Genomic DNA, 288,358 nt, shown 5'->3' on the forward strand with positions numbered 1-288,358 from the left:
TCCCACTGCTCCCTACGTCTATGTTTAAAACAGTATCAGGCAACTTTAAACAGTAATGGCTTCCCAAGAATCCTAGGAATATTAATTTGTTAAGAGTGCTGAGAGCTGTTATGAGACTCCTGTGCCCTTAACAGAGCTACAACTCTCAGAGTTGTTTACTAATTGATCCCTCTTTCCAGAGAACTCTGGGAATTGTAGTCTCGTAGCAAATCTCAACACCCATAACAAACTACAGACCCCAGGATTCTTGGGGGAAAGCGGTGTTTTAAATGTATTGTGCTGATGCGGTCTGTTTCCCAATTTTCAAACAAACCAGCTAAGAACACAGAAAAGGCAACGAAATTCAACACAAAAGGGAGAGTCCACCAGTCACACATTTAAAAAGAGTTGAGAATATCAGTTCACAACTCACCAGCTCATAATTTAAAGACTGATTTTTTAAAAATGAGACAACCAGATTCACATATATTCTCATTTTTGTCTAATGAGATGTTTTGAAAATATTGAATAATATGTACCACTTACCCAAGGGTTCAAATCCGTCTCCAACAGTAACAAATGCTATTTAAAGACAAACCAGTATCATAACAGCAAAACAACACAAACATCAACTACAAGTGTAGCAACCCCTGAAAATAATATTCTCAACCAGAAATCTGGATAAAGGAGTGTGTCCTTTTGCACCCTTTTCACTAGGGCTGTTCAAATTAAGGGAGAGGTAGAAATGCCCCCCCCCCAAAAAAAACATGGCCCTCCTCATGGCAACTGACCTCCCAGTGACTTTGTGCCCACATTACCAAGGAAGAGGCCCAAGAGATATACTGGTTGAATTCTGATTCTACAATTCTGGTGTAAAAGTGTCAGAAATATGTATTGGGCATAGTAGCTATCTTTCCTGTTCATTATCTACAGCTATTTCAAGGCAGGGGGAGCTCCTTTTTCTTCCATTGTAGAAGATACTTGTTTCTCTTGAGTATAAATGATCATTTCTGCATCACGGGAAAGCACATTAGGCTGAGTGGCAATTCCAGAATGCTGTTTCCTAGGTCTAGGGAGTATTTTTAATTTAAGAACAGAAGATGGTACCATTGTTCATCATTTGAATTGGCTAATTTCTAACTGACCAGCTTTTCCAGCTACATAATACACAGGGTGATTTTTAAAAAAGAAAGAAAAGCCAGCTGTCAGATTTAATCACTGTAGTTGGTCCCCAAGTTATGATGGGGCAGGGGGAGAGCAGGGCACCAAACCCATAGCTCCATCATGATGGCTTTTTCAGAGTAGCCCAGAAAGAGCAGCAACATTATCCCTTGTCTACAATCAAAAAGAATTACTTGTCAAGTCATTTTTTTACATAGCCAACTGCAGTGAAATATTCTGCTTTGGGAGGGAGGGGCAAAAGTGGGGAAATACAAGCCCTCCTGCTTCCACTTTCTCAGCTTCTGGCTTTGCCATTGTCTACAGCACAAGCGATTTATGCTCATATCCACAGATTCTCCCAGCTTTGCACCACGCTGCTGTTGTAATTTTGCCTTTTTGCTAGTTAGACCAAAGGTATCCTGCAATGGGGGGGGGCACCCAGGTATCAAGAACAAAGGAGAGAAGGCAAAGTGATACCTTCCATCCCTTTCATCCTCTCTCCCTGCCGTGTTGTCGGTTAATTGTTTGTGCCCTCTTCTGTTTTTTCTGTTTTTAAAAAAGTTCCTTCAATAACATGCATCCTTGTTTAGAAGCTACTTCTTCCAATTACATGTAATTATGTTTTGTGGCTGCTGTAAATTGTTTGGGACACGTAACTACATTTAATTAGTTTCTTCCACCGGCAGTACCAAAGGTGAAGGACAAAAGTGTTGTTGAATAAACACTGGGAGTAGGGGAGAGAGAGGGAGAGAGAGAGAGAGAGAGAGAGAGAGAGAGAGAGAGAGAGAGAGAGAGAGAGAGAGAGAGAGAGAGAGAGAAGGCATTGAAGGAAGCAGGGAAGGAGATGAGGGACACAGAAGAGCAGCAGGGAATGTGGAAGAAGGAACGTTGAAATATACTCGAGAGTGAATTTCACGCTCTTTATTCAGCTTGTAGTCATCAAGGAGAACAAGAGAAGAATGGCCCTTTTCCCAAAACCATCTGCTTATATACATTATTTGCACAATGGGCCTTGTGTTTTTGGCTACTTCAGGGCTACACCTGTGGGCCAATCTGTTTGTGGATTGACTTCTGCCAGCAGCCTGATTGGCTGCTCCTGCAGGCCAATCAGGTTGCGGATTCACTTCCACCTGGAGTTGGATTGGGTGGCTCCTGCGGACCAATCAGACTGCTGATTCTGGATCCTATTGTTCTATGATTCAGCTCAGTACATAACAAATGTGGAGCCTGGAAGCTTCCAGGTGTCGTTGGACTTCAATTCCCATCGGCCCCAGTTGGCATGGTCAGTGCTCAGTCCTCCATTGAGAGACCCACAGCCTCCTCAATCCTGGTGGATCATGCGATGGCACTGTGGGAAAGGGAGTAAATTGATTGGCTGCATTTTTCACCTCATTCTAAGACTCTCATTCCTGTGAGGTTGGTTAGGCTGAGAGACATTAACTGGCCCAAGGTCACTCAGGAGCCTCTATGGCTGAAATGGATTTGGACCCAACCATCAGGGTTTCTGTGTGGCTGCTCCAGATGGTCAGCCATTGTTGTAGCCTCTGCCTAGACCAGGCATCCCCAAACTTCAGCCCTCCAGATGTTTTGGACTACAATTCCCATCATCCCTGACCACTGGTCCTGTTAGCTAGGGATCATGGGAGTTGTAGGCCAAAACATCTAGAGGGCCGCAGTTTGGGGATGCCTGATCTAGACCTTTTGGTATCACAAGACCTTGACTTACCCTATATAATCAGGCAGTCCATAGAATTGTAGAATCATAGAACTGTAGAGTTGGAAAGGACATTGAGAGTCATCTTGCATGTGACAACCATTTAGATATTTGAAGATGGCTATCCTATCTCCTTTCAGGCTCCCCTTTTCTAGGCTAAACATGGCTAAACTCCCTCAGCCATTCCTCATAAGTTTTGGCTTCCAGCCTTATGCTTTACATTCCTTCTTTCCCCACCCTCCCAGCTCTGCCGGTGTACAAATGTAGATGTCATTCTGCCTTGGATCTCATATTACAAACATGCCTCCACTGTCTTGATGTGAATGCCTTGCACAGTTTCCAAGACTGCCACATGGCACCATTGCTCAACACAAGCATTGCTTTCTAATAAACGAGCTTGAATATATAATAAACTTGATGACGCCTAACTGATAAGTCAATTATCTCACACACTCAACAACAATCCAAAGACAGATGCTTGAGTATGTAAAAGTATGTCCTGTGGTTGCAAACTGCAGAAACAATTACAGCCTTCACTTTTACTGCTGCTCATAAATGTTAAATGCAACTCGGTCTACGTTTGAAATTCATTTATTCTCATTTATTCTCATATCGCCGAAGCCCAAACGGACTTATGAAGTTGTCATCCTGGTAATTACTCCCCTGATGAATATACAGATATGAACAGAAACATTTGTTAAACCTGATTAACATTCCTCTTAGACCAAGGTGGGTGGCAGCAGGAGTGCCGGGGAAACCTACGTACTGTATATCACAGACTATGGCAACCAAGGAAATAGAAAATACCTGCATCTGCAGTCTGAGGAAAAATTAGGGGAGAAAGAGGCATAAATAGATATGCTATCAGCAATTAGTCTCAAAATGTGAGGCAAATATCCGTCGGGAAGCAATGGCCAATTGTCGGAAGCACAAGGTACTTTCCTCAAACTGTCTGAAAGTTTGGGGGGGGAGCCCAATTTTACCTACCGTAATAACAGATGCTGCTATACTTTCTTGGCATCATTAATGGTTATTTCACAGGTTGTGACAATTCTGCCCAGAAGGCATTTGCTCTACAGAAATTAGCATGCAACCTACATGAGTGCTGGCATGTGTAACCATACCTGTGCATTTTTGTGTGTGTACAGGTACTGTTTGTATGTTTGTATACATGTATGACAAAATACCAGCATGACCAAAAAAATGCCTGTGCAGTTGCCTAACAAGACAAGAGTTTGCTTGGCAGGAGAGGAATGCAGAGCTGTGCATCATGGGAAAGAAATATACTTACATAAAGGGGTGCTTTAACAGAAAGACATGAGAACTGTAGCCTGGGTAGATTCTTGCAAATGGATCCTTACATAGCTGTGGGCAGGGCCAGCACAAGTCATTTTTACACCTGAGGCAAACCACAAAATGTCCCCACCCCCGGCACTAAGGAAGAAAGGGTGAGTGAAGATCAGGAATGAGGGAGGAATAAAGATCTACATTGGGAATGAAGGTAGAAGAAGACCAGGGACTCAGCTATACATCTGCAAAATAAAATGTTTTAAGTGTGTTGTAAAGTGCATTATACAAATGTGACACTATATGGTGATGTGAGCTATGGCAAATTCAAAATATTTCTCAAAACATTTTTTTTAAAAAAACATTTTCACAACTTTCTTAAAAAAATGTGTCTAGATTCTACCCAGTAGTGCCTCCTAGTCATTTTTTTTGGGGGGTGCTGCTGCTGAGGTGGCAGCAGATTCGGCCTCCAAGGAACGTGCCACAGCTGTCACTGTCACCATGGCAACAGCAGAGGGTGATGCCTTCTTTGTAGGCCGGATCTGCTGATCCTGTGGATCCTGCCAGCTGAGGCAGTTGCCTCACATTGCCTCATGCATGGGCCAACTCTGCTTGTGGGATTGCTCCTCAATGTCTCAGGCTCATACATTCACGAGGCCTCAGCAATGCCTACAAAAGTAGGGTGCACAGTTTTGTGGTGAATGTGGTCATAGCTACAAGTCTGGTGATATAAAGACACATTCAACCAAATGATAGAATTGTTGGAAGCTTGAGTTCTGGCCATTTCCTCAACCAGCTTGTTTTGTACCTCACAACAGAAAAGGGGGGGTGCGTGGTGGTGGTTGTACTTTATGGAAACGACAAGGCAATAAGTCCCCTCAGAAGGTTGAGTACTCCCTGACCCACATTAACAAGACCTTATTAACAATGTGAACTGACTCAATAACATGAAAGACATCCACAAACTACCCATATTCCCTCATTATTTGGGGTACTCACAGGGCTTATGCACATCACTAACAAATACCTATTGATGAAACTATACTCTACAAAACATCAGTATACATTGAGAAAAACAAAATATCATAGCTGTCAAGTTTTCCCTTTTCTCGTGAGGAAGCCTATTCAGCATAAGGGAATTTCCCTTAAAAAAGGGGAGAACCTGACAGCTATGAAATTACACACATATATATATATATATATATATATATATATATATATATATATACACACACACACACACACACACACACACACACACACACACACACACACACACACCAAAATACCACAGCAGTGTGCAAAACAAAAATATCTAGCTGCTGTAACACTTTAAAAATCAATGTCTATCCTGCAGAATTAACAAAAGAATTACCTCCACCTGCTTGCAGTTAAAGCACCACACTTCAAGGTATGTCAGTGCTCTCCACTTCACACTAATGCACATTTGACAGGAAAGCAAAAGAAGGCAAAGTGAAGCTCCTTTAATCCAGGGTATTGTGAGAGACATCAAGCCTTCGGGCAGGCGGTTGGAGGCAGGGATAATTTTCAAAATTAATCTTGCCCAAGGCTCTTAGAAACCTTAGTTCAGACTTTGATCCTCCTTAGATTGTATACAATTTAAGTTGAAGACAATCAAAATGCCCACATTTGATGTTGGGATCGTTGGAAGGGATGTGTGCTGGGAAGAATGACATCCACAGGCAGCCATTTTCTCCTCTCCCAACCTGCTCTGAAGCCTGATAAAAGCTGGTACTGATGCTGCTGCCTTGAAAACAATGCTGGAAGGTGTAGCTTGCTGAGAGAGGGTGGGTTAAGAGCTGGCTGAGAGAGGTTGTGTGCAAGAGAGATTTGAAGGTTGACTGGCAGTATGTCCCTCCCCACTGAAAAAAGAGGCCCAGCAGGAAAGGAGGATGCCATAAATGAGGCAATAGCCCCCTGCATGCATTACTCTCCTGAAGAGGGTGGCATACAAAGATGGGGACTGGGGCTCTGCCACTGGCCCTGCCAACCAGCATCAGGCACATAAATAGATCTTGTGTTGGCTTTTTGGAGTGGAATGGAAATCTACATTCAATTGTTTGACTGGTTTATTATAATACAGTGCTACCTCAGGTTAAGTACTTAATTGGTTCCGGATGTCTGTACTTAACCTGAAGCGAACTTTCCCATTGAAAGTAATGGAAAGTGGATTAATCCATTCCAGACGATGAAAAACACCCCCTAAAATAGCAATTTAACAGGAATTTTACTGTCTAACGAGACCATTGATCCATAAAATGAAGGCAACAATCAATGTACTGTACTATAAAATAAATAAGACAGTATTGTAGATGGAAAAAATTAACATTTACAGTGGTACCTCGGGTTAAGTACTTAATTGGTTCCAGGGTGCCATTCGCACCCCGAAAAGCACTTAACTCGAGGGGCAATAGCACGCGTGCGCGAAGTGCCAATAGAGCACTTCTGCGTTTCTGCGCATGTGCGCGGGGCGGAACCCAGAAGTAAACACTTCCAGGTCCACAGAGTACTTAACCTGAAAGTACTCAACCAGAAGCGTACTTAACCCGAGGTATGACTGTAATTATTATTATTATTTATTAAATTTCTATAGCACCCTTCATCAGAGGATCACAGGGCACTTTTCAGTCATAAATCACAAAAATACATAACATAGCAACAAACAAAATCAATAACTTCACACACACAGTTTAAAAGGCAATAGGTTGTTTAAGTAGCCAATTGGTTTTAAGCAGCTAGAGGAGATTATTAGCTTTACTGCATAGTTATTTTATACGGTTGCTTTAGTTGACACTGGCCTGGTTTGCACATCATGCTAAGCCATGGTTTGTTTAGCTTAACATGATTTGTTTTATCCTACAAACCTCTGCTCAATAGCGTAAACTGCGATGGATAGGAAAGCACCACAGTTAAATGAACATTAAAAAACAATATTCTTAGTAACCTTATTACATTGTAGTGGCTGTTTATATGTAAATGTTTGAAAAACATTATATATGCACAAACTGTAGTGTGGATGGGTGTTTTTAAAGTGAGCATTCACATAGATAAACCTGGCAAATTTAAACAAAACCCAACTGTTTATGGTAAAGCAAAGGTAATTCTCAACTTTTCTGGGATCACATAAAACTGTAATATTCTTCTAGTGCATAAGTGGTTGCTAATTCTTCCTATTAAACAGAAAGAAAGAAAGAAAGAAAGAAAGAAAGAAAGAAAGAAAGAAAGAAAGAAAGAAAGAAAAGAAAATTGATTGAAGCTCACTTCCCTGTTGAAAATTAGAAAATATTTTGGTTGACTGCTTCCAGTGAATGAAACTCTAGCTTAGGCTAACAGCCCTTTTGTACTGTTGATGTTTGTCAGGAACTCAGGGGCGGGGGGGGGGGGGGACTGTGCCTGATAGAACAGCAGCCATGCAATTAACAAAGTACCCTTTGCTCAAAACAGCCAAGGAAAAGCAATCAATTCCAAGTTTAGAACCAGACGGGGAAAATAGCTCCAGGAGAAAAGGCCTGAATGGCTCCAGATTACTACTGGGAAGATGAAATGTTTTGACTTTTGCAACACATTGGGAACAGAAACAGCAAGAAGAAATAATCCACAGCCCAGAACAATCACTGGAAGGAGAGCTTTTCTGCAGCTTTTGGACAAATCCCAGACCTGGACAGCCTGATTCAGGTTTTGCCCAGAGCAAGTTGAGGCAGCCCTGGATTATTCTGGGTTGGGTCTACCTGGAGCAATCTGGAGCTGCTGAAAGGGAAATGGTCGGGAAATCATATGTTTTATCAGTTGTAGTTGTGGGGAGGAGATGCAGGCAGAGACTCTCACCTGTATGGAAATGGCCCCTGCACCAGATCAGTGGAACCATGCACAGCCCTAAACAGATGAACAACCTTGCAGTTTGGCGCTCTTTGGAGGCAAGCAGCAAATACTCCTGGGCAAGCACTCAAATGACAAGCTGCCCCTACTGTATGTCTGAATGATGCATCTATTAAAGACATGGCATGGCCCTTAACAGCTTCAATTTCCCAGCATTTTGGAGCTTGAGTGGACACAAAAAGCCCTTAATATAATGTATTAAACTGGAAGTTTGCGAGTTTGTGTGCGTTAATTGAATAAATATTGAAAGACAACTTTGAAGCCTTTGTTCCTCCTTCTTACCATTCTTTATATTTGGACAGAACAAGCGTCTCCTGAGAACTCCTTTAAATAAAAGACTCTAAACTGGTCATCCTATGCTCCAGTGGTACAGCTATGCATGCAGTTGTGCTAGCACTGCACGGTGCATAATACAGCACAGAGACCGAGAGTATGACACCCTTTCTCTCTGCTCTCAATTGTTTAATAAACATTAGACTTTTAATACTAGATGAGTTGATGCATAGCCACATACACCCTAGTGGCCGCTCAGTGACTATGTATGTACCACACATACACTCATTTGTAGCCTCGTTTGGTCTAGTGGGAGCCCAGCCTAAGTGTCTGATTCTTCGTTCACAAGTGAGCAATGTGTGCCAGCTCAAGGGCCTTGCTGTCTGTGCTAGCTACTTGACATGTGCCAATTGTGCCATAGAGGCCGCACACATCACTAAATGTGCCCTCCATCCATGTCAAAGGTGTACTGTAACCTTTAATGCTAGGAGAGATGGACAGGTGGATTTGTGATGCATCTGTGCACTCTGCCTTTTTCTAGCATAGAAGATGTACCAGCAGAGGGCAATGCGGGAGGCTGCCTTGCGAGTAATTTGCTTGCAAAACTGTACGACAGGACTACAGCCACCTGCAAATCCAGCTGGTTTGGTAACCCTCCAGTTCTTCTCAAGTTTCAGTGAATAATTATACACTGTTGTCAAGCTTTTGGGACTTCAGCTGATCAGAGCATTAGATTTTTAGAAGAGAAGGGAGATGAGACTACGGTACATCACCCTTTATATGAATGAGTAGATTTTAATGTCCATGTGCTTGTGGAAAACATTCCATGCATCCGATCCTAAGATGCCATACATTTGTTTTGTTTTGTTTTAGGTAAAGGTAAAGGGACCCCTGACCATTAGGTCCAGTCGTGACCGACTCTGGGGTTGCGGCACTCATCTCGCGTTATTGGCCGAGGGAGCCGGCATGCAGCTTCCAGATCATGTGACCAGATATGACAAAGCCGCTTCTGGCAAACCAGAGCAGCACACGGAAACGTCGTTTACCTCCCCGCTGTAGCGGTACCTATTTATCTACTTGCACTTTGAGGTGCTTTCGAACTGCTAGGTTGGCAGGAGCTGGGACCGAGCAATGGGAGCTCACCCCGTCGCGGGGATTTGAACCGCCGACCTTCTGATTGGCAAGCCCTAGGCTCTGTGGTTTAACCCACAGCGTTTAATCATCATTAAATATATTTGGCACTCTTGTTAGCCTGAAACATTGTGACTGGCCCAAAATAACACTTATTGAGCTGCAAAGCTGAGCAGGGTTTAGGAGCCACCTTTCCTCATCCACTGCACTGCACTAACCACATTAAGGAGTACACAAGTGCACAACTCTATAGGGATGGTGTCTGAAGTCTGTCACAAGTCTTAACCTTAACATTTATCCTGACATGCATTTTCCTGAGGGAGGGCTGTAAGCTCAGTGGTAGAAAGTCTGCTTTCCATGCAGAAGATCACAGGACTAACCCTTGGCATCTTTAGGTGAGGCTTGGAGAGAGCCCCTACCAGGAACTCTGGGGAGCTGCTGCCAGCTGGTATGAACAAGACTGGCTCAGTATGAGGAAGTCTCCTGTGTCCCTATGTTGCGGCCCCAGTCACAGTATCCTCCATCCCCGTGTGAAGGCAATAGCTATATGGATTCCTCACCCAACCCAGGCACCCCCATACATCTGGCAACAATCAATCAACTGAAATCATTGTTTTCTTTTGATAAAAACAACAGCTGAGGAGCAAGTATTTTAGGCAACAATTAGCCAACCACAAAGGAACAACCATATCCTAGGCCAACCCCAACATCTCTCACCATCAAAGGAACACAAGTGAACAGCAGAGAACTTACACAAGCGATGCTGACAAAATCCCCCACACTTATTAAGCAAAATAGAAACATTGTCACCCGACCCCCACCCCTTCCCCTCATCTACTTTCCTTCCCCTCTCCTCACCAATGTCTCAACAAATAAAACTGATTTGTAAAATGCTAAGAGAGACATTGCACATGAGAAAACCCTTAATAATACTAATAATATTTTTTTAAAAAAAAAATTAGCCACCACACTACTAAAGAATCTGCTCCATCAATAACATGAAACGAAACCTGGTTTAGCTACCAATGCGTTAAAAAATGTCAATTTTAAAATTTGATACGGGCAACTTATTTTCTTGGTGCAGTTTCCTTCGCTTGAAGCTCCACAAATGCAACTCAGATACCAAGTGCAGGACGAGTAGTTAGCTGCATCTCGAGAAAATGAAAATAAAATAGAGTAGTTCGTTACAAGACTTCAGATCTTGCCTCGCACATTCATGTATGAAAAACCCATTTTCACAAAGAAGAAAAGTCCTCTCCTTAGGACAAACAAGCAAACAAACTACATCCCCACAGGTATCTATTACATAAAACACACATCCCCCATGTAACTGAATTCTTTTCCTAGCCCCTTCTCCACTCTAAGGGGTAACCTAAAGCTATGCATTGCGATAAATAAATTACTGGCTGACAGCAAATTGAACGAGCTCCCCAAAGGTGTAAGGAAAATAGGACATAACAGGGGAGGGGGAGACTGCTTCGTGCGAAATGCATAATGGAGTGTGTTGACTTTCTGTTCTGCTTGACCGTGTGATTCTGTCATGGCGACCATGATGGATTGCGTGTGAGCTGTTCACTCCCTGTGGTATATGGTGAAAACCACATGAGGGCAGAACTTGTATCGGAGACAAATATTCTCCCAAATTCTAGTGAAAAAGTACAAGTAAATTTAGGAGACTGATGGTGGTAGAGAAGTAAAATGACCGACACACGACCATGTCAAAAAAATGCCAATGTTACTACAGAACTCTGTCTTGCTATCAGAGGAAACTTCTGCAACCTCATTAAGTTTTCCACAGGCATCACTGGAGAAAACGTCCACCATGTTCTCCTCCTACTGGACTCCTCTCTCCCAGGGCCAAGCTTCTGCTTGATGCTCCGATGGGTCCAAGAGCCCTTCTGCCACCTTCCCAAATCCTTCGCGGCTTTGGGAAAGAGGCCTCCTTCCAAAAGCCCAGAAAGCTTCTGCCCAGCTTAGGGAGGGAGGCACGATGCTTATGCACATGAAATCAGGACATCGTGATATGTCCTCACCACCCCTACAATTGGTCTTGCAAGATGGCGCCTCTGTCCCCAACTGTTCCTCTATGAAAAATTTCACCGCACGCCACTGCTCCCGACATTACTGCCTTTGCTTCTGCTTCCATTTGGCAAAGCATTTTGTGTGGTCCCCATGCCCACCTCCTGGTTGTACTAGAAAGAGAAATGTATGGATGTGGTTGATCTGGTAGGAGTATCCATTTTCCCCCATTTACAAAAGTGAGAACATTTTTTTAAAAAAATTTTTAAGAGGGGGATAAATCTAAACAATGGGAGGGCTTTAAAATGTTATGGCTGTGATTTAATAGCATAAATAATTGTTGCCTACAACATGAGTTTAATAAGCCAGTGCTTCAGGTGCAAATGCATAGCAATAAAATGGAAATAATGAGATCTGTGAAAAAGACAATATGTATAATGAGAATTCATCAATGAGGGGGATAGCTCTGGAAGGTGAATCGTCCCATTCTGTCGCATTTATATGAAGCTTTTAACGAAGGCAAGAAGGGGAGAACCTTCAAGCACAGTGTGCCAACATTTTGAAGCCATTTTTTTTTACTATTTCACTTTTAAAATAGGTTTTATCCCAATTATCCACTCAAAGCAACATTGGTTAAATAAGCTAGGACTCTTCAGACTTTTAAAAAACAACAACAGTGGAAGAAGATGCTAGTACCAAAACAACTCATTAAGCAGAAATCTCTTCTAATGAAATTGTTCCTTGTTAATTTGATTTTGTTCAATAAAATGCTCATTAATGCACACCTTCCAGTGGAATATAAATGGACCTGCTGATAAAACACACGCGGCAGTGCAACGCACACATGTTTAAATCAGTTTTCCTGGCAAAATAAACAGAAGTCCTTTCCCATTCATGTATTTTGCTACTTAAGGAAGCTATATATATATATATATATATATATATATGCATGGTTCACAACCAATAAAAAATGTGTATTTTCGAATTGGGTGTCTCTACCCAAATAGACAAAAGCAGTGGGTTCAGTCTGCACTCCCAAAGGGCTGTCACAGACTGCAACAGCATTGGTTCAGAATAGCTTCCCAATTGATAGTACCTCATTATATGTGTCTAGAAGGGTGTTTTATCTTTTTTTATAATTGCTTTTCACTGACTATAAGCTGCCTGGATAGCCTTTCGTCTCATAAATATATATATATTTCAGCAGGTGAATTCAGTTAGTAGTCATGAGAGACAGGGTCTTTACTTTGGTGGCCCCCAGAACTCCCTCCCCACAAAGGTGCATATGGCCCCAACAGGGTCAATGTTTAAGCTGGCCTTAAAACGTGTCTCATTTGGACCATTTTCTCTTAATTTTATTCTCTCTCTCCATCTTAGTACAGGTGGATTGGTTGGATGGGCGGTAATTTATATTGACATTTGAAAACTGGGTTACCTGGCCCAAGTTTTTAAAATATTGTTTAAACTGCTGCTGTTGTTATGTATGTGTGTGTGTATATATGTATGTATGTATGTATGTGTGTGTGTGTGTGTGTGTGTGTGTGTGTGTGTGTGTGTGTATATATATATATATATATATATATATATATATATGCGCTTTTTTCAAAAAAAAGTTTAGGGGTACTCTCATTTTGACTCAAGAAAATCACCATTTTATAGTTAAAATTGGGGAAAATACAGTAAATGGACAAAAGTACAAAGATTCACAAAATGTGTACCCCTGCACCCCCCCCCAGAAAAACAGCACTTGTATAAATATACTCTTTTATGGTGCTGTGATCCACTCTGGGTGTTTTATGCCTAAAACAGTAGCATACAAATGATTTTATATTTAAGAATAAAAATAAATAAACCCTACAAACTATTTCAAAACTACATTTTGTATAAACCAGTTCTGCTAGCACTGAGTCAGTATAATATTCATGCTTTTCCATTTTACCCTCTTACCTAGGCTCAGCTCCTTTGATAGAAATTTCTATATTTTTATGCCATATATATACGCCAATCAATTAGTCAAGTCCAGTAGAGTACAAATAAACAAAACTATAGCAATCTATGCAAACACTGTACCAGCATACAGCTGCCACCAGGTGCAAGATCAATTAAAAACCATTCTAAAAACAGCATTATTACATATTGTGATATGATCTACATAACAATGTCAGTTCCCTACTTGATCACATGCTAGATCTATGCAGGCCAGGCAGGGGGTTCCAGGAAGCCCTTGTGCTTTGCCTCTCAGCAACTGGTATTCTGAGCTATAATGCCTGTGTATGTGAATGGCCTCCTAAAAAACACCCACCTAAAAAGCCATCCAAGCAACTGTCATCACAACTGGTGGCAGTGAATTCCATATATTGTTTGCTGGAGGACGTAGTATTTGTCCTAAATTTATTTCAATGACTTGCAAGTCCTAGTGCTGTCAAAGGGTACTCTCTTCATGTCATGCGTCATTTTGGATTTGTAGTAAACAAATTTTAAGGATAAGAACATGAGTTCTTCTGGTTCAGATCAAAGGACTATCTAGCCTAGCATTCTGTACTCTCATAACAGCCAATCAGATGCCTATGGAAACTGACAAGCCATATATGAGCCCAGAAAACCAACTTCACCTCCCTGAAACAAGCATCCCAAGGCGTACATGTACATTTAGCCTCTTGATACTGGCGTTTGCACAGGGCTGCCCACGATGAGCAGCTCTCATTCCTAGCAACCTTATCCTCCATGAATTGGTCTAACCCCCTTTTGAATAAGATGTAGATGCTGACATCTTTTTAATTTTCTTTCTTTTCGACAGTTAATGTGAATTATTTTCAGATCTTTAAATCTTTTTTAACTATTCTGATTTCGTTCAATAAATAAGTTGGCGGTGATTGCTTCCTCTTGTTGTGGTGAATTTTGTGGTTCTGATCACGTGCCTTGTGAATAAGTCCTTTCTTTCTTTCTTTCTTTTTCCCTTTCCTGAATCTTCAGCTTCATTGGATGACCCTCTATGTGTAAAAGAAAGAAGTTATCTCTACCCATTGAGAACATAAGTATTATTATAATAACATAAGAACAATAAGAACATAAGTATTATTATAATAACAATAATAACAATAAGAACATAAGTATTATTATAATAATAATAATAATACCCCACCCATCTGTCCGGGTTCCCCTAGCCACTCTTGGTGGCTTCCAACAAAATATTAAAATACAGAAATCCATCAAACATTAAAAGCTTCCCTAAACTGGGCTGCCTTGAGATGCCTTCTAATGGTTTGGTAATTGTTGTTCTCTTTGACCTCTGGTGGGAGGGCATTCCACAGGGTGGGTGCCACTACCGAGAAGGCCCTCTGCCTGGTTCCCTGTAACTTGGCTTCTCATAGCAAGGGAACCGCCAGAAGGCCCTCGGCGCTGGACCTCAGTGTCCGGGCAGAACGATGGGGGGTAGAGATGCTCCTTCAGGTATACTGGACCGAGGCCGTTTAGGGCTTTAAAGGTCAGCAGCAACACTTTGAATTGTGCTCGGAAACATACTGGGAGCCAATGTAGGTCTTTCAGGACCGGCGTTATGTGGTCTCGGCGGCCGCTCCCAATCACCAGTCTAGCTGCCGCATTCTGGGTTAGTTGTAGTTTCCGGGTCACCTTCAAAGGTAGCCCCACATAGAGCACATTGCAGTAGTCCAAGCGAGAGATAACTAGAGCATGCACCACTCTGGTAAGACAGTCTGAGAGCAGGTAGGGTCTCAGCCTGCGTACCAGATGGAGCTGATAAACAGCTGCCCTGGACACAGAATTGACCTGCACCTCTATGGACAGCTGTGAGTCCAAAATGACTCCCAGGCTGTGCACCTGGTCCTTCAAGGGCACAGTTACCCCATTCAGGACCAGGGAGTCCTCCACACCTGCCCACCTCCTGTCCCCCACAAACAGTACTTCTGTCTTTTCAGGATTCAATCTCAATCTGTTAGCCGACATCCATCTTCCAACCGTTTCCAGACACTCACACAGGACCTTCACTGCCTTCACTGGTTCTGATTTGAAAGAGAGGTAGAGCTGGGTATCATCCGCATACTGATGAACACCCAGTCCAAACCCCCTGATGATCTCTCCCAGTGGCTGCATGTAGATGTTAAAAAGCATGGGGGAGAGGACAGAACCCTGAGGCACCCCATAAGTGAGAGCCCAGGAGTCTGAACACTCATCCCCCACCACCACTTTCTGAACATGGCCCAGGAGGAAGGAGCGGAACCACTGTATGACAGTGCCCCCAGCTCCCAACCCCTCTAGACGGTCCAGAAGGATGTTATGGTCGATGGTGTCAAAAGCCAATGAGAGATCCAGCAGAACTAGGAAACAACTTTCACCTTTGTCCCTAGCCCGCCAGAGATCATCAACCAGTGCGACCAGGGCCGTTTCAGTCCCATGATGAGGCCTGAATCCCGACTGGAAGGGATCCAAATGGTCCGCTTCTTCCAGGCGTGACTGGAGTTGTTCGGCAACCACTCGCTCAATCACCTTGCCCATATATATTCAAAAACCCTCCTGCTGGATCAGGCCAAATATGCATCTAGTCCAGCATTCTACTCTCACAGAGGTGAACCAGAAGCCCATATGAGCACAACAGAACCTCCTCCAGACCATGTTTGGCTTCATGCACCTGCATCATATCACCTCCTTTATTCTAAACCATGGGTAGGCAAACTAAGGCCCGGGGGCTGGATCTGGCCGAATCGCCTTCTAAATCCGGCCCACGGACGGTCCGGGAACCAGCGTGTTTTTACATGAGTAGAATGTGCCCTTTTATTTAAAATGCACCTCTGGATTATTTGTGGGGCAGAGGAATTTGTTTTATTATTATTATTATTATTATTATTATTATTATTATTATTAAAAATATAGTCCGCCCCCCCCTCAAGGTCTGACGGTCAGTGGACCGGCCCCCTGCTGAAAAAGTTTGCTGATCCCTGTTCTAAACTAAGCCAAAGCCCCAATTGTTTCTCACAGAGGAGTTACTCCAGCCCCTTGATCATCTCAATTGCCCCTTTCTCCACCACTCCACCACAGAGAATGTATTTCGTTCTCAGGCTGAGAATTCAGGGCATATAAACACACAGACTTTCATGTAAGACAATATCTCTGCTTTCGGGGGGGGGGGGGAGGAAGCAGTATGAGGCCAAACAAGATGAAAAGAGAATTTACGCCCCGCCTTGGTTGATTAGACTTTTTAGATCAAGAGAAGTTCAGCGAATTAGTTCACCATTAGCCAAAATCAGGACATGAAAGATGCTGCCTGAGCCATTAGTTGACAAAGTAATCCCAATGAGCCATTAAATTGTTCCTTCCCTGTGAACTGTAGAGAGGAAAAACTGTTATACAACGCTTGAGGTTATTGACTAAATGGCAGCTACTTTAGCAACAGTCCATCTGCATATTGAATCGGTCGGAAAGAGAATGATTTAGGAAACTCTGAGCAGCTGCCCAATCTGGCTCTGTTGAAGAACTAAAAGCACAGATCTGCACTCGCATTAGGCCTGTCCACCACTGAAAGCTACACAGGAGTTCAACAAATAGGCTGGATTCAACATAGTTGTACCATCTTATTAGCGCATAGGACTTCCACATGCACAATGAGACTTCCTCTCTCTCTTCTCCATGAGAGTCCCCACGAATGTGCTCTGTAGGAGTGCGGCAACTGCCAGAACCAATTTAGGGTTTTATCCCAATTATCCACTCAAAGCAACATTGGTTAATGAGATGGGAGGGGGAGAAAAGGCCTGTTACAGGGGAGAAGTCCTTTGCGCTAATGGAACACTGCACCAACATACAAGCCAATATTTAATGCTTTAGTTTCAGCGAAAGGAGCCCAAAGTGGTTCCAGAACAATCCTAAATTAGGAGGATGCCAATGTTTCACCTTTCGCATGATGAATTCTGCATATAAGTTAAATAAGCAGGGAGACAATATACAACCTTGTCGTACTCCTTTCTCAATTTTGAACCAATCAGTTCTTCCATATCCAGTTCTAACTGTAGCTTCTTGTCCCACATAGAGATTTCTCAGGAGACAGATGAGGTGACCAGGCACTCCCATTTATTTAAGATCTTGCCATAGCTTGCTACCAACATGGGTCTGACCAAACTGCGGGAGGCAGTGGAAGACAGGAGTGCCTGACGTGCCCTGGTCCATAGGGTCACGAAGAGTTGGACACTACTAAATGACTAAACAACTACAACAACAACGTTTCACCTCTGAGCTGCTGGTTCCATGCAAATTCCCCTCTGGGTCTAGTCCCACCTGCTAACTACCGGTATGTATTAACAGAATTTCACCGCACAAGGGCAAGTGAAGCCAGTTGAAGGAGAGACAACACTTCCTGAATCGGTATTGGGCAAATGCAGATGTCCCGTCACTGCAGCTATAAATACATGAAAACAAAAACCAAAGAGGTGTGCGTGCTTTTTGGTACTCCTGAACAAGTCAAAAGTTACCCCTCTTTTGTTTGAGCCCTACAAGACACAAAATTACTTAGTGGAAGATTATCTCTTAACATGGGATCAGCAAATCATGACATAAGAGAAATGTACATAGATGTTAGTACATTAACATACTGGTAAGTAGAGTTCTGCAGGGTCAGGACAAGAACCTACCAAGTCTAACAACCTGCTTCCCACAGCGGCCAAATTGATGCCTCTGGGAAGCCCAGAGCAGGACATGAGGACAATGGTCCATTCCCTGGGCTGATAGGACTATGCTTTTTGTTTGCCAAATACAGTGCACATTTCAACATCAAAGTACACCTCCAGGACATTTTTCTTTGGCCAGCACAAACTCACATTGTAAGTGAGAGCAAGACACATTATCCCAAAGGTTCAATTGCAACATCTGGGCTCAAGCGGCTACTAGCTTGGCACCGTCTTATGCAGCTATCTAATAACAAGTCCCCTAGGTATATGGCAAGATACTTTGGAACGCCAGGTGCTGGAGACAAACAGGGAACGGCTGTAGCCTCTGCGCTCTGCTTGTGAGAATCCCAAAGTATATGGCTGGGGAGTCTGCAGCCCTCTACATCAGGCATCCACAAACTTCAGCCCTCCAGATGTTTTGGACTACAATTCCCATCATCCCTGACCACTGGTCCTGTTAGCTAGGGATCATGGGAGTTGTAGACCAAAACATCTGGAGGGCTGCAGTTTGGGGGTGCCTGTTCTAGATGGTGATAGAGTTAAGACTCCAACTCCCATCAGCCCCAACCAGAATGGTCAGTGGTGATGGGAGTTATAGTCCAGCAACATCTGCAGGGCCTTGAGTTCTCTACCTACCCCAGGCTCAGATGTAGCATTAATCCAGGGCATCTGAGACAGAAATGGCAGCTGCTATGGGGGTAATTTTAAACCAAAGTTAATGAAATGCCAGCTGCCCACTGATCACTAAAAGCAGCTCTTCCACTGCCAGGAATAAGTTCCCTCGCCACACCCTGAACCCTGTCAAAATCTCCATCCGCTACATCTGTACAACAGATGCTCCAAATTCTTGCCTATTGAAGCAGGGGCTAAGGCTAGGAATCTTGTCAGGTGCAGAAGGCTGCAGTGTATTCTTGTGGCTACTTCAGGGATAAGGTTACCGTGTTTCTCATATTATAAGACATGTCTTATATTTATTTTTTTCCTCAAAAAAACACACTATGGCTTATTTTCAAGGGATTTCTTATTTTTTTCCTCCTCCTCCTGCCGCGGCCGGCATTGCTGCTGTGCCTATCACTATGCCTTATTTTCGGGGTATGGCTTATATTCCTTGAATGCTTAAAAATCCTGCTATGGCTTATTTTATGGGTATGTCTTAAAATATGAGAAACAGGGTATGTTTTGACAAGTACTTGTCTAAAACATATTGACCGTTCATGCTACTGCCGTTCTTGCTACAGCCTTGATTAGTGAGTGGAGAAAAAGACGTGCCATGCTGCCCTCTGGTGGCGTATAAATATTACAGCAGCAAATAATTCTGTATCTTAGATTTTATAAGTTGGCACACATTGTGTGCTCTTTGCTATCGGTTTTAACCAAAGAAGGTTGTTGTTATAACTGTGCTCAATGCACAGTTTAAATGTTTTCTAGTGAAATCTTCCATTTCAACATGCCAAATCTGGAGACTTCAGGTTACAAACGAAATGACAGAAATATGTTTTTTTAATAAAAATAAAAAAGTTAACGAATCAACAAGCACCCCAAACAACAATAGCCTGAAGTAAATATTGCAGAAATAAGTGACTACTTGTGGTTCAAGTAATTGCTTCAGGCTGATGGTGTTGAATGATCAAAATATCCTTATTTGTTTGTTAATATTAAAGTAGGCCCCTTAAAAGAAGGCTGTGATTTAACACACTTCCCTGACTATACTCCACTGAATGCAGTGGGACTTCAGTGCCAGTAAAGATATACAGAGTTGCTCTCTATAATCACAATTTGACACAGGTGCGCCCGTTTAAACTCACTGCTCTGGTCCAAACCAACAGGGTGGAAGGAGAAAATATATTAGTGCTGTTTCTGTGAACTCTTGCCAAGCACTACCCAGAATAATTCTCCTACTGCTGCATTATATATATATATATATATATATATATATATATATATATATATATATATATATATTGGGGGGGGTTATGATACAGTTTGAGAAACATGCTCAAATGGACTACGAAAAGGTTTTGAATAAGGAGCTTGTGAAAAGCCTTCTCTAGATCCAGGGTCGCTTTTCTCATGTCGCACACCTCTCCTAGGGAAAGAAAAAGATAGCCCTTCTGTACGTAGTGTTTTCCACTACCTTTGCACCCAAGTTATGGCTTGCAATGAAGTTAAATATGCCCAAGACCATCTGGACTAGAGGAAGCAATTGCACATATTAAGAATAGGGAACCATGGCCCTCCAGATGATGACGGACTCCAAATCTCATCAGCCCCAGCCAGTTTTGCCAATGGTCAAGTTGGAACTGTAGTGCAGCAACATCTGGAAGTTCTCCACCCACTGTATTTAGTGCCTGCAAGAACAACAAAAAGAGATATTTCCTCTATAAACATCCCAGCATTGATAATCAATATCAGACGTAGGCTGGACACAGTTTTCTGAGAGAGTGGATAAGTCCTGGGGTGGGTGCAAATACGAGGACAGAAGGAAACCATTCACAATAATCCATATTAAGTAAGTCGTTTATTGATTCCAACAACATTAGTAGATTGGATATTAAACAGTACTTTTAAACATTCTCTTAACCAAAAATATAACAAATATTTACAGTCACTCAGTAAAAATACAAAAAAAGCATACAGAGGCACTGTCTTTCTAAAAGACATAAGTGTAAGAGGTATCAAAAAATAGAAGACAAACATTGCTTGTTACAGAATACTTTACAATCACTGACTTGTGCAGTTTTACAATTGCTATCAGAATACCATTACAACTGTGCAGTTTTTGCCCATATGCTCACATATGCAAAAAGTCATTAATACCAAGCTAAACTGCATTCCATGTATATATATATACATAAAAATTAAAAGACAAGACAATGACAAAAGAGAGAGGTGAACTAGAGCCAAAATTTGTTTCCTACTCGATTTTTAAATAGTTGGCATTTAAAAAGCTTTCGTCGACAAGGGATCACCCCTATTTTCCTGATCAGCTTTGAAGGCAATAGGAAAGTAATATCCTCTTTAAAATTACGTTTAATGTAATGCCGATTATATGGGACTTATAACTGTGCTGATGCTGATAAGTGAATGGCCGAATGGGCCAGGTTTCTTTTTGTCCTGGTTTTATCTCCTCAGAGAAGCTAATAAAGAGGAGCAGTTCACCTCTTACTTCAAATCACAGTAGGATCAGGCCCTAAGAAGTGATTTCAAAAGCCTAAGTAAACACCACCTCTACTAGTGTCTGTGCAAAGTCCTCTCATCTTTAGCATAGAAAGAATGACTCTTCAGGTGAGAACACAATGTTTTAGTTTACCTTAGGTGACACTGTGTTTCAGGGTAAGCAGAGTGCGAATAAATACACGGGCACCTTCAAAATTACAAAATTGGAAAACATCAGTACATCTAGTACACTTTTTCTAGCCCAATATTATGCACATTTCCACAATGTAGTTCACCAACATTATAAGCCCAGCATCAAATAGCACTCAACGGGCAAGCTTAAAATGATGTACAGTTCACTGGTCTACTTACACGTGAGGAGGACTTTTCCCCTCCTTCTTACCCATGTCACCACATGGAGGCAAAAGTTGACACTGGTTCCATGTTTCAGATTTCCAAACTTTCCTGCTTTTAAGGACATATCCCGTTTGGTTTGAGACACGTTTCCTCACGATATATTGTAAAAAAAAAACTAACATGTTATGTGCAGAGAAGAGGCAGCCATTTCAAACACATGATCGTAGAAATTATATGGCAAGGGACAAAAGCACAGAACATGCCGACAATGTACTCATAAACATTTAAGAATTAAAGTCATGTAAACAGCATAGAATAGGATTAAGGAAAGTTTTCATGTGAACTGGTTAAAAAAAGGTGATTCTGTCTCTTTGTATCCACCCATTTTGGCTAGTGTCCCTGATCAATGTGACCAGCTGATTAAAAGGGGGGGGGGGGCAAACAAACAAATGAAGATCAGAGCAAGGACAGACTGAGGCAATTCACACTGTGCAAATCGGAAGCAGTCAAGAGAGTTCATTTACTCAGAGCATATTTACACTATATGGGCTCTATAGGACAACATGATTAACAAGATGTGCAGTGGCTTGAACACCAATGTACTTATAAAAAAAGAGTATTACTGATGCTGTAGATATGGAAAAACCAAATTTAAGAGGGTGATTGTTATCAAATGGCTGGTTCGATGATCTTCAGACAAGGTGAGCAGACCTTGAGATTTGTCAATAATGTAAATGAAAGGAGTATCAGGATTATCAAATGGAGGAGGATTACCCTTAAGCGAGAAGGTCTTAATCCTTTAGTTTTGTGCCTTCAAGCTGAAACAGTATTTGAGGTTACTGAGAAACTACATTATTGGCCCCAAAACGTCAGTATTCCCTATTATGTTTGCAGTTATGTTAGCACTTATGCACCACTTGATACTTAAGATGAAAACTGAAACTAAGGCTTGAGGTTTGCAAACTTTTTAATGGCAAGTATAGTTGCATCCTTAGCACTTTATGCATGTTATGCAGAGCTAGAGGCATTGAGGTTCTTCACTGCGGTCAGCTGGCTGAACAGGAAACCAGAAGTTTTAAACAGAATAGCAGCTTGCTCATTCTAGGGGGTGAAACTCGCCATAAAAACTTCACCGTGGGTTGGATCCAGACTAAGTTAATCATGCCTAAGGGGACTTAAGAAGGCTTGGGGAAAGCTGCGGTCCTCCCAAGGTCACTAGAATGCAACTCCTATGACCACAAGCCATGCTAGCTGAGGCTGGTGGAAACTGCAGTTCATTATCAGGACTAAAGAATGGAGTAATCTGGATCCAATGCCCTTATCTAGCTGAGCGGGTGCTTCTTCCCTGCCTCTGCTATGGCACTCATGGATTGCGGCCTATGTACACTTTCCACCAAGACTATATCTTAAACAAGTCTCACTCAACAAATAAAGTTGCAATAATGTGGAATTCCTAGTGGGGTTTGTGCTAGAAAATGTCACTGTGGGTTGGTCTGCGCCTGTGTCAACATTGCCGTATATGCAGAAATCACGGCTGCCAACTTGAGTCAGGTTTTGATATTATTTCATTAAGGACCATACAATTTGATCGCTCCCATTAAGGCCCTGGAGGCAAAGAAAAGAGAGCAGACTGATTGCACAGCTACTTTTCTCAGATACTTAAGGCTAGAGTACTAACATGTGATTAGCCAACTAAATGATGAATCAGAGAGCCTCTCCATCTCCTCCTATTATTTTCTGGTTTGCAATTCCATATTACAAGGCATCAACGGGCTGCCAGAAATGGCATAGGTTTGTCCAAACACCCTCCGGTTCACTAGCACTGCCCTAAGTCAATATGGACCGTGCGTATAGAAGGCTTAGGGATTTACATTTTGTTTTTGTTTTTTGGTACATATGTTTGGATTCTGCATCTGCCTCGGACTCAGAAGAAAACGTGAAAGCTCAGTACAACTTGAACAGTAAAAAAATAAGTTACTCTGAGGCACCTTTAAAATTGACAAACATCTTCCTTCTAGCTTAGATTGTAAACATTTATGGTACTAGGATTTGCAGGTAAACCTGAAATATACATCCATTTATCATGTTTGACTGGGTAATTGCTAGAGGAAGAAAATAAATGCAGGGAACTCCAGTTCTTCTCCATGTACTCTGGTTGGCCAAGTAAAGCAAAGCTTCAACCTCAGCTGAGCCTAACTGTAAACAGTGACTTACTTTGTTCCTTAGCTTGTGTATGTATATGTATTGTGTATGTATGTGTATGTATGTTTGTGTATGTGTGTGTGTGTGTTTTCTACATATGCATGTACTTACATAGATAGATATCTCCCTATATATATATATATATATATATATATATATATATATATACGTACACACATACATGCAGACTATATTTACTACGGCCAGATGTCTTCAAGTTTTGGGTGATGGTGCCTTGATAACAATTCCAAAGATTTGGTCACAAACAACCCTGCCCCTCCCCTAACTTGGGGGCAAGGGTGAAGACTCGCCTCCAATGATATGCTGGTCATCAGAGCACCTCCAAAGCACAACAATAGAACTACTTTCAAGGTCCGTAAAAGGGTGGGGTGATGTCCCTGCAGTTGCGCTGGGTTTCAGAAGTGCTTCAAAGTCACTGAGCATCTTTGCAGCCCATACCGAAGCCTTGGACAAGGGGAAGGGCTTGATCCTGCAGTCACAGTGGGTTTTTGAGACACTTAAAGAGAGAGTTAGAGAGTCTGTCTGCTTCCAAGTGCCTCCATATCCCAGAGCAACTGAAGGCACAAGTCCCCCAGCTGTTTCTCATTCTAAACTAACCACAAATGTGCTCAGCATTGGAGATGAGTGAGGAGTATTTGTGGACTCCCATGGATGGTAATAAATTACAGGCTACACTTTACAGGTTCGCTCTAAGAATGGGTTATCTCATTTGTAAAGACCCTATACCTCAAGTATTCAAAATGGTTTTGGGGGGGTGAGGATGTAGAAAATGGAATAATCTGGACGTTTAAACACACTGAATTTAGTCCTGGCCACAAAGACAGAAAGATAAGCATACAGTAGTCTGCAGTGCAAATATTCAAAGTTATTGATGGCCACACATTTTGTGATGGGTTTTTGTTCCCAAAGACTGAAATTCTAAACACCTTTCCCCCTTTGTGTTTTTCTCTAAGACATTGTGGTTGCAAGGAAGCTGACAGTTCGAGTGCAGAGCTTAACCGGAGGCAAGCCTCAGTGGGGTTTAGCCTTACAAGTCATTTCCAGATACGAAGGCTCAGCCAGGATCATATGAGTTCAGTCTGGTGGAGAGTGTGTCACAGCAGCTGCAGAGCAAGTAACTGCATCCAGTTTTCAACTCTGGAACTGGAGGAAAAAATGCTTCCAGGTAAATCTGAGGCCTGAGAATCAAGCACAGCATTGTGCATATATAGCTTTGTGTTGTTGTTGTTGTTGTTTTTAAAGAGAAGAACAAAACCCTAACGTTCCGTTCCCATTTCCAAGGTTCTCCTTACAAGTTTTGTACACCTCAAGCTGAGCATCACTTGACGGGCACTTCTCCGGTGCAAACTGGATGCAGCTCAAAAGTTCAGGACCTGGCAGCCATCTCCTTGTGCTTCTTCCATTTGTTGCAATGGGACTTGCACTGGACGGGTTCACAGGAGAGTGCGCTGCAAATACAACGTAACACACACAGCATGGTTCAATTCGATGGAAGGGCAAGAAATGGAATGCGGGAAAGAAAAGAACTGCAGGTACTTCCTTGTTCATTTGATAGTTGAAAGGACGGCGGTCACATGTACTTCAGCGGTTTTAAAATACAGGACCAACAGATGGCAGTGTTCCACTACTCTATGCACATTGAAGCACACTCAATACACACATCAGGGCTTGGCATTTTACAAGAGAGGTTTATGTGGCAATGTGTGTAAACCTCTAGCTGCACTCATGACATCCAGTTCCTCAGAAATCCACGGTGTTTTGCTAGCATAAAACATGTCATTAACACCAAGATAATTTGTTACCTTATTTTCTTTGTAAAAAGCATTCACATTAGCCAACCAGAGCATTCTAATACACATATAAACAAACAAACCAAAGCCTTATTATAAACTCCAAATTAATAAATTACTCTTCAGATTGCTGCAGATGTATCCTTGGTTTCGCTGAAGTGTTGCAGTTCCGTAAGCACGTAAAATAACATTCTTCAATTGAGAGCTGTAATGGTCACAAAGAAAATATCTGAGCAAAGGCTACCAAAAGCGTCTACAGATTTCCTGCAGAAGAATGTTTCCAAGTTGGCCCCACTTTGTTAAAAGGGAGGTCCTTCTGGATTCTGCTTTCTGCAATTCAGGGTCAGTATTCCTTAGAAATTGTTGTCTGTATGTCTCAAGATATAAATAGTTTTCTTAGGCTGTGAAGCTGATTGCAGTGAAGCAAGGAAGTTCAAAATTAGGATCCAGATTAGGTCCATCATATTATTCAGAAGACAAGCAAATGCAACATTTGAAGTCAATAGCAGCAAGCTGTCAGCTACAGCTAACAATATTGTACAATTCCTTCTTCCAATGTTACTGTGACTCAGGGCAATTTTCACAGGAAGCGCAAAGGCTAGACTGCTGATACTTGTTCGTCTTCTGTGAAGCAAGAAAAACACAGTAAACCATCTGTTCCATAAACATACTACACATTTAGTCAATACACCGACCACACCCACTCTGAATGTGAAAGCTGCTCCCCACCGGGTTCCCCTGACTCAAATAAAATGAGTGACATGCATTTTCAAAAGCATTCAAAATCCTCCCTTGCAGCCATCCTTAATGCTTTTGGATCATGTGAACAAAAATGAAAAGAAACATGCTGTCAGCTTAAGCAAAATATTACATGTCCTTTCTATCATGCAGTGATTTCTTTTCCTTTTTCTAAAAGGATTTAGGAAGCTGCGTAATGCTAGACGTACGGAAACATCACTGCTTATCAGCCTTCTTCCTTTGCTATATACTCTTCTTTCTGTGTGTGCTCAAGCAACAAAATGTGTGCTTGGATGCTTTCAATCAAAATACAAATTCAAAAGACGTCTGGAGACTGGGCCCTTCATATGGGGGAAACAATGACCAATATGGGGAGTTTCAACATAAAGTTAAAAATCCCATTGCATATGCCCAAGTCATGGGTACACCTAACATAGGTATTTTGATCTCGGCCATAGTTTGGAAGGAGTCAGTCGACTGGGACTCATTTAATGAGGCACAGCATGGCGCAGTGGTGACTGGATCCAAATTTCCCATCAGTCACTGAGGCACACTCACTCTGAGCCTCATCTGTCTCACCTGGATGGGGAAAGAACTATACGGGCAGGATAAAATTATAATACAAAAGTAAAATAGTGGATTGTTTTTAATTTGAAGCCGGGAAATGCATCCTAATGTGCTATTTTTAGAGCGCTTTAGTATCTGAGAGATTAGGAACATGATCCCACACTGTTATGTATATACAAATACATTTCCTTCCTTTCACCCACCAACATTCCCCTTCTTCTGAAACACAACATTGTGTGCATAGCACAATTAACAGGTTTTTCAACTCAAGGGAGCATTTCAGGCCAAATTTGTGCCAAATTTGTAATATTGTAAAAGCACACTCAAAGAGGAATTTCAATTCGTGCATTCAATTAAAAATCGGGGGGGGGGGGGGCGGGATTGTGCCAAACAACCAAGAGTGGTGGACAACAAAAAGTGCACAACAAATGGAATAAATTGCAAAATCAAAGTTGCCTGTTTTCATTAGGTAAAGTGGGGAGAAAGGGGAAGCAAGCAAAACCTCCACTTTAGACCCCTTTTAAATCTTCATGATTTGGGGAATTAAGCCCTTTAGGAGATGATTGTTGAGGTGTAAAAAGGTTGGGAAAGGGGTCAAGTGCAAAGTACCAGCGTGGTCCAATTAGTGGGTCCCTCTGGGCTCGATTGTGCCCACTAAGCAATTTCGTGAGGTTTGCAACTCTTGCTTGTAAATAATTGAAACTACAATTTAAAGTCTCAGCTGTTTTCAGTCTGATAGCATTCCCTTCAAAAACGCAAGGGTGGAAACTAATGGCCATTTAATGGGCAGCCACGACTTTAAACTGCACTTCATTGCAGCTCCAGCTGCTTGGGCAGCCAGTAATATCTTGATTCTGGATACGTGGGACACTGAGCCTTATACCCCCACAGAGCTGTACAGGAGGAAATGCCCAGCTTACTACATGGCAGGAGCTTACAGATGGCCACCATGTGGCAGGGGACCATCTGTTTCCACCCTAACCAAGACAGAAGTTGCTTGTATGCACTAGCAGTTTCATAGACCTAGTTTGGTTTATTTCATTCTGAAACATCATATTATAGCCTCTTTGGGAGAGCCTTTCAGGGACAAGAATTGTGGACCACTCTGTGCACCTGGGCTTTATACTTGCATTTGCTGGACACATGCTGGTTAATCGTGAACACAGTGATTAATGTGCTGGGTTTTTTAAAGGATTACATTCATTTCACAGTACGCACTTGTAAAGCGTGTGCAATTGATTTAGAAGCAGAGGGGGGAAACCACTGAAGCACACTCAAGGTGATCTTTGTGAGGTCAGACAATTCGTGCATTGGCCACACTTACAAATTACACACCAATTTACTAAATAGCTGTCAAATTAGATCTTCAACATACCATCCTCTTCACTATTTGCGTCAGTCATATCTGCTAGCTTAGGATGGGACGGCTGTCGGCCATGCAACTGAGGCATCTTCTTTGGAAAACAAGCCACTGGTTCGCTACTCAGAGGAGTGGAGGAGAGCCTAGAGAGCTTGCTATGCAGCATCTTTGACCTCTGCACCGCCACACTATAGTCTGGAGGTTTTAGGTGTGGGTGGTGAGGTGATCCTTCCTTTAAGTCCGCTAAGGAAATCCCCATATATCCTGGCGGGGTGGGCGGTGGCTCCCTATACCTATTGTCTTCCTTAGGTGAGGTGACACAGTACACTGGCACAAGAAATAAGCAATGGAAATGTTAATGGAGAAAACAAATGAGAGAGGGGGAAAGCATATTTTTTTAAAAAAAACAGTGAAATGTTACAATGGCTAAACTGAAAACTGATAACAAAAAAGTAAATGAAAGAATTGCTTGTTATAAAAGGCCACCGGCAGGATTTTAAACATTACGTACTGAAAAAGTCACAGTATAGAGAGGCAAGATTCCTAGATTCAAGGAGATGAAGCGGTCCTTAAAGGCTCCCTGATCTCAACGGTTGGCGAACAGGCAGACAGCAATAGGCACTGTTATAAACCTGCACTTCAATTAATACATTTTATCTTGTAGCCTCCACAAACTCAAGTGCAAATATCAAATATCCCTAAAATGGGGCAGAGGGGGCGGGGAATAGCTGCATTTTGAAAACAGAAAGAAAAAAGAAAAAACCAAGTCCAAAGGATTTTAGCAGGACCAGCAAAGCATTCATATACAGTGATATGTGAAAATAGAGGTTTTGAAAAGATGATTGCATGAAATAAGTATGTTTAGTTGCTACTGGAAGTTATCTCTAACAGCCATGTGATTAATTTGCCTTCTTTGACCATAGCCATGCTGTATACAATGTCCCCAGCCTTCCAGATCTGCTTTGCTGGAGCATCTTTTGACAGCAGTTAGACCAACTCTCTAGCTAAAACATGTAAAATTTATTAATTTGGAAGACTCTCACATTCCTGTGAAATGTTCCTCTAAAATAATAGCAAGGTGCCATCCACCAAACCCTCTGCATCGGGGCTATTCTTTTAAAATGCCCTAACCTGACACCTATGCTATTCATGAGCTCTGGTGCCATTCTTAATTCTATTTATATTAGGTGGAATAACTTATTTCAGTTGTGAAAATCTGGTTTGGAGACAATGGGCAGTATCTAACAAACTTATTCTATCGGTACTAGGATTTTCCCTTATGCAACAAAAATTACCCTCTCTAATCATCCCATACCCTGCTCAAATCCACTCTGGAGAATTGGAGAAAAACCCAGAACATATTTAGAGGGCACATGGGGAGAGGAAAGTGGGGAGGGAGGGAGATCTGTTGCAAAAGCAAAATTCCTTGTGCTGATGGAACAAGTTAGTTGGATACAGCCCAATCCTCTTTCAAAAAGGTTTATATTACACTCCTAGTAATTAAGATAAGAATAAAACCTCTTTATTTAGGCATCACATTCCTAAATGCATTCTTTGTAATAATAGGATCCATTAACAGGGCAGAGGTAGCTGCTGTATTGGCTTCAGGAAACAAAAGTGGCCTTGGTTCTTGGCCCAATAGCTGTTGGTATAGAAGTATACAAGGGTTCTGAATACACATAATAATTATTCACTTATAAAAATGTAACTAATTATGAACTGTGCAGAATATATAAAAATGCAGATCTTTTAGTAAAGAACAAACAAAAAACCCAATCTTTTGACACCTGAAATTCATGGTCCACTACTGGATTACAGACAGGGTATTTATTTTATTTATTTTTTATAATCCTGGGCTAGTTGATTACAACAATCTGAAATCTGCGGTACCTCAGTTTTCAAATGTCTCAGAAGCCGAACATTTCAGAAGCCATATGCCGAAAACCCGGAAGGAAATGCTTCCATTTTCGAATACGTCTCTGAAGTCGAACAGCTTCCGCTGAGTTTTTTCAACTTTCTCCATTGCAATTGCAGCCAGCCCTTTGTGCCTCGGTTTTCAAACATTTCGGAAGTTGAACGGTCTTCCGGAATGGATTACGTTAAAAAACCAAGGTACCACTGTACTAGACAAAGCACTTCACACACACACACACACACACACACGTAACTTATCTGTAATGCAAACATTCTTGACATTTCCAAACCTGAGAATTTACTTCATTGTTCCTATGTGATTGAAATTTCCTGATCAATAATTTTCAAAACCTTTTATATTCCGGCACCCACAGATATATATGAGAATCCTACAGCATTAATTTCAATTACTGTATATGTCATACTGCCAGCATTTATGGCAATAAATGTAATTACAATTTCTATAATTCACCTTGACACTTGCCTTTGTTAGAATTATGTAAGTTTAGTTTGTGAAGCTTTTGTCTCTTGTCTTAAGACTACCCCATTCTCATCTTTTCTTAATCCTAAAGTAGTTAACCAAGGTAGTCTAAGCCAGACAAATGGAGTTAACACTGGAATGCCAATGTTATCCAAATAAGATACATCATATTATTATTATTTATTATTATTATTATTCATTTCATTTCTATACCGCTACTGCCAGTTACAGTAAGAAGCTGCAGGTATCAATTCAACACACTCTTAAATTGCAATTTTACGTGTTGCATTCATTCAGTAATACTACTGGAAGGCCCTTTCTGCAATTCAAAACCTACAACTCTTACATAGATTTCCTAAGGTATATTCCAATATTTTACCACTGTTAGATCACTCTAAATGGTTAGCTTACTACTCTCCACCGACAGATTGGTACAGAGCTGTAGTCCTATCATTTGCTCGTGTGAAACCTTGAAGTAGTGGCAATGTAAGCAATGGAAAGGAACAAAAGAGGGCAGCTGAAGTCATGCATTTCCAGTCGCATCTGACACTTCCAAACTATGCCAAATTTCAACATCAAGTTTATTTACAGTGCCGAGGAACACAATATGCAAAAGGTTTTTTGGGGGGGGGGGTAAGTTTCTATTCCAAAACAGCTGGCTTCTATAAAGTAAGTACAAAAGTGAAAACTAGATTATATACTGATAAACTAATATCATTTACAGACAGTACGTTTCCGGGCACAGTTCAAAGTGTTGGTGCTGACCTTTAAAGCCCTAAATGGCCTTGGTCCAGTATAACTGAAGGAGCGTCTCCACTCCCATCGTTCTGCCCGGACACTGAGGTCCAGTACTGAGGGCCTTCTGGTGGTTCCCTCGTTGCGAGAAGTCAAGTTGCAGAGAACCAATGCAGAGGGCCTTCTCGGTGGCGGTGCCTGCCCTGTGGAACGCCCTCCCATCACATGTCAAAGAGAAAAACAGCTACCAGATTTTTAGAAGACATCTGAAGGCAGCCCTGTTTAGGGAGGCTTTTAATGTTTAATAGATTATTTTATTTCATTTTTCTGTTGGAAGCCGCCCAGAGTGGCTGGGGAAACCCAGCCAGATGGGCGGGGTATAAATAATAAATTGTTGTTGTTCTTCTTCTTGTTGTTGTTGTTCTTGTTGTCGTTGTCATGCTCTTTTAGTTGCTAACAAATAAATGGCAAAATCAAACAAGGAGCAGGCTTTGGGGATATCCTTTGATAAAAGATAAATATGGTCTGAGCTGAATAGCTCAGTTGGTAGAGCATGAGACTCTTAATCTCAGGGTTGTGAGTTGGAGCCTCATGTTGGGCAAGAAATTCCTGTATTGCAGGGGGTTGGACTAGATGATCCCCAGGATCCCTTCCAGCCCTACAATTCTGTGATTCTGTGGTGTTTGCATGTCAGCTCTGTGGAAAAGCAGACAGCTGGCAAAATGCTAAGACTGATCAAGGCGGCAAGAACAGACAGGAACAATGAGAGGATGTTCCTCAGGGCAGAGAATGCTGGGCTTACATAGACTGGGTGTGTAACCCCTGCCCCACCCAAACATTCATTTGGCAATGTTGGTTTTGCCTTAGAGCTAGGCAGAGGATGTAATATAATGCAAGCCCAAATTTTGGGGGGTGATCTGAGGAGACGCAATTACCCTCTGGTGAAAAAGCTATGCCCTTAGGAAAAGGTTTATTAATTAGATTTCACTTTCATTTAACTTCCTGACAATTCCTCTTTGCAAAACTGCTTATTCCTGCTTTGATCTTGTTAGTTTTCCTTTAATTTTGAACAGTGGAAATCCTGTTTACACTGGCACTAATAAGAATGTGAATTAAAACGGTAATGGCGTGGGGCAAAAGGACAAAATGGGCCAGCTACTAGAGAGGTGGTTCTCAATTTGAAAATTGTGAATTCTCTTTCTTTGGTCTACAGACATGCCATTTTCTTTCCTTCTCCTCTTCCAGCATGCGCCAGGTCACAACCCTTTCACAGATTGTCTCATTCCCTCTGTTTCCACTGTTCAGAGGTGAGTGTGGAGCCCTACATAAGCCTAAAGAGGACCATGCACACACAAGAGGAAGGCGCTAGCAGGCATATGGGAACCTCAAGTCCTGCAGAAATGTGTGGATGGATGGATGGATGGATGATGGATGGATGGAGGGAGGGAGGGATGGATGGATACCAACAAAACATAGGCACATAATGTTGACTGTTTTTGGGGGGCGAGGTGTGAATAAGAAACTGGCTGGGAGGAAAAATGAAATTATGAATCCCAAAAGAATACACAGCTGGTTGGCATACTGAACAGCAGCACTCCGCACAGTTGTAATATTTTGCAGCAGCTCCCCCTGGTTGACATTAATTCCATTTTGATTTATCAAAATGGCTAAAAGCTGCCAGTGACATGAATTTAATTGTTCCTACAGTGAAATACGCCTCAAATGCACTTTGAAGAAAAGGAAACTGTGTTCAAAGACTTGGATCCTCCTACTGGGGGAAAGGGGAGGGTAATTTTCACAATTTCCCCAGTGCCCTAAGATAATATACTCCAAGTAATTAGGAGACCCTCTGGAGGTGTCACTGGGAGCTGTATAGGGAAAGAGGAATTGGCAAAATTTCCCCTTTTTTACCTTCCTTCCTTCCTTCCTTCCTTCCTTCCTTCCTTCCTTCCTTCCTTCCTTCCTTCCTTCCTTCCACCAGCAGAAGCCTCTCTTGGAGTCCCTTTCATTGACAGAAGAGCAACGAAGGGCCCAAACCAGGATGCCCCAACTTTATCCCCAATTATCACAAACAGCTGATCAATGCACAGAGGTCGCACAAAAATAAAAACTGCAACAATACCCTCAAACCCACTACAACAACTTCCCTTACAGGGCTTTCAAATATTTTTAAAAAAACAGTCAGCTAAGGATTCCAAATAGCATATTCCAGACATGCAGCCAACACCATGCCTAAATATCCAATATCATAAAACACAACTCTCTTCCCGTATGGTCCTATATTTCATACCTGACTGAGGACATTAGGAAGGTACTGCTAGCAGTACGTGAATGTGCACTGCTACCAGCAGCTGAGCATGTAAGGCAATCTATCGTGTGGAAGAGGATGCATATCTCACCCTCTTTCACAAGATTCCTGGGTTGGACACTGATGTGGGTATGAGATATGAAGTAACATGGTGCAGCTGAGGATGAATTAAAGGGAGAAAAGAGGTAAAGGGCAAGTATAGCATCTAGGAGCAGAGATTGCACATTGGAAAGGGCAAGCAAAAGAGAGAAGTCCCCTGAAAAAATGTATCCATCTCCTTTTCTTCAGTGCTGGAGGCAGCTTTCATATCTAAGAAAATGTGGGATATGTTTTTTTCCCCAATAAAAGAATCCCCATGATTTGTGTATTCTCTAAACTGATTTACAATCTGTGTACAATTATATTTTTATGCCATATTTCCCGAGTTCAATAATACGACTTGATATTGTCATTTTGGTTTGAAATCTATTTGTTTTGGGCACAAAATACTTCCTGGGATACTCAGCATTTGGAGGATGGCCAAGCTGATGGCAATGCAAAATGACACCTGGGGACTATTTTCTTCCTGCCTTAAGGGCAAAGGGGAGCAGGTAGGCAGGGCTGAATGGCTGGAAAAAGCATCACAACGTGGAAAATTTCTGTACCAACGTGGTCATCTCCAGTGTAATGCATCAGAGTGCTCAAGAAAGGACAGCCCAAATTCTTATTGGAAAACTGCAAAAAGATATCTCAGAAAGGTTTTTTGAAAAAGGTCACAGGGGAAAATTCCCTCTGCTTGTTGCATAAGCCTGTTCCGTCCCCTGTAAGGCAATCAAAAGTTTGCTGTTCTATTACTTTAAATCCCACCCCTGCTCCCAAGGAGGTCTGGAAACACTTTGGGCTGCGGATTTATTTGATTGAAAACATGTGTACAAACTGGATTTTAACATGCAATCTGCTGATGTCATTTCTTAACAGCTTAATAACATAATACATTACAGCTGTGGGAGCTTCCACAGCCTTTGGATGGCTTACCTATGAGGCCTCTCTCCGTACTTGAAGTGACAGTTTTGTATGTTGTATCGCCACCTGCTTTGGAGTCCAAAACTTCAGCTTGCTCTACTGCTAAGCTGTCAAGTCCTCTCCGCTTTACTGTCCCACAGTTTGCTTCATATGCATCTGATAGAGAACTTGATGAAGCCCAGCTCTGCCGGGATTGGTCAAAGTCCATGGCCGTTTTGGATTGCCTGCTGCTGTTTGAGGGGGTGTGGGGCTGCAAGTGAATCTCTTCAGGGCAGCTGCTTGGTGGTTCTACTTCAGCAATGGCCCTTTCTAAGTGAGTGTGGCGGTAAGAGTTTAAGAGGTCCCATCCTTTCTGGTTCTGGATATTTTGGAAGTTATCATGAGAACTACTTGAGCAGGAGGTCCAGCTCCCACGACCACTATCTGCTGCTTCTATCGTGATGTGTTCGTGGGAAATCTCCTCCGTACTCATGGAAGATGGGACAGGCAGGCCTCGGATCACTGGAGGTCTCGACAGTGGCCAACTGAAATCGAAGACCACAGCATTATAAAGGCAGCATGCAAGCAATTCAATGGCGACAAATGAAGACAACATCCAGAGTTAAAGACAGTCTGTAAAATGCTCACTCACCTCTTTGCATCTGAGCACGTTGAGTTTAGAGTCCAGTTGGTTCAAAATATGACTGCTTTTGCCTTAACCATTGGTTGTGTCTATACAGTTGTACCTTGGCTCCCGAATGATTGAACCCCAGAAGTGAGTGTTCTGGTTTTCAAAGAACTTCTGCAGCTTTTGAGCCAAGCAGAAGTCGCGCCTTGGTTTTCAAACGGTTCTGGGAGTCGAACTGACTCTCGGAACGCATTCTGTTCGAGAACCAAGGTACTACTGTACTGAATACTTATCTATGTCGTATTATATCTAATACAATGTTATGGTAGGGTTATCCAATGTGGTGCCTTACAAATATTGCTGGACTCCCAACTCCCAACAGCCCCAGCCAACATGCGTACTGGGCAAGGTTGATGGGAACTATAGTCTAATAACATTTTTAGGGCACCACATTGTCTATGACTGCATTACAATGTATTTCCACTAGCCAAGTCTTCCAACAGGCTCCGCCAACCGGAAATGCTGATTTCTATGGGTGGTAGTTAACTAATTGAAATTAACATACCTAAGTTAGTCATGATCAATAATATTAGTGTGTCTACTATGAGGAAAGTTAGATAAATACAACCCCATGATCTCCCTTCTTTCTTTTCTTCAAGACAAGCATCAGGCCATTACACATCTAAATGCTACAATTTTACCTGCTTGTAGGAAATAATAAGTTCAACATCTTATATTTTCAATCTTTATGCAATTTCTTTTAACCTATCCTGACGTGGCAAATCACGTACTGAGCACCGAGTGCTATTGCATTTCAAGAAAGAGTTATTAAACGATTCAGTGATTAAGTGAATATTGATTAGTGAACAGCAACATTAATTGAATCTACATGGGAAGATTTTGTTTTTATTTATTTATTACAAAAGAAATAAATGTTGGCAAAAGTTCTACAGACCCTGGAGGCCTTAGTTATAATTGGTATTGTCCAGCCTTCCACTGGCAGAATCCATCTTCTCTTCTGAGAGCGGCAACCTGGTTTCTGACCATTATGCCTTAGGCATAAGCCTGGAAGCACATTTCCCACTTGCTGTCACGAAACACCATGGTCACGCTGTACATTTGAACGCGAACACATTTTAAATGGCAAATCTTTTCAGGGCTTTCCAGGATAACATCTTTGAACATTCAGTGCCTGGTGCTATACCAGAGGCAATTTATTTAAATCCTGCAGCTTTAATGCATTTTCTAGGATGTACATTAATACACCAATTTAAAGGCCTACCAATATAGGGAAAATCATAGCCTGTTTAAAATTCTAACTTGAGATTTCCCGAACAGGGAGCATACTTTGCTCTTTCTAAAAGTGGTTTTCAGCAGGCTAATAGCACCTGTGAGCATGATTACAACATAGGCAGTAAATGGCTTGAACAGAAAATCCTTTCGCTACTCTCTTGCGTGTCAATCACTTCTTACCCAGGGCAAGGCTGGCTGTATTCAGAGGACGGGTGAGGGTGCTCCTTCCTTTCAACTGCTCCTACTGAATCCACAACTACAACAGCCTGAGCCAGACATCTTTCATCCTGAAGGGCTGCAGACATAGAATCAGCAGAGCAGTTGCTCACAATGCTGGACCGTGAAGAGATCTCGCTGTGGCTGGAATCTGAAAAATTCTCAGATTTTGCAGATGGTATCAGGGCATAGCCTAAGTAGGACAGGGGAAGAAAGGATTCAACTTTTTTTAAAGAGTTCAGACAGCCAATTTATGACACTGCTATGGTATTTTAAAGACAAATATGCTTTCCACCACTTTTCTCTCCTCCCTTGTATGGCTTTTTAATTGTTCATTTTATGCTACTGTGCTTCCGTTTTGTTCAAAGGAAGAGAATAAAAAATCAACTGTAGAGTGGAGCAACGCTTCACTAATTACTTTGAACATTTGTCACAAGGATACAATTTGCATGCTTTCATTCAAATGGCTATAATAAATAATGAAAACAGAGAAGAAGAAGAAACAACCACATGGGATTTGCAGATAAGGCTTCTTTGAAAGCTAAACATAAACCGGAATGTATTTTGTATAGTTATGTTTTTACCTCTCTCTTCAGTACATTGTATTTTATTTTATCACTATGGCTAGTAGCTGATGCAAATAAGGATTCTTCTGATTCTGAAGCTAAACACAGGAAAAGTAATTTGCCAGTCAATAGGGATCAAGAATCTGCAACGATTTCACCCAAGATACACCTGCAAACAGTTTAAAGTAATTTTATGTTCATTTGCACTAACACCTCCCCCCATTAACAAAATCTAAGTTGTTCATAAATCTAGACTGAAATAGGCTATAGATATTGTGTTGACGGTTTGGCTTTAATTTACTCCAGTTAGGTTACGTAGGAAAAGTATTCATTAGAATGACAGTTCCTATTTTTGTTCTACTTGCTGTTCTTGAAAAAGTGGTACAGGTAACTAATAGAATTGTGAAGTTGGTAGGTACACTAAAGGACCATCTAGTCCCCTGGAATGCAGGAATCACAGTTAAAGCATCCCTGACAGATGGCCATCCAACCCCGGCTTAAAAACCTCCAATGAAGGAGAATCCACCACCTTCCAGGGAGACCATTCCACTGTCAAATGGCTCTTGCTGTCAGAAAGTTCTTCCTGATGTTTAGTCAGAATCTCCTTCCTTGCAACTTGAATCCATCGGTTCAGGTTGTCCCCTCCAGAGCAGCAGACAACAAGCTGGCCCCATCTTCCATGTGACAGGTATTTGAAAGTGGCCATCATATGGTACAGCTTGATTTTTCCAGGCACTTTCTCTCCAGCTGCTTAACATGTGTCATTTCAACTTTACAGAGTTGAAGGCTAGTTGGTTGAAATCACACAAATTATAAGTATGGAAGGCAGAGAGCTCAAAAGCTCTTTTGCGCAGGGTTTTCCCAGTGCAGAAAGAACTTCTTTTCTGGGACTGCAGCTGAGAGTAAGCTGGCTAGGATCACTAAAACCTCATTCACCGGAGGCAACTGTGGCAAATCCTTAGAAGGTGCATGTGCTGGTAATTGTCTTATCTGGCAATCTGAACAAAAAAAGTACCTGTTACGGTCTTTGCTGGGCTGAGAGGCAATAAAAAGCCTCAGAAGCGATAGGTCAGGCATCCCCAAACGTCAGCCCTCCAGATGTTTTGGACTACAATTCCCATCATCCCTGACCACTGGTCCTCTTAGCTAGGGATCATGGGAGTTGTAGGCCAAAACATCTGGAGGGCCGCAGTTTGGGGATGCCTGCAATAGGTTCACAAATTAATCCTAAAGCCTATGGTTTGTTGCCTCTCCAGTGAAGTAAGGGCAGAAACAGAGGATATCAGGCACAACTGAGCAGCATCCCATTAGCACACTGCTTATTCACTTTAGACCATAGTTTGCTTTAAACTGTGGTTTAACTTTGGTGGTGAACCAGTCAAATATGAGCTTCAAGTAGAATTTTTATACCAATATTCCTGCTAACTCACATGTTAGGGAAACTTTGTGAAACATTTTAAGTATATAGTAAAAACAGAAACCTCTGTATCATGAAAGCAGTTGGGAAGTGAAGCTAAAACCTTTGATTACATAAAACACTCACACCTGTATTATTAATTTTTTTAAAGTAAAATGAAACTGTAAATCCCAAAAGAGAACATGTTACACGTAACTGAATAGTAATGCAAGAGGGCAAATATTGAGAACTGTTGTATATTTCAAACAGGCTGAGTTCTCCAAAAGAAAAATGAAAAAGGTACACACAAGCTTATGCACACTTTCTTGAAAGTAAGTGCCATGGTCCTTATGCACAGGTCAAGCTATAAGGGCTGATTCCTATATGCAGATCCACGTGGGAAGGCTTTTGTGTGAAGCAGTTACTCTACTACAGTTCTGTTTATCTCATCCATACCACTATATGACCTGTGCACTTCTATTCATAGTATGAAGTACACACAGAGCTGCTTCACACAATTTGCTTGCCATGTAAAACCGCATGTATATAACTGCATATCATGCAGCAGCCCAACTGGAAATTGCATGTCGCCATGTATGTGGCAGGGGGCTAGAAAGCATGATAATAAAGCATATTTTTAAAAGTATTTTGCACTAGAAAGCATGACTCGTTAGTTACTCGCTGTATTCTCATCCTCTGTACAAACCCTGCAGAACAAGGCTTAATCCGCTATTAAGCTGAGATACAAATCTATTTCTAGTCAGTCATTTCTCAACCATCACCAACAGAAGAGGTTGGATGGTCTTCTAAGAAGCTCTTAACGGGAGTGTGGTCCTTCCAGCTTTAATACTGAAAATGTCCAAGTAAAAATGAATCTCTTGCTAATGTCGGCTTCCATGTCTGAAAAAACTCAAAATGGTGTCACACATACTTAACATATCTGAATAAATATTTACAGTATAAATACAGATTTAAGCCTGACATAGGCAGAACGGCATGTCACATAGTCTTCCTTCTCTTGTGCCTCAGCTGTGGACATAACCACATTAGAGAGCTACTGTTTCCATGGCTACTGGCTGTATGCAACACATTACTGTCTATGTCCTTTTGTTTCTCAGCTCTATCCCTTTCCTCCTGCATGCACTTTGCGTCCATGTCACGGGTGACAGCTGATCTTTCCCTGGAGATACTCCTTTCCCTGAATCTTGCAAAGGGAGAGACCATTCTTTTCCTGGGCTTATACTGAAGCTCTGTCTTGTCTCTAGCATTCTCACTTTGCCTCTTTTCAGCACTGACTGATATTTCTGCTGTCCTGCTAGTCATCTGCTGGATTTTCTTTTGCAAATAAGCCCCACCTATTCCATAGCTGCGCTGTCCACTGTTCTTGTTGCTTGCTTCGCTTGCAAGAGATGAGGACGAGCCAGAGAGGTTGATCTGGCTGCAGTGATCAGACCTCTGGGGATTGCCAGCTACAAAGAAAGGAACACGCAAAGTAAATAACATACTGGCAGTAAAATGAACACTCTTCTTGTTTTTTAATCTACGTAATGTTACACTTGGATGCAGCACAAAAGGAAACATAAGCTGCAGTTAAGTAGAGAGAGAAGAACGATGTGCCTGTTTAATTAGTTAGAGAACAAGTAATCTAATTTTAGCTCTGCAATGAGATGTTAACAAATACAAGACAGGGTAGAGGCCACTTTTATCAAAGCAAGGTTGTTCTTAAAGAAAACAACAACCCCTGAATTGAAATCAAAGAAGACAAAGCAATAATCATGGAGACACATCAAAGTTAATGAAAGTCACATGCTTATGCAGAAGATTCTAGCAGGAGTAACTTTTGGCAATCCAACAAAAATAGTCAAATAACAAAACAAAACAAAAAAGACACACATGGTTCTTTGAATTACTGTATATGAACCAGCCTGGACTCTGCAACCCAGACCCGGGCCTTGTGATCATCATCTGAGGCCCCTCTTCGCTTGCCCCTTCCACAAGAGGTGTGGAGGGTGGCGACACTGAGAATGGGCCTTTTCTGTGGTGGCTCCCCACTTCTGGAATCCTCGCCCCAGGGAGGCTTACCTGGCACCTTTGTTACATATCTTTAGGCACCAGGCAGAAAGATTCCTCTTCTCACAGGCCTTTGGCTAATTAAACACTCTATGGCCTTTTAAATAGTATATTAAATCAACACACATAAAAACACATCATCCTACTTATAGCGGTTACATATCTTTTCCCCCAAGCTTTTCCTGATCCATAAGATCCCCTGAATTAATTTTTTATTTTATTTTATACGCTTTTACATGTTTTTATACAGCTGTTCTACTTGTTTTAGGTTGCATTTATAATTACATTATTTTTATATTTTATACCAAATAAGAGATTTGTAAAATATTAAGTGGTTTATAAATGCCTTTCAATAAATAAAATATAATAATATCCAACGTTAAAAACTTTCCTGAAAGGTTTCAGGCACAATGGTCTTTTCCAGGAACACATGAAGTTTCTTTTCTTTTCCCCAGTGAATAAGTTATGCCTTTTGTCAATACCCAAAGCCCATCTTTTGAGATTAGGGAAGGACAGATCTTGAGGAGAAGAAAACTAAAATATAGTTAAGCTGAGACATGTTAAGACTAAACTTGTGTCTACTCCTACCTTTGCGTGGGGAGCCCTGAGGAGAAGCAGGAGGACTGGAATGCAAAGAAGATGCCATAGATATATTGTCCTCTGCTTGTTTTTTACTATTTGTTTCCTCAGACAAACTCATTGACTTCTGAGGCGAACCTGCACCTATGAGAGCAATCACAAAACAAGACAAATGCTTATACACACAATTCAAACTGAAGAGTTCCTACAAAGGCATCTTTTATGGCCCAAAGGCAACTGAACTATGACCAAAATTATTCCTGGACTCTTTTGTAATGGTTACTTTGTTGGAAAACAACTTTTAAAAGCCAGCCACGTTCAGCAGGGCCTCAAGTTATGTTGGGAGATGTTCATATATATGGAAAACACAGAGACTCATACTGTCCCCAAACCTCAAAAGAGAATTTTGAATCACCCCTTTCTGGTTTACATGAATTTGACAGAAGTTGCAAGATATTTAGCAGAAACAATTCACATTCTCAGTGTCCCTTTCCATGAAATGTAGGAGATTTGGGAACATTTGTGTGAGGGGCAAGGGATATCGCGAAGCCCCTCCCCTCCTGAGTTCCAGCCCAGCCCCGAGCGAGGCTGAAAGGAGGGAAAGCTCCAGCTCAAGTGGGGAAACAGGAAGTGGTGTCCAAGGCTCTGGCAGGGTAGAAGAGCCATCGTCCCAGGTGGGACAGGAAGGAGGAAGGAAGGGGGGCAGACCAGTCCCCCCAACTCCGGAACTTCGCAGAAAGCGTCGGGGGAAGAGGATGGGTCTCCCCAAGTTGTTATGCTGGCGCAAGATGCGCCAAAAGCCACTTGGAGGTTCTGATTCAAGCTGAACAGATGTGTCTTTGTAAATAGCACTGCCATTAGCACTGTAAATACTCAGCACCAATAAAAGACAAAATGCAGAGCTGTGTAGAGTCGTTACTCTGAAGTAGCCTTCTCCGGCCACCGTGACAATTTGGTATGGCTTAATTTGTCTTTATGGAAAAATTGACTTCTCAAATCTCTATACAAATGTTATTTAATATATTTGCATTTTTCAAGAAGTAATATTCTCAAAGGAATATACAGTGGTACCTCTACTTACGAATAACTCTACTTACAAATGTTTCTACTTACGAATGGAGCTCCGTCCGCCATCTTGGATGCGGTTCAGATAGGATTTTTTCTACTTACGAATTTTTAGATAGGGTTGCTTCTACTTACGAATTTTTTCTCCCAATGCATTCCTATGGGATTCGACTTACAATTTTTTTCAACTTACAAATGTGCATTCGGAACGCATTAAATTCGTAAGTAGAGGTACCACTGTACAAACTACTTATCAACCATACAATAGAATACATTTTAAAACCAGAAAAATATATCTTAACAATATTTCAAAACTTAGTAATACTAGTCCTGGATAATTTAACATTATCAAAATCAAGCTAATATTAAGGATTTTGTTTGAATAATTTAAACAGAACCCATCAGCTGCTGAAACTGTAGTGTTTTATAATCTAGTATTGTGAAATATATGCTAGGATATGACTATATCAAAATGGAAATGAAACTGACATGCTGTAAGTATAGCTTAACATTAGCCTTGCAAAATCTTCTATCTGCCCATTTTATATAGTAATTTGATTTAAGAAGTGAATCCTGTAGATAAATACTCACTAAAAGTCACATGGTCCTTGGTTGGTGCTTTTTTCCGAATGGGGTACAAGTTAACAGCTGGAACCTGAAGGACTTGACTCATTCTGTTTTGCTGATGTAGATGAACTTTTGTAGTTTGGCCAACAGATCTCAGTGGCATGGGAGACATTTCTACAGCTTTGCCACCTCGTCTTTCACTTAGATTTTTCGTCACTGACATGGTGAAAAAGAGAAGTCAATATTTTCCCCCCTATAATCTGTTGCAATGTTAATAAAAACCACAATTAAAATGGAATGTGTATTGAAACACTAGATGGCAAGCTGGTATTTTTGTATCCATAGCAATATCTGTAAGGATTCTTATCCACTTGTTCTTTAGAAAGTTACCCCCAGTGTTCCACTAGGTGGCAAACTTAACTCATAGAATAAACTATACTGCTTCAATTTCATTACCTGAAGATGCTCATCTATGTTGTAGCCTCAATCTACTGCTACTCCTGCATCCAGCACAAAAATGGTGCAAACATTACAGCTCTGACCTGCTTTGCAAGGTGAAATGATGCAGGATTTGTGACTATCTCCCCCCCCAAAAAAAACACCCCTAAAAATTAGAGAGAATCTGCTTTATGAATCAGCACTATATATTTTTGGTAGTTAGTGTTATGCATTTCCAGAGGACAGGTTTTCTAAACAGCTAAAATAGCTGTTTATATATGAAACCCTGTGAAGTTCCTGATTTCATAAGGAAAGTAAGCTTCTGTTTCAATGAGGGAAACAAGCTTCCATTAAGTTCAATTAAATATGTACAGTTGGCACTGTCTGACAGAATATATAGCTGAAAACCTCTATTGGAAAGTAACTTCATGATGCTTGCCTTTTACCATCTGCGCACAATTAAATCACCTCTGAAGTTAAAAAGTAAACAGCACATTCAAACTTTATCTTTACATTTCTGTTAATTTACTGTAGGAGAGGAAACACCGCTTTGGGATGAAGACAGAAGCATTTGCATACCTATATCTCAGACTACCCATCAAAAAATTCAGAGCGCTCCAGATCAGAAAACTTTCAACAGCCAAGAAGGCAAATAATTAAACAACTGAAATTAAAAGACGCCTGCTTCTTGGGAGAAAAGCAATGACAAACCTAGACAGCATCTTAAAAAGCAGAGACATCACCTTGCCAACAAAGGTCCGTATAGTTAAAGCTATGGTTTTCCCAGTAGTGATGTATGGAAGTGAGAGCTGAACCACAAAGAAGGCTGATCGACGAAGAATTGATGCTTTTGAATTATGGTGCTGGAGGAGACTCTTGAGAGTCCCATGGACTGCAAGAAGATCAAGCCTATCCATTCTGAAGGAAATCAGCCCTGAGTGCTCACTGGAAGGACAGATTGTGAAGCTGAGGCTCCAATACTTTGGCCACCTCATGAGAAGAGAAGACTCCCTGGAAAAGACTCTGATGTTGGGAAAGATGGAGGGCACAAGGATAAGGGGACGACAGAGGACGAGATGGTTGGACAGTGTTCTCCAAGCTACGAACATGAGTCTGACCAAACTGCGGGAGGCAGTGCAAGACAGGAGTGCCTGGCGTGCTCTGGTCCATGGGGTCACGAAGAGTCGGACACGACTAAACAACTACAAAATAATCGTAAAAGCAGCAGAGTCTAGGAAGATCAGCAGCATAGAAATGGAACTAAAAGTACTGGGGGAAACAATGTCTTGTGATGATAGAAAATGTAACATTCGGTACTAGGAGAATTCCATAAACAGTATGCCATCACCGAAAAAGCACTTTCCTGGTGACCACCCACCAAACTGCCAAAGGCAGTTGTAATTTTTATAACCACTGTGCCAGGCAGAACAGTCTGTCATCCCCCTACTGACAATTTGGGGCCAAGGCTGATGAAGAGAAACTTGCCCAAGATCACCTAGGGAACTTTTCCAAACTGGGAAGCCTAGCGAAAAGGAAGTTGCGAGGGAAGGTCAGAAGAGCCAAATATCTCCAGAAAACTTGGAGGTTATTAAAAACCACAATAATAGAAGCTTAGCTATATTTACTGCAGATCACAAAAGGTGCCAGCAAATTTCATGAGAACGTTAGTGTGGTTAATGAGCACGATCAGGTGCAAGAAGGCTCCATTCAGAAAATGAAAGTCTTCCCAAATGGTAAGAACAAAAAGGCACACAAACACCCAGACACAAAAATAATGCAAACAGGCTGAGGATTGTTTACAACAGTCTTCCCTAACCTGGTGCCCTCCAAATGTTGACTATTAATTACAATTGCTTGCCAAAATTTAGATAACCTTAATAGTGCATTATATTTTGGAGTATGTCTTAAGACGTTCGTTATTTCCTGAATAGCACAGGTCAGAGGTCTGTTTATAAACTCTTCCTCTGCATCAACCTCTGTTAATTGCCAAGGCATTCAAAAAGTGTCAGACCATCATGGTATATCACTCTCCTCTCTACCATTTTCTCATTTTCCAATAAAATAATTTCTTCACTTATGTCTTTCTAACTATTTGTCTGTGATAATATTTTATCCTTTCATTTTCTTGTCACTTCCACTAGGCTTGCCATTATCATTTCTTGATTCTGTAAAGTGCTAACTTGGCAAAAAAAAAATGCAACATACTATGGAATTTTTTGGCAGGCTAGTGATAGGCACATAGATTAACAACTGAAGGTCAATGGTAAAACCTATAATTTCAAGTTCGTGCAAACTCAGTCAAAACTCAAATTGACAAGATGCCAAATATTCATCAAGGGTTTGGGGGTTGTTGTTGTTTTTTTGCGGTATCTGCTTTTAAATATATATTTAGCCTACATTAAAACTATGCTTAAGAGAAAACCAATAGAAATGCACATAATTAAGTAACCATAGAAAATTAAATCTAAAGAATGGCACAAACATTCTTCCTTACTAACACCACAGACTGTAGAAGCTCAATTGCATTCCTAAAAGTTTTCTTTACTTACAAGTGCTATACGCAGGTTCACATTGAAGTGACATTATCTGGAACTTTTCTTCATCTGTTTCCACATTCAGATTGGAGAGGTATTGTTTGACTTTCCTGGCCATCTGAGCGTCCTCATACAATTTTTTTGCATTTAGAAGGGAGCTGCGCCGGGCACGTTTTTTGTGTGCACCTCCTTGAACGTCCAGCATGTTTGAGTTTGTGCTGCCCTGACTTAGTGATCTGCAAAAGAAGACATTGAGGTAGTTAAGCTGCAGCCGCTTTAGTAGTGAGGAACCAAAGCAACAAACACTGAAGCACAAATACTCTTCCATTAAAAGCGCATGCTGATGTCAAAAGGAGATGAATAGTGTTAACACAACATTTGTTCTAAAGCAATTTGCAAGACTACTGAAAGAGTTAATATGTCCAGGAGAGAATTATAAAACAAAAAGTGTGCAATGATCAGGAACTAGGAAAATTTCTAAGTAAGCTCCTCCTAACAGATGTAACTAAGGCTCATCAGACTTACACAGAAAACCCCAATACTGTGTTTGGGACAGAAGATAAATTTCTCAACAGTTCTGAATTCGGTGTTAACGCAATTTGGTCTCAGAAGATTAGAGCATGAGCAAAATGATGGTTGAAATAGCCATTTCTTCTCTCTCTCAGAGCTGTTCGAAAGCTTGCAAAATTGGAAGGGAAATGTTTGCAGTAAAACAAAAATCAGAATTCCATTGTATCAATAACTTCTGGTAGCAATACTTTGCATAGGGGTAGGTGAGCTTCATTATTTTTACCAAATTCCAAAAACTGGAATATCATCTTGTATTTATCAGAAGACAGCAATGTGTTCTCTGATGAACAAGGTGAGTCTGCCAAGAGAGATTAATGTAAGATTTGCTGGGAGCTGCTATAATTTACTATTCTGTTTCTGAAATGGGAGCAACAACAGCGGCTGTGATCAAGAGATTTGTGTGTGGAAGACCCAGGCACACTGCTGGATGTTTTTCTTTATGGTTTTTATTCCAGCAGTCGCTCTCTGAATTGCAAACTGCATTTTGAAGCATGGCAGTTCAGTGGAGGGGGAACTGCTGGACAGGACATGTAAACAATGTCACCCAGCTGCATGCATAAGGTGGACTCTTTGAATAGCGACCAGTGCTTGGAAAATTGGAACCTGGGATTCTAAAGATGATTATCTCCCGTGAAGACATGTAGTCTTCAACAACAACACCTATTACAAAATCCTTCTCATCACACCTGTAACAAAATTACCACCTTTGGACAGAAACAAGCTTTACTCTCATTGAACAAAGTGTCTTAATAGTTAAATGGAAAATAAGGCTGATTGTCTTTAAAAGTGTGCGCCTTCCAAACTTGCAATTTTCTCTTGTTTTATTGTGAGATAGAAATGATAATTTGTTTGTGGCCATTTAAACAATTCTAGGTGTTATGCACTTAAACTGTGAGAGCTCCGATTCCTTCCATAATCTGTCCCTGAGCCATCTAACAAGCAGTCACAATGATCTGGAGAACTAGACAAATACCTTCTAATTCAGTACAGGGAACTACTGTTGCTAGGGAAGAGGCAAGTAAGATACCTCAATTGGAGGGAGTTTTTTTTAAAAAAAATCATTGTCATGAAAGAGTCTGAATTTGAAAAATTCTGTGTCAATAAAAGCAGCATGTTCTATGATACCAAATAGGCAGTAATCAGAAAGAAAGTAGAGACATATTTTCAAGCTGACATAGATATAAAAACTCCATATTCATGAGGCCCAGAGATCTTCTGAGGAAGATACGCAGATCTGATGTTCTTTGGCTTTACTGTTGAGTCAGTAAAGCAAAAACCAGGAGCAAAAACCGGGAGAACAAAATGGAAAATGAGGGGACTTAAGTGAGTGTTTGGGTAAATTTCCAGAGATCCCTATACTGAATGATATAAAAGGAGAAAGATTTGGGGTCTCTGTCTCACAACGCAACAGGAACAGGAACAGGAAGGGGAAAGGAAGTGATGGAAGATTTCCAGTAAACAAAGCAGGGAGAAACTGTGAAGAGAGTGAGGAAATGGATGGTGAGGGAAAGAACTTGTGAAATTTCTGGTTTTATCTTGGGAAAGCTTCTGACAAGTATAATCTAGTACAGTATATCAAGTAAGGAAGAACCTGTTTTTCCAATGAAAGCTACTAAAAATTCCATGTATATTCAGGTTTCTTCCCTCTCAGGAATTTTGCAGTTTTAGTAACTTGGAGAGTACGTTTCAATTTCAAGGATGATCTAACTCCAGTATATGTCTCAAAAAGTACTTTGAACTGCAGGCTAATTGTATATATTTATTCTGACTGAATGGCATTGGGTACAAAAGTACTGCTATAGGAAAACAAGGTGGACCACCTATTTTTTATGAAACAAATTTTAAACTGTTAAACAAATTAGCTCAATATTTCAACAGGGGACACAGCCAAACAGAAAATGCTTTGAAATACATAAGCTTAACAACAGAAGCAGCAAGATTTCAAACAGCAACAAACATTAGAATATGAGTTCTGAGAAGTAGAAATGATATTGAAAGAACAAGGGACACACTGAGTCAAATAATACATATAAAGGAACAACAGGTTTAGATAACACATATTCACAACAGAATGAAGACTGATCACTGATTTGTTGACATCAGAGCAGCAACAGGCTCAGAATGTTGTACAGATTTAACATGGGAAAGTTTCGTAACTATAAACAATCACAAACCACAAGATGGAAAAATACAAGTTATGTAACCTGGTGACTTTGGTTTGTTATACACTATGTTTTTGGTGTGTCTTTAAATCTTAGTAACTTAAACATTTAAGTATCCTTTTTATTAAAGCATCATATTAACTCATGTTTCTTTAATTTTCCCAAGTAAAATTTTAAATGCAAGCTATACAAGAAGGAAATGTATTTATGTTCTTTACTGTCATCTGAATATGGATAATCAATAAGTGTTGGCTAAACTTTGGCCCACCAGCTACAGCTGCTGGACTACAACTACCATGATCCCTGACTATAGATAGTATTGGCTACGGCTGATGGGAGCTGAAGTCCAACAATATCTGGAGGGTCAGAGATTTCTGACCACTGATCTAGAAGAAACATCTATTCTTTGACCTTCCCCCAATATTAACAATTGAAATCTCAATCTTGCCCATTCCAGAAACCAACACTGAGCTTTTGGAATGCTATAAAAGGGTGAAATAATATATTAAGGGAAATAATTTCAGGTTCTTTTCTGCAGATTCCATATCTCAGGAATATGATCTCATTTAGTTATGGTTAAGTTTTCCCCTCTTTAGTGATAAATATGACAATGCAAAATTACTATCAAGTCTGATCCAGTGTTATGGTCTGGGCCCACAGAAGTGCCAATATACCCATATATAGCTTACTTGGAATGACTTCATATTCATTTAAACGGAAGCAGTCATTAAAGGTGTGGTACTCTGTGTGATCCTCTGGTTTTAAATTAACATGGGACCCCATGAAACCCCAATATCAGAATGGGTGCAAAACTTTGGACTGAAGCAATTAGGCCTAAATGCTCAATAGCATGAGCCTATGCATGTGTGCACACCTAAGTAGCTTATACATGTTGGCTGGAATTTTAGGCTGCATTATAGTGATCATCTTGGTCCCTTGCATACATTCAAGGAATGACCAGCACTTCCAATAAAATGTGAAAAGAAAAGACACTGTACTTCTGAAGCAGGGGCTTTTAAGTTTTGCCTTAATAAGGAGACAATGATTCAAGATTCTCCATCCAGAATTGGAGCCATGTGTTGCCAAGACGCAAGAGAACACTATTGTGTTAAGGTAGCAAACAGTCCATAATATATTTTATTTTATATTTTTATGAAATATTATTTATTTCATTACAACAGTTTGAAAACCACTTAATCACAGTCATCTCTAAGTGGTGTACAGGAGACCCAATACAGTAAGAATAAAGATGAGTTAAAACTATAAAATCAGAATTCAATTAAAAAGTATGCTTGCTTGATTTATTTATTTTTAAGTCTTTTGTGGGTGCCAGAAGTTCAATAGGTAGTGGGCCTGTCTGACCTCAACTAGCAGAGGGTTCTATGAAATTGGGTCCACAGTATTGAATGCATACTTCTTGGGGATCTGAGCCATGGGAAACAGTAACAGTGACTTCCCCCAAAGACCTCCAGCAGACATGGAAGGGGTCCAGCAGACCCTGACGCTTCCAAGTCTCAAGTTGCTAAGGACCTTGTACATTAATACAAAAACCTTGAACATGGCCTGGTGGCATCATTATCAGTCTAGCCACAGTATCCTGGAATAGCTGGAACCTCTGGACCAGACCCAAAGGTAGCCCCACATAGAAAGCATTGCAGTAATCAAGATTTGAGATCATCAAAGCATGAGTTTAGGGTCCAATTGGACACAGTAAACATGTGGGGATATAGCAAGTAAGCTGTGTTACTTATTGAAAAGGCAGAAACAAACTGAAGCTCTTCTGTTTAACCAAATCCATGCAGACAAGAAGTAGAAAGGCGAGACCATTAAGTGGATTACTCACCACAAGGGGTGATGTTTACGGATTTGGTGTTTGTAAGATTGTTCCATCAAAATGGGGATTCGGTTGCTGTGTTCTAGCCATATGAATTTAGAATAGGACTTCCGGAAGACTTGTTGGAATTCCTGTGGGTGTCAGCAGGTCCTATTCTGCAATTGTCATGGCTGGACTGGTTGGCAATTCAGCCTGCATTGGGGTGGTTAAACTGTGGCCCTCCAGATATTAACAGATGACAGCTACCATCACCCCCTAACCTTTGGTCATGCTGGTTGGAGCTGATAGAAGCTGGAGTCCAACAACATCTGGAGGAACTCAAGTTAGCCACTACTTTCTGACACAGAGGTCTCTAGTGCCAATGAGCACTGAGTAATAACAGGATGCACGACTTCTAGAGAGATTGTGTCCAAGGTTTTGAGGACTGAGCCCTCTGTCAAAAGACTCTTCACTGGAAATCCATTCCTGGCGTGCAGACTGCATGGATGTCTCTAGGTGCTGATGACAGAACTTTGTGGCTTCCAGGATCCTTCATACAGGTGGCTATCAAGCTGTTTCCCCTTCTTTTACAGCTCAAGGTAGTGACATTTTCAAGCAAATAGCTGGATTTTCTAAGGAAATCTATGATTTAGAACCATGGAATGCCTCCATGGTAGGGACAGGGGAAGTTGGACATCCTTTAATAGACATTTAATGCCAAAGTTTTAAAGTTATGTTAATCTCAAGTGAAAAGGATAAGCTAACTATGATTTTGTTTTGTAAGAACAATAGAAAAGCCCTCCCCACCCATGAGTGCATTCAGGTTTGTTAAGAATCCATGTTATCGTCGTGGGCCTGTTTTTCCTTAATTTTGGGAATAGTTAGAAACAACTGTTGCAGAGTTAATAAAATGCATGCTATTGTTCAGATGCATGCATTAATGAGGATGCAGCATGTTAAAACTGGCATAACTTTTTTTTTGAGTCTTAGTTGCATTAATCTCTACACTTACCCCAAACTCCTCCACCTCTTCTTCCTGTAAGCAAGAGCCATATACAATGAAGCATGTATTTAAAAAGAAAAGCAAAGGGGGAAAATCACAGTTGAGAGTCAGAAAGGAAGAGGATGTAGACAGGAAAAAAAGAGAAATGAAAATTTCAATTAAGTAAAACAGGTCTCAAAACAGTGACACACATTTTTCAGTGGAATAGAGACAGAACTTGTTACTATGTGCAGTGAATACACAAGCACAGAGAACCAAAGGGTTGGGAGTTTAAAAGACCATGTATTTTGAAGGAAACCTCCACTTAGATTGGCATGTGCTGTTTTTCACACATCACTCACTCCCTTTCGAACCTACAACCCGATCTCAAGGACAGTACAAATTATCTATTGTATCCTAGCACTGATCATATTACAACTGAATTTTTAATATGAAGTTCCATTTTACTGGGTTACATTTTCAATGCCAATGATTACTCGTAATTGCCTAACCTCTTTGACTTAAGATATTCTTGTGTTTTTCCTATTATGATACTTTATCCTGGGTGAGATGGAAAGAGCCCTAAGCTAAAAACTTCATATATTGAAATACGCCAAATGTTATTTAGAAACTTTTGTAAACCTTCACTTAAGCACTGCAATCAGCATTTATCTACATTTGTTTCATATTCACTTTCCCATGATAAATGTTAACAAACAATGAAATTAAACAAAAAACAAACATGTGAACATACATATTGTTTCCTCCACACAAAACACCTCCCTGCACCCAAATTTCAATTTTAAACGCCATACCTTTGTCTGAACATTACTGCTGGATCCATATTAGCAGAAGTCATTCTGATGACTTGACGAATCTCTTTGGCAATCATTCTGAGCTTCTCGAAATTTACCAAGCCATCCACCCTTGAATCATTTCCTATACAATTAAAATATGTGCAAGAAAACCTTAAGAGGGTTCACAACACTTCAGAGACTGACATGTTATTTCTCTTATATATCACAAGCCACCATCAGATGTCAAAGGTCTCAAATTCAAGTGTCGTTAAAACCACAAGAAGATGTAAGGCAGAGTATGGATGCCAGTCTGCCAGTCAAAATGCTAACTTTACCCTCACTCAATTGTTTTTATAGTGGCAGCTGTCAGCAGAAAGAAAATGTTACAATTGGACTGTGTTCGCTTTGATTTTCCAATGATAAAAGGGTCGTGAAACTGATAGCAACAAGGTTATTGCCCTTTAAAAATTGGTTCTACCTCTTAGTTTAGGGTGGAAAGAATTAATCTTCAACAGTTTTCAATTCTTTCAGACACAGGAGCCAATGCTAAGCCAAATATGGGGATGTACTGTTAATTTTTTTACTGTTAATTTTCATTTTTCACATTTTTGAGAGTTAGGATGACAGGTGTAGGGAGGCAGGGCCCCTATACTGCAATAGCTATATAAAGTGGAGATTTTGACATGGGTAGCTTGTTGTACCTGCTGAATTTCCTTCTTCACTGCAGCTATTAACAGTCAAACAACAGTCAAAGTTATAATGACATCAGGTGACTGTCAAGGTTAATATGTGGGTGAGGGAGGGGTCCAGTTTGCTAATGTGTTCCCCAAGCAGAATGTGCTGGTGAAGCAGGATGTGACAGAAAAGTTTGTTTTGCTGGGCAGGTTGGGTCCCCAAGTGTTTTCTTTTTCCCTGCCAGCAAACGGTTAACAAATGGCAGCCTTTGATTGGCTGGGGTTCCAGGAGGGAGAGTTGAAAAGCAGTGGATTTTGAGAGACAGTTTGTAGGTTGGGAGATACGTTATGAGTCAGGTTGAGAGAGAGGGAGAGGGAGTTGGTTCTGGTTAGAAACATCCACTCTGAGGAATATATCACAACCTAGAGAAAGAAGTCTTGGAGCTTAGTGTGAAGGACAGTGTGTGGTGTCTTGTAAGAGTAATTAGGCCAGGAATTAACTGGGAGGCTGAGGCTGAGCCAGGAGAAGTAGAAGCTGCGAGAATACAGTCTACTTAGGACTCATTCCGGTCAGGAGGTGAGAGATTCTGCTACAAAAAAATAAGACTCCCAAACCATTTAAGAGGGGTGTGGAGATCCCTTGGGTCTGTTACTTGGGCTACCTCAGGAGCAGGGTTCTCTAAGGGGTGTGTAACTGAAAAGAAGTACCACCTTGTTTAAGAACCAAAATATTAAGCGGCAATAGCTGTGAAACAACTGAGAAAGAACTGAAGTGAAATACCATTATAATCTGAAGTATCCTGTGTTTTACCCACTTTGTGTCATAAACTTCCTTTATTAATAAAAGCTCTCTTGTTTATTTGATCAAATCCTGCCTGAGACTCCAAATTATTAAGTTTTCCCTCACACAAGTCCCCCACAAGATAATATGGGGTTGTTTGTAGGAATTATAGTGTTCTGTGAGGTGTGTGCATTATATTTAAGTGAGGGCAGGCCCAACGGTGCCAGGGGGGAAAGTGCCATTGTGCCTTCGCACAGGACCCAGCAGGACTGAACTTGCTGCTCACCAGCTGATATCACTGAGTGATATCAGCTGTTTGATACATGGGCATGGTTTAAGCAAGAGGGCATTATGGGCAAATATGTGAGCTGAAGGTTTCCCACCCCTGAATTCAATCAAACACATCTACCCACCACCACACTCTGTATTTACTTTGATACGATCTGGTTTTAAATTGTCATGACCAAGAACCTGACACCTCTCACATTAATAACATGCTGTCAATTGGTGTTAGGTTCATTTGGCCAAGGTTTCAGTGACTCCTGGAGGACAGATTCTGTTGGATTCTTGCTACTAGAAATAACCAGCATTTTTAGCCAATAAAAAATAAGGAATTGCGGGGATTGTGTCTCATGAGGCTCTATAATAATGAACCTACCCAGACTCTTGAGACCATTGAGATAATCATCTGAGGCCCTTCTTCATTTGCCTCCTCCAAGGGAAGTCCAGAGGGTGGCAACATGAGAACGGGACTTTTCTGCAGTGGTTCCCCATTTGTGAAATGCTCTCCCTCTGCTTACAGTCTTCTATGTGCACCGTAGTATATTTAATCTTAGCCCTAATCATGTCCTCTTTGGCAGCAAACCTCAGATCCCTGGGCGCCAACCAATGAAGTATTAATATGCAATTTAATAAGCTGGCTCATTACTTCTCTGTGGCATTACCTTCATGCATAAATGTAATATCCTTCTTGACAACAGGAAAAAGTGGAATAATTGGAGGCTGCATGCTCTGACTGCTAAGGATGTTGCGATACTTTGCCATGTTTCTAGATGGATCAAAAAGGTCTTGAAGATCTCGTAGGTGCTTTTCATACTTGCTTGGTAACTTTTCCCATGTACCCCTAAGTCGGGCTACAGGTGCCAGATTAAGACCACTGCAAGAAATAACTCTCACATTACCAGTTATCAAATAAAAACAAATTCATACACCCTGACCCACATTAATATCCCAGGATAAAGAAAGGAGCCTCCTCCAAACAAAATAAACAAAATATTGTGATACAAGTGAAATAGTGTGGATAAAAAAATGCTTTTTGAAGTGAAGGTTTCCATGAGGTTGGGTACAAAGTATGCTAGCTTCTCCAAATGAAAAATTTGTTGCCTGATTATCTGGAACCTGATCAATAAATTTTATTACTAATATTATATTCCTGCAATTAAAGATGTTATTGTACATTTAACTAAAATGTATGAAGAGTCCATGTCTATAAACAACACATTTCCACCTAATAACCCCAAGGAGTCATAAGTATATTTTTAAGTTTCTTTTTTAGTAAACTTTTATCAGTATGTTATTACATACCTTTAAGTTACCAAACGCATCCCAGATCTACCAATACCTATTCAAGTTCTGATATTAAGGCTATGTTCATTTTAATTCTAGTATTCTACTACTTTACTATCTAGCAGAAGAGAATAACCTACCTTATAACAGCAAACATAGAGTTGAAATTCTTGCACTCTCGACAATGAAGAGCAATTTTTATGAAATGTTTTACGATCTTCATCCTTTTAAGCTGGTTTGGCTCTGATAAGATTTCTGTGGCAACCCAAAATGTCTCTTGATTCATAACATCCTCAAACTGTTTTAGATTAGCATTCCCCGTTTTAGATTCAAGTTTATATAGTTCATCAATATATTCAGTAGGTTCAATGTTCCGAAATAACTCAAAGTCTCTCATTGATAGCTGGGTAGCTACCTCAATGGTGCTCAGCTGTAAAAGGGAAATCTGGCTCTCTCTAAGCAATTCTTGAGCATCTTCATCTGAGCATAGAGTCTCAGTTTCCATATTATTTTTCAAGTAATACCTAAAAAGCATTGTTAGAGAAACAAACATTAAATGTCTTTTAATACAAATTCAGAGAAGTAGCAACATAGCTTCCCCGCAGCAGCAGAGGGCCTTGATGAGGCGCCCTGCAGCGGTGGAGGGCCTTAAAATGTAAGGAATTCAGTAGGGCTTGAGTAGGCACGCATTCACTTGCACTGCTTACCAAAAAACACCCTCCCCATCATTCTCACATAGTACCCAAACTCCCATTTCATCATAAAGGTAGCCAGCTAAATCTTCTCCCCTCCATTACCCCCTCTCCACAGAAGCCACCCCCCCCCAAAAAAAAGCCCTCACCCTAGCTATCTCTCCCTTTTTATCAAAGTGAAGGAGGGAGGGCAAGCAAGCAAAAAGATATTATTATTATTTCAAGGAGACTAATAATAATAATAATAATACCCTTCCTTTTTAATATGGAGGAAAGCTATTTAGGGGGAACCAGCAAACAAACACCACCAGAAAATGAAAATAAAAACTCTTTCCCCTCTTTTTTTTTCACTGGTGGGGGTGAGTGTGAGGGAATAAAGAAGTGCTTTCCATTTCTTTGTTTGTGTTCTTTGATTACTGTGCCGCTGGTTCTTTGATTTTCTAGCTGTGTGGAGTTCATCCTGAATTGTTAGCAGGTTCTGCATAAGTAGCTGAACCCATGAGAAATGACAATAAGCCTGAGCTCACACCAACCAGCAAACTCTTTCAGTTTCACCAGTATCTTTCCACTTAAAGAGATTGCTGGTTTGTGTGAGGGCTTATTGTCATTTCTTATTGGTTAGGAGGGAGAGAGCAAACAAAGGAGGAGACAAGGTGCCTGCAATTTATCTGAAAAGTATCTGTAAAGTATTGGTTCAGCTGGGCTGGGAAGCTGTTAAGTCTCAGTCTTGTGTTCACCAGTATATTGCCTTGTTGAAACACTTATCATGATGTTATTTCAATACCGGTATTCAGCAATATGACGATTTATCACACAGCCCTAGCAGGGATTAAAACCTTGGACTCTCAACACTAATCCAACCTGTATACTCCACTGGCTCTTCTATGCTCATTGGAAGAGATTCCTCTTTTTATTTTTTCCCCTACAATTTTCTTCCTTCCGTCCTGTACTTAAAGATGCAAGCATACCTACCTTCCATTCAGTTGAATCCGATCAGCTAACTTTGAGAACTGATCAGGAAGCCTTCTCTGTTTGATAACTCCTTCAGGACTCACAGAAACTTCACAGAGAGAATAGGTCTCCGAGCCTCCTGTCAAATTGAATTCGTGGACTGCATGGCTTACGACTTCTTTTGCTGTAGTGTCTTTGCTTATGATAATGTAACAGCTCTGTTGATCGGCTTTGAAAACTCTTATAACCTGATCTGGAATGTCTAGGTTAAAAAAAATAGAAGTATACAGTCATTCCCTTAAAATGGTGTTAAGTTTTTTTAATTATATAGCTTTGTTTTCTGTCACAATAAATGGCTGTTTCATGTAAGCATATGTGTACTATTGTTTGCTCAGCAAAAGCAATGAAAATTTACATTGCATGTATGTTATCTTTTTTAAAAGAAAATATTATTCCTTTCTACAGCCACAAAATTTATTTTTAAGGTTTTGATTCTCTCTGTGCCCACTGACTAAATAGGTAGCTCTTTGTTCCGGAGTCTCTGGACCTTCAGCGTTACATAATGCTAACGTAATTTAGAAAATAACTGCACTTGACGATTGATGTGGATTATGACAAGTAGTAAGTGTCTCATAAATCAATGAGGCTCTAAGCTTCAAGTTTAGTTTATTGATTCATTTTTTCTTATAGACAATTTACTCTTTGTGAAGCTGAATTGGTTTGGAAAATTCAGCTGATAGGGTGCAGAGTGCTATATAATTTAAATGACCACGTGCTTCTTTTCTTCACGTTGCCCTGTATAACCAAAGTCAATTAACAAACTTATAAAATGGGCTTTTCAGAACAGAGCTGACTCAATCTCAGATAGATCTGATTTTAACATGCAGATAAAGCATGGCTGATGGTGCAGGTAGCGGTAGAGAACCACATGTGTAGAATCCCTGTCCTTGGTGGGGGGGGGGGGCTAGCATAGCAAGAGAAGACAATGACAACTCTCTTCTCTTTCCAAGGGCAAAAAGTTTTATTTTTATTATTACATAGGACAAGCTGTCGTCAACCTGGTACCCTTCAAATGTTTTAGATTTCAACTCCTATCAACTGGGGATGATAGAAGTTGTAGTCCCCAAAATCTGGAGGACAACAGGCTGGCAAATGTTGGCACAGGGCAACATTTAAATCTGCTATCTTCCACCTGCAATCTGAAATGGTGCAGTATGGGAAAGACTCAACCACATGTTTTGGCTGCATGTCTGAATCAGACATCAGTTACACAAGTATTTAGTTCCCAACAGCTGGCATTCAAATTTGCTATAAAAGCACAAGCCCTATAAATTCATCCTCTTTCTCTCTCCTATTTGAAGTGTTCAACAAAAGCAGTATTTCTGAATCATTCTACCGTTATGATTTGAACTCAGTAGTATTTACATCCTAGACGACATGTATAGGATTGCGCTGTAATTGTAATTTCACCATCCTAAAACTATCTTACTATAAGATAGCAAGTCCTGTAACCTTTTGCAACTGCCCCCCTCCAAAAAAACAAAACAAAACACAACACCAAGGCTGAAGAACAGGAGTATAACTGCTACACCTTCTTCATTCCGAAGATACCTTAGAAGGTGTAATTTTGCGTCTCCTCGGTCCTAGTCCAGCAATCTTACCACTATGGCATAATGGCTCTAATGGAGTTGTTTCTATCAATCCTAACAGCAAAGATAGCATGGACGGGCATGGAGAACTTTTTTCAAAAAAATCAACAACAGTCACCCTTCCTCCACACAATTTTTGCACCTCCATGTAGGCCACGTACTTCATGTACTTTTGGTACTCCACTGAATTAATCTCTATCCTGCATAGATGCATTTCTCAAAATGTGACTGTCATGACAAGGTAGGTATTTTATAGGAAAGTGCCATTACATTTATGAGAAACTTTAGGAACAAAAGTCAGCCATCTCTAACCCTCAAAGGAGCAATAATTTAGAGTATGTTGCAAGCTAATACTTGCACAGCGATCAAAGAATTATTACATAGTCTGACTCACTCATATGTTGAAAGATTAGACACTGAAAGATTATAGACACTGAAACAAAACAGGTCCAGCTATACTTCTGAAAAATGGCTTTACCATTTTGACTGCTTAGAAAAACGTTACTATTTAAAGTAGAATTTCAAAAATACATTTTTTTGGAAACATAACACATTATAAAATCATCAGGTTGCCAGTGATTGGAATACTTACAGTAAAAACCAACCGCTGCAGGATAAAAAGAAGGGGGGAAAGTCAGGATCCAGACTTTAAACTGACATCATTAGTCACACACTGTATATGTGTGGATATGAAAACAAGTTACTTTAATTTTCCTCTTATTAAAAACTGTATACCAATAATCTGATTTCTTGTTACATCTGAGAAATATTAGCTAATCACGGCTAACATAATTGAAAAGAAATCTCTTCAAGTGTAAACAGAAGTTGCTACATAAACTGTTACATAAATATAAAGTTATGCCACAATGTGTTGTCAGAGTACATAATTAAGCTAAAAATGTGATCTGGGTATAAAAACATAGAAGAGTTTTTCTTGTTTTGTTTCTAAGAGCCCTAGGTGTGATTCAGATTACTGCAATGAAAAGATGCAACATTAGAAGATGCACACTAAGTTTTGTAAAGAGATTGACACAGCAAGGAATGAAGAGGTGTTTAGGTCACCAGTGATCATGGGTCAATTGCATCTGGATATGCACACTGCCAATTAATTAACTTTGATACCGGTAGGTGGAATCCAGCTGATATTTCTCCACTGATAGAAAGTACTATTGGTACCTATCTGAAGAGCAGTTTCCCATTAGGTTGGGCAACATCTCCCCCTGGTAGTTGAAGGCAGGACAAAACTTTTGGGAAGTAACGCAGCTCCCATAATCCAGTTTGTGGACTTGCTTAGTTGTAAGCAAAAAATTACAAAAGGTATATTTCTGTCAGAAAAGGTACCTCTGGGATAATATACTTGCTGGCAGCATAAAAGGTTTGGGGGCGTAGTTTTCTATTTTCTTTAAACACTTCAAACGGTATATGGTTAAAAATGTAGTAGCTATGAAAGCATGATGACAAATGCATTAACTTGCCCCATTAGAAACAAATCTGTACTGTATAGAGCACTAACGAGCACAGGAAGCCTCTGTGAATATAGGAACCTATTGTTTTCTTCTTTGTTCTTTTCATTTATTCTTTTAACACTGCTTGACACATATCTTGAATAATCTGGCAAACCCAAATTGTATAGATGTGTCAGGGTGGCATAGCAGGGCTGTGTGGTGGAGCCATCGTCCCAACAGTGGCATTGCTGCTGCTGCTTACAGGAACAGTGTAGAGGAGGGGCAGGGTAGTGATGAGATTGGGACCATGTAGGTGTTTAGATGGGAGTGCTGGACTTTGTGCACCCACAGAACCCTCCCTGCTGCCTCGCCCTTACTGCTGTTCTGCCCCAACCCATACTGGTAAGCAGCAGCAACAACACGGCTTTCAGAAGGCCAGCTCCAAAATACTAACCCAGCAGCCCCTGAGGTGTGCATCAGAGTCACAAAATGTGGCAACTGCATTTAATTTGACCCCATAAGTAGTCAACCACGTATTGGATTGTCAATGCTGATTTACAAAAACATAGTGGGAAACGTAGTGGTTAACAACTGAGGGTCTTTTTACCTGAAGGGTTAGAAAAATCCAACATGCTGGTCGTAGGCTGCAGGAGATCAGGACTGCTGGACGAGAGCGTGCCAGGAATAGGCATAATTGCCAAACTGTGTCTGCATTGCCTTGTTCCCACAATGCTGTCGTCCTGTGACTGGCTTACACTACCATCACTGCAAGGAAGTTTTAGAAGGTGTCAGTGTTTAAATTAAACAAAAACATAGTTATTCTACACAAATGAAGCAAAATAAGGTATCATTTTCACTAACAATGGAAGCATGAGATCTTAAATAATAACCTGCTCTTCTTGTTGTTTACAGGCTGCTGTGTCTCTAAGGCTCATAAACGTAAAACGGAACTGCTTACCGAAACCTCCTTTCAGAGTTTGCGCTGTGCATTCACAGATTTAAAGAGTGTATGGCTGCTACTGCAGAAGGTTCTGTATCTTGGAAGCAGTTACAGCACTTGTACTATTGCCCATTCTAGCCTGCTAACACTTCTCTTTCTCTGCAGCATCTGATTATCTGATGCATATCACCTCATGAAGGTCAAGAAGATAGCTATACTGTTGGTTTGTTTCTCCTATGCAGACTGATGAGCTTCAGGGCCTTGGTCTGTCCTTTACTAGCCTCCGGAAGTGAATAATATCTGAAGTCCTCTCATCTCACAAAGAACTCCTTGTAAAAGGGGAGGGTGCCTTTTGGCCCACTGTGTTTTATTCACTGACATGGGACAGATTCTCCCATCAGTTCTTCACTGCCTTCACAAGGCTCTGGAGAATCAATAGGCTTCAGAGTGAATGTCAGAATTCTGCAAGATGGCGCCTCTTCCACCAGCTCTGCTGAGAGACTGGCTTACTTTAGTCTTCCTCAGTGATGGACTGAATGGGGAACAATAAACTGAGGCTGAATCCTGATAAGATGGAAGTGCTGTGTGTGAGTGGTTCCCATGTCTTTGAATAAGATGCAAGGCTTATTCTGAGAGGGACTGCACTCTCAAAACAGATTCATAACCTGGGAATACTCCTGGACTCTAACATCTCACTAGAGTCTCAAGTTGTTTCTTTGGTTAGGATTGCTTATGCTGAGCTTAGGCTGATTTACCAGCTATGACCATCCTTGGACTGATATAGTTGTCCATGATCTGGTGATCTGCCTTCTGTACTACTATAATGTGCTATATATGGGGCTATCCTTGAAGATGGTTCAGAGGCTACAACTAGTACAGAGTGTAATTGCTAAGCTGGTAAGTGGGAAAGCCTGATGGGACCATAGGTCTTGAGTCCTGAAATTGCCAGTGAGCTACTGGGCCTAATTAAGGTGTAAGTATTAGCATACAAAACCCTAAGTGGATTAGAGCCCAAGTTCCTAAAATATCACCTTCCCTTATATCACCCATATCAGACTGTACCATCAGCAGGTGAGACCTTGTTGGTGCTGCCTAGTTGGCATCGACCCATGACAAGGCCTCCTCAGTGGTTTTTCCCCATTTGCAGAATGCCCTCTCTGATGAGGTGCATTTGTCACCCTCATTATTATTTTAATTATTCTTAAGTTTTATATTTAGTTTTTGTAAATTAAAAAACAATGAACCATAATAACAACATGGTAACAGTAGCAACATGAGAACAGTGAGTACAAAAGTAGAAGGTACGTTGTGTTAAGCACAGGTTAGTCCCAGTAATCATATTCTGAAAGGTCCAGTTTCAGCTAAGATGTTTTTAATGATATTGTAAGTAATGTGTTTGGTGACCTGGGCTCCTTTGGGAGGAAGAATGTGACATATATTGACTAAATTAAATAAATAAATAAAAACTGCAAGACCAGAACAAAAGTCAATATGGCTCTGCATAAGGGTAAGTATATACTGTACACATTCCCATACGTGTGACTACACAGAGGCACAAGAGAGAAAACTATCTCATAATTGAACTTCACAATAATACAACTGTGGTTTTAGACTTACTTTTTTGGTTCAAAAAGGTGCCAAAACCAAGGTCAATACATGGGATGCACTACCAGGTAATAAAAGTATATTTCCAGTAGGGATAAGTGAGTCCTTCATCCTATTTCTGCCTGGTTTTTTTTAATTATTATTCTGTCAGTCACAAGCCATTAATAGAGCAATGTAAAATAACTTAGGTCATAAAACACCAAGCTACAGAGAGTAACTATTCACAGACTGATGTGCAAAAAGCTATAGAGAATGAGTGCTGTGAGAAAAACTGTAGGTCTTAGCACTGTCTGTAACTGATGGAGCTTTCTCTAGAAGCTCTATCTGACTCTCTAGTAATAGACTACTTCTTTTGAAACACAGAATGCTTATTTAAATTGGTTTACAAAATGTTCCAGATACGAACAAAAAATAACAATGAATAATGCAAGTAATAAAATTAGATGGTTGGAAATTTTCCTAGACAAGGAAGACGAAAGGGATGTTGATGAAGGGATGCACCATCTAGTTCACAAATCAGCAATCTTCTTAATATTATTGTTAGTGGGATTTCAACATGTCTGGCAAACTAAACTCCAACTATTCCTGGGCATACTAGAGGACAGGTTAGCTGACTAAGCTGTCAGTCACTTTAGATGAAGAAACACTAGGTTTGATTTGCAGTGCACACACCCCTTGGAAGCACAGCCAAAGAGGTCAAATAATGGACATAGTTTGTTTCTAAGGAGGAAAAGAATGTAGTGAGGGTGGGGGATCATGACTGCTAGATGGCTGGTGACTATTGTTGAGGGGTGATTATCAAGATGAATAGCAAATTTATACAATTTATAGTTAGCCAAAAAAAAGACTCTATGCAAATAAAGGAGATTAAACAACAAGAGAGAAATAAGCAATGACTACTTTGCTTTTGCTTTTCATAAAGGAGAGTGGCTTGAAATGAGAGAGAGTGAGAAGGAATTGGAAGCTCCGGGGCAATTTTAAAATTATAAATATACTCAAATCCAGCCAACAGATATTCTCCATTCACTAATAGTAGAAGAGCCTTCTCGCCAAAAGCTATTGGGATGTACTCAAAAGCTTAGCCTGGGAATAGGGCACAGAGAAGGAAACAGCCCTTGTGCGGAAGTGCCTTTGGTGCTGAAATGATCAGAAAAGACTTTTACTTGTGGAGTTTGGGATTAGGCAGCATAGATCAAGGCATATACCACTTGCCTTCCCTAGTGCAGCACAAGTGAAAGAGAGGGATTGTCACAGCCCGCAGCTATAAAGGAAGGAAATTGTATTTCCACCAATAGAGAGCTGATATAGTCTTTTCTTGTCTAGTTGTAGAAAGGGTTGTAGAAAAATCCTAGTTTATGAGAAAGTATTTTATCAAACCTGAACAATTTCGGAGGTAAGATGCTGAATCGCGTCTTGTCTAAAATTTTCTTGATTCTGTTTCTTCCACCAGACACAGTGTTTGCTTTTATTTTCTTGTTTCCTTTCTCGCGTGGAAACATCTGTTCCACATCTCCAGGAATATCTGGGATGGAATAGCGATTATTTTTCTTTTCTGCAATTTTTGGAATATGAGGAACTCCATTCTTCTCCTGCCCTATCCTGCTAAGCAGCTCTTTGAACACTGTAGAAAAGAAAAGTCAAAATGTTACACATTCATTCACCCATTATTATTACTATTTATTATTATTAGGATTATGCTAAATCCTAAAAAGGAACATTTAAAAATGTGTTCCATTTTATAATAATTTTGCTTTTAATGATCCAAATCTGCAGCAAATGGCCGAAATCCTAAAGCATATATATTACCTTGAGAGAGCACAGCTTAAGATGCACAAAAATGAAAGAGAACATTAGGATTCAAAACTCTATAGAAGCTTTGGTGTGGGTCAATGTCAGTTTTTTTAAAAAAAAATTAATGTTTTATTGAAAACATAAATTTTCAACAGAGAAATATTATTTTAGTAGAAAAATAAAGTGGAGAAAAGGTGGAGAAAAGTCAAAAGAAAAGAAACACGTGCTTGAAGCTGTGGTACAATGCATCATATGGGTATATAAGTAGTATGGTTATTCAAACAAGTATAAAATTATTAACAAGTTTTATAATTTTTATAAATGCATTCCTGATATCATTATATTTCTCCATACACAATCTACGTCTAAAAGCTTTTAGATGTATATGGGTCAATGTCAGTTTGAGGTATGTATGATGTATAACAAATCAATGAATAGCCATCTCTAAGCTGAACCATCTGAGAGCCAGTCTGCATGTGGTGCCATGCTAAAATCTAGGCCAATCTGAAGAAGAACAAATATCCCCAGGAAAACCTGGTTTGTAATTCTGTTGAACACCAAGGTGGCCTATCATATTTAGACAGAAAACCTGACCTTAGCTCTTCTGCTCTTTGCCCTTCCTTGTCTATTCCCCTAACTTAAGTAGCAAGATTTGTTGAAGGTTTGGGTTACTTCAACATAGTTTTCACAATGAATTCTCATTCTCAACTTCATTTTATCCTAAAAGACTATTCAATGCAGTCCTAATCCAATATCTTTCTTCAAATATATTACTTATAACTAGTGATCAAATACTGGCCAGGATCCAAAGAGGTTTGAGAAAAAAGCAAAGGCTGAACTTTCCATTCTGATTTGCAGTCTCTTGCGCCTCACAGAATGCGGCTCTAGAATATCCTCAACCTTCAGGTTGATGTTTTAAAGAGTGTGTGAGAATGGGATTCAAAAGATCCCTTGGATCCCAGCCATTATCTCCTAAAAATTATTTTAGTGTGAAAACCAGAGTAAGAGCACACTAAAGTAATAGGAAAGATGTGGCTTAACTTATCTAAGAGGCTCCCTCTATTGTGCATCTGAGGTTGCAGAGTTAAGACTACATTCGCCATATAATTTATAGTTCAAATGCTTTTCCCCTGCTGCAAATGCTACAAGCAATTAAGTATTGATCGTTCACATTTTTGCTTCTTGGACAGCTCCAGCTATGTAAAATCAAGTTGTGCTATATGACGTGTAGATTTGAATAAGAGATTAAAATATAGCAGTAGGGTCTGGGTGGTGCTTTGGATAATAGAATATGGGGGAAAGAGTTAAACACAAAGCCATTAAATCAGCAAATAAAACTCCTGCCAAGGACTTCAGAAGACATTCATGAATTTTCATGAGCAAAAACAAGGCAAGCACCTTGAAGCCATTACATTTGACAAAAGAAACTTGGAATCCATCAATAGCCGCACAATGAATTAGACCAATTCATTTTGTAAAAACATCTCAAATATCTTGTCTCACTATGGTTTCTACTCATTCAGGGGGTGCCGATATTTCACTGATTAGCCCTTCCCAGACAAATTTCCAGCACCATATCCCATGCGAAGGATACCCTGACTTACAAGAGTAGCTTTTCCAAAGGCTGCAACAGAAGCGGGCAGGAAGGACACAATGATCACTTCAACTATATTTCACCATTACAATTTTTTCCCTTTAAGGTGGCTTGCACTTGTGACATATTTTGACTTCTATGTTGATATCAAACATATGAAAAGCATACTTGGATAAAGATTGTGACAAAATAGAAGGGGAGAGGAGGGAGAATCAGGTCCAAAAAAGCAGAAGTAATAGTTACCACTTATAGAGAGAAGTTCAAAGTCCCATAGGAAATTTTATGTTGGACTAAAATGTGAAGCTTTACTGTATGGCCTGTCACCTCTAGATGTAGGCCATCACTTTTGAAGTGCCACAGTAGACAAAATTCAGGATTTTGTATAGACCTTTAAGATGAGGACAGTGTCCTAAAACTGTAACTAGTCCTGTGCACCAAGAGTGATTTGAGCATACAGTAAGCCTGCAATTTATGTGAAAGTTATGTTGTGGGGGTCGCACATAAAGCCAAAATTGCGTACAACCAAAGCACATTAGTTTCAATGACAGATGGGGCTGCTAAAGCTGTTTTTCGCAGAGCCCTGCCCCCTTTCCTTTCCTTCTTTTTTTGCCACATGCCTAAAGCTGAATACACACAAGTGACAGCCTTACTGTATTTCTTAACCAGCACCTTCCTCCACCATCCCTTTGGTGTATAAAGGAAATTTAAAACTGGGTGGGTGGGAGCTTCAGAAGCAGCTTGGGAATGTAATGGGTGTGTATGCATGCAGTTCCTAAATTTTAAAGGAAAAAACTGTCAAAAAACCTCATGAACTCACTAAAACCCTCAAAGTATACAACGGTACTTATACAACGGTACTTACCAAAAATATTTGTTTTTACAGTGATGGAAAGATGAGTATTGTTTCTCAAGATTTCAGTGGCTTTTGCAAATGTAATATTCTCAAAGTTTTGTCCATTTACTTCCATTACCTTTAAAATAATGCAGGACAAGAGAATTTTGTTATAAAGAAAGACGGAATATTACCAACATGGAATCTTAATCCACTTTTTTTGAAATTCAGCTCTCTTCTAAAAATGTTTTGAAACCAGACTTATTTAATGCCTTAGAAGCAGGGTGGATAAAAATCAATGATTTTTTAAAAAAAATCAGATTTTTTTGATTTAAATCGGATTTTTTTGATTTAAATCGATTTTTTTGATTTAAATTGGATTTTTTTTAAATAAAATGCTTTTTGAGGAAAATATATTACCATCCAAAGGTTATTCCATCATGAAATAAAGATTAGTTTTTTAATTATGTAGAATAAGGTTGTATATGTTTAATTTTGGGGGTAAATAAATTCCATTAATCCATTCACAATGTCATGCTCTTCCAGAGGTTTTTGTTGGGCAGTTTCTCTGCCTACAAGATATTATCACAGATGCTTGCTTTTCTTTTGCAGTTCTCACAACTGAATTTGACTCAACAGAGATCACATGCCTCTTCTTCACAGCAAAAATGTTATAACATGAACAGAGTTGAGAAACTCTGTTCTACAAACCTATGAATACAGAAACAACCCCTTCAGTGCTAAGTTTCAAGAAGTTCAGTGAATAGAATAGAAACAATATTTTTCTGATTGTTTGGAGTGGACAGTATTTAAGTTTTTCATGTGTAGGCTGGGCTGACAGTCTAAGTTTCTTAAAATATATATATTTTGTTTTTGTTTAGCCAAATTAGTTAACAAACATAGATGTTTGTTTAAGCAAATAACATATGCTGTAATGTTATTGTTTCAGTTGAATAAATCTATTTAAATTGTTATTATTAAGGTAATGATTATTTTTCTCCTTCCTAAGTACAACAGTAAAGTTGTCCAAATATGAATGATTAACCTATTGAACTGGGGATAAAAAACTAATATGAAAAGTTGTTATTCTAAAAATCTTCATCTACTTGCATATTAAAGTTATACCAGCAAGAAATAGTCTTTATGTAGAAAACTGTGATTTAAATCAAGCCGTACTGACTAGTGATTTAAATCGTGATTTAAATCGTGATTTAAATCAGTTTGATTTAAATCAAATCCACCCTGCTTAGAAGTTACAAAAGCAGCATTTTACAAAACATCATGGTAGAAAGAATTGCTCCCCTGCTTAGACTGTTTACGTATCTTTGTATTTCACTTTCAAATGTTATATTTCCATTTGACTACCATAACCAACCCTGAGAATAATTTGTGTTTTTTTTCACAATATAAATTTCTCATCATGTTATGGAGGCAAAACTATTGATTTAGAAAACAGGTCGAACCATCATTAAACAAACCAAGGAACATGGGAGGGATGTGGTATGAAAAGTGTGGTTTTAGCCGAGATCTCTAAACCAGCCCAACACAACAAATATCTGAAGTCGATTTCTTTGGTTGTATATACTTCACTTAACCAAAGCAGATACATATATGATTGTAAATGAGACACCGGGTTTTACTTTACCTGATCACCACGTTTAAGCCCAGCTTCTGCTGCTTTGCTTCCTGGTTCTACTGTCTCCACAAAAATACCAAAACATTTTTCACTTCCTCCAAGGAGGCTGAAGAAAAGTGGGGAGTCTCTAGAAGGCTTCTGCAATGTGATTTGTCTCCATTTTGCCTTGGCTGCACAGGCGATGTTTAGTAATCTGAGGTGCCCCTTCATTTTCTGTAAATTGTCAAACACATGAATATCTCCCATCTAGAATTAGGTGACACCAAATCATGTAATGGTGAAATTACACAGAACTACCTCATCGCCTGATCACATAAACCCATAACTGTGCCATGAAACAGCATTATCTGTATTATCTCTATAATAAAAAGCCATTTGAAAGAAATTTGCAGTGCTCAGTTAAAACCTTCTACAAATGTTTTTGATATAGTAAGAGTTGCTTTTAAAAATGCATGATGCAGCACAAAATTCAATTTATTTAGGTTCCTACCGCATTTTCCAAGTTTTTTTCAAATTCTTCCAAAAAACGTGTCATGGCTGGATCTCCCTCAAAATCATTAAAATGGTTGTTCACCCACAAAAGTACAACTCGGGTAACCTAAGAACAAGTACATATGTGAAGTTAATACAAGTTTTATTTGTAAGAGGAAATTAGGTTGCTATTCTTCATAGTTTTGGCACTAACAACCATTCAAGTGGCTTTTGTACCAACTATATACCTTTCCACTCTATTAGCCAATTTGTCTGTGCTTTTATACATTTTTAAAAAAATAAAATGACTATCTTTGTTACTATAGAGAACAGGCCTACAACTCAACACCTGGAGTACTATCTTTCTTCCATGGTTTTCTTATGAATCAATATTTCAAAGTTGCTGTCCTTGCAAAATATTTGTCATTTGCAATGGCTGCTTCTATGAAACTTACACTAATAAAGCTAGAATTTCCATCTTCATTTTTTTGACTGAGTAGCCAATTGGGCTATAAAATTACTGCACAACTGGCAGTCTGTCAGATACCTTGTCACTTTAAAACAAAAAAATGTTTTTCAAGAGATCTATCCAAGTTCTCTAACCGCATAAAATGTTACTTCCTGTTCTGAGGGCAATGCCTTTATATGTGTAAACGTATAATGATATACAACTTCTGAGGTCATACTAATTATGACTACAGTAATTCTTTTTTAGTGATAATCATTTTAATTGGGATATCTCTTAGCTGAAAATTAAAACAGTGACTAGCTCATGGATGTGAACTGAAATACCTAGGCATAAAGATGAAGCAAGACTTTTATTAGGCAATAGAAACTTTTACCAACTGCAAGTTAATACTGCCAGCCTTAAAATATTTAGGAATATTGCCTGCTCTCAGCATTCTCTGAATTTAAAACAATGTACATGCTTTATTATTACTACAATTTTTATATAGTGAATACATTATTTTTCAGATGATTTCTAAGTTCTCTGTGTTTCACAGTACTGTAAGTCACCACACCAAGAAGTTCAGATAGACTTCGTAAGGAAGAGTGACCCACTGTGAGGCAACTGTGAAGATGGCAAATTCTACGACATGGATCCTTAGGAAAGGAACCAAAAATAAAACTGTCAATGTCACAATGCCAGTACACAAATCTATTTTGAGACCACAAATTTCTGAACTCCCCCCCCCTAACTGTACAATGTCCTTTTTGAGGTAAGGCAGCCAGAACTGTACCTATATTGTACAGGTTGGGGGGGGGGGAGTTCAGAAGAAGTTAACCAAAATGATCAAGGAGATGGGGCAGCTCCCTTATGATTATAGCATTTGGGACTTTTTAATACAGAAAAAAGGCAAGCAAGAGGTAATACAATAGATGTTTATAAAATCGTGCACAGCATGAAGAAAGTGGATAGAGAAGCTTTTCTTCCTCTGCCATAACACCTGAACCTGAATGTTGAAAGATTCAGGGCATTGCACATAGTTAAAATGTGGAACTCACTCCCACAGGAGGAAGAAATGACCACCAGCTGGGGGCTTTAAAGAGAATTGGACAAATTCAAGGAGGAGGAGACTATCAATGGATACTAGCCATAACAGCTACGCTCTGCATCTGAATGCCAGTTGTGTGGGCTTCACACAGGCATCCAGTTGACCACTGTGAGAACTTGATGCTGGCCTGGATAGGCCACTGACCTAATACCACAGGCTCTTCTTATTTCCAGTACAAGAAAATTACCAATCAGTGTTTGGTTATCTCTCATCTAGAAACTAACCTTGTCCCTGAGACTGTCTAATTGAAACCATTCCAATAGTTTATCCCCAACGTCCAGGGGGCTTGCCAAAAATGTCCTGTATGTTAAGAGAAAGTCTTCAATGTATGTTGGATCCACAATAGAATGTTCTTCTATTAAATGTGTAATCAGGCGTTCAGGTGTTGCCTTAAAAACAATAGAAGGCAGTTAATAAAATAATTCCACAAAAACAACATACCATTTTGTAATATCACTACCAAGCCATATTCCTAACTTTCATCCTAGACACATATTTATTTTCATAATACTTCCTGCATACCAATATAGCATTACAACTCAGATCTATGTCTGTAAAGACTATATTGTTGAGTGATGTTAATTGTCCAGGGGCATATTATTTCTACAATATATAGCCATTTGACTGCATAAGAACTGAACTTCTATGAAAATGAGAAACTAGATCACTTAGTTATGAAACTGAAAAATGCTATATAATAAAGCAACTTCTTTGTAAGGTTATGTTTTTGATCACCTTAATGACAATGTGTCCTTTCCTGGTTCCACTGCGGTCCAGCTCTCTGTGCTCTTTCACCATAACAATTTCTCCTTCTTCTTCAACCTTGTGTGTATTTTTTTCAACATGGTTCAGAATTCTCCAGTAATCCTGCTGGGCTATACATACAAACTATCCAAAATAATAGAGGGGTATAAATACACAAGCAAACTGTTTTGTTTTTTAAAATCCATCAGTCAAGCCTAGAGACATATAACATAATTATGGGAAAATGTAATTAGAAATCAATCTGTTTCCATCTTGTTCAACCTCATAATTTATTTATTTTTGTAATACCTTCGGAGATTACTACAACTGATACATATAGATAAGAAGTCTAGAGGAGAACTTGAATTCAAAAAGTAAAACTGTCCTGAGCTCATTTCAGCAGACTTTGATATATAAATAGGGAAAGCAGTGGTTCCTGTTTGCTGAATAACCTATGCTATGAGCAAGAAAGCTGTAAGTGGTTACCATTAGTCAAAACTGCACTATTTTATTTCTAGAATGATTAATTAAATAGAATTTTTAATGAGAAAATGGAAGGATGTTTTACTATGAAGTTATCTTACCTGGCAGTCATCTACTTTGGTCCGAACTACACCATTCATATATTGCTTTTCCAGAGAGGGAGTAATCCCAAAACTATTTCCCATACAGAGACTTTCCGTTTTCCCATCTCGATGGCTGATTTCCACTGTGCCATTTAAAATAACATACCAAGAATCCAGCTAGAAAGAAAACCCAATAAAAGCATTTCAGTTATCTTAAGCATCCAACTGTCTCAACAATAAGCTAAACAGAAGGCTCAATGGATGCTTAGTATGCCTCTGCAACAGCAATATAACCATGGGGGTAACAATAAAAATGATTAATTTAGTAGTAATGTTAACAACCGGTACCCATCTTCCATGACCTGATCAGGAAGAAACACAGAGATGAATGAGATATTCAGACAGAAATCCTTAATTAGGATTCTCATCCTAATGTAAGATTCAGGATGGGTATTGTTGCTTGAGTTCAAAACATTCATCAGGTTCATCTGAGAAACTATGGCTTGGTTCGCATGGCGCATCTTAGTTACAAACTCATGGCTAGTGAGAAGAGAACTTAACCATGAGCCCAGATCCAGATCATTGTGATTCAGGAATAAAAAAGACCAGGGAGGAACAAAACAGCTGCAATCACCTCTCTGGGAGCCCACGTTTGCACAGTTTCACTAAGCCATAGTTTGCGTTACCATGATGTACAAACCAGGTGTATATCTAAGGGATAGAAACATGGTTTGACATTTGAAATAAGCTAGCAGTGGGTCATAAAAACCCATGAAATGTTTTTGGAGCTTTTGATAATATGCAATGACACTGGGGAGTTATGAACTGCTACATATGCTGTAAAACTGAAAACATTTCACCCTTATCTGCATGGCAAAAATATATGTACTATAGGTGTTTGATGATCATATAGCAACATGATCATGGCATGCATTATGCAATACTTACTTCTTGCCCATCATTAAGAATGATGGCTCCTGCTTGTTCTACAACTTCAAATATCATCACTGAGCAGAGTTCTCTCCTTACAGACATAGTCATGTTTGCAAATGCTGGAAGCTGGTGCATGAATTCCAGTAATTGTTCTATAAGAACAAAAATAAATATATGTTAGAAACAAAGCAAGGCAACATTTAGTTAAGTTTCACTATCATGCAGGTTGGTATTATTTAATATATCAAAAATGGATTTCAATCTGTATTTGTGTCACTCATCAATTTATGTTAGTTAAGAAGAGTTGCTACAATGACTTGGAATCAAAGAGGACTTTCCGCATGCAAAGGCATCTTCTACTAAAAAATGGGACTTTTGAATGAGAAAAAATGAAACTTATTATGAAAGCAGAAGCATGAGAACTGCTATAGAGCTATTTTAGCATTATGCAAACTCTTGTGAAAGACTTTGCAAAACTGTGCCAGCAACTATTGTCCTATTACTCATAGTTATTTGGATCCAACCCCATGTTAATAGTACACAAGGAGATAAGTGAATAAGAAATGGCAGTCCAGTGTTAGATTGGCCCAATCTGCACACTTGGAAGAACAAGATGCTTGGGTCCTATATGCATAGGAATTGATAACATTTAGTGGGTGGTTGCTTCCCCTGCCTAGACATTCACACACAATCTATATATTTTATGCAATATATGAGGTTAGCTATAGCTAAAAAAGACATAGGGAATATGTGTAAATAGATAATGTCTATACAAGTGAGACCTGCAACAAAGCAACGTGAACTGTTTCAGTTCAGAGTTTTAGCCAGACAGACACGCTCTCTTCAAGGACTCTCAGTTCCATTCTCTCCCTCTCCAAATGTCAACCAAAATGGCTGGGGCTCTTTTGTGGGAGGGGTCATTCTTTTGTTTTGTATTTAAATATACTTCTGCAAACCTTAGGGTTCTCCAAAGCCTGCTAGTATCTCTCTCATATATGCCAATGGTGCCACTTTGGCTACATAAGGATTGGCACTGTGTGTGTGTGTGTGTGTGTGTGTGTGTGTGTGTGTGTAAAAAATAAGCTACTATATCAGCTTGTCATTAACTTTCAAATTACTAGATTATTAGGGATAATTTGTTGAAACTATGTAGAAGTACTTTCTTTTTATGTCTTACCAATGTCATCATCTGTTTTGTCAGCAGGTTCCTTTTCAAGGCATTCCCGTACAACATCTCGCCCCAGCAGTGGATCTGAAGTTCTGTCAATGTCTTCATCTTCTTCTTCATCGTCTTCAGAATCAACTGGTGCTTCTGGGAGACCAGTTAGATCTACATCTCCCATCTCACTTTCAGTAGCCTGTACATAAAATCAATGCAAGTTGATGATTTAAGCATTTATTATCTGCAACTAGGCCATGTCATATGATGCAGGTAAATTTAAACTCAAGCTAGGCAAGGTCAGCTAACCTCAGCAGATCCAGCTTGTTCTCTGAAAGGTTCAGAGTTTCTTTGAATATGTGGGGAACATAAAACTCAGCCCTTCAAGAGACTCTCAACAGTCCATCTAAGCACCAGCTCATTTGATTCCTATATGGCTAATATATATAGAAAACTCCTGGCAAGTAAGGTCAAGTGCCAGTTTAAAAATAGAATGATTTAGCATTTGTACAATCTAGCACTTTGTACAATGCAGCAGCATTTCCTTTGACAAAAGGTTTTGTCAATCAGAATAACCCTTTATACAGTAGCTTGTATTTTTAAAATAATAATAATATTGTAATAAAGGTACAATTCAATTTATGGAACACTAAATCAGAACAGTAAAAGCAACCAAAAGTTGTAAAGTAAATTCAGATAACATTCAAGAACATTGGGAGCTCCTTTTTGCTCTCATGTGTATCTGAGAACTTTCAAAAGCTTCTGACTGAGCACACTGAACTTCAAATTCTTTCTCTACAGATATAGTTTAAAGTTTAAGTAATCTGATGTTATATGTTCTTTGGTGATTGACAGGTGCCCTCCAGCCACCTGTCAAAGTGGTCTACAGCAGGTTGTCTACTTCTGGATTCGGCTGTCCAGCTGGACCTAATTCCCCATCCCTGATCTATATATTAAAGGAATAGTCTCTTCCTCAGAGAAAGAAGAAACATTCAGAAAATGTAAATGGCTATTCAGGGATCCAGTCTTAGAGCATCAGTAGTGTTTAACCAAAGAAGATGGAGGCAACTGAGAGATCACTTGGAGTCCCAAGTATAATATTTATTTTAATATCTGTGAGATAAGATACACAAAGGAATCTATCTACACCTTTGTAGCCACCACATCCTCTTTCAGTAAGTTCCATGAAACTTCCTGTCAAGGGGACTCCCCCCATCATCCTGACCAGCACTTCGCCCAGCAACAGCGCTAGCAGCGGGTCAGGGGGAAGCGGAATGGAGGAGGGAAGGCTCAGCAAGGCATCAGAGCCCTGGCAACGCTCTGGGGAACAGATGGTGGAGGAAGGGCTCAGCGAGGCATCAGAGCCCCTGCACCACTCTGGCCAACAAGTGGAGGAGCGATGGCTCAGGGAGGCGTCAGAGCCCAGGCACAGCTCCAGCCGGCAAAGGGAAGAAGGGGCACCGCTCCTTCCGGCGCCCGAACTGAGGCGCGCGCCCAAACGCAGGGCTAAGGTGCGGCATTTTGGGGTGCCCAGGTTATTATGCTGGCCCCAAAGCAGATGGGCGCCATTGCCGGATTCTGAGAGTGACTAGGAGGTCATGTTTTCTGCTATCTCTGCACTGTAAATAGTATGCACAATAAAACCTTTAAAGACGTATTGGAGCGTCTTTACTTGGGAGTAGCCGCAACAACTCCCTAAAACTTACATATTTTGGTCTAGTAATTTCATGATAAATAATTTTGATGCAGAAAAAACGATCAAATGATCAGAGTCTCAAATTCACACAAAGCAGTAGCTGCAGTGATCAGCATGGACAGAACAAATACTGTATCTGTCCCATTAGCTCATAGCTGCCAAGTTATCCCTTTTTTTAAGGGAAATTCCCTTATGCTGAATAGGCTTCCTTGTGAGAAAAGGGAAAACTTGGCAGCTATGCATTAGCTATGATGAAATCCAGTTGCAGATCAATTTTGTTAACATATGGTTATAGGGCAAGTGCCCTAAGCAATTTAAAGAGGGCAAATAAATATGGAAACAAATGTCCTTACTACATGACAACAGAAAGAGATTCAGTTACATGATTATCAACCTATACAGCAGATGGAAAGCAATAAAAACATTCCAGTTCTGCTGTTGTAAACATGAAATAGAAGGAAGACACATTGATTATGAGCTAAGAAAGTAATAACTTTTTCTGAAACAGTACTGATAATATTTATTTAAAATGTTTGCTGCAAGGATTATGCTGTCAAATTAACATTTGAAAAAGACCTCAACCCTACACATAATTTATTGTGCATGTAAAAACATTCACTCTGTGCCACATTCAGTTCAAGTAAGCAGTGCATAGGTCAGTTTCTCCACATCTGTAAGTAAATCATAGACCAGAGAGTTGTTACACCTTGGACTTTAAAACTGAGGTCCTGGGTCTATTCAAAATAGATATGGGGTTACATTCACTGACTTCTTTTACAGTCATCCTTAATAGCAATAGTGTGAGGTGACAGAACCATTACTTTAACAGCTGATTCCCCCAACCACACAGAGATTACATAAAAGTGTCAGCTTCAATACATACATTATCAAGGATATCAGATAAAAGTTATAATAATCCATGTAAATGCATGCATCCTGCATATGTAGACTTTGGAATGTTAGCACACAATCTTTGGAGACTATAGATGGACTTTTTGATATTCTGATACACTCTGTTAATTGATTTTATGTACATTTGGATGGAATAAGCCTTATTTAACATTACTTTTTAAAACTCAGTCTATCATTGTGCACTGCTTAGGGAAAATCTACAGTAGATGTAGTAGATGACAAAACAATTAAAGCATATCAATTATGCCAAGGTCATCCACTGTCACTTAATGTACTTTAGGGAACATTAATTATTCACCTATAGTGGATCAATGATGAAAATAACATCAGAGATATATTTAGATACAGACTAAACAGAAGTGAAATAATTAAGTTGCTTTTTATAGAATCCAGCCTATATCAAAGAAGCTGTGTGACCTACTCCACAAAATTAATTTGGAAGAGGGGGTGGAGCTAAATGTTAAATGCACATGTGCATAACAAGAACCAAACAGGAACAAGTGATTTCAGGAGCAAGAAGTAGCAAGGAGGAATAACATAATCTTTCCCACTTCTATTGCTTTCCCTGCCCACCACTTTTCCTTAAAACTTGGTTGGATTGTGTTCAGACTAATAGAGAAATTACCCTGTAATTTATGAAAGACTCATGATCTGCTGGATATTGTCTTACCACCTAGTTCTATGCTTGTTGAAATCTAACCAGTTACAGTAGACTTGCTGCTAGATAAGCATACATAGGACTTCAGCCTTAATCAGGCCTCTTAACTTTGACAACTCCTTTGTTATATATAAAAAATAAAAATACAGCACATCCAAAAGGCTTCAGGGGAAACACAAATGGTGGGCAATTTGTTGCTCATCAGCTAACCTTGTGAAAACTCTGGTTGGAAAAGTCTGGTCATTTTCTATCCACCACTACATGAATCTCCTATACAACATGGGGCTGGAAATATTCTAGGACATTTCCCAAGGTATTCCATGGCTTAGAAATGCAAGGTTCATCTCTACGAATCTGTCATGTTTAACCCAGCTGTGTAATCTTTTTTTTCTTTTGTCTTTCTTTTTTAAAGCTCACGTACATAGACTCTATGTATGTGGGTCCCGCTGGAGCGGTTTGCCAGCAGCGGCGCTGCACAGCGTGCATGTGTGTAGCGCGCATGCGTGCATGGTAACGTCACACATGTACGCCGCGTGGTGACGCGCCACCCCTGGGTGCCGCAGCGGCTTCCTCCACCCCCGCTAGTGAGTGTTCAGTGGTTTGGGACTCAGGACACCAAACACCTCTGATTGTATCCTAAATCTCAGTTGATACATTGCTTCTTTAGACATGGAAAAAACCTCCATTGGTTACAATAGCCAGGTATCACTTGAATAATGACATAGTATCACAAACACTGATTTTATTATTATTTCAGTAAGATTTTAACTTGAAGCAAACTACATCATTATCTTCCAAATCAAAACTTTAATATTCCTCTGTTCTTGCTGAACCCAACATATTACTTTATTCATTGCGTTGTCAAACTTTAAAAGTACATGATAGCAATCTTATGCTTCTGCTAGCATACAGGGGTTCAACCATTTAAGTCCTTCCTCTTCTTATGAGAATGTTAAAACAAATTTTGGACTTACTTGGTAGATGTCAGATAAACTGCTACTCCCAGAATCACTAGCAATGCTGCAACCAGACTGACTTGAGGGGACATGTGTCACCTGTGGATGTTGACCATCTGTGAGATGCATCTTGGTCAGGTCTGCAGGAAGCTGGAAGCAAAAGTGCAATGCAAGGGAAGTTAAATAGGCTTTCAATTTCAAGCAATTCATGCTGTGTTTAACTTGATATAACTTAATGCTGGCTGAGAAAACGCAATATACGTTGGTTTTATTTTTTATTTGGTTGAAATATTGTCAGTTACCAACTACATATTAAGCCTCACTGAGTTTAGGAAAACAACTTACAGTGAAAACCTGTGCATGTAAAAATTGCACTGGCTGCCAATTTGCTAAGTTCAAGGTGTTGGTTTTGGTTTACAAATTCCTACACTTCTTGGGAGCAGAAAAGCTAAAAGAGTATCCTACCCTCTACATACTCAATTGGTCATCTCTCTCTAGAGATGAGGGTTTCCTGCAGATATCATCTTATCAAGAGATGTATTCCATAAGATATATAAATCTGTTCTTCAGTGTGGTGGCACCTAACCTTTGAAACTCGTTCCTCTTATACATCAAATAGGCACAGTCTCTATTGCCTTTTTGGTGCCAATTAAAGGCCTTCCTTTTTAAAACAAGCCTTTCAAAAGGAGATCAATATCCTAGGCTATACCTGTATTGAGTAGGAAATGAATTTTACATATGAAATTGTTTAATTGTTTTTATATAATGGAATTGTTTTCATTGGCTATGTTTTTACGGTGAAATTGTTCTGAGATGTTTTATGGGAAGTGTTTCATAAATTGGATCAAATAATAATAAATCCTTTGTATGCAAGTGGTTCCACATTGTAGCCTAAACGCCTCCATTTTCCAGTGCTGGGAAACAATAATACTTCAGTAGCCTCTGCTGCCACATGCTTCTTTGCAAATACATTCTGCAAACATCTGTTACTATCACATTATGCAACAATTATTCGTACAGTGTGTTTGGCATAATACAAAAGTGTTAACACAATAAATATAAGGGAGGAACCACTACCTGAAATGATTATCTGTAATTTAATTACAATAATAAAATATTTAGTTGAGAAGCAGAATGACAGCTATTAAGATGCTGTGTTCATCTGAGCCTCTGCTCCAAATGTTGTATAAGAAGAAGAGACTCTTCAGTGGAAAGATTTAAAGCACATCTTGAGTTAACTGAATTTAGCACGTTTCAAAACAACCAGCTTAAAACTGTATTTCTTTTTTAAAAGAAGAGAAAATCATAACTGTGAACAGAAGCAATGTGCTCAGATTGAGAATCTGCAAGTAGTATTTTTCTGAACACCTGCTAAAGAACAGCAGATGCGAATTAGTGAACATGTTCCAAGGACATTAGGAAGTTTCCAGATTTGAATAATAGTTTCAAAAGCCAGCTAACAGATTGGCCAGAATGTCAGACTGCTTATATTAAAGAAAGAAAGCAAAGGGGGGGAAATAAATCCCCTGGCTGAGAATTAATTGGCTTTCTGTCAGCACATTAGATGAGATCCTGGCATATACTTGCATGACCTCTTTATGTAATCACAAAGGCAGCTCTGAAGCAAGACAACCTACATTTACTAACTCCTAGGTATTCTATTTGGTGTGTGTGTGTGTGTGTGTGTGTGTGTGTGTGTGTGTGTGTGTGTGTGTGTGTAAATACTAAATTCAGTAGCACCTGCATGTCTACCATTCTAGAACATTGAAGGTGAGCAGACATAAATGCCTATTAGCCAACATCATCACATAGTCAACTTATCTTTAAATAAATATATCCATGACATATCTGCCAATATTTTATCTTATATTCTGCCTGTAAGATTTCCATAGCAAGTTACAAAATAAAACATTTAATGAAATATGTCAACAATTATGCACTGGCCATTAACTGAGATGCAAAAAACTTAAGTTATTAAAGGGGGGACACAACCCCCCCCTTTAATCTAGTGCATGAATGCATGGCTAATTATTTTGGGGAGGGGGTATCACAGTTAGGGCACCACCCAGAGAACACATTGTCCTAGATAGCCACGCCCTTCATCTTTGAAGGCAGTGAGGTTCAAAGCAGAGGCTCCAAAGATCCTAACTATTTGGAGGTTCATTGGAAGCAGATGATACCAATATCCCAGACCATTTAGGGCAGGAGTCAGAAACCTGTGGTCTTCCAGATACTGTTGGACTACAACTCCTATCATCCCTGACCACTGCCCATGCTGGCTGGGACTGAAGAGAGTTGGGAGTTCAGCAACATCTGGAGAGCTAGTTTCTCATCCCTGATTTATGGATTTACTTATGTACATAAACAAACCTAAAACCAGTAAAGATGCTTAAATCACCAGATAAATATGGTAGCAAGTATATTTTCAACCAGCTGCAAGTTTCCAAAGACAACCCCATGTAGAATGCAACATTCTAACCTGAAATGTTATCATGGCATGATTCACCAAAGCAAGATCATGTTTCTTCGAGAAGGGCTAAAGCTGCAGTACCTATTGAAGTAGGTGAAAGTTGCCATGGATGTTATTTGGGCATCCATTAGCAAGGCTTTATTAAAAGTTAAAAGTTAAAATAGTGGACTGGACTCTTCAGTGGACCGCAACTTCATTTAACAAGTGGCTGAATCTCATTTGCATGGTCAACTGTACCACATAACACCAACACCATTTCTCTGGATGCTATTACAGTGAAATCTAAAAATATTTGCTATTTTAAAGAAAATAAAATTCAGATGCAGTATACATTTATTGGATATCATTTTAAAAAGTTGGCTTTATATTTCTGACTGAGCGAATGAGTAGTTATCACTGTAGGCAGAGCTACATTTCCCTCAAGACAGAATCAGTATTTTATGTTCAGTTGACAAGTGAATCCAAAATTACTCCTCTTCTCTTTATAAACTAAAAGAATTCAGATTGTAATAGATTCTGCTAGAAGCATATTGGTCCCTCCTCTTTATAAACCAGTAGTTGGCAACATCCATGCTGAACAGTGTGGTACCAAACAGAATTTGTATTGTGGGTGAAAGAGACTGCATGAGTTATTTTTAAGAAAACAGACTAATAAATCTCCAAAGCTGAAATGAGGTGCATGAATGCACCAAATGCCCTATTTGAGACAAGCAACCTTTGTACTGCCTGCCATTTTTAACATAAATCTCTGCCTCTATTTTATATACATCACATTTATTATCCACACATATTGAGCTGCCTTTCATACCTCACTATGTTGAACCGCACTGATATGATGAATTTGTAACAAGATGGTAGCAGTTGTGAAAATGAAATGTAGGATAAGGTTTGAGCCCATGTTTACTCAGTATAATATAGCATATTTATTCAACTGTGAATGTTTCAAATGAGGGATTGTGTAAACCAAAGACATGTTTTCCAGGAGCAGATTTGCCCTCTCCAGCCAAATCATTACCTGCATCAAGAATTCTTATAATAATGCTGCAAACACACAATTATTTGTTCAGCTGCCTGAACAATGAAATATTGTTCTACTGCTATCCTTACCACTAGAAACCTTGCAGATCCTACTGTCCATTGCCTTCCCTAAAGCTGTATTTATTGCAAGAACAGTACTTCTTTTTCCTAATACTGCATGCAAGTTACAACTCTAGGATTAGTGATTTTCTCTATATATTCTGGCTACTCTACTCATTCTAGCTACTCTACTCTTCTTGGTTCTATGGCACATCCAAATGGACCTCATTTAAACAACTTCTCATGTTGCCTATATCTCTGCTACTTGATGCCCAGTCTGAAAGACTGTCTCCCCTACCTATTTTCCTCTATTTTCCTGGCCTAATCAGTATAAGAAACAAATCCTGAAATTACTCAAGAATAGCAAGCCAACTCCTAGATTGCTAAATTAGCTCTGCACCGGGCTACTTGCCAACCACATTTCTTTGGAATACAGTCACTTTTTGTTTTATTGGCTCCAGACTTCCTGCATCAAACAGACAAATCTTTTCAAGAATAGTTATTTGCACCTTATAACTGTGGGTTTATAGGGGGACAATTGCTCCATATATACCAAGTATACTTAACAGGGGACTGGACCAAAACACAAATAGGTAGTTCCCACACATCTTGCTGCCAATGTCAATGTAGCCCAGTGAACAGTGACAGAGCTGCATTCACTGTTCAAGTGACAGTTCAAGTCCCATTAACTCACCAGGTGATGCTGGGCACTTCAGCCATTGCTCCCTACTGTATAATTGCCCTAGCTCACAAGCTTATCATGCAAATAAAGCTGATACATATTGCCTAATACTAATATGCACTAATAGAAATGAAAAAAATACTAAAATAAAACTACGTATTGAGTTCTCACTATTCTGTAATTCATATGCTTCCTAGATATCATATTTTTCCGTGTATAAGATGTCCCTATGTATAAGATGACCCCTATTTCTTTTAACACAAAATTAAGAAAAGAAACTAATTGTTTAGCTTTTGGGGGAGTGGGGGGTCACTTCCGCCAATCGCTCACCCGCCTGCCTGCCGCTGCCAATCGCTTGCCACAGCCACTGCCGATCGCACACCTTGCTGCAGCCGCCAATTGTCTGCCTGCTCGCCGCCACCAACAGTCCACCCGCCCACTTGCCGCAGCTGCCAATCCCCTGCCTGCCTCACCACAGTCGTCAATCACCTGCCCAATTGCCGCAGCCACAGCTAATCGCCAGCAGGCCATGCCGCCGCCACCAGTCACCCACCCAATCGCCGCTGCCAATATCCTGCTTGTTGCTGCCATTCATTGCACATCCTCCCTCTGCATTCACTACCCATGTATAAGATGACACTCAAATTTTGCCTATTTTTTTTTAGCAAAAACAATAATCTTATACATGGAAAAATACGGTATTCTCCCATCTAGCTACAGTATTTGCATTTAAGCCTTCTCAGCTGGGTTAATAGATCGCTGACATAGGTATCATTCATAACTAATCTTCTGTTGTTGTTTTTTGTGTTGTTTTGCAACTGTTTTTGCTATATTTTGTGCATTATTTGGGACATATGTGGAAGATGATTAATAAATAACCATTCTTATTGCACATGGACATTCACAGACTATCCTGCTTTGTCAACTGTGTGAATTGATCTGGAAGATGGCAGGCTTATATCCATGTAACTAATAAAATAGTCATACAAAAATATGGACTGTTTATTTAATGAAAAGGCAGATTAGAATCAGACAACTGACAGTCTTAAGGTGACAGGTTTCACATACAAAAACCGCATTCTTTCATTTCATTTCAGCCTTGAATCACCACTACTGACCTTTTTAACAAGAGGAAATTAAAATGCAAGAGACCATGAAAGTGTGCTAATGTGCTGAGTGCCTGAATGCATTAAGAGTCAAGGTATTCAATGACGTTGCTCCCACAGCCACCTAATTATATTCTCTAGCCTAGATAGCATTTCCTATCACACACAAATACTTCATTAACTAACCTATGATAAAATATCAGCAAGCTATATGTGCAAGCTATTTATCCATATGTGCTAGCTAAAAATACATCTATTCTTAGAAAGTCTGTCCTGGTGGCACAGGACCTTTGGTTTATGACACAGACCTAGAATATTAGCTGTCTGACAGCAGTCTCGAAATTTGTTTTTCTAAGGGTGGCACACATGGCCCTTAGGATAGGAAAGCTGTCATCGTAGTCCATGTTCTAGGTTGACAGCTGAAGCATGGGGTAGGGAAACTAGGAAAAGAGACAAGCGGAGAACATGAATTGTATCTCATTTCAGAATGGTAAAAAAGAAAACATATGTGATTCAAATGATAAAATTGTATAGACTGATTGATTTAACTTATGAAAAAGTTTCAACAAGAGAATAAATATCTAAGGGTCAAAATCAGTCCCTTGAAGTGACCTCAGAGCCAGTGCAGATGGAACAGAATTGGTGTTACAAGATCAGTTTGCCTTCAACCTTCAGCAGTCAACAGTCTGGCAACCACATTCTGCACTAATTGAAGCTTCTGGAATGTTTTCAAACACAGTACCTTGTAAAACATATTTCAGTAATTCAACATGGATGATGATGATGGTGAGGATTATATGCTCTGGTAGCTGAATGTAATATTTAGATCAGATATAAGGAATCTGTGATCTTCAAGATTTTATTGATGTACAATTCCCATCATCCCTGACTACTGGGCCAGGCTGGCTAGGACAGATGGGAGTTGGAATAATTCCATTGTTTAACCACTGGTACCCTCTAGCTCAGTACTGTCTCTGCAACTACTCTCTCTAGGGTTTCAGACAGGAATCTATCCTGGGCCTACCAAGAGATGCTGGGATTGAAACTGGGACCTACTGCATGCAAACCAATTTCCCCCACAAAACACGGGATGCTTCACCAATCTCTCTTTAAGGCAGGCTTCCTCAAACTCGGCCCTCCAGATGTTTTGAGACTACAGTTCCCATCATCCCTGACCACTGGTCCTGCTAGCTAGGGATCATAGGAGTTGTAGGCCAAAAACATCTAGAGGGCCGAGTTTGAGGAAGCCTGCTTTAAGGAATTTATAGGAGAGATTGTGATCCCCACTTGATTTTCTATCTTTCACCATTTTGAAGCTTCCTTATTTTTTATTAGCCAAGAGACATTACAAAACATGACCATTTAAAATATACCTATCATTATAATTTATGTTGTCTTGCTTTGTTCCACATTTTCAGCATGTTTTTCTTAACATTTAATACACTGAATGCATTATGCCACCTATGTGACCAAGAACAAGGCCTTTTTGAAGCCCCACAAGTAACCTACTTCATACTGAGGATTTGTTATGAGAATAACTCTTTTCAAGACATGTTTTCAGTAGCTTAAATGTTTATATTCTACCCCAAAATTACAATTTAAAACTAGTTTCTCTTATATACAAAACCCAAACAATTCAAGCTTATAGGATATATTTTCAGCTAGCTTTTTCCTCTATACAAATTTACTTTTTCAAAACTATCTGTTACAGAATTTTTACTAACATAGGCTGTTCTTAACATACAATATCTTAATGCCAGATATTAATGAATAACAACAACAAAACTTCCTCGCTAGAACAGCTAACCTATGGCTCTCCATAATTTGTTGTACCCCAACTACCATCAACCCCAGTCAACATTTCCAATTATCAGGAATGATGAGTACTGTGGGTCAGAAACATCTGGAGGCCACAGTTGTTCGCTACCCCTCATTTGAACAATTCAATGAATAACTGATTAAATGAAACTTTCAATAACTCAAGCAGCTAGTTTTCTGATATGGGGTCATAATCCCGAAACAGATGCATTTCACTTTCAAATACTCAAACTGCATACTTTGCAGAATTTGTATTGCATATTGGACAGCATTATTCAGTGTGGACTTCTGAAAAAGTGCCTATAACATGCAGTAAAAATGACACATTACCACAACTTCTGCCACCCCACTGGATCAAGAGCAGGCATAGGCAACCTTGGCTTTGCAGATGGTTGGAATTACAACTGCCATGATCCCTAGCTAACAGGGCCAGTGGTCAGGGATCATGGGAGTTGTAGTTCCAAAACATATGAAGAGCCAAGGCAGCAGTCCTAATGTGTACATTTTGTCAGTCAAAAGCTAGCATTCTGAATGGGTGCTCAGGATACCATTTACAGAAAAGACGCATGAACTCTTTTTCAGTATCAGGACCTCTGAGCCAATCAAAGCTTCTTCTGGGTACCATTCTACTCCAGAGACACAAACTAAAGCAAGAAACTAAACTCCACCCCCTCCTGGTAATAGACTTGTCCAATCTCCTATTGCATAGGTGCCAAGTTCCGGGTTGAAAAATCCGGGATGAGCAGTGCCACAGCACCAGAAGTCGCTTCTATGCACTTCTGGACATGCGTAGAAGCAACTTTTGGCGCTGCTGACATTTTGGAAATGGGCACAGCGGCATCGGAACTCACTTCTACACATGTCCGGAAGTGCATAGAAGCGACTTCCAGTGCCGGCGCAGCAACCAGAAGAACATGGCTTCCGGCAGGAGCTCCGTAATCCGGGGGAATACGAGGTATTTTGCCATTCGGGACACCTGCGGGAAACGGTAAGAAAATACGGGGGCTTCCCGGGAAAAACGGGTACTTGGCAGCTATGCTCTTGCCAGCTGCTTGTATGGGTACATCCCCCCTTCTCCCAAGTTGATAGGGAGCAGCTGTTAATTGGCTATAAAAATAGTAAGGGCAGGCTCATGTTTATCTGTAACTTGGTAGCAAACTAGCTTCATTCATTCAATTACTTCTTGGTATTTATATATTACAAATCACCAGTGTATGTATATCCAAAATGTCATAATTTTTCAAAGTTGCTACAAATGCAAGTATATTCCAAAAGTTTGCTCTCATAGGCTGCTGACATAAAACTAGGGATTCCACAAACCTATTGGAGCTCATACTTGAGAAAGAACTTCGGGGGCTCATGAAAGCTTACTTCAAAATAAAAGTTAGCTACCCTACCTCACCACCAGTCCTCCTGCTGCCATCACCTGCCAAAACATCCTCACTCTTTCACTGGGAAGTAGCAAAAGCAATGGGAGCAGCACCCATATGGGTTTGCTCCTTTCTTTTCAACACTCTGGCCAGTAATTAGTATCCATTACAAAAAAAAAAAAGGTTCAGTTATAAAGTTTTCAATAAATTCCATTTTGTATATAGATTTTTTTAAAAAACCTTTCGGAGAGTATCATAAGAATTACATGTTTATTATTATTTTTATGGTCACTATTAATGAATTTTGTGTATGGGTCCACTTGCTTAGCATTCGTATTTCAGTAGCTAGAAACAGTATTGTACTATTTACTTATATGAAAGATGTTTCTTAATATGGGCACTGTAAACTTATTTACATAAATATCCCTGATCATGAATAAGAAGCTACACCCATGAGTGTACACCCATTCAGTTGGGAAATGAACATTAAGTAACTGACTGCTAATTAAGTCAGCTTTCAATTTTTGAAAGGAAATGTAACTGCAATGTTCCTTGTTACCTGTATAGAACGACTTTTGTTGTTTTAAAATGAGCAATAAATTTTAATATTGAGATTACACTCATGAAGGCAACTTACATTTTTTTAAAAAAAATTGTGCAGACACTGCATGCTTATCAGTTTTGACAGATCGTTATATATCAGTTTCCTAACTTTCGTGATTAGCTTTACTAAATTAGTCCTTGGGAGCTATTTAAGCAGGTAGTTTCTCCCTTCAAAAAATTCAATATTTAGTATGTTGAACTGTGTGATTTAAAAGGCACCTTTCATACCATTTAAACAGAAGAAGAAGACAACTAATATTATTCAATATATGTTGTTTCTCGAATGTTATTGTTGGTAGTGAACTGCAACTTGAAATTTGTATTTCTTCATACAATGGTACCTTGGGGTACAGACTCCGCTAACCAAGAAATAGTACCTCGGGTTAAGAACTTTGCTTCAGGATGAGAACAGAAATCGCACGGTGGCGGCACGGCGGCAGTGGGAGGCCCCATTAGCTAAAGTGGTACCTCAGGTTAAGAACAGTTTCAGGTTAAGAATGGACCTCCAGAACGAATTAAGTTCTTAAGCCGAGATATCACTGTACTGTATAACAGTCACTAAATAACTAGATTGATGCTATAATCACTCATCCTAGTAACTGGCTCTTAGCGTCATAGTTGACAGTTATTATACTACCAATATGATTGTCATACCTTGGTGACAATACAGTTGCAATGTTACATGCCACACATGGCATTGAAAGAGATAAGCCAGGCTCTGGTAACCTCAAGCTTCCTACCAACATGAGAACCACAGAGTGATGATCCCTGCCACCTCCCAAGCCGCAAAGGTGAACACTGCAATTTGACGTAGCTCTCTGCTTGCTGACTCCACCTATTTTATCTGTCTATATTTACACACCAAAAAGAAGAACTTCAGTTTTGTTGTAACCATGTCAAGAAAATGCTGGATGATTCATTCTTCTTTATCATCAACAGTGGTAGTAGAAGCAGGAATACTTAACATTTTATATACCTTTTAAGACTATCCAGCCTGCTTCTTTCAGATATTTATTTATTGTATTTTACTTTTAAAAACAAAACAAACAGAAAAACACCACTTAACATTAAAATATCTGGTTTTAATGAGAACGCAGTATGTTTTATTAAAACAGATTAAAAGTGTCAGCATTATCGTAGAGCTAGTTGCACACAAACTAATAATACTAATTTGTAAAGCATAAGTGAAAGCCCAATATCTTAGATGTTTGGTGTACTTAAAGAGGGAGGGAGTTCCAATGAACCAGTGCCACCACATTGAAGGACCTGTTTCATGTACAGACGATCCAAGCAACCAAAACACAAGGTACTGTCAACAGAGCCTCTTCAGCACACCATAGTGGTTGGACAGAGTTGTAGGGGGCAGAGATGTTCTTACAGGTAGCCTAGTTCTGAGTTATATAGGGCCTTATGTACCAACTTTAAAACTTTAAGCATGGCCAAGTAGGAACTGGCAATTAGTACAATTCCTTAGGTCTGCTTCACACACAAGTCTAGCTGTGGTTTCTGGTCCCAACTTAAAGACAGCTCCACATAAGCAGCACTGAAATAATTCATTCATGAAGTTAACATCATAAGCACAACATTATCTTTGTTAATTTTCAATAGGTTGGCCGTCATATTAGTGGATAGCCTATTATCACCTAGGGAATTCACAGCTGAGGTGGCATGTCAATTGAAGGCTTGCGGCTCACACTCCAAACCATCACTCTCAAACTGTGTGAAAATGCTTCTCTTTAAAAATTTAGCAACAAAAGTTTATTGGAGACTACATTGACAACAATGATTTATGTCAACAAATTTTAAAACAAATCTGACCTGAAAATTTTCAGAATTTATTAGATCGTATTTGCAGGAGGTGTATAAGGGGTGAGATCATATTTCAGGTCTCTTTCAAGTTATGCAAGTCTTAATGTGACAATAACCAGTGATTGTCCAATGTCCAAGCGTCCAAACTAACAATCTAGTCATATGTGTAAACACAAAGTTAGAGATTTATCAAGTGATTGTTTTCATTGTTTTATTCCTCAGTACAGTCATACCTTAGAAGTCGAACAGAATCCATTCTGGAAGTCCGTTTGCCTTCCGAAATGATCAGAAACAAAGCACGGATTCTGATTAGCTGCATGAAGCTCCAGCAGCCAATTGGAAGCCATGGAAGAACGGTCAGACGTTCAGATTCCAAAAATAGTTCGCAAACCGGAACAGTCACTTCCAGGTTTGCGGCGTTCGGAAGTCAAAACGTTCGGGAACTAAGCTGTTCGAAAACCAAGGTACAACTGTATCCCCTTTCACAAAGAAGCCTTCAAAGTCTTTCTTGGTACAAAGCATTTTATATAAATCAATACACACGTCTGACAATGAGCAACATATAAAAGAAAACAGAAATTAAACATTCACAAGTAATAAAAACATTACCAATATTTTTTCCTTAAAAACTACAGAAGGATAAAATTAGTTATCTGATCAAGCTGGCTAAGTTCCTATTATTAAGCCTTTAAGGACAAAAATGCAATGTACCATTTCAGAATTAAGAAGAGCGAAAATTCCAGAGAATATAAAAGCATTTATGCTACATAATTTTCTACATCTGTCTTTGATTATAGCAACCTTACGGTAAGAGCTGTGAAAATTTGTTCCAGTAAGTGCCCAAGCACTTTTACCTATTTTAAACCACTTTAAACAATGCAAAGAAAATCAAAAGCAATAAAAAGAGTGATTTATTTCAAGTTACTAGGAACTCTTGTTTTAAACAAGGAAATGAAATTTGTATTCAACTAAAACTGGTGACATCAATGGTCTGTGGGCACCAAATCATCTTTCTGAATGTTATACAGTGTGTTGAACAGAAGGAAAGCAAAATCAACAACAGACAAGTAGACAGTACATGCTTGTCTTGGAAGGTGGGGTGCTTCCATTACGAATCCCAACAAGGAACCAACTGAAGCAGTATAGATTAAGATTGTAATCTATACCCAAAGGGATTCCCAAACTGTGGCCTGCAAACCATTCAGTCTCTGTTATGTCTATGGATTTATGAGTGAAGACAGCGCACCCATCATATTGAAAATATACACTGATTTTTAATTGTAATGTTGCTGCTTCTTATATTCTATTTCTGATATTTTCTTATATTGTATCTTATTGTATTACAAATCTGAATTTTATGGAATTCAGATTGTAATACAATAATACATAAGAAATAAAAGCAGCAATAAAAATGCAATTAAAAATCATACAGCATCTAGCACAGTACATTAAAATTGCTATAACCATCTGGAAAAATCATGAAGTGGTCCACCAAGATCCTCAGCTATGTTCAAGTGGTCCACTATGGCTCCACCTAATTTAATTCAAATTGAATCAGTTGGAATCCAACAACATCTGGAGTGCACCATCTTGTACCACTCCAGTGGGAAGGTAAAGGGCGTTTCCGTGCACTGCTCTGGCTCGCCAGAAGTGGATTAGTCATGCTGGCCACATGACCTGGAAGTTGTCTGGGGACAAACGGCAGCTCCCTCGGCCTATAGAGCGAGATGAGTGCCGCAACCCCAGAGTCGTCCACGACTGGACCTAACGGTCAGGGGTCCCTTTACCTTTACATTTAGAAAAGCTTGACTACGAGAAGAAAGGAGAAAACAGCACAACCAAAGAGAAGTAATGAACTACAATACATAGTTTAAGATTCCTAATTAACACAAACTTTTGTTCTTGGTTTAAGGCAATGAGGTATGTTTACCTGGCTCCCTCGGCCTGTAAAGCAAGATGAGCGCCGTAACCCCAGAGTCGTTCGTGACTGGACTTAACTATCAGGGGTACCTTTACCTTTACCTGGAATAAAGCAGCATCTAGTAGGTCTGGGGCAAAAATAGGAATACGGTTGAAGTGTTTCACAAAAATCTTTGACCGCTCTGTAAAACATTTTGGTGATGGTGTGCTGTACAATGTGGCAAAAGTATCTGTCCACTCAAGAGTGAGGATAGGATGTAGTGCCACCATTCTGACTCCTTTCACATCATCATTATGTAAGAACATAAGGAATATCCTATTGGATCAGGCCAATGGCCCACCTAGTCCATCACTATCTCCTTACAGGGGCCAAGCAGGACCAGAGTGCAACAGCACTCACCCCACTTGTGATTCCCAGCAACTGGGATTCAGTGTCACATTTTGTCTCTGACAGTAAAAGTAAAACATAGCCCTGAATCCATCTAATTCTCTTTTAAAGTCATATTGGTGGCCACCACTACATCTTGTAAGAGCAAATTCTACATTTCTAACTGTCTGTTGTGTATAAAGTACTTCCTTTTGTCTTGTTCTGAATCTTCTCACATTCAGCTTTACAGGATGGCACAAGTTCTATTATTTCAAGGGGGGGGGGCTTCTCTATTCACTTTCACCACACTATGCTCTACCATTCCCCTTGTTCACATTTTTTTCTAAATTAAAAGTTGTAATCTTTCCCAAGTTGTAATCTTTCCTCATTGTGGAGTTGTTCCACCCCTTGGCTCCCTTTGGTTGCCCTTTTTCTTCTTTTTTGCATCTTTCCCAGTCTAAAATATCATTATTATTTTTAAGTAAAGCGACATAACTGTGAACAGAATAGTGAAATGTGACTGCCCACGTGATCCCCAACATACTATCAAGGCAGGAGTTGGGAGCAAGTTGGAAATAGGCAATAACTCACAAGGTGTCCATGAAGTTAACTCTTTATTCAAAGAAACAAGATAGTTCAGGCCTAGTGATCACAACAAGTCTTCCAGTAGGTCTTGCCCCAATGAGGCAGTTGTGAGGATTGAAGGTTCCTGCCTTCCCACCGCTCTCTAAAGCTCCGCCTCCCCATGGTCCTTCCCCAGCAAACTGAGGCTCCTTCATCTTGTCTCTCTTTGCTCCACACTCTTCATTCCTCTTTATGTTCTGGGAGACCAGGGAGGAGGGGAGCTGGTCACAGCAGGATAGGGAGACTCCCTGGCTTCTTCAGCAGCCTGCTTCCACTCTGCTTCTTGCCCCCCCCCTCACTAGCCTCCTCTTCTGCTTCCAATTCTGAACTATTCTGTCACAGCCTCTTCCTACCACCGATCCCCTGCCTCTGAGCCTTATAAATAAATAAATATAAATAAATAATTTTTTTATTTATACCCCACCCTCCCCAGTCAAAACCGGGCTCAGGGCGGCTAACACCAATAAAATTACAGTAACACATAAAAGAAAAGAAAACAATTAAAATACAGATTAAAATACAATATTAAAATTTAAAATGCAGCCTCATTTTAAGTAGTCCATAAATCAAAACCATGAGGGAGGAAAACACAGGGGTTGTATTTGAATCCAACCCAAAGGCAAGGCGGAACAGCTCTGTCTTGCAGGCCCTGCGGAAAGATGACAAATCCCGCAGGGCCCTGGTCTCCTGTGAAAGAGCATTCCACCAAGTTGGGGCCAGTACTGAAAAGGCCCTGGGCCCTAGTCAAGACCAATCTAACCACCTAATGACTCGGAATCTCCAGAATGTTGTTATTTGTGGACCTTAAGGTCCTCCGCGGGGCATACCAGGAGAGGCGGTCCCGTAGGTGCGAGGGTCCCAAGCCGCATAGGGCTTTAAAGGTCAAAACCAGCACCTTAAACCTGATCCTGTACTCCACTGGTACAGCACCAGCTGGTAAAGCACTGGATAAATGTGATCCCGTGGCAAGGACCCCGTGAGGAGCCTCGCTACGGCATTCTGCACCCGCTGGAGTTTCTGGGTCAGCTTCAAGGGCAGCCCCGCATAGAGCAAGTTACAATAAACAAGCCTGGAGGTGACCGTCACATGGATCACTGTGGCCAGATCAGGGTGAGAAAGATAAGAGACCAACCGCTTAATACAGCGGAGATGGAAAAATGTCACCTTAACTGTGGCTGCAACCTGTGCCTTCTTCCCTTGGGGGTTCCCCAGCTGGTGCCCCTCCCACTCCTCTGCATCCAGCCAGTCCATGGCACATACCCAGTGGAAAGAAACCCTCTTTTTAAAAATTGTCCCAAATCAGTCACTGATCACTCCAGGTAAAGCCATAGCTTGCAAATCTGCTAGAACTGAAACCTAGCCACTGCAGCCATCTAGGCCTCCAGGGCAATGATGGTTCAACAAACACCCAAATGATCCTTCTAAAACAGCACAAGCCTATCCAGAACTGGTCATATCCTCACTTCTCTACCATAATAACCACCCACACACAGAGTCACCATCTTGTCAGGGTTTAGTATGCTACGTTACTTCTCTAAGCTAGAAAACACATAGTGCTATGAAAGCAGCACTCAAGTCTTTTCAAAACATCAACAAATTTTGTGTACTGTACATATTTATTATTACTACATTCCATTATCATACTAATATTAAGAGGGAGAATACTAGACGAACTTTCAAGCTCAGGAGCTCTATGAACTTTCCACCCACAAGTCAATGACTTCACTTCAGCCTTAGCAACCAGAAAATAGCTTCTAGGACACTAAAGTTTGCTGTTGTGAAGAAGCAGTGAAACTTTCATGGAGGTATAAAGGTAAAGGGACCCCTGACCATTAGGTCCAGTCGTGACCGACTCTGGGGTTGCGGCGCTCATCTCGCATTATTGGCCAAGGGAGCCGGCGTACAGCTTCCAGGTCATGTGGCCAGCATGACAAAGCCGCTTCTGGCGAACCAGAGCAGCACACGGAAACGCCATTTACCTTCCCGCTGTAGCGGTCCCTATTTATCTACTTGCACTTTGATGTGCTTTCTAACTGCTAGGTTGGCAGGATCATGGAAGTATAACTTTTGTTTAAAAAGAAAGAGTAAGGGTATCCAAAATATGTAGCTTTACAGATTGCTTCCTCTTGCAATGCCATATATGCTGCGAGAAATACAGCCATAAACAGTTGTATTGCAAACTTACTATCTTCACATACACAATGGTGTTACTTTGAAGACACAATCATTTCCCAATTACAAGCAAAATGAGGAAATCATAACCACAGCTTTCTGCGACTTTAGGTGACTGTTAAGGAGGCCAAAGAGCTCAAGCATTAATATATATCCTGTTAGATTTAAAGATTTCTCTTACACCAAACTGAAACATCCTAAGATTACCACAAGAGTATTATAGAGTTTCAAAATTAGAAAACATATTGTATGTTTAAACTTTAAAAAGTTCTTAAGTAATAGCTATTTTCAAATTATGTTCAGCTTGAGAAAAACCTACATATGAATTCTTACTTACTTTAGAGGCCCAAGGCTGCAGGCAGTTGGCGTAACAACGAACTAGAAAAGCCATTTCCTGGGTTGAAGGGAAAGTTTCCACTCACCAACAAGAAATTAAGATCCTTAGAAGTTTAGAAACCATAAGCCAAAGAAATGGATTTTCAGGCACAAAATCAAGTAGACTTTAATTTCACAGTGATTAATTAAAAATTAAATCCCTACTGTATCTCGGTGGCTTTCAGTGTTGCAAAAATTACTGCAAAAACAGTCCAGTTTTGACAAGTACATAACTGCACATTCAAAATTTTCAGAGCTGCTTCTTATTCAAATACAAAAGTCAATAGATTTCCCCAGGCAGGAAATATACCTGAAACAGAGCTAGAATAAATTCTAGAAAGGTGTACAAGTTAAATGCAACAGTCTCTGGAAAGCTGAAAGCTGAATTCCTTTTAAGTATTTTCCCATTGCAAGGCACAGGTTAAAGCTGGTTAGTCTTCAGAGTCCCATTTCCTCATCTTCACATTTTATAATGCAGGTATAGTTTTGCAAAGATTCTTGTTAAAGCAGATCCTGGATGACTGTGGAATCCTTCATATTAAAGTTCCTTCTTTATATTCTTGCCCACCATGACAAGAGTAAATCCATTCTTAGCTAGTATCTTCAAGATATATAAATATATACAATACTCTTAACAGGTTTGCACTACAGAATTGCTCAAAGCCTCTGCGATCAAAGCCATTTCCCTCCCAACCCCCTCCAATGCAGAGTTTAAAAATGCTGCAGTATAGCTTAGAATTCTAATGCACAGCCAGATACATGGTTAATCCAAACCCAGCATTTACCAATTAAAACATTTATAATACATTGCAAAAGGCAACATCCACAGCAAGACTGAACGCTCGAGTCCTAATTCCTACTATCTTTGCTCGTTTCTCAGCAGCTCCCTCAGGAGAAGCTCTCATCGATTGGATGCTCCGCAGCAAGATGAAATATCTAATAAGGAGGGGAGAGAGTGGGAGGGGAATGGAGCTAAAAGGATGACATCACCTGTATAGAAAGCCTTTAGAAACTGCATTAGATCAATTGGCTACTGTATCTGCAGATGCAGCCAGAGCATCTTTATTGACCTAGTATAAACACACCTCTGTACAACAACAATTCAGCAAAACATACTCTGTGTTACATTTCATATCACTCTGCTGCTGATCTGACTGTGCACACAATTCCTTTGGGTGTTTTTTTTTTTTTTAGCACTTACTCTTGAAATGTGTGTATCAGCTCACATTTTTTTCTAAGTAGCATTATGGACAAAGCATATTTCTTATCATTGTGATAAAATCTGGCACAGACAATTCCTTCATTATGACCTGCTGCTTATTATCTCCCTACAGATTCTGCCTATCCACACCCTCTCATAGCAAGGAATTTTATTGAAGAGACTAAACTTTCTCCAGTAATGTTGAAAGATAATTTTAATCACTAGTTAGGGTGACCATATTACAGTAGGTATACCACAAAAGCCAGACCAAATTTGCTTTTATGACCAAAGCGAAACACTTTGTGGTTGAAAATGGGTGTCATTCACCCACAAGTTTACATCAACCTGCAAGTTACATTTGATTTGTATCTTCCCAAAATATATTAGTTAAGAGCAGAACTCATCAAAGCTTGAAGTGGCCAGAAATGGAGAAACAGAAAGACATATATGCAACTGAGATGCTGTGTAGAAACTGGGTTCTATATTCGAGGGCAGCAGCTTGAAAATAACTTTTAAAACACAGGGTTGTATCCATCAGCATCCTTCCATTCACAGGAGACCCTGTTTGATCCAGTGGAGGCTTCCCTATATGGGAGGAGAGAGGAGGTGATTTTTCACTAATCACCTTGCCCTCTGTAGCCCCTTTAACTGGCTCCCAGATTTAATCCAGAGTATTAGGGAACCCACCAGCACAGCGTGGAATAAGAGCATAGGAGGAAAAAGAGGAAATTGCCTTTCTTTTGCTCTCCAAATCCTCCTCTGGGTCTCAAAGAGCCTTCCATGAACAGAAGAACAGCACTGGATAAAACTGATGTGTGTCTAGAGTATGATTTATTTAATAAATAATTTTCCTTTTCGTATGTTTATTTATTTTTTAAATATACTCAGTACTGCTTGAAAAATGAGAATGTATTCAGCATTTAAACTAATTTTTAGTTCACAATAAGGCAGCAGGTGAGCAGCCCCACTACTGTACCTACATCTTTCTAAATGATTCATGTTAACACTGCTCAAAAGTGAACAGGTATAAACCCCAAGTAAGAAACTAGGCTTCCAAAGAGTTAAACTTAAAAATAATTGTTCAGTGATGGAATGTAACTATACTAAAACAGTCTGTATCATATTAAGAGACATGCAGTTTATTTTTATTTTAAGAAAAGAAAAACAGCTAAATGAATATTCTTCCCTTGCTGATTAACAACAAACATATTCTGTTGTTCAGTTGAATTATGTGTGTTAGTTTCAGAACTGCCTTTTGAAATTGCTGCATTGTGCATGAATTTACTCCAAAGATTTACTCCAAAGATTTTTAAGTGAATGCAATATTTCACAACTACTGTAAACATAAGCTTAGTAAGGGGATTCTCTCCCTTCCTTTCTGGTTTCCCCTTTAAGTGAAGATGACATCATCCTTTTCCTTTTCCTACAAATCAGACTGCAGCTACTGCAACACCCTGGGGAATGTATCTCAGCCCCTACATGCAATCCTGCCAGCCTAACAGCTATGTGCAGGGTGAAAAACTGACCTAATTCTACGCTGGCACCCTTTTAAAAAATGAAGTGTCTTTATGCCACTCTTACATAAATTCTTTAATAAATTATCTGTTGAAGACAAATGTCAAATGATCAAAATTAATTATCTGCAACAGAGGAAAAAAACCAAGTAGGATTTTAAAATGAATGCAATCAGAGCTAAGGCTATATTAAATATGTATTTGTCTGTAAATTATTTATTTCATTTTTTAAAAAAATGGCTGTAAATGAAATAAAGTGACTTTTTTTCTTTTATTAAACACTGTAAAATAATCCATCTACATACTGAAGTAGGAGAGAAAACCAATAGGGTGATGTGAATATGATGGAAAGCACACTGTATTTTTTTAATCTGAATACTGTTTGGAGTTTTATTTTTGGACATTTTTTCAACAGGACTAGAGGTCTGTTCTTTTTTTAGAAGATATACTTTAATCAATAATTATGCAAACCCACCATCAAGATAATATATGCCCATCACAGGACTTCTAGCCAAGCAGCTACTTTTCATTCCAGATGTCCAAAAAATGTCAACTCTCCTAATTCATTATTTGTGCCCTGAAGATGAATGTTTGAATTAATTCCCTGGTTCATTACCACATGAAAAAGCAAGTAATAGGGGAAATGCCAGTACAGTAGCTAGCAGGTTACTTCCAATGCAGTGTAAGTAGTAGCGCGGCTTCGGTAACCTACTGTACTCAGGAGTTGATAACTTGAAAATACCTTGGTAATTGGCAGCAAAAGGCAATGTTAATTAGCAGTATTTTAATACATATTATACATGAAGAAAGAGGGAGGGAGAGAATATGAATGAATAGTGAAAGGTCCTCCTAACATTTTAGGGTTTCAACAGAAGAGTTTCAAGAGTTTAATGTTACATACAAATGTGTTTGAAATGTATTCCAAAACAGAAAGGACCAATGATGGAAATGAATATTGTCAGATGGAAAAGAATCAGAGTATCTTCATGCTGCACTGGCAAGCCTTGAGTGACTTCATACTGCTGGCAGATGCCTGTGTGTGTGTGTGTGTGTGTGTGTGTGTGTGTGTGTGTGCGCGCGCACACACACACACACACACACACATTGCACTTAAACTTAAATATATTTCATAAATATTTTCAAGCAAGGCTAGATCTATACTTTTATTTTTAAAGATGATTTTATTCTTCAGTCTCTGCACAGGTGAGACATTAAAAACGGCCCCTATGAACTCCCCTCATTTCCTCTTCCATAGTGACATTATGCTCTGACATTAAACAGCAAATGTACAATAGTTTTCATTGCAGCTAAAATCCTATCAAAAGGCACAGAAAGATTCAACAGCAGTATGAAAATGTAAGCCATCCTAGGAGGGAGGGGGGAGAGGGAGGAGAGCAGAGGAGAAGGGAAGGGAAGGGAGGGGGGAGAATGTAAGAGAGAGGCTGTCACTAGAACTAAAATGATGTAAGCTTCTAAAATTAGAATCAGCGATACAGAGGGAACAATAAAAAGGCACCACAGATTCAATTTCCCTATAGGCTTTGTAGCTACTTTTCTTCTCTAAGATAATGTGATATACATGAAAAGGTCATCTCCCATTTAGAGCTTGGACATTTATATTTTTAATCAAACTAATATGGAATTTATATGAATGGCTTAATTGTTGTTTCATGTCTATTTAAAATGTTAACTGTACCCATGTGCATTCACAATCAACATAAAAAGTCCATCCTTGTGTAACTCTGCAAAGACAACACACATATTTGTATATAGAGTTTCATTGATGATTACAATCAATATGAGAGTTTCAGTGACAATCAATTACATTAATATTAATGTTAAAATATTAAATCTCAATGTGGAAGGACTGCCTCAACAGAAAGCAACACAAGCAAGAGAACTATTAGGCATGGCGTGTGAACTGCATAAAGGGAATCAGTTATTATTTAGGGAATTGGTAGAGGGGTGACTGATAGCATACACCCGAATCACATTTTCTCAATCCAAACCTCTATCTCTTTCACAAAATCAGAGATGTTGTCTCAAATGTGTGGCTCAGGAAACAAACCACAAGTGAATCTATAGGCGGACATACACATTATTTTGTAATGCACAGGCAATTATTTCGAACTGCCTCCTTGTGATGTCTTCACTATGCTACTACCTTCAAGTGTAAAGGTAAAGGGACCCCTGACCATTAGATCCAGTCGTGACCGACTCTGGGGTTGCGCGCTCTGTGACGTGTTTGTTTTTTGTTTTTGTTTTTAAAGAAATGTTCTGTTGTATTTTGCTTCTCCAAGCAGGCCGCTTGAAGGGTTAACCCAGTCTCCCTGGTGACTGGCAGCAACATTCCGCTGGAGGAGGGACTGCCGGGGGTTTAAAATATGATGTGCAGCAGTTAGTTGGCGGTTGGGGGTTTTTTGTGTGGGAGCTTGGGTGGTTGTGGAGAAGGTAGAATTTAGAGTAGATGAAGTAGTGGATAGGTATTCTGTTATTTGATTACCAAGAATGTTACCTGTGAAATTAAGTTTGTACCAATGTTACCAGAAAGCAACCATTAAGATTCAAGCCAATAAATATCCATCTTTAAAGTGTCACATTAGTAATCGTCTATTTCATTTTCCAGCTAAGGTATCCAGGAACCCAGGTGGTGGGGAACTCTTTTAAACTGTCGAAACTGCCTTTTAGAGGAGAAAGGTTAGTTTGTGGCTGAGAGTGCACCAAGAAAGGAGGGGGCTAAAGGAGGAGACAGGTTCTGAGTGATAATAAAGTTACCTCAGGAAGGAGGCTAGCTTTACAGTAAGGGAGATTCTAGTGAAGGGAAACCCTTATCTGAGTGCACATAGGAACAGTCTTATTTATAGCCCCAAGTCTATATAGGTACCTGGTCACGTTTAGGCTGGAAGAGGACTCTCTTTTATTTTTGAAAACCCACAAGTGCAGAGGGTTTAAAGAAAGGCTAGAGGGATAAGTGGGAGGTTTGATTTACCTCAGAAATCCCTATTAGTGCTTTTAATAATTGAGAGGTCAGAGTTATAAGACTGAAAGTGAGAGGGACTTTTGTCGCACGCTCATCTCGCATTATTGGCCGAGGGAGCCGGCGTATAGCTTCCAGGTCATGTGGCCAGCATGACAATGCCGCTTCTGGCAAACCAGAGCAGCACATGGAAACGCCGTTTACCTTCCCGCTGTAGCGGTTCCTATTTATCTACTTGCATTTTGACATGCTTTCGAACTGCTAGGTTGGCAGGAGCTGGGACCAAGCAACGGGAGCTCACCCCGTCACAGGGATTCGAACCGCCGACCTTCTGATCAGCAAGCCCTAGGCTCAGTGGTTTAACCACAGCGCCACCTGGGTCCGTACCTTCAAGTGTAGAGTTTCTATTGTACTGCTTTCCTTTCGGCAGCTACCTGTCCATGTGATATGGAAAACTGACATAATCCATACTATGTTATACTGATGGTGGGAAGCAGACATATGCAGAAGTTAATTCAAGCAGTCTCTGCATAATAAAGGTTACATACAGATCACCCAATGCCTTTCAGTGCATCCTTAGGCAGTCATACTGACTAGACTGGCATACACAAACTTCATGTGCCTGCATAAACAGTTCTCTTCAAATATGGTTATTACAACTGCTGCTATTAGGAGGAATAAGTTTTCTCAAAAACACATAGCAAACTTAATTCCCCAAGCACTACTGCTAGGAAAACACAATTCATTCTTCTTAAAAGGATTGTACACCTATATTAAGAAATTCTGTAAGGATGCTGGAGCAGCTAGACTAGTATGACCAAGCACAATCCATCAAAGCACAGCTGCTCTGATGATGCAGGTGTCCAGGCATGCACACAAACAGAGCTCTGCAACAGCATAGGCTTCCACATTTATTGCACCACATTTTTTTTGCTCATGCTAACTTCTGCATACATACTGGAGCACCACAAAATTAGAGATCGGAGTTAAACTTCCACCAAACACAGGTCCCTATGAATTGTTGGCTTCCCTGAAGACCAGCAGTGTGTAAAGCATCAATATGGAAGACCTTAACCCGTTACACACAGAGAGATCACAGGATGTCTGGTCTGAACATTTTCAGATCTAATTCTATCAGCTTCAGAAAACATTATCAGCTTGAAAACAGATTTTTAAACTTCGGACAATCGTATCTTTGTTTAACAAGCCAAAATATTAATAAGTATGTTTCCTGCATAAGCAGCGCCTTCACTTTTCCCTTCATACAAGCAGTGATTAAAGCAGACAGTCTCCAATTAACCATAGTTTTCCATTTCATCAGAACCACAAAACTATCGTTACCAGGTTGCATACAAGTCAGGATCTTAAGCTACAGTTTGAAGATGGTTTAATATTCTGACTTGTTCCATTGCCAATAACCATGGATTCCCAGTTTGGATAAAACAGAACACTATGGTTTATTAGCAATTTCCTGCTTTAATAACAGCTCACATGTGTGGGCAAAAGGTCCATTTACATCTCTGCTAGTTAAACTGAGATGTGATTATTTGAGGCAAACTATTCTGTTTCATCTGTGTGATAAATCATTTTAGAGATGGCTCAAGTAAGTGAACCAATCAGCATACCATTTCAAACACCTACGACAAGAGCATTTCAGTTGGTGGAACTTCACAGCTGTCATGTTCATAAGCCAAGATGAATGGAGATGTTGGCTGTGCACAAAGCCCTCTCATGCTTTCCTTTGTGCAAGCAAACAAGGAAGTCTTCTATTAACTTTACTTTCCCAGTTTGTCCCAACTAGGAAAGCACAGTTAATATTCATGCATGTTCTGAAGCTGCTAGGCCATTGTTTGAAGCTCTTTTATATAATGTATTCTGGTTTTTCCAAAGCTGTTAACCAGAATTTCCCAGTTCAGAAGAAAAAGGTGTATTGGAAGATGTCTTGGCTTGTTTGCTTCTGCCAGGAAGGGTGCAGCAAAGGGGCTGCAGACATGGCCAAAACACTTGTTCCTATCTCAACTTATTAAATGAAGATATGATTGTAAGTTGATACAAGTACTGTTGATTTAAAAACATTGCTCAGTGGGAACAGCTGACAGAAGACAATCTGAGAAAAAGAGAACAAGAGACAACTAACACCCAGCTTCCTGGACCTTATCTAATAACCTAGGAATCACTTTTTCAGTTGTTCAGCCTTGCACAGTGATGCTAAGAGCAGATTCTTACATCAGGGCTCTTAATCAGGGGTCTCATACAATCAAAGGCATGATGCTGACATCCAGCTGCCAGTACCTGCATCTTTACCTGTCCAGCCACAATTTCCATTGACCCTATTCTTATAGGCTCATCTCAACATTTATGAGAGCTACAAACCTGCTGGTTTCCAGGAGCAGCTGGATGCACAAAATGATCATACAATAAATGAGCATTTCTTCCTACAAATTGCAGTTGCCCTCTGAAATCTTAAGTGCTAAAAATGCAGCCAAAGGGGAAATTTACATATACCACATACATATATATTGTATATATTCCACTCATGCTCATGGAACCTTGGATCCAACTGTATTTGACTAAGGGTTACAAAGCAACTTAATGCCACAATGTTCCCAAAGTCAAGAGTTAACAATATACCTAAACTTCTAATACAAATATTTTCAAAATAGGTAACGAAATGGCTATAAGCATTAGGGTGCTTGTGAAGACAATCACCAAAGAAGATATTCTTAAAGGCAAATATATTGCTAACCCTTTCTGTGCTGAGAATGGATGAACATTAAACCAAGAATTCTGGCTGCATTCCAATTGTGATACATACTTTGGCCGGAATCAAATAAATCTTTTGTTCCAATTAGTTATAGAAGCAGTACTCTGCACTCAATATGCAGTCCTGGCATGCTTGCTCTTAAGAAGTTGAATGATTTGCAACTATTGATCACATTTCAGGAGCAGACAATCACAGGCTGGTCCTTCCATCTTCCTTTCTCCACAAGTAATGTAAGCAGTGTGTAGAGACTAAAGAACAAAAGCGATGGCAAAAACTAGACACAGCCACTTAATAGAATGTATGGGCTTCAGCAGTATCTGTTTAAAAGTTTTTTAAAAGACGGGCCATAATTTCCCTATTTTAACATTCTATTACAATGTCTCCAATAAACAAGCCACATACTTTTTGCTAATTTTTTTTTTTTTAATTATTTTTATTAAAGGTTTTCTCAGTTTACAAAGACATGGGCAGTGTCTCTCATAGCATTTTTACAGATCAGTTTCAATTGTTGAGACATTGGGGAGGAAAAGGGGGAGAGCGGTAGGTAAGGGAAGGGGGTGGGGGTAGTGTGACAATGTTTCTAGTTTACTTAAAGTGTGTTGGGGGGGGTTGTCAGCATCGGTTGTGCAGGTTCTTTGTTGTGCATTTGTTTTCCTTCGATGGTGAGAGTTGTTGGGGTTGGCCTAGGATATAGTTTTCTTTTGTGGTTGGCTGTGGTGGTCTGTTTTATGTGAGTAGGGTGGGCGGGTCAGGTTAGCCATATTGATTTGTATGCTGTTGGTGGATTTCTGTCGTTGTCTTGTTGCGCTGTGTATGTGATAAAGGGGAACCATACTGGGGTGAAGCCGTCTTCTTCTATTTGACCCCGTGTCAATTTCAACTTATTGGTTAATTTTTCTAATAGGGCTATTTCCCATACCGTCTGGTACCATTGGTCCATGTTTACTCCTGCCAGGTCTTTCCAGTGTCTGGTTATGGTGTTTCTGGTAGCTGAGAGTAAGTGGGTTATGAGTTCTTTGTGATGTAGGTGGGCATTATTGTCCTGGAAGATGTTTAGCAAGGCCAGTTCTGGGGTAAGTTCTAATGTTTGTTGGGTTATTTTACCTACTTCTCTTACGGTTGTTCTCCAGAATTGTTGGGCTTTGGGGCATTCCCACCACATGTGGAAATATGTGCCTGTTGATGTGCATCCTCTCCAGCATTTTGATGAGGTTCCTGGGCGTATTAGTGCTAGTTTCCGTGGTGTTAGGTACCACCTGTAGATGGTTTTCAGAGTGAGTTCTTTCCTTTTTGCTGATATGGATTTAAATGGGGGTTTAGACCACATTCTGGTCCATTGAGTGGGGTTGATTTCATAGCCTATATCTTCTTCCCATTGTTTTTTTATTGCGTCTGGGGAGTTTGTGGAATTTTGGAGCAGTATTTTATATATTGCAGATACCATCCCTTTGCCGTGACCCTTTGTCGTTAGAAGGAGGTTTTCAAAAGGTGTCAGGGGTCTTGTTGCTGCTGATTTTATTACTGGCTTGTTTAAGAGGGCATGTAATTGGTGTTGTGCTAACCAGGGTATTTGGGTGTCTTCTAGTTTATCCTGTATTTCTCGTGTTGTCAGAGGTATGTTATTTTTATAGAAGTCTGTTAGGCGATATAGGCCTTTGGTTTGCCAAGTTTTAGTTTGGATGTTTTGTGCTGCCTGGTGGAATAATGGATGGTAGACCAGGGGGAGTAGTGGGGATGTGGTTGGGGTTAGTTTGTCCGTTTCTGTTTTCCATGCTTTGAACATGGTTTGTGTGTACCTATTAAGTGTTGTGGGGATCCTTCTTAGTTTGTTTGGGAGGAATGGGTATGCTGTGGTGCTGATATTCTCAATTGTGTCTCTCTCTAAGTGTATCCATTGTTTTGTCTCATCTTCCAGTATATACGGGATTATATGTCGTATTTGATTGGCCCTGTAATATGTTTCTATGTTAGGGATTCCCCATCCTCCTTGTGAGGTGGGGAGGTGCAGGTATTTGGTGCTTATTCTTGGTTTTTTATGTGAGAAGATGAAGGAGTGCAGTTTTCTCTGCCATCTGCGGAGTTGAATTGGGGGGATCCAGACTGGGAGGGTTTGGAATAAGTAGGTTAATTTTGGGAGGATGATCATTTTGATCATTGCCATTTTATCTGAGAGGGTGAAATTCATGTTGTCCCATCTCTTCAGGTCTTTGTTTATTTGTCGCCACAAGGGTTTATAGTTGTGTAGGTATAATTTGTTGAGATTTTTGGTTATTTGTACCCCTAGGTATCTGAACTTGGTGTGGCAGAGTTTTATTTTGGTGATATTAGTGAGTTCTTTCTGGGTGTGGGGAGGAGTGTTGAAGCACATGGCTTCTGATTTTGCAAAGTTTACTCGCAGGCCTGACACCGTTGCGAATGTGTTGAGTTCTCTGGTTAGGGAGATTGCTGTGTTTAAGGGGTCTGATGTTGTGACCATTAGGTCATCTGCAAAGAGCCCTATTTTATATGTTCTGCCTTTTATTTCCACTCCTCTGATGTCTGTGGCTGCACGGATTCGGATTGCTAGTGGTTCTAGGGCCAGTATAAATAGGAAGGGGGATAGTGGGCATCCTTGTTTTGTGCCCCTTTGGATTTTTATGCTATTGGAGTCTATGTTGTTGATTCTGCATTTTGCTGAGGCTTGGGAGTATATTTGTTTGAGGACTTGTAGAAAGTTTGGGCCAAATTTCATGCTAGTTAATACTGCTAACAGGTATTTCCATTCTAGGCAATCAAAGGCCTTGAGGATGTCTAGAGACATGATTGTCAGTGGGGTTTTGGTTGCCTTGCTGTGTTCGATTAGGTTCAGCAGTTTCCTGATGGGGTCTGTGATATTGCGACCAGGGACGAAGCCAGTCTGATCTGGGGCTACTAAATTGCATAAGAAGTTTTTTAAGCGGTTGGCCAGGATTGATGTGAATATCTTGTAGTCTTGGTTTATTAATGAGATTGGGCGATATGATTCGACTTTGAGATTGTCCTTCAGTGGTTTTGGGATGGAGACTATTTTGGAGTGGGTCCAGGTTTGGGGGATGGGCCCCCCTTTCATGATGTCGTTAAATAGGCGAGTCATGTGTGGCATTAGGGGTTCTTTGAATTTCTTATAGAATTCTGCTGTGAAGCCGTCTGGGCCTGGGGCTTTGTGTGGTTTCAGGTTTTTTAGGACCATGTCTATTTCCTCTGGGGTGATGGGCCTGTCCATGTATTCCTGTTCTTCATCTGTTAAGGTAGGCATGGTCAGTCCTGCTATGAATTCTTTTATTCCCTTCTCAGGTGGGTTGTGGGATGTGTATAGACTAGAGTAAAATTCTGCAAATTCTGAAGTTATTTCTTTGGGGGAGAATGTTGTGTTGCCGTCTTTTTTGGTGATACAGTGTATTCTTGTTTTGAGTGTTCTTTTCCTGCATCTATTCGCTAATAGTCTGGAGTTCTTCCCTCCATATTCGTAGAAGCGTTGTTTAGAATATAGAATGTTGATCATTGTTTTATTAATTTCTAGGGAATCTATTTCTCTTCTCTTTTGTTCTATAAGTTTAAGAAGTTTTTTGGATCCTGTTTGTTTGTAGCGTGATGAGAGGGTTGTAATTTCTTGTTCCAGTTTACTAATCTTTGTGGTGGTTTGTTTTTTAAGGAGTGTTTTCTCTTTTATGCAAGCTCCTCTGGTGACTGCTTTCATTGCGTCCCATAGGAGGGGGGTTGTTATGTTGTCTACATCATTTTCTTTGAAGTAATTTTGGAGGGTTTTTGTGAGGCTTTCTCTAATTTGTTTGTTTGTGGTTAGGATGGGGTTAAAGGACCATGATGGGGTATTATGTGTTCTCTCTCCTATTTTAATAGTGACTTCTACTGGGGCATGATCTGTGATTTTAATGTTGCCTATGTTTGATGATTCTACCCAAGGGATTAGACTCTGTGTGAGCAGAATGCTGTCCAATCTGGACGTTGTGCCATGCCGTCCAGATTGGAATGTGTGGGTAGTGTCTCCCGGGTTTTGTTCACTCCAAATGTCGTAGAGACCCCTGTCTTTTAGCAGTTTTATTAACTTGTAAGAGTCCCTAGTTATTGGGGGTTTTCCACGAAGGAAAGTTGCCCATGGGGTTGTAGATTGGATGTTTTTTAGGGATATGCCTTTCATGTTTAGGTTGAGGTCGCCTCCTAGGATTGCTTCCCCTTCCATGAAGGAGAGAAGTTTGTTCAGTGTCTTCTGGAAGAATTCTTGTTGTTGTTGTTTAGTCGTTTAGTCGTGTCCGACTCTTCGTGACCCCATGGACCAGAGCACGCCAGGCACTCCTGTCTTGCACTGCCTCCCGCAGTTTGGTCAAACTCATGTTGGTAGCTTCGAGAACACTGTCCAACCATCTTGTCCTCTGTCGTCCTCTGTCGTCCCCTTCTCCTAGTGCCCTCAATCTTTCCCAACATCAGGGTCTTTTCCAAGGATTCTTCTCTTCTCATGAGGTGGCCAAAGTATTGGAGCCTCAGCTTCACGATCTGTCCTTCCAGGGAGCACTCAGGGCTGATTTCCTTAAGAATGGATAGGTTTGATCTTCTTGCAGTCCATGGGACTCTCAAGAGTCTCCTCCAGCACCATAATTCAAAAGCATCAATTCTTCGGCGATCAGCCTTCTTTATGGTCCAACTCTCACTTCCATACATCACTACTGGGAAAACCATAGCTTTAACTATACGGACCTTTGTCGGCAAGGTGATGTCTCTGCTTTTTAAGATGCTGTCTAGGTTTGTCATTGCTTTTCTCCCAAGAAGAATTCTAGTTGTTTTGAATTTGGGGCATATATAGAGCCGATTGTCAGTTTAATTTTGCCATCTAGTGTTCCTTTGATGAAAATGAATCTGCCCTTTTTGTCCTTCAGGACTGTTGTGGCTTTGAAGTTTAGGTCTTTATTAAGTATTACAGCTACTCCGCGGGCCTTTCCTGAGCCTTGTGCCACCCATTGTTGACTGAAGCGGGGGTCGCTCAGAAGTTTGTTCCCTTTGGGGGGGTTGTGTACTTCTTGTAGGAAGGTGATGTGTGGTTTCATGGTGTTTATGTATGAGGTAATGCGTTTTCTTTTAATGGGGTTTCCCAACCCCCTCACATTTAGTGTAATCGCTTTTAAGCTAGCCATCACGTCTATCTGTTGTGTAAGGCGATTCCTTGCCAACCCGTCCAGGTTGTCCTGTGTCTCTCACTATGTGTTGTTTACTGAACCATTGGGGTTTCGCTGACCTAGGGTGTGGTGGGTAGGGGGCTAGTGGGGTTAGAGTTAGATTTGGGTTAGAGAGTAGGGAGTAAGTTGTATAGAGTTTCCTATGTGTAGTCTTATAGGTGTTCATTTGGGGTATTTTGGGCCGTCCGGCCCTTGGCCGGTTGGCCCTGGGTCTCAGCTGATGTGGAGAGCCGTGTTCAGGGACAGGCCTTCCCCCTTGTCGTTTACGATGGGGGGTGATCAGCGAGACAATGTAAAGCGTCCTTGCGACATGGATGTCGGGTTTAAGGTTTGGGAACAATGTTGCCAGTATTAATAGCAACATCATTTTTGTGTTGGGGTGTAGGTGTGAGTGTTGGTGCGCTCTCTGGTGCCACCATTGTGCTAATTAGGTAATATCTTTTAGCCTGATCGTAGGTTGGGGTGTGTGGGTTGCGTTTGTTATTTTTCCTTAGAGTGGATTCGGGGTGTGTGTGTGTTGAGGGTGTGTGTTGTGAGTTGTTGGGTTATGGGGGATGTGGGATGTGGTTGTTTGGACTGGTGTTGGAGTGGCGGTTTCTGTGGGGATGTGGGGCGGGGGGGGATGTTGCTGGTGTTAGTTTTGTTCATAGCCTAGGGGGGAGAGGGGAGGGGGGAGGGGGGAGAGTCACCAGTCCTTCAGCTTGCGATGTTTCCCGGCTGCTTCATTTTGCTGTGGTTGTTGTTGCAGTAAGGTCGTTCCTCTGTGCTGTGTTGGTTTCGTCGGTCTTGGTCAGGCTTCTTGTGTCGTATGGTCGGCCGGATGGTTTCGTGTGTGATGGTGTTGTCTGGTTGTATTGGCGTGCTTTGTGTTTCTCTTGATTCTTTGCCTTTTTCTTCTTGTTGTTCTGGACTTTCGTCCAGCCATTTGCTGTTGTTTCTGTTTCGTTGTCTTGGTCTTGGCTGTTGCTTGGTGGGTCGTCTTGAAGCCATTCCGGTGGGATGCTGAGTCCAAGGTCCTTCAGTAGTTGCTTGGCTTCCGTTTTGTTGGTAGCTGTGTATTGTTTTGCGTTATTTGTTGCAATGAGGCGGAAGGGGAAGCCCCATCGGTAATTGATCCCTGTTTCTTGGAGACTTCGGGTGCATGGGCGTAAGATTTTCCTCCGGTTTAGGGTATCTTGGGACAGATCTTGTAAGGCCAGTATGTGGTTGTTTTTGTATTGAAGGTTGGTCGAATTTCTAAGGTAGTTCCAAATTTCTTCTTTCTTTTTGTAGCGTGCGAAGCACACGATGATGTCCCTTGGGGGGTCGCCGGGTTTTGGCATGGGTCTTAGAGCTCTGTGCGCCCGCTCCAGGTCGTCTATCTCGATTTTCAGGTTTGGCACTGTGTCCCTTAGCCAGCTTACTATTAGGTTCGCTGGGCTTTTCTCTTCCGCTTTTTCCGGAAAGTTGCGGAAGCGGATGTTGCAACGTCTGTTCCGATCTTCTAGGTCCGCTTGCTTGATTTTCAGTTCTTCATTCTCTGTTTCCAATTCGTTCAGTTTCTTTCTTATATGTGTGTTTTCCTCCTGGTGTTGCTCTATTGTCCTTTTTTGTGTTTGGTTTTCATTCTCCAGAGTTACCAGTTTGGATGTTAGTTCATTGATTTGTGCCTGTAGGGGGGCTACTGTGTCCTCCAGTTGTTTTGTGAATTGTCTTGTTAGTTCTTTTGTTATTTTCTCTATTAGTCTTGTTTCCAGGTCCCTCTGATCTCTTTTGGTCATCGGGTAGTCGTCTTCTTGAAGAGGCGTTGCGTTCTCAGCACTGTGTGCCATTTTCCTGGTTGGTGTTGTCGTGATTTCCCTGGGGTTTTTGGTTTGGGGTCTGTTTGGTGACTTCTTGGAGTAGAGTGTGTGGTTGGAAGTCGTGTTGTTAGGTTGTTGGGTAGATCAGGCTTTGTTGATTGGTGGCTATTCAGAGCGTTTGAATTAGGCGGTCATTTATGTGCCCTCTGAGTTGTGCTTTGCAGGCTTTTCTGGAATTCTCGCGTTCTCCTCAGTGCGTTCAAGGTGTGTGTGTTAGGGTCCAGTTGGGGGTGGAAGGTGGGGTTGTGGATCCACAACAGGTAGGATTTAAGTTTGGCAGGGTTGTTTTCAGGTAGATTTAAGCAGAACTGTATAGTGTCAGAGGGTGGGAAAGAGGGGGGAGAGGGGGGTTAGGAGGAGGGGGAAAAGGGGGGAGGAGGGAAGGATGGGAGATTGGAAAGTAAATGGGAGTTGGAGGGAAGGAGGGGAGTGAGGGGGGAGAGGGGGGAAGGAAGGAGTGAAAGGGAGGTAGAGAGAGAGGGAGATAGAGAGAGAGAGAGGAAGGAAGGGAGGAAGGGGGGAAGGAAGGAAGGAAGGAAGGAAGGAAGGAAGGAAGGAAGGAAGGAAGGAAGGAAGGAAGGAAAGTAGCAGCAGTGATGGTATATTGTATTGGTGCTTTTAAGTTTGATGTGGGGGGGTTGTTGATGAAAGTGGGGGGTATAGGTATGTAGTTTTAGGGGTTAAGGGGGGGAGGGAGCAGGGAACTGACAAACTTAAAGTGAGGTATAAATTGGGGGCTGGGGCTGGGGTGGAGAACAGTGTATTTGGAACAGTGAGGGATGGGGGTATTAGCAGTAAATCAAAGTAGGGATGACTGCAGCAACAGTGGTCCCCTTTTGGACAGAGAGATGCTGGGATTAGGTATGTGGTGGATTTAAGAAATAGAATAAAGTAAGGTGGTCAAACAAGCATGGGGGGCGGGAAATGGGGTGGGTAGGGTAGTGAGAGGGAGATGCGTAAAAAAGGGGGGTTGGGTGTTAGTAACTAAGGGGGGTTCTGTATGTTAAGGGTGGGAGTGGGATGTTATTGGTGGTGTAAAGATGCTGGTGGGGGGGAGAAGAGCAAAGGGGGCTTAAAAAGTAAGATGGGGATATGGGGATAGAGGTATAGGTGATTGATATATGTGTATACGCATACACACACACACACACACACACACACACACACACACACGAGATAGAGTCAAAAATGAGGTGTAAAAAGCAAAATTGTGTGGAGGAGGTGGCTACAATGGCAGCGCCCCCCCTTAAAAAGGGAGATGTTCAAAAAGAAAAAAGAAGAAAAAGAGAAGGAAAAAAAAGGAAAAAAGGAAAGAAAAAGGAAGGGGGAAATTGGGGGGGGAGGCCTTTCCTGTTTTTATTTTGTTTTCCAAATTAGAAGGACTGGAGGGTGCGGGGGGGGGGGCCTAATAATAACAATAGGGATTGAAAAATGAAAGTAATATAAAAATTGAAGGGATGAAAAGATAAAAATAGGAGAAGCAATACAAGACAAAAACAAAGTCAAAAAATAAACAGAGATCTCCTTTAGGTGATCTCAAGCAGCGTCAGGAGTCCTCCCTCGCGTTGCCTCTCTCTGGATCTCGCCCGTTCAGAGCAGCAAGTAGTACAGTATATGTATATATGTAAAAAAAAAAGAAAGAAAGAAAAAGAGAAAGAAACAAAAACAAAAAAAATGAAAATAAGAAAGGGGGAAATAGAAAGAGAAAAAATATATATATAGAAAAAATAGAAAAAATAAAATAATAGCAATAATAATAATATTAAAAAAAAATTAGATGAAAATTATTTTAAAAATTTCAAAAAATTGTGAAAGCGATGTCTTTTTCAACGGGCCTCGTTGGTGGGGTTGAGAGGTGGGCTTGGGCCTGGTTTTGGCCTCGTGTTTCCCCCACGGCCTTTGTCCTCCTACCTCGCCTCTTCAGCCTCGTTAATGACGGTGGTCCTTCGGCAGGGCTGCTAGGCTCGGTTGCGATGGTGGGGACGATGGGGTTCTTTCTCCCTCAGCGGGTTCTTTCTCTTTCCCCCCTCTTTTTTCTTCCTCTCGGTGGGGGAGAGAGCGGCTGCAGCCGCGGCCGCGGCAGCGCACTCGGGGGCTCGGCTCCCCCTCTCCTTTGTCACGTTCTCTCTCCTCCCTATGTCCCAGGGGGGAGAGAGTGGTGGCGGCAACGGCTGCGCGCTCGGGGGCTCTCTCCCGTCACCGGAGCGTTGGCGCTCCGAGACGCAGGCTTCAGCGCGCTTGGGGGCTCTTCGTCTCTGCCAGAGCGTCGGCGCTTCGCAGGGCAGCCCTCCTTAAGTCTCAGGGCCACGGAGCTTCGCGGAGCTTTGCTCCGCCGATGGTCGGGTTTCCCCAGCGCCGATCCGGCGTGGTCGCCGGGGAGGGGTGTCGGCGGCTCTCCGGGTGATCCTTCGGGACCACTGGGCTCCCGCGCTGCAGCGGCTGCGGTTCCGGTGGCCTTCCGCTGTCCGGGGGGCTGTTTTGGCGGCGTTGGCACGTTGGTCGTCTCTAAGAGCTCCGCGCCAGCGTGCCCGCCGCCATCTTGCCTCGCCGGAAGTCCCTTCTCTCATACTTTTTGCTAATTAAAAATTAAGAAGCATTTCACTCTAACACTTATGCCCAGATGCAGCAGATGACCTTCTCTGAGGCCACGGAATTCTGACACTTCTGTGCCATGGAAGATCAGTCACTCCTAAATGAAAAGACACAGTAGAATCGGATGCCCTTGTAGGAGGCTGACTGGAAGGCAGCATATCCAGAGTCTCACAGGACATTTTAATTATTTAATATATTTATTACAGCATCACCAGTAATGCTCTGTTCACCACTAGCATTAACAACACAGAGATAGTCTCTTCAGGAACCCATATATTCATGAGAACTGGGTCATTTTCTACATTCCTACATTTTCTAAATTACCATTAAAAGTTCAACTGCACTGGATAGAAAAGTACAAAGTGTAATACAGTACAGTAGTACCTCGGGTTACGAACACGATCCGTTCCGGATCGCGGTTCGTAACCCGAAAAGGTCGCAAACCGAGCGCCGCTTCTGCGCATGCGCAAAGCGTGCACGCTGCTTCTGCGCATGCACGGGACGCACGCGCGCCGAACACACTTCCGGGTTTGCGGAGTTCGTAACCCGAAGTGTTCGCAACCAGAGCGGGTCGTAAACCGAGGTACGACTGTATACTGACATTCTTCCTGGGAGCAACTTAGTTGCTATATTTTTCAAATGTTTAGATAAGCCAATAAATATATGGATACTACCCCAAAGTTCAGTGTTTTGTTCACTATATACAACAGAACAATCATTTAAAATTTCAGCCACTGCATAACTCCCTTAGTACTGTTGCCATCACACTACCTGGGCTAAGCCATAGTTTGATTTAGTGTTAGTCAGAGCTCAGATCATGGTTTGTCTCATTCCATGAGCTGAAACCACGAGGTGGGGAAGACAAATCACAAGGCTGTGTTCAAAGACAACACTGAGCTAAACAATGAAGAACGCAGCAACACAACAATCTTCTCTCCAGAAACCCACATGTGCTTGATCATGCTAAGCTTTAGTCTAGCTTAGCATTTCATGCCAAGTGGCCCACTAAATTAAAAATATACATTAGCCACATTTTAAAATTGAAAATATCATGTTGGTTTCTAAGAGGAAAAGTTGTGCACTACGATACTTAAGAGACAGAAATGAAAGGCTAAGGTCATAATAAATCTAAGCTGCATCAAAATAATCTGATGGTGCTTGCTTCCTTTAGATAAAAAACTAGAACAAGAAATCAGAAGAGACAATTCCTTGTCACCTCACCAGGGAGTTTAGTTTGCCTGGTTCTTCATGCTGTTCTTTTGGATGCCATCTTAAGCCTGTTATGCTCCCTTTGAGTTACTAACCAGGCATTCAGCCAGAGAAGCAGCTTCCTGTAACAGTTGACAACATCGCTTAACAGCACTCTATGACAGATATGACTATCTGTCTTCCACACATCTTGCTAAATGAGCTTCAAGGAATTCCCCCACCAAAAAAAAAAAAAACCCATCACAGAATTTTGCAGCATCCCTGTACAATACATTGCAATTCTCTGTATAAGCTCCAGACAAACATCTCTTTTCCTGCAAGTACCAAGGTAGCAAATGAAGCAGTAAATTACGTGTTCATAGATGGCATACAGAAGTAGCTTACCACTTCTAGACTGTTCAGGAAATTAATTCACCACAGTCACAGCTTCCTTCTGCTAACAAGGTTAACAATCATCCGACTGAAGCATTAAGACAAACCACAAAATAAGAGACCAAACAACTGTCAGACATATTTGCTTAGCTCCCCTAACCAAATAACAAAACAAGAACAGAAGATAGACTGCTGAACAACCAGTATCCACTGAAGTCCTTTCAGATTATATGTTTGAGCCCAGGTACATTAATGAGCAAAGAACATCAGATAACAAAGAGTAAGATGGATGAAAGGGACTTTGGAGAGCTAACAAACACATTTTTTTAAAGGAGACGAAGAGCTATTTTGCTTTACCCAAGTCTTCATATCACACAGATTAGAAGTGAGATACCAGCTCTTTTCAAGCGGTTAAACTGAGAGCAAGACATTCAAGGCAGATTGAAACAAACTGTCCGAGACTTCGGGGATGGGGGAAATCAGAGAGCAGTTACTGAATTACTACAATATTTTATGATGTCATAACAAACAACTTGAAGGGGTGGGAAAAACCCTTTTTTTCCATCGGGTCTGCATTCCCTCATGGGGAACCTTTCAAGTAGTGGGTGCAACCAGAGGCAAAAGATGTAACGTACTTTTGCATTGTAGGCTGCCTTTCAGCAAGAGAAACCATCTAGGCAAATAAGAGGCTTTTTCACCGTTCCATTCCAGGCAAGTCAAACGATTTGAAGAGTGGGGTCAATGAGAAATGTAAGACCAAAGATTGCAATGCCAGGTGAGAGTCTTGAGGCCAGACATTAGAGGCCAGGAAAGCCACATCTGACCCGAGTCTGAGATTCCCTATCCAATTCTTTGGTATCTTTCATTAGGGTTGGGTGAAGCTCACAATAATATATCAATTTAATAGGAGAGGAATGCATTAAAAAGATGAAAGTTGTGAGAAAGCAAAATTCTGGTATATGAAAGCTGCTGGCTTCTCAGCAGGACACTTTGCAATGTGAAACCAGATAAGTCCTTGTTATGGAATGATTAGCATTTCCCAATGGCAAGTCCTTGCTAAATCAATTTTAAATTAATAAAAGAAAAATCCACATCCTGGTTAAATGCAGCCCACACAAAACTAGAGTTAGTTCCTTAGTAACAGGAAAAGAATCATCTGCTGGTTGTTCTCTCAGATGTCTGCAACAGTGGGGGGGGGGGCTATTTACTGGGAAATCCTTCCCCATCACCACTGGGCTAAATGACTGCCCAACATAAAATGGAATAATCTTATACAGAAGATCCTCATCTCGACCAAAACTGCAAGATTCCATCAATTACTGAAAAAAGGAAAATCTCGTCTTTCTGCCTTGATTACATTAATCCAAAATTCAAAATCCCACAGGCTTATGCCTCACTGACTTCTTATGGTGACATTTTTTAAAACAAACAGGTAAACTATCCTGGGCCCCTTGATAGAAATATACAATACAAGACTGACTGATAAATAAAAGAGGGAAAAGGTCTGAAACAGCTATTACTTTACATATTGGGAAAATGAATACACAGCCTATAAACAATAAATAGTGCAAGAACATGTCGATCTGATTGAAGGATGTGTTTAAGGATATTCATACATTCACTATCAAAAATAATGCCAGTATCACAATTGCTTTTTCAGTGAAAATATGCCTAAAATATGCACTTCAATTTATTTAAAATTACCACAGTACTGTATTCACTACACCAAGCTTTTTCAAGAATTAGACGTTTTAAACAAAAAGGTGTTGCCCCGAACTCTCAACACAAGCAACAAATTCTCCCTACCAGTCACAATTTATTATGATATCATCTGAGTTACTTACTTTAATAATTACAATAATTAGAATTACTTATTGTAATAATTTTTACCACTGATATCAAATTTTATGTCAGCATGCAAGTATGGGGTAAATCTCTATATGTCTACTCAAAAGAGTTCCATGGGACTTGCTCCCAGAAAGAATAGGATTGCACTCAGAGAACATTATCTTACCTTTATCACAACTGTAACAAAGATAAAACTCTGCCTAAAGGTGGGATATATTCATGTGTGTGTGCATGCTTTTATCCCATGGTTGTCCAAGCAGAACACAGCACATGGATATAAGAAGAGGCTGCTGGATCAGGCAAATGGACCATCTAAATCCAGCATCCTGTTCTCACAGTGGCTAACCAAATGCCTGTGGTAAGCTTGCAAGCAGGTCCCTTGGTCAGGAGTACTCTCCCCTCCTGTGGCTTCAAGCAAATGGTATCAACCAATATTGTTCTCTCTCTTCTCTGTCCTGTACTCAGCCCCAAAACACTGTCCAGAGTTTAGGACTGCTCTGTAACAGTGTGAGGCAAGGAATCCCCAACGAGGCATCTACTCGCACAAGACAGCTCTTCCTGATTTGGGCTGACTCTACCCTATAGGCACACCAAGCAGCAGCCGGGCTTGTTTCCTACAGATCCCCTTCATTTACAGCCTGGTTGAAATAGGGAAGAGGATGCAAATATGTCCATGTCTTCTTTTTACAAAATAATAATCCTAAATTGAAGCCTGGTCTTTCTGAACAGTTATCTGAGAACAACCTTTTGGTATTCAGAGTTAGGCTGACAGAAAGTAGATGAGCATCTAATCAAATTATACTTTAAATCAAAGTTTGTGCATGTGTGTGCTTTAGTTAGCAGCCCTAAGCCTTTTGTAATGGAGATTACTAAAAACCTAGAAGAAATTGAGGTGCTGCATAATAGATTCAAACAAATAATTAATCATACTAAATATCTGGGGGTTTGGTAGCAGCTGGGCTACCAGAAAATGCACCTGAACACAACTCCAGTTGATCAGTCTCAGTCTAAACTTACTAAATGTAACCACAGAGTTATTTGGTCTGAAGTAGTCTTCACCAACGGATAGTACATTAGCACGACTCTTAAAAGGCTACAGCTGCATTACAGTCAACTCCTAAAAAGCCACCTACAACTCTAAGTCAACAAAATCGCCTTTGTAAATTTTATCCACCTCTTCATCTCCGACTTCATCAATATTTCCTACAGAAAGAGCAAGCCTCAGCCAAACAGGTTGAACCATGGAAATAAGTACACTCACCGAAAGATAGCTGCTAACATCCACGTTATCTGTGATGGTCTGACGTTCTCCCCTCTGGTTAATCTTCCTAAACCTTCGTCGAGATTGTCGGAGGGGCACTTCCCTTTGCAGGATGTTGTCTTCATTCTCTTTCGAGTTATCCACCTGGAACACATGTTCAGGATCCTGATTAAACATCCAGTTCTTCCATATCATTGAAAGTCTGTGTAATCTTAAAAAACTCATGAGAAAAAGCTCAGCGTGAGCTAGTAACGTCTGGGGAAGTTTATCTGAAGGCAGCCTATTGCAAGATCCTGAAACTAGAGCTACACGTCTTCAACAGTGTTATTACAATGAGTTGGAAGGCCACAATTTCCTTCCCGGAAAGAGCTGCTTTTTTTTTCTAAACTAAGCAAGACTACCTTACCAGCAATAAAAAACCTATTCATTGAACTCAGACTGTTTAAAATTAAAACAGTTGCATAGTCACAGGGTAAAAGTTGTCAGCTTGATATATTAAACTACAACCTCAACATACACAATTTGCTCTCTTCCACTCACCAGTATGTTCCAGCACCTCAAAAATATGCAGCAAAATACTTTTTTAAAAAGTCCTGATGCTCAATACATCAGATTGTTCAAACCTTAGCAGGAGCCATAATGTGGCAATGCTAACTTTTTGAAACAACATTTTGAACCATATGACAGTAGTTCAGGCTGAAAGCTTACTGCCATTTGTGATCATTTATTCTATAAAAAGCAAGTTCTTTCTTCACATTTCCTTTTGAAATCTCAGCAGGAAACAACACAGACAGACACATATATACAAGAAACAAGTGACAACAGTGTCTATTCAGTATTTCAACTGTATATTACATGTAAGTGTGTACCAAGGGAAGAAATTAGTTTATCACTGCAACTGGCTCGCATGTAAAAAGAACTGAGAAATTAGAGGGGAACATTTGCACTTAAAACACTCAAAGAAAGTTCATTTTCACATTGGAAAAAGGTCTTCCTATCCTCGTCTACCAATGCAAGCAATCCACTGCACAGAAAAACACACAACTCATACAGCTATCAATATTTGAGAGAATTAGATCATTCAGAAAGGATAGAAGCCTATCAAGGATGTGCACATTAAATTCCAAAGGAGATTAAAGCAGCTACTTAAATTTCTCTCACTGAAATCAATGGACCTTAAAGTATGGGTAAAGGTAAAGGGACCCCTGACCATTAGGTCCAGTCATGACCAAACTCTGGACCTGTGGCGCTCATCTTGCGTTATTGGCCGAGGGAGCCAGTGTACAGCTTCCAGGTCACGTGACCAGCATGACAAAGCCGCTTCTGGCGAACCAGAGCAGCGCATGGAAATGCAGTTTACCTTCCCGCTGTAGCGGTACCTATTTATCTACTTGCACTTTGACATGCTTTCCAACTGCTAGGTTGGCAGGAGCTGGGATCGAGCAATGGGAGCTCACCCCGTCGCGGGGATTCGAACCACTGACCGGCAAGCCCTAGGGCTCTGGGGTTTAACCCACAGTGCCACCCGCGTCCCAACAGTATGGGTAGGCTGTACCAAAAAAGATTTACAATAGTTATTTGAGGAACAATATATCTGAAGAAATGTAGCCGCCCAGAGTGGCTGGGGAAACCCAGCCAGATGGGCGGGGTATAAATAATAAAATTATTATTGTTTTAGATGTGTTTATGTAGTTATGAGAATATATCTACATGGCATGTAGGAAATTATTACAAAAATTATATTCATTTCTAGTCCCTGGCATGATTCTTATTTGTTTTCTTCTGATTCTTTATCTTTTTCAGTCGTTTGTGCACCCAGCAAGCAAAGGCACTTGACTTTCTTCCTATTTACAAATACTTTAGCTGTGATTTTGCGCAATATGATGATGTCATTATCTCATGCCAGAAGCTGCTCTGGTAGTGAGGACTGAGTACAAAGGTTTTTTTATTAAAAAAAGCATGTAAAAGGTTACAAAGTACAGGTTACTACACTTCATGGATCATACACAATACACATTACAACACAGAGACACTTTTTCAAGTCTATTATTCTTCAAGCCTGCTGGTATCTCCCCTTTTTTGTGCTTATGATGCGATATAAGGCACAAAGACCGGCACTTGTGAAATGAGTTCATTATTTGTATATAGTAGAGGTAGCACAGAGGCCTTCCCTGGCACCTGCAGGTTCTTAATCCCCTGCTGAAAATAGGCTTGAAAGAAGAATTCTATTGTAGCTAAAATAATAGGCTGTGGTGTATGGTAGGTTATTTGGGGGCAGGGGTGCCCAAGACAGCGTCTCTGATTTGCAAATGTCCCTGATAGCTAAATAGCTTGGCAACCACCAATATATCAAAACATTTTTTTCCAAGCTCACTCTGCAGTTCACCAAATCTAGAATCCCCAAAACCACTTCTTGTACTTTACTCTCTGAATAGAAAATGCCATTGCCATGTAGCCCAAACCCTTTGAAAGACTAAAAATATATTAAGCTCATAGGTATTTCAGTGAGAACTGTGGACTCTTAGTACCTTCACAATCAAGCACTATTATTCTGTTCACAAGTGAAAATATATCATAGTATTTAGGGAATTATGGACCTATGCAAAGCAGTTTTCCAGTTGAAACAAGGTTTTTTTTATATACATCACAGGCGGAATACTATGAAAGCAAAAGGTTAAGTATGTTTGCTACCAGAAAGGCAAATACAATGAACTGCTAGCAGGAACTATAGTAACTACGCCCACCTGCTTCCTTCAGATATTGCCAGTACTATGCAGTTGAAAAATACAGTCAAAGGAACTGCGAAATCTCTATAACAAACAGCTTTTGTTGACAATTTCTCTTGCTTTCTTTATTACAATGCTTCTTGGGCACTGTAGATTTCCAATGCTTCTTAGGCAGAGTAACTTCCAAATTTAACAAAAACTAACCAATAAAACATTACATACAAGAAAGCTGAAATCATACAGCAGAATAAAGTAACAGTATAACATTTCTAAAAACAAAGACAGCAAAGGACATAGCATAACAATTCTAAAAATGGGCCATTAGCAATGGCAACCAAATTCAAAGATGTTGTTGTTTAGTCGTGTCCGACTCTTCGTGACCCCATGGATCAAAGCACGCCAGGCACTCCTGTCTCCCACTGCCTCCCGCAGTTTGGTCATACTCATGTTCGTAGCTTCGAGAACACTGTCCAACGATCTCATCCTCGGTCATCCCCTTCTCCTTGTGCCCTCAATCTTTCCCAACACCAGGGTCTTTTCCAGGGAGTCTTCTCTTCTCATGAGGTGGCCAAAGTATTGCAGCCTCAGCTTCAGGATCTGACCTTCCAGTGAGCACTCAGGGCTGATTTCCTAACAAATGTATTCAATTGCACTAGTTGCCTCAATAGGCATCAAAGTGGCAAAATGTGCTATGCAAAGTTGTAAGCCTAGCTGGCAAAGCTCCATTGTTTAAGCCGAGGGTGGGCAACCTGTGGCGCTAGGTCTAATTTCATGCAGGTGACAAGCAAAAAAAGGGGGGGAGGGGAGAGGTGGCAGGGAGAAAAGAAAACAAACTTGGCTTGGGCCCTGCCCACCACTGGCATGGAACCCACCCATCCTAAATGCAGTCCTTGAGAGAAAAAAGTTCCCCTCTCCAACCCTACCCTGCTTGAAGCAAAGTCTGAAAGAGCCATGCATTCAGTCTGATAGGACAGTAGTGAGCCCAATGTGTCACCCAGTATTACTTCCCATTCCCCTTACTTTTAAGGCCAGGATGCAAACAGAGAGCAAAAGAAATATTTTATTTATTTAGTGCATTTGTACACCATACTTCAGTTGCTCCCAAAAGGAAACAAAGAAATGTTTCTGTATGACAATGAGTAAACAAACAACCCCCCCCCCCCGTGTTGCAAAATATGACTCAGCAAAATCGAAAGCAACACGATGGCCATCGTGTTGCTTTCGATTTTGCTGTGTATGGCAATAGCAGAAGCCACCTGTGAGGAGTAATCAGAACTCCAGGTTACCAAAGGAAAGCCACCATGACTTTTAATATGTCGGTATTAAAAAGTGGTAGAAATAAAAACCCAATACAAGAAATGCATCCTATCTTCCCACTGTGCACATTTCCAAGAGAGGAGCACATTTCCAAGAGAGAACATCGAAATTTATGGGCTCATTCCTCTCCGTTACAGATGTAGACACGGAATATATTCAAGAATCAAAAGGCTAGATCAAAGAGTAATACCAAAAAAAACCCACAAATGACTGAAAAAATATGGTGACTGCTGTAACAGATTTGAGTTGAAGGGAGCAAAGGCTTAAAGTGACCCATACAAAGGCAATATTCCATGTAAATGTCGCTAACAATACAGCCACAGAAAAAAATAAGGCAGTTGATATTTTCAGTAACATCTTGCATGATCTAGCTTTAACCTAAACTTTCTGGCAATACACAAAAGGAGGCAAAAAAGAAATAGAAAGTAATAGGTCATAGGTATATATCAAAGCATCAGCACTGGGCAGTAAGCATTAAAACAACTTCAAAAGCTCAGGTTTCATAAGCCATATCATAGGTTTTTATAAATGAAAGGCTTTTTTTAAGCAAAGCTCTTTATAAGATAGAGATTAAGATCCAGAGAAAGGAGGGTATTTTATTTCTGAACTGCTCTTACAGTTTAGCAGCTTAATCCATTTTTCTATACAGTACTGCAGATTGGAAGTTCCTGCCCACACTCAGTGAATGTGCTGTAAAATTCCATCTCAGTATCTTTTTAAATATTTCAAAGTGGTCAAGATGTCTTGCTTCAATTCCCAAGTACACAGGTGTACATGCGCACACACATCTCTCAGCCTACACAGATATATGACGTTTTACAAGTTCCAAAGCAAACAGAAGTTATGAAGCGCTAGGTATGTCAACCTCCACCAACCTGGTACCCTTGAACTTGAGGTCATCTCTGACCACTGACCATGCTGACTCTGGTTGGAGGGCATCGGTTGGGGGGGCTGACATACATGTACTAATGCAGGCATCCCCAAACTGCGGCCCTCCAGATGTTTTGGCCTACAACTCCCATGATTCCTAGCTAACAGGACCAATGGTCAGGGATGATGGGAATTGTAGTCCAAAACATCTGGAGGGCCGAAGTTTGGGGATGCCTGTACTAATGAATAACAAAAACAGAATAAAATTAAATAACGCCAGTAGTTAGGTAAAGCAGAGGAACGTTAGTTATATGTTTAGAGAAAGAAGAAAAGATTTCAGAATACCTGTAGAATATAACAGGATTGTGGACCAGTAGTGCCATATTGCAGCAAACACACAAGCAGTTTAGCTTAGACATATTGAGCATGGTGTCCATAATGATAGGAAAGCCTTGATTAAGAAAATAACAGTCACTCTGTTCATAGATCACAGTAAGCCATACACCTTGGGTTACCATGAATGAGCAGTGTGCTAAGTGCACACTATTAAATTACTCCCTTTTCACTTTCTCCTTCTTGGCACTGGCAGCAACAAACTAGCACTCCTACTTTGTTTCTGCCAAACAAGCTGCCACCAGTAAGCCAAGAACAAAACTTGGTTTATTACCATAGACAGGAGAGGAACACCCCATAGTCAAGACTCATGGGTTTGTTGCTCCAGTTTCCAGAAAATCCAGAGCAATCCAGGCACTAGCACACCACTCATTGATGGTAGCCATGGTAAGGTTCGTGATAGAATTCTCTAGAACTGCAGCCAAAGTGAACATAACTATTTCAAGGGGGACTATGCACACTGGTTTTTAAAAGTCTATCCTTACCACAATCATTTCAGAAGGTTCCAATACAATACACTCGCAACCTCGTTTTCCTCCAGATTGCTTGCCAAAGCTGAGAAGAAAAAATAAGAAGGAAAGTATTATTACACATTAACAGTAAGCAACAAAATCAAACAGAGCAGGGGTGAATTATAGGAATACTAGTAACAAGACACTGTGAAACAGTACCTTTGATTATATTTTACATGCCTATTAAAGGGGCAATATTTGTTTTTGATGCACCATCACATTATGCAGCTTGTTCAACCATCAGAGATTGTTGTGGCATAGAACTGAGCCACTCCCAAGTGAAATATGTGAGAAGAGTATTGATGATCCTGTGGGCCATAAGTCCATTAGTTCTTCAGTGATGGAAAGATACTCTTATATGTTTATGCTTGGCAGCAATCCTTGGTATGTGGGGTGTAATTATGTTGAGAGTAAGTGGTTTGCCCATGAGTGGCTGCTTGATAGAGGTACCATATGAAGGAGTGAATGATCATAGTGGTTGTGGGAACAGATAGTGAAAGTGTGGTTGGATGAGTGGCTGCATGAACAGTGTGTTTTATGTTGGTTAGGGAATCTACATTTTGCTGCCTTGTAATGCTTTGCGACTTTCCTGATATTGTTATTATGGATACTGTTCATGTATTTTTAATGTAAATAATTTTACATTGTTTTTATTGCTCTTATTGTGGATATATATATATTATGCAAGTGTAGCTACTGTGACCCACTTCAAGATCTAAAGCTATCAAGTGGTCTATACATGGAAACACAGTAGGATCGCAACTGCTGTGCATTTAACTTGCATGGTCACAGCTTTCTGCGCTTGGTGGCGAACCTGCTGATACCACACAAATGCAAGGCAGAGAGCTTAACAGTTCTTTCCACACCAGGCTTTCCTGCAACGGAAAGCCCTTTTTAGCTCTCTGCCTTGCTTACTGTTCTGGGAAACTCTTGTGCCGAAAAGTAAGATTGTTCGCACAGTAGCAGTTCCTGGGAGTGGTTTTGACACAATTTTGGCTTTATGCACTAACCACTCCCCACCACCACCACCAGAACCTAACACCCACACAAGACATGACACGACTGTGACAACAACAACAACAACAACAACAACAACAACAACAACAACAACAACAACAACAACAACAACAACACCTTGATCAGTTTATGGAGTACAGCTCCAGTGCATGCAAGGAGCCAAAGAACTGAAATAACTGCCTACAGTATATGGTATGATAAACACTGTGGTCACTACTAAACACAGCAGAACATCTTAGAGCAAGGGGAAATTCTCTAGTTGAACAGAAAAAACAAAGTGTCCTTAGGAAATTTTGTTAGTTATCCCCCAACTGAGGGAGGTGTGAAAGACTTAATGCTACATATGAATGTGTGAAGGTTTCCTGGCATATTGTATTTCTCTTTATGATCCCTGCTGATAGAGTGTATATTTTCTTCTCATAAAACACAAGCAATTATTTGCATGGATTTGTCAAATTGGCTTTCATCTACAATAATCAAAATACCACAATCAACAGCCTGCTCTGTGTGATCACTTGAATCACATGGAACTAGATTTGGTCTCCTTATTGATGATGAAATTGAGAGCAAACATCTTACCACACCTCCAAAAAAGTGTGAAATACAGCACAAGGAAACCAGGTAAGCGTCAAAGACCTAAGCTAAACAATGAAGATTTAAATATTTAAATATTTTGATTGCTTTAATATTTTGATTTCCTTTTCTTGAAATTTTCATTATTTATTTAATTGAAAATACCCAATTAATCATTTGACGTTTCAATATCAGGGTAATGAGAATGCATAATTGTTTGATTATGCGTATTACAGAACTTTGTGAGTTATTAAGAAAATCTTATTAGTTCCTAAATATTTCAAGTTCAACCAAGATCTCTTATTCAGGTCTTTTTTCTTTAAAATAGTGTTGTGTAGCCAACAGACAACATATATACTTAGGTAGTATGAAAATGGGTGTGATCAAGTCTCCATGCAGTTTAAACTCCAGAATTTAAAAATAAAATAAAATAAAATGCCAGAAAATACAGATGTGATTCATCAAGAACAGATGTTTCCTGAAGTTATTCTAAGAATGCCTCAGTTCTTTCAAAATGATAAGTTTTAATACTAAGAGTCATAGTGATAACAAATTATGATCATCATCAGTAGGAGGCAGGAGCATCGTAATTAGAACTGTGAAATCTCTTTTTAATAATATATCACAGAACACAGAGCCCTCAAATGTGTTAACTGTACAAAACTTATAAATATGACTAAATGCACCTCTTTGAAACAAAGCAATAAGCGGGTCAGAATGGGGATCTCCAGAAGTATGAAACGTGACAGGACACAGAACTACATTTTACACTAGCAAAACTCAATGCCTTCTGGATTACTTGTATGCAGGGGCAGTAGTGTACTTAATCCTTTTTACAAACAGAAATTAATCTCTGCAGAAGGATAACCCCACCCTGTTTTTCCAGATTTCTTCTACTGTTGGAGTCTTCCATTAACAAGATTCTACTGAACACAATTCAGGTTTACAAAAAATTTGCAGTATATAAAATGCAATACTTAAAAACCACAGTAAAATATAGTAAAGCAGCAGCGCACATAAGCAGCAGCAAGTGGGATAAGTAAAATACCCCATCTCACCAAAAGCCAGTGCAAAGAGTCTTGACTTGCTGTTAAAACCTATATAATATCGCGGGGGGGGGGGATGTCATAGCTCAGGGGCTATCACTGAAAAGGCAGCCTTGTTAAAACCTTGTCTCATACTAGACTAAACAAGAAATATGTTTCAAATTGGACAAAGTACAGAATTAATGAATCAAATCATAGGATATATATTCTAGAAGCATATTTTCTGAAATTATCAGAAATAGTAATATATACCACATTAACTGTTATTAAAACATTTTATCATCTACTTGTGAGGGGTTTGCATTAAAAGTGTTGCAACATGGGCTGGTACATGATAGTCATACTCTGAGCAGACCCAATGACATCAGTGGACAAGTAACTTGAGTCCATTAATTTCATTGGAAATACTCCAACAATCATCTAACTGCAGTAGGGATGACAAAAACCTCAACTGAACCCACTGAAAGTCCCTGTCAGTCAGTGTAGATAATATTGAGCTAGAGATAGCATCCTCAGCTCTACTGAACAACTTCAACCTTCAAAAAAATATCAGTGCCTTCTTGTTTGAATATTACAGCTCAGTCTGGTGATTGCAGTTTAAAAAATGGTCATTGGGAGCAATCTGGTAAGGCATCAAAAAGTTACTATACTAACATGAGCAAAGCTTTCTATTATCATAGAACCTTTTTCAATTAGTACATTCTCTTGCTTCAGTGCATTATTGTGCTCTGTTCCCCAGACGCTTTAACCTTTCTTCTACTTCAGAAAAATGCTCACGCATATGTATGTGGAAGAAAAAAATATTGCACGCATGCTGACACACTAAGCAGGATGTATTTGTTAAGCTTAAACATTTTTTTCTTTCCTTGCTGCCCTCCATGCCCTGCCAACTTCAAAGTTCCTTTTCTTGTGCTTGAGGAAATCAGTTTCTTATCCCCAGTCTCTCTGGTGCTACATACATCTTAAGAAATCTCTCTCTTTTTAGGTCTTTCATTATTAGATTGCAGAAAAGGTGTCATACCTGAGACTTATTATAATTTTTTATGACCTTGAAGAAAAACTGCAGTATCTATAGCGCAAACATTTTACTGTTTCCACAAGAAGCAAAAGACAAAAGCCTCCGTATTCTATTATTTACCCCTTCAAAAGGCTTAGGCTTCACATAAGTGACAACTATAGGAGATATACAAGTAATGCCCATAAGGAAGTTCCATAAAATCAGCACTTAGTAGATCATATCCTAAATTTCCATGTAGACCTAGGTTTGGGAAATCAACTAAGAGAGTCAACAGGACCACTGGATGGCAAGGGGGTCAAAATGAGATTGCAGAAAATGAATTATTTTCACCTGTCTTCACTATATAAGGCAGTTTTCTGTGCCTGAACTACCTTTCACAGGAAGGTAATCTTAGGAAGTGTGGTAAATGGTAGCAAAAAATGGCAATGTATCTCAATGATGGGGACCCAGGTGGCTCTGTGGGTTAAACCACAGAGCCCAGGGCTTGCTGATCAGAAGGTCGGCGGTTCGAAACCCTGTGACGGGGTGAGCTCCCGTTGCTTGGTCCCAGCTCCTGCCAACCTAGCAGTTCGAAAGCACGTCAAAGTGCAAGTAGATAAATAGGAACCGCTACAGCGGGAAGGTAAACGGCGTTTCCATGTGCTGCTCTGGTTTGCCAGAAGTGGCTTTGTCATGCTGGCCACATGACCTGGAAACTATACGCCGGCTCCCTCGGCCAATAATGCGAGATGAGCGCGCAACCCCAGAGTCGGTCACGACTGGACCTAATGGTCAGGGGTCCCTTTACCTTTACCTATCTCAATGACAGGGTAAAAGAGGCAAAGGAAGGAACTTAGCTGAAGCAGTCTACTCTCAGTGAGCCTCCATGAAGTCAAGCAGCTAAAAGTTGAGTGTGGAGCATCAAACATGTGGTGAGGCTCTACAGAAACTGAACAGTCTGGAGCAGCCTTTAAAATATTGCTAAACAAAACTGCTTTAGTTTCACCAATTCTTAATTCTAGATTCTCTGTTCATTCCTGATCTTATATTATTCTGTTTTAATGATGCATTTCATCTTATGGCAGTTTTTGTTGTTTGTATGTTTTTAATTTTGTTTTGATTTAGAGAGCCAATCAATTTTTTGTTGTTGTTATGTAAATAATATTAACAAACAAAAGAGGCACTCCAGTTCTTTTGACAAGATTGGTTTTCAAAAGCACATTTCTTGTCACAACCAGCACAAAAGGATTATATTGGACTCTTAAAATACTACAAGATACCTGAATCCAAAGGCATGGCTGGACAATTCAAACCAGTACAGTTCGGTATATGAAAAGAAACTTTTATGTGTAGGACTCATTTTTAAAGGGAAAAACTGGTCTCTGCTTCATCACAATCTCTGTGAATTTAGAAGGTCTCAAACAGAAGGTTGGGAGTTCTGTGGACCTCTAAGTACAGGGTAACTAACGCTCAGCAATTCTATTAACAACTCCAGTTTTATCTTTTGACTTAGCAGTTGCCTGGAACAAAATAATAAAAGCTGTAATTTATTTCAATTAAACAACATTAAATTTGCTTAAAATAACAGATAAAAACAAGAAAAAAAGCACTGGAGAACAATTGAATCCACCACATGCAGTTAAATCACTGAGAAGGAATTCACAAAATGTTTATTACTCAGATTACATCCATCTTCTCACTAAAACTTCAGTTCCTCTCATGCATTGTTATGCAACAGCTATTCCTTCTATATTTGTATATCCCAGAATACAAGTACTCATGGCAGAATGACAAAACTCAAGTTGTCTTTTTTAAAAAGAAAAATATGCCAAGCTACAATAGAAAGAGATCGAGAAGTCCTTCTGAACTACATAAATTAATAAAACCACATCATTTTTCATTTATAATCTGCTACTCCAATAGTAAAACAATATACAATAGAAATGATTCCCAGCCAATTTCACAAACCGTATAAACCAGAATACGCAAATAAATTCAGAACACTGCATTCTAACTTAGCTGATTAATGGATTGGGAAGTAAAACTGATAAGCACCTTTGGCAGGTCTCAGACTGCTAATCCTACATTTTCCCACATTCAGCTTTCCCTTATGAATGCGATTCTGTTGGGTGCAGCACCTTCAGTAGGACTGAATGCCAGAAGGAAGCATTCCTGCATATGATTTCCTAACTCCCAGACTAATGCCTGCATTCCCATATGAAAATGTGAAATCCACAGGATATACATTAGGTATCATAACTTTCCTCAAAAAATGAAAGCACACCAAGATAATTACTCTACAAGCAAACCAGACATTTCCAACAAATAATTCCTTGCTCCCTCATTTCAACAATTGCCATTTGTGAAGTGGCTGGTTTTATAAAAATAAAAAAAAAGACATGACTATTTATAGTAAATATGAAATACTAAATATTTAATTTACTACTGAAAGAGAGATTCATAAGGAAAAAACCAAGCATCTCTGTTCTATTTGAAGAACAAACACACATGGAAAGAATTACTACCTCAGAATTTTTGGACCAATAAGGAAACTCATTATAAGACAGAGAGAAATTGAAGTTGAAAAGGAATTGTGTGCAATGGCTTTTTCCCACCTGCCGATTGGAACATGCCTTTTTCCTGTGCTCCCAGAGAACATTCCAAGACCTTTGTATATAAAAACCAGTGCTACCCCCCAAGGGGGCCCAAGGAGATTTTAGGAGATTGATATACAAGAACTACATACCTCCTCAGCCACTAAGACAGTGTGGATGCTGTCACCTTCTCACTAAAGAACGTCTACCAAAATCATACAAACAAGGCGTCCAAATTCCTTACAGACACAACCCCTATCCAAATAAAAATATGGAGTGCCCATATTTGCAAAAAACCAAGTTCACCTTGAGCAAGAATGATGGATCAGTTCTAAGCACTATTTTATCCTGGTTTAAAAAGTGCAGATCTGAGGATCAAATGACAAAGCTCCCAACTTGGGGGTGGGCTCTGATCCACTGGAGGAGGGTGTTGCACCACTTACAAGTAACCTTAACTAACATAGCTAGGGACAGCACTAGGGAGGAAAGGTGCTCCTTGCTTACCAAAGGTAGCTGCAAATCCTCCTTAGGGAATTGCCTACCCTTCCTCGAGTCTTAACCAGTGGCAGAGAGTAAGTTAATGGTGCCCAAAGCGGGTGCATGGGGCACACCCTTGAGAAGGGTGGGGCCTGCCACAGTCAGGTGCCTCATGCTCCACAGCTCTCTGCCCCTGGGTCAGGCTGGACCTGGGAGTGGAGCTGCAGCTGGTGGCATTGGGTTGTCGCAAGAGGAAATTGTCTCTGCTGCTCCCTTGTGCACCAGGACTAGGCTCCGATGAGGGAGCCCATTGTGGGGGCACCTGATCGCACCCCCTCAAAAATATGGGCCATGGGCCATGGCTCCCAAAGCCATGCTATGCCACTGGACTAAACCCGTCTGAAGTCTTCTAAGCTATCCAGTGAATATCGCAGAGAACTCTGTCCCTGCCTACAGCAAAGACCTACCACAGGCATCCCCAAACTTCGGCCCTCCAGATGTTTTGGACTACAATTCCCATCATCCCTGACCACTGGTCCTGTTAGCTAGGGATCATGTGAGTTGTAGGCCAAAACATCTGGAGGGCCGCAGTTTGGGGATGCCTGGCCTACCGTATATTCCAGCGTTTAAGACGACCCCCAACTTTTCCAGTTAAAATATAGTTTGGTATATACTCGCCGTATAAGAAATACGACCCGGCGCATAAGACGACCCCCCGTTTTTGAGAAAATTTTCCTGGGTTAAAAAGTAGTCCTATACACAGGAATATACAGTATTTTTTCCTCTGCACCCCACACCCTGTTTGCTGCAAATGCCATAGTTGCTGGCCAGGGTTTTGGACTGCAGCCTTAGTTATGGATATAACATCCTTAAAGTTACGGTACACATTTAATGGAAACTAACTGTTGGAACATAGCCATATATCTAATCTAATATTAATAAATTTGTTTTTTATCTTTTAAATATGGATCTGCCTGTTTATCCAATGCCTGAAGCCCAATACCCTGCCCTGCTACTCTACTAGAACACCAAGGGGAAAATTTTATTTAAGTTTTATAGTGATAGTGGAATTATAAAGGGATAGCAGAACCACATAATCCATAGGTTAGCAGGATACTTCACATGCAGTGTCCCTGGAGTGAATATAAAAACTTTTATTTCTCCACATTTAGTGGCAATCAGTGAGATAAAAGCATCACCTTATTTACAGAACTAGAAAGTGTGTAAACAATGTTCAAAATGAAATGGGGAAAAGTGCTATTAAAGAAAAGAACAGAAGAAAATGGGTATCCTCCACTTTAGCAAAAATCCAGGCTCTAAGGTACATTTGCCTGAAAGTGAACACCTACACATGTGGTGGGAAATTACGCTTCACTAAAAGCTTCCAGATAAAGTGGGAAGATACTTATGCAACTCCTTTACAGGAAAAGAACTAGTGCAGAAAAGAATACATAGGATATATCTGAAATGCTCCAACAATTATGTGTGAAGCTGTCGTGCTGGCAACAAATGGCAACAGCAGCATCTCATTTAGTAGTGTTGGCTATTTAGCATAATAAAGTAGAAAATGTGCTTACATGAACATACTATGAATAAATTCTTCAATGCTTGCCACATAGTATATTGAAGGAAGTGTTAAAAGTAAACACTATTCCACCACAAGCTAGGTTTGTATGAACACACTTATTTTATGTTCAGATAGATGTGTCAAAAGAAAGAACAATACAAACATCACAGAACAAATTCAACAAATCCAGGATACTAAGAATTTTAGGAATCAATGAACAAAGTATACAGTTCTGCCCTTGTCATGATGGCTCCTTAAAACTATTATGTTCAAATACAGTCTGATTGAAAATGAGCCGATCCACTGCCTTTTCACACCGCAATTCCAAGAACCATCTGTTAGGTATCTTTATTGGGTTTCTTCAAAGAATAACCTTCCTCAGTACAGTCACCCATTAAATGTAATGCAAGTTTCACTCTAGGTCTAGGAGCAGCAATATCTATTATTTGCTATAGCAGCAAGTACCAGGATACAAAGAGCCCTATATAAAACTGGAAATAACTTAGGGTACAGTGAGTTTTTCTCATTTTCCTTTCCAACTGCAGCTCTGAATGCTGCATTGAATCCTGCTCGGTCTGGAGGGTTGGCCACTGTGAGAACAGGATGCTGAACTGGATGGGCCACTGGCCTGATCCAGCAGACTGTTCTTATCATAGCTGCCAAGTTATCCCTTTTTTAAAGGGATTTTCCCTTATGCTGAATAGGCTTCCTCGCGAGAAAAGGGAAAACTTGGCAGCTATGGTTCTTATGTTCTTATCTGGTCTCTTTTGGGTGAGCAGAGGCACCAAAATGTGGACAAAATGCCTGAAAGTGTTCACCTGTGATCTCACCCCCTTGCCTTGCTCTCCTTGGTTTGTGCATCTAGCAAAAGACTGACTGGGTGAGTCCTGGGAGAGTTAGTTCTTCACTGTGGGAAGAAGTGGTATCAGCTACATTGAAGGACATGCTGGACCCAGATGATTGGCCAGTAAGAGGACACTCACAATTGAATAATTATTACAGAGAATAGTAATTACAGAGAACTTCAGAGAGTGGTGGCCATGCAACTTTAAGGGTGCTTGGTGGAAGCTAATTATCTTGACCCATTTCAATCAGGCTTCAGGCCTAATTTTAGTACTGTAATTGCTTACAAAATGTGGTATTCTACTGTCACTTAAGGCCAAAGTGGCATGAATGATGTGGAAAGCATTTTTTCAGCAACAGATGGTTTGCCATCTACCACCATTATTGGACTGAGATAGCCTAGTCATAGTTATCCATTCTTTAATAATCTCATGTCTAGACTACTGAAATTCACTCTTTCTGGTTCTGCTCTTGAACTGTTCAAAAAGTGCAGCTGGGACAAAATGCAGCAACCAGAGTGTTGACGGGCTTTCGGGCACACAATCATGTGCCACTAGCTTTTAAATTTCAAGATGTTAGTTTTAATATAAAGCCTTAAAGAGCTTGGGAAACTGTTACCTGAAGGGGCACCTCTTTTCATAACACCCCATCTAGAACAGCTGGGGAGCAGAAAGGTGACTGGGAGGTATAACCCAGCTTGAGGCACTCTTTTAGCTAACAGACAAGGGTGGAATAGCGCCAACCTTTTGAAAGAGCGTGCTATACTGTGTTTTTGTTCACTCTGTGTAGAATTTTAAGATGATGAAACCTGGTTTGCTGACTCAATGAATTTTATGCAATAATTTAATTGCTACAAAAGGCAGCTACCTGAAAAACTCTTGTGGACAGCCTGGGTGCTGCTGCATCAGAACAGCTCTACTACCATCTGCCTTGTGATAAAGGATAAAAAATGTGGTGCAATTCATGCTATATAGACAAGACAAATTCATATTCCCTAATAGTCAGAAGCTAATAATCATTTACTTCAATGTTCATAAGCGAACACAATTATCACTTCCAAAGATTAATGCTATCAAGGAAACCTAAATCAATTATTTTGAACATGTATTCATTCATCTTGTCCAAGACATTATAGGACGGGGGCAGAGGGGCAGGGGTGTGACCTATAAACTAGGAGCCCTGCTTTACATTTTCTACTCAGGCAGAGTAAGTGCCATACACACTGCTCAAGTCATGAATGGCGGCTAACATGTCAAACTATGCAAAGGATTTATGCTTACCTTTAACACAAAGGAAACAGGCAGCAATGCACAGAGCTTGCTGTTAACAAACACCAGCTCCCATTCAGACTCCCCATGGCAGAAAAGGAGTGAACAATGAGTACTATTGGCAATTATCCTTGGGGGAAATTTAAAGATGGGTGGACCAAGCAGGAAGAGAAACTGGAGGAGTTTATGCCAATTATCCAAGTTCAGAAACAAATTATTAACAGTAGGGGTAAAGATTTACTACATAGCTTATCAAAATTAGGTACTACAAACTTGAAAATCTAGTGTTATAAAATATGTATTTAACTAGGCATCCAGTTTTATGGGTTTTCACCCCTGTACTAAAAAAGATGCTAACTTCTTACATACCTGCAAGGTGGCAAAAACATGGAGTCCTTCATAAGCACAGATCCAGAAAGAAGAATATACCAGCATCTTGCAATAGTATCTGAGCTAAAGAAAAGGAACAAGTATTAACTACATCCTATCAGTGTGAAGTGCACTATATATCAAAAACATCTAATCAAAGCTTTGAAAACACGTCTTTCACCATTCACTGCCCTATCAGGGCAAATTTCAAACATGCAAAGGAGAGCCTCTCAAATATATAACAAGTGGTGAAGCTCTTTAAATGTGGGAGCTCTGTCCCAAGGTGTCAGTTTCTTTTGGGGTACAAGTCACAGAAGGTAAATAATTTTGAGAGTAGTGTAATTCCTTTGAATTCATAACTTGCTTGAGCCAAAGAAACAGTATTCAAATAAAAAGGATTTGGTTCTGAACCTTCTGGTGACAGCTAAGGTAACAGTTGGGTCTTCCGGGCAGCTCTTTAAGAAAGGGTAGAAAGCTAGTGTAGCAAAGTGGCTACAAAACCAAGTATGAATCAGAAGTGTCTGGTTCAGATCTTGTATCTGCTATTAACTCGATAGGCAGCATTAGACAAGCCACTCCCTCGGAGCGTCTGCATTTGAAATATGAGGGATAACACTTCTGATGTAGCTTACAGGGTTGCTGTAAGGATTATAATGCACTGAAAGTATATGTAAACTTGAAAGTGCTACATAAATGTTGAGTATTACTATTTATAATTTACTAAATGACTTTCAAAAAGGACATGGTCCAGTCCACTGAAGGCACAGCATCTGTGTGAAGAACTCCATAATCTCAGTACACTCCTGTTTTTCCCTACCACATCCTACCCCACCAGCAACAACAGAAGGGAACATTTGTGTTATTAGTAAGTATGTGTTACTAGGAAGCATAGCCCTAGGCAGCTTTATACCTACCTTGATTCTATCTAAGCATGAAGCAGAAAGGGAATGGAGTGGAAATGAAAGATGCTCCCATACCTCCTTTTTCCTTTAATGGCCCACTGCTTTGCCTGTGTACACACCCATGATCAGAGGCAAATGGAGAGGAAAAGACAGGGCTCCACTGAGTCTATTGCAATCTCTTGAAATCTCATGCCCTAACTCTGCACATGTGATGTAGTGAAATGTTCTAGTATGACCTACGCCAAAACCATATACACAGCAAAAATATGGGACGATTCCACAAGAACGTGTTTTACGAGCTGTGTTAAGAAAATCTAAATAAATGTTGAAGTGTCCTAGATATATTAAATTTTCAATTTAGGTAACGGTGAAGTGCACTTACCAAAACAAAACTTGATTTCCATCGTACCTTTTGTAACGTGCACTGGAAGTCATAATTCTGAGAAAAAGAAATTCAGTAACATTATGAAGCATACTTATCATGTTTTGGATAATTGTGCACTATTAATTGTACACAGTTCTCCCCTATGCAATACCAGTGCTCAAGGAGGTAATAAATTAATATTCCTGCTTTATAATTGAGGAATTAAAGTTAAGAGAATTCGGTGTGCTGAGATTTAAACCCAGATCCCCCAAAGATGAATACAATATTTAGAATCCACAGACAAATTGTAATTATCATTTTCACATTACGATTTGTAGTCTTTTACTTTAACAACATGTCAGACTATATTTCACAATCCATCATACAAAAGGTTCCATGCAGAAAACAGCATACATGCTTTCTTACTTACAAAATCAGAAAGACTAATTGTTGTGTATTGAATTTGCAGGCACAGCACAGTAGCAGAGCAGCCAGGAACTAGTTAAGGGAGGTAGTGACTGCTTTTAATTAGCTGACCTGGGTGGGTAGGCTAGCCCAAGTGCCTATATAAAGCAGCAGGGCTGGGGGTTTTGTGTGTCTTTTTACTTGCTTGCTGCCATGAATAAAGATGTTACTATACTACCACTGGCGGGACCCACTATATAACACTAATCTTACCTCAAACAGTCAAGTATCGCAAGCCTGAATGCAAAGAATGGACCTCTCACCAGTATAGCCAAAATCACCTTTGCATTAGCCCAGCTGCTCTTACCTTAACTGATGCTCCCTGAGATGAGACAGTATGTCCATTCCATGAAGATAGTAGTAGATAGTATTTAATTCCTGAAAAGAATAAAATAAAATGTTATATTCAGCAACAGAATTTTGAGTAACCTTTAGTTAGTACAGTGTAATGGACAGGGTGCCAGTCTAGCGATAAAGGAAGGAAGGAAAACCTAAAATTTTATCAACAGTATGCAGACACCAGGTTAAAACTGGTTGTTCAAGAGTGCCTTTGAGAAAGACCTCTGTTCAAAACATATTGGACTCAATTTTTTAGTGTTTTTGTGTACCTGGAGGTCTCCTCCACTACAGGGCTCTGCTTATAGGAATGAAGGGAAAGAGAAGTTTACAAGTGATGGAACAAGATGACTTAAGCCAGAATTAGATCATATACTTCACAACCCAAGGATAAGAGAGCACAGGCTTAGGTGGATTTTCACACTTGAACTTTGATTAAAATGTGGGTAGGGTGTGCCATTGATAAGCCATAATGGTATATCATCAGAAATTTGTTTAATTTACATAGTATTGTAAACCACCTTATAATAACTTTTTCTAAAGGAAGGCTATAATTCATTTTTTTAAAAATTAAAAATGTATTCAGTGGCATCAACATTGGCTTAATAACTTTTAGTTACATGGCAGACAGGAATACAAAGGATGTAACAAACACAATAATGCTTCACCACTCATAAAACAAAGTCATGCTTGGATCACCAAGGAAAAGTTACTGCTTAAAATGCCATTTATCTTCTGTTTGTGCTAGCTATTTGTCAGGGAGCTTATTAGTCAAAATGTGATTTAGAGCTCCAGTGGTGAATGGCTATACACCTAAATCTCACAGGTTAGTCTTTTTCAGAATCTCTTTGTCAACTTGTTTTTCCTACCTAGAAATACTGCTGTCATAGAAAGATGTATTCACTTATGTTTTTAAATATACTGCATTAGCAAGTCTTCTCTGCAAACTAGTGCATGAAGAAAATTTGTTGCACTTTTAATGGGAACCTGGGAGCAAAATTGTAAGCATCCATGCCCCGTCATAGAAGCCATGAAAGTTTAAACATCTTTATACGGCCAGCTCCAGGACTGCCATCCCAAATATGAGGTACCGGTACATTTAGTAACAGCATGCAAGAGATGGCTTGGCCCAGTTTGTTGAATTCACTGTCCCAATAGATCTGCCTACCCTCAGTATTACATTTTTGTAGACTCCTCAATGCTTTTTTATTCTAACAAGTATTTCATTTAGCTGTTTAACTTCTAATTTAACTGGTATAAATTTCTGAATATAATCTACCATCCTATCTCTGTCTGATGGACTGACAATCTGTTGGTTTTGTCTTTGATTAAGTGATTAATCACTTTTTGTGGACACTTTTTGTGGAAAATGTGGTATAAAATTTGACTTCAGTAAACAGAAATATTTTTTCCATAGGACAGGCTCACAATCTATAAATATGCATAAACATTTTTTTAAAAAAAATGGGACCTGATGTTCTAAATGAAGCTTTTCTTAGTTACATCTTCCCTGCTAGAATTTCTCAGACAACGTACAGTACTGTATGCTTAATTCAAAATTTGAGAGTAAAATTCCTTCTACCACAATTGAATAGCCCCCTTAGCGTTGCCGGGAAGCAACACTGCAATGAAAGCAGAAGCCACAACTCGCAGAAATCCTGGAACTGTCTGGTTTGTAGATACAGAAACCCCAGACTGCCTGGCCACTTCCTCCTGCCAATAATGCACTGACTTAACTGTTTCAACAAGTCCTGTGTGCAGTTTGGACCCAGTCTAACTTTCACTTTGTCTTCCTTTCACTGCATCTATTACTTTTCTTATCTTTTTAAACCACTCAGTGGGTCCCACTTGCTTTCAACACTTTTTTCCCATTACCTATATCCATATTGCATTATTTCCCTCACCCCAAAACACAGCTTATAGACCTTTCTCATCTTAAGAACTGAAAAGTCTGTCCCTGCAAGCTTCTAGTCCCATGCTGTGGTTAAAATCTAGTCTCCTTTCCCTATGCTCTCTGCCCTTTTCCTTTTCCTCTTGTTCAACCTTCCCTCACCTCACATTCCTCTTCTGCAGTCTGCTGCAGCCCTGCATCTAACAGGGCCCCTGCATGCCCTGAGCAGCAGATTGGGGGTGGCAAGCAGGGGTGCAGCATGGAAGAGAGGAGAAAAGCATGATGGCAGATCTTACCCAACCAGCCCCGTGGCTTCTGATAACCCTATCCATCTCCACACTTCCCCTGTTGCTACTGCCGCGGGTGTGGGCAGGATGGAAATGCTTTCTCCCCTTCATCATCATCTGCGCCATCATCACCCAGAAGTCTTGCCCCACTTCATGCCCCTAGACATCACTAAGAGTGATGCTTCCTTCTCTCAGTGCCAGTGGTGAGGCGGGAAGGCACACACAAACCCAATTGGGTGGCAGTGGCTCAGCAGCAGGTACTTCCATCTAGGCCTAAGAGCAGGGGTCAGTAACCTAAGGCCCATGGGCCACAAGCAGCCCACAGGGGTCGTTTAACCAGCCCATGAGCTGCCCCCGAACCAAGCCGCCTATTTGATGAGTCCCCGCGTGCTGCACTAAGCTAGCGCAGCATGGCGCAGGGACTCGCTTCCACAACGCCGTAAATCATGTCTGCGCAGATGCGGGCGCCTGAATTCGTGGGTGCGCGCACTCACACACATGCATAATCTCCGCTGGAGTGAACTGGCCCAGGCGAGGTAAACCTTCCTGACCCCTGCCTGACCCCTGTTATTTCCTAACATCCTAGTTAATGCATAGTATATCTAAACCAAAATCATATGCGTACAAACAAGTGTCATTGGTTTCAGAAGAATTCTATTCTAGTTAAACATGTTTAGGGTCGGCCCAAGAAAGTGTTCCCTATTCCAGGGGACCAAATACTGCAAATAGTTATGCTACAAGAGTTGGTGTTGCAAAACAACTAAGAAACTGAGCTATGCTTTGAATCAAACCTCTGCTCTAGTTTATACATCATGCTAAGTCATCGTTAGTTAGTTGCTTCCTATGAATGAACAGATGACTCAGGCACTCTGCCCAGTCAATCACTTTTTGCTTTTCATGACTGCAACAGAAGCAATAAATAAGCCATGAAGCTTTGCTTGGCATTACATCTGAAACCTGGATTATAGCTTGCTTCTCCCTAACAAGCCATGGTCAGCAACTGCTGGTCGTATTCCATACACGTTTATTAGACATTAATGTACTGCTTCAAACAAATTTTAAATTTTGTGATATTTAAACAGCATCTGCTTATTACCACAATATTGTTCTACATCACTTTAGGATCTGATGAATGTTGCCCATAATTTCTCAGATTGTTTTAAAAACTAGTTTTAAAATATAATTCTATACATTTGAAGTACAAGTTGAATTGTAGCTTGTGTGAGCCACCTAGTGGAAAGACCAAGCAACTTCATTCAATGTTGACACTTGACAAAATGAAACCCTTAAAGAGCACTTTTTAAGAGACTGCCTCAATTAAACATACTGTATTAGATTGGTGTCAATCACTTATGCTTTGGAATAAGAGCTGCCAGAGAGTTTGATAAAAACCACTGAAAAAAGAGCATCAACATATATAATATACAGTGCTGATTTCCCCCCCTTTGATAAATCTTTCTCTCCATCCATGCTGGTCACCATTCAGTCCTATCAGTCCACCACTGTGGATCACAGGAAATTACATCTATTGAAATGGCCGCTTAGGCCATGAAGCTTTCTGTGTCTTGGGCAAGTCTGCAATCCTATGCATGCATACTTTGGGGTAAGTATCACTGAATGCTTTTCTGCCAGGTTACAATTGTTGCAAAGAACACAGTCATACAGTAAGTGTCTAAACCAGGGTGGTCCAACACATGGCCTGAGGGCCACAAGCAGCCCATGCGTTTTTTGGCAGCCCTCAACAACATTGGACATCCTTCCCGGCTGCCTTTCCAAAGCCCAGTAAGCGCAGCATCGGGCTATGGGAAGGAGGCATGAGGGCTCCTTCCCAAAGCCTAGTTAGTACTTTCCCAGCTTTGAAAAGGAAATGGGGAGGCTTTCTTAGCCAGCTTTGGGTAGGAAGCAAAGGCTAAGGGGGCATTAAATTTTGGCCTTGCTTCCCCCCCCACACACACACAACAAGGTAATGGGTGGCCCATGAGTACAGTGGTACATCGACTTACGAACGACTCGACAACTGAATTTTTCAACTTATGAATGGGTGTAATGGCCGCACACTTATGAATGTCTCGACATCCAAAAGGAAACTGCGGCGGTTTTAGATAGGGTTGCTTCGACTTACGAATTTTTCCGTTTCCAATGCATTCCTATGGGAAATCACATTTCCAATGGCGTTTTTCAACTTACGAATTTTTCGACCTACGATGGTGCCTTTGGAACGAATTAAATTCATAAGTCGAGGCACCACTGTATTTTTGTGGCCTGCTTGGTATGAAAAGTTGGACCACCCTGGTCTAAACCATACCACTATTTTTTGGTCTCAGTCTAACAATCCTCATGGGGTTTAAGATAATGCTATATACAACACCCTGAGCTCCTTGCAGAAAATGCTGGATACAAACTATGACAAACAAAACAAAATAATAAATTGCAGCTTTTACGTTTTGTGTTTTTTCCACAGCAATGAAGGAGCTATCACATGATACTGAAGAAGGGAATATTGCATGAACCACCCATTAACCTCAAAGCCATACTAAAAAAAGTAAAACAATAAAAAGAAAATTAAGCAATTCAAGCTGCTGAGCGTAGCTCTGAGGTACTTTATTAGGGCAACCATATCCAGGCTAACCATACTTAGTTCTGCTCTCAGTACAAGGATTAAGAGCCAGAGGGGGAAATGGGGGGAAATGTGTTAGAAGGCAACAAAAATATGGAAGGGACAAAGCTCACTCTCTACAACACAGCTTTCAACTTATTTTGAAGCTTCCACTGGCATAGGACTGGATCCAGACTCTGCCTTACATGAACAGAAGGACCCCTGTTGGTGAGACATGAAGGAAGCAGTTTTTGTATTCCATCCTCCACTGCAGTTTCTTATAACACCCTCCTCCAGGTGTTTGAGAGGCATTGGAAAGTTGGCATAAAATCACCTCCCCTGCCACCTTTCTGTCAATGGGGCATGCTAACTGGAACTTCACTAAGGGAATGCTACTGCCAGCAACAGCAAGCTCTGAATCCAACCCATTGAGCAGTACAGGTAGGTTTGTTTTTGGATTATTTGTTCGGATCTCAAGATTTATGCATTTCTCTTTTGTACTGCACGGTGCTGGGTCTACTGCAACCACAAAACTAACCCATTCTGAAGATTCTTCAACCATCTCCATATACAGCTCATATTGGCTCAGTACCAGTTGTGACATTCACAACGATCACTGTATTTGCAACTAGCTTGACCCTGCAGCATCCTGGTGTACATCCCATGTCTTCAAGTTACTGAAGATTCCCTTTTGAGTTCTTGTATATTGTACAGTCATTGTGGTTATTATTAGGTTTAGTGACTGTTGGAACTTTACCATGTTAAAAACTGGATTTTGCAATTTTTCATTGTTATCAGCACTAAACACTGCACTCCAAAGAGAGTGATATCCCCACCCCCACTTTCATTCTACAGTGGTACCTCGGGTTACAAACACTTCGGGTTACAAACTCCGCTTACCTGGAAGTAGTACCTCGGGTTTAGATTTTTCCCCCAGGATGAGAACAGAAATTGCGCGCTGGCGACGCAGCAGCAGCGGGAGGCCCCATTACCTCAGGTTAAGAATGGTTTCAGGTTAAGAACGGAACTCCGGAACAAATTAAGTTCATAACCCGAGGTACCACTGTACTAGTTTTTGTAGATTCACATATCAGTTTGTGCCCTGAGCTGTAACTTCTGTATTCTCTCTCATGGATGCAGTTGTGCTTCAGTGTCAATCATGAATTTTATTGGTGTTTCCTTAAGTCCCTATGTAACACAGGCCCTCATTCTTTCCCATGAACTGAAGGCTGAGAACAATCTTGTATCATTATTGTAGAGTCTTTTTTCTGTTGATTTGCATATGTTCACTGTACTTCCTCTACTCCTTTGTCAATTTAGACAGCAAACTCATGAAAATTGATTTACTTTGTGGCAATTCATGCATATTTTTCCTACTGCTAGTCTGTCACAGCTCTCCCTTTGCATGCTATGATGTACATCTGCAACCCTCCAAAATGTTTTAGTACAGCCTGTGTGGCAAAATTCTCAACTGCATCCTTATCTCTTTGTTGCTTCATATCCACATTTTTGACAGTTAGCAGCAAGCATTTCTATTAGTTCTTGAGATATCTCATATGCTCTAAATAACTAAAGTCTTTATAGTATTACACTGTCCTGCAGATTGAGTTATTCCTTTATTTCTTTTGAGATTTATCTCAGGAGGATTCTGTACTTCCTAGTTTATTGCCTGGAATGTTTTCCTCTGCAGTAATATATTTTAGGAACCTGCTCTTTCAATGGAAGTATAACCCCATCCACAACAAGGCATTTGCTTAATTCTCACACCCTAGAACCACCAACCCACAGAACTTCCATCTTCATGGGATTCAGCTTCAATTTATTACAGGAGGCATGCTTGCCACTAGATTCCATGCCCTGCATATATTCCTGAATTTTTGCCAGATATATTGATAAACCTTTATCATGCACATTGATGACACTTTATTAATAGTAATAATGCATCCAATTCTTATCCTGTAAAGATAAGCTCCAACAGCTCCTTCCACATTACCCAGTTATGTGCTATGTTTTCAGTTTCAAAGTTCATAGGTGGCAAATCTTCTACGTTGCTCTGTAAGGGTTATGAGATATCCCACTCTGAAATCAAATGTGGTCTGCGGAACCTTATAAAAGAATTAAGGCTCCACATTGGAGCTTGTTAAACTCATCTTTCTTATTAACATGGTTCTATACAGATCCTCAGTTGAGATGTACTGAGGGATGCTGAACTTTGTCTGAGCCAAGAGATCAGGGGGAAGGGGGAAAGTCAAAAGGTAAAATGAATAAATTAGTTAATTCACTATACACAAATTCAACACATGGATTCTTACATAAATATTAATCAAAAGCCACCAAGTTGCTGAGCATCTCCACATTTGCATCTCAGCTATATGCAAGTGCCAACTTCTAGAACTAATTTTAACATATGAAAGCACACTGTAGTATACAATAAAAATGCATTCACACATTATACAGTACATAAACATAAGCATTCTTACATTCATTCTTACATTCATTCATATACATAAACATAAGCAGAGAACATTCATTCATACACATACACATAAGCAGAGAACATTCTTCATATCACTAGTGAGGAACCTCAGGCTAAAATTCTTCCTCATTTCTTTCACCCACAATTCCTTCCTTCACAGAAGCATGAAGACTGAGGAAGCAATGCCACTTTCGGTGCAGGAAATCCAGAGCTACGGTAGCATATCCACAAAAACTGACTGTCCAGCTTCTTCCTGAAGAACGCCAAGCAGCCCTTTGAGTATTTACTTCTATCATTTGCAATTGTTCTGGTTGTATGCAAACCATGGTTTGACAAAATGACAAAATGTTGTCTTTCCTCAACCAAAATCATGTGGCATGGAGGGTAGAGGGAAAGATCAGATGTTTCTCACTTCTTGTTCACATACACTGCACACCATGATTTGATACTGCATCTGAATCGTCACAGAGAAAAGATTCTCGTTCTTTTCACTTATTGCAGCCCTTATTCTCACAGGATGATTTGAGTTTTAGCTAAAACTTAATGACAGAAAACTTCTCAGCAAACTACTGAACATTTAAATATATTGTAAAATAGTAATTGCTAAGGATCTTACAGTATTTAATCCTAAACATGTATACAGAAACACGGTACTGTATAGCCTTTGGCATCTCCCACTAGCAGGTTTTACAGATACTGTACAGTATAATTACAGTACATGCTGTTGCTACTATATACCAGGTGTAAAATATAGGGCATATCCAGCCCAAGGTTTTATCCATGGCATTCAGCTGTGTGGGAATTTACCTAGCATAATTTTTTAAGAGCAGAAGCCCAGGATAAGGTTTTTAGAGAATAAAAGTCTTGGAAGGGTGGATATGGCTTTAAAACCCTGCTTTGATTGTCCCTGGTCATTATAGACCTTTGGGATCAGAAGAACTAGTGTGATTCTCAAAAACGGACATAACTTACCCAGTCTGTCCTCCAGAAAATTTGAATATGCTGTATATCCAGGTTATATCTGAAAGGAACCTTTATCAAAATACTCTTAGGCTATAAACAATGAAAGGAAACAAGATCCCAAAAGGGCATTCAACCCATTTTGGAGGTAACTTCCACTCAAGCCAGGCAGCTGTGGGGAACCATCATCTAAAGGTAAACCAGAGGAAGAGGATTTGAAGGGAAAGACTGCTTGCCAAGACCATTTGCAGGTGTTAAAAGTGGAAGGACATCTGTTTCCAATGTTTACTAGCACATTGGCAGCACTACAGTCCTCAGGTGGGGGAAGAGGGAAATTCTGGGTATAGAAGGTGGGGTGTGTGGCTCTAATCTATTAGCAATCTAAATGATGGTGATGTATTATTTCAAGTGTAGATAAAGGAGCATGTACATTCCAAAACAATTCAACATGATTTAGAGGCAAAATATATTTTAAGGCTGTATGGAAAATCAGAAAGAATATAATGTTTTTAAGCATTTACTTCCCCTTCACTTAATTTGGAGAGGCTGAAACCTATCTGATTTCCTTTACTTCCTGCTGAGGCCCAATTCTAAAAATAGCTCTTAATTTTTTTTTGCTGGAAATGTAGTAACCACATTGAAGGCTATGAAAATAAGTTTACTTCAGCACTTCAGGACCCTCGTCCTAACTACTCTAAGAAAGCAAACTGCTCTTCTTGTACTACCACAAGTTCTGCATATTTCCAAAGGGCTCCTAGTAAGCCATACTAAGCATTACGCCCCTCGGATGTACAAAATATTTAGTATTCATTGATTACATAAAGTCATCCAGAGAAACCTGTAAAATGTTTTTCACTTAGAAATCAGATTTAGACAAGCAATTTATTAAGGAATATAAAACAGGCACAAAATTCTGCTTTAATTTTGCTTTTAAAAAAAACCAGTAATTGATAACAAGAAATAGAATCCTAAAGACATGCTGAAAACTTGCTTCCTTTAAGCCAGGGGTAGGCAACCTAAGGCCCAGGGGCCGGATGCGGCCCAATTGTCTTCTCAATCCAGCCAGCGGATGGTCCAGGAATCAGCGTGGTTTTACATGAGTAGAATGGGTTATTTGTGGGGCATAGGAATTTGTTCAATTTCCCCCCCAAAAAATATAGTCCAGCCCACCACATGCTCTGAAGGACCGTGGACCAGCCCATGGCTGAAAAAGGCTGCTGACCCCTGTTTTAAACAATAAGCTTGGGGCTGCACTAGGCCTTAACTATTGCAGTTGCACCCATCTTTTGGAGTCAGGATGCAGGCAAATAAGAAAAGCAGGTAAAAGCCACATAGAGTCAAACCACATCAGTAATGTTTTTTTAAAAGAACTACTGTGATTAAGTCCCAATAAAAGCCTGCTGGGTTAGGAGAGTTTTCAACTGATGCCAAACTCGAGTCAATGTCATTAATATAGCAGGGGGGGGGCGCTCCACAGGCAGGGTGCCACTTTAGAGTAAGCAGTCTCACTGGTTGTCACAGTAATACCTCCTGATGCAGAACAACCAGGGTGGGCCTCACCCACCCATCATATTACCAATTCTGTTTTCATCAATTTGGCATTGTGTGGCAATGTCCCTCCTTCCCACGAAATCAAGACTCAGGACACAGTGATTGAGATTTAATTGGGGTGGTTAAGGCCACAACTTTATTGATTAAGCATGTTGAGCGGAATTGGCTTAGGCGTTGGAACCTAACAGACTATAACCGACTCCAACCCGTGTGTTGGAGTCCTTGAGAAGTTAACCACCAGGAAGGAGCCCCGCGATGTAGATCTACTAGAGCTCCTCCTGTGGCCACCGAAGGGGCGTGCCCTACGGCCCAGGCAACTCCAGGCTCAGGACCAAGCGTCGCCCCCGGAATCCTTTAACGGAATTACTTCTCCAAATTTGGGCAGCTGGTGACGTAATCTGCCCCTCCTCCACCTATTGTTATGCAAATTTCCAACGCCTAACCGCCTAACCTAAGTTGTGACGACATGCTACGAGGTAGGCGAAAAACCCATCATGGCTAGCCCAGTATGGGAAAAGTCCTACCCGGCCCACTGACTAACCAGGCAACCGACTCACGTCCATAGCAGCGTCCCCTTACCTCTTTTTAAGGGGTGGGTGGGCGGGTGAACTGTTTGCTCCGGCAAACGAGGAAGGAAAGAGGGCTGCTTCCCGCCTGCGGGGAGCTTTAAACTTGGTGGCTCCGCCCCGACCGTTCTCATTGGCCGGTCGGGGGGGTGACGCAGGCGGGAAGCCACCATCGCGCGGGGGCTGGACTCGCAGCCCCCGCGCGGTGGTGCAGTCGGTCGGCCCACAACGCCACTTCCGTCGCAGGCGCGGAAGTGGCTTTGTGTGGCAATGTCCCTCCTTCCCACGAAATCAAGACTCAGGACACAGTGATTGAGATTTAATTGGGGTGGTTAAGGCCACAACTTTATTGATTAAGCATGTTGAGCGGAATTGGCTTAGGCGTTGGAACCTAACAGACTATAACCGACTCCAACCCGTGTGTTGGAGTCCTTGAGAAGTTAACCACCAGGAAGGAGCCCCGCGATGTAGATCTACTAGAGCTCCTCCTGTGGCCACCGAAGGGGCGTGCCCTACGGCCCAGGCAACTCCAGGCTCAGGACCAAGCGTCGCCCCCGGAATCCTTTAACGGAATTACTTCTCCAAATTTGGGCAGCTGGTGACGTAATCTGCCCCTCCTCCACCTATTGTTATGCAAATTTCCAACGCCTAACCGCCACTCGAGCCCCCCCAGGCTCGCCGCCAATCCGCTCGCATGCCTCGTCAAATAATTGAAAATTAATTATTAGATTATTTAGGGACTTCTTATACTGTTAAGGGGCCGTGATCCTCATCTCTTATTCGCCTAATTAAATTCTCTAGCACGTAACCAATCTCTGATTCCCATTATTACGTTCTCAAGCCAAACATCATTCCCTCTGGGCGACAGATGAACGCCATCATAGCGATAAAGGGCTGCTTCGCTCTGTTTCAAACTTGGATGCGAAATGGCTCGTCCATTCAAAGATAGGACTCTGCGGATCACAAAAGAATTCAGAAGTCGTCTGGCTCTGTTCAGCGCGATAGGGCAACGTCCATCTCGCCAGCTGCGCCTCTCTAGCAAGGAGGACCAAAGCAGCGTCATCCTCGGGCAGGTGTCCAACAGGGTATCAAAATCTCTGAATATTTGCAATTTTAAGTCCACTGCATTGCGATAGGCAAGGTCATTCTCTCCGAGCTGGACCACCAGTAGGTCAGGGTAGCCGAGTGAAGCAGCCCGATTTTGGATGGCCGGCAGCAACTCGCCCCAGAGCATGCCTCTCCTCGCGATCCACGACACTTGAACGAATTCTGGGAGGCCCAGCCCGTTCCCCAGGCCCACCTCGATGGCCCTTTCCCGGGCCCAATGGACTATGCTATGCCCAGCTATCCAGATTCGCACGATCCGAGAACCTGAAAATAAAGAATGACAACCGGGGATCAGCCAGGCCACCTCGTCGACGCTACGTACGAATATACCTTTTGTACGCGTTCGATTTCCACCTCCCCAAGTCCTGAATTCTCTCGGAAGAAAGGCCTAAATGCATGGCTGACGTAGCTGCGCCAATCCTGAAAGAGTGAGCAGAGAACTCATTGGGATTATAGCCGCAGGCGGCAATGGCCTTGCGCAGAACTCTGGTAAATTGGTGGCGGGTGAGCCTGGCACCGTCCTGGTGGATAAGCAATGGGCCTGTGCCAGGGGGCCGGAGATAAAGAAACCGTCTGGTATCTTTTACCGGACATGGACCTGATGTACCAGTTGCGGGGAGCTTAATAGTCGCGCCCCTTCCCCTCTGGTCGGTTTTGGAACATCGTATGAACACCTGCATTTGGGAGTCAGCCAATGACACGTCCTGTATCAGTATGCCGCGTGTGATGCCCTGAGGGGAGTCTTCGCAGACCTGTTTTAAAGCGAAGGGCCCAGTCCAGGAATGTGCTAAAAGTTTCAAACGCGGCGCATGCCACGGAGCAACCCATCGGCATGGCCTTGTCGATGAAATATGCCTCATTGAATCTGAAACCTAGCCATTTATAGTCCCGCGGGTGAACTGGGAGTAGGCGAAATGCTGATTCGATGTCGCATTTTGCCATTAATGCGCCCTTGCCAAATTGCCTCACTAACTTCACCGCCTGATCGAAGGAGGCATATTTTACCGTGCACAGCTCCTGGGGTATTCCATCATTGACTGACCTGCCTATCGGGTGGGAGAGGTTATGAATGAGCCTAAATTCCCCGGGTGCCTTCTTAGGGACTATTCCCAAAGGAGAGATGTGGAGATCAGGTATCGGTGGCGTTGCAAACGGGCCGGCCACACGTCCTGCTGAGATTTCCTTGTTAATTTTCTTAATGGCTATGTCTGGTCTTTCCCTAATAGATTTTTGATTGGGGGGTTCACCTGTGCTAGGTGGGGTGTGCACGGGTATCCGGAAACCGGTTGAAAACCCCTCCCAAAGGTATTTAGCGGCATCTTTACTGGGGTAACAGTCAAGCAGTGATTTTAACGGGTGAAGCTTTATGGGCGAGTATGCCAGAGCAAGAGATCTGTTAATATCTATTAGTCCCTGAGGTTGCTCCCTGAGTGGCACCTGAGGTGTTTCTGGGGCCCTGGTGCAAGTTGCCCCGACCGCCCCGAAAGGACTGCTTCCCTTTAAAGCACGAAACTCCAGGGTGCTGACCCAAACACTTTTCACATTCATGTGTGTATTTACAATTAGGGCGCTGACACAGGCCCTTATTATATTCCCAGCAAACCCTGCGTCGCGGGTCCCTCCTAGGTTCGAGCCTGGCAGACCTCGGTGGGTCCGTCTGTTTCCTCTCCACGTATGGGACCACATGATTGCTCCAGAAATGCTGGTGGCGCTGGTCCCACCTGGTTTTTGGATTCTGTGAAGCATTCCTGCGGAAGTCCTCATCGTAGTTAAGGGCGGCCGCCTCCCCCGCCATCCTATAGGCCATCCTAACATCTGCTATGTAAGCCATGAGGTGCATTGCCCTCTTTGGATATGCCGCTGTTATCACCGCTATCCAGATATGCATTCCGTCCAGCCAATTCTCGAATGTGCGGTCCGCACGTGGGGTCCTATGCCTGCGCCTGCCATAATCCCTTCTCTTTTCGCCCTTTCCCAGCGTTTGGGACACTGGTAAAAGGGTGAAGATATCTATAAAATCGCCATTAAGGATTTTTTCTCGTTTTTTATTTGACAAATGGGATCCCAGAATGATATCTGTGTCCGAATTGGTGGAATACTTTGAGTCTGTTATCAAGGCACCGTCCCTCCATTCTAATGTCCCCTTAAATCCCTTACGATGGGCACTGGCTCTCCTCCTATGCACCCACAAAGGAAGACCCATCTGATCTTCCGCAATCCCCCAATAATCCTCCATCGGGATCTCGCAATCCGAGTCAGAAGACGTACCTGAGTCATGTGAGTCGTCATCCCTATTTCTCTTACGCTTGTCGGTTTTCTTCTTCGCCTTGCCCCCCTTGCGACGCTCTTCTTCGTCCCGCGACGCCTCTTCACCACCTCTCGCCGGCCTGGAGGCGTCATCATCCCCCGATGTGTCGGAACCCCCAGCTTCCCGTTGCACCATCGCATGCGCGGACTGGGCCCCCTGCTGACCTGCAAGAAACTGTGCGGGCAGATTGGAAGAGCCCACCGATTGAGCCCCTGCCCCCTGACTTTGGGAGTTGGGGGCCTTAGAGCGTGCCTCCTGCGCCCGTGTCCGCGGGCCCTGACTCGCATTGCTTCCCCGTTCAGAGCTAGAGCTGGAAAACAGGGAAGCGGAGGTACTGGCCAACTCGCTCTGTGTTAAGCAAGTGTCCAGGATGACATCTGGCGACCCGGCAAGCTCCTCCTGTGACTCACAGGGATCCTCCCGTGTGGCGTCTGCCGTGGGAGCAAGCGATTTTGCAATGGCCGCTAGCTGTTTGCAAACATCCAGCTGTGTTTTCTGAAGGGTGGAGACCACCCGGACTAAGGCCTCAGTCTTGTCCCGCGCTGCAGGGCTCTTAGAGGGGGCCTTACCTTGCGCCCGCTTAGGTGCCATTATCGGAACGCCGCTAAGCTTAGCGCAAGTTCACCAAACTTTCAACTGCCTATGAATTTTTTAATTTTTATTTATTTATTTATTTATTTATTTATTTATATTAATTATTATTGCTATTATTAATTATTATTTTCCTATTATTACTTGTATTTAGTAGTATTTTTATTTATTTATTTATTTATTTCTATTTTATTTTTTTATTTTTTTATTTTATTTTTTTATTATTATTATTATTTTTTATTTATTTATTTGTTTATTTTTTAATCCTTTATTTATGGAATTATTGTTATAAATTACTGCTTTATTATTATTGCTATCGCAGCTATTATTAGAATAATCAACTTATTATTGTATCAATTTGTCTGCTCGGCTACCTAGTATTAGAAGAATGATAATTAATCTTATGTACTATGATTAATTGTAGCCCACTGTGGTGTGCAAAATATAGCTGCTACTGCTCCAATTGGTCTACCTATGAAATGATTACAATTAATTAACTACAATTGTGTGTGCTTAGGGCTCACCTCCCCAGGGGGGGACAATTGAGCTTACTATAATATGCCGCTTAATTTCCAAGGCAAAATTCCCAAAGTAAAATCGGATTACCCACAACCTTGTGCACAGATAAGTAAACTGACTGCAGGCTGCAGCAGATCACCTTTTATTATGATCAAGCAGTAAACTCAGTTTAAAGGGGCAAATATCACAGCAATGTGGCTGTTGCCCTGACTAAAAGCCCTCCTCAAAATGGCTGCTGCCCTAACTAAAGGCCCTTCTCAAAATGGCTGCTGCCCTGACTAAAAGCCCTTCTCAAAATGGCGTCGGTGACTTGCTGCTTCGCAATGGGGGCCCCCCTTTTAAAATGGCGCCAAGCACGTGATGCTTCCTAGCAAGCCACTCTCAAAATGGCGTCGACCACGTGAGTCCAAGAAACCCCTTCCCAAAATGGCGACGTCCTTCCCCTTAAGCAAGATGGCGCGAATCGCACCTAGCTACCTTTACAGATAACAATCGTAAATAAGCAAAGGAGGGGAGCACAGGGAAACAATAACACCGCGCGGGTCAAACAAACACAGCTTTTACTCGCTAGCAAGAGCGCCTATAGGGTTGTCCCGAGGGGAAGCTGACTGAGGGCACGAATAGAACTGAATGAGGAGGGGAAATTGGAATACGCTCACCCGGTCTCACGGCGACGTCCCTAAAGGTCCCGGCACGAGCGCAGAGAAGAGGCTTCACAGTACTGCCAGGAAGGTCCTCGCGACGATGGGGGGGGAGAGGAGGCAGCGCCTCAACCCTGCACCCAGATCCCAAGCTTCCAGTTGTTTTTTCTGGACGCCCCTGACCTCTAGAGGCTGCCGGAGCCTCGGACCCAAGAACAGCTGACTGGCGCTTCTCCCTAGCTGGGTTGATGCTCGGCTCTGCGGCAGCTGAGGGGTCCCTTGAGGCTGACTGGGCACAGGGAAGCAGCAGGACTCAGCGAAGCGCTTCGAGACGCTTCCAGAGCCGTGGACCCTGCTGACTGGCTACGCCGGCTGGCGCTGGAACAGCTGATGAGCGGTAGCGCTGCCCCGGGCCGATACACGCTCCCGCGCCGCTCCGTAGAACCTGCAAAGGCTGCAAAAGGCTGAGGCTGCTACCGCTCCAAAGGAACAACGAAAGAGGACGCCTAAACGAAGGAACTGTTTGCTCCGGCAAACGAGGAAGGAAAGAGGGCTGCTTCCCGCCTGCGGGGAGCTTAAAACTTGGTGGCTCCGCCCCGACCGTTCTCATTGGCCGGTCGGGGGGGTGACGCAGGCGGGAAGCCACCATCGCGCGGGGGCTGGACTCGCAGCCCCCGCGCGGTGGTGCAGTCGGTCGGCCCACAACGCCACTTCCGTCGCAGGCGCGGAAGTGGCTTAACATAACACCTCCAATTTCCCAATATGAGTTCAGGCCATTACCAAATGTGACATTTTCTACATGACTTTTGTAATGTGTGTGTAGTTGGTCATGTTGACATGGCAATCTACAAGAGGTCTGAATCTCTTTGGGACCTTTGGACCAAAAATTATGGTATCTAACCAAACCATAGTAACAACAATAAAAAACAATATTTTTACAATGCAAACATTGAGAACAAACAAAAGAACCACTTGGCAGCAAATGTTTAAAGTGGGGCTCTGATGGCAGTTTTTCCATACAGCCTGTTCTTGATTTCCGAAAAGGTCTGAAACAAGCTAAATTGTTTACTAATTATGCGTTATGTACTACAGAAGTTCCAAGTATTTTGCATGTCTTAAGCAGATTTGGTGCTTTAAATTGATCACCTTAATTGGAAGAAAGCATTTAGTTCAGAACGCTATCCAGAGAATTTTAAACTGAAACCTATGATGAGAGGCACATGTATACTTTCTGGCTGAGATTCTGGTCTTAATCCAGTCTGTTCCATAGAACGAAGCCCCAAACCATTTCCATTCTCAACAGCCTACTACTACTTTCACTTTAAGAAGGAAAAAACAGCTTTGTCAGGGCAGCTCACAAGTGCTTCCCCAGTACCACCTTAGGTTTAAGTGGCTGGTTAGCACAGCACTGGCATAAAGTTAATAAATCCAGATTCCCTCATAAAAGGCCTAAATTCTATCCCAGTTTATTTGTGATTTTCAACAGACAACCAAAATCTATTACTCTATTTCTTTTTCTAAACTGGTAATGCAGTTTCACTGTAATATGGACTATTATATTTTAATATTTTGTTGGAAGCCACCCAGAGTGGCTGGGGAAACCCAGCCAGATGGGTGGGGTATAAATAAATTATTATTATTATTATTATTATTATTATTATTATTATTACTCTCTCATGACTTTTTCAGAAGTGCTGATGGGTCTACTTACCTTCGGAGGAACACTGCTCTGTTCTGAAGCACTCCTGCCCCCCAGCCATCCCCCGCTCTGCTCCCGGTTAACTCTTCCTTACCTGCATCTCATCATCATCATGCCAGCTGCCTTGTTGGTTTTCTAGGATTTCAACATAGTTTAACATGGAGAGAAAAGCAGCCCTCCCTCATTCTCTTTCTCTCTCTCTCTTCTCATTCCTATCTCAGAGATACAAATCAACACAGAGGATGCACCTCACCAGCCTAACAAGCTGGTTCTTGCAAGAAGTGACTAGTTTTTAGGTACAAGGATGTACCGGTATATGTCAAATGAGCCCAGCTCCAATTATCAGTTATAGTACTGTGTTGTGTCATTTTCCCTACATATTGAAATATTGTTTATTTAAAACCACCTATCCATCACCATCAGATGTTTGAAAACAGCTATTTTGTTTATAGCACAGATTCACAAAACTTTCCATAAAAGAGTAAGAAAAAATGGTTTTATTTTCATCCCTTACATCCTTAAAAAAATCCTGAAGGATAATTCTGAAAGCTTCTCTAAATATACTCAATATACCCACTAATCAGGTTTCGACTGGAACACAAGTTACATTTTTCCACTTACAGACTGTGAACTACAAACCTACCCTACCCATCAGCCTCATAGCAAGAGATACCTAATTTAATAAAAATGCCTGAGAAAAAGACAGTGGGGTATTAAGAAATATGGAATTAAAGAATCTTTTTAACTGTGCTGTAAGAAGGCAAGTGAAGTGTTCAATGTCTTCTATATTAAATCTGTATCTCACTTTTCTGCAGATGTGGATAATAAGCGCTCATTCAAGTACAATTAATATTAAAAAAAATCGTAAACATTAGAATTCCAAATTATTTTTTAAAAAATCAATCACAAAACTAAAATCAGATTACACCGTCAATCCCCACAGGGATATCAGAATAAAAGCCTACCAAGCTTGGGTAAACGTTCTACAGTACCACTGCCACAGCTAAGAAAACCCTGCAATTTAATTTCGAATTGAAAGAGCTTTTGCTGTTCTCTCACAAAGGTAATGTCAGAAGGAGGCCTGAGTCCAATCCTATGCTGTGATGTGCAGAAAATGAGCCACTAAGAACCCCTTCCTTCTGATCCTAAGAACTCACCCTCAGTTGGCATGGGTGAGCATACATAGTATATTCAAAGCTATCTGCCCACAGAAGAGAGAGTGACCGAAAATCTATGCATGATGGCTTTTATTTATTACAGTAATGAAACAGGGCACTCTTCACAAATGAAGGGATAAATGGAAGTCAACAAATTTCAGCCTTGAGTACCAAACCCTTATGTAAATAATACCCAATTGGAGAGACAATTGAACACAATAATGAGGACTATAATGTGCTTTCAAAACCAAAATTTTATTTCTTTTAAACCAAAAGCTGAGGATTTCAGAAGTGGACCATCTGACAGTTCCCACCACACTAAGCACAAAACTATGTGCTTATAGACAACTACCAGCCCACAGTTTAATTATTTCAGTACGGGATGGGGTGAGAATCAGTTCTACTTGTTATGAAGTCCCTGTTTCTCTGAGAAGTATACAGTGCCTTTGAGTCAGTTATACAATATACAGTATTATATGCAGAAGCAGAGCTTCTCTTACTTTAACAATCACTTATTGTCATAATACGATAACAACGTTTGTCACTAAGCTATGCTATGACTGGTCAGCATCTCACTCTCCATTAGTCATTGGCTGACCTACTGAGCAACGATGCATCCTAAATATTGCTTTAACTACCATATGTAGACAGGTGTCAAATAGCTCCATCAAGACTATTGCCTTCATAACACAGGGAAGTGTAATCATTAAAGCATCTTTAATTTTAAAGCTTTCTTTTTCATGACATATGGGATGAAGGATACCAACGCTACATTATAAGCACATATTCCATATAGAAAATAGGTTCATGATAGCTACTGAAATGTACAAATTCATATAGAACCCAAAACATCCCTCATGTAGTTATGCAAAGAAAAGTCTTCCAAGGGATGTGCCCTATAATTAAGGACATCCTGACTCACTGGCTCAAATTTGCCAGCTGACTTTTATGACCTCTACAACGGGAAGCCCTAACACAGGATTTGTCACAAACAAAACAGGATACAAGTGATAAAATACACCATTATCCCTACCTCACCATTGAGAATAAAAAACTTTTCTATTAAGGCAAGCCAAAATTCAACTGAACACATTTTCATGTTGATTTTTAACCACACATTTGTAAACGCTCAAAACTATTTGGGGAGATAGGTTTTTTTAAAAAACAACAACAGATGATTTATTTTAAATGTGAATTATAAAAAGTTGCTTAATTAATATATGTCATGGAGGGAAACAATTAGTTAAGACTAACTCCTTAGTGCACCTAAAAGATTTACCGTAAGTTACTGGACCCATGAAAAAAAAAACCTCTACAGTACTTCAAAATACCAGTTATTTCTGGAAACAAGAAGCAGATGTTTTCCTCTGTTTGGCTCAGCTGTGCAACAGCACAACAGGCCTTTTGTTTTGCTGTCAGCAAGAATTTTATTACAGCCTTTTTTACAGTGTTCATCACTAGGGAATCTGGGTGCGTGGTACACTTTGTATATTAAAGGAGAATTCATAATAATGGCATAAACAGAAAACAACAGTTGCAACCAGAGCAACTTTGTTCGTAGTCTTCCATGATTTTAAATAATGGGAGAAAGAGGGATTAGTCCTTCAAAAGAAAGAACCATGCAATAATCCACCAAAAAGGCATTTTAACAGGATGTGACAAAATAATTCCCAAAAATCAGAAAAGCTGTAACACTGCTTTTTTGCAACAGAAAAGTAATTTCAAACGCAGTGTGCTCTAAAAGAGAAAGCCTAGCTGACATGTATTTATGTTATTATTTGAAATAGTAAAATAAAATTACATATTTTTAGAAGAAAGTAGCAAACAGTGGGAAAAATTCAGTGTTGCACTATTATGATAGTTCTCTCCATCTCCCCTCTCCTCCCGCTGTGTGTTATTTGGGGGGGGGGGGGCTCTCCCGACCACTCAGATCTTAATTGGGAAGTGTGGGGAACACACAGGAGGAAGCCTCATTCCACTAGCAGGATTTGTTGCACTGGCTCCTGCTGGCACAACTGTTTAGCTGAATACAGCCCCGTGTTTGTTTTCAATTTGGTTTGCTGTAAATAAAGAGAAATGCATCCCATTACTTTTCCAGAGTTCTGTATCAGAAAATCCAAACCTCAAACTCATCACTACAAAATTGAAGAAGCGAGTACCCACTGATGTTTTTCTGTTGCGAAGGAAAATAAGGATGATCAAATACTTCTTAACATTCTATTTTTTTCCTGGACACCTTCTTAATAAAGATTAGTCATAATACACCAAAGTTAATTGTAAATCTGCATGCATTTTTTGTTAATTTTCATTCAATCAGTCCCAGTGTGAAATTACATACTACTTTTACAACTTCACCATGCTCAAGTAGTAGCACACATCTTGTCAACAAGGGTAGAAAGGACTCTATTGTAATACAAATTAATGAAAAAGTGTAAAATGCAGATTGTGTGTATGGAGGGGGTCTAGATTCTGGTTCTTCCTCACAGTTAGTATTATATGATCAGCATTATCAATGCCAGCAGTGATGAAAGAGCCTCTCCTCTACATCTACATTTGGTGTACACTGAAGACAGAGGAATCTAATATAGCAATACTAGCCGTATTTACTCAGAGGTATACAGAACTCTCTCCCTACTAAGCATAGTTAAGATTGCTGACCATGTCTCTTACAGCACAAGTCTATACATCCACAGATATATGCCATATTAAGTTTAATAGGTCTTAATCCACGGTAACTGTGTAGAGGATCACAATCTGATCCTCTGCCCTCATAGAATAAATAAATCTTCCTACACCATTTTGAATATTGTTAACACATTTTTACAATACAAATATATTATCAATCATTACATTAAACTGTGTACTATTTGAATAAAACTGAGCAAAAAATAACCCCATTGTTACCTGCCATTAGAACCATTTTCATATTTTACTGAAATACAGTGAAGTTGCAGGTAATTTCAGGCCCTGCTTTCCATGCTGCCAGTGTACTTTATGAATAAAAATATTTCAAAAGATTTCCTACAAAATTGGCCTCAAGCAATAAAACAATGTCTTAAGTATCCCCAAAATTTGCCAAGATTACAAGGCAGGCACTTCAAAGCACTTCAATATAGGGACATATAGGACTTCATTAGTTTAAGAACTTATCTACTATTACCCCCACCCCCTAAAAAATGTTCCAATGATATTTTAAAGATAAATATCACATTCGCGGTAATTTCACACACATTCATGAAGTCTTCCATCTCTTTAAACATGAGCCGACACGTTAGCATATATGTTTTGCATACTGCACAGTTAAGAATTGGAACTCTACCAGAAAAACAAGAACTTAGTCCTGAAAAAATAATAATATGTAACACCTAGATGAATTTTAGTATCACACATTAAACTCTAAAGTAGACTAAACAATCATAATAGTTTCTATTTTAATAGGTTAAGGCAAGGTTAACTTATACCAACAGCAGTGCTTCTAATAGTAATGCACCTATCAGTGAGAATTATCACCTTAATTTGGGTAGAGACCTATGCATGAATGTGTTTAATTTACCTAATAGATTTTATGACAGTTATTACAAATAAAATTACTAACAACATAATTACAAAAGGGATAACTGAAATATCACAGATATTATTCCTATTATTACACAATCTGTTATTATTTGAAGTTAAAGCAGTGGTAAAACTTGCCAAGGTATCTACCACCTATCAACCACATAATGCTGAAAGGCAGGGGTGGCTCACATACTGTCCTACCCAAGTTGCTGGACTATAACACCCACCATAAGAGCAACATGAGAAGAGCCCTGCTGGACCAGGCCAGTGACCAAATAGCTGCCAAATCAACACACTCTTTCACCCAACCTCAGAGCTGGTGAAGGGACACAGATCACAACAAAGCTGTCAAGACTATCCTTACCCACCTTTACAGCTTCAAAGTTGGGAGAAAGGCTTGTTATGTGTCAAAGTGCAGTGCCATGCCCATCTTGTTAAATGTAACTGTTGAAGGCCAGTTAAACCATCTTTCAAATATTAATGTTAGTTTGACCTCAGAAGCATGCACTACCAATTCAGTTCTCTTGCTCCAGGCAAAGTATACACAGAATTACAATATACCATCAAAGAGGTCACATTTTTAACTAAATATACAATTTTATTGCTATGAATGCTTACTGTACGAATGCTTATTTTCTAAGCATTTTCTTTTTAAAGAAATGATTTGCTTCCATTTTGCATGATAACACTAAGGTCTGTGTACTGGCCAAGATTCAAAGACCTAACTTCAAGTGTACTATACTACCGTAAGGAATTGAGCACACCCCAAGGAATCTTCCTTTTTTATTTAAATGGCAGACTCCCATTTCCTTTTTTCATCAGTTTCAAAAGAGGTTTTCCATGAGGACTTCTATTTGAGAAACACAAGCCCAAACCTTCTTAGGAGTAGAAAACTTCCTATGTGTTTATTTGGATCTAAGCCACTCCTATGTAGCCCATATAATAAAAGCCTATAGGCCTGATTTGCTTTGTATAACATTGAATACTATGTCTTCCTTCTCTTCCCTCAGTGCAGCTGCAGTCTTCAATTAACTGTGGTTTATTGCTGTATCTTGGGAGAAAAGCAATGACAAACCTAGACAGCATCTTAAAAAGCAGAGACATCACCTTGCCGACAAAGGTCCGTATAGTTAAAGCTATGGTTTTCCCAGTAGTGATGTATGGAAGTGAGAGCTGGACCATAAAGAAGGCTGATCGCCGAAGAATTGATGCTTTTGAATTATGGTGCTGGAGGAGACTCTTGAGAGTCCCATGGACTGCTAGAAGATCAAACCTATCCATTCTTAAGGAAATCAGCCCTGAGTGCTCCCTGGAAGGACAGATCGTGAAGCTGAGGCTCCAATACTTTGGCCACCTCATGAGAAGAGAAGAATCCTTGGAAAAGACTCTGATGTTGGGAAAGATTGAGGGCACTAGGAGAAGGGGACGGCAGAGGACGAGATGGTTGGACAGTGTTCTCGAAGCTACGAACATGAGTTTGACCAAACTATGGGAGGCAGTGCAAGACAGGAGTGCCTGGCGTGCTATGGTCCATGGGGTCACGAAGAGTCGGACACGACTAAACGACTAAACAACAACAATTGCTGGGCCATTCCATTGTCACGGGTGGGACACTTGGACCATGTTTTTTGGTATTCACACATGTGTAAGAATGTAAATATACATAAAAATTAACAACCAAAATTTGAACTATGTTCTTAATAAGATACTGAACATTTTACTAATTTTTTATTATTTTTATGGATATTTTTGACAATTTTATTAAATGTTAAAGTATTGTCACGGGTGGGACAAAAAAAGGACACGGAGCTTGAGATAAGTTTGATTTATGGAAAAACTCTGTGAGTTGGGAGGTGAATCAATTATAAACTCAGCATATCTGTTTAAATCAATGTTTATTGGTTACAACTATGCAATCAGAAATTTAGGTTAAGAAATTTAATGATACAAAATTAAGGAAAAAATGCTGTCACGGGTGGGACAATGAAATGTCACGGGTGGGACGCGTCTGGCATACACTTGATTTAACATACAATTAAGGTTGTTAAAAATGGAATAATTACAAAAAAACCTTTTGCTATTACTATACTTACTATCTACTATAGCCTACAAAGTATAATGTTGTATTTACTAAAATTAAAATCTATTTTAAAAATATTTTCTTCTAGTCCATCTCTGGGCCAATTAACCACTTTCAAACACATCTACATTTTCAGTAAATTCATAAAAAATGTTCCTTCTGACTCGTTTAACATTAGGTTGGGGTAAGATACTAAGAATATGTTCAAACTGCACATATGATATGTCTTTTTCATCAACTTGAAACAGCTTTCCAGAATTGTTAACTGCTCGCATACACATCACCTTGACTTCTCCATCATCTTCAACATTACTTTGGCATATTGCAGCATATCTATATTTAGTAGGCCTGGTTCTTTGTCTTTTTGTAGTTGTTTCAAATTCAACTAAAACATATGTCCCAATAGTCACTCCATCAACAAACGGCTTCACTCCAACCACCGGCACATCTGTTTCATTTGTACAACTTGCTACACCATCTTGTTTTTCTGTGTCACTATCAGAATCTCTGTAAACATCAGAAACTTTTAACTTGAACAGTTCTGTGAAGACTACGTGGGTGGACTTTTGAAAAGAAGGTCCATAAACTAAACTTCTTTTGTCTTTAGCTTTAAAAAAATGGTTGGACTGCACGTTTGGAATCTTCCTCACCAAAGTCCAGCGCTCATCTAGCATCGCCATATTTGCACTGATATCAGTAGGTGTTAAAAGGACAAACTTCACTCTCGGTACTGCTTTTTCAGCACATTTAACAAAATCTGATGCTGAATTGATTACTACTCTCCTTTGTTTCACTGCATTCCAAACTGCTTGCTTAGTTAATCCACCAATCCCATCCACGGCACCCTTGCCGTGGGATGTAGCAAAAAAAAACCATTCCCCATCAACACCAAAGTCTTCAGGCATAAAACACAGATTGGACAGTGTGTACTTATTTTTGAACTGACCAGCACACCCATCAGAAAAGATTTTGACCTTTGTCAGTCTGTTAAATTCTTTCTTAAGTTCTTCAATTATGGCTTTTAGGCATGCATATACTGAGTATTTGTCGTGGGTTAAGTGATCCGAAACCACGGCAAAAGAACGTACTTTGCCTTGAGTCCAAGCGCAACCAGTAAATACTGTGATTTGGTTGTGGGTCCAGTGTGCACTTTGGATTTCATCTTGCGATGTTGCCAAATAGTTTTCAGCAAAATCCACTTGAAGAATCACCTCATCATCAGCTACTGTGTCCTTCATATTTTTGAAAGCTTTAGCTTGTAATCGCTTTACAAAGAAGTGCTTCTTAAATTTACTAAATTGATTTTGTAGCTCATTGACAGCTTCTTCTATGGTTCCTTTTGCTTCAAAAACCTTAGGCCGGCTAGAACAGTCATCTTTCCATTGCTTCCAGAAAATCTCAGACGACATGTTTAAGTCTTCATCAATTAGGGTGTGCAAATTAAGTACACACTTTTTGCATTCACCATTCATGCACTTTTCATTTTCCAAATCACAACAAGTAAGGCTCAAAAGATCAGAATGTGTGGAAGGAAAAAAAATGTCTTTCCTACTTATGGCTTCAATTAGGAAATTGAAATTAGCGTGGTATTTGCAAACGCAAACATTGTGTGGCATTTGAGAAGCTAAGTCAATATTTTTAGGCCTCAGTTCATAAAATTTTGATTTGCTGATTTCAACTGTTGGGTTATCAATCTTAAATAAGGCATAGGCCTCTTGGACTGTCATATTCATATGCCGCTTTTGGATTTTGATTCTTTTTCCACTTGTTGGATCTTTAATAGATTTGACATCCTTAATTCCTGGTGCCTGCCTGCTAATATCATCTGAATTATAAAACTCATGGACCTTTGCGATATTATCTTGTGAAATAATAGAACTTTTGGTGTTCTGTTTAGGGCTTTTATCAAATAGTGTTTTTGACGCTTGAGGTGAACTCTCATACACAAGCTTTCGTAACACGGCTATTCTTTTCCGTGGACTTAATGGCAACACTCTTTTAACTTTGGTAACAGCCTTTCCAAGAGATTGTGGGCATTTAAATGACCCAATCTCTGGAATAGTAGTGTCGCCAATTGGCCTAGATTCTTTTTCTTTTATCTTTTGTCTGTACTTTCTTTTGCGCTCAGTTTCTTTCCGTCTGTATTCCATAAGTGATTTTGCAGACAAATTCTTTACCAACTTCATCTTTTCTCGCCTCTTCTTATCTCTGACCCTCTCCTTTTCTTTGAAGCTTTCACATTTGTTTTTATCTTGTTTTAGTTTTTCACGCAGCTTTCTCATACGTTCTGCAGATGTAGTCTTTCCCATTTTGTGTATTGATTCAAAGGTTATATTATCTGTATTACTGTATGTATTCGCATTAGGGTAAAGTAACGGTAACTGCCTTTGTTCCAGAAGGAACAGCTACTATTGGTTCATTCAAGCAGCTGCATTTGGCTCCTTAGTCTTATTGGTTTCCACCAAAAGGCAGCTTTGTGATTGCTTGAGATTGTTCCCTCCAAAATGTATCTCTTTCTAGCTAGTTCTCCTCTCCTCAGTCCCCTCAGTCTTGTTTGCCAGAATAAAGAATTATTACATGAGGAATCTGTCTCCTGTCTGCAGAGAGCTGAAATCACTTGCTGAAATCACTAACTCAAGCTACAACAGTTAGCAACCTAATAAAACAAGCTGAAAACTGTCACGGGTGGGACAGAAAAAAATTATTAAAATTTCATGGTGTTTACATTAATTAACTGCATTTTTATTATTGATAGGTGTGTTATACTCTAATACATACTCCCACAATAAAACAAACATAACCTATAAATTAGTTTTATCACAAAATAAACTTTTGTACCTTTTGCTGTCACGGGTGGGACACTGAAACAGCATCCCATTCAATAATAAAAATAAAATAGAAATAACTTACCTATTTAAAAATTTTCAAGTCCAATGTGTAGACAAAGTTATTCACTTTAATAATATACCAACAATGACAACCACAATTTTTGTTTATCTTTAAAAAATAATGCCAACCTAAATGAACAAAATTAAGCTACACAATCAGAAAAGTGATACTGAAACTTCAAGCTCAAATTTCTCATGAAAAAAATAATTTCAAATTCTTTTTTCCTTTGGAATATTGAACTTTAATATGTTTAGTTAATGAAACTATAAGTAAAATAAGTATATTTTAAAAATAATTTTTTTCTTATCAGGCTCATTTTTCACGGAATGGCCCTGCTGTATCTGTGGCTAATATTTAACTATGGTTTACAGAAACAAGCCAGAATCATAGAACACAGTTTAAAGTTGGCTTGTCTGAATAAGCCATGGTTAAGACCAACTATGGCTTGTTGGGGTTTAGATGTAGTAACAAGTAACTGCAAGAAGTTTAAAATGGAAGTACCGGTAAAAGCTGCCCATTGCATCATTGCAGTCATAACAGAGAAGAGAATGGAAGTAATCCATGAGCCAGAGGCTCATTCATCCACTAAATTCAACACTAAATCATTAAGGAGTTGCAGTGAGCTTTGGGCTCACACATTCCCTGGACCCTTCCCACTCAACTAGGAGTTCAGAAGATTTTGCTTACACTTTCTTTTAAAAGTAGCTTGTTTAATTGCTGCTGTAATATGAGATAGAATACTTTTGCTTCTATTTTAAACCAACGAAAGTTAATTATTATGACTGAACCTGAAGAAACTATAATCAACCTAAATCAGGCATCCCCAAACTCGGCCCTCCAGCTGTTTTGGGACTACAACGCCCATCATCCCTAGCTAACAGAATCAGTGGTCAGGAATGATGGGAACTGTAGTCCCAAAACAGCTGGAGGGCCAAGTTTGGGGGTGCCTGACCTAAACCATGCTGTGTGTATGTGTGTAACACAATAATAGAGCAAGCAAACTTCAAGTCATGGTTTACAATCCTGGCTTGTTCCCCTAAACCAGGATGAGTCAATATGTGTCCTCCAGATATTGTTCAACTACAATCCCATCATCTCTGTCTACTGGCTGGGGCCAAATTGTAGTCCACAACATCTGGATGGCACCATTTTGGAAGAGATAAGAGACCAAGTATTTCTCTCTGTCAGATGTAAGGAAACTTGAACAGGAGATGCTGAAGGAACTTTTATTTATTTATTAAATATTTTGACTACATTTGGCAGTACACATTTGGCATTTGGTTTTATTTGTCTAAAAGCAGCAAATACAACAGTTCTTGTTACCAACCTACATAAAACCAAGCCTGAAATTCCTTTCAGGTCAATCAACACTGAGGAAGAAATGACTGAAAAATGGTCAAGCCTGAATTTTGATTATCACCAACAAGTTTACATATGTGAAGTTATCACTTTGCATTGGAATTATTTTAATTATTCCAACACAGACGTGAACATAAGAATATATAATTTATCATTTTATACCAGCACCTACATTTCAGCACTTAAGTACCTGAACTGTTTCTAGCTTACCTAAATACAGAGTTTTGTGATCTAAGTTTTGATTTAACAATGCATTTGTTCCACAAACTACCCAAAAGTAGTTAGTGACCCCCAAGGTTCATATCCACCCTCCAAATATTTGCAAACATCTTTAGCTTATCTTTTATGGAACAGTGCAAGCTTTTTTATTTCTAGCAGGTCTCCTCAGTTAGTCAACACTATTTTAGACAGATATAGCCTTTGGGTTTTCTGTTTTGGTTATTAACTTTCTTTTTTTTTAAAAAAAAAAAGGAGGGGTGAATTGAATGGCACTCTCTGTAACGTGACTGCTGAATGCTCAAATATTCAGCAAGAAACTAAACAGCAATAGCATGAGAAGTACTGGATTAATATGAATCCAGCTGCATCTGTTGCTACTATCCAAATGTATGGTTAGCTCAATTTCCATCTCATCCCTTTAAAAAGGTAACAAGAAACAGGTAAAGAAACATGCTCAGAACCTCATATACACATACTGGATAGAAATTAAAGATTATTCTTCTTAATCCTGACTATCCTTCAACCGAATTGGAAAAGAAGCAATTCCTATCAATTGCATTTATCAGGAACTGGATACAATTGTAGGATGGCAAGCCAGGGATAAGGACAAAATGAAAAACCAGAACAATTTAAAAAACAACAAACCAAGTCTACCTGTATGGTCTCCAAAAAAGCCAGTTCAGGAAACAAAATGAAGTAAAGTGAAGCCTAGTTTCTTAGATCTGAATGTCAAAGTATTATAGAAAGACAAAATAGTGAGAAATGCGCTTGAGATCGATTGAGATTACTGGCAATGACTATTTTCTATGTCCTATTTCAACACATTTTCTAGAAGGCTCTTGTTCCAGGATTCTTTGCTAACCGAAGTAGCAACAGAGAACAGATGCTTCCCTGTCTAAAAAAGAGCCAACTGTAGCATGGTTATCTTCCCATAGTGCCCCCCCCCCTTCTCAACCACATATAATCACAGCAAGTATGATTCAAAAGACTCCATTCAGAACTTTTAACAAGAACATTCCCAGGCTGAGAATAAAATACAACAGCCTAACAACAATGGCCTTACATAATTTACATTAAACCCCAAGTATTACTGGTTACAGCAGGGGTCCCAAAACTAAGGCCCGGGGGTCGGATGCGGCCCAATCACCTTCTAAATCCGGCCCGCGGATAGTCCGGGCTTCAGCATGTTTTTGAATGAGTAGAATGTGTTCTTTTATTTAAAATGCATCTCTGGGTTATTTGTGGGCCCTGCCTGGTGTTTTTACATGAGTAGAATGTGTCCTTTTATTTAAAATGCATCTCTGGGTTATTTGTGGGGTATAGGAATTTGTTCTTTTTTTTTCAAAATATAGTCTGGCCCCCACAAGGTCTGAGGGACAGTGGACCGGCCCCCTGCTGAAAAAGTTTGCTGACCCCTGGGTTACAGGTTAAGAGTTTTAATTAACACCAGTGCTTAAAGCATAACTACACTGCAACCCAATACTGTATCCACTACACTAGGAATAAAAGGTAAAGGTAAAGGGGACCCCTGACCGTTAGGTGCAGTCGTGATCTACTCTTGGGGTTGTGGCGCTCATCTCGCGTTATTGGCCGAGGAAGCCGGCATACAGCTTCCAGGTCATGTGGCCAGCATGACAAAGCCGCTTCTGGCGAACCAGAGCAGCACACAGAAACACCATTTACCTTCCCGCCGGAGCAGTACCTATTTATCTACTTGCACTTTGAGATGCTTCCAAACTGCTAGGTTGGCAGGAGCTGGGACTGAGCAACGGGAGCTCACCCCGTCGTGGAGATTCGAACCGCTGACCTTCTGATCGGCAAGCCCTAGGCTCTGTGGTTTAACCCACAGCACCACCCGCCACCCGTTGCCACCGCGTCCCTAGGAATAAGTCTCATTAAACTCAATGGGACACTTCTGAGCAGACATGTGTACAACTACACATTAGATTTGTGTATTTCTACACACATACAGTACTTTGTGAAAAATTTATATGGGGATACAAAAAGTATTTTAAACTAGGTGTCTAGATACCCATTTTAATCTTGAAGAACTATGTTTGAAAAATAGGTATCATTCAACTTTTACTGAGACACATCAACATCATGCAGCCTAAGTTACTGTGTTTCTGAGACGAAGAAATTATGGTCTTAAGCACTGTAGCTCTTTAAAGTTCACAAAAGGCTACAGAAGGACTTTAAAGTGAAAAGGAGGGTATTCAACTCTCCTTTTTATAACTCTTGCAAAATTACCCAAAGTGTGTCACTGCAATTGTATGTATAAGGAATGATTTCACACAAAACTATTTCATACATAAATTGCATTCCCTTGGAAGAAATGTTGTTTGTCACTTCTTAGGAATGTACAAATAGACATGTATTTCACCCATACTCATGTCACAATCATGAAAGAACAACCAATAGGCATTTCTACCAGTGTATCCCACACTGCAAAACAAACATGTGTGCTTTGTCACGTGTGATGATAAAATCCCAAATTCCGTGAGCAGTCCTACATGGAAGCAAAAGTAGCCTAGAGTGCTTATGTGAAGCAGCTCCAACATTTAGGGGAAAAGAAACCAAGTGAAACCTTTACAGATTAACATACCTCTTGAGTTCTTTCTGATGGCTTTTTCCGCAGTGCTTGTTTAATCCTGGGATCCACAAGAGATGTCATCCTATTACTCTTGTTATCCAGTTGCACTAGTTCACAAAAGGGTGTTTTTTTCCCTCCAAGTCCTGCCAAACCCCCTTGTTACAACAATATAATGGTCTGAAGAGGTTGTGGTGGTGTTTTTTAAAAAGTAATTCCAGACAACTGGCAAATCTGAGGAACCAAAAGGTTTCACGAAGACCTCAGCACCTCCAATACATATTCTGCATCTCCAGAGAGGTCCAACAGGGAAGAAAACATCCAGAGTTTCATCTCCTTCCAAGGTTTAGAAACTTTTTACAGCACGATCAAGGAATGAAAACAGTGGCCACACCGCTTCTTCTCTTCCAGCAAGGATCTTGGGAGCGGGATCCAAGAGAAGACCTCATAACTCCACAAGGTTCAAAGGAGGAAAATGTTTTGGAAAAGAGAAAGAGGGGAGTGTTTGTGGTTTCTGGAAGGAAAAAATGTTTGGAAGTCGGGTGGCCAAATTCTCCTCCAGAATCCGCGCCAAGGGAGAGCCGCCGGGGGGGGGGGTGGAGAGGGTCAGATTAAGCACATGGAGGGCTCGGGGGAACCTGGCGAGAGGGTCAGTGGGGTAGGAGGGGGGTGGCATGGCCGAATCCAGGTGTTGGGAGGGGAGGGGGTGGCTCAGCCATGGGGAAGAGGGAGGGACGGAGCGGGGAAGGCGAGCCAACGGATTCCAGAAATATGGAGGGCGGGGATGAGGGGGGTGTTAAATCCGATGGCGAAATTTTAGGAGGAGGAATGGGAGGAGGGGAAATTGGGTTGTGGCTGGGACTCCGCTCGTACAAACGGAAGCTTCGCTGCGACTTGCTAATTTGGGGCGGAGAGTGAAATGGGGGGGGGGGTGAAAGAGAGAGAAAAGATGTGGGGCGGAGAGGAGAGACGCTGGCTGGCTGGCTGACGAGAGAGAGAGAGAGAGATTCTGTCACGCGGAGCAAGGAACTCCCGTGTCAGCGGGACAACCAGGGGGGGAGAGAGTGTGTCCGTTGAGGGCGTTGAAGCGACACAAACCGCTCTCCGTGGGTCGCGCAGGCACGTCGTCCGGCCGGGGGTCCCGGGCTGGTTCCCCGTTCGCTCCCTTCCTCCCCTCAGTGGCGCGGTGCCCGCCCGGGGCTCCTCCAGGCTTCTCCCGCTGCTGCCCGACGGGCGCGCAGCGCAGGCAGCGGAGGCTGCTTCATCCTCCACAGGCGGAGGAAGTCCGCTCGTCCTTTTCTTCGCCCTCCTCCTCCTCCGGCTCGGGAGCGGGCGGGATACTTGCTTGGTTGGAAGTTACCGGCCAAAGTCTCCGGACTTTCTTCGGCCCGCCTGCTGCCTCTCGCTCACTCGTTCGCTCGCAGGGACGCAGCTAACTTCACGGTTCTCGTCCTCTCAGAGACTGCTCATCCCCTGCGCGGGCGGGGTATGAGGCGCACAAGTTCAACCAGTGACTCAAAACTTCCTCCGTTACTTCTCCTTCTAGAGAAACAAAATTAGAGATAACCCACCACCATTCGCCGAAATAAAAATGGGGCATAAAGCCATCCCTTCTCACACTCGCCACAAAAAATGCACCCGATCCAGGGAGTTTTTCAGAAGCCGCGAAGGCGGGCGCCTTACACGGAGTATCAATTAGCGGAGGGAGGAGGTGGGGGAGGAGGAGTATAAGACTTTCGACTCCAGAATGGGCTGGTGGGAAAGGCGGGACATGATCTAGACCCCGCCCACAACCATTGCTCCTTCGTGGAATGAAGAATCATAGAAACTGAAAGGCTAGAGTAACACCATAGAGTTGGGACGTTACACGCACACACCCTGGCTTCCGGTTCCATTTAGAATGTGGTAGCCGCTTAATGTGTCTGCGTGGAAGCGAGCGGAGCACAGCCGCGCCTGCACTTGGTTGACCGCTGCTTTTGACTGAGGGTGCGGTAGTGGTGACAGTTAACCAGAGCGTTGCTGCAGAGCGTTGATAATTCATTCATAGCAACACCGTTGGCTGAGTTTAGTGCACTTGAAATACCATTATTATTGTTGTATTTTTTTTATTAAAAATGCATATCGTCATAATGCAATACACCTATCTCAAAGTGCAATATGGAGATACCCCTAAGGCAGGCATGGCGGAACTTGGCCCTACAACTACAACTTGGGACTTCAACTCCCATCATCCCTAGCTAACAGGACCAGTGGTCAGGGATGATGGGAATTGTAGTCCCAAAACAGCTGGCGGGCCAAGTTTGGCCATGCCTGCCTAAGGCTATCTTGCAGGGTTGCTGTAAGCCACTACCTTGTGCCCTCAGTCCTCCTGTCTGCAATACGGGAATCCCTTAAAGATTATTGCAGTGCCTGGAGACAGACAGACAAGTTGTGTATCCACTACTGTATAGTGACCAGACAAGGAATGATCACTGAGAGGAGCACAGAGAGAAGAAATGCCATGGTGCATCTCCACCAGCACAACCAGAGGCCTTCATCTGCCCCAGCTGCAACAAAACATGTCTCTCCCATATTGGTCTCTACAGGCACAGTAGGTGTTGTAACCAGTGTTTTTTTCTATTAAAAAAAATTAGGGATACTGTACTCTCATTTTGACTCAAGAAAATCACCATTGTATAGTTCAAATTGGAGAAAATAAATACAGTAAATGGACAAAGATTCACAAAATGTTTAGGGGTATGAGTACCCCTGTGTCATCCCCCCCAATAAAGCATTGACTGTAACTCTCCAATGGTTTGACTTCACTCCTGAAGGCACACTCCTCCATTTCCCCACCCCACCCCTGAGACAGATGGATGCCAACAGCAGCAGCAATATGGGGCTATTAACAGTGGCTGTGTGGCAGAGTTGTTGCAAACCACTATCAAAATGTGGGGGCACATTGCAGGGTTCTTGTAAGCAGCCTTTTTTCAAAACCATCCCTACCCCAAAAACATAGCGTAGGAACATTGCTGGGATGTGGAGATGTGAACAGTGATAAACTTCCTCCTCAAACTCTGAAATATTCAAATAATAGCATGACAGTGTTGTGGAAATATGAACAGTGGACTACAATGAAAGTTTATTGTCATAAACTACTCTCGGCCACAGCCTCCACCCTGCCTGCCCATCTCCAAGAAGGCAATGATATTTTAAAGCTTATTTTTCTTGCGAAGCAGAAAGCATTTACAGAGCAACTATTGGTGCTAAAAGTAACGATGAAATTTGGTTGTCAAACTATCGTTGTAGTCTGTCTATGTTCTCTTATAATGACAATGGCACCCACCCAGACGTTCTGGAACTGAGTTCCAGCTGAAAAAGAGCCCTGCATGTATGGAACATGGTAGCATCATGACCAGCAGCCCACACTGGCCAACTCACCAGTGTGGAGTGTATTTTTGAAGTCCGGTAATAGATTGACCATACGGGACGCAGGTGGTGCTGTGGGCTAAACTACAGAGCCTAAGGCTTGCTGATCAGAAGGTTGGTGGTTCAAATCCCTGCGACGGGGTGAGCTCTCGTTGTTTGGTCCCATCTCCTGCCAACCTAGCACGTCAAGTTCAAGTAGATAAATAGGTACCACTCCGGCGGGAAGGTAAAGGACATTTCCGTGCGCTGCTCTGGTTCGCCAGAAGCAGCTTAGTCATGCTGGCCACATGACCCAGAAGCTGTCTGCGGATAAACGCGGGCTCCTTCAGCCTATAGAGCGAGTTGAGCGCCGCAACCCCAGAGTCGTCCGCGACTGGACCTAACATTCATGGGTCCCTTTACCTTTACTTTTAATAGATTGACCAGGCTCCTAATAAATAGGTTGTTAGCATGGCTGAAGAACATTAGTTCAGTTCCTTAGTTTTAAGAGGTTATGTCATTATGCAAGTACTTCCAAGCAAAGAAAATACATTTGGGAAGATTGCTTGATAAAAAGAAATACGAGTGCTACTTGCTTATTCTGGAATTAAGGAACACCATATCAGAAGAATTTCTTACAGATTGAAAAGTAAGCATCCTTTGTAATACAATGGTAGCTCGGTTTTTGAATGTCTTCATTGACGAACATTTCAGCAGTTTTCAAAGGCTGCAAACCTGGAAGTAAATGCTACGGTTTTCAAACACACCTCAGAAGACAAACATGCCACACGGCTTCCTCTGAGTGCAAGATCCTGAGGCCTAGCTGTCAGCTATTGAGTTTTCTGTTTTCGGATGTTTCAGAACTCGAACGGTCTTCCAGAACGGATTATGTTTGAAAAGCGAAATACCACTGTATATTAAGGACACTTAACCTGTAAAACATATTTCTGAATAAGTAGGCTATATTATACTTAGATTAAAACACACACATGTACACACATACACACATTTGCCAGGTTTATGTAAGGTGCATTATCTTCTAGCCAATACATTTACAAACTGCTCATCCTCTTAAGCAGGGTGTCTACAATTCACAAAACCCTGGAATGTGGGCGTGAATAACAGGAGGTAAATGAATCACTCCTTAATGCCTCTGCTTCCTGCATATTTCCTCTGAATCACCCTGACAGAGCCATTGTTAAAAGGGGGGGCAGTTGGGATATAGGTAGAACACTGATCTGACCCTAGCTAGGATAACATAAACTATGACATATGTATAGAGAGGGCTCTGCAATCATAGAAATATAAGTGGCTATAATATTTTTACTGATACTTTCTGATGCATATATTTAATTGTCAATGTTCCATCTTTCTAACATCAGCCTCATTAGCAGCAGCTCTATAGTATGGGTTCTAGCAACAAAGGCCTTTTTCAGTCACGTCCTCTAATATTTCTGAGGAATAACAATGCAATGCCTACTCAGAGGTATGTCATACTGAGTTTGATGGGCCTTAAGTCGGGGTAAGTGTGTATAGGGTATAGGATTGTAGCCTATAAGCTCATACATGTGTTTTCCTTAATAAAAGTGAGCTATGTGTACATAAACATGAAGATCTTCCAGAACATGGCATCGTATTTCATACAACTAATTTCAGTGACCAATTGCTAATGCATGATACATAAAACTTTTTTTTCCCAAATTGACACTGAGTTGGGAAGAGAGTGACATGATGGAAATTTATGACTTTCAACTCTAAAATCTAAAAGCTGGATATGTAACCCAGCTGTACAAGTCAGAAACTGCTATCAGTTGTGTAACCAAAAGCAAAATTTTCTTACCTATTCCTTATTTTCTTACCTATCTTATCTTCTTCCTAGAACACAATTCTATGAATGGCAGCAATTTTGGGGGAAATAAGAGTTGGAACAGAACCCTGAAAGTCTGGACAATGACTGGAATAACTATTTGCAAAGTCAATTCGCTGCACTTTCAAAGTCGCAGTGCCAAAATTTCTTAATGATGAATGAAAAGGTGGTGAAAGAGTACCATAGAACTATCCCTGTATTACTAAACGTTCCTTTTGTTACAAATCTATTTACAGACAGCAGCTGATTCAACTCTTTCCCCCTTTGTTTTTGTTGGGTGGTCTGATGTGGCATTCCATTGACAACTCTGGAATGTTCACCAACGGTTAATGGACAGAAAGGTCATCAATGGCAAAATAGCGCTACACCACATGAAATGTGATTGATCATTTAAGAAAGTAATCACAACAAGAGCAACAACTAGGGCAACTTAAAACATGGCAAGAAGGCTAGAAGCAAACTCCCATTAGCATGTCACATGACGTTTATAGGAAAATGTAGGGTGAAAATCCTAGATATGGGCATGAATCTTGCATGAAATGCCTGCACTCTGCACTGCACATACTGTCATACTGTTGCGGTTGCCATATTTTAAAATGTAACATTCCTGAGCTTTTTTAAGGAAACACACCCAAGATGTTGATTTATTTTATTTTATTTTATTTTATTGAAACCATACAACCATACATCTGGGTTTTCCCAGACATTTTGCCAATTCGGACATGTCAGGAAGTACTGTAAGCTGCAAGCACAGATTTCCACAAAACGTTTGATCGCTATCATATCAACCAGAACTTGACAGAGATGGCAATGTGACTAAGAATGTTGAAAGAACCCCAGGAATACATGTTCCAACTATTTTAGTTCCATAATAGTTACAAATAATAGTTGGTTTTCTGACTAAAATTATAACTGTGAAATCTAGACATTCCATTTTTATGAATGGAAATAAATCATTTCCTGTGAAATCTAGACATGTCAATTAAGAAGGAAGCACCACTGAATTTCAATGTGTTTTTCTCCCAGTTACTATATGCAGATTTACCTGGAAATAACTTTTTCCCTTTCTTTTTGCTAAGTGTCCACTATTCAGAATATCAGCAGATCATTCCTATAAAATGAAAATAAATAAAAAACATCAGACCTAAACTCTCTAATTCTAACTCTGAAACAATAATGCAGGACAATTCAGATACTATATTTTACTTTTGAAATGGTGCTGTTCTCTGTCATCCATTCTGAATTGTCTCTGAAGCGCTGGGTCCTAAGGTTTGACCATTCAGTGACTACAGTGAGGGTTAAGTGTGTAAAAGGCTGTATTTACATTAAAGTAAATGGGAGCTGCAAATTGCAAGCTACTTAAAGAATGAATGAACTGTGTTTTTTTTTCTGGCAAAAGGTGTCTATTGTTTTCATGACTTCTGCCCAGCTATTTACAATTCAAAGTAGTTTATGATGTATCTGCAAGGCAAACTGGTTCGTGGACAGGTGGAGACACTGAAAACATATACGCCTTAATCCGGTCTGCAGTATGCATTTGCAAAAGCAGGCTTTAACATGCATAGCCCCAACTGGACAAGTAACCACAAGCACGTGAGCAAGTGGGTGCTGTGTAGGAACACTTCAAGCTATAAAAAGCCACACCCAGAAGCTGGGACCTAACTAAATTCAAAACAGCACGTGCAATTCCAAGCATATAAAATTTATCATTTGGGAATCTTCCCCCACCTACATTAACATACATTACTACCATTAGCAACTTGCACTTTCCCTGCTTCACCAAACACCTTCCAATTTGGAGAGTAAATCCCATACGTGGTTACTTTGGATGCTGGCCAATAATACTATTATTGGATGCAATCCCATCATGATGTGGTTGGTGACAGTTTAAGAGCATGCAACCTTCCTTCCTTCCTGCATCCCACTACCATTTCCTTCATATTTTTGCTCTTCAGTCTCCAATGAAATGGTTAAAGGTTGCTGTTTGTGGTTTGTGTTGTTGTTGTTTTTGGTAAAAGAAAAAGAAGAAAGGACGAGCCATCTCAATATCACAGGTGCGTTAAAAGTTGCTGATCTTTAACCATTGTCAGGATTGTGGGATGTCAATAAAACTGAAAAGGCTTCCCTCTTCTACACGACCTTGTCAAGTGACAGGATGGCAAATGCTGAAGAATGTAAAAAATGGCAAATGCTGAAGTTGGGCAAGGAAGCTCCATTTCATAATGGAGGCCATAGAAGTACTTCTGCAGAAGGAGGAATGGTTGGGTGGATTGGTCACAAAGCTCACAAAGCCTCTGCTTCTAATGCAGACCTCTGGCATGGCTTAACAAAAATACCTGATAAATAAATGCTGGATTCTGGAGCCTGTGTTAATTAATAATAAATCAGCACATTCACTTATTTTATATAGTATGCTTTGCTTTTGCTAATTTGGGGAAAATGCAAAGAGCTATGTGGCCCCCACAACCACTTCCTTCCCTTTTTCCTTTCCTCCCACTTCTGAGAATTTGCCAAGTATTACTAGCATGCTTTAGGACATGGGTGGCGCTGTGGTCTAAACCACTGAGCCTAGGGTTTGCTGATCAGAAGGTCGGCGCTTTGAATCCCCGCGACGGGGTGAGCTCCCGTTGCTCGGTCCCAGCTCCTGCCAACCTAGCAGTTCGAAAGCACATAAAAGTGCAAGTAGATAAATGGCGGGAAGTTAAACGGCGTTTCCGTGCGCTGCTCCGGTTTGCCAGAAGTGGCTTAGTCATGCTGGCCACATGACCCGGAAGCTGTACGCCGGCTCCCTCGGCCAGTAAAGCGAGATGAGCGCCACAACCCCAGAGTCGTCCGTGATTGGACCTAATGGTCAGGGGTCCCTTTACCTTTACTAGCATGCTTTAGTTTCAAGTCAGTCTTCACAATCCTGAGGGCTAGAAACTTATCTCTATAAATGTATGCTGTGATCCTGTGTATACTAAATTGCTCACCCAAGACAAATTCTAGGTATTCAGTTGTACAATAGCACAGCCCTGTTCATGCATGTCTCTATGTTTTCTTCTTTCCAGGGATGGATTTGCAGTTATGGTAAGCATATCAAAGGACTGGACCTCATGCATTCCTCTCCTCATTTCATTCTATGAGCAGGCATCCCATTGTTGCCTTGCAGATGGCCTCCTTCCTTCTCTTTGCATTGTTCTACAATCAACGGTATGGAAAGATATGCCGTATTCTTAGCTATGTCTTGCAAGCATTCCTTTCATTATGAAAGACATCCTGCATCTGTTTTTATCTTTCAAGTTAACGGTTTGTGTTTCCTCTGCTGCATTGCAAAGCTCCAGCTGCCTTTCTCTTGACATTTTGAGAGCAGGCCTATGGGCAAATGCCTGTCATCCATCACCACATGAAGCTGTGTAGTAGCCAGAGCACGAGCCCTGCCCTTCAAGTCAGCACAACACCCACTTTTGCAACAGGAACATAGAAAGCTGTCTTAAACCATTGGTCCATCCAGCTCAGTATTTTCAACACTGGCACAATCTTTCTTACATGGAGATGCCAGAGATTGTATTTGGGACCTTTTGGAAGTGAAGCTACAGCCCTTCCCCCATTTAACCTGGTCCTGGTTTGGCTGATCTGGTTTCAGTAAGCTTTTCCCCTCCTCCTAGCAACTTGCTATGGCTTGAAATTGACTATCTATAAGAGCTGTCTTCCCCCCACCCTCCACAATCTTGCCCACCCATTGATCTGTTTAAGGCTCTGACTGCGGTGCAGTTAGTGAGCACGCAAGCTGAAATATACTCGGAGTCGAGAGTGAATTTCATCCTCTTTATTCAGCTCATAGTCATCAAGGAGAAGAAGAGAAGAATGGCCCTTTTCCCCAAACCATCTGCTTATATACATTATTTACACAATGGGCCTTGCGTGATTGGCTACTTCAGGGCTACACCTGTGGGCCAATTATATTGTGGCTTGACTTCTGCCTGCAGCCTGATTGGCTGCTCCTACAGGCCAATCAGGTAGCAGGTTCACTTCTGCCAGCCGCCTGATTGGCTGCTCCAGCAGGCCAATCAGGTTGCGGATTCACTTCCACCTGGAGTTGGATTGGGTAGCTCCTGCTGATTCTGAATCCTATTGTTCTAGGATTCAGCTCAGTACATAACACAAGCCTTCTTAGCTGCAGCAGCATTCCCTCCCATGAGAGTCCTCTCTTGCTGCTCACCTGCTAAACTTGAGGAAGTTGATGAAAGGCTGGTGGATATCCATTGATTTGCTCCGTCCTCTTAGATAGCTCTTTGGCCCCATGGTGGTTGCTTTTGTTTTTCTTTTGTCGTCTTGTGCTTAACTTTGACTTGGTGTTGTTAAATGTGAGTTTTCTTTCCTTGTACACTGCTTTGGGGTCCCTTGGCCAGGGAGACCAGGATTCAAATCTCCACTCAGCCATGAAGGGGCTTCAAAAGACAGAAAGCATGCCATCCCTCTCCCCATTGTCCATTTCCTTCCTGCCCTGTGTTAATAATGGCCAAACTCTCTAGGTAACACCATTTTGGACATGATACCATTTACCTGCTCCTTTCCCTCCCTTGCTGTGTCAAGAACAGCCAAGCTGGATACAATTAACATTTTTAATGGCTTTTTAAAAAATGTAATTTGCAGGCATGCAGAGCCTCATCCAGACTGGAATCCTGGCATGGTGCGTACAGGGTCTTTAGCCATTTGCTCTCTGCTGAGTCACAATCCAAGTTGGAGGCCTCACACCTGTTTGCTTTTTGCATTTTGGCTTCTTTTGGATCCAAGCTCTCCGTTTCTGCAGTTTACTTCTTAAAAACCATTTGCAGAGTTGCTAACTGAATGAATGCCTTTGTATTGGCCATAAATATGCTACAAAATTAATACATTGTGCCATTTAATCGTGCCATCACCTCTTACTGTTTTTGTTTGTTAACAAACATCAGTCCTACTTCTATTTTAGAAACAGAAATCTCTCTAATGGTGCAATCCTAACCATGTCCACTCAGAGGTAAATCCTGTTTAATTCAAAGGGGCTTAATCCCAAGTAAAGGGGTTGGGAATGCAGCCTAAATTGCTTTTAATTTAGATTGAAGAGTGGAAGGAACTGGGCATTTTTCATAACATGCAGGGTAATAATTTCCTGTTCTACTCTTGGCAGTCCTATTTGCATCCCGCTTATATTACAAAGAAAACAGGACCTCCAGATACGACGATCGAACAAAAGCCAATCTGTACATGAGGATCACAGGCTGCACCCTGGCAGGTACTGCACACATTATATTGTAACAGGCATGTGTGTTTCATGTCACCTTTGTGACATGAAACTTTCTTACAGCTCTATTTAGCATCTATAAACTTTCTTACAGCTCTATTTAGCATCTGCATCAGTTTACCTGCAGACACAGAAACATGTCGCTAAACTTCATAGACATGCTGGATAATACAGTCAGCTAAGTAATGGACCTCAATTCCATGTGTAGCATTTGCAAAAGCAGATTCTAATTTGTTGGGGTGGAGAGTTAAACATTGGTGATAAAGTTCTTAAGATTTGCATCTTCCACTGATTATAATCAGTTGCAGGTAGCTGTCATTTTTGACGCTGGGCCCCTTTGTACTTCCATCAGGACCCAACTGAACCCCTCCTAGGATCTTTAGTGATTTCCAGGTTTGGTTGGGTTTTTCCTTCCCTTTGCTTTCACCCAGCCTCATTATTCTATATGGCAATCCCTGTGTCTATGTATTTCATTTCCTAGAGCTGTTGCAGAAATAACGCAATTTACTGGGGAGTTATTTTACCCGGCACAAGCATCAGAAAAGAAACAGTAAGACTATTAAAATATCAACCCCAGGGAGTTTTAAAAGATTCCTGTTTTTGAGAGACTGAGTTCCAGTCCCGAAACATACCGGATAATCACATGATAGCCGTAGCATGACAAAACAAATTACTTTTCAGCATGTACATAAAATCTTATTATTTTCAGTTCTAAAAATACACATACAGCTGACTGCTCTTCTGGCTTGTGTTATAATCCTCCAGATGCTGGGACAGATCCACACCATAGCTTTAAAGCACTGCCAACATACTTTGCTTCTCCAAAAAAAATCCTGGGAGTTGCAGTTTGATAAAGTCACTGTGAATTACAGCTTTGCAAGGCAAAATAAAAAAAATCCTTCCAGTAGCACCTTAGAGACCAACTAAGTTTGTCATAGGTATGAGCTTTCGTGTGCAAGCACACTTCTTCAGATACACTGAAACAGAAGTCACCAGACCCTTATGTATAGCCAGAGGGTGGGGAGGGGTATTATTCAGAAGGGTGGTGGGAATGGGTGATTGGCTGATAGGAGTGGTGAACCTGTAGTTGACTGTTAAAGACTGTTAACAACTGCAATTGGTCTTGCAGGAAAAAGCAAGGGCTGAGGTGCTAAAGAAAGCTTTATCATGTATAATGAGATAAGAATCCAGTGTCCTTATTCAGACCAGGTATCTCCATGGTTTTAAGCTTGGTAATGAGTTGCAATTCAGCAACTTCTCTTTCCAGTCTGTTTCTGAAATTTTTCTGCAATAAAACAGCTACTTTGAGATCTAGCTTTGCAAGGGAAGAACTTCAGTTCCCAGGATGAAAGCTGTACACTTTAATGCTTTAAATGCAATGTGTGGTAGATGTGAAGCAACAAATCAGATCTCAGAGACTGCCCTTCACTCCTACCCAGCACAAACTTCCTGCAAATTGTGTACCACACACTTACAAGGGGACACAGGCATACACATACCACACTCAGCTATGAGTGGATGAATATTACAGTGAATGTCCAAAATGTGAGTATTTATGTTCACATGTACTCCTCACATATTTTGTAAATATACCAGTGTCTGTTGACCAGCAATTACACAATGGACAACATCCATTCTGTGGATGTCAATATTCACCAAATTTTTGACACAATCTCTTTAAACACACACGCATATCTTAAATAAAATACCATTTATAGACAGCCAAGTCAAGTGCCAATTTTGATGCATAGACAAGCATTAGGATCATACTTAAATATATGGCTAACAGGTTTCCAAACAAATCTCTCTCCCAGTCCTACTTGGAGATGCTTGCAGTTGAAATTGGGATCTTCTGCATGCAAAAACAACACACGGAAAGGCAAGTGGGAGGAAAAGGTGCAGGGCAGCACTTAAACTGGTATTTCAGCTGCAATGGGAACTAGTCCTAGAAATATGCATCCTAACTCCTACTGAGTTCAATCGAGCCCATTCCAATGTAAGAAGACATCGGTTTCAGATTTTATGCACAGTGCTAATAAACCAACTCCGCCTGCTGTGTAGGTCCTCCTAGACCAAAGGAAGCAGCCCTTTATGTGCATGCCATATATAAAATATCATGAGAGGAGTCGATGTAGTCATTTCCACAGATAGAACAGAGCACTGGAAGTGCATGCAGAAAGAAAGGAAAATAGGAAACAGATCATATGACCGAATGAGTCATATTCTGATGCAAGCTATCAAAGGCACTGTTGCGTGCTCCACCCATACAAACCAGAGCCATATAAAGGCTACATATATTTTCAAAAGTTACTCATTCTAATAATAAAAAATTGGGCTCTAGGCAAAACTAGTTGCTCCTGATTCTGCTTCTGTTCAGTTCTCTCCCCGCCACACTTCCTCCCAAGTAACTTACAGAGTTTATCGTACAAGCAAAGCTTCCCACTTAGTAAGTAAGTAAACTTTAATACGGTCAAAGACCAGCAAAAAAATGATTCAGTTCATACATTAAAATTAAAATTAAAATTAAAATTCAGTTCATACAGTATAATATTATTGAGCACTACACAATTTTAAATTTTTATAACATATTACATGGCTGTTATAAAACTGAGCCTCTGTCATCTCTCCATCTGCTATGAGTTAACTAGGAACTTTATCTTTGGTGGTTGCTTTCGTCATGGCATGTCTTATTCTTGTTGCCAAGTAGCAGTATTTAGCTACAGCCCTAGTGGTCTCTATATCTGTATCAGCTAGCAGGTAGTTGGTATAAGCTTCTCCTGATCGGCCGGGCAGTTTGGCTAGGAGCGGTTCAATTAGCTCTTTTCTCTTCTCTTGGTATAATGGACAGTGTAGCAGGACGTGCCCAATTGTTTCAATCTCTTTGTTGTTACATGGGCATAATCTTTGATCAAAGGGGGTCTTGTTATACCTACCAGCTAACAGCGCTGAGGGGAGAGCGTTGAAGCGGGCCCTAGAGAATGCCCAGCGATGTTTAGGATTATCTACCGACTTAAGGTAATTTGCCAAGTAAATCTTTCGATGGTCATATAGGTGTTGATAGTTTGTAGCAAGTCTGGTAAAATCATTTTGTAATTCGTTGTCGGTGATTCTTTCCTTGATTAAATTTTTCGCCATCTCCATTTCCAGACTTAGGAGATGCCCTGCTGAGAGTCCTTATCGGGCCAGCTGCCTAAGGATGCTCTTCTCCCAACTTGATTGGAATTTGTCACTGTTTATCAGAGGGAGAAGGCCAGTTGGTGAGCTTCCCACTTAAAGAAATGGGGCATCAGAGTTCGAGGGGGTAAATCAGTATTAGAGTATTTTTAGGGGGTAATTACGGTATGCTGATGGTTGTGTAAGTTTGATGTAGATGTTCAATTTCGTTGTTCTGCATGGGACAATGACAATAAAGATCATCGTATCGTAAATGTAAGATAATTCTGGAGATTGGCTGTGGTATGTAACTTTTATTTTTATTAAACTACATTCTAGAGCACTTTTTTGGCTATTCAGAGTTTGGAATGCCAACAACTCAAGCTTCCTATGAGGATGAGACTAGAGGTGACACAGGGCCACATCTCTCTCCTCCCCCCTCCCAATAAAAATGAAAAGTCGCCTGGAGGGCTGCCTCATCCAGTGCCAAGTCTAGCCCATCTGCTTTGCATTGGCCACACCCACCACTGGAAAGTTGGCCACAATAAGAGAATGTGACAATTGGGCTGAAAAAAATTTCCCATCCCGTCTTAAGCTCACCAATAGCTCCTTGCAAAGCAATGAAATAAATGTCTGCTGCCAAGAACATGGTTAAGCATCACAGCAAAAATGTGAAGAAAAAATGCTAACTTCTGGGAATAAAATAAGACTGTGAGTACTTCATAGCATGGTATGAAGCCACAAAGGTAGTTAGACCGTGTGGTCCAATGTTCCTTACGATCATTTTGGGATGGTTACCTACTGCAAATTATTATTCCCCATTGCCTTACCCCAAATGCACACGGGGATCTTAAAAGGATTAAGTTACACAAAGTCCTGCTTCATAAATACTAACCATTTCATAACATTTTGTGCCAACTGAGCTGGTGCTCCACTTTGCAACAGATCAGTTAAGTCTTAAATATTTAGGACCTACAAAGCAATATCAGATTTGTGCAAATGAGAAAAACGTTCTTCCTCTTCACTAACCTCTAATTTCAGGAGCAATTAACACATTTTTATTCCATGTTGAAAATATAGTTTGCCTACAGTCAGTCCATTGACTTTCTATATAATACTAACTTTCAGAGCGATGCCATTTGAAACAACAGAGATTAAGACCTTTGTTTGAAATATTTGCACCATTTTAGAAAAATGGAACATTGAAATGAAGGGAGCACAGCCATTAATTATTGCTGCATAAGCTATACAGCTGCAATTATCATGCTCCCTCTGAATGTGTCCCTGAAAAATTCATCTGTCAGATGTTTAATCTATGCAGAAAAGGAGCATTTATTTCTCTGCTGTGCTCATCTGCAAGTGATTGGCCTTGTGCAAGATTTCCAGCTTCAGCTGCTGTTAATAAGCCTGCTGCTTCAAGATGTGCTAGTTAATTTTGTAAGGTTCAGTGGGTCTCATGTTCTGTCAGTGATATTGTTGTTTCTCTATGGGCAAGTGTGACTTTGAGGGAATAGAGATTTTGCTTATATGTTGCTGGATGCATTGCTATGAAAGGGGATGTAATCTCCACAAACAAAACATTTGGTGCCATTTTTACATAAATTGGTGATATCAACAGCAGGCACCATGATCCCAGTCTTCATGTACATAGCCATGGCCAATAGCCAAGCATCTGTTTGTGGGGAGCAGAGATCATCTGTTCATGGGGAACTGAATGCAGCCCCTCTTTTCCAATTGGATGACAGGCACTATTCAGCGACAGCATACAGTACCCATGTTCATATTAGGCCATCATTCAGCTAGCCTACCTTTACTCACACATGGTGCAGGTGGAATTGGGATGGTATATGCTTTTTAATGTAGCCAGGGTACCCCTTTAACTTCAGTACAGAAAGCAATCCACATGTGCAAAGTAATGTGAGCACAGGTCTGTTCCATCCATTGTGCAAATAATGCTTGCAGAGATGTGCTCCCTCCATTAAAATAAATGAGTAGTACTTCTAGATGAGGGGTTTTTATGATGCACTCAAGCCTCTCCTCTGCTAAATAATAATAATGATGTTGATGATGTTGTTGTTTAGTCGTTTAGTTGTGTCCGACTCTTTGTGACCCCATGGACCAGAGCACGCCAGGCACTCCTGTCTTGCACTGCCTCCCACAGTGTGGTCAGACTCATGTTGGTAGCTTCAGGAACACTGTCCAACCATCTCGTCCTCTGTCATCCCCTTCTCCTTGTGCCCTCCATCTTTCCCAACATGAGGGTCTTTTCCAGGAAGTCTTCTCTTCTCATGAGGTGGCCAAAGTATTGGAGCCTCAGCTTCAGGATCTGTCCTTCCATGATAACAACAGTTAAAAACAAAACAAAACAAAAAAAACCCTAGGCTTGGCAGGAATAGCTTTGTCCTCAATCATGAACTGTGTCCCAACATTATTGCAGCTAGAATTACAATGCTCTGGAACCCCTGACTATTTGTAAATAAATGATATACCAGTATGAAATCGGGCTCTTCATATTTAAGCTGGTATTGTTGACACACACATGGTGCAAACTGAACTCAGTTTAAGAGATGACAAGGTTTGATAAATGATCAATGCCCACAAGCCAGATTCTCCGTCACAAGCATGAAGCATTTTCTGACATGGAAAAGGACAGGCTAACACCAATGTATCTGCATCCACCCTGTCAACTGAAATCATTAATGGGAGCAAGTTTTACAGTGCTTCACATCTAAATGTATGCAGAGTTTCACTGGAATTGGCGTGTTGTGGTTAGATTGTTGGACCAGGACCTGAGAGACCAGGGTTGAAAATCTCACTCGGCCATGAAGCTCTACTTCAGAGGGCTACTAAGAAGGTCTTCTGCCTAGTTCCCTGTAACTTCACTTCTTGCTGTGGCAAAACTGCCAGAAGGACCTTGGAGCTGGACCTGAGTATCTGGGCTGGACGATGGGAGTGAGGACCCTCCTGAGCCGAGGCTGTTTAGGGCTTTAAAGGTCAGCACCAACACTTTGAATTGTGCTTCGAAACTTCCATTATTAGCTGTTTAAGGTAAAGGGACCCCTGACCATTAGGTCCAGTCGTGACCGACTCTGGGGTTGCGCGCTCCTCTCGCGTTATTGGCCGAGGGAGCCGGCGTACAGCTTCCAGGTCATGTGGCCAGCATGACAAAACCGCCTCTGGTGAACCAGAGCAGCACACTGGAACGCTGTTTACCTTCCCACTGTAGCGGTACCTTTTCATCTACTTACACTTTGACATGCTTTCGAACTGCTAGGTTGGCAGGAGCTGGGATTGAGCAACGGGAGCTCACCCCATCGCGGGGATTTGAACCACTGACCTTCTGATCAGCAAGCCCTAGGCTCTGTGGTTTAATCCACAGCGCCACCCGCATCCCCATTTGCTGTATATCTGCTTGTAAATGCTTTTAATTTTTGTTATCATCGTTTTATTGTGTTTTATGCCATTTTAGTGCTGACCAGTAATGCATATTCATGGCAAATAAGGCTATAAGCCTGATCACGATGTCGTGCGCTGCCTCTGAATACCAATTGGGAATCACAGAGTGCTGTTGTGTTGATGTCCAGCTTGCAGGCTTCCCACTAGCATCTGGTTGGCCACTGTGAGAACAGGATGCTGGACTAGATGGGCCACTGGCCTGATCCAGCCTGATCTCTTAAGTGTATTATGTTCTTAAAACGTTTCCAAGTAGCAAATTTCATTTTTACGGGAGTGCACAGTTTAGCAGTTTGCCCTAGGCTGCGAAAGAGGAGCTAAAGTTTTAAAAGAACAGAAACGTGGAACACATTGCAAACAGCAAGCCGCCTCAGGCCACATGAATTTAAACCGGGAAGCAGGAGAAGAATGGACAAATATGACTGTGGTTATCTAAAGTTCCTTATTTACTATGGTTTCCGGAGCTCAGAAAAAGACCAAAAGGCTTGCCAGTCATTCTGTCTGCTCATGCACAAAGCTGGCTTCAGATTGAGGAAACAAATCACATTGCATAACCAAGCGAGTCTTGGATTGGCTAAGAACACAATTGCACATCATAGATGCAAATTCTGACCCCTGGTGGTTACAATTAATTTCTGCTTATTGTTACTGTAACGAAGAGAATTAAACAGAAGTGACCATTCTAGGGGAGGGGGGTATTAAAGGAAGTACAAAGAACAGTCACAAGAGGGTTTTTTGTTTAACTGGATGTGGAAGAAGGAAGCACAGTTCACTCCACCATATTTTATAATAATCAGGCTTATAAATATAAGGTATGAAACTGCACCGTATAGACATAGAGCACATCTTTTGAGTATTGCTTTATCCTCCCTGACCTTTTTCAGATACAAGCAGAGTTATCTTTCACCTTCCTTCTTTGAGCACCTTTGGGTCTTTGATCTGCTCCTGACCGCTATTTATTCTAGTTTAGGTTTTGTTGTGGATCTTGGATGTCTTGCATTACGTTTTTTGGGGATTGCAAGGCTGCCAACAGATAATGAGAGATCACATTTAAAAAGTGGCAAGTGTACAACAAGCCATAATGTTTTCCACCATCTATTTGAAAGGGATACTATTTGATGTCCCTGCATATCAGCCCAGCCCAGAGGAATGTAGTGCAACTGGCCAGAAGTGATCAAGTAGCTGCGGGTGGAGGTGGAGGAAGGTGGAAGTGCTGCGGCAGCATTTTTAAGCAACTGAAATACAAAACCCCTTTATTTATGCAAAGAAACCCTTTCTATCCTACCCCGACTGACCTTTCCTAAAGTTTCATGCTTATTAAGAGAGTTGATAGATTTCAAAAAATGTGGAACCACACATCGAAAGTTTCGGAACACTGGAATCTGTTTTTTTAATTTCTGAGCCAGACCTTTGGTCCATCTACTGTCTACACCAGGGGCCAGCAACCTTTTTCAGCCGTGGGCTGGTCCACTGTCCCTCAGAACTTGTGGGGGGCCGGGCTATGTTTTAGGGGGGGGAATGAACGAATTCCTATGCCCCACAAATAACCCAGAGATGCATTTTAAATAAAAGGATGCATTCTACTCATGTAAAAACATGCTGATTCCCGGACCATCTGCGGGCCGGATTGAGAAGGTGATTGGGCCACATCAGGTCCCCAGGCCTTAGGTTGCCTACCCCTGGTCTACACTGACTGGCAGCAGCTCTCCAGGATCTCAGATAGGGTTCTCTCCCAGACCTGTGAGGAGTAAGCATGGACCAATGGTACCAAATAGTATGGGAAACAGCCTTATTAGAAAAATTGACCAAGAAACTGAAACTGATGGAGACAAATAGAAGAAGACGCCTTAATCCCGGTATGGCTCCCCTTTATCACATATCACAGCCCAACAAGACAGCGACAAGAATCCACCAACAGCATACGAATCAATATGGCTAACCTGATTCAAAAACACCCACCCACCCCACTCACACATGAAAACAAAAGTCACCACAGCCAATCACAAACAAACAACCACACCCTAAAACAACCCCAACCTTTCTCACCACCAAAGGAACACAAGTGAATAGCAAAGAGAACCTGCACAAGCGACGCTGACACAAAACCTCATACATACATTAAGTAAATTAGAAACATTGCCACCCAATTCCACCCCCACCCCCACCCCCCTCTTCCCCCCTTTTCTTTCTAATGTAACACTAATGTCTCAACAAATGAAACTGATCTGTAGAAAATGTAACTTTACTTTTGTAAACCAAGAAATCTTTAATAAAAATATTTTTTTAAAAAAAAGATAGGGTTCTCTCCCAGCTCTACCTGAGAATGCTGAGGGTTGATCCTGAGATGTTCTTTATGCAAAGCAAATGAGCTACCACCTATGAAGGAAAATGCCTCTCAATCCATACCATTTCTAGTTGTCAGGATCATTAATGACTGTTATGAACTCTGATGCCCTTATATCCAGGACTTACACAGCAGCCCTTCCCTACCCACAAAACAATATTGGTTCCCCTTCTGATCACACTCCCAGAAAGCCACACTTTCCTAATGTGTTCTATCTCACATGTGTTCTGCACCCCTACCAGCGTGAGAAGATCCTGTACGGAAGTTCCAGCTCTCTATCACAAGCCTTGCACGCAGTTTGTCATTCAATACCTATGCAAATCCCTAAGCTGCGTATTGCTGATCCTTCTGTTGGAAAAGGAGGGGGAAGAGGAGACTTTTTAAAGGCATTTCTTACCATTCCCTTTGCACAACAGCAGTAAGTCAATCCCTGTAGCAAAGGGTTAATTGTAGTTAATTCTACAAGCATGGAGCGTTCCAAAGTAATGGCACCAGCCTTCATTGCTTCCTTAGTCTAATGAAAAGCAAGCAAAGGTTCTGAAACAATTGCGGGTGTGTCAAAGATGCTCATCTTAAGGTTAGCTTATGCTGCCCACCTATGTAAATGCACCTGTTCGTGGATCCCCTTGGGAGAATAGGTACCAGAGCTCTAAGAACTGTGTATATTAAACCTGTTGAAGGTTGGCCTAGGATATGGCTGTTGCTTTGTGGTTGGCTGTGGTGGTCTTTGTTTTGTGTGTGAGTGGGGTGGGTGAGTGTTTTGGATCAGGTTAGCCATATTGATTTGTATGCATCTCTCACCACCAAAGGAACACAAGCGAACAGCAGAGAACCTACACAAGCAAAGCTGACAAACCCCCCCCCCATATTAAGCAAAATAGAAACATCATCACCCGACCCCACCCACCCTCCCCCATCTACCTCTTTTCCCCTTTTCTTCCCAGTGTCTCAACAAATGAAACTGATTTGGAAAAAAACTTATGAGAGACATTGCACATATCTTTGTAAACCAAGAAAACCTTTAATAAACAACAGCAACAACAAAAACATGTTAAAGGTAAAGGTAAAGGGACCTCTGACCATTAGGTCCAGTCGTGACCGACTCTGGGGTTGCGGTGCTCATCTCGCATTATTGGCCGAGGGAGCCGGTGTACAGCTTCCAGGTTATGTGGCCAGCATGACTAAGCTGCTTCTGGTGAACCAGAGCAGCACACGGAAACACCGTTTAATTTCCCGCCGGAGCGGTACCTATTTATCTACTTGCACTCTGAGGTGCTTTCAAACTGCTAGGATGGGAGGAGCTGGGAACGAGCAACAGGAGCTCACCCTGTTGCGGGGATTCGAACCGCTGACCTTCTGATCAGCAAGCCCTAGGCTCTGTGGTTTAACCCACTGCTCCACCAGCGTCCCAATTAAACCTTTTAAAGGTAAAGGTAAAGGGGCCCCTGACCATCAGGTCCAGTCGTGTCCGACTCTGGGGTTGCGGCGCTCATCTCGCTCTATAGGCCGAGGGAGCCGGCGCTTGTCCGCAGACAGCTTCCGGGTCATGTGGCCAGCATGACAAAGCTGCTTCTGGCAAACCAGAGCAGCGCACGGAAACGCCGTTTACCTTCCCGCCGGAGCGGTTCCTATTTATCTACTTGCACTTTGGTGTGCTTTCAAACTGCTAGGTGGGCAGGAGCTGGGACCAAGCAACGGGAGCTCACCCCGTTGCAGGGATTCAAACCGCCGACCTTCTGATCAGCAAGCCCTAGGCTCTGTGGTTTAACCCACAGTGCCACCGGCGTCCCAATTAAACCTTTTACCTGATGGTAAAAAAGACTTGAGCAATCTGTACACTATTCTAGGCAACCTGCAAGCTTACTTAATGGAGTTTCATGCTGTCTCATAATCAGAAATTTACCTTGCACATTATTTAATGCTGAGACCTTTGCAAAATAAAAATAAAAACAAAAATGGACAAGGGCACTCCAGACTGGAGAACTACATTTCAGAAACATTGTAAATGCACTAGCGTTAGTGACTGATTTATAAGGGAAAACTCAATTCAAGCAGGGGGCCTCATAATATATAAATGTCAGTTTAATGGGCCTTTCAAATCTGGCGATGCATGACTATGGCCCATTACAGACTTCCAAGTTGATAGTTTTTCTGCCATGGTTCTGCCTGGTCATTTCTATTAATGAAAGTGTGTTGTGCCATCCCCCCCCCCGCCACATTGTCTAATGAGTGTAAAGCTTAGGAGCCACATCAAGTGGTCAGGCCTTCCCATGGTACATGGTGCGAGCTTGCAAATTATACCAGGCAAACCCTTGTTAATCTGCAGCAGGTAACATTGAACTGGATGTGTTTTGAATGACCAGAAGTAGAAATTATAATAACGATACCTGTTGGTATATCATTCAGCATTCAGAAAGAAGGCTTTGGGGCAAGGGAGGGGAAAATAAAATAAAAAGTTGTATCCCTGCAGGGGTGCTGAGGGAAGGCCTGATGAGAGACATGTGGGCCTTTCTGCTGCTGCCATAAGATCATTTGCTAAATGGCCTCCCAGCAACACAAACTCTTGCCACATACATACCCCCAAAGAGGCGCCACAGGAGTGATTAGCCAAGCACTCCTCTTCAGTGTCCAGAAGAACTGACTGTGATCATTTGCTCCCGACTCTATTTAGCTAAAGTTAAAGAAGCAGTTTTACTTGTTAATCCAGTTCAGAAAACTGATTTAGCATCTGAGCAGGGCCGAGAATCCTCCTAATGGGAGTACAGATTGACACAGAAGGAAGCTCCCTTATAAAAACTGGTCCACCTTGCTCGGTAATGGTAATGGCTCTATTACAGAGTTTCAGGTTTCCCCCTCCCAGACCTGCCTGGAGATGCTGGGATTTAAACCTGGGACCTTTTGCGTGCAAAGCAGGTGGCTCTGCCACTGAGCTACGGCCCTTCTCTTCAATAAGCTCATGCTGGCTTACTGCACAGTGCTTTTAGGAGGCGTCTGAATACTCACTGGGTGATGGGGGTCGGTGCACAGGAACCAGAGCAGCAGGACCCATCTCCAGGGCCAGAGGGGCCCTTTTCTCCACAAACACAGCGGGCTCTGAGCTGTAGGGAGCAGCAGGCAGGGCACTCCAGCTCCCTAGCTGGCCAGGTGGGGCTCGCTAGCTCTGGGAGGTGGTGTGTGATTCCTCATCTGGAGCAGGCTGGGAACAGGTGAGGGTCACATGTCTCATCAAGCCCCGATGCTGCAATCAGCATGGAAAGTGCAAAAGGGAAGCAGAGCTGAGGTGCTCTGTCTGCTCAACTGCCCATGTCAATGGACCTTGGCTTGGATGTTCCTGGACCTCCATGGGACTGTGCTTCCCGTTTGACTCTGGACTGTATTCTGACTGCAGGGTTTCAGACTTGGCTTGCTTGGACTGACTTTGAACATTGGACTTTGCCATCGGATAGGCCAGGGGTTCGGGACAAGATTTCAGGGCAACACTGTGCACAATTGATTTCAGATAGCTTTTCCCATCCAAGGAACTAGCGTGTTGTTAGTACTTCTCTTTCAGTAGAAGTCTTCTCAATAGCAATCAACAGTATGACACTGAGGAAGCATTTCCCATTTGGGTGGGGGGAAGGAACTCTTGTAGAATATTGGAGAAACTATTGCTATTTCCACAGAAGCTACTGGAAAATATGCATAGTGAAAGGAGTACTGTACATGTCCAACAGGAGACAGCTGCTCAGCTGGCTAATTTCCTGGACTGTGATGACACTGTTTACATTAAGAAAGCAAGGTAGAATATGTCATGTATATAGGTCTCCTTCATACTGAGAGCTAGTGTGGTGTAGTGGTTAAGAGTGGTAGACTCGCAATCTGGGGAACCGGGTTCGCGTCTCCGCTCCTCCAAATGCAGCTGCTGGGTGACCTTGGGCCAGTCACACTTCTCTGAAGTCTCTCAGCCTCACTCACCTCACAGAGTGGAGGAGGAAGGAAAAAGAGAATGTTAGCCGCTTTGAGACTCCTTAGGGTAGTGATAAAGTGGGATACCAAATCCAAACTCTTCTTCTTCTTCGTCTTCTAAATAATTTTGAAATATTCAAATATAAATTTGAGATATTCAAAAGAAAACAATTTTAAAGTAATAGATATCATCCTACCCATCTCAAATCTTCTCAGGTAGTTGAGAATGAAGCACAAACTCTAGCTATCAGCATGTAAAAACAAAGTTGTTTTTTTAAAAACAACAACACCTTTAACCACTGATTATTTAAAGCTTCTAATTCTTCAAATTCTCCCCACTTCTTCAGCTTTCTCTTCCAAGCCTGATGGGCAGTGAAAAGTGGGAGAAATGCTTTGAAGTGGAGAATCTCCATTCTGCAGAGCAAGATTAACCTGGACTGTTTTGCATTCATAAATCAAATACTTTAATAATGTGATTTTAATATATATAGATGTATTTAAAAGCAGCTACTGCGCAACAAGCAGGAGGTGGCTCACGTGAGGCCATTCAGAAATGGAGCACCACTTGATGACATCACTTTCTCATCCATAGTTTCCATGATGGGATACAGGGCAGTTGCTATTCTAATCCTGCTCCACTTTTACATTTTGCAAATGACTTGACCAAGTCCAGGATGCCTCCAATCTATGCCACAGGCACTGCTCATCAGATGAATATGCCATGCAAATAACAAAACATATAGGGTTGTGAATACCTAGCAACCATCCCTTTTTATAAGGCTGTTAGAAAATCAAGCATCCTATGGAGCAAAGATGAAGGAACCTGTGGCCCTCCAGATATTGTGCAACTGCAACTCCCATCTTTCCTGACCACTAAGCATCCAGATTAGCTTGATGGTTTGAATCCAATGACATCTGGAGGACCATGGTCCAGTGGTCGAGCAAATCCATTGCATGCAAAGCTCCCGGGTTCAATCTCCGCCATCTCCTGGAAGGACTCGGAGTGACCCATCTGAAACTCTTATAGAGAGCTGTTGCCACTCAGTGTAGACCAGGAATGGCCAAACGTGGCCCTCCAGCTGTTTTGGCTCTACAGTTCCCAACATCCCTGACCACTGGTCCTGTTAGCTAGGGATGATGGGAGTTGTAATCCCAAAACAGCTGGAGGGCCGAGTTTGGCCATGCCTGGTGTAGACAGTACTGAGCTAGATGGGCCATTGATCTGACAGAGGACAAAAAGCAAGTTAAAAAGGGAGTGTTACTTGAAGAACAAGCAATGCAATGTTACACAGAAAAAAACAATCGGGGAGGGGGGGGGGAAGAAGAGAAAGCAGAGAAACCTGATTCGCGGCAGATTCAAATATTTAGGTTATCAGCCCTGCCTTGCTCCAGAAAAGTTCTGAGCGCGCAGAATGCACCTGTCGCACCCATGAGCAACCGTTTCTCAAAAGTGAAACATGCTCGGTCAAAAGTCGGCAGCTTTATCTGCTTGCAGCTGCTTCCTCCATACAGTTTCAGGAAAAGTATCCAGTAGTGCCTTCGATAGAAATCTGAAAGGGGGGAAAAAAAACCCCATTGCCAGCACTGCTGCAACAGTTAGACCAGGGGTACGCAACCTAAGCCCCGTGGGACGGATGCGGCCCAATCGCCTTCTAAATCTGGCCCGTGGAATAGCCTGGTCCCCCACGGTCTGAGGGACGGTGGACCGGCCCCCTGCTGAAAAAGTTTGCTGACCCCTAACTGTGTTTATCATGCTTGAAACACCCTTCCTCTGCCCTGTCCTTAAATTTATGCATTATACATACATGCATTATACATGCATGCATGCATGCATGCATGCATGCATAATTTTATTTGTATGTCGCCTTCCCACTGTTTGAATCATGCTCAAGGCAGCTCACAACAAGAAAAAACACACATTAACTACAACATAAGAAGTCATAAACAATAATTTAAACATTAAAAAAAATACAACCTTACTAAACAATTTCCACATCAATCACAAGATCTAAAATAAAGATGCAAAAAAGCAACAGCAACACCCTCACCCACCCCCATGTGCCTGAGCTCATGAAGCAGGTACTGTAACCTGAATGGGAAAAATAGTGCACATCCGTACTTTTTTTCTAGACCGCAGCCAGGGTACTGTAAACTGAATGGCGAAAGTATACACCCAAGGATTCACTGGAGGAGATAGCATTTACTAACGCTGGTATTTTCAAAAAGAAGGAATGTCTCCATTCAGATAGATTCATGTTACAGCTACGTCATGACTGTGCTGGTGGTAAAAATAACTATTCCGTCCTTCCGTTGTATGCAAACGTATGCTCATGGTGGTGAAGCATCTGGAGCAGACTGGCTGAACCTCTGGGCCTCAAATCCTTAGAACTACGGTGGTGCCTCCACTTACGAATTTAATCCATTCTGAAGGCACCTTCGTAGGTCAAAAAATTCGTAAGTCGAAAAGCGCCATTGGAAACGCAGTTTCCCATAGGAATGCATTGGAAACGGAAAAAATCGTAAGTCGAAGCAACCCCATCTAAAAATTCGTAAGTTTAAAAAACCCTATCTAAAACTGCCGCAGTTTCTGTTCGGATGTCGAGAAATTTGTAAGCGTGCGGCCATTTGCCCCATTTGTAAGTCGAAAAATTCGGTTGTCGAGTCGTTCGTAAGTCGAGGTACCACTGTATTCCTCTCATTCTTCTTCCACACAATTACCACTGTATTGGGGGGGGGGATGGACGATGACAATGACAACAACAACAACAGGGTCACACTTACCCTCAGTGTCATGTCCCCTGCTAGCCAGAGACCCTGCTTTTCAGTCATTGGAGCAGGAGGACAGAAGTTGGCTGTAAGTTAGCAGAATCCCCAGATGATTTTAAACTTTGTGCAATCTATGTTCTAAATTGCATGGGGAACCTACACCATCACATGAGAAGAGGGTGGGTGAATAGGGTGGATGTTCACAGCAGTGCAGGTACTTCACTGTGCAAAATTTAAAGAACTACAAGCATGACCAGATCCAGGTGGTAGAAGGGCTTTGGGCTTCAACAGCAGTGCTCCCTGCTTTATGGCAATCACTTTGCAGAAGCTGCACTGAGTCTTGTGATATGGGTAGGAGGCAGCGGCAGAGCAAGCCGATCGGGCACCTGGAGTGGTGTCCGGGGGCGGGGCCAGCTGGGGCAGGTCGCTCCGTGGGGCCTCCGAGGTGTCTGCCTGCCTGCCTCCTCCCACTCAGATGCCCTCCAGCTGAGGGGGAGGCAGCGGGTGGACTGTTTGGGGCAGCATGGAGCCTGCAGGCGCCCAAGCCACCACGCCACTCCCAGGAGAGACGCGTGGCTCGAATGCGCTGCAAGCCCCACAGTGAGTGCCGCCCAGCTTTTTGTCACCCTCCTGAGTGGTGATACCCGGGTCCGGCCGCACCCACCGCACCCTTCCTTCGCCCCTGGTAGGAGGGAGGAGCTGCCTTTTCAAATGAAAAAATTAAAGGTTTCACAGAGTGCCTCAAGGCCCTTGGAGTACCTGAAGCAACTTTCTGGATTGCAACATTTTTCTTTACGAAATACTCTCTCACCAACAGCCCTGTGGAAACAAGACAAGGAAAACTAGCAATTCAATGGACAATATTGTATTTATTGCACAAAGTTCCCCTAAAATTGGGAATGGTTATTATAATACAAGTGCACATCTTGGGAAATATATATATATACAAAAAACACGAAAGATAACAAGTATGTACATTTTGCCCGGCATATTACACATACCACCATCTACATAATTTAGAGGAGACTGAAAACAAACAAACAAACAAACCCTCTTGAAACATCTACCTTAACTAACGGGTTTTAAAAGGCGAGGTTTAAAATCCGGCTTTGGATTTCCCCGCTTTTCTTGGCAGCCTTGCATTTGCAAGCTGTTGTAGAAAGACATTTGCTAGTATGTATGTGTAATACACTTAAAATTTATTCTCAGCCTTAAAATTAAGACATATTAATGGACATTGGGAATATTGCAAAAAATCAAAGAGATTAGTTTTGCATATACATTGTTCTGAAAAGCATGATACATTAAGAGGTCAACACTACAGTGCTGTTATAGTTCCCTTTTTAAACAAAAAACAAAAAAAAATCCAAACAAACAGGTGTGTGTAGTACCTTGATTCTGCATGTACCATAAACAATTATCAGTCACAGGAAAGCATGCCATCATGCTACAATGTCTTTTGCACAGTAACCATTCCAGAAATTCGGACAAGCATAAAAAATATTTATTCTTGCATCTCAAATGAACCCAGTGCTGGGGAGAGATGGGTAGCGTTTGGTTATCAAATGCTTTTGAAGGCATGTGAGAGACTACATCTATGGCAACACTTATTACTGCTTGAATAGGAGATTTTATCAGGCCACCTTACTGATCCTACATGCAACTGCACTTGCAAGTCGGTGTGTAGGATCGATACATTGGAACATCACACTTCAGAGTGTGAGCTCACCTAGGGAGCAACTTGAACGGATGTTTCTGAAACAGCAAAAACCACCATCAACTGATGTAGCATAGCAGCTGCGCACACTATTGTAAAACAATGCAGAAATGGATGGAAAGGAAGTGTGGGATGAAGGACTGGAGACATCGTATGCCACCATTAAATCTAGGAACAGTACAAATCTTGGGGTTCTGGGGTAAGCAATTTATTAGGGAGGAGGTATTGCTCAGCAGTAGGGCAAATGTTTTGAATGGAAAGTCCCCAATTCAATCCCTGCCATTTCTACTTAAGGATTGGGAGAGTCAGTTCCAATCAGAATTTAGATTACTAAGCTAAGTGGGACCAAACGTTTTGATTCAATATGGACTAGCTCCTTCTGTCTGAAATCCCTAAGAAAGCATAGCAGCGCATTCTTGGTCCATTTGTACAGGATGCTTCTCCAGCTGTGTGACAACCCCCGCTCTATATGGTGCAGCTGCCAGATCAGGGTGTGCAATTGTAATCTTCAACCTACCGTATGTACCCATGTCTAAACACTTCAGCCTGAAGAAGCAAAAGCACTTGAGCAAATGCAATAGTCTCACCGAAAGTGGCGTGAGACTTAAATTACGAAACTATTTGCAGGATTTAAGCGGAACCAAAAATCACTAGGGCATGCAATTTTTCCCAGGACTGCAATCTTCACCTGCACAGAGAGCAAATAGTTAAAAGGTCTGGCATGGCAGGTGTTATTTTAGTAAATGAGAAATATATACGTTTAATTTTCCCTGTGGGATGACATATGAAACTCAGAACACTAATAATTAAAATAATTAATGACGAACATATGGTTAGTGGTGGCTAGGTGCTAGGAAAATTGAGCCCGCATGTCCCAATATTCAAAGTGAGGTAGTAGAGCCTGCTCAGAATATTATCTATTCATCTACTTATATGCATGTCTTATAAATTATGGCTCCCTCATTAGAAATATTTGATGCTATTGCTTAATCAAGGATAAAACTATGAGGGGGAAGGGACTACATAGCTACTCTTTTTTTATTTAAGCCAATTATTAACAAACAGGGTGGCATCATCAGAGTAGCTTCTACTAAATGATGCTGATGCAACTGTTAAACTGTGGTGTAAAACGAAATCTGGTGCTTCAAAACAAAATTTGCTTAAGCAGTTAAGGACAACATTTTTTCAGTACTCTTATTCTGTATCCAGTTTTGGCTTTTATCTCTCTTTCATACCAACTTCCTTAAATCTGCAAATTTTAGGTTTTATGAAGTTAAGCACCTGAATCACCTAGATATTAACGGGCCTGGAGGGCTGGTAACTTTTATTTATTGTGCTTCAAACAGGACAAGATCAAAGTAAACAAAGTCTTGTGTGTTTGGTTGTGTTTGAAATCAACATTAACAAAATGTGGGAGACAAATTTCATTTGACATTTCCTAGGCCAAATGTTCTGTTTTCTGGAGTATTTAGATAGCAACACAACATCAGAACAACATCAAAGGCATAAGATCAATCACACACCCAAATTATGGTAAAATGAGACGTGTTTCTTGGCTTGAACTCCCAGACACCATATCCATGGGGAAATGCCTGCAAATACATTTCTGAGGTGAGTGCTATTAGCAGGCTACGATCCAAGTCCCTTACCTCCATGTAAATTGAATTTTTCCCCCAGTAAAAGAAATCTTCAGCAGTCTCAACTTTTAGCACAGAAATGGTTAAAACTGTTACAAATAGCTGTAGCTTTGTTGTTATTTGTTTTAAATGCTCTCCTAATTTGTACCAAGTAGCCAGCTGGTTCTATTCTCTTAAATAAACAGTAACAAGACTGCATATGGTTATGAAGCAGTTCTAACCTCCAGTAATCCTGTGATTTTAACAGTTTGCAGTTATATGCATTTCAGAAGTTATTGCCCAAGCCAGCCCTCCACGTTCTAGTGTCTTCTCTAGTGATCCGAGTCTCTGGTCTGGTCTTTTATTTATTTTTTTATGAATGGAAAGGGAAGGAGGGAAGGAAGGAGGAAACAACTTCATTTGTTTGCACATCATGTATTCAGTCGCAGAGGCACACAGTCAAGTCAGCAAGCTGTTCAGTCTATTTGCCTGAGGGCAAGAAAGAGCCCGGACAAGAATGGTTCATGTTTGCTTCCTTGTCTTCCCTTTTATAAAAAATAAAGTTATTGTCTTTGCCCTTTGGTATTTTAGAGCAGAATCTGGGCAACGTAAGGAGAGTGGGTGCTTGCTACAGCTGCCAGTAAAGGGAGGTCACTGGATTCAATCCTGAAAGAAAGACAGATGGGCATTTTCAATCCAAGCTCGCACTCTCAATATTCCGCAGCTTATTAACATGGTGTGATATTTGTCTCATGTCAAGGTACCTGCACTTAGACTATTAAAACACCAGCAGTTGTATATTTAAAAAGAAATAAAGCCTTTGAACTGTCAAGACACTCAAAATATATTGCAGTAGCCCATATGCATTTCTATAATTAAAGAGCATGCTAATTTATATCATAAACACACATGACCAGGTTGTTTGTCACAAGTAGCATTCCCTCTGGCGACAGGTCTGTATTACTAAAGATTTAATTGTTTCCAGCTGTCTTGGGACCCAAAGTTAACTGAAGCAAATGAAAAAATTCCAACAGACCCAATGAATCTTAGATTAGACCCTTGGGTTGAAATTTAGATTGCATTCTTAAAACTAGATGGGAATTAACACCTCTAGAACTTTTCCCTCTAATTTCTCAACAGGACATCTAGAGTCTATAACAAGACTTGCTTCTTCTGTAAGGAGGGTGGTGTGCACTTTTCACTAGGCAAACAGCTGTTAATCTTCAAGCGTCACCTCTCATTGCTCTCGGAGGGCAGCAGTAGGCTGGGTTTCGATGGGTAGGTTGTAGTTTGAGGTTTACAGCACAATCCTATGCATGCTTTCTTCAATGCGCAAGGAAATGAGAATGGAACTGTTGTCCTAGTTCAGGCATAGGCAAACTCGACCCTCCAGATGTTTTGGGACTACAACTCCCATCATCCCTAGCTAACAGGACCAGTGGTCAGGGATGATGGGAATTGTAGTCCCAAAACATCTGGAGGGCCGGGTTTGCCTATGCCTGCTCTAGTTGCTGATTCCAAGCACAGCTGGAAAACTAACTTATTTCCTAAGCAGGATGTGCATTAAAACCCTTTCGTGTTCTGAAGAATTCTGCAGATGGGGAGAATATGCTTAAAATGAGAAGATTGCTGCTTATAGTACAGCCTTATCAATGGCACTGCTACTTAAGAATGGGCAAAATCTTGAGACAAATAGCCCTACAGCTTCATCTACTAGTATAGCCTGTGTGTTCAGGATAAGGTTACATAAGAGCTGAGGACAAGGAATCTATATGGACCATACCCCAGTACCACTCCTAGCTCCTTCACATGCACTCGCATCTGGCCTTTGAGATATTCAGACAACATTTTGCTCTTGAAGTACAGTTCCTGCAATCGATCTTCAAGGTGCATGACACACTGGAGGCAAAAGGAAAGAGAAACAATGTCACAAACCACTCCCCAATTTCAGCCAAAATGACATCCCATCCAACCATGCTACCTTCAAGGTACATCAACGTAAATACATTTTGAGTTTATTTCATGAAAACAAACTAGTACAGGTCTATGTCCATTGAGGAGTTAGATCAAATTACATCTTTCTTTTTTTTAAGGTACCGAAGTGACTGATTAGATGTTAACAGGTTGGGCCTTTATCATCTACTGAAACCAGATGGCTATGTTGTTGAATATAACCAGGGATATGCTGAAACAGGGAAATGTTAAGTGTTGTGGAAATATTTACCTATGTGAGATTTATACACTCTAGTTCACCAACTGTTTGTGGGAGCTTGTGAAAAGAGGTAATATTTACTTCATTTCAAGTAACTATTTTTATTTTATTTTAAAAATACGTAATTGTATATTACTTGTAAGCCATCTTAGTAGATTTTGTATCCTGAATGGTAGGATATCTCTCTATCTATCTATCTATCTATCATCTACGGTATCTACCTTCAATCAGTGGTGCCAGGAAAAAAATACCCTCATTCTGATTTGGCTTTGTGATTTCATTTTGCCTCACAGGTTGGGTACTTACAAAATTTGGAGATAAATTATGCTTGTAAAGCTGAAGAGTGGAATGAAGCAAATTGGAGACAAGGTTAGAAACTAGCACATCCTTCCCGAGTTTATTATCGGTGATTCGCCTCTGACTACTGGCAACTTGTACTGTCCATTTATCCGTGTCTGCGATAATGCAGACAGCTTCTGCAATTGGTTCATCCAGAACAGGGTGCTAGAAGGCAAAGAGAAATACGAGGTGTAAGCCACAATAAACATTGTGAATAAATAAATACATTATTTCTGAGCATCAGTGGGATTTGTGAACACTCCTTGAAAAAAAATAACCTTAGCATGAACACTTGGAAGAATTTAGTAGTTGTGCACACACTTTGCCACATGTGCTTTGGGCTAAATCCTAGCACTATAAAATATAGCAATTAAACTTTCACTGCATTCAGTGCAGCCAAGAAATAGGATCCTAAGAACTGTGTAACTAGCCAGCATGCCCACGGGAGTCTTGCGCTTATGGTTCTAGAACAGCAGTCCCAGATGCCACATGGCAAGCCATTTTTGCAATTGCTATAAGCTTCTAAGGCATGGAACCATGGAGAAAAGTAAACCCTTAGACATGCCTAAAATATTGTTTGAATTTCTCTCTGTGTGTGCGCACACGAGCCCGCTTCTGATGTAGAAGGAAACTTCCAAGTCTCACAGGTTATTGAAAAGATACATAATTTAAAATCCATTAACTTTGCCTATGAGGCAAATCAGTTAAAAGCCCCAAACATCTTTAAACTGTTTTGCCCTTTTCTCTTTGCAAAATTACCCCTTGCTAATTCTGCATTTTTCTCTGGTCTGAGCAAGTAGGATCAGTTTAGATATGGCTCATAGTTAGCTTCTACTAGATACTACAAGAAGACCAGCAGAGGGTGCAAGGAAACACTTATGTAATAATGGGTTTGAAGTATTTTTTCATATGTATTCTTTTAAAAAACACACACACACACAAACACAGATTAAGCATGTCGCATTATTCAGATTTGGGGTCCTCAACTGATTTAATTCCCAATATTAGAAAAACAATGTGAGCAAACAAGGATACTTTTAATTTTCACATCTAGGGTAGAATATTCTCTATGTATATTCCCCATGACTATTATTGATGTTTGAAGTTAAATTATAGTCTAGGGGAAAAACATAAAAATTTTCTCTTTTTTGGATATAAAAATGGGATGGGAAACATTCATTTCAAGTACACAGTACAGTGGTACCGTGTTTCTCATATTATAAGACATGTCTTATATTAATTTTTTCCTGAAAAAAACACAGCATGGCTTATTTTCAAGGGATGTCTTATTTTTTAATTAAGTACCGGTACCGGTATCTGTACAGACCACAGACCTGCTCCCACCGGGTCTTCGCGCGCAGCAGGCAGAGGCTGTAGCCGGGTCTTGGGGCTGTGCGCGCTGCGCGCTGAGGCTGCAGCCGGGTCCCGGGTGTCCACGCGCAAAGGCTGCAGCCGGGTCCTGGGGCTGCGCGCGCTGAGGCTGCAGCCGGGTCCCGGGTGTCCGCGCGCAAAGGCTGCAGCCGGGTCCTGGGGCTGCGCGCTGAGGCTACAGCCAGGTCCCGGGTGTCCGCGCGCGGTGCGCAAAGGCTACAGCCGGGTTCTGGGGCTGCACGCGCTGCGCGCTGAGGCTGCAGCCAGGTCTCGGGGGTTAACGCGGCAGCAGCAACCCTTCTTTGCCACAGACCTTCTTCCACCACCCGGTACGGCTTATTTTCGAGGTATGCCTTATATTTTTCCACCTCAGGAAAATCCTGCCATGCCTTATTTTGTAGGGATGCCTTAAAATATGAGAAACACGGTACCTCGACTTACGAACGACTCGACAACCTAATTTTTTGACTTACAAATGGGGGTAATGGCCGCGCGCTTACGAATGTCTCGACATCCGGAAAATAACCGCGGTGGTTTTAGATAGGGATTTTTCGACTTACAAATTTTTAGATAGGGTTGCTTCGACTTATGAATTTTTCCGTTTTCAATGCATTCCTATGGGAAATCACGTTTCCAATGACGTTTTTCGACTTACGAAGTTGCCTTCGAAACGGATTAAATTCGTAAGTCGAGGCACCACTGTACTTCTAGAAACAAAATGTTAGTTTCTACATCCAGTGTACTTTTGACCTAAAGGCTACTGTGACACCAAAAATGGTTGAAGGATGAGTTTAAGCCAACTGTTTGTCTTAAAAAGCCATTTAAAATAGACATTTCTAATTGTAATGTTTAATATATATTGCCTTCTTAATAGTTCGTTATTACTTTTATATATTGGTAATGACTTTTTTAAAAAAACCATTTAACATTTTTTAACCATTTAATATTTTTTCTCAGTGATTTGATAAGAGCATTTAAAAAATCCCTTTGTGTATGAGATTGAGTGGAGAAACAGATAGCTTGGAGGTCTTAGGAGCCAAAAAAAGATGGCAGCAGCCATCCTTTTGCTTGCCTCCAGTAACTCACAGTATTGGTGAACCTGTGGCCCTCTAGGTATTGTTGGACTGTAACTTCCAGTTAGCATAGTCATTGGAAGGCCATGATGGGAACTGTAGTCCAGCAATATCTAGAGGGGACCGAGGTCCCCACCCTTGTGCCTTCCAGACTTTAGCTCATGGCTAAATCAGATGACAAGGTGGCTTACAAGGCAAGGTGATTTTGATTTTAAAGGATCTTCAACCATCATAGAACTTAGAGGCTCAGAAATCTGACTGCCAATGGAAAAAAGGCACCCACAATGGATTTGTGCCAATTTCTAAGAACATTATATTTAAAGGACTTAAGGACAACAAGCTTTTTCTGGATTTGTACCATTTATTTTTAAAGTTATTTTATCTGGGCCTTATCTTAATCTGATATTGAATGGTTTTGTTTAACCCAACTGGCTGCAAAATTAGCAAGCAGTCTGTCAATATTTTATTTTTTGTTTATGTATAATTTAAGAGGCTTCCCAAAATGTTAATCATGGTGTTTCCATATCAGACGCCACACTACAAAGGATATTGGCAGTAACCCTCCAATTCATAAGTCTCAAAAACTGTCGTTCTATACTGCATAAATGTTTCTCATCTCTGTAACCGTTAGGAAACTTTGTTAAATGAGATTGCGGTAATCAGAAATGCTTAACAGAATTACAACTTCATTTCTATTCCAGCAGGCTCCAGAAATATTTCCTTTTGTGGACTGTCAAATATAAATTCATCTGTTGGATATAGTTTAAATTACCTGCACCGCATGCGACAAATCTGACATCAAACAGTGTCTCAGTTTCTCATCATTTCCTACTCCTTGCAAAACAAAGTCAGGTACGTAAGATGAACAGTAGCCACCTAGCAAGGACCTTCCAAAATTGGCAATACTGGGCTGGACAGAGTTCACTTCAATTAATTTTGACCTGAAAGAAAGGTATAACATGGGCATGTATACTACAACTAGCACTGTTTTCTCTCTATTTCAGTGTGCAATCTAGTGCACAGTTTATGTACACTTAAGACCCTCTGCTTCAGTGGGACAGGAATCACGTAAACCACAAGGCTGGATGACAGTCTTTGGGGGAATCGTTTTGTCTTCATGGTAGAAGGGTAAAGATGTTAGAAAATGGGTTGAAAGAAAGTTTCAGTTTGAGGACAGTAGAAAGTACACACACCTAAACGATATGAACCAGTGCTGAAACTAATAATTGTAACAGTTTTGGTTCCCTTAGTCAAGTGCTGTTCTTTTAATAGACTTTCCTAAATGAGCAGTATACTCCACAAAGTGTGAAAGGTAATTAGAGCCTCTTTTAAGTTGCAGCCTCAGTGAAATAAGCAACTCTTACATTGCTGCATTGCTTAAATTAATGCCTGGCCGGGGGACAGTCCAGCTGAAATAATCAATGCATGATGAAAGCATAGGGCTGGATCCAGACTACCGTAAGTCATGCTTTACTCCTACTGAAACGCATAGGTGCAAGTTGGTCATGGGTAACTTAATTCCCATTGACTTCAATAGGGCTAAAGCAAGGCCAAAGTAGACTGGATCCATCCAATGAGATTACAATCTATTTCTATAATATATACACAGTATTTTCTGTCTCTAAGGTGCCCTGTTTGCCTTTTAACTCTAATGCCATTGTTTCGTAGAAATGTAATACATTTGGCCTAATCTCGATAAGAAATACATACCCAGGAAAAGGTATGTCCTCTTCTTCTGCCCACTCTTCTTGCTCTGCTCCGTAATAGTTACTGCTTGTTCTGGCCACATCATGACCAGCATCTTCGCTTTCACTGTCACCAAGGGCACTGTCTGAGCTCTCATTTCTTGGAATGTCCCAATCCACACCTGGGTCAGCCTTTTTTTCAAAGTTCTCTCTGTCCCCATGGGGGACGCACATAGAGATTTTGTCTCTTTGGTCCTGCTCTGCAAAGCAGTTTTTGCAAGTCTCTTGACGAACGGATTCCATAAACTTACAAAATTGACTGGGGGGCTTTTTGTTCTTTGTACACACTTTTGGGGGAAACTCTAAGCTACTGCTAGGATCTAGAATGTCTGTTGTTCCTTTTACTGGAATATCATCAATAGTCCTGTTTTCTACTGAACTTTCCTCATATTCATCAAGCAAGCTTGCACTTTCTGCACCATAAGGAGTCCAATTCTGGATCTCTCTGGCAACCTCAGGAAACACTTCAGGCGTATTCTGATCTCTTTTTTGGTCCTCAAGGGTTTGTGTTGCTTCACAGTTCTGATCAGCAGCTACTCTTTCTTCAGTATCCATCTGGTTGCTGTGCCTGGCCATTTGCTCCACTGCTGCTTGACTTCGGAGCTCGATATCCGAATCAGGTGACATGGAATCTCCAATGAGGAAGGTCACCTTTGTTTGAGCCTCAGCTGTGCTGCAAGGAATTGCATCTGACGAGATTTTGTCAGGAGGCTTCTTCTCTACCATTGCACTTGTAGATCTCATTACTTCAACAGCCTGATTAGCAGAATCTAATGATTCCTCACTCCTCCACGATCCATCTGTTGGTTCCAGTCTGGACTCTGCCAACACGCAGGTTTCTACTGAGGCTGATCCTAAGAAGACCTCTTTCTCTAACTTTATATCCAGGCAAGAGGTCAAGGTTTCTTTGCATTGCTTAACATCAGCAGGTCTTTCTTGGCAGTCAGCAGGTGCAGCCCTGCATTCATCTGAAAGAGCCTCAGCCTGCACTTTTGAGATATTCTGGGTAACTTCTCTTTCCTGTCCTGAAACACCCTCTGTATTTTGGGTAGGGTTAAGAGGGCCTTTGCAATATTTACAGCTGCAGTTAGAACTCCTCATTTCTTCAGACTCTTGAAAGGCTAAATTGCTTCTGTTCTTGTGCATTGTGACTAACACGTACTCCGTTTCCTCTACTTCCCCTTTCTCTAGGGTGGTGGTGATAACAGTGCCAGGCATCACTATGGCTTCATCCTCTCCATTTTCCAGAAGATGAGTCTCTTGCAGTTCAGAGCATCGGATGAAGTAAGTGAGGAAGTACAGCAAACGTTGCACAAGGTCTTGTCGTTTGCCAACCACAACTGTTTTTGATAGTCTGACAGGTGACCCAATAGCCCCATACAGGTCTCCTATAGGACAGAATATAAAAGTAGTATGATAATTACACAACACATGAAAAAATACAGTGTCATGGCCAAAAATCCAGATCCTTGAAAATTTCCAAAAATGGACAATAGGCTTATTATGCAGGTCTTCTGTGTAAAGATTTGAAAATTATTCTGTTGGAATGGCTATGTAAACTTTATCTGCAAAAATATTCTACAGCCCTGCCCTGTTTAAAAATAGCACCAAATCAGAGCCAACTTCAAGAGTGGGATGTAAAACCATTCAATTGCAATAAACGTCAGCCCTGTTAATATGAGTCTTTGCTAAGCTGTATGTAACAAAGGCTACAATTCTAAACAGAATTCCCTAGAAACAAGCCAGCTTGAAGATAATACACCTTTCTTCTGCGTAAGCACTCATAGGATAACACTGAAAAGGCCTTAATGAATGTCTTCAAGAAAGTACGGTAACTATTAGGAAAAGAAAATGCTTCATCCCAAAGCATGAATAAGGGGTACATGGAGGAACAGGAAGAAGGAGCAAGTGGAGCCACTGAGGAGGGAAGGGGAAATATAACTACGGTACTTAGATAAAAAGGCAGGTTTATTTCTTATTTAGGGACGCAGGTGGCGCTGTGGTCTAAACCACAGAGCCCAGGGCTTGCCGATCATAAGGTTGGTGGTTTGAGCTCCTATTGTTCAGTCCCAGCTCCTGCCCACCTAGCAGTTTGAAAGCACGTCAAGTGCAAGTAGATAAATAGGTACCACTCTGGCGGGAAGGCAAACGGTGTTTCCATGTGCTGCTCTGGTTCACCAGAAGCGGCTTAGTCATGCTGGCCACATGACCCGGAAGCTGTCTGCGGACAAACGCCGGCTCCCTCGGCCTATAGAGCAAGATGAGCGCTGCAACTCCAGAGTCGTTCGCGACTGGACCTGATGGTCAGGGGCCCCTTTACCTTTACCTATTTCTTATTTATTTTCTTTTATTCAGTAGAAAACTGTTGACACAGTGCTTTGTTACATTGTTTTCCTTTAACTACACTTCTGCTCAACTGGTTTCCTATTATACTCAACAATTTAAAATTTTTGTCCTTAGAATAAATATCCAAGTGTGATTTCAGACATACCTAACTGTGCCCACAATGGATTGTATGGATGAGATTTCGCCAACATGTCCACACTTTGTGAGGAATGCTTTTCTAGAAAGATTCTGATGGGAGGCTGGCCATTGGGCATGACGGTTGGGACCCAGGCTAGATGGTTTGTCAAAATTGCAGTCAGAAGAGCTGGTAAAAATCTGCAAGGGGGAAAAGAAAAGTCCAGTCACAATCCAAAATCCAACTCACATTCTTTTCCATCCGCTTTTGTAAAGGGAACCCCATTATGCACTAAGCACGCCTCTTGTTATGGTAAAGTTTGAATCAGGGATGCTGGGTCAGAGGGTGGGGAGTCTCATGCACACCCACAATTCCCATGCATAACACTGGCTTCCCAACTGGGAAGGAGCGACATATTTCCAGTGGAAATATGCAGACATAAACTGAAGAGTGAAGCTGCATCTTGTACTAGAGTTTTACAAGCTCCCTAGAGTGCTTAAACTGGGGCTCGTGAATAAAACTGCTATGCAGTCTGAAACTTATTTTTGCTCTGCCGTGTTGCCTTTTTACAAAGCTTACAGTATTACTATCTTTTAAATGTCCTGCATGCAATCCAGAATGTTAAACCTGACAAGTGTTTTTGGATCTGCAGGGCGGAAGCTAGATCACAGTTTGCATGGTGCCTTGGCAAGAAAACCTTATTATGCCAAACCCTGGATTAGCCCCTGAAGTAGTTCTTTTGAAATATGGCCATAGTATTGCACTGTGCTAATTATATCATGGTTTAATTTTTAATAGTTTAGAAGACAATTTTAACATCTGGCAGCCAGTGGCTTCATAGTATCTGGTTTCAGTACTGTTTTGAAGTTATATGGTTTGGCAGTTTGTCTCTAATTTTCTTTTCTGTTCAAGCACATCTTCATTCTGTCAGTCAGCCATCAGGTCTCATTGGCTCAAAGTCTTAAAAGGAGGCCAAAGTTTCAGACTTCTGTTTTTGTTTTTGAATACCATAGCAACCAATTGTAGTTGCAAACACAGCATAATTTTGACTTAAAATTGCTAAAAGGTTTTAAGGAATAAAATATTTTTTCCTGAATAATATTTTTATAAGATGAGATGAAAGTGATTCTTCACTTAAAGCAGACTTTTACTCTACCAAGGATAGGGGCTCAGCATCAGACAATTGTTATTTCCCAATCATTAATGACGCTATTAATATTGCCTATTAAAACATTTTTTTAAATAAAAAACTAATATTTTTAAATACCGTAATAAAAACTAAGTTTATTAACAAATATTTTAGATGCTAATTAATGAAGGATGCAATCTATACACATTTAGTTGGAGTAGGTGCCATTGAACTGAATGGAACTTACATATGACTGCACATGCATAGGTTTCCAATGCCAATACATTAAAGCAGTCAAAGAAAATTAATTATTGTGGAATTTCATGTATTTTCACCAGATACTGTTACTGAAAATACATCTCTGGATTTTGAGTTATGGCATCTTCTGTTTCCTTCATGAGGTTTGCAGCTTTTTAGAAGAACAAAACATTGTTACTGGTGGGGCCTTTACTGAGATTTTGATTCAATTAGTAATAGTGTCTACTATCCCTTTGGTTGGAATGGGCTCCACATATTCCCACATGCCTTTTTCACCACCCACGTCCTCCCTTTTCATTATACATAATACTTTTTTATTCTTTATTTGGGACTTCAAGGGAACATGGGGAAGGAAAACACTGCTTGCCACTGTCTATTTTTTTAAGGACTCTTTGACATTTAATGTTACAACAATAAATAAATAAAAACCAATAGGAGAAAGACGAGAAATGCTTTACTGGTTCTTGGAGGCTTGTTCCATTAAGAAAATAAATTCCTTCATAAAGCGATGGCAGAGCTGGTTCTTCTCAGGCATTCCTGACATCATAGTAAGCCAAACAGGTTCCGCAATCCGTGGCATGGTGTAGAGGTTACAAATTGTTGTTCTTAAGTAAAAAGAAGAAAACAATAGGTCACCAAAGTTACACATCTGTTATAATATATGTCTCCAAGAGCCATTTGTGCCAAGAAAAGATGTTATTTGATTAGCAACTGAAAAGTATACAATGTTCTCCAAGCCGCTCCATGGCTTTCAGAACGACCTATAATTTAATGACATAGCGGTGTCCCTGCACTGTCTCACTGTCACAGAACGTTCCCTTCTGTCCACTCCAATATCTCCAATTGTCTCTCTGGTACTTCTGCATATATGCTTCATTGTCAGATCAAGCTCAATATGTCTAAGACTGATGTTCTCTTCTTCCCAATCCCTTCTTTCCTTGTTCACGTCCTTATCCACCGGAAGCCATCCTTTTGATCAGGCACATACCCTTGTCTTTCTTTTTGACTTCTCTTTCTCCTTTGTTCCTCATATTCAGTCTCGCTTAATCTTACCCATCCCTATGCCTCTTCCTTTTTGTCCCCATGGCAAAAACCAGGCATAGGCAAACTCTGCCCCTCCAGATGTTTTGGGACTACAAGTCCCATCATTCCTGACCACTGGTCCTGTTAGCTAGGGATGATGGGAGTTGTAGTCCCAAAACGTCTGGAGGGCTGAGTTTGCCTATGCCTGGCAAAAACTCTTGCTCTGTGCCCCGGTCATTTCTTGCCTTGTCTACTGCAATCTTTGCCTCTCTGGCCTTCCATTCGCTTAGCTTGGTCCAATCATGCCAATCTAGCATTCTGTTATCACAACTGTTCCCCCACTGATCACTACGATCATGTGACACCCCCTTTTTAAATCCCTAAACTGCCTTCCTGTCTGATCCTAGATCCAGCAAACTTCTCATTCTTACTTTTAAAACTCTCAAAGGCCCTGCCCCACATATCTTTACCTCGACACACCCCTGACTGACCCTGTTCCATCCAGCTCCAATTCACTGCTAAAGACTCACCTCCTTCACAAAGCCTTCGGAACAACACCTAAGGTCCAAACTTCTACTTTAATGAAGCTGAACAACACTTCATTGAAATAAATGAATATCTTCCCCGTTTACCTCAGTTTCCACATCCCTTTCCTGCCTCTGTTCTCTCCCTTTGTGTCTATTTTTAGATAGAAATACCCTTGGTTTAGGGAACTCTCCTCCCATTCTTTGTAAAGTGTATAACAAACCCCAAATTCATGGAAATTCCCAATTCTGTGGGAAAAATTAGACCGGGAAAATTTCAGGAGTATCCTTATTGCAGCTTTTAAACTACAAAATGTCACCCTGTTTCTATGTCATTTATCCCTGTATCACCATAATGTGGTTTAGGTTTGGCAAGAGGGAATTGCCTAACATCTTGTTCTTCTAATCATACTGCACAGGTCCCCTTATCTTCAAAGGTTAGTGAAGGGCATTTTCCCCTAAGCTCAGTGCTATCAGGATGGACATTCTTCAAACAGCAAGCCAAAGGCTGCTTACAGAGAAAGGAGCAAGGTCCCACAGTAGCTGCCAGAAATGATGACTCAAGTTTCATTTTAGAAATCGCATCACAAGTTTCATTACAACTGCAGAAGTCCTGGATATAAGAGCATTAGAGCTTAGAACAGTTTTTAAAGATCCTTACAACTGGGAAGGCATTTCCCTTAATCTATTACTAGCGAGGAAGGCCTGTAGTTCAGTAGCAGGGCATCTGCTTTGCAGACAGAAGGTCCTAGCTTCAATCACTGGCATCTTCAGGTAGAGATGGGAGATACCCTTGCCTGAAACCCTGGTGAGCCACTGCCAGTCCGTGTAGACCAGGGGTCAGCAAACTTTTTCAGTAGGGGGCCGGTCCACTGTCCCTCAGACCTGGGGGGGGGGGGGAGACTATATTTTGAAAAAAAATATGAACGAATTCCTATGCCTCACACATAACCTAGAGATGCATTTTAAATAAAAGGACACATTCTACTCATGTAAAAACACCAGGCAGGCCCCACAAATAACCTAGAGATGCATTTTAAATAAAAGGACACATTCTACTCATGTAAAAACATGCTGATCCCCGGACCATCCGTGGGTCGGATTTAGAAGGTGATTGGGCCGCATCTGGCCCCCGGGCCTTAGTTTGGGGACCCCTGGTGTAGACAATACTGAGTTAAATAGGCCAAAAGTGTGGCTCAGAGTAAATCAGACATTCCTCAATGGAGCTGTCTGGCAACAGAAGACAAAATTACCTCTTTAATACATACTGATTTATTGGATTTAGTGCCACAAGTTATGACTTGGACACTGGCTTTGATGGCTTTAGAAAGAAGTTTGACAAATTCAAAGGATAAGTCTATTGATGGCTATCAGGGGCAATAGCTTAATGGAGTCTCCATGTTCAGTGGCAGTATACCTGTGAATATGAAGTTTAAGTGAAGGGCACACAAGTGAGAAGAGCTACTGCCTTAATGCCATTGCTTGTGGATCTGCTTTCCCTAGGTTGAGTACAGGTTTATTTCCACAGACAGACTACTAAATATTTCACAGACAGCTCTGTATTGTAAGGGAAAAGGGATGTGCTAAATAAGAACATATTTTAGGATAATGTTAAATGGGATTCAGCAGCATAATTGCTGAGGGGCAAAAAGCCCATTTTTTTTAATCGAAAGTGTCATAAACGAGACTATACAAAAATGACTGAATAAGTAAGAGCAGTGTTGCAAGTGGCCTTCGGTGTCACAAAAAGCTTGCAGTTTCCTGTTTGCTGGCACCCACACTTCAGACCAATTAAATCAGAAGAAATAAAGCTTTCCATAGGATTAACTTTCACTCCTTGGACTTCTGTGGTCAACCCACTGAACAGACAACGGACAAACCAGCTACGAAAGCACCTTAGGAGAGCTTAAAATTTGGAGTTTTTTTGCATCACAAAGGTTCCGCCGATCTTAAAAGCCTGTGGTAAAATCTAAAGTTCAAACCAAAATGAGCTTTCTGGGTTCTTGTTTAGCAACATCAACCCCCACAGAAAGCTCTCTGGAAGCTGACTCCATTTGAACTGTGTGCATGTGTGTGTGAGAAAGGAAGCAGTTTCTGTTCCGATACCAAGATATTAAACTATTTGTTTTCGTTGAAGAGCTAGCTCAAGTCTTGTGACTCGTTATTTACTATTCTGGTAACCGTGGCTGCATCTGCAACTGATAGTGTTTCCTCAGAGAGAGATCAGATTCCACTGGCTGCCTGCCAGCAGGCATGTGACTGCAGCAAAGGGAACCCTCAATGCCAGACATGTAAGTAATTGCACTGAACACGAGGGTGAGGATTAACTGCCTTTCAGCTCAGCAAATGGGAAAAGGCTTTTTCATTTCTCCCTGCAGTCTCCCGATATACAAACGGCACGCATATATTTTTCACCCCTTTAAGGCACTGCTAATGCTGGTGGTCAACAAAAGAGGTTTAAAGACTCTCTCAAAGGCATATCTTTAAAAAATGTAGTATAAACACCAACAATTGAGAAACACTGGCCTGTGAGTGCTCCAATTGGAAAACAGCCTTTACCAAAGGTGTCATGGGCTTTGAAGATGCTTGAACTCAGGAAGAAAGGGAGAAACGTGCTAGGAGGAAGGCACACTTGGCACACCCTCACCATGATCAACTCTTGCCTGGAAACCTCTGTCCCCACTGTGGATCCAGAATTGGCCTCCACAGTCACTTACAGACTCTCTGTTAAGACCGTGGTCATGGAAGACAATCTTACTTGGCAACAAGTGATAGAAGAAGAAGAAGAGGAAGAGGAGGGGGGGAAGAAGAAGAAGAAAAAGAGGAGGAGGAGGAGGAGGAGGAGGTTGTAGCCAGAAATTATTCAAGGTCTGAACCAAGTCCTGTATGCAAAAGTAGCAATACCCTTGTTCAGGATTTTTAACTTCCTTAATTCTGTATCTGCATCTTAATGGGAGTCTAGGAAATCTCACTTAGGAAGCTCTTTATTCCAGGAAAGTGAAAATGGGCCTACACTTAGAAATCATTATGGGAGCTGAACATTTGCTGAAGATTTGTAGCCATGGGCTTCCAGGGGTACAGAAAAGCAGTCTGCCCCTGACAAAGTGAGTACTAAAGAAAACACCACATGGAACTTTTCACAGTTACAGAACTAGTGCTTTTTTTTTTTAAGGGCTGTTAACGTTTGAGAGTAGCACCACATACCTTCCCCATCTATCACTGTAAAGGACTGACCATTAGGTCCAGTTGTGACCGACTGGGGTTGCGGCACTCATCTTGCATTATTGGCCGAGGGAGCCGGCGTACAGCTTCCAGGTCATGTGGTCAGCATGACAAAGCTGCTTCCGGTGAACCAGAGCAGCACACGGAAACGCCGTTTACCTTCCCGCTGTAGTGGTACCTATTTATCTACTTGCACTTTGACATGCTTTCGAACTGCTAGGTTGGCAGGAGCTGGGACCAAGCAACAGGGGCTCACCCCGTTGTGGGGATTCGAACTGCCAATCTTCTGATCAGCAAGCCCTAAGCTCTGTGGTTTAACCCACAGCGCCACCCACGTACCCTATCCATCACTGTAAGGGCCCCAATTGAGGTGAGTGGTTTGTGCAAGAAGAAATGCTACCAAGTATGCACCAAGTATGGACAACAACACCCACACCCTTTGTAGCATCCTTTGGTGCTTTCAGTGACTGAGATCCACCAGTGGAGTCTGTTTTTCCATTTGGGAGGAAAAAAGAGGGAGAAACTCCAGATATTTGATATAACTGTTCTGGGCCCAGATAATTTTGGCCCAAAACCTTCCTTGGGGTGAACTTTTCAATGTTAATAAAAAACAAGGGGTTCTATAGAGTGGCTGTCTTTCCTCTCATGGACTAGTTTCTCTGAACTGTGGCAACTGAGTACATGGATATGGGGGGGGGGGGTGCTGTGTCACAAATGTGAACACCCAGCTGCTTCTGTCTCTCACAGACCTCTCTGGACTATGGCCAGTGTATTTGTGGACGAGCAGGTTATGGAGACTCCTGCTCTGCCTACTGGGACACAGTGCCAACTTTTAAACACTGACTGACTTCTAAGCATTTTCTTTCTCACCACTATTGTTCAATTGGGATCCCTGTTCCCTGTGCAGGCCAGCTTCTTTTAGTGGTTGCAGGAGAGCACTTAAGAGAGTTTTCATGGACTTCAGAGAACTTTACCAATGCCAGTAAAAAAAAAACTGTTCTGAAACTGGAGAATAAAAAGGGGTTTATCCATCCATTTGGGTTCATGAACCAATTTGTTCTGTCCTCTTATCTCTTAAGGCTTCTGCCCCCGCTTTTTAAATATTTTTTATGAAGACTCAGTTTATTTTGGAAGGGAGTTAAAGGCATTCAAGGGGCCAGGATATGCATGGCAGACCTTTTTTTGCCCCTCTTGGCACCGCTGCTCTGAAAGAGTTGCTGGAAAATGCAGAGGTGCCTAGCTAAATCAGACACTGAGTCACACTGCACAATGGATTTTTTAAAAGTGAAACTCTCTCAGGGTGCATTGTGTTTTAAAGCTCTGCGGACAAGGAGTGTGAAGGCTCAGGAGGTGTTTGCTTTAGTTTGCAGAGTTTCCTCCTTTCTCTGCATATTTTTGTCCCTGAAATGAATGCCATGCGGATGTTATTCGGCAGCATAATCAACATTAATGTGCTCAGTTGGCCCTCAGGGGCTTCAGGGCAACCAAACTCATGTGCAAGCAAAGTTGCTTGTTTTCCAGAGCAATTGCAACGTCAAAGAAGCCTGTGTAGCCTCTTGACTACTAATAGTAGTTTTATAATGAATTTAAATGCTTTGTGCGTTTATAATAACTAATAAATATGCAAGGTGGATCTGCAATGTATCACAAGACTAGCAAGATATTTATTAATATCAACACTTCCTAGCAGGAAATACCTTGAGACTGGAACTGTGGTGCAAAATACAGCCTGCCTTTGTTTCTGAATTGGTGAGAAACAACAGCAGGGAAAGGTCTTAATTTTCAGCTGTAAGCAGACAACTCAAGGGGGCAGATTCTCTTTACAGCAGCTCTGAAATACCCTCAGTAGTTGGCTCGTAGTGGTTTTTTATCCCAGGGAGTGGTATTTTCTTTAGCTCTCTTCAGCAGGCATCCCCAAACTTCGGCCCTCCAGATGTTTTGGACTACAATTCCCATCTTCCCCGACCACTGGTTCTGTTAGCTAGGGATCATGGGAGTTGTAGGCCAAAACATCTGGAGGGCCGCAGTTTGGGGGTGCCTGCTCTTCAGTATGTGATATAATTTGGCACAAGCACACATTTTTCAGTCGTTGTGGGTAACACCCATCAAACCATCCCCACCCACTAATTTGCCTTGGCCCCCCCAAAATACATTCATGTATACTAAAAATAGCCCATATCTTAATTCTAAGACTATCTTCCTTACAAGGCTATATAAAAATGCAAAGATTGTCTCGCACAGGACTACAACATCCCCTTGCATAAACAAGATTTAAACCTCGGAGGCAGCTTCTTTTAAAAATCTAATCAGCACAGCAAGACATCACATACTGTCAAGTAGGAACACTGCAAAGCTAAAAGAGCAATCAGATACGCAAGCTTTGGATCTGCTGTCAAAAATGTCTACACAGTATTCCAATAATCATTTATGAACAGTGCAGGCCGGTTCTAAAAATGAGATAGCAGCACACCTGTAACTTGTACAAGGTGGTCTTGAAAGAAAGGGGATGAGTATACAAGATATTTAGACAGCAGGATGAGGGAAAATCCTGTAGCTTTGCTAAGATAACATTCCCTACAGAATCACAGGTGAGCGTCTCTTTGTGGGTAGCACACACCTGCATAGGTGGGCAACATAAAGGGAAAGCAATATCATAAGCAAGAAAAGTATAAATTCTTCTTCCTTTAAAATACTATCCCTAACACAGCATAGAAATGGGTTTATTTTGTCTCTCTCTGCTAGCTTATTAAATTTATTCTGCCAAACCAGCTGATATTTGAATCTCCATTTGATTTCAGCATTTGACCTCTTTCATTTTTGTTACAAAGAAGGTTGGAAGGAGAACCAGTGATTCTCCTGCTTCACACAAATACCGTATTTTTCGCTACATAAGACACACCTGACCATAAGACGCACTTAGGTTTTCAGAGGAGGAAAGGGTGAAAGCCCTGTTTTGGGGGGGGATCGGCTCACAGTTGTGCAGCTTCAATTGCAAAGAGGGAAAGCCTTGTTTTTTAAAGGATCAGCTCAAAGTTGTTGAGTTTACTTTGCAAAGGGAAAAAATCCTGTTCAACTCACAGTTCTGCAGCTTCTGATAATCTAATCAACCAGATAATCCAATCAGCCAGTCACATGTTGCAGCCTCCCTCTGCAGAACATTCAACAATGGAGGCCTGGGCAAGGGGGCGTGGCCGGGAAGGGAGCTAGCTTCCCTTATCTGCCTCCGGGATCTCTTGCAATCAGCTGCTGAGTGGCTTTTTTTCAACACCCCTCTTTCCCTCTTGTTAGCCTTTAGCTCTTTCAAAAATTAAAATAAAAGCACGACCTGCTTTTTGCCCCGGGGCAATTCGGCTCCAGGGACCACACATTCGCTCCATAAGATGCACAGACACGCCCCCTTACTTTTTAAGAGGAAAAAAAGTGCATCTTATGGAGCAAAAAAATACGGTAAATACTTTTTTGTGCTGTGGAATTTGCAGCACTAAAACCCAACACAGCATTCAAAAAAAGGGGACTCAGCATAGAAAATACCTTGACAACTAGCCTTTCTACACATTAACATGCTTAGTTAAAAAGTAAAATCACCCAAAGGTAGTTTCATTTGTATGAATATATCCTGGATTTTGTGCACTCAACTATGCTGCTGTGGAACAATAGTTACTGCACCATGGAAACCAGGGCATAAAACTGGAAGTGCACACAAACACACACACTCCCAAAAAATTATGCAATCAACGTGCCATGTGAATTGCCACGTATTTACAATGTGTTTAAAGGCTTAGTCAAGAGTCTCAGTTGTAAAGCTGAATTGTTTTCTTCTTCCTAAAGCATATTCCTACTTTCGTGTTGGAAAGTGATCCCTACTTGAATTTGCTCTGTGGTGCAAAGGGAACCATGCTCAAATTAATTAATGAAACAGAACCAAGAAGGACACACAGATCAGGGATCAAATGAATGCTATTCCTTCCAGAAGCATAAAAGGGAGGGGAAGATCCTTCCCATGCCGAATCTCTATTGCAAACCAATCCAAAATGACAGCTGTGTGGGAGGTTGCAGTCCAGTACAACTAGCAAGCATAGGGCTAGTTAGTGCATGAAGGGCTAAAGGACTACAGTTGTATTGTTAGATTCAGTTAGGTTACACCCCCCTCTCCTTCAGAGAGGGAGGAAGCCTTTCTACTGCTTTCCTTCCTTCCTTTCTCCCCCTGTCCCATGTAACCAACAAAAGAGGGTGTTGCTTGTGCCCAAGCTTACAGCATGTGTTTGGAGTTATATTCTTTATTTTCTACCCAAGAGTATTTTGCCTGAATTATCCTTGTTGCTGCATGGAACAATGCATGACTGAGACCTTGAATCTGTAAGTAAAGCTTTTGAAACTTACTTAACAGTATGTGATTTGCTCATTGCAAGAGGGATAGAAAGAGGTCAGCTGCTGTGTGCAGTTGAATGGGATAAAAAGGTTTAACAACTTCTATTCCCAATGCTGCTTATTTTTGTCAGTTTAATATTCTGCTACTGGGGCTTTCTGTATGCTAGCTCCGCGTTCCGAGTCCAGGCACCCGGCAATCTCTTTTCGTTGTTCACCCACACACATGGGTCCATGGGGAGTCATATATTAATTCCACACAAGCTGTTTGCATTGCTTGCACAAACCAAGGTGGCAGAATTGATAGTACAGTCATACCTTGGAAGTCAAACAGCTTAGTTCCTGAATGTTTTGGTTCCCGAATGCCACAAACCCGGAGGTGACTGTTCCCAGTTTGCGAACTATTTTTGGAAGACAAATGTCCGACGGGGCTTCCGACTGGCTGCCAATCAGAAGCCGTACTTTGGTTTTCAAACGTATTGGAAGTTGAATGGACTTCCGGAACAGATTCTGTTGACTTCCAATATATGACTGTCTTAATAAATGCAATGTACTACAAGTATGCATCCCTTGTCCTTCAAATCTAATCCTGACTATAACAAGCTCTGTGTACTAACTTCCTTGCAGTGTTTTTAAGTTGCACAAACTAATAGAACAGCAAGCCCCTTTAACATCTCTAGTCATAAAAGAACCAACTAAGCACACTGTTGAAAAAAAGTATCACAGTGATAGCTCCCAGGCACAGCAAGAGATCTGTCCTGGATTTCCAAAGGTGCAGCAACCACTGCAGCAAGCTCATGACCGTCCATATTTCAAGGGCAAAACTCAGATCTTAAACTATGCGGCCACTTTTGATCAATTTTCTCATGCCAAACAGCAATTTGTTCAGCAAGGATGCTGGCCTTGAAGGAGGAAGCCAGGGGGAATTTCTCAAGGGTGCTTCTGTACTCGACTTTTAAGAAGACAATCTCTGCTAGGATGGTGGTCCACAGAAACGTGGCTCAAGCAAACATGAGGTGGCAGGAGAGCTTCAAGCTGAGCAAGGAATTGAATTGTGGGTTTCCACAGTAATGTGTGATGCTTTAGCCTCCACCTGACACTGAGGACTCAGCTACACAGCTGCAAGTAAAACGTTTTAAATGTGTTGTAATGTGCAATATACAAATGTGACACTAGATGGCAACAGTGAGCTATGCAAATTTCAATGCCTTTTTCAAAACATTTTTTTTAAAAAAGCATTTTCACAGCATTTTTTAGTCATGCTGGCCACATGATCCAGAAAAACTGTCTGCGGAAGAGGACAAATGCCAGCTCCCTCAGCCTGTAAAGCGAGATGAGCGCCACAACCCCAGAGTCGTTCGCGACTGGACTTAACTGTCATTGGTACCTTTACCTTTACCTAGATTTCACCTGGTTCTCTTGCTGCTCTGCAGTGAACTATATCTACGGCTCTTAGCCATGAGATGAAGGGCTTAAATGGAAAGTTTATTTCCATTTAGAAACCTATTTCAGAAACCCTGAAATTGTTTCGAAGAGAAGCACTCAAATACTTGGCAACGGCACACAAAGGTTGGAAACAAACTCACCTGAATTCATTTAAGGCATCCATAATCCTATTATATGCCAAACTCCTCTGGCTGGCATCAGCTGATCGACGGCTCATTTTCATAGCCTTGAAAGCAATAGTAAAACATATAACCAACATTAGGCAGGGCAACAGAAAATGAAAAACAAAGTCATGTGCTCTGTTCTATCTAAGGTGTACCCGGACAGGCAAACAGTAGGTTGGTTTTTTTGTATTGTTTTTATACCATGATAAACGTTGGCTGCTTTCCAAGTTTCATATCAAGGTAGAGATATATGAGGCATATGTATTTGCTCTGTCTTTCTTTTTCCACACTTTTGCTTGCAGAAGGCTATAAAGAGGTCCAAGGTTTCCCACAGAGACTCCTTCACTGCAGGAGCAGTGTTTAAACAGTCCCCTGAATTAACCGGCCTGCACCCAGCAGTAAACACCACTCATTTTGGTGACAGGATTTGTTCTAAGGGATAGGGGCAAAAGTCAAGTTGAAGCGAGTTTCTGTTCTTAGGCACAGCAGGTAATCCCACCTGTCTTCTTGTTGCCTCCTGGAAGTGAGTGGCAAGGCTGGGGCTGTCAGATGGGGCCCACTCAAGCACCCACCTTGACCTCACAGTCGCCACCCTGCCCCAGCCCAACCCAGCAAAGCCACACGGAAGCCAGTGCCGAAAGGGCAGCTCCGCCACATCCTACGACCAAAAGGATGTTCTCTACCACTGAGCTATGCCTTCTCCCCAGAATCAGTGTTACTGAGTCTATGTGTGCGCACTTTGGCCCATGCCTCATTCACAGTTTGGTCCAGCACCCCTAATTTAAAACTAGTGTGGCCCACAAAACAATCCGGAAAAACCAAATGACAGAAGCTTAGGCATATTAAAGTGGAGATTCTGATTGGAACAGGGGCAAGACGTAGTTGGTGCTGGTGATATTTACCTGTTCTATTGCACTCTTCAGCTTGTTCATATGGCTCTCAAAAAGAGGGAAGTGTGAGAAAAAGAACTCATTAAATTTGCTGTTTTCATCTTCATCCTTTGAGAGCGAGAAAATCACCCCAATCGCTATTTTCTTTTTCCTGGCAATTCCTGGGCTCGGGCTGGAGCTGTCATCTGACAAGTTAAAACTCTCTTCCACTGACCTTTAGGGGGTTTAAAAAGGTTGCAAAGTTAATGACTTCAGAAAATATCTCAAAAGTATTTTCTTTAAACATACTGAAGTGACCCCCCTTTCCCTAAAACAGTTGTTTCATTTTTAAAACCACATCTGCTGTAGCTGATCTTGGAACATTGTGAGCATAGAAAGCTGCCTTAAGGCAAACCCATTGCTCCATCTAGCTCAGTACTGTCTGCACTGACTGGCAGCAGCTCTCCAGGATTTCAGACAGGGGGTATTCCCAGTCTGCAAGTAAAACAGATTCTCTAGTACTGAGATATGGCAGAAATGTGGCATGCTGGCATTTGCAGGTTGTTCTGGGCATTTGCCACTAATGGGCTGTGCTTTAAAAATCAGGGCTTGCTCTCTTTTGCTGTGCGGAGAAAAAAAGCAGTTTAAACGTATGTCACGCAAATGTTCCTGTCCTGCAAAACTTCCAACATTAGACAGATTCTTTTTGTGGCTTTATGAAGGAACCAACACATTTAGAACCTATAAATGCATTTGTCCCCAGGAGAAGCTGCTTTAGGAGGAGTGCTTTCCACTTGCCAACTCATGTTTGCAACCATGAAGCGGGGAGACAGCTTGGGAGGTAGCTTCGAGCGGAGAAGCGCTTCATGAGAAATAAGTTTAACTACCCTCTTGCCCTGCTACTACTTTGTTCAAGACCACCAATTCCTGGGGAGCAAGAAAGGAGAAGGAACCATCACGGTTTTGTTTAAATCTGAGTATAAGGTGATGTTTATTCCCACGGCCATTCCTTGATAACTATATTCATTTCCTGATTACTTGTACTTGCATTTCACCGTGTGATCTGAATAAATAACCCAATGTCATGCGATTAGCATATGACTGATCCCATCACTGGGTTGCATGCAGAATACTGTTTTTGTGGGCAAGAGGAGCTCCTTCTGATTGCAGATTTAATTGAGATGAGGAGGAGATTCCCGCCGGAGGAAACTGAATTTCCCTCCAAACTAAGCAAATGCACGTATTTCATGTGAAAACTTGAAAGAAAGAAAAAAAACCCATCATTCACTACCACCAGTAATGCCCAACTCACCACCTAGGGAAGACCCCATTCTCCAAGCTTGTCGTCTGACTGCGGCGCCAGCGCCGTTGGTAGCTACTAGCACAACTTCTGTTTAGCGAAGAGCCCGGGGAGGGAAATGGGGTGATGAGCAGGCTGCTAAGAGACGCTGTGACAAAAGAGAAGGAAATTATTTATTATCCTTTTAAAAACTCTTTTCTAGAAGAAAAACACAATTTGGGTGATCATGTTATAATGTGAATAATGTGGCCCAGTAGATAAACCATTAGCCCATGGCAACTCATAGAGAGATCTGTGAGAAGCAGGTCCACGTAAGACACTTCCATTTCTGCTTCATCCCAGAAGCCTCACCAAACAAGATTTGTATGTGTGCATCCCCAGTATTGTGTAAAACCACACCAAGGAGGTGTTTGGAGGGGAGCATGTAGTGCCCTGGGTGTAGACATGGCGGCCCCCTTACAGCACCCATTTCTTGGGCACAGTTGAAAGAGCAAGTGCATTCAGCCTATGGAAACTTGCTTCTGTGCATTTGTCAGCTTTGACAGAACATGAGCTAGGGACTTAAACGTGAATTGATGATTTGGCAAGGAGGCAATGAAAAATAAGTATGGCCAGGAACAACTCACAGGCTTGGGGCCACCTCCACCACCTTTCAACCGTAGCCCTTCGTTATTTAAAATTTCCAGTATTGGTGAACCAATTTCACCTTGTATATCCAAGTGCTGAATATTCTATTAATATTAAATATTATTTTAAAAATCCACACATATTTTAGAAGTACTACCCAATTATTTGGAAAATATTGTATATGGTTTGGCTCAGGATTTATATAGGAACTGGGTCAATGTAAAGCATAAATAACTTGTTAACTCTTTTTTTTTAAGGGAAACACATCTTAGGGAGTTCTGATTGCAGAGGTCGAGAAGCAGAAACAAATAACACTATAATTACCGGCCAAATCAATATGCAGTAGGGAAAGTTTGTGTAATGGCCTTATATTCCTGATAAAAACATTACCAGATCTTGCAATTCCGCTGTCTCTGTCTTCATTCAGCTCCCTCCCAGGCATGTCCATAGGGTTGCTGTGAACTATGCAGATAAAGTCACTAGTTAGCATGAGAATATGACGCTTTTCTTTGGCTTTGCAGTGCTCGGTTTAATTATCAAAATAAATCATGCTCATTGGCTGCATTCACCTAGGACACGGAAAGTAACGGCAAAGCACACACACCCATCACCAAGAAAGGCTGCAAAGCTGATCAAGCCAATGCACTTGATTGGACCAGTGTTCAGACAAGTGATTGCCAAAGCCCACCTCTTTATTTCAAGGCAAGTGGAACAGCATAACAAAAGGCAAGTTGGCTATGAAGCAAAAGCACTCAGTGCAAGTTCTAAGCAGATGCTAAAGAAGAAATGTATAGCCAACAGCTGTAAAGTGGGTGCTCTAGGACAGATGGAATTTGGATTTAGACTTCTATCGCTTCTTCAACTAAGCATGAAGCTATCTGCATTTGCAGCCAGTCCTTACTAAACAGAGAGATGAAATCCTAGCCAAATTGTCTCCAACAAAGCTAGGATTTTATCCACCAGATCAAAAGCCTCTTGATCATACTCATTTTTGAAATAATAAATTTGCCAGATTTGTAGAAGGGAAAATCTAAACCAGGCATGGAAATAAAACACGGCTAATAGAAGTAGGGGAAATACTCTTTATTTCAGTGTTATACAGTGATACTCGACTTACGAACGACTCGACAACTGAATTTTTCGACTTACGAATGGGGGTAATGGCCGCGCGCTTACGAATGTCTCGACATCCGGAAAAAATCCGTGGCCGTTTTAGATAGGGATTTTTCAACTTACAAATTTTTAGATAGGGTTGCTTTGACTTACGAATTTTTCCGTTTCCAATGCATTCCTATGGGAAATTGCGTTTCCAATGGTGTTTTTCGACTTATGAATTTTTCAACTTACGAAGGTGCCTTCGGAACGGATTAAATTCATAAATTGAGGCACCACTGTACAAAGAGTGAAATAATTATGTTTTTATAATGGAGCTCCTATTGAATCAAGCTCTAAGCAGTTAATGGCAAATTCCTTTTGCCTGGAATTTACAAACTCCCCATGCTTTTTTTCTTCTTCAAACTTTACTGAAAAATTCATAAGCTCCATCCAAATCATTACCTGAGTAGAAATAAAGATTAAGGGTTACATTCTTTGAAATTTTAACATGTTATGATAACCTTTTCAATGATCCATCTCCACTGCGTAATCTATGCCTGAGAGATTTTTAGAAACCGTGTTTTATTTCCAAGGCCAAACTACAAAATCCACTCAGTTTTGTCACACCAACTAGACTATCCACACAGCACATAGCAAACCTGCAAAGAAAGAGGCGCTCCGGATGAGGCGGAGCGGACCTTGTTCAGAGAATGCCCGCCTAGGGCTGCAAAGCTGTGAAAAACCTACATGGCAAAATGTAAAATATATATGAAAGAATGAGGTTAGTAAAGCAGAACAGATTCTGGGGGGGGGAAGGATACAAGCCGACACAAATGCAGACCCACAGATAGCAAAGAACACACCTAGGATAGCTCCCTTGGTAGAGCATGAGGCTCTTAATCTCAGGGTCGTGGGTTTGAGCCCCATGTTGGGCAAAAGATTCCTGCATTGCAGGGGGTTGGACTAGATGATCCTCGAGGTCCCTTCCAACTCTACAATTCTATGATCTACTTTGATAAAGGAGTTTGAGGTGCTTTGCCCATATCCTCAGTTCTATAGCACTTTCTATCCTCAGTTATGTAGCACTTTCTGTCACCCTGATTATTTCGATTTCACAACCCATAATTCATTATCTGAAGTGATCTTGGGAATAAAAACTCCGTGTGTATATGAAATAATGGGATCAGAGGCTGTAAACCACTTTGGCACTTTTTCTCTCAGCCCCATTTGGTACACTACCCCTAAGGGCTGAGTTCTATCTTGACATCCAAATAATTGGGGTGGAGCCAGCGGAATAACTGCACTGAGACATTGCACACCTATGGCTTGCCCTTTCCCCAGTGGTCACTTCTGAGCTATGAGGAGATCCAGCCTTTCCTTCTTTTCTAAAGAAGTAAGAGTCCAATCTCTCACTGAAGCATTCCTTGTTCTGAAGGACAGGTCACAGACACAGCATTTTATTAACTCAATTCAGCTTCTCAAATAATCAATTCACTGCAGGGAAACTGAACAAGTATCCCTCTTCCTTCAGTCTTAGCAATTCCTTGAAGGTTTTCACTTAATACTAACCGGAAAACTTGTCATATTTTCACTGAAGCACATGGAGGTTTGTGCTCTGTGTTGTGTCTGCAGTTCTAACACTGAGCACACAAACACTTTCCTTTTAAAGTTCAAAAGGCTGCATTGCCACAAAACCCGCCTTCTTTTCTTTCCATTTTTGCTAATCAGTTGTCTTAAAAGGGAGCTTGATTGCAAGGACTAACCGTTCCACCAAAAACCAGGTGGGTTGGAAAAAGTTGGCATGTACACAACAACCTACTAAAGCACACAGTAACCTTTACAGATGAAGAACTGGCAAAGACTGATGGGTCACAAGTATTCTTTTTTTTATTTAATTTGGTTTCTATAAATGTTCTGGTTACAGATTAACTCCTTTTTTCTATGTCTGACTCTTTTGATTGCTCTGCTTTAAAATGTGAGCTGTAAGCAAGTACTGCTGAGTGGACCCTATTTTGGCACACCCTCACTACAGATGTCATTGTCTTCTCTTCTGAAATGGTTGTTACTGGCCATAGCAAGCCCCACTGGTAGTTATACTCCTTGACTCGGGGAAGGTTGCTTGCATATATATTCCCTATAAATCAAAGACTATAATACTCATTCCCTAGGTATGGATACTGTCCTAACAGTAATGGTTCCCAATGTGGTACCCACTGGGGACCTCTGTGATACCCATAGGGCCCATTCCCGCTGTCCAATATGCAGCGTGACACTCTTCCCAATCCAACTCTAAATCAGAGGTTTACCAAATCAGGAACAACACTTGGGAAGTTACTGAAAGTTTTCTTTGAGACCACCTCTAAAACACCAGCATATGACAAAATGGCGATCATTTGAAACCACTGCATGGGTATTATTTATTTAGTTGCTTATTATTTATTAAATTTGTTCTGTAGATGTCAGGGCATCTACATAAGAATACAAGCTAAAACACAAGATACATACTAACAACAACAACAACAACAACAACAACACCCCACAAACCAATAACCCTCCCCCCCCCACAAACATGTTTAAAAGGGTATAGGATGTTAATCAGCCAAAGGCCTGGATGAAGAGGAAGGTATTCATTCGCCTGGCGCCTAAAGGTGTATAATGAAGATACCAGTCACACCTTCCTGGGGAGAGTATTCCACAATGTATATATAGCAAGATGAAGAATTCACACCAAAGCAACATTATCACGATAACCGTACTTCTGATTTAGGTAATTTGAGATGCACATAAAGGTGTGACACAGTGTAAAGAAATCACTTTAGCTTTATACTCTTGATTTCTAATCACCTATTAAAAAGCTAGTCTATTCCTAAAAGCTGAGTGGTATCGATTAAATAAATTGCTTTAAAGGATATTTGAGCACATGGTTTAATTATACAGAGTAATCCCACTGGTGCTATACGAGTACATGGTAGACTGACCTTTTAGCTGGCCAGGTTGGTTTGGCCATTAGAAAGCCCAAAGCACAATTCTAAACAGCTAGCAACTAATCTGATAAACTGTGGGTGTTGAAATAATTCTGTTCACACAGATGGCATTGAAACAGGAAAATGTAAATGGTATAGCTTATGGGAAAGGAGAGAGTTTTGACAAGATCATCATATTGTTCTGTTTGTTGCCACAGTGCAATTATGGAAGATTAATTAGGCTGCTGGGGAACACCTGCGTAGATAAGGGCACCTAATTGCAGCAAACACAACAGCGAAAATAATCATGATTAATAAAGCTCATTCTTCACATTGATTAAGTAATGCTTAAAAATAATTGGCAACAAAAGTCATAAAGGGATGCGGGTGGCGCTGTGGTCTAAACCATAGAGCCCAGGGCTTGCCGATCAGAAGGTCGGCGGTTCGAATCCCCGCGACAGGGTGAGCTCCCGTTGTTCGGTCCCAGCTCCTGCCCACCTAGCAGTTCGAAAGCACGTCAAGTGCAAGTAGATAAATAGGTATCGCTCCGGCGGGAAGGTAAATGGCGTTTCTGTGCGCTGCTCTGGTTTGCCAGAAGCGGCTTAGCCATGCTGGCCACATGACCCGGAAGCTGTCTGCAGACAAACGCTGGCTCCCTCGGCCTATAGAGCGAGATGAGCACGCAAGCCCAGAGTCGTTCGCGACTGGACCTAACGGTCAGGGGTACCTTTACCTTTTAAGAAGAACCAGGCCAGTCTTATATGAATGCAATTAAACGGGCATTCACTAACAATTTAGAAGAAACATTATGCAATATACCGGTAGTAGTGGTATTAATAACATTAACATTTTTATAGTTCTTCCAAATGTGCTTCACAGTGCTTCATGTGCATTATTTAACTTTAGCACTTGCAATAGTCCTGCGAAGCATGTCAGCATTATTACCCCCTACATTGCAGAAGTGGATACTGAGGCTAAGAGGCGGCTTGCCTACAGTCACCAAGTGAATTAATGACAGTCAAGATTCAAACCAGACACTTCCCGATTTGAAACTCAGTCTCTCAGTAACTACCCTACACCAAAGTTAATTTAATTGGTCATTTCATTGCTATCCTTTTAAAGTGGCAATGGAAAAGGCATACATAACATTCAAGTAGTGTGCCATGCAAAAATCCTCCTGTAATACAGTATACAAATATTCAAATTTTTCCGCAAATGTGAAAGTAGGTGCTTTTTAGTTGAATAACTCATTTGGATTTTCATTCAGATTTACATCACGAACAAAATTTACTTATAGAGTCCACATACAGTTCTGGTTACTCCAACTTTCAGTTGTAGCCTCAGAGGCCACACATTCAGTTTAGAAAATTCACATGGCAATTCCAATAGAGAAATTCAGGAGACGCAAAACTGAGTAAGAAAGACAGAATTTTCAATACAGTTCATGTATATTTAGAACCAGTGGCTCTTAAAAAATATTAAAGATTTTCTTGGTTTACAAAAGTTCACACATTGTCTCCCCCCCCCAGTTGTAAATTCTTTTCTACAAATCATTTGATATGAGACATTAGTGTTGTATTCAGTATAAGGTTGGGGAAGAAGAGAGGCAGGAAATGAGGGGTGGGGTGGTGAAACTTATATTATTGTATGTGGGGTTATGTTTCAGTAGCTCTTTTGTTGATTAATTTCTAATTAATGGATGGGTGAATATATCAGGTAAATAAAAAGCAAACACTTTTCAGGTCAAGGTACTGTTTGGATAAGGTACCCTTTCTTTTAAAATAGATCTTCTGCATCAGCAAAGTACAGTTTCCTGGCATGTTTAACCATAAGGGTTCCTTAACATCATTTTTCGTATATGATTTGAAGGGTATTGGCTTTGCAAAAGCAAATCCTAAAACAACTCTCAAGACTTGAGCATGTTTTGCCCGATCCTTTGTATTTATTTAATACAAAGGTGCATTTACACTAGGCATAGGCAAACTCGGATCTCCAGATGTTTTGGACCTACAACTCCCATCATCCCTAGCTAACAGGACCAGTGGCCAGGGATGGTGGGAGCTGTAGTCTCAAAACATCTGGAAGGCCGAGTTTGCCTATGCCTGATTTACACTGAATTTAATGAAGCCAGACCACACTGTCCATCTGCTTTAAGCCCAAGGAACCATCTCCTTGGTACCATCCCCTTGACGCGGATGGCGCTGTGGTCAAAACCACAGAGCCTAGGGCTTGCGGATCAGAAGGTCGGCGATTCAAATCTCCGCCACGGGTGTGCTCCTGTTGTTCGGTCCCAGCTCCTGCCACCCTAGCAGTTCGAAAGCACATCAAAGTACAAGCAGATAAATCGGTACCGCTCCAGCAGGAAGATAAATGGCGTTCCCGTGTGCTGCTCTGGTTCGCCAGAAGCGGCTTAGTCATGCTGGCCACATGACCTGGAAGCTATACGCCGGCTCCCTCGGCCAGTAAAGTGAGATGAGCGCCGCAACCCCAGAGTCGTCCGCGACTGGACCTAACGGTCAGGGGTCCCTATCCTTTACCATCTCCTTGAAACCATCTTACTTCCATAACCTTCCATAGTCTTCAAGATGGTAAGAATAAAATCACAAAAGCAAATTGTACACTAAGTCAACCCTCTAGCATCCTGCAGGTATTTTTGTGAAAAATACAACACCTGTCTCTTCCTGGCTAGCCCTTCCTGCTTCTGTACTTTTCAGTCCCAAAGACTGAAGGCCATTTCACAAATTGTGTGGCAGCAACAATCATAATTACCACCTCTGGTTTCCTGATATACATTCCTGTGTGACATACCCAGTGTAAAATGTATATTTGTTGCAAGCACATATTACGTTGTTTTTATCAGGAGCAGGTGTTGCTGGGGGTGGGCAGGGATTCAGTGAGGTCAGGGCTAGTGTTCCCACTGGTGCACTAACACAGCACCAGTCTCACCACTGCCTTGCACCAGCAACCAGCAGTGATGCTCATGTTTGGATGGTGGCTCGTAGAACAGCCCCACTGTGCCAGCTGCTCCTAATTTTTATGACTACAGGCAGAAAATTCTGAGTATAAATGAAGCCCTAAGGGGAAATAATATCTGTGCAGTTCTGCGCTTAGTTTTCTAAAGCAGAGCCTACCATGTCCATTTCCATCAAATTCATATTAGCTTAAATTGTGTGTCAGCTACTATGCTTCTCTTCACCATATATAGATTTGAACTGATAAACTTCAAGCCAAATAGTCACAGAATATTCCAGTTTTCAGATTTCCTGGAAATGAGCTACATCTGAGTTCAGACCAAAAGTTGTACCACTCTTAGACCACACCATTTCTTTAAAACAATGATATTCTATTATACGTGTGCAGACTAATGTGTTTATCAGTCTGCAAAGGCCTTACGGTGCAAATATTCCAAGGAAGTCACAATGCTTTTAATTACCTATGTTTCCAAGCAGTCCATTCATAATTGTGCTGTGGTCTGGCTTTAGAGTATTGCTGTCCTGATTAATGAACTCAAGACTGTCTTGAAGCCTGCAAAGGGAGGGGACAAACAAAAACAGTTATTTGTATTCTGTTATGGTACTTTTTGATTTTATTATTATCTCTACCTGTGCCCTGCACACATTTCCCCCCCCCCCCGCTCTTATGTCCTATGACAGCGAGCCAGGAGTCTCTGAGAAAACAGGAGCTAGGTGACAATCTTCCCTTCAGGAGCAGTAAAAAGAGTTTGAGCCATACCCCACTCGCTCCCTTCCTCATACCTAAAATCCACACAGATCACACACTGATTGTACTCACGTGTTTAAACTTCCATAGATGCTGCTTCCAGTTCGAGCTGTAAAAACTTTGCTGAGCATGAGCTGCGGAGGAGAGCTGCGAAGCAAAGTTAGAGTGAGCAATCAGGTGTTTTTATGGAATACACCAAAACATCTCTCTACATAACACAACACTGGAGTGTGTTTTTGAAGTGAAAAGCAGTTTTAAAATAACACGCTACAGGAGGATCACTATACTGCAGAGACAAATGAGGCACCCAATTAAAGCTCAGAATGTAAATTTGTCAAAAACAGTTTTCAGCCAAATCAGATAAATTCAACACACACCCCACCTGCCAACTGTGAGAAATTCACCATTTTTGTTTCTGATGAAGTATGACACAGGATGCAATCCAGCAGAATTCACCTAACATTTGAGAGGTTTAGATAAATTGTAACTGTCACAAAACAGTTACAACAGTGGCTATCATTCATGTTTGCTTTTATACATCCATGTTTGTTTTTATATATCCATGTTCATTGTTTTGGGGGTTCCTTTGATCTCAACTGTTAATTCTCATACACTTGAAGACCTTCTCCTTTGTTTAAGTTGGGGGGGGGAGGCTATATGAATTTTCATTGTTTTCACTTTGCAATACAAGAAGATCTTCCCCACCTTGATCAGAAAATGCATTCAGATGCCTGTATGTGTGCACCCCAAAGTGTATAGGTGTTGAATGTGCAGCCTGTACCTTGTAAAAATCAAGGTACTTCAATTTCGTGCTTCAGCATCTATGTACAATTCATAAAGAACAGGGGGGAGGCCTGCAAACTTGATCTCATCTCCTTCCTCAACATGCTTTCTATATTGCTTGATTGTGTGCACAGGACTAGAGACAATTATGTTTAGCCTAGCTATTTCCAGTGCTCTATACTTTGAACTAAACAAAATGAAGAAAAGTAAAACCTTACCGGATTTGATGGATTTTTAAGGTTGAGCCCTTGTAGCTCATAGCCACAGAGCCAAACATCATCTCCCCAAGCATATTTGCATCTGAGGAACACCGGGAACCCTGAAAAAGAGTAAGCCCATAATTATTTTGTTGCATGCGTGATCATTCTGAGCACCAAACTAAAGCATTGTAGAAATGAAGGAAAACATAGTTTTCATTTAATAATAATCAAATATGATAAAGGGGGAAAATGAAAGGCAACATTTTTGGCAGATTGCCTACCAAAATACTTTAGAATTTCAGTGCCAAAGTAGACGGTATGTCATTCTCATTGTAGTGAATGGGATTTTTCTTCATGCGGTTTGGAAGCCAATTCAGATTGGAAGCATAGCAGGGTATAATAACCCCTGCCAAAAAAAGAGAGCCCAGGCCAGGATCCTGTTTGAGATTGGATTACCTGTGCTCGCTATTTCTGCAAGGAAAATCTTCCACCCGGGGCAAATGATGTGATCAATATCTTGTGTAGTTTGCACTTCAGATCTAAAGAGTGGTTAGGCATTTGTCACTCTGTGGTTGCCGCACATGAGACCTATAATAATCTTTGCACAGATATGATTCAATTCTCCTGCATCTGCATCTTTCACCCACCCACCATGCTGATCTTACGTTTTTGGCACCGGGGTATGATCTCAGTTTGTGTACTCACCTGCTACTCATCCTGAACCAGCATATAAGCAAATGGGGGGGGGGGGGTTGAAACATGTTCCCCTCCTCTGTTTTAGTGCCAGAGAAGGCATTTGGATTGGGGTGGAGCCTATTGGAACTGGCCCTTCACTAAATGACCTCATTACTACTCTAACATACTTTTCTCCAGCCACATATACATTTTAAAACCCATGGAGGATTTATGCAAAACAGTGCAAAAAGATATGACAAATTAGTTGCACACCTTAATTCACTGCATTCCATCTGCTCTTATTCTTTAATTGGCAGCTTCTGCATTAAAATATTAGGGCTTGGAGTTTCACACACATTTAACACCTGGTTAAAAGCAACTACAATTATTTGGCACCAGTTAAAGGTGTCATTCCACAGGGTAATGTATACTTTCTTGATGAAACTGCTGGCGCATGGACCATTTTTGGCCCCGGAATGGGGCGGAGCGGGCTTACATGTGCTCTGCCGACACATGCGACGACCCAGAAGGCAACCCACACACAAACAGGGAGTTGCCTGTAAATGTTTTCAGCAAGCAATGGGTCTGGTAGGATGGGGGAGTTGCTTTCCTGAGGACAGTGGGCTTGAGAAAAGGCTTATACTGCACCCGGGTTGTTTGTCCACCATATCTGAAATATATTCTAATTTTTATAAATGTGGTATTCAATGAAACGAAACTAGGAGAAGAAATGGCAACTAATATCAACCACAATTCAAAGCATGTTTTGGAGCTGTGCTTAATTATTAAGATGACCCTGACAAAGACCTCAATCAAAACACAGTCTTGCATGTAGATCAGTGTGAGGTCTCCAAAAATATTAATGTTTAAGACTATAGCCATAGAATTTCACAGCAGCTGTTAGTTTTAAAAAAACCTGAGTGGGAAGGGCTGAGCTTGGAATGTCTTTTCTGGCAGGGGGAAAAAATCCCATACTAAACAATGATTTAATATGTTTAGTAAAGAAAACTACCTAAACAGATGTTCATGTATAACAAAAATAAAGAGGACTGAAAAATTTATCATGCAGGGACTACTTGCAAGGAAAGACCTGTTAAGCTGACAAGTACCAATAGCAGAGTTTTTCACGTGCAGGATGTTGTGATTCAGGTTAAAAGTGAAATTTACATAGCATGTAGGTTTAAATGAAGCTTTAGACATTTACAAAGACTGGTCTCGGCGATTTACTAAATTTCAAAACCATGGATGCAAGAATCCAAGTTCTTATGTCATCTGTAACTGGTTTCAGTTGTTTTCCTCTGCAAGACCCAAAACCAAAATTGGTTATCTTAAGCTTAATTTATAGCAAGTAAACATTTTTTCTGTGATCACATCCCATGCTAGTCCAATGAAGTAATTATGGAAGAACTATATGAGCCCATGTAACAAGAAGTGTGGTGGAGTCTCCTTCTTTGGAGGTCTTTAAGCAGAGGCTTGACAGGCATATGTCAAGAATGCTTTGATGGTGTTTCCTGCTTGGCAGGGGGTTGGACTGGATGGCCCTTGTGGTCTCTTCCAACTCTATGATTCTATAAATTTAATGGAAGGAACCTAGTACTTCACCCATCCATCCATATCATCAGAGCACCAGGGGTTTCTGCAGAAGCACATCACATGCTTATGCATCACGCCTCAGAAGCAATGCTGATCTGACTCAGCAGTGTATTTCAGAAGTTTGTCAGCAGACTGCATTGTGGATTGAGGAAAATTAGTCCCTATACTATTAGTACACTGTATGTGGAGGACGGGGCTTCGTTCAACCCCCCCCCCTGCTTTTCAGCTGCTATGGCTGGAACCCCCCCCCCCCAAAAAAAAACAGCAGTCAAAGATGACCAAAATCTTGTACACAACAAGGTACAAGAGAAATAGCCCCAATGTAAAAACTCTAATGATTACTATACAGCAACGAAATCCAACTCTAGGCAATGACAATTTGAAAACAAAATAATTCCTTGAGTTAAATGTATTATCTTATTTAAAAATGCCTGTTGTTTGTAATAGGATATTGGCATGTAACATTCACGTGACATTTCTACAATGCCGAAATTCTTCACAATGTAGTTTTTATTCTCCAGGCATGAGCAGTGTGCATTGGGGGGCACTGTGGCAGTGCTTGCAAGAATGGGGTGAGGCAAAGTGATGATGAATTTGGGGGAGCATTCCCTGGTCTCATCACTGCCTTGCCAAATCTCTGTTCCGGCAAGTGAAGCACCAGGGGTGAGGGAAGAGGGCACAAATTCTCTTCCAGGTCGCCTCACAACCTAAAGCAAATACCAAACTTTAAAATCTTAATAAAACTGATTATCCTATTGATTAGGAAAAAATATGATTTCTGGGAAGCAGCTCATTGGATCTAGTTTGGGAAGCATCATCAATTTTGCACCAGGCACCCCTTATTTCTTCATTCATGTTACCTTCAAGCAGATTCTAATTCCTCCCTCTCTCACAAAGCATTATAATGCTAAGGACATGTGTCCCGCCTGTTCAATACTGCATCCACAGTATGATGTCAGATAATGCTACCTGTGCTAGATTTTGTGGGAAAACCTCCCAGTATGGAACATAAACAAGCTAGCATCCTGAACTCTGGGCATCAGAACACAGTTCTTGTTGTGCAAGAGCAACGTTGTTCAAAGGAACCCATGTCTCTTCCTGTCCAAACCACAGCAAAATACTCTTCCATGATGAGGAGAGATATAAATATAAACTTCGTTCTCAGGCGCAATAACACAATATAAAAATCAGTCGCATGACCTTGTGTGTGTGTGGGTGAGCATCTGTGCAATGAAATGCAGCAACTAATGTATGCTTACTAAAGCTTGGCCGCCTAGTATTACATTACATTAAAGACGTCCCTGAGAATATGTTATGTTGGGACATAGCTGCCAAGTTTTCCCTTTTCTCGCGAGGAAGCCTATTCAGCATAAGGGAAAATCCCTGTAAAAAAGGGATAACTTGGCAGCTATGTGTTGGGATCAGCCACTCTAAAACAGAGAATTACTTCAGTACAAAGGGTAAAGGCTCAGCTCTATTTTAGGAAGGCTTAACAGAAAACACTTGTGATCAGTGCAAGGTGAGATGACAGAAATATACCCAGTCAGATGACTCTGGCTACATTGGTGGCCAAAACCTCCCCTCTTATATAAAGTGTAACTCAAGTTCAATGAGTGCCACTACCATAAGCATTTTAAATTGCAAGCAAAATTTTACAGTTGAATGTTTTAAAATTGCTTTTCAAGACATTAAAAAAAAAGCCCTACAGAATAAGGCTTTACAAAATGGTTAAAGGAAGCACTTTAGGATGGTAAAGATAAAGGACCCCTGGATGGTTAAGTCCAGTCAAAGGAGACTATGGGGTTGTGGCGCTCATCTCGCTTCAGGCCGAGGGAGCCGGCATTTGTCCGCAGACAGATTTCTGGGTCTTGTGGCCAGCATGACTAAACCGCTTCTGGCACAATAGAACACCATGACGGAAACCAGAGAGCACGGAAATGGCATTTACTTTTCCACTGCAGTGGTACCTAATTATCTACTTGCACTGGCCTGCTTTCGAACTGCTAGGTTGGCAGAAGCTGGGACAGAGCAATGGGAGCTCACCCTGTCGCAGGGATTTGAACTAGACCAGCAAAAACTAAGTTGAGAGGGATTCCTGGTCCCATTCTGATTCTGACTCCAAGAACACCTGTATTATTAAAATTTCGGATGGAAATCTTCAGTGAACCGTATTTTCACAACTCATGAGAAAGCTAAAACTTCAGCATTAATCACAAACATCTGAAATTAAGTGGAGGATTTTTGTCACTAGCCTGTATGAAAACCTAATCCATGCAGCACATTTCTAGAAGAAAAATTAGAGATGAGCCAATTTATTGTAAATCCACATATGTAAATCCATCCCCTGGGCCTTTGTTAGAATAGGGAACTGCATTTTCAGCTGTCTCCTGGTTAAATTGTTTCATCTTTGTTGGAGGACAGGGAGAGGAAGGGACTGATCGACACTATCATGTTTATTTGGTACATCCTTGCCCCAGGTTTCTTAGTGGCTCATTGGGCATTACTCTTTATGAATGATTTTCAAATAAGTTAAGCCACTTGTAGGAACATTCCTCCTGCTGATATTCTGATAGTTTCCTTTTGCAGTCCTACATGACAACAGCCATCTGTTTTGTTGGACAACCACCAAAGAATAGCTTCCGGGCTCACCCCCTCCACCAGGAGCCCAAGCCATTTCCTAATAAGGCAATGATTTGAAACATGCAATACAAGTCACAATGGCAGCATGATACAGTTAAAAGGGAGAACTCTCACCTGAAATTTTGGACATTGTTCTTTTGCTTCAGAAGAGGAAGAAGACGAATTAATTGAACTATCCAAAGAGGAAGAGCTGTCCCCTCCAGGTTTGAGCTGGCAACATTTCCCAATGACTTTCACCTGAGCGTCGCTGCAGAGTTTCTGGTGGGGTAAAAATTGCATTTGTGTTTAGTAATCTTCAAAACAGTGTTCTGAGAGTACAGATCGCCTGTATTCGGGGCATAGAAAAAGAAAACCAGCGAGATGAACACAAGCATTTTAGCATCAGTGAAAGAATGGAGATCGCAAGCTAAGCCAACCGTTTTGTGAAACAGGAATGATTTCAATAAGTCTTATCTTTTTGCTTTGGAGATAGATTTGCAATACACAAATCCAATGTTCGACATTTCATAAATCATATCACAGAACTGTGGCGGTGAAAAGGACCCCCAGGGTCATCAAGTTCAATCCCCCACAATGCAGGAATCAGTGTCTATATACCAGTATTTAAACGTAGGAGTGAAGTTGTGCCAGAGGAAGAATGGTGTTCAAATGTGGAAGATAAAAGAGAATTCTAAGCAGAATTCTGTGTTAATTCATCCTTTGTTACCTCACAGATATCAAAATGCATAATCACTCCCTCTGTATGTATAGCTGCTGTTCTGCATGTGGCTGTGGATTCTCACTTGCTTTTCTTCAACCTGAGTTCTATAAGGGATGGGGAATTAGGCTCAGAGGATTCAGAGACAATGTTATTGCTAGGTGGAACTGTGGCTGGTTGACTGACCGAACCCAAAGAGTGCTCACTAACTGTTTCTCGACATCCTGGAAAAAAGGGACAAGTGGGGTGCCCCAGAGTTCTGTCCTGGGCCCATTGTTGTTCAACCTCTTTATAAATGACTTGGATGGAGGAATTGAGGGGGACGCTCATCAAATTTGCAGATGACACCAAACTGGGAAGGGTAGTTAACACCGCAGAAGACAGAATCAGGATTCAAAATAACCGTAACAGATTGGAGAACTGGGTCCAAATTAGCAAAATGAATTTCAATAGGGACAAATATGCAAAACCTGGGAATGTTTCATTTTTCTTTCATATTTAAGTCCGGGGTAAAAAAAAAATAATCACATGAAATCAGGCTGCTTTCAGAGAACCACAGGTGCAACTATTCATCATATCATCAGCTAAAATTTTCCCTGTGATATAGATTTTGCAAACAGAACATTTTTATGAGAATGGGGACTGTAATCACAAAGAAATATTTTAAGGGGAAAAGGCCCCCTCACTCAGTAGCTTACATTTGGTGTCCCCCCCACCCCCACAGCAGTTTTCACTGCAATTCTCCTATTGAGAGAACTATTGGCAGGTAAAGAAATTAATATCTAAAGCAAAGGCGGTGGTAGTTGTGCGCCTCCAGTTGCTGGACTACAACTCCCATCATCACAGGCTGCTCGTCGTGCTAGCTGATGCTGATGGGAGTTGTAGTCCAAAACCTCTGGAGAGCCACCTGGTTTCTCAGTACTGATCTCATGGCAGCCAGCCTAGCCTATGCAAAGCCAGCTATAACTCCCCTTTCTTTGCTTATGGCTGCAGCACAAGAATTCATTTCTTCACATAAGAACAACCTCCCATTATGAGAAGCTGATCATTAAAGAGACAGTGCTGAACTCGTGCAGAGTTAGAATTGCTACTGCCTTGAAATTTTTTGGCAGACAATGGCTGAAAACATGTGAATGGCAATCATATGACTTCACTAGAAACCCGTGAACTAGAATTGCATTTTATCTCTGATAAACAACAGCGTCTTGGGCTAGGCACAGCATCATGTGATAAAACCACACCGAGTCCACAGGGTTACAACATCTTTTGTAGGCGAGTCACACTGCAGCTTTCAGCTGATGTTGAAAGTTTTCTTAATAACACTTGGTAACGGTGTGTGTGTGTGTGTGTGTGTGTGTGTGTGTGTGTGTGTGTAAGAATTCCTATGATGGCAAAACATTTTCCTCAAGCTAGCTAATCGAGTCTATGCACAAACCTCTTATAAGCTTCCTACACAGCTTTCTTCAAAGCCACAGCTGAACACAATGTCTTAAGAGTGATCATTTCCTGATTCAAACACTATGGAAGATTATACTTTTGGCCTTTACAGTAGAATGCAGTGAACTTAAGGATCCCGTGGTAAAAAGAGGTCAAATGGTCACAATCTTTTGGATGCCAACTGTCAGCAATCTGCCAGCAAGCAAATCATTTGCAAAATGCAGAACGCAGACAAATTTTAAGACGTGCAATTTTAGAACCCAGCATATGCTGAAGAGTAACCTGCCGGACACCTAGATCAAATATCTGAGGTGTCCCTGCTCCTGTGTGAAGTTTTTTTTTTCCAGATTTGAATGTCAATGAAATACAAGATGTAACAAGCCACCAGATATTATGCAACAAAGGGAACTGGTCGATTGTGTTCCCGGCATAGCTCAAGTCGTGCTTCCAAAATTGTAAAAGAGATTACAGAATAAGTGCAGCGCATAAAAGAACTTTGGAATCCCTGTCCCCAAGAAAAGCATGCATGTGCCGTAAATAAACCCCACAGGCACCGTCCTGCTAGCACCATCTGCCGTGCCCATTGAAGCAGCAGCACAAGGAGGCTTGCTGGCGATTCCATTTCTACACAGCTGGGAACTCTAGCTCTGGTTAGCTCCGCTGTTTGACCTCAAGGCTCTCCTCTGAGGCAATGCTTTTTGACGGCGAGGCCCTGTCCTTGTGCACTTTTAGCAGCAAAAGAGGTCAATGGCAGTGGCTATTCTTTATTCTCCAGAAACCGAAACCTTACAGGGAGCAGTCTCGGTTTCAGGCAGGTCGCCTAAAGGTAAAGGACTCAGCCAGTATATCCCATTTCTGATCCTATTAGTAATTTAGTGTTCGGTGTAAAGTGTTCACAACCATAACTGCAAAGCATCCGATTAATCTGCTTAAAATTATGGCCTACGACAGTGTTTAGGTTGACGGAATGTTCAACCTGTTCAAACTCTGTTAAGTGTTGCCGCAGACAGCCTGAAGTCAACCCTTCTCTACTACATCTCAGTAGTTTTCCCCTCTGTTTTAGATCCTCCCTTTTCTTCCTTCCCATGCCTAACCTTACTATCTGGATCATGTCCCTCTTCTAGAATATCTCTAAGCATCCACTAAGCATTCCCACTGTTGCTATCCAATAACAAATGTCAGCCCATTGGCACTTTCTACTACAAGCTTGCTGTAACCTATCACCTTGCTGTAGGCCCATCTTTCTTCCATTAACATCTCCAGCTTTTCTCTAGACGGGGTGGCTTAAGGTTCTTGGCACGGGGGTCACACGGAAGGCTGATTAACCCTCTGCATACCAGCAACAGTCATGGCCAAAGTTGCTGCAAATGACTCCCTCTTGCACACAAACACCGCAATTGTCCAACACATAGCGCATATAACCTACCCCTATCACACATGCAGAGCACACCCTTGTCACAAATGCAGACTACACACACCAGGCATGTACCACATTCATCCCCATCACAGTGTTAGGCTTGCTATAGAGAGTATAATATGGAGGACAAACGTCACACCTGGGCTTTGGCAACCAATCCTTGAACAGCAGAGACAGCAATTTTCCTCTGCATCATAGTGCCAGGGTGAGGGGAATCTCTCCTCCAACCTACTGAAGATGTGGAGAGGAAGATGGGGGGTGGAGGGCCACATAAAATAGCCTGGCAGCCTACCCTGCCCCCTGGACCACCCATGGAATGACTTGCGCCCCGAATATGGACTTGGGGCAGTCATTAATGATAGGCCTATATCTTATTCATTTATTCAATTTACACCCCACCTTTTACTGATTCGTGATTAAGCATAAAACACACACAAGAAATCAGAATGTTCAGTAACATAAAACTGCTTTTTGTTTTGCTGTTACGTTTGTAAGCTGCCTTGAGAGTTTGCAAACAGAAAGGAGGAATATAAATGGCAGATTTATTTAACTCCTTTCTACTTATGTCTGAACTGCTAAACTCATTATTTTTTTCTTTTGCCTGGAGGATGATAACGTAGGTGGGCTTGAGTCTGCTTCTGGCAACTGTTTGTGAATTATAGCCAAAAAGGCAAAACAAAACAAAACCCAGTAACACTTTCATGAGACAAAGATAAACAAATATTTATACAAAGCAGATTTACCCAGACCTGAAAAATACATGCATCTAACAGAAGGCAGGAGTTTTAATTTCATAATGTTCATTTTAAAAGTAGCAGTTTATAAATAAAGGGTTTATTAATGATTGATAGGTTGCCTAAGAATGTTTCTGACATGCATAATTCATTGCCTTGATGTTGGATGGGCTGACTTCAGTCTTTCAAGGTTAAAGCCCCCAAACCATGAATCTCTGTGGTCTAATGTTGTATCTTAAATGTAAAAAACAAAAATACCTGTTCAGGGTCTCTTGATAATAAAGCACAACTGACGAGTGTTTAGTTATCCTGCCTAACCTCCCAAACACCTTAAAGGTGCTACCTCTCTTCCTTCAAATTCCTTCCCAAAACCAACCTTTTCTGTGAAAGCTTTGTACATGTATCTGAAAGTATCACATATTCCTTCCTTATTTAACCCTGACTCCACTTTTCATTCTCTTCTGCTGCTTTCCTGTGTTGAAATTTAGTTTGTAAGCACTTGGTGGGGGGGCAGGGATTATTGTACTCGGTTCACTAATGTCACTGCATAAATGAATGATGCTTTTCCTGCTGCTATTACTGACAACAACATTCATGCTTAAGACTGCAAGAGCCATGCTAGATGGATCAGACTAAGGTTCACGTTGTCCAGCATTCTTGGCAAGAATTCCAGCAACCAGACTGGATAGCTCAGATACTTAGAGTATGGTGCTGATATCGCCAAGGCTGCAGTTTTGATCCTTGTATGGGACAGTTGCATATTCCTGCATTGCAGGGGGTTGGACTAGATGATATTCAAGGTCCCTTCCAACTCTACAATTATATGATTCTATGAACCAGCAGGTAGTCACCTGGAGACTGGCCGATGTTCAGGGATGCTGGGAGTTGAGTTCTAGTCCAGCAAATCTTGAGGAGGAGGCTGACCAGGATGGCAGAGATATTGTAACTCTGTGTTAAAGCAATTCACAGTGCAGGCCCCAGAAAGTCAGGAGTAGCCACTTCAGATGAAATGAGAAGCCGTTCTTGACCATACGTCTATGTAAATGTTTGTGATCTTAAGAGATATTTTCATTCTACGCACATGGAACTGCCATTTGAAACATGCCAACATTTAAAAGGTACAGCGCATGCTTTGACAGCCACAGTAGTGTTCTTTTCAGCAGAACTGTTTGTTATCAAGAAGTGTTGACAGGCAATATATTGCAGGTCTAACTTTCTTTTGCCTGGCGTTCTCCTGAGGCCAGCAAGAAATTTCACTCCAGCAGGAGTGGGGAAGAGGACATAGCCCTCTCGTGTGTGTCTGTGGGCGGGCAAACCCTACACAAATACATGCTCTGAAAATCAGCTGATTCTCCACCCGTTATGGTGGACAACTTTGTTCCAAGTCCAAACCTTGCATGCTCCTAAGCCAACAAAGCCGACACTCTACTGGAGAAGGCCAGGAGCTATAAATCATGCTGAGACATGTGGGGGTCAACAGGCAGAAGGCATTGAATTCTAAAACGCAGCTAACAGATGCTCTTTTCACAGTGAGAAAACGTCTGTCCCACACAGTGTTTTCTTGCAAAGGGCAAAAGTGCCGTGGGATGCAGCTAGCACTTTGTGTATGCCGTCAAGTGAGGGAGTCATTTGCCACTTTGCTAAGAGATGAAATATAACAACTTCACTGTCTATAAAGGGATGTCTCTGCTTCGGAAATGTACTCTGCAGTTACTTACAGGTAAAAGGGCTCGGTATGTGGCTAACACTTATTTTAAGGCCCGGGGCCTTGCATGCGAAGAGACACCATCATTGGAATCCCCAGTATGCTTGTGAGATAGTACAGTACATTTCCACACTTCTTCAGTACCTCCCTTAAAAGTTTTTTCTTTCTTTAAAAGTTAGATTTATACATCCAAGTAATAGATTCATTGTTTCCCAAGCTGATGAGACAGGGGAGGTGGGTTAATCAAATAACGGGTGGGGAGAAATGCCAGTACTGTATAAGGGAGAAGATTGGAGAAGAGACGGAATCCGGTTCACACTTAACACTAAGCCAAACCATGGCTGAGCTTGAACACGTGTGAGTTCCCATGTGTCCGTACCTGCTCCACTCTTCCTCCAGTCCTGGTGCTGCTGAGTTGGTGTGAGCTAAGCCCTAGTTTGGCTTAGCATTAGGTCCAAACCCAGGCTCATGGTTCATCTTCCTCAGAAACACCAGGAGTGGTAAGCTGCAAAACAAAGTTTAGCTACAGTTTGCGATTTAACGGGGGGCAAGATAATCAATGGGTCAAGGTTCAGATGCAATGCTAAGCCAAACCATGGCTTAGCTCGCAGCAGTATGACGGCAGCAGGACCAAAGCGGCCACAATCTTCTCTTTGGGAACTTGCATATTTGCTTGTTCATGTTACGGCTCAGGTGCGCAAAACATTTTGTAGCCTGGTGGGCCAGATATTTATCTCTGCAAGCTCCATGAACCAAGTGTGCAGGCCACGCCTTTCCCCGCCTCCTGCCTGATGTCACGTATGATGTCGGGGTAAGGCAGGCGGGTGTGGTTTGGGGAAAACAGCATTGTGAGGAAAATTCGGCCAACAGTCTGGAAGTTCCCCTGGCCCAGTGCTAAGTCACAGCTTTTGCTAAGTATTATGTGAAAACTGAGTCGATGTGTAACTGTCAAGCATGCAAGTGTCCTAATAATCATCTATACAGCAGTGCTGGGGTACCTGTGCCCTGCCAGGTGTTACAGGACTCCCATCAGCCCCACCCAGCCAATGGTCAGGGATCATGGGAGCTGTAGTCCAACAGCACCTGAAAGACCACAGGTTCCTCTCTGTTGTTCTACAGTACACCTGATTCACGCTCGCTGTGATTATTTTCAAACTATATTAAATTCTGGCTTGCCAGAAAATGAGTAAGGAAAATGAGTAACAGAAAAGGCATTTTCGCCATTTAGGCTGTTCCTAAAACTACAGGAAAAGGAGAGGTCCTATGAGAGGAAATATGAGATAACGAAGGGCTAGGTTAAAAAGAGGAGACTGCTGTAACAGTAAAGCCATTAGGAGGAACAGGTGAAGCACTAATGTACTGCAAACGCAACCTATTTTTAAACGTAGCATTTTGAATATCTCTCTTCAAAGCATGACTACTGATGCAAATAATTTATTGTTGAAGCCTGCATGAATTAACTTTGCATTGCATTTGGGGGGGGGAGTGAGGGGGAAAAGGCATTCATACTAGTGTGAATATTGCTCACCGAGACAGATGCATCTTCAATTCTCCTCTTAGCACTGGAGTCAAATAAAACATTTCGCCCTCTTCTTTCACAGTCCTGGTACACAACTAGTCGGATCTGACTTGGATCAAACTCCGGCAAAGGCCAGCTTTAATAGGGAGGAAAAGTGAGAGAGAGTTTCTTATCTCTGTGGCTTTTACAATAGAGTTTATAAAAGAAGTCTCACTGACTTTATTAAGGGGTAACAACAGGTAACAACAATATACATAAATGTAAAATGCAAATTTAACTTGTGTAAATATGTATCAACAGAGAAACCTCTTCATCCAACTTGCACAGCGGTATAAATAAATGGGTATAACTCTATTGGGAACATTAATCTTTGCTACAACATTTTATTTTTTTAAAAAAATCAAAGGTACTTCTAATCCTAGTCAATACACAATGCAGAGTATGATTACAATGTTTGCATTAAAAAGCACCTAGTATAACACTGCTATCATTAGTGGAAAGGGAGATACCAGATCAGAACAATGCAAAGAAGAAAGCTACAGGAGGCTTTGGCTTGACTCTGGATTTTTATAGTTTATACCGTCCCATAAAGAATTCATCATGATCATGGGATTGCCACGGCTAATCAGTTCCTGTTTTATAGACATCTGAGATATCATTTTATCACCACATTTATAAGAGCACAAAGGCCACTGAAATCATCTTCTGCACCTATAAAAAGGAGGAACAAATACTCTTCCCGGGAATGGAGTACAAGCTGCTTTAAGTATAAGAGAGCCAGTGTGGTGTAGTGGTTAAGAGTGGTAGACTCATAATCTGGTGAACCGGGTTCGCTTCCCCGCTCCTCCACATGCTGGGTGACCTTGGGCTAGTCAAACTTCTTTGAAGTCTCTCAGCCCCACTCACCTCACAGAGTGTTTGTTGTGGGTGAGGAAGGGAAAGGAGAATGTTAGCCAATTTTGAGACTCCTTCGGGTAGTGATAAAGCGGGATATCAAATCCAAACTCTTCTTTTTTTAAAAAAACTTTTTAAAAAATTGGTTTTATTGCAAATTTGTTAAATAAATGCACTCAAAGGGGAAATAAACAGCACAAGGAATCCTGGATTTGCACAATTGCAATAAATTGCAATGTGCCCAAAGAAAGAGGGGACCTTTTGACAATATCTTGATACAGGTAATGCTGCTGCTTTCTTAGCCATGCTTAGTGTCAGTCCAGATCAGGGGTCAGCAACCTAAGGCCCATGGGTCACAAGCGGCCCATGGGGGTCGTTTAATCGCCCCATGGATCCCCACCACCCACTCGGTCAGCTCCCGTGCGCCGTGCTGAACCGACACAGAGCAGACCGGGGACCGCCTTCCGCAACGCTGGCCAGCTTCCCATTGGCTGCAGGAAGCTCCTGCAGCCAATGGGAAGCTGTGCATGTCTCCTCCGTGCCGGAAATAGCGTTTGCACATTTGTGCACGCGTGAGCACTCTGGCCCACCGCGGCATCTGCGGGACCGTGAACCGGGCCAAGCCACAATAACTTTGCCGACCCCAGATCAAACACAAAAACGGGTGGGGAACACTTTTAGTGCACTGGAGCAGATGGTTCTCTCCCATACCCCTTACAAGCCAAGGTTGTTGAGTGTCAACTACCTGATGTCACAATGATACCAGGTGACCTTCTTTGCCCACAGGGGTCTTCAGAAACCCCTTCTTTGTGCAGTGCTTTGAAATGGGCTTGGAAGGCACTGCCAATCAGTTGATCAGTGGTGTTTGTGAACACCCTTTTGGCTGAGCCAGGTTTTCATCTATAGGGGAGGCAGAGAGGGGTCGGCCACAGGGGCAGCCCCAATGCCGCCCACACGATGGGGGTGCAAACTCTGTGACTCCTCAACATTGGCCTCAAATACTGAAATTGTCAGAGAGAACAAATGAAAGCAAAGCTGAGATAACCTTGGAGAAGCTTTTTAACAAATAAAATGTATGTTTAGATTCTCGCCTAAACTACAATCCCTGATATATACAAAGTGGCCCAAACTCTCTTATATATCCATACTTGAAGTTAGCTTGATATTTCATGCAGTGCTTAAGTCACCTGCATAGATGTGGCATTTCTGCACTTAAACCCTGCACTTGTTTTCATCTTGCAATTGTTATTGAACCAACAACTCTACACCAACCCTCGCCAAACAAATCCTTTCATTTACCTAATTTGCAATAAGCCCACCACCCCTTTCTTTAAGACGCGGTTTCCATTTAGTAGTATTTTGACATCTGACTCTTGACAGCTGCCTGGCAAGGAAGAGCAGAAAGTATTCCAGATCTTTAGGAAAGTCTGCTTATAAAAAGCTCCAAGAGCAGATTACTTGCTAAGAGGAGAGTGAGACACACACTCTCTCTCTCTGTATATATATATATACCCTGCCACATTCATCAACATTTGATCAAGGTAAAATGAACCTGTTTACTCCTCCATCTGAGCACATGCTATTTTAACTATCCTTGAAAGGCTTTGGTGTGTGTCATAAATTACATTCCATGATTGACCCAGCTAACTATTATCAGTGTTACATAACATGGCTCTGGCCTCCCAAAAATTTTCCTTGGCAACACCAAGAGTCTCCTGGATTGAGAGAAAGTGGAGAAGACAAGCTCAGGGAACAGGTTCAGTACAACAATCAATAAGACACAGGCACATTGAATGCACGCAATTATCCTTCCAAGAGCCAACCACAGGTTTTTGCAGATATAAGATGTGTGAAAAAGATTTTGCATGAATCATAGAACATAGCTGCCAAGTTATCCCTTTTTAAGGGATTTTCCCTTATGCTGAATAGGCTTCCTCGCGAGAAAAGGGAAAACTTGTCATAGAATTGTGGAGTTGGAAGTGATCATGAGGGTCATCTAGTCCAGAGTTCCCCAAACGTGGGTCTTCAGCTGTTTTTGGACTACAACTTCCATCATCCCTAGCTAGCAGGGCCAGTGGTCAGGGATGATGGGAAATGTAGTCCAAAACCAGCTGGAGACCCAAGTTGGGAATTGTAGTCCAACCTTCTGCAATGCAGGAATCTCAACTAGGTCACACATGACAGATAGCCATCCAAACTCTGCTTAAAAGCTAAGAAAGGAGAATCCACAACTTCTCATGAGAGTCTGTCAAAGTTGTTCATAGGACTTCTAGTGCAAGAAACCTGCAGGGCAGCAGGTTGGGGAAGGCTCTTTTAGAGAATCAGGCACCATTTTGTGCATCATGGCTGGGTTATTAACTGCTACTACTGTGTTGTGTGGCTTGTATTTCTTTTACAGGTAAGATGAAGAAAAGGCCTTGAATAGGACATTGGACTAGACCAGTGTTTTCTTTCGGGGGGGGGGGATCAAAATGAATTGCACATTCTGAGTGAACTTCAATGAATTTTGACTCCTAATGAGCTGTTTACGCTGCTTGGATCTAAAAATGATGGATCCACTCAATAAAATATATCACTGTATCCAGTACCTATACAAATTGTCACATTATTTCATACATCTGGAGGGAAGTAAACTTTATTATTACTTTGAACACCCAAGATATGAGATTTCAGCAAAACACTCTACGGATGACCAGAATCTGATGCTTCTGGGTATCTTAACAGTGATCGGGAGGTACAATAAGCAGAGGAGGGGCTGAATGTATGTACTGTAATTAGGTGTAAGATAATAACCAGAAAATGAGTATAAAGAATTACATCAGAAGAAGTAAAATATATATAGAAGGCCCTAGATTTTCTCTCCCTTGGTTGCAGGCAGTAAGGCATTTTGGAATGACTTAAGTTCTGTTCAGGACACTGTACACCGTGCATTTTAAATAGCTGTGGGGAAACATCCTGTTCATGCCTGAGCATCTTCCACAATCAGCTGAGGACCAGACGTGACCTTTATCAGTATTACAAATGATGTGGTTGATATGGCCGTACAGGCTCCATAAAGAAATCAGGAATGGCTGCCAATTAGCTGCTGCTGGGCTAAGTTTAGGGTGCTGGTTTTGGTAAATAAAGCCCTATGCAGCTTGAGGCCAGGATATCTGAAAGATCGTCTCACCCCTTATATCTCCAATCAATCACTGCACTCTGAAGGTGAGGGTCTCTTTATCAGGAGTTCCACCCTGCACAATTTAGGAATCAATTTAGCTTTGTAACATTGACTTTGACATTCCTTGAATATTAGGCAGACGTCTCTGTTGTCTTTTCTGCACCTACCAAAGACTTTCTCTTTCAACAAGCCTTTCAAGTTGAGCTCTTTCTGAGTCCGCATCTATAATGGAATTGTTTTAAAGATGTTTTAGATTTCCTTTTTCTTTTTATCACTTGTTTGCCGCCATGGACTCCTTTGGGAGGAGGAGTGGGATAGAAATTTATTCAATAAAAATAAATGACTAAATCAATCTAAGCTTAGTAAGTGTCCCATTACACATTTTAGAGATGTGTCCTTTGGATACCATGCTTCTGAAGAGGCATGCATTGGGTCACACTGCTAATGATCTTTTACAATGGTCTGATTTCATGATAAATAACATTTTCACATTAAGCACAATTGAAGAAGGACGTTGATAAGCTGGAATGTGTGCAGAGAAGGGCAACCAAGAAGATCAAGGGTCTGGAAATCAAACCTTATGACGAACAGTTGACGGAGTTGGGTATGTTTAGCCTGGATAAGAGGAGACTCAGAAGAGTATGATGATATGATATGATATGATGATATGATATGATATGATATGATACGATACGATATAATGTCTTCAAATATCTAAAGGGCTGTCACATGGAAGATGGAGCCAGCTTGTTTTCTCCTGCTCTGGAGGGTAGGACCTGAACCAGTGGATTTGAGTTACAAGAAATGAGATTCTGACTAAACTTCAGGAAGAACCTTCTGACAGTAAGAGCTGTTCCAAGGTGGAACGGACTCCCTTGGGAGGTTATGGACTCTCCTTCCTTGGAGGTTTTTCAGCAGAGGTTAGATTGTCATCTGTCATTGCTACTTTAGTTGAGATTCCTGCATTGAAGGGGGTTGGACTAGATGACCCTCGGGGTCCCTTCCAACTCCACAATTCTATGACTCTATGATTCTAACTGAAGTCCACAACATCTGGAGGTTAGGGGAGGCTGTTCAAAAAAATAAATTAATTAAAGCTATCAAACCACTATTTCCAACAGCATATCTTAACTAAAGTTATGAAAACTGCCAGGTGATGAATCACTTTAAACTATTTTTAAAGGACATGTACGCAAATGATATTTATAGTTTATGCCATCTTATCTGTTTGGCATGCCTTTCGTGTTAGCACCTTTCTGGAATGTTGATAGGCAAAAGTGCACTAGAATAGGTTCCTGTTCCATTTTGTCTGGTAACCTTGCCCCTCTGGCTTTTTCCAACAGTCACCAAAGCTGTTCGCCGCAATGGAAAGTTTAAGTGCCATAATGCATCTGAGCATCTAGTACTGTTTCACAAGGGAAACATCCATTCTACTTGCTAACTAATGTAGTATTTATCATTTGGATTATATTGATGTGGGTGATTTACACTGCATAGGAAACCAGCCAGCGTTAGGCTACTATTAGGATGATCTTAGGGTTAGAATTAGGAACACTGTAGAATTTTACGAGTTAATATAATGTGGGTGGTGGTGGTTTAGGATTAGAAATTACACATTTGTTAATGGGCATCTGTAGAGTTTGTGACAGGAAGTATGGCAAACTAAGGCTGAGGTCGGAATAATACAGGCATAGGCAAACTCGGCCCTCCGGATGTTTTGGGATTACAACTCCCATCATCCCTAGCTAACAGGACCAGTGGTCAGGGATGATGGGAGCTGTAGTCCCAAAACATCTGGAGGGCCGAGTTTGCCTGTGCCTGGAATAATACAACACTATAGCACCTGGAAGAGTTGGATATCACAGGGCTTGCTAAATTATCGGTTAGAACCCAACAGTGGATTATGAGACCTGTGGATTGTACACTTCCTCCTATGAAGGAGGAGAGGGGAGGAATAAACAGTGACAAAACTCACCATCAATAACAGTAAGCCAGTAGTTACTAACAAATGTTTATGTTGTTTAAATCCAAGTTCTCTCAAAAGGACTTAAATTGTGCACAGGAGTGTAGCTAATGGATTCCTAGCTCCCAGCATTGACAATGCCACTACAGTGTGTGATGCAATGGTTAGAGCTGTCAGACTAGGACATTGGAAGTCAGGGTCCAAATCCTCACTCACCATGTATGTACATCACTGGGTGACATTAGGCCAGTCACTGCCTCTCAGCCTCACAGGGTTATTGTGGGGATAAAATTGGGGAGTACAGAAGGTGACATTGGTTTTCCCATTGTGTTCATTTCCAGGAAGGCTTTAGCTGAAAGGCAAATACCTGCCTTGGTAAATCCCAACTGCAAATAATAAAACTTAAAATTCTATTAAAATAATAATAATACTGTAATAATGTTTAACAGACCATTGTATTTTAATATGGGAAGGGTACAAATAATTTATTATTATTATTACTATCACTATTATTATTATTATTATATGTACGCCAGCCACCTTGATTGCATTTGAGGAACGGCAGAATATAAATGTGGTTTATAGAAAGGTGAGATATAAATAAGACATATGTAGTTGGTTGCGTTGAAATGCTGAGGCAGCCAAGTATCAGGATCTGCAGGCCACAATCTGCTCACCAAGGTTAAGTACCCTGCCCTTATATGGTTTGCTACCATGTGCCCATATTCTGGGCTCTGAACTGGGAAAAATAGTTCCCATTTGCCTGGGAGAATCGGTGGACAAAGGAAGGTTAAGCCTTCCGTTGTCCCTCTAACTAATCTTCCCCTGCAGGTTCCAACCTACTTCTGCATTGCTATTATCTTGTCAAATGTGACTTTGTGTTCCATGTTTGCCAAGATAACACAAAGTTGTGGCGACTGTTATACAGTGTTAGAATCCAAAGCAGACTTGGAACAAAGTCAGCTAGTGACATTTTATCCTCATCTGAAACTCTTACAGTCACAGTGCCTGCTGGTTAAGACCTCTCCCACTTTATTGTCATTACTCTGTAACAATCACCAAGGAAGGAAACATTAGCCAGCATAATAATTTCTCCATGGAGTCTCACGATGTCTGGGAAGCCCCCCAAATATAGCGAGACCTGACTGCTTTTCAACACTCTTCTCTCGCCTCCAAGGGAGGAGGATGTAACTCTCCCCAGCACCACAAAGACTCCCAACCTGAGATCGCTGTCACAGGGAGTGTGTGTGTCTCTTTTCTCCTGATATTGAACTAGGCCTGGATCAAAGTTGCAACGCCAGTGGGCTAACTTTAGCGCCCATAGAAAGGTCTGGTTAACTGCGGGAAAATACTGAGCTAGGGGAAGAGAATGGAAATCAGTGGCAAAACTAACCTGGTTGCTAGGAATCCGGTTTCACTTCTTGAAGACCTTTCTAAAAGCTAGAAACGAATTTGTCTTATTCCAACGTTCAGATTGGCTTGTAAAATGCTTGATTATTTTATGCAGGGCAGAGGTGAGGATGGGGAAGGACATGACTCCTGTCTCTGCCCAGAGACAGGCCACTCCTGCATTCACATATACAAATCTAAAGTTATGACTTTAGTAGTACCATCTTTTCCAACTCCTGTTTAATATTACACAAGCTTATTACACTTGTGCCTTTTAGGGTGCAAGTGTAAAATCTGATCTGTTGGCCTTGCCCATTAGCTTAGCAACAATTTGTAAAGACAGATGCACAGGTTATGGTCAAAGAAGCCTGGACCACTATGCGTATGCTAGTTCACTGCCACATGGAAAGAAATAATGCTTTCTGCAGTAAGAACAGCAATAAAACCCAGATCTTATTTGCTGCCTCTCTAGACACTCCTCTGCCTTAACTTCTGGCTGTTCTCTACATGGTTGATTGCAAATGAAACTAACTTCAGTTTATTTCCATATTTATCTCCCACCTGTTAGTTCCTATTTTATTTTTGATAATTTGATTCAAAGTCAGATCTCTATTCAGCTTTTTTGCATCCCTGCTAAGGGACCTAGCCAAATCTTTTTTCTCCCTTGCTCTGAGATTAAATTTTCCATAGTCAGGCCTTCCTCTTCCCTGTTTTTCAAAGCAATATAACAGCTCTTGATAGGTATAATTAAATCATATATTGATGCTCTGACGATTCTACTGCTTTAATATTAAATGTAAAAACTTGGGGGGGGGGGCAATTATCCAGCCAAAGTTAAGTACTTATTAAGTCATTAATTTCAAATGGGAAAGTGAACCATGTGCTTCAATGCCTCATAGTCAAATTAATAGGATTTAGTAAACAGGTCTTAGAAATTCAGGTGGTGAGGTGTGTGTGTTGGGGAGCTGTGTTTTTTAAAAGATGCCATCAAAAAAAGCACCCATCCCAATTTCTTTGAGCTTTACGCAGATAAACTTTCACCAGTTGATTATTTTAGGAAATAATCCTTATTACGGAGGAAGTCCCACCTAAACAAGAATAATCCACTAGGGTTACAGCCACCAGTGTTCCAGGCACCGTTTCGTAATCTTTCACTACAACACAAAATGCCTTAGGAAAAACAACAGAATATTATATAAATTCATTTTAAAATAGTGGTGTAGTACAGAGCTATTTCCCCACCAAAAAAGAGCATAATTATTTCTACAGTATAAAATAGGACAACTTCAAATATATACACATATTTATTTAGCAAGTCTGCCACTGAAAAGAAAGCCCAGAGCATAGTATTTATTTCATACCTGGGAAGCATCTTTCTCCCTTAAGCAAGCTCCACTTTTCGGAATCTCTATAAACTCCTGTTAGGAGGACCAGCTGCCAACCCAGGTTAATAATAGAAGTGAGCCACATTCATCCAGAACCACAAGACTGTCAGGTGACAGACCGAGAGGACTGAATTTAACTGAAACAAAAGACGTTCCATGCTGTAGCACGAAAAGGAGGAGGGGGAGACGCACGAGGACGAGGAGGGCAGCCTTAATCTTAAAAGGCAGGATTACAAAAAGAGAGGAAAAGGGGAAAACCCTTGAAGAAAAGAAACAGGTCCCTGAAGCAGAATCGGCGCATTTGCCCAAGGATCCTCATATGAACGCTGCCTTATAGTTTCATAACAGGGACCCCGCCTTTCCATTCTGTTGATCAGTCCAGAATTTTACTACAGCAAACACTGCCTGTTTTTTCCAGCTCCTTTGTTTCCTGGGGGTATTACTGCAGAGGACAGAAGATCAATCTAATTCATCAGCGAGCTAAGTGCCCCCTTGGCAGCCAATACAGACTGTACATGCCAGTTTAATCTATCCTCCTCCTTTCACGAAACCGATATGGGTTGAGCCTCATGACCAGGGTCTCCTGGCAGCTGCGGCTGCAATTCCGCACCTCCGTAGTCCACGCTTGTCAGAAATTCAGACTGATCGAAGGGGAGAAAGACAACAAAGCAGCCTCCTCTCTCGCGACCTCCCTCCTTTCCCCTCCTCTCATTTTCTACATTCCTTGGAGCTGCAGGATGCCTGTGTTCGACCCTTGCTGACAAGCTCAGCCAGAGGAGTGGAAAAGCAAGCCCTAATAGCCATCATGTGACCTGGAGCTGTCAGTATATGCCACCTGGATCTGCAATGAGCTTGCCAGCCAATCCCGGCTCTGCCTTAGATACATGCATGCAGATTTCACCATGAAAATAAGGCCATTAACCCATGTGGGGCTCTTGTTTGGGTGTCTGATTTATTATTTAGCACGAGTGGGGAAACTCTGCTTCTGATTATGCCTTCTTCAAAGCTCTGGCACAGACCAGTGCAGCATGCCAGAAAATTTCAATTTAAAGATTTATTATTTTTCTCTCCCATGAAATCTTCACCCTCCGGCCCTCCCCAGCCTGGATCTTCTATAGGAACAAAGGAGGCACTGTTTGCTCTCTAAAGGCTCATTAATATTACAAGTGAAACCCCAGAAACTGCAACACACACACACACACACACACACACACACACACACAATTGGATAGCAATGTACAGCTGAAGACCCACTTAGAAATTGTGCCCAGCTTCCTTGCTGTAAACAAGGTTTCATAACTGCTCTTGGGGCAAAACACAAAGATAGAAGGAGGGCTGCTCTAGGAATGAAAAGCAAATCTTTTAGGGCTTGACTTAAAATCTCGGACGGAAGGAAAAGCGCAAGCCATGGGGTCCTGTGTGCTTGGCAGTGCAATCCAGCACACACATGTCTACAAAGAAATGAGTCCTATTGAGTTCAATGGGGTTCACTCACAATTACTGTAGGTAGGTGATATGGGATTGCAGCCCCAAAGGTGGTATAGCCTACCTTTCCCAACCCTCTTTCACATTTCCTTAACTATGTATAATTTCAAGAGACAACGTGAAAAGGATAACGCGAGTAAAAGTAATAATTCAGGGTTGCTGTTTTTTTAAAGCTTGAAATGAGAGATTGTCAACAAATCTTTATCTTTTAAAGAAAAATATAATTACATTGTCAGAGGAAAAATCAACCATATGCTTTAATATAAATTGCCTCCTTAAAACACCCCCCAAAATTTATAAACATCTAATGGGGGGAGATTAAAGACATAATTAATCTGACATCCATTTTCAAAATCATATTTATCTAATAGGGTTAAAATACAATAAAACAGAGAAAGATTTTTTTTAAAAAAAATGTTAAATGGCTATTTCCCCCTCCAAAAGGTATTCTGTAAAATGTCAATATTTTCCGGGAGAAGCCCTCCTTAACTTTTTACACATTATGGGACAGAATTTCCCAGGAGAACGGAGTTCTCAGATACACATCTGGGAACTCTGTGTGTCTCTGAATTATGCCATTGATGGAGTCCTAAAGTCTTAAGATTCCACTTCGAGGGATTTCCTAAGTCCTTTCGCGAATTCCACTGAAGAACAGCAAGTGCCTGGAGAGAAGCCACATGGCCCAGCTTCCAAAGAACCATGCAATTAGTTTCGCACACAGAATTGGGTTTGGGGCATATCAAATAGCTGCCCCCACCATGCCATATGCCAAAGGACTATTTGTTTGCTTCGGAATTTTTATACTCTACCCTCCCTCCAGACTGGAGCACAGGCAAGCACGCCGCCTTGCTCCCGCAATTGAGGGGGCCGGGGCTGTGTAAGCACACTGTGCACACACACCGTGAGGCATGCTGACATCAAGCACACATGCTACAGGGCATGCTAACATGTTGTGCGCACACTCTGCAGCTTGAGCACGTGACATAAGCAGGCCCCGCAGTGTGTGCGCACAGCTGCCACAGAATTTTGGGGAAACTCAGCCCGCTCCTTAAAATTTTGGGGGGAGCCCTTGGCTCCCTGTTTCCCCCTCCCCCCGATGGCGCCTATGAGCACAGGGCAGATTACAACACAACATACAATATAGGCTGCGTTCCATCAACCTTCTTTGGTTTCACCAATTTTTCCTTACCTGATAATTTCCAAGTGTTATGTGATCTTTCACACAACGTAAAAACCACTTCTGGAAAACTAGTGGAACTTTAGTGCTCATTTCCATGTTATCTGCTTTCACACACACACTTTCTTCAACCCTGTTAACTAGGAAAATGGCGGGAGATTTGCTGTGTAATTTCACACAGCAAAAATTAGGGAGGTATTCCAGCATACAGTCCTTTCCTGCCATTTAAAATTTAGCAATATATATATATATAGCAGTATACTGACCACAAAGTCACAACACAACAGGTAATACAATGCAAAAGAAACGACAGAATCTGGGATAGAAGTGCTAGCACTATAACCTGGAAAACAAACACAATAATTTCCACATCTGAATGCAACCATAAACAGGCATATAGAACAAAACAGAATAAAATTATGCATCGGGCTTGAACCCACGACCCTGAAATTAAGAGTCTTGTGGTCTATGGACTGTACTACCAATGATACCACTTTGAACAGTTATGGCTTCCCCAAACGACTTCTGAGAGCTTTACTTTGTAAAGAATGCTCAGTTAGGAGCCCCAGTTCCCCTCACAGAACTACAGTTCCCAGAGTTCTCTGGCCTGACTCAGCAAGGCTCATTCTTAACGGGCACAATGACGCCAAAGGTTAGAAATGTTTAATTCCCAATGAAATCAGTGGCACACAGAAGTGTTTAACTTTGGCTGCGTTCTGTTAGGAAGGGAAACAAGCACAGCCTATATTCAGCGACACTCTACATTGCTAAAATGAAACCCATGTTATCTGTGAGCATGTATCTTCCCCTCAAAAGATTAATGATGTCAAAAGTGACCTTTTCTCCAGGGAGCAATGTAATGGTGAGACGTTACTGAGTCCAGTGCATTATGTAAATATTTATTTACAGGAGTAAGTTTCCATATTACCTCACTTCAACGCGCATAGACATAAAAGAGCTTCTTTTAAAAATCCAAAACACAACTGCTGTCTAGTAAGTGACCAGGAAACTATGTGAATGGATTTCTGCTAAAGCCTTAGGGAATGAAGACCAACCTCAAAAAAATGTAAGCAGAGTAGCCAACAGCAGAAAAGATGGAAAGGACATGCAACTGTCCCAAAAGAGTCTCCCAAATACTTAAAATAAGTTATGTGTTCTACCTGAACTTGACAGTTCAATGGCCTTGCCCTATTCTGCAATCCACAAAAGTTCAAAAAGCAGTACTGTACTGGGAAAGGTTGAAACTGAGTTATTTTCCTATCTCACAAATCATCGTGGTGGATGCTAGAGAAGATACAGCTTTCTTTAAAGGTGTGTCACTTAAGGCTGCATCTGTAAGTCAAAGATAGCTAATCTAAAAATAAACTAGCCAAGAAAGAATCCGATATAAAGTTAAGCCACACTGGAGCGCCAGTGTTTGTTTTGTATCCAGTTCCCAATTGCAATCTATTATAAATAGACAACAAACAAGCCTACATAATACCAACTGGTACTGCAAGACAACAGAGCATTTTCCCACCAGTCGAACAGTTATTTTATTGTGCACCCCCCCAGCTATTCAGGGAGCTGAATAATCTTTCCCCAGAGCTATTAAAATGAAAGTGTGAATAGTAGAGTGTTGTGTGCCTTTAACGGAAAGATTTTTGGGAAGGAAAAATACTAGTGCAAAATTCCTCTTTGCTCATTCTTGTTGAAGTTGCTATCTGTGCATCTCACAATGACGGGGACGAGGGATGCCTTGCCTATCTCAAGATCAGATCCTGATATGTCTTGTTACATTTTCAAAGAGTGCGCTCATTTTTCTTTGCAAGTTGGTTTTGTGTACAATTCAGGTGACTCTGTTTTAACTCATTGCTTGCCCTTCTGTTTTCAGTTCCTAACCCGTTTTACCAGACAACAGTCACACTGCCGGTAAAAAGAAAATAAAAAATTTTGTTGAGAAAAAAGGGCAAAAGTGGACCAAATGAAGATGCAGACATAGGTCCTTATAGTAAAGGCCACTGATATAGCTCACCTGGCCCTCATTTGCACAAACTACTATTCTTGTTTGCATGAGCAACAATTTGCATAAATGCGTTCGTGGGGAGGCCAAGACTCCTGATCAGAACAGAGGTTTATTTAACCCAGGGGTGGCACTGAGTGGACTTGTCTTTTATTACTAGAATCCCAAAATCTATCAACTCCAGCCAGATGCAAAAGACATACAACTAGGTTTAAAAAAACAGACAAAAAACAAACAAACCATGATTATGCCTCTGATTATGCCAATTCTTAGTGAACTAAGAATTTGTTTTCAGCAGCAGAACTGAACTGGGCAAACATCTGATAGTGGCTTTCCATCCATCCTGCCCCAAGGAAAAGGTTTTCATCTATTGACCCTGTGACAAGGAAAGAGGAGAGTACTTGTACTTTCTTTCCAAGACTGATTTGATGACCTGAGACAGAGAGGGGGAATCCAGAGGCTTCCCTTTTGTTTTAGTAACTCGGCCTGCTGAGACCATTGAAAGGATGTGCCTCTTTGTGGACAAGCATCTGTGCTTGTGCATTTCCCTGGGAATTGAGAGTGCATATGGAATGGACATGAAACCGACACGTGAGTGTGAAAATGTGCCCATGTTTGTGCCAAAAGAAATGCATGAGAAACATGCAATCCTGGAGAAACGGGACCTTCTTGGTGGTGGTGCCCCAGTTCTGGAAATCTGCCAATCTGAAGCAGCTTAAAAACACATCTCTTCATTTTTAGCCAGTGGTATAGTGGAGAGGGAAACTTTTGGACTTTTTCACAGAGCAGGAACAACAAAGCCTGGAAAATCAGGGTAACTTGACAATCCTTGATGCCTTTAAGTACAGTAATAAAAAGGCTTTCACATTTTTCTGTGATAGGATTAGCATGGGAGGAAGTCAGAATATGTGGGAAATAATCAGAGGCTAGATTCTTCTTCCCTTTTATTTGATGGTGTTCCTATTTTAGGCTAGCAGCTTAAATAGTAACACTTATTTGCAATATATCTAATTCGTAGCTGAAGGCTAAAGTCCGATGTGTTTTCAGAGTGGCAGCAATAGCCTCCAGGCAGCACTGACGCTGCCACTTGCCAAGAGGAAGAGGGCAGAGGCTGTGGGTGAAGGATTAAGCTGGTGCAGCGGCAGAGCCAATGTGGTGTGCCCCCTGTTGCACCTGCATGGCCCCAACCTCACTGCTGACTTGCACCTCCCCCTGCTAAGCAGTAGTGATACCCCCAGAAGGTTACTGCTGCAGCAGCTCCCCCCAGGTAAGTCACTTCTGTGTGTTTCACAGGTTGAATCTCTGCAGTTAGAAGTAATCACCACTGATTTCAACAGGACAGGAGTCTTACAGGAAACTATGCTTAGGGTGGCTGTCATGCTGATCCTAATAAGTTGCGTACTGTGTGTTACAATGGGTTGCGGAGTGTATGTATGCGGAGGAATCAATATTGCTGACTACATTTTTGGACTCTTCTATAAGCTCCTGCACTACAGAATTTACCACCCCACCACTGCAGGTAGGACTGGGAAAGTTGTATAGCTGATAGTTCCCTGTGGGTGCCACTCTGCGGTCACACAGAGGACTTTCTCCTTCATCCTCAGAGTGTGAAATCTTCCTTAAAGCACTGTGCATTAACAGTTTTGCTTCAGTGTAAAAGCATCACAAAAGACATGCCCCCGTGGAGCCCAAACCATGCAGCAGAGGTGGTCAGAACTGGAGAACCAAGCTGTTTACAAAGGGATAATTTTACACACCCTGCAGCACAAGATCTTATATCAATCAAATCTTATATAGAAAATTGCCTTTCCTCTGAAAGCGATCTGGCTTAATGGAAGCCTGTGAGCTCTCCTTGACTGTAATCTCTACCCATATAATTGATTAAAGGGACTGCACTTGTGACTGGGTGATAATTGAGAAGCAAATCAATCTCCAGACAAGTATTTGTCAGTCAGATTTGGAAAGTGATGGTTGCAGAGTGTTGGTAAGTTGACACTATTAGAGAAGCACAGAATATGACACTAGCTCTTACATTTCAACCAGAACCACCAAACAAGAAGCAATATTGATGTTATTACTGCTGCTACTACTACAGTGGTACCTCGGGTTAAGAACATAATTCATTCTGGAGGTCCGTTCTTAACCTGAAACTGCTCTTAACCTGAGGTACCACTTTAGCTAATGGGGCCCCCCGCTGCCGCCGTGCCGCCACCGAGCGATTTCTGTTCTCATCCTGAAGCAAAGTTCTTAACCTGAGTAACTATTTCTGGGTTATCAGAGTCTGTAACTTGAAGCATCTGTAACCTGAAGCGTCTGTAAGCCATTGTACCACTGTACTACTAATAATAACAACAACAATTCTCAACTAAAATTTGCCATTTTAAAAATGACTGTGGACATCAGTTGCCTACTCTGTTAAGTCGCTTGGATGTAAGTTGCCTGGAGACATTTTAGGTAAGAAGTATCATAAATATCATAACAACGCGGGTGGCGCTGTGGTCTAAACCACAGAACCTAGGGCTTGCCAATCAGAAGGTTGGAGGTTCAAATCCCCGCGATGGGGTGAGCTCCCGTTGCTCAGTCCCTGCTCCTGCCAACCTAGCAGTTCGAAAGCACATCGAAGTGCAAGTAGATAAATAGGTACCGCTCTGGTGGGAAGGTAAACGGCGTTTCCATGCGCTGCTCTGGTTCGCCAGAAGCGGCTTAGTCATGCTGGCCACATGACCCGGAAGCTGCCTGCAGACAAACGCCAGCTTGCTCGGCCTATAGAGCGAGATGAGCATGCAACCCCAGAGTCGTCCGAGACTGGACCTAATGGTCAGAGGTACCTTTACATTTATCATAAGTCTAAATAACAACACCACCCCACATGCTTACCAAGCTGCAAAGGCATGAGGAAAGAGCAGCTGGAAAACAAGCCAAGCTTTGGAGATGCAAGTCATGGTTTTCATAGTTTGTCTGATCGTCTGTGGGCCAATTTACGGTTAGCTAAACAAGCCATCTCCATAGCTTAGCTTTATGGTCAGGCCATTCATCTCTCAAAAAGCATCATCAACTTCAGCTTCATTGTTAAAGTCATAGTTTCAGATAAGTCTTTTCCAACCCTAGCTGCAAATGTCAGGGACTGAAGCTGGAACCTTTGGCATGCAACGTTTGTGCTCTGCTGTTAAGCTAGAGCCTTCCAGACTCTTAAACCACAATGGAGACAAGGCATAAGTTCCCACAAGCCCACACTTAAGAGATCCAATGCAATGAGAAACTCTGCCGTTTGTTTCTGCTTTCATTGCCATGGTTACTGCCAGAAGGCACATCAAAACTTAAGTGTTGTACCTGTAATCATCTGGAGGAGATGCCTGAAGCCTCGGACCACATGGCTAAATCCAGCCCGCCCATCTCATCAGACTGTGAAACAGCTGCAAAAGTACAGCAACTCTGGGTTTAATTACAGTATATTCCTGCGTATAAGACTACTTTTTAACCCAGGAAAATCTTTTCAAAAGTCGGGAGTCGTCTTATACGCTGGGTCGTTTTATTAATACGGCGAGTATATCCCAAACTCTATATTTTAATTGGAAAAGTTGGGGGTCGTCTTATATGCCCAGTCGTCTTATACGCCGGAATATACGGTATATGGTTAGAGGCTGGAGATAGCCACCCATCTCCACTCACGTGGTTACAGATGCACATAGTAATATTTGAAGCGACTTCAAATCTCTCGCAGTATTGCACATTGCGGAGAAAGGCAAGCAAATGGAATTCTGAATGGAATCCAAAACCCACCACCAATTCTCCGCTACAGAGGTCTTAAATATACATCACCGCCACAGTATTTCTTTTCCAGCTGATGGCACTCGCAGAACGACAGCCAAGGAAAGAGATTCTATATGACACCACAGGAAATATGGGGCATGGCCACTGGTTCATCGAGCTAGTGGCTGCAGGCATATTGCGTACAATATGTAACTGGACCCAACCATTATGCATCAATAGGCACATCAGAGCTGGAGTGAGCATGAAAATAGTTGCATTGTCATGTGTCTGACCTGTGCATGCGTGTGTTTATCTTACTTTAAGAGCCCATACTTCCAGACATTGCCCTGGTGCAACCTCCTATGAACCAATGAGGATTTGCTTCAAGAACTTGAAGGCTCTTGTTTGTAGCAGGGGATGCTTGGGGGCAACTCATTTGGCTAAGGGGAGAAATAATCAAGGGCAAGCTTCTCCACCTGCCTTGCCCCAACCCTGCCTGGGAGGAGGATCTGCTACGTTAGTATTTGCTCTTGCTCTCTCAACATTTTTATGAGGAATGTTCTTTGCCTTTTGGGCAGCAACACAAATGTATTTGGTCTTAATACTTATGAAATGCTAAGACTTTGTTTTGAATTTTTATCACTTGTATTGTTTGCCTTTCCATGTTTATTCTTTGTAGGTCCTCTTGGAGGTGGTTCCCCCCCCCAAAAAAAAGCAGCATGGCTTTTTTTTGAAATGACCCTAGTTCTGCTGGAACTGGTGAACCATGTTTACCATAATTTCTGGAGTCAGTTCTCTTAGGTCAGGCATAGGCAACCTTGGCTCTCCAGATGTTTTGGAACTACAACTCCCATGATCCCTAGCTAACAGGGCCAGTGGTCAGGGATCATGGGAGTTGTAGTTCCAAAACATCTGGAGAGCCAAGGTTGCCTATGCCTGTCTTAGGTACTAGACAGGGCAGCAAAATGGTACAGTGGGAAAGGTTCTCGGGAGTCATTTACAAATCCCTGAAACTATATACAAGGATGCTCAATTATGTGGACTTTTCTGGCATTGCTAGATTGACCTTACGTTTATTTTTCTCTGCACTGATAAAGTTAATCAGTGGATTTGGTAGGCAGAGGTGGTGACTGAAGAGAGGGAGGAATTAAAAAGACAGCATTTGGTTACCACCCAAGCTTTCAGGCAGAAGGATGAAGCAAGTTGCAAGCAGGGTGCTTCCAAGGTTTACAACATGCAGCCTATGAGTCCTGGTTGACTCTGTCCCTCATGTGACTGCCTCATTAGGTGTTGATTCATTCAGTCATGAGACACAAATGAGACTTGAGCAAACAAGGATGCAAGGTCTAACCTCAAAGGAATGGCAATGCCTGTTCTGCCAGTTTATTGTATTAGGGAATACAAGAGAGGGAAATTCAGTGAATGGATTGCAACTTCAGTTGTTGTTTCAAACAAATCCCTGAAACAGCCAGATCCTCTTGCCTGGAAAAACTCCTCCTCCTTTTATTCTTGATTTGCCTTTTATTAATTGATTTGCTTAAACTGTACAGTCAGGCTTCAGGCTCTTTGGCTGCAGTCCTACACACACTTTCCTGAGAGCATGCCCCCACTGAACACAGGGAGACTTACCGTACTTCTCTGCTGAAACATGCACAGGGCCGCACTATTTCTTTACTATGCCCTTCACTTCCCCCTAAACGCTCAAAATGTTTTATATTACTTGACCAGCAAAAGATGCCGGGATTTGCTAATTATAGGGAAAATAAGAGGTAACTGCACAAGCCTCCTTGACCTCAACACAACAAATGTCCCTCAGTTTTGCTGGAACTCCAAGCAGCCTTTTGCTCCCAGTTATGCAGCAAAACAAATTGCAAAGGATGTGTGAAAGATAAAAGAAGAGGACCCGCTGCAGTTTAGGAATGTGCTGGCCTCTCCTCCCACTAAACTACTCAGGACTTAAGAGAAGCATTTCCATTTGGCTGGAGTATTTGCCCAGCATTTGAACATTCTGATTGGGTCAGGTGTAGATATTCTGACTGTGTGATTAGGAAGCTCTGGATGCAGGACTTAGGAATGTTTTAGCACAGAAGTTTGGACACACAACAGTTCCTCCGGTAATACTCCTGTCAGAGCGAACCTAGATGTTAGTAAAAAACCAGAATGGCCACCAGCATCTGATCCCTTCCCCTGTAACAAATGCTAACAAAAATGATGCAAAGAGACGGGAAGGGGGCTACATGATGCCCCTAGTGGCTAATGACAGCCAAGAAGCAGGTTGACAGACTTTTCAGGTCGTGGAACTACAGTGGTACATACCGGTACCTGCCAAGTTCCGACCTGAGAAATAAGGGACTGGACCGGAAGTAGCAGACCGGAAGTAGCGCTGCCGCCATTTTGGAACTGGGCGGAGCATGCTCAGAAGCGACTTTTGATGCTGCTCTGCCCTGTTCCAAAATGGCCGCCACACCAGAAGTTGCGCTGCAGCCATTTTGGAACTGGGCAAAGCAGCATCAAAAGTCGCTTCTGAGCATGCTCCGCCCAGTTCCAAAATGGCGGCCGCGCCAGAATAAACCAGGGAAAAAACAAAAAAATCCATTTTTTCAGCTGGGGACAGCTGGAAAAACGGGGGTTTCCCGGGGAATACGGGAGACTTGGCAGCTATGCAGTGGTACCTCAGTTTACAAACACAATTGATTCCGGAAGTCTGTACTTAACCTGAAGCGAACTTTCCCATTGAAAATAATGGAAAGTGGATTAATCCATTCCAGACATGTCCGCGGAGTACTTAAACTGAAAATACTCAAACCGAGGCGTAATTAAACCGAGGTATGACTGTAGTCTCTCCAGCTATTCTCAACCTTGGGTCTCTATATGTTGTTGAACTACAACTCCCATCATTCCTAGCCAGCGTGGCCAGTGGTCAGGGATGGTGGGAGTTGTAGAACATCTGGGGACCCAAGTTTGAGAAAGGCTGGACTGGACATTCCTGAGCTGCGCTGTAATGGCATCATTTCCAGGGAGCCCACCTCCCACAATAGCCTAGCTGGGGAAAATTCAGCTCTCCGATTGTCCACTGCTGGTCTATATAAAAGATAAAATAGCACAAATCGCCATCAAGCACGACAATACAGGCAGGAAGTAGAATACCACAAGACTTCTGCACTTACCAAATGTACAAACGAGCAAAATGTTGTTGTTGTTGTTGTTGTTGTTGCAAACAAAGAACAAAAACAAAACAAGACAGTGTGATGTGGACACCCTACTGGTGTAAATGTCAGTGACTGATCTTGCAAACAACAAACAAAACACACGTTATTGTCTAGACTTACCCTTATCTGGTAGATGTGCAGGTGGGAAAATTAATTTAAATACTGTAACTAACTTCCCTGGACTCCAGTAACTTCATGCCATATGCCACACTAAGGTAGCAATGCTATATATACTTTCAACTCAACTACTGAATACAGTAGCTTAAAATTCCACTATTAACCACTCAGCTTCCACAGAAAAGGAAACTTTGACTCTTTTCCAATTTAAGTTATCTTGAGTGACCTGAAACTATTTTGGGTAAGATTAATATAGCACAGACACAGAAAGAAAGTACTTAGTTTAGTGTTATGCAACCTTAAGGACATCAGAACAAGCCAAGAACAAGTGACATCATACGGAGGAGCACATAGCCAAGAACAAAGTCAAAACATTCAATTCTACAAAATTCCAACTATCTAGAACCAGCAGACCATTTATATATATTTTCCTATAATAACGCTATGATTATCCATCATGATGTTGACTTGAGAAGTAGGACATACGCTTAGTGGCATTTTTGTCATTTCCTGAGTTCTGGTTTAAAGAACCCTTAAAAACAAGGTCACACTGGTAGCAAAGGCTGCTTAATTATCCACTTGAAGATCAAACCTCTTGAAAGCCCCGAGTTAGAAAATTCAAAAGCACCAAGCCTGTGTTGGTGTGTGGTTTGGACCGACGCAGATCCTGAAATATGTTATTCCCCCCAGAGTTCATTGGGAAGAAGGACTGACTGTTAAACCACTGTGAGAATTGTAGCTCTATGAGGGGACTAGTGGTCTCCTAACAATCCTAACATATTCCCAGCACCTTTAACGGATCCCAGGGCCCAGAATTCTTCGGGGGTTTCCACGTGGTTTTAATGTATAGTGCAGATGCAACCTACATATCGAAATCATCAAATTTCACCCACATCCCATGAATGTCAATGTTTACAAAAGTATGCTGTTAAGTGACCAAAGCAAGCCTAAAAATGCAAACATTTACTGGCATATGTTGATAATTTCTAAGCGTCTTCAGCAAACAACCAGTTTCAACCTAGTTTTATCATTATGGGTGACGTTCACAAAGGCACTTTAAGAATTGCACTACCCTCTACATAACAATTACCGTTTGCAGAAGAAGAAAAAAACTGTTTCCATACGTAAAATGTAACCACACCACACCCATTTTTGTGACCACAGCGGGAGGCTGCTCAAAGCAATGTCATCTCAGGCCAACACACTATTATTGACTTCCTGAGACGCTCATGGCTATGGCAACTCCTAGCAGTCTTTTCTTCCTCCCTCTCCTGAGCACCAGGGCAAGCAATTTTGAGAGCTGCTGGCACCAGTTCTCAGGAAATGTGATGGGGTTCATATGAAAAAGCGACTCACTGTATTCCTAGGGAAAGCAGCAAGATATTTAGCTTTCCTGTCACCACAGCTTAGAAACACCAGCAGAGCAGGGTTTTCCTGGCCATTTGAGGGCAGACAGGAAACCCCAAGAAAGCAGCTGGCACTGCTATGCTGTGGAAAGCAAAACAAAGCCACTACAAGGAGCTGTTCATATGGTAGTGTTAGCGGGGGCAAGGCAAGACAGCACAGAGGCAGTTTGAAGCTCAGTAGCAGAGCATGTAAAAGATCCCAGATTCAATCCCTTGCATCTCCAGGTATGGCTGAGAGTGACTCCTGTCTGAAACCCTGGCGTGTGATCGCCAGTCAGAGTCAACAATACAGTGGTAACTCGGGTTACAAAGGCTTCAGGTTACAAACTCTGCTAACCCAGAATTAGTACCTCAGGTTAAGAACTTTGCTTCAGGATGAGAACAGAAATCGTGCTCCGGCGGCTCGGCGGCAGCAGGAGGCCCCATTAGCTAATGTGGTGCTTCAGGTTAAGAACAGTTTCAGGTTAAGAACGGACCTCCGGAACAAATTAAGTTCTTAACCAGAGGTACCACCGTACTGAGGCCTGATAGGCCGATGGATCTGACTTGGCATAGGGGCAGCTTCCTATGACCGTCACCCCTCTCGTGAAACTCTGGATGTTTTCTTTTCCTTCTTTCAAAAGGATTTGAATGACATAATTACTCCATGCCCCCCTTATTATTGGGTCGAAGCAGCACGTCGCTTAAATAGCATTTCACAATGAAGATGTGTATCAGAAGAAGTGTGCATGCACACAAAAGCTCATACCAATGACAAACACAGTTGGTCTCTAAGGTGCTACTGGAAGGAATTTTTTTTATTTTGTTTCGACTACAGCAGACCAACACGGCTACCTACCTGTAATGAAGATGCTAGTAAGCCACAGGGTGTGGGAGCCAGACGCAACACAAAGAAGAGAAAGGGCCAAGGCGGGTTTCCTAACCATGGGCTACATGAGGAAACATGGGCAAAAAAGGGGGTGTCTTCTGAATACTTCACTTCAGGCAATGCTGTTTTCAAGGAGCAAAAAAAGCCAAATGGGAAAATGCAGAGAATGACAGCAAGAGGGTTCAAGAGAGTCATGAAACTTATACTTGTGATGGGACTTCATCATCTGCCAGAGAAGGAAAGCTGTAAAGGGCTTAGGACTGGGGTACTTGAAGAGTCATGACCTTGTGCATGTTCCTACCTGGACCTTGATATAAATTCCTGTGGTGGAGAATCTCCTTTACTAGTGTGGGTACCCTGTACAATTTAGAACCCTCGAAGACACGGGGTTCTTGACTGCACAAAGAGCCCATCCCAAGATGATAGGCTCTCCACTTTAGAAGTTATCCCACCATAGCTTCATGGAGGCTATGCGGACAGCAGTGAGGGGATGGAGTTAAAGTGCTGGTCTCCACCATCCCTCATCACGTCAGCAATTATAGCTTCTGAATGGGGTTAATGATTGCATAGATACCAGAATGGATTCTACAGCTGCTATCAATTCTTGTTCCAGTAGTAAGCCCGTCTGATTTAAATGGGAAGTGTGCAAAGCTGCGTTACACTCTATATATGCATTCTTATTGAAGTCCCATTCAAATCCCTTAAATATATGTCTTAAAACTCTAATGTCACGCAGCTGCTTGCAGGACATCTGGGTTTCCACCATGTGCACAAGCCTTCCCTTTTCAACCAGCGCTGTCTCTGCCAACTTTGTACAATAAAAGAGTCAACTCATACACATGAAAAACAAAATCATGATCATTAGATCAAGGTACTTTTTAAATTGACCTTTCTCTCAATAATGTACACGGTAAAGGTAAAGGGACCCCTGACCATTAGGTCCAGTCATGACCGACTCTGGGGTTGCGGCGCTCATCTTGCGTTATTGGCCGAGGGAGCCGGCGTACAGCTTCCAGGTCATGTGGCCAGCATGACAAAGCCGCTTCTGGAGAACCAGAGCAGCACATGGAAACGCCGTTTACCTTCCTGCTGGAGTGGTACCTATTTATCTACTCACATTTTGACATACTTTCGAACTGCTAGTTGGCAGGAGCTGGGACCAAGCAACGGGAGCTCACCCCGTCGTGGGGATTCGAACCGCCGACCTTCTGATTGGCAAGCCCTAGGCTCTGTGGTTTAACCCACAGCGCTACCTGGAGACCAAGTAGTAAGCCATTAATAGTGTGTGAAGTCTCATCCAGATTTCGCGGCCTCAACAATCACAACTATTCATGAGCAAAATATCTGTGTGAGAATACAAGCATTCAGGTAAGCCAATACACACACTGGCCAATAAATCTTTTATGTCCCACTTCCCTGATGCATACAGCCCATTTTCAACCAAAACAAAACCCTCCCCGAGGCATAAGAATTGCAACACAATGGTTTAAAAATGAAGGCTTCGGAAGATGACTGTTGGGCCATTGTCTTGAAAGAAGACTTTAAGAAAGTCCATTTCATCACAGGACACAGCAGGGGATGGGGGGGGGGAGAGAGGCAGCCAAATGGAACCCCAGCATAAGTGGGCAATGTGCCACAATGTTAAGCTTCAGTTGGAACTTCCTTGGTTTGTTCATTAATCACCTAAAACAGGTGGCAGCTCAATGGGATTTGGCTTCCCTTCCTTGTCTGCTATATATCAAATGTATGCAACAGCAGATTGAGCAAAATGAAAGGTATGGGTGTTTGTGGTAGCATTAAAAGGAAGGTTAATAGTTGAATGTGTCATCTAGATGCATGAAGGCACCATTAAAAGCCTACAGTGCTGACTGAAGCTCAACTACTTGCTGGCCCATTCCAGAAAAGAAATGACATTAAAGCAGAAGCAAGCTGCATCCAGAAGGCTGTTAAGCTGAATTTGTATGGTCTATATTTGTATAGTCTGTTGTCATCTATAGACTACCAACACTGTATCCTTCATGCAACTAAAAATACACAAATAAAAATGGCAATATCTCTTCTAAAAGAATACAAACTGAAGGTAAGTAAGTGAAAACTCAGATACATTGGTCAAATTCAGCAGTATCAGAAAATAACGTATACGGAGCCTCAGGCTCTCACTCTCTTTGCTACTCTTTCACATCCACAAGGATGATGTCAGAAGCTTCCGCTTTCAATTTTAAGCTACACATTGTTCCCTGTGACACTGGAATTTAGGAACTGTGATTTGAAAACTGTGGTTAGTTTGAACAAGCCAGAATCAAATTCTGCTTCCAGATCCTGGCTTGGTTTACTCAAACTTCAGCTCCCCAAGTTTGGCTGTCACAGGGGACTGCAGTTAGTTCAAAATTAGAAACAGAAGCCCACCACAGTCTGCTCTCATAGCAGGAAACCATGGCTTCCTATTACATCTGAACCAGGCCTTAGTTTTTCACTTATTAGATTTTTAAAGGGCTGAAATTTTATATTAAAACGTTTAGAGAAAGAGGAACACAGATTACATATTCTCTCTCTCTCTCTCTCTCTCTCTCTCTCTCTCTCTCTCTCTCTCTTTTAACAGTAGCCTGGCATCCATGGGTTTGCAATACCTTTTTGCAGAGTGGAGGGAGAACCCACAGCCTGAAAACAGAATGATGCAGAGGACTAACTTTGAGGGTAGAGACAGCTATGGGCCTCCTTAGCTATCCAAGTTGAAAACTGCCATTTTAAAGCTGCCATTTTAAACTACTCCTTGTGGCAGATCAGATCAACACTGCGCATTGCATTGACACAAGAGCTCTCAATTGTCAGGGCTACACCCTCCCTGACCACTGTAAGTAAGAACTCTCCAGCTGCCTCCTTGGCTTCAGGAAAGGGAGGATGCAGTCCTGCTCTGCAAACAGCTTACTGTGCACCACCATATCCTGATTCAAGACATGTTACAGCAGAACCACAGAAAGCTGCATGAAAACTGATAAGGAAACCATAGCCTAAAAATGAAAAGATAATAAACCCCTAGGGTTCACTGCATTTTTCCGATGGACAATTTGTCTGCCCTGGAATGCCCACTTACTGAATTTTGAATTAGTCTGTTTTCTTTGTTAGGAATCAGTGCCCAAGAAATAACCGCTTCATTTGAGAAATAGATCTCTTGTGAGCCAAGATTACATACTGATGATGCTTAGGAAGTACATTATCATCAATATTTAACAATAAAATGTCACAGGCAACAGCATTTGAACTTATGGTAAGATCTGCACACAGTACAGATTTAGGGGGCACACAGGGTAAGGATAGGGAGGGAAATCTCATTGATCACGTGCAGTCCTTGTTCCGTGCATGCATACCCCACTTAGTATTATGCTGGATTCCACCCAATGAATTTGAGATGAGTGGCTTAAGATATTCACTACCTGCAGGTAAAATTATTTGGAGCTTGAAAGTACACATATACTTATGTAAAATAATCCCTTGCATGCAATAGTATTAAAGGGACCCCTGACCAGTCGTGACCAACTCTGGGGTTGTGGCGCTCACCTCGCGTTATTGGCCAAGGTATTACTTCCTCTATTAATTCATGTATTTTGACAATTTATGTTCTCTATAGCTCCAGCATGTTGCTGCCATTAAATGATGGTCAGGGAAAACCCTGCCATGCAGCAGGTGAGGGGAGGATAAATAAAGGGGAAGGAACAATGTACCACATGTGGTGGGGTTGTGACAAAAAAAGTAAGTTTTTTTAATTTAAAATTTTAATTTTAAATTAGGGATTTTGGGGGGGGGTTCCATTCTGCTTGCACTTTCATGCAAACAAATCCACACTCCCCAAACCAATATACAAACTGAAAATCAGGTCTCCTTCAAATGCATACTTCTCTGCAATGCAGTTCTCCTTGCAAAGAATACATACAAATTGGTGTATCTTAGCAAAAACACATGTGCCAGGCATAATTGCACACACACAATATGTATATTAGGAGAAATGATCACCAAAATGTGTATGAATTTTCCTGGGGACTTTTTTTTTAAAAAAATGTGAGCACATGCAGTAGTGGTGTGAAATGGATTTAAGATTGTAAAGATGAGACACTGAAAGAAACTTAAATGGACTGATTCATCTATTCCCACTGAGAGCTAAGCTACGGGAATGCTTTATTATAGGGTCTGATAAAATAAAAGTCACGCAGTAACTGGTCACTAAACAGAAGAACTAGTCTTGCTTTTTGAAAACCAGAGATCTGCTTGCAAAGGGGTAGCCCCTTCTGAATGGAATCTTTTGTGTCAGTGGAAACGGAATGGTTGTGCTCCATACATGTGCCCATGCAAATTGAGGACATGGTCCAGTCAATATTCAGAACTGGTCCACTATTCACACCGCCAGCACTGCAGGGTAATACAAGAAGCCCAAACTGTGTAGGAAGAGTCCAGCCGGGGACTCCTGTTCAGGCTAGCAGTAATCCAGTAATCCAGTTGGAGCACAAGGCAAATCTTTTAAAAATGTAGTATAAACACTGACAACTGGGAAACACTAGCCTGCAAGCACTCCAATAGGAGAACAGCCTTTACCAAAGGTGTCATGGGCTTTGAAGAAACTTGATCTCAGGACGCAAGGGAGAAACGTGCTAAGAGGAAGGCACGCTTGGCAAATCCACACTGTGATCAACTCCCGCCTGGAAACCAATGTCCCCACTGTGGAAGGACGTGTGGATCCAGAATTGGCCTCCACGGTCACTTACGGACCCATTGTTAAAATCATGTTTATGGAAGACAATCTAACTCGGCTACGAGTGATCGCCAAAGAAGAAGAAGAATCCAGTTTTCTAAAGGTTGGTGTTTCCAGAGGAAGGAGTCATCAGTGCAGGAAGGAGTGGTGCTGGTACTGCTCTCATAACAATGAGTCAATGTGGGTAATGAACATCAGTCACACTGCTTTCAGTGGGAGAGGTGTAAGTTAAAAGAGTAACAGGACATAAAATAGCAAAACTGGTGGAGTCTCCTTCTTTGGAGGTCTTTAAGCAGAGGCTTGACAGGCATATGTCAAGAATGCTTTGATGGTGTTTCCTGCTTGGCAGGGGGTTGGACTGGATTGCCCTTGTGGTCTCTTCCAACTCTATGATTCTATGAAAACTGTGGCTGGACTGATCTCTTTTCTGTGTTTCCAGAGAAATCAATATTAAATCAATAAACGGATTCAGCATCAAGGTAAGTGAATTCATTTTAAAGGCTGGTTTGGAAGCTAAAGAGTGCTCACTCACTGCTCAGAAACATACCTGAGATACACATCTCTACAATGCCAGTCTTTTAGTTGCCCCGAACAGGGGAGAGAGAATAGTGTGCGTTAAAAGCAACCAAATCCATATCAAGAGATCTTGGGAACACACCCAAAACGGCTGAGGTTGCTTCCTGTTTTTGACGGACAAAACTCTGCACACCCTTCCTAACTGGCATTGATCATACATGTAAATCCCGTGTCATCTCAATCAAATGAGTGGCTCCTTCCGTGAGTTATTCGCACATGTTCAGCTACAATGCAACAAGAGGAGAATGGTCTTATGTAATTATGAAACCATCCTGCTAGTTATTTCCCGCCCGCCCCCCTACAAACTTCTCCGGAAGCAGCATTAAAAACAAAACAAAATCAAAACCTAGACCCAAACAAAAGGGTAAGGAAATGGACGTTCAGCTTCCAAGTCATGCAGGTCAAGTTATTCCAGGAGGAAGGACCGTGCCGCTGCTCCCACTCACAGAGTGACTTTACAGAAGCTAACTAATTCCTGACAATAAAAACCGAATCATTCCCATAACAGCAAACCAAAGAAGGCATAAGGAAATAATTTCCCCCAGAGCACTGTACAGTCATACCTCGGGTTAAGTATGCTTCAGGTTGAGTACTTTCAGGTTAAGTACTCCGCGGACCCAGAAGTAAACCGATTAATCCACTTTCCATTACTTTCAATGGGAAAGTTCGCTTCCGGAACCAATTAAGTACTTAACCTGAGGTACCACTGTATCTGTTAGTGAAATACTGTGCAATCACTCTAGTTGAGGAAATTTTCCATTAGGAAAAAGGCAGGGATCTGCTAAAGGACGAGGCCTTGCTAAAGGTGGCACCCCAGTTGCAAAATCCCCTTCTGGAGAGGCACGCCTGGTTCCTACATTGCTGTTCTCTTGGGGCCAGCTAAAGTCCACATTATTGCCCCAAGTCCTTTAGCTTTAAATACATGCTTGCTTTGTAGACCTTAGGCCAGGGGTTGGCAACGTGCAGCCCATGGGCTGGATGTGGCCCACGGAGACCGTTTTACTGGCCCACGAGCCACCCCTGAACCGAGGCGCCCGCTTGGCAAGTCCCCCGCACACTGCGCTAAACCGGCGCAGCGCAGTGCGGAGACTCGCCGAGCAGCGCTGGAAATCACATCTGCGCATGCACAGATACAGGAAATTGCGTCTGTGCATGTACAGACACCGAAAATCGCTTCTGCACAGGCACAATTTTCAGCGTCTGGGCATGCTCAGAAGCGATTTCCGTTGCCGCGAACATGCGCAGACGCGATTTCCGGCGTCGCGCTGCGCCAGTCCAGCCCACGGAAATTTCTGTGGGAGTGATCCGGCCCATGACTGGTAAACCGTGCCAATCCCTGCCTTAGGCCAAGGGTAGGTAAACTAAGGCCCAGGGGACAGATCTGGCCCAATCGGCTTCTCAATCCGGCCCGCGGACGATCTGGGAATCAGAGTGTTTTTACATGAGTAGAATGGGTCCTTTTATTTAAAATGCATCTCTGGGTTATTTGTGGGGCATTGGAATTCGTTCATTATTTTTTGTCAAAATATAGTCTGGCCCCCCACAAGGTCTGAGGGACAGTAGACCGGCCCCCTGCTGAAAAAGTTTGCTGACCCCTGCGCTTAGGCACTGCTGATTTTTCTATTGCTGGCTTCAGTCCTTTTCCGATGTTACACTAACTTTTCACTCTATGTTCATACTGTATTTTTATAATTTATATAGCAGGGGTGGGAAATCTGAGGTCCAGGGATCTCTATCTAGTTCTGGGAACTGTCTCTAAGCCAGATCCCTCACTGGCCCAGCCTTGCACCCGAGTGCTTTTGCCTGGATGGAATGTGTCCTTGAGATCTGATAGTGCCTCTTGCTTGTTTGGACGGACAATGGAAAGGGGTGCGTGAATAGCTACTGCTGGTAGCTTAACAGCCTCACCTGTGGCATGTTTACTCAGAAGTAAGACCCACTCAGAACCCCCAAGTAAGTGTACAAAGGACTGAAATCAAAAGCGTTTCAACTCCCCACAGACTGAGATTATTTGCCCCAAAGTCAAGAAAGAACATAAAATAAACTCCAGCATGTACAGGTTCTTCAGTGTTGTTACATAGCCCTGCTATGAGTTGTGTTAGCACATTCATTTTTCAGCTTCTATTGTGCACCGTGTGTGTGTGTGTGTGGTTGTCCATGAAATCGCAATACATTTGTACTGATGCAGCACCTGGCTTCGCCCGCCCCGGTCAAAGCTAACAAGTAGTACTATACCTGTACTACTGCAAAGTGCCAGATACTACAGCAAATGCTGAAGAAACAAGAGAATAAGTGGACAAAATTCTCTCTCCACTCCCCCATCAAAGATTAACTGGACTGGCTGTTACTTCAACACTGATGGGGGAGCATCTTCCTTCAGCACACCTGAGATCATCAGGCTACCTTAGGGGGCTTTTGGCAGGCTGGTTGGGCACATACTGAAATTCCCACCTTCAGCGCCTGTAACCAATTGCAACCACCTCACTCTGCCCAATAGTAGGTCTGGCCACAACAAGAAGAAAAAGCACCCTGATTTCTAGGCAAAGGCATGAAGAAGATTTATTCAGTTAAGCAAATACTGAAATAGTGTCTGTGCTGGGCAAACGGCTGCATCAATGCCTTATCTTACAAGTGCCACTATGACTGTTTGCAATGTCCTAGGAGGGTAAAAGGGGAACCCAAATGATTTGCTGCTTTGGCTCAGCCTCTTCTGAAAGAGCTTTATACCCCAGAGAGGAAGGAGACTGAACTAAAGAGCTGTGTGATACAGGGAGAATGCACGGCAAGCAGCCCAAATGTGTCGGATGTCATAGTCCAATCTTAGTAAACCACACAGGCAGCTGCTGGACAAGGAAGTGATAACACAGACGACATGGCATAGTGACACACGTCAGCGAAAGAACCAACTCATGACCACTGCGATGAACTCAGGCCCTGAGAGCTGACTGAAAAAGCAGAATGGTGGTGATAGCGAGTGTCAGAGAATCCAGCCACAGTAAGAAGTATGAAATGAGTCAGTTCCACTTTCCCCCCTCCCTTGAGGCAGAAGAAAAACGTTAAACCCCATGCTTTGGACACAACTTCTAATTCCTTTTGTGAAATGCTGGAAGTGGTTCTGCTGTGTTGGCTTCCGTCACTGTAGCATTTATGAGAGGTCATGCATTTTGCTATTGCTCAGAGCGGTGACGCTTGAAGGAAAGGCACTTTCTACGAATTTCCCAAAAGGGGAGATGGGTGCAGCTCTCAATGAGGAGCCTGCACACTGAGTCACTTCTCTCCTCCTGTAGTCTGTGAAAAGGAGGGGGAGGGGAAGCAGAAGTCAGGGAAAGGAGCGCAGCCTATTCCCTAGAGAGGAAGAGAAGAGCCTTTGGCGACTTTGAGAGATAAGGTGAGCCCCTAGGCAAACCTAGGCAATCCCTAGGTACATCCCTGGACAAAGGTCCACAATATTCCTGGAGCCAGCTCAACCACAGCTGAGGTAAAAGTATAGGAAAGGGGCAAGAAGGGCCTTCTCGGTAGTGGCGCCTGCCCTGTGGAACACCCTTCCATCGGAAGTCAAGGAGATAAACAACTACCTGACATTTAGAAAACACCTAAAGGCAGCCCTGTTTAAGCAAGTTTTTAATCTGTGATATTTTAATGTATTTTGGTACTTGTTGGAAGTACCGCCCAGAGTGGCGGGGGAAACCCAGCCAGATGGGTGGGATATAAATAAAATAATAATAATAATAATAATAATAATAATAATAATAATAATAATAGGAACAGAAGACAGGGCACTTCAGAGGCTACCTGGCCTACAGTGCAGTCTCTTCCTTGTCTACTCAGATGAGGTCTACTGACTTCAGTGGTGCTTATTCCCAGGTAAGCAGGTAAAGAAGGGAAGCCATAATGCCCATATTCCAGGTGAAAGTAGGCTTACAGTGGGGCTGAACATCTGAATGCAGGGTGGTGGTGGAGGAAGAAAAAGGTTAGAGACCCCTTGCTGCTTTCCTATGCTTTTCGTAGGCTTTCTTTTGTTTTCCTCTGTTGGAGTTCCAGCCAAGAAACCATAGCCTGGGGCACTGGTGAGTTCTTCTGCTGCATTTGAGAAGACTCTATTGAGCAAAATATATACTCAGAGGATCCACCCCCCACCTTCTCTCTCCTTCTGAGCCCATGGGCAGGCTCACTATACACAGTAAACTGCCAAAATCACTCCAGAAAGATTTTGAGTTTTTGCCCTTCCCCAGCCTCCAGTCTAGAGTAGACTATGGTTTGTTGACATCACGGGACTTCAGTTTCCTCTCCTCCACCTAAGCGCTCCCTGAATCTGCTCCTAGTGCCCCTCTCCAACCCTTGAAAGCGGGGAGGGCAGAGCACTGGAAGGAGAAGAAAAGGAAGTTATGTTGCTTGCATGGAGTCTGTTTCACAAGCAGAACTGCAGCACTGGATACAACTCTAGATGTTTAAATAAATAAGGGAAAACCCAGCCCAAAGTAAGCACTTTTCGTCACGTGTTCTTCAACTGATCGCAAATTTTGGCATTTGTAAAAAAACAAACAAAAAACACACACACCAGAACATACTACCAGACTAATAATAATAATAATAATAATAATAATTTATTTATACCCCGCCCATCTGGCTGGGTTTCCCCAGCCACTCTGGGCGGCTTCCAACAGAAAAATAAAACACAATAATCTATTAAACATTAAAAGCCTCCCTGAACAGGGCTGCCTTCAGATGTCTTCTAAAAGTCTGGTAGTTGTTTTCCTCTTTGACATCTGTTGGGAGGGCGTTCCACAGGGCAGGCGCCACCACCGAGAAGGCCCTCTGCCTAGTTCCCTGCAACTTGGCTTCTCGCAACGAGGGAACCACCAGAAGGCCCTCGGTGCTGGACCTCAGTGTCCGGGCAGAATGGTGGAGGTGGAGACGCTCCTTCAGGTATACTGGACCAAGGCCATTTAGGGCTTTAAAGGCCTAAACTTTAAACTAAAGGTTATAAACTTGGTGTTTACAAAAGTATTTCAGTATTGGCCATTTTAAAAGGAAGTGTAAGAACATTTTCCGCCTACCTTCAAGAGCACAAATTTGGAGTTAGCATACTATGAGTTTTTGTGCCCTCAAGGGTGAATCCTGACTTGAAACAGCTGAGGGGATTCAAATAATAAAACAAATTACTCAGTCAAGTAAAGAAAAATGGGAGAAGGGAGCATTGATGAAGGACATGCTTAGAACAACTATAAAACTGGCTCGTGAGCATACCCAGGAAGCAATCTAAACACTTTCAGAAAAGTGCATTGAGACATAACATCTCAGGTAGTTGCTTCAAGGGAATAGTGTGCAGTGACCAAAAAACTCTTAATCAAGTAATGAACCCACATGCGAGTCAATGAAGTCAGCTGAGTTCCCGCTTACTAGCCATGCATGAACGACCCCAATCTGCATGCAACACTAAGCCAAACTGTGGCTTAGCACAAAGCAGCAAATTTGCAGATTCTCAGAGCAAAGATTTCAGCTGCAATTTTGCTTAAAAATGCATTTAATGCAAAGTTTCCCCTACTATACTACTGTACGTGTTTAAACGTTGCTGTAACCAATATATGCATTTTGAAGCGCACCCTAGCGTATGCATTCTTGAACACATTATTTGGTTGGGGAATTGCACTGCAAAATTTGGAGAAGTGCAGATTTTGAAGGAAGTTTTTGTCCATTGTTTCAGGAAGTGCAAATTACTTATGCATACCTGGGGCTAAGTCATGGTTAGCTCTGAACCTGGGCTCGTGGGTTTGTAAGTTTAGCTAAAAAACTAAAACATATCCTTGAGGCTTTAACAATATTTTTTTGGAGTAACCTCCACTTACACAAAGTTGGTTTTGCTTCTGAGTAAACTTGCATAGGATTGCTCTATAAATTTCATAAGCAACAGTTCTGATGACAGGGGAAAGGAAGTAAAAATCTGTACTGGGGAGAATAACAGGATACCCAGTATCCTTTAGGTAAAATAAAAGGCCTCCAATAAGAATTTTGATTGTACTCTTTTGTCAATAACCTACCCCATCCAAATGCCAACAGCCACTCCAAGCCACCCTGAGTTTATGCCATGGATGGCTATTTTTCTTAAGAAAAATGATCTTTCCAAATAAAGGAGCCACCTTAACATCTGGATATTTACTGCAATTTATGTCTTGCTGTTCCTTCTTCCTCTGGAAGAATGAGAAAAGCAAGCAAGGACTTGGCTGGAATACTCACTTCTACTTTGTGAATGATTTAATATCCTTGTTCTTAAAAGTGTTATACAACAACAAACTAATATTGATTAAGGATTTACAGGGTGCTAAGCATTGCACCAAACGCAAAAACGTAAGAAATGCCCTGTTGTTGGCCCATCCACTTACAACATTTACTCATTACATTTCTATCCTGCCTTTCCTCCAAGAAGCTTAAGGCAGCATATATAGTTTCCTCCACCCACCCTCCATTTTATCCTCACAACAAACCCGCTAAGTTAAAAAATGGTAAGTGGCCCAAGGTCATCCGATGAGTTTCATGGCTAAGCGGGATTCTGAACGTAGATCTGCCCCCAAGATCCAACGCTCTAACCCCCACACCACACTGTTGCTTTCCTACATTGCTTGACAGTGCTGAAGTTGGTTAGTACTAGTTCCCAGTTGCTTATTTGTATGACATCACAATTCAATCAAAACACCTTTTAAAAAAAGAACAGAGGTTTATCAGTATCTACACAGTATCATCATAGCTGTCAAGTTCTCCCGTTTTTTAAGGGAAATTCCATTATGCTGAATAGGCTTCCTCGCGAGAAAAGGGAAAACTTGACAGCTATGAGTACAGTATCATATATCTCCATGAATGGAAGATCATTTCCCCCAATGTGCTCAACACGCAAAATCCACAACACAGACTTCAGCAAGAAATAAGGAACCCCCAAAATGAGTTTGAGACAGCCCCAAATGATACACACACACCTCCTGGAGTCTTCTTCTATAATATGGATGTCTGCCTCAACACTTTCTTTGGATGCAAGATGCTGTCAAAAGCACGTCCTGCACTGACAGAACACTTTGGCCCACCAGAGATGACATACCCACACAGAATTGTGCAATGTGCCAGGTCCAGTGCTTTCTTTGGGTGAAATAAATACACTACTGGGGATATGCAACCACACCAATAACCACCAAATAGCTAGAAAAGAATACAAGAACTAGTACCATATTCTGATTTCAATGATGAAGACAAGAAACTCATGCCCTGTTCCATTTCTTCAGCAACTGGTACCAAGGACTATGCTGCCTCTGAAATGTTAGCTGCCACAGCCAAATAACTGCCAACTGACCTATTCTCCATGACGTGCTACCTAACTAATATAACTTTGCTATATCTTTGGGTAGAAAACAAACTTTTAATAACTTAATGCAGATAGAAAGTCTTAGGTAGGTCCCCAAGTCCATCCCTACTTTTATGTATGTTTTGGTATCAGTTGTAACCAAATAAAAATGTCAACCCCTTATTTAATGAGGAGACTAAAATAAAGTGCACAATGTTTATGGCAGGATATGTCTTCAGCAGATGTAACCGATGGCTTGGATCCAAGCTCTGCTCCTTCCAGCATAAGTGGGGGAGGTGACTTTTGTCGATTCCCCCTTCCCCTTACAGGTCCTTGCACGCTCAGAAAAAATGTGGAGACATGAGCGTCCTCCAGAACAGCATGGGGGTGGCATCGAGGGAAGAGAAAATCAGCAAAAGTCACTTCCCCCACTTTACACCTGCGCAAGGTCCTTCTGCTGGACCAAGAGCCTTCCATGGACAGGAGTCTTTCCATTTGCAAAAGATGAAGTCTGGATTCAACCCAATGCATATTTCCAATGACCTGCATGTGATTCCTAATGCAGAAGACCCAAACATCCTCCAATGATGATAGATATATGCCTCTAAATAAGTGACAATATTTTCACCCAAAAGACCACCTCACCCTGTTAATAGGGCCACCTCTGAAGTATCTACAACTGTGAAAAGTACATAGCCTATTATGTACATGAAAATCTTTTGATGCTTAGCTAGCATTTCACCATAGCTAAGTGGCTTTGCATGCTTTGCAAAGTACTGTCCTGAAAATACTTTATAAATACAGTAGAAAAGGTGAGAACCAAATGGGAGAGCAGAAACCATAGAATACATGACCAAGCCATGAAAGGAATACATAGCATGTTAAAAGCTGTGCTTGCTTATTATTTGTGGAAATATTTATTTCAAAGTACATGTTCTTAAAAAATGTATATTCTTAAACACTGACTTTAATATGTCAACCTCTAAAACAATTTTTATTGACTTCTGTTTATTCACATGTCATTAAGGAATTCCCATTTTCATATTGATATTCTAATAAAACGGCGCACTAGAAATAGCCAGATAGATACAGCATTAGGTTTGCTTATAAAACACCTTTGAGTAGATGCAGCTAGGATTTATTGTTTTGGCTAATTTAGGTGTCCTTGAAGACTAGGTGGCACAGTCAAATTGATTGGTACTGAGGTAAAAATGGATATGTATAAAAGGTTCATAGCTCATCTGTATATTTAATTTGCATGCAGTTAACAAAACATTCATGTCATCAACACGTTAAGAGGCTGAGCTATATTTTGTCATGATGTGCTTATTCCATGATGTTATTCTGAAATTGTTACTGTCAGAACTGGGGACCAGACAGAAACTGATTTAAATATTTTTCTGTCCTTAGTTACAACACTTTATGAAAAAGAAAAGTGAGGGTAAGGGTTTATCAATGGCCCCTACTACTTAAAAGCATCATGTTAGCTGTTTTCAATCATTTTTGTATAACAAAAAGATTAAATTAATTAATTAATCACTGAACACTTTTACTGTGAGAATATAGTAGGTTTATTTGCTAAGAGTATTACCAGGCGATATCAATGCTCAGTGCCAACAAACAGTAACACATTTGTGTATAAAATTAAACAAAGCTGGTAAGTGGTTCCACAAAGAAGCCTCAGGACAATCTATTTTATGTTTTGAAATATAGTTTAACTGAACAGAATGGTTAAGACAATGAAAATAATTCAAGTGTCAAATAGAAATTTTGTGGGAATAGTGAAATCTTCGTCAAAGTGAAGTCAGTCAGTGGCAACATCTAGCAGCCTCTACAAGACTGTAGTATTGTCCGTTATGTAATTTAAGCAAATGATTTCCACTCACATCAGCCTTCTAATACTAAATTCAAAGTTGGTAACTAACTTTCTTTTCCAGCAGCAATGGAATTGGGATGATAGAAGACTCAACACCAGGGGTCAGCAAACTTTTTCAGCAGGGGGCCGGTCCACTGTCCCTCAGACCTTATGGGGGGCCGGACTATATTTTGAAAAAAATATATGAACGAATTCCTATGCCCCACAAATAACCCAGAGATGCATTTTAAATAAAAGGACACATTCTACTCATGTAAAAACATCTGATTCCCAGACCGCCCGCGGGCCGGATTTAGAAGGCGATTGGGCCGCATCCGGCCCCTGGGCCTTAGTTTGGGGACCCCTGCTCAACACCATACTATTCCTCATCGTGAAAGTCATGTGGAGCCCAGCTCCCTATTTCATTACTCACAAATAAGTCCCACTGAATTCAGTGTTTTCCCACGTAAGGGTGCATAGGTTTGCATCCTAAGGCCTGGAAGTCACTCCTGCAGAACTCAGTAGAACCCAGGTCCAAGAAATATGCGCAGGAGATTCAGAAACAATTTTGGCTGAGTACACAATGGAAAGGCTTCTAAGTAATATTCTGATCTCAGTGCTTAAATATTGGTGCCAACAGTACAATTCAATTTCTGACTACTGCTGCGACCCCAATATAAGCAGCATATCTCTAGGATTGTACTGGACCATCAACAGGCAAAAGGATAAGAAAGAATATCATAAGCCCAGAGAGTTCAGTGGCAAGTCTCTTGCACAGTCACAGAGCTGAAATGTACGTTTTGTTTCTATTATTATTACAAAGGGAAACGAGATGCAAAAAGAACTTTCCGAGAGGCACAAAGGGCTTTCACAGAAGGATCCTTGGCTTGGAGCCTATTTATTCGGTACCCTCGCCCAGCCAGGCAGGGTTCTGTTATGGCAAGATCAAGCAGATTTCTCTGGTAACCCTACACTACACTGGCAGCCAGAAAGTTCGTGTTTTCTGTCCCTCCTTAAGATTTAAGGTGGCTCTTGCCAGGCAGTCAAGCGTCGCTTCCACTTTCAAGACAGCCGAGTGTGTGCAGATGGCATATCATATATTTTTAATTTAATTGTATATTTAGTGCTTCAAAGTTGAAGGAGGAGGAAACTGACCACCGGGAAAGGATGAGGAAGAGAGAGCCGGTCTTCTTCTTTTCTTTCCCCAACAGAACCCAAATGAAGAGCTTGAGAAGCAGCAGGGGGAAGTGGCTCCCTTTTTGAGGGGAGTCGTTTCTCTTTTTGCAACTCAAGAAAGTGATTTTTTTTTGGGGGGGGGAGAGGGTACTCGGCTCTGCACGCACGTGACGGCCACAATCCTCCGAGGGCGAAAGAAGCACGACTTGAGGGAGGAGGAGGGAGCTCCTCAAAAAGTAGAAACAACGTTGCACGAAGTTTTGGCGCATGGCGAAGACACACATCCGTGTGATTTCCGCCTGGGAGGCAGATCGGCTGTGTGGCCGCCAAGGCAAGTCGGTGCCAGGAAAACTCCCCGCCCGCCCCTCCGCCTCCTCCTGGGGGGAAAAGGGGGGAGGCTGGGAGAGAAGGAGAGCCTGATCTGTCAAGTTAGGGATGGGGAGAGAAGAATCGGCGGCGTGGCTCGCATGGTAGGCGAAGGAGGCGACTCCGCAAACAGCAGCAAGGAAGCCAAGCAGTGCCCTCAAGCGAGAGAGGGGATGGGGATCAGCACCGCCGCGATCCGACCCCGGAACCAAGCAAGGGCCAGCCCCAGCCCCTTCTCCACCCGCCCCCTGCCTGCCCCCTTACCTGAAGATGCACTCTTCCCGGGGCTCCTTGCAGGGGGAGACCAAGCCGCTCTTTTTGTTGAAGAGCTTCTGCAACAAGGTGGGTGTGGGCGGCATTTTGGGAGCGCGCCGCTCTCGCCCCGGCGGGGCCAAGCCCGGAGTAGCGAGCGAGCGATCTCCCCCCTCCCTGCGCGCGAGCTGCGACGGCCGGCTAGTTCCGCGAACCCGACTCCATTCGGTGTGACAGTCATATGACAAAAATTAATCACTTGGAGCAGCCGCGGCGGGAGGGGGAGGCGGGCGGGCGGGGTTTCGCGCGGGCTTCCCGGCAGCGGATTGGCCGCGCGGCCCGGCCCGGCCCAGCCCACGTGGGGAACACGGCCATCCCTGCTTGGCTTGGTGGAGCGGCGGCGCTTGGGGATGTTTTGGTGCAAGAAAGGAGAGGGAAGGGAAAGGGAGGAAAGCGGGAGGCGCTCGGCCTGGGCTCTCCCGCCAACATCGCCTCCGATCCGCTGAGTTTTAGCTTACTGAGCACGAAACAGGCCTCATTCAAAGACGCAGACGGGAATAGGGACTACCGAGCGCTCCTTGCGCTTTGGATGGGATAGCTTTATGGAGTTTTGTCTGGTTTTCCTCCCCACACCCCGACTGGAATTCCTCGACCCTGGAGGATGTGGAACTCCTGAGCCCCTCTGGAGATGTTTTAAGGATCTGCGCACCCCTCACCCTCAATCCAACAAGGGTCAACAACAGGGATGCAAGGCGGCGAAAAAATAAAAGCTTGCCCCCAATTTTGTCACGATCGCAGTTAAACTTTTGACTTATTGACGTCCCCCCCCCGGTGTTTTTGCTTTGGTTTTGCTTCCCCCCCCGAATTAGAATAATAAAATTGTAGAATTGGGAGGGACCCTGAGGATCATCTAGTCCAGAGCTTTCCAAACTTTTCATGTTGGTGACACACTTTTTAGACGTGCATCATTTCATGACACAGTAATTCAGTTTTACAATCAAACCAGAGCTTAAACTAACCCCTTTCCAGCCCCAGGAGGAGCGCGGGAACATTCACGTGACACACGGTACTGTACACACTGCAGTCGACACACTAACAGGAAAGCTCTGATCTAGTCCAACCCCCTGCAATGCAGGAATAGCAGAACCTGGAACACTGGATTTATCAGCACCAAAAATTCTGAACTTTTAATTAAGAACATGCGAGTTTCTCCGAGTAATTTAGTACGGTCCAGATTAAAACTAAACGAATTTCCATGAGGCTCACCTTGGGATGGCCACAAAGTTTTCCAACTGCAGCAGCCACAATCTCCCCTTTTCTCTGCAATCCCGAGCCGCGCATTTAAATTACATTCAACACACTTTTAAAGCACATGATCCCGGTACAAGGATCTTGCAAACTGTAGTTCCCCCTCAGAAAGCTACCATTCCCTGCACCCCAAGCTACAGTCCCCAATATTATTTTATGTGCTCTAAATGCAGATCATGATTGAAATGTGTGGATCTGCTTAAGTATTCCTATTTGCACATGCACATTCCCCTCAGATAGTGCCTCACTTAAGCTTGAAGCAGCAGAATATGCAGACTTTTATGTTGCTCCAAGTCCCAAGACGGGTCACTGACAGGGAAGGTGAGTGATTAGGCATCAGCCACAGTGCTGAAGGAGGCACGGAAAGGGGTTCTTGACAGGTGTTAGTTGTCCTCCCCCATGCATTCTCTGAGCATGTGAAAAGACAACAGTCCATACCTACCTACTGGGGCCTGTCCCCACCAATATCCAGGTTTCATTTGGAAGGGCTTCTCCCCATGTTTAGGAACTCTGGGGCAATCAGGGTTCCCAGTCATGTATGTGGCAGGCCCTTTCAGACTAATATCGGGTGTGCATACTGTATTACCATCCTGATCCCTCCTTGGTATGTCCAACTAACACATAGGAGAAAACACTACAGAGAGCTTCTACTCTCTTTCATCACTAGCAGTAAGTGCCCATTGAGCCCAAAGATTTGGCATTAGTTCTTGTTCTGTTTGTAATACCCAGGAAGTATTATACAAAATGATTCTGAAACACACCTGTAAAGGCCCAGATCAGGCTGAAAACTTTTTGAACACTGCTCCCTTAATTTTGTTGCCGACATCCACCAAAAGACAATGGAGTATGCCTCCAGGGGTGTAGTCAAACTGCAGCATTAGCAGCACCGAAGTGACCTCCCTGGGCACAAGCCTGGGCAGTGTGCATGGGGGTCCTGGGCTGCCCAGATGACAAGACCGCCTCTCAGCCTCCCTGATGAGGTCCAAAAGAAAGCAGAGTAATACATTGGGCACCAGCCTGGCTGCAGAAGTTGCCAGAAAGAGGAATACAAGACACCATCTGACTGTCTTAGGGACACCACTCCGGATTTGTGTAGGGTTACTCCTTAGCCTTTCTTCTCCCAAAGATATACCACAAGGCAGAAGTTTAGTATCAGTTTTCTTTTACCTAGATAGTTGCGGAGCTCCATCTGCCCTCACTTGCATGTGCAGAAACCACCTTCTTGACTATTGGTCTTATCCACTCAATCCTCCAGATCCTGTCTTTGCATGCAGGGGAAGTCCCTAACTCATCAAGGGTTTGAGACCCATCAGCTACCCTTAAAGTACAGTTGCATTACCAGAACAATCAACCTAGGAAGCTGCCTTATACAGAGTCAGACCTTTGGTCCATCTAGCTCAGTACTGTCCACCCAACTACGTAGCAGCAGTTTTCCAGGATTTCATCCACAGTTTTCTGGAAATGTCAGGGATTGAACCTAGGATCTTTCATTTGCAAGGCAGATGCCCTGGCACTGAGCTACGACCCTTCGCCACGGACTACTTTGCTGATCAGACTGTGTAAATGTATATAGTGACGCATGTGGGCCGTGACAGAGAAATGTAAAAGCAAGCTTGCTAAGCAGAGCTCCATTCATTACCTTTCATAGGTTTCTGTGAGATTCAGGTTCCTCTCCCTGCTTCCTCTTCCCAGGGCTCAGCAAACTGTAACTATGAAGTGAAAGAAGTCCATTGGCATGCTCTATAAGTGTTATTACACAAACCTACAATGCTCTGAATAGAAAGAAGGAAAGCATTCTCCCACTTTCCTTTTTCCTGGTGATGTGAAAGCAACAGCAGACACCACACATTTGCTAATTCCATTCTCAATTATTTTCACTGCTGCACTTTAAAATGCCATGTCCAGAGGGGCTCCAATTCTGCAAATACTTACCCATGAGCAGCAGGCTCAGCATATAAATCCCATTATATGCCATAAAATGCTTGCGCTATTAGCACATGATCAGGCGTCAAATCTGCACTGCACATTTCCCACAAGTTAAGAATGTGACTCATCTGAGATGATGTCATTAAAATCCTTCAAAAGATTATTTTCAGCCCTTGTTTCTCAAGCAGTTCCACTGACTGGGGAATAGCAGCTACTTCTATGAGTACTATGATTGTGTCTTGCAACCTTTAAGTGTCCAGTAGGATACTACAGAATCATGTTCTGTTTCCAGTCCAATTTAACTGGGCAGGGGAAGGGCAGAGTGGAAAACAGTATGGCATTTTAATAAATTACAGGACTATGTAGTCAGTAGCTTCATTCATAACTTGAATTGGGAAGAATGGTTTAAAGCACAGACGGTTTAAAGCAGATCAGCTGGGAATCCTGATCACACAGTCTATTTCTGCAGAAAGCCAGCTTAGCCAACCCTATATTTGGCACTTTGCCAAGCACAGAACTGGCATGGCAGATCACCTTGTGCTGTGGTTCCCACATGCCATGCAAGGTACTTTGATAGGTGGATGGGATAATCCTCTGGCATTTGTCAGGTGGTCGACAGGTGAGTTGTTCCTTGCACCTAAGATGGCCCATGAGGGTGAGGATAGCAATCGCCTACCTGGCTAAAAAACCTCTTAGTCAATACAAGAAATTCATGTTTGCTTTACAGGAATTCAGGAGCAACCCAAATCTCACACAAGTTACTTTGACTTTGGCTTTCACCTTTAGTATACATGTGAGGCAGACTAGAGGAGACTCCTCATTCTGGTCATCTCCACACATACCCATCTCCATAGCTGCCAAGCTTTCCCTTTTCTCGCAAGGAAGCCTATTCAGCATAAGGGAATTTCCCTTAAAAAGGGGGAGAACTTGACAGCTATGCCCATCTCATGCTAAATGGGGCCTGTGATTGGCTCCTACCAGCCAACCAAAAGATGTCACTATCTCTCCAGGAGCCCAGTTGACTTCTACCCACTGGTGGCACAATGCAGGAAGGGTGAGATATCTAGTCTGGCTACTCCATTGAAAAGTCACATGTTTCTTGCAAGATGGAATTTCTGTTGGTGGTCTTTAATTCATGACATGTCATTCACATACACAAGTTACTACTTGAAGTGCAGTCATCAACTGATAGGACTTGCATAAATCAATTAGATGTTTGTTGACATGTTTATCAAGAAGTATTATTATTTTCAGCCAGCCTTGGACTAGAGTTTGGTTGGAGGGGTCCTCTTCTGTATAACCAAGGGCTTTCATTAGGAACAGATTCTGTCTTCACCTCCACCAGGCTTATATTATGCAAGATGAAGTTTAAACTGACACCCTGCACAGCTACCTCATGCAGATGGTTCCCAGCTGGAATCAGAAACTTGTTGTCATTCAAAGTACGTTGCTGTGTTTGTGTCAACAGCATTGAAGGCCTCCATCAGAGGTGAATCTTCCTAGTGTGGTGACCTTGTCCTGTTTGATGTTTTGGAAAATAGCATCAAGGAAACCATGCAGAGACTAAGCTCCACAGTCTAAATAAAGTTATTAAAAAAGTAGCAAACCGTCAATCAGTGAAGATTATCTTCACCTTCTTGATTACTCTTCCAGAAATAATTTCTTACCAAATTCATCCTTAGTCAGGCAAGAGAAACTCATCCCCCCAGTACTTACTGAGCTAAAGTCCATAAAAGTCATTTGGCCTAAATTAGCATGACCACATCTTCATGGTAAAATATTAATCAAATCTGGCATTTTCATCAAATGCACCTTTTGAAATAATCTTAAAACACCTTCACCGCTGGCGTTATTTGCACAGGAACATGTAGCATTGTGGATATTTTCAACTTTGTCTTCACGAGGACATGGAGCAAATGCAATAAATTATTCTTTCAGACTAATTTGGTTAATGCTGCTGTCTCCAAATCCAAGTTCTAGTACACTATCAATAACAAGTGTGACAAGGTATGATATTCTGAAGACAGAAACAGATTGTACAGTTATCTGTAGACAACCATTTCATATAACCCATACACCATTCTTGAAGAATTGTTCTCCAGATTTTGTTTACATTTTGCACCTGCTTGAGACATCAACATGCATTGTCAGTCTGAATTTATTTATTTTTGCATGTATCTTAGGTAAAGGTAAAGGGACCCCTGACCATTAGGTCCAGTCATGGACGACTATGGGGTTGCGGAGCTCATCTCAATTTACTGGCCGAGGTGGCCAGCATGACTAAGCTGCTTCTGGGGAACCAGAGCAGCGCATGGAAACGCCGTTTACCTTCCCGCCAGAGTGGTATCTACTTGCACTTAGGTCTTCAAAATAAAGCTAGCTGAAATCTTTGTCCTTACATTTGTAAGGATGTCCACAGAGCCTTATGTGATCAGCAGTTTTGACTGGCATCAAGGTGCTTTCTAGGCACAAGACTAGTGGAAGTGTGGACGAGCCCTAAGAGACAGAGGTTCCATCCTGTGCTGATCTTCATAGGTGCTTCTGTATACTTCCCCCTTCTCCCAAGTAGCTTTGTGTGCAGGTAGCTGAGCACTTTGATGGTAGCTCTGAAGCTTCTGCTAGGCTCCTGTGGTGTTGGGAGCAAGGGGTGGAACGCAAAGAGATGGCCTGGAACCCAGTCAGCTGGTATGGTGACCTGCAATAGGGATACAAAAATCTAACAGCTCTTCAGGATCACTGGTGGTGTAGAGATCTGCTGAGGAATTCTGATGTCCCTGTTCCTCCACCGAGGAGGCCTCGGATTCCAAGGATAGGAAGGGCTGAACAATGGCAAATTCACACACTGTAAACCTTACACCAGCTCTGTATTATCCCCATCTTGAAGATTAGAATGTTGGAGGAAAGAGAGAGAGTGCTGCTAGCTTGAGCTATTGAAAAAAATATTTCAGCAGCTTTCCAGCCTCAGTGCCCTTCCGGGAGAACCTAAAAAGTGGTTACCACCCATCTATGCAACAGCACCTGCTCTCCCTGCACACCCCTCTCCCAATCGGTTCTGGGGTTTTCCCAAGTCTCCAGAGCAAACGGGGAGGTGGTGTGAGGGGAGAAGAAAGGAAGTGGAAGCCCTGTTGTGTAGGCAGGACAACTTTATTGGATACAACCCAATGGCTCCACTTATGTAAAGAAAGGAACAGGTAAAAAGTTCTGCAGCATGGAGACAACATATGATCTGCTCATGTTTATGCATCAAGATGCACCATAAAAACACAGCTACAGCGGCTGGCTTAGGCTTCCAGAATGGCAGCTGAAAATAAGTGACAGGAAGCAGAGGCAGATACCAGCAGTTTGGGCTGGAATCAAGACTGAAATTCAGGCAGTTTGCATCATTTGGGTCACCTGACTACTCTTTCCCTTTATATTATAAGCGAAAGTTAGTAATTAGCGTTAGACAATCCAGTCTTCCTCCCACTCTCTCTGACTCATGGTAGGGAGGGTGCACGCAGGTGGAAATGGTTTTCCACTTTAAACAAATGAAGACTCAAAATATTTCCTTTGAACTTTCTTTTTATATATGCTTATGCAGTGGTGCAGATTTTGTATTCAGTACAGAACTTGGGCAGCTTTCTGCCCACCATTCTACATTTTTTTTAAAACAAAAAAGGTTAAGCAGTTACACATATAAATGTACAGTCAATATCACGCTACTGACAAAACTTCATAGGGTACACTTTTTGCCCTAAGCGGGCAGACCACAGAGTCCACTTGCACAAAAGGAGTAGGTAGGAACAGAGCATTTCTTATGCCAAATTTTAAGGTTAGAACTTCATTCTGAATTCAGATGCAAGTAGCTTGACTAACAAAATGCATCTCGTTTTTCTACATATACACATCTTAGCTTAATGTTTCAAATCCATATCCATATTCACACACAAGTCAGCTTCACAAGACCAGATGATGTGAAATATTAAGATTTACAAGTAGATGCCTAAACTGGCTTAAACTGAAGCACTTAAAGTTAAATTTTGAAATCAGGCTGAGAGCTACCAGAAGTATATTCAGCACACATTTTACAATAAAGAAGTGCTTTGCAATACAGGATAGTGGTATATACAAAACATGAGGTAAAAGAAT

The 288,358-nt window shown here is 41.6% G+C and overlaps 2 protein-coding genes across 9 annotated transcripts; both read right to left on the minus strand.

Annotated features, from left to right (window-relative positions):
* Positions 1 to 23,994: 23,994 nt before the first annotated feature.
* On the minus strand, positions 23,995 to 168,715 carry RAPGEF6 (Rap guanine nucleotide exchange factor 6). Of its 6 annotated transcripts, XM_035105425.2 has the most exons (31): positions 167,097 to 168,715; positions 136,009 to 136,079; positions 135,255 to 135,311; positions 133,971 to 134,054; positions 123,193 to 123,262; positions 117,402 to 117,545; positions 78,244 to 78,375; positions 74,022 to 74,202; positions 72,860 to 72,996; positions 71,930 to 72,088; positions 71,337 to 71,489; positions 70,826 to 70,990; positions 69,065 to 69,172; positions 68,584 to 68,787; positions 66,969 to 67,077; positions 64,099 to 64,342; positions 60,784 to 60,941; positions 59,324 to 59,338; positions 57,104 to 57,344; positions 55,580 to 55,963; positions 54,818 to 55,029; positions 52,437 to 52,560; positions 51,652 to 51,675; positions 46,110 to 46,330; positions 43,147 to 43,338; positions 41,500 to 41,634; positions 40,197 to 40,310; positions 36,844 to 37,072; positions 34,776 to 35,287; positions 28,339 to 28,650; positions 23,995 to 26,282 (listed from the first exon to the last, which is right to left on the minus strand). In XM_035105425.2, exons 1-31 carry the CDS (start codon positions 167,163 to 167,165, stop codon positions 26,257 to 26,259), a joined length of 4,986 nt encoding a protein of 1,661 aa, XP_034961316.1. In that variant the 5' UTR covers positions 167,166 to 168,715; the 3' UTR covers positions 23,995 to 26,256. The 6 variants fall into 6 exon arrangements, with proteins under 6 accessions (XP_034961316.1, XP_060127662.1, XP_034961317.1 ...); XM_060271679.1 differs by lacking the exon at positions 133,971 to 134,054; XM_035105426.2 differs by lacking the exon at positions 59,324 to 59,338.
* A 25,393-nt stretch (positions 168,716 to 194,108) lies between these two features.
* FNIP1 (folliculin interacting protein 1) lies at positions 194,109 to 281,240 on the minus strand. 3 transcript variants are annotated; one of them, XM_035105431.2, is made up of 18 exons: positions 281,009 to 281,240; positions 241,908 to 242,034; positions 234,504 to 234,647; positions 229,500 to 229,600; positions 228,571 to 228,645; positions 228,212 to 228,303; positions 222,475 to 222,558; positions 221,111 to 221,182; positions 220,106 to 220,241; positions 218,827 to 219,028; positions 217,901 to 217,986; positions 207,639 to 207,785; positions 205,824 to 205,993; positions 203,298 to 204,720; positions 202,360 to 202,528; positions 199,111 to 199,308; positions 198,376 to 198,491; positions 194,109 to 197,258 (listed from the first exon to the last, which is right to left on the minus strand). In XM_035105431.2, the coding sequence occupies exons 1-18, from the start codon at positions 281,101 to 281,103 to the stop codon at positions 197,180 to 197,182; spliced, it is 3,516 nt and encodes a 1,171-aa protein (XP_034961322.1). In that variant the 5' UTR covers positions 281,104 to 281,240; the 3' UTR covers positions 194,109 to 197,179. The 3 variants fall into 3 exon arrangements, with proteins under 3 accessions (XP_034961322.1, XP_034961323.1, XP_034961324.1); XM_035105432.2 differs by lacking the exon at positions 281,009 to 281,240 and adding an exon at positions 250,666 to 258,115; XM_035105433.2 differs by lacking the exon at positions 222,475 to 222,558.
* Between the last annotated feature and the right edge of the window lie 7,118 nt (positions 281,241 to 288,358).

The sequence above is a fragment of the Zootoca vivipara genome, chromosome 2 (genome assembly GCF_963506605.1).
Source record: "Zootoca vivipara chromosome 2, rZooViv1.1, whole genome shotgun sequence".
NCBI lineage: Eukaryota > Metazoa > Chordata > Lepidosauria > Squamata > Lacertidae > Zootoca > Zootoca vivipara.

Bases quoted from the DNA above. Each gene is read 5' to 3' on its own strand.
- RAPGEF6 (XM_035105425.2), bottom strand. From the start codon at position 167,165: ATGACATCTCTTGTGGATCCCAGGATTAAACAAGCACTGCGGAAAAAG. The intron at 55,030-55,579 runs GTAGGTTATTCT...TATTTCTTGCAG, and splicing joins TCTATGTTTGCTGTTATAAG to TGGTCTTAATCTGGCACCTG. The intron at 51,676-52,436 runs GTATGGCGTTTA...TCTTGCTTACAG, and splicing joins GCAGTAATGTTCAGACAAAG to GAAGAAGAGGTGGAGGAGTT.
- FNIP1 (XM_035105431.2), bottom strand. From the start codon at position 281,103: ATGCCGCCCACACCCACCTTGTTGCAGAAGCTCTTCAACAAAAAGAGC. The intron at 217,987-218,826 runs GTAAATATCACC...ATTGCTTTCAAG, and splicing joins TGAAGAGTGCAATAGAACAG to GCTATGAAAATGAGCCGTCG. The intron at 202,529-203,297 runs GTATGTATTTCT...CCTTTCTTTCAG, and splicing joins GAGGACATACCTTTTCCTGG to GTCAAAATTAATTGAAGTGA.